The sequence below is a fragment of the Notolabrus celidotus genome, chromosome 8 (genome assembly GCF_009762535.1).
Source record: "Notolabrus celidotus isolate fNotCel1 chromosome 8, fNotCel1.pri, whole genome shotgun sequence".
Taxonomy (NCBI): Eukaryota; Metazoa; Chordata; class Actinopteri; order Labriformes; family Labridae; genus Notolabrus; species Notolabrus celidotus.
This window is the reverse complement of record NC_048279.1, coordinates 22825265-23081734: the sequence shown is the minus strand read 5'-3', so window position 1 is coordinate 23081734 and position 256470 is coordinate 22825265. Positions and strand designations below refer to the sequence as shown.

General features: G+C 40.7%; 5 protein-coding genes and 1 long non-coding RNA gene across 14 annotated transcripts; 2 read left to right on the top strand and 4 right to left on the bottom strand.

Moving 5' to 3' along the window:
* Positions 1 to 20890: 20890 nt before the first annotated feature.
* Positions 20891 to 152600, bottom strand: fgf13a (fibroblast growth factor 13a). 2 transcript variants are annotated; one of them, XM_034689976.1, is made up of 7 exons: positions 152018 to 152600; positions 151604 to 151766; positions 80884 to 81051; positions 48176 to 48286; positions 39356 to 39459; positions 27501 to 27699; positions 20891 to 22887 (listed from the first exon to the last, which is right to left on the bottom strand). In XM_034689976.1, exons 2-7 carry the CDS (start codon positions 151650 to 151652, stop codon positions 22751 to 22753), a joined length of 768 nt encoding a protein of 255 aa, XP_034545867.1. In that variant the 5' UTR covers positions 151653 to 151766; positions 152018 to 152600; the 3' UTR covers positions 20891 to 22750. The 2 variants fall into 2 exon arrangements, with proteins under 2 accessions (XP_034545867.1, XP_034545868.1); XM_034689977.1 differs by lacking the exons at positions 80884 to 81051; positions 151604 to 151766; positions 152018 to 152600 and adding an exon at positions 50734 to 51667.
* On the top strand, positions 107764 to 112455 carry LOC117817329. The gene is made up of 4 exons (XM_034689979.1): positions 107764 to 108072; positions 108173 to 108226; positions 108856 to 108987; positions 110716 to 112455. Exons 1-4 carry the CDS (start codon positions 107880 to 107882, stop codon positions 110937 to 110939), a joined length of 603 nt encoding a protein of 200 aa, XP_034545870.1. The 5' UTR covers positions 107764 to 107879; the 3' UTR covers positions 110940 to 112455.
* A 14282-nt stretch (positions 152601 to 166882) lies between the features above and the next one.
* On the top strand, positions 166883 to 174206 carry f9a (coagulation factor IXa). Its single transcript, XM_034690396.1, has 9 exons — positions 166883 to 166904; positions 170324 to 170440; positions 170778 to 170959; positions 171036 to 171060; positions 171313 to 171426; positions 171810 to 171944; positions 172029 to 172342; positions 172447 to 172570; positions 173582 to 174206. The coding sequence occupies exons 1-9, from the start codon at positions 166883 to 166885 to the stop codon at positions 174175 to 174177; spliced, it is 1629 nt and encodes a 542-aa protein (XP_034546287.1). The 3' UTR covers positions 174178 to 174206.
* Positions 174207 to 175698: 1492 nt separating this feature from the next.
* Positions 175699 to 194951, bottom strand: mcf2a (MCF.2 cell line derived transforming sequence a). Of its 4 annotated transcripts, XM_034689191.1 has the most exons (29): positions 194889 to 194951; positions 194589 to 194703; positions 194092 to 194182; positions 192537 to 192656; positions 192085 to 192201; positions 191655 to 191804; positions 191446 to 191561; positions 191138 to 191252; positions 190822 to 190941; positions 190507 to 190698; positions 190201 to 190392; positions 189710 to 189881; positions 188314 to 188390; positions 187453 to 187538; positions 187227 to 187293; positions 185456 to 185571; positions 184672 to 184741; positions 184472 to 184564; positions 184197 to 184289; positions 183666 to 183791; positions 183286 to 183507; positions 182381 to 182473; positions 181814 to 181892; positions 180787 to 180847; positions 179441 to 179541; positions 178900 to 179012; positions 177344 to 177456; positions 177150 to 177253; positions 175699 to 177046 (listed from the first exon to the last, which is right to left on the bottom strand). In XM_034689191.1, exons 1-29 carry the CDS (start codon positions 194935 to 194937, stop codon positions 177006 to 177008), a joined length of 3204 nt encoding a protein of 1067 aa, XP_034545082.1. In that variant the 5' UTR covers positions 194938 to 194951; the 3' UTR covers positions 175699 to 177005. The 4 variants fall into 4 exon arrangements, 3 of the variants coding, with proteins under 3 accessions (XP_034545082.1, XP_034545085.1, XP_034545083.1); XR_004632022.1 differs by lacking the exons at positions 194092 to 194182; positions 194589 to 194703; positions 194889 to 194951 and adding exons at positions 179153 to 179261; positions 193452 to 193668 and having other exon boundaries at positions 192488 to 192656; XM_034689194.1 differs by lacking the exons at positions 194092 to 194182; positions 194589 to 194703; positions 194889 to 194951 and adding an exon at positions 193452 to 193670 and having other exon boundaries at positions 192488 to 192656.
* Positions 194952 to 202658: 7707 nt separating this feature from the next.
* On the bottom strand, positions 202659 to 204322 carry LOC117817324. Its single transcript, XR_004632120.1, has 2 exons — positions 203875 to 204322; positions 202659 to 203151 (listed from the first exon to the last, which is right to left on the bottom strand). It is a non-coding gene; the product is annotated as an uncharacterized LOC117817324 (long non-coding RNA).
* Positions 204323 to 204900: 578 nt separating this feature from the next.
* On the bottom strand, positions 204901 to 256108 carry atp11c (ATPase phospholipid transporting 11C). Of its 5 annotated transcripts, none has more exons than XM_034689969.1 (31): positions 255535 to 256108; positions 235980 to 236099; positions 234388 to 234477; positions 224065 to 224145; positions 222852 to 222959; positions 221941 to 222069; positions 221408 to 221496; positions 220769 to 220819; positions 220302 to 220366; positions 220120 to 220201; positions 219880 to 220030; positions 219013 to 219210; positions 217003 to 217173; positions 216391 to 216602; positions 216147 to 216218; positions 215974 to 216047; positions 215786 to 215889; positions 215443 to 215624; positions 213704 to 213970; positions 213386 to 213563; positions 213181 to 213283; positions 212945 to 213090; positions 212631 to 212690; positions 211953 to 212080; positions 211362 to 211497; positions 211197 to 211262; positions 210953 to 211056; positions 210676 to 210832; positions 208375 to 208480; positions 205934 to 205965; positions 204901 to 205654 (listed from the first exon to the last, which is right to left on the bottom strand). In XM_034689969.1, the coding sequence occupies exons 1-29, from the start codon at positions 255559 to 255561 to the stop codon at positions 208379 to 208381; spliced, it is 3453 nt and encodes a 1150-aa protein (XP_034545860.1). In that variant the 5' UTR covers positions 255562 to 256108; the 3' UTR covers positions 204901 to 205654; positions 205934 to 205965; positions 208375 to 208378. The 5 variants fall into 5 exon arrangements, with proteins under 5 accessions (XP_034545860.1, XP_034545858.1, XP_034545859.1 ...); XM_034689967.1 differs by having other exon boundaries at positions 208375 to 208483; positions 255535 to 256107; XM_034689968.1 differs by lacking the exon at positions 205934 to 205965 and having other exon boundaries at positions 208375 to 208483; positions 255535 to 256107.
* Between the last annotated feature and the right edge of the window lie 362 nt (positions 256109 to 256470).

Here is a 256470-nt window from a genome sequence, read left to right as displayed (position 1 = left end):
TGTGTGTGTGTGTGTGTGTGTGTGTGTGTGTGTGTGTGTGTGTGTGTGTGTGTGTGTGTGTGTGTGTGTGTGTGTGTAAATGTGTGTGTGTTTGTGTCTGTGTCTGTGTTTGTGTTTGTGGATAGGAAAATGATGACTGGGATGGTATGACACATGTAGGCGAGGGACAGTGCGTGTGTGTTCTTGGAAACCTGCGTTGCTCCATCTGCTGCTGTTAGGCAACCAGCTGCCTGCCTCCCCATCGGCCCAGCAACACCAGCCACAACTAATCTGAAACCATGGCAACCAGCTCCAATCTGCAGGGTGCCAAGAATGAACGACCCCTCCCACCTTCTCGCTCTCCTTCCCTTGGTTTCTTCTTCATTTTCCAAATAGTGTCAAGGGTCTTTTATTTCTTGGATGAATCGTGAAATCCGTTTTCTCCTGTGTGTACGATCTTATCAGATGTTTTAAAGACAAATGTCATCCAGTGCTGTAGTATTCAGCGTACTGTAGTCACATGGAGCGTGTGCCCTGTGTTTATACAGTATGGCACTAAACAAGCACACCCACACATCACTGTGCCCTGCTTGCTCAGAGGCTCACTCATTTTCAGACACACACATTCCAGCAATGCTTACACAGACATGTTAACTTTGACCCAAACTGTCATCCTCTCCCTCTCACTCTCTCTCTCTTTCTCTTTCTCTCAGCCTGAAGTAAACACAACCAAACAGGATTTCTTCCATTCAATAAGGGCCTCTCTCCTCTGCACGTCTCCTGTGGTGAGATTGATTATCAGCACTCAGAGCTTCAGGGAAACCCAGCCCCCACCACCACCACCATCACCACCACCATCACCACCTCAGTCCTTATCTCCTATACAGACGTTACATTCCCTACTTAAATGAAGAGGGGAAGCCACACCACAAGCACACTCGAAACACGTGGATGCGTGCAGGAAGTGTAGCCGTGCACATACACAACATATAATTTAAAATAATTCATATTCAGAAAATGTAAATATTGTAACATCTAAATGTCCTAAATGTAAAAGTGTGTTACGGATGAACACAGTTCCTTCATGAGACACCAGCAGGACACTGGGGATTTTTATCAAGCTTGAATGTTAATTACAGCTTAGCACTGACAAACAGAACAAAGCACTGATTACATTAAGGCTCTCATGGGCTTTCGTCAATGCTAAGTCAAATTGTTGTCACCTGAGAGAAACTAGGAGAGAGTGAGAGGTAGTGACATAGGGCGAAGGGCCACAGGTTGGAATCAAAACCGGTCTGCCCTCTTAGAGGACTAGAGCCTCTTTACATTGGGGGTGCAATTTAACCACAAGGCCAAACCGATGCCTTGATGTCTTAGTTTTTTAGCTATACTTTGAAACTGAGAGAAACTGCTGAAGCCAGCGCCTTTTTTCATGGCACTCAGAGTGTTTGTTTTGTGGATGTTTTGCTGCTCCGGGCACTACAACTGAAGCACTTCAGCTTGTACTGTTCAGCAAGGTGCTGGCTGGAGAGTTGAGCCAGAGTTGGAGCTCAATCAGACACAAAAAAGCGTTGACTCAAAAGGATGCTTTTCGCTTTTTAAGGTGGCAAATATCCTTTTTTCCCTCAATTTGATGTACAGATTCTTAATCTATATTTGCACCTAAAATGGCTTTAAAAGGATCTGCTTATATGCTACCCCATTACCAGCAGGTTCTATTTTTTATGACATTTTAAGGCAATGTTTTTAAAATGCTAATAGAGAAATATGATCAAACATATTTATACTATTATATTATAATATATTATTATTATTTTGATTCCAGGTACATTTAGTACATATCTGAATGTATCTGTTAATGATAGCCTAAACATTAACAACAACACAATCATTTCTCAAGCAACAAAAATGTAATTGGAACTCATCCCAGGTACCCACTCAGGGTCCCAGTGACTCACTACATTGAAAAGCTATCAACATCACTGAAGTTTGATTGGTTAAACACACATATGTGACATGATTACAGACATACAGACACATGCAATCACCAATACAGAATTTAAGATTTACATACTGATGACTCATCACCCTTCTTGATTTTTCCTTCTTAGTAAACCCTATATGTGCGTCTTGATTCGACTACACATAGATAAAACATATCAGCCCTCAGTAGTCGACACTTGAATTACCAGCAAGTCAGACAAGTTATAAATATCTTATTAATGTAGGCCTGAAATGGGCATATGTTGAGTCTGAGCTTATGCCTAGCCACCCCCCACTAGCCAGAGGTGTAGCTCCTGTAAATATTGACTAATGTTTGGTTGTGAACAAGCACGGTCTTTTCTTCACTTTGGATGAGTGGGTTAGTTGTAATTTAAGCAAATTGGTCATAACAGAAAATCCCCCAAAACACACCAGCTCATTTTTATAATGTGGTTATTAATGGGAACAAGACCTACTTGGCATTATTTCATGCCTGAGATTACATTTCAGAACACCAGCACAGACCAGGACAGTGGATAACCAAATGTTCTGGTTTGATAAAAGGTGTGCAATTAGTTGGAATATTTTGAACTACAAGTGTGTAAAAGCACCAACATGCATACACATTCTCCTCAGACACACTTCCAACAGTTTGCCGTTACTGAATGTAAGCACCCTTTACCTACTGGCCACTGATCAAAACATTAGCATGTTTCATTCCTTTAGAGATCTTCCTCTGAAAAAAGGTGTCATAAGTGCATTTTAAGTATTGCGTAGCTGTAAACAGTAGCAGAGCAGCTACAGTGTGTGATTTGATAAAAAATGTGGTAAATCGCCCTCAGATTAGGGGTCAGCTTAGGTCAGTGATGTCTCAGTAGTTGTTTCCAGCTGCCAACGGCAAATCATGCTGTTTCTTCACTAATTGGATTGTGTCCAGAATTGCTTTAAATGTAAACTCACAGCGAGCACTGCAGTCTTAGCTGCAGCCTAGGATGTTATATGTAAAAAGGAACTGCACGTGTTTACAGCATGCATTATTTAAAATCCATTTGTGTCTGTGTGTGTTTGTACTTTCTGTTTTAGTCTGCACACTGTTAAAAAATATCTCACTAACTGACTTATCACATGCCGGGCAGTGTTGTGTATCTGTGTGGGCCTGTATTAGTAAATCTTTGTGCACAAACGTACATATGTGTTGCTGATTATCAGTGGGCGGCAGAGATGCTTTCTGCTTGCCAGCTCACAGTGAGACTGGCAGACAGTTCTGCCTCTTGGTGAAACGAGCTAAACTCTCCGCTTCCCAATGTAAACACTCAGTGGCATTATGCTAATACAAGATCAGATAATTCAGCAAACACATTTTCCCTCCCCATACTGTTCTTCCATACAAACTGAGAGAAGAGTGATTTGAACTGTGTCATTTCCTGCTGTCATCAGTACCATTCAGATAAATGTGTCTGCATTAGCGAGCTTTTATGGTGAGGTAAAAAGACATTGATGATATACACAGGTGACACCCTTGCTCTGCAGAGACCTGAGATCTGATCCCCTGAAGTAGTTAGGATTGTAAGAAAACATTGAAGTACTGGAGTAAAGTAATACTTGGGTTAGGGTTTTGCTCACCTGCTCCCTGTACATCACACCTATACCTAGCTAGCAACTAAAGTCATAAAGAAGTCGACACAAAATATTGATTTAAAGATGACTTAATAGATTTCAAAATAATCTGTTTTACAGCTAGAAAAGAAAGTCCCTCCGATTTTGTTGTTGGTAGTGCTTCCGTTGCAACTGATTCTTATGAATTATTGGCCCAGTTGTGTAACAAATTAATTTTAAACAAAACTGTTCTGTTCACAATCAAGTTAAAGCTCACATTAAACTGAACATTTTCATTTACAGTAAAGTGTAAACTAGGGATGGGCATTTCAAGCCAAAATACTATTCTATAACCATTGGCATCTATTCGATGATTATTCGAATTATGTGTGGTAGTGTGAGATTCAGAAATGGAGAAAATCGCTGCAACTGTCGCTAATATTTTCTTCTTCTTTTGATATTTAATGCAGTTAGTATTCTTCTTCTTCTGTTTGCTAATGCGGTTAGCAAACAGCTTGAAGATGCTCTTTAGCCCCTGTCTGGCGGGAATACCGTATTACAACCAGGCACCGGTAAAAAAGATGAAAAATTGTACTTTTAAAATGAGAAAATATTCAAAGTAAGTCTTTGATTTTTACAACGTGAACGAATATTTGAAATCATTGCCCATCCCTAGTGTAAACATTAAGATTGTTCTGTTGGCATGTTGAACTTATGCATTACATTAAGTTGTGTTTTTGCCACAGTGTCAACAGGCAGATGTGAAATGTGCAGGTCTCCTCTCCACAGATTGATTTGATGTGAAGTGTGTGATCAGGTTGTCCCTGGCGTCGCTTTTGCTGTTGAGATTTAATCACCTCCGTTATGGGATTTTAATTGATTAGGATCAAGTGTTTAACACAGCCAGGTAATAACAAACAATAACAGTCTCCATCTTAGTAATAGTTGCACAGCAGAGTTTACAGATTCCGTGAGTTTGGTTGAATCCTGCATATCTTCTGCCCAGCAGGTTTACAGCTCTACTCGGGTTGCTGGCTCTAGCTCCACTTAGACAGCTGATAGACAGTCGGCCAAGATATCGACATCCTGGTTCATTTGAGCACAGAGGCAGAGCTGTTAATGGAGACTAAAGCCACAGATCTCCAAGCATGTGCATTATTCCTCTGAACCACAAGTCCCAGTATCGACAAGTGGAATCAACACCAAATTATCAGAAAAGTTGAAGATATACTGGATGAGAGAGATTTCCACAACAGAAGGCAGCTCGTGTGAAGCATAGAGACAACAACATTAAGAGATAAAGACTCCTGATATCATGAAGCACATAAAAGCTCCAGGCAAAGAAAGAGACAGCGATTGTGATTGTGCACAAGAGATAAGACCAGAAGATAGCAGAACCAGAGAGCCATTAGGGAAAGTGAGAAAGGGAGCTGTAATGGTGCAGGAGAAGAAGGGAGACAGTGTGGACTTGTTAAACAGAAAGGGAGAGAGATGAGAGAGGGTGAGAAATCTGAAAGGAAGCTTGCAGCTTGCTGTGTAAAGACAGACACAAATTATATTTGTCTGGCTGAGCACACTGATAGATAGGCATCAAAAAGGATCTGAGCTAGTCAAACTGCTGCTATTGACAGTCCAGCTACAAAGTCATGCACTCCTTGAGGTATTATTCTTTGCACCTTGATCCAGTCCATTTCCTCCAGTTTCAGTTACATTTCAAGGCCATAAAATCTGAATATTCAAACCCAAACAGTCTGAAATGTTGAAAATGTGCAAATTAATCTTTTCTTGTCACTACTTCCAGCAGTTAAATGTAGCCTAAAACATCACAGTGGGTTAATTAATACCTAGAAATTACAGAAATACTCACCTGAGCCACAGACATTTTTTTTAAAAACAGTAAGAAGTAGTCCCTCTTACCATTCTCAGAGTATTTTTTTATTTTTTATGTTTTTTTTATTACACAAAATTATAATACAACAACACAACTCTGACTGGACAAGGTCTAAACAAACAAACAAATATACATACAAACAAATAAACTTGATAACCTACAATAGGACAAGACATGGGAGCAAGGGGTGGAGCGTAAATATTGTTCAGTGTATAGATAAAGAAAATTGAAAAATAAATAAATAAATAAAATGTATACATTCATGTTCATTCAAGAATTCATGGGGTTTAAAACTCAGGTCAAGTATCAATAGGAGCCATCAAGGTCTTTTATCCATCACTGATAAAATAAAATTCAAAGAGCCTCTGTGGCCACTGCCTGGATCTACAAGTGCTGATGCTGCTTGCTCCATAGATATCAGTATTCTCAGAGTATTTACCTAGCTGCAATCTCTATTTATAGATCTTTGAGGGCCTGGATTTCAGTATGGGAATCATTTTTATTTTGGTACATTTGTAGTATTGATCTATCACATACCAGCAGCCTCACCTGTATGCTGAAAAAAACAACAACTGCATGCAATTACAGCCAACAACCTGTTCTAGATATTAATTTCAAATCTAGTTGATTCTGAAAGCCAATCATTTTTCATTCCTGACTTCATGGAGTGCATCAGAAATTAGTGATCCAACCTCCATTCAACAAGAAAGCATTTTAAAAGTTGTTTTCTTCTCCTCTTTAGAACAGATCTGTCAGATTCAGTACTTTTACTTAACTTTTATTTCACCAAATCTGCATCATGCATGGTTTTGATATTTCAGCAAACTTCAAAGGTAGTTAAAGGAAAATAAGTTACTTAAGATAAGATAAGATAATACTTTATCGATCCCCGAGGGGGAATAAGTTTTAATAAGTACAACGGAAAAAAACATACATAAAGACAAGAGTAAAAAATGAAGGTTTATACAAATGTTACACATTGGGTAAATAGTTCTAATTACAGCAGTAGGGAAATATTATTGTGGAGCAACAGGTTGACATGGTGAGATTATGTTTTTTTGGGGGGGGGGGGTCATGCCACTGAAGCCTTTGTGTAACTTAATATGCAAAACTGGGACTCCTGATGACCAGCTGTCCTCTGGGGGTTGAAATGAGCCAAGAAAAGACTCTTGATTTTTAAACCTTATCTTGAAAGGTGAATTTTTCCCCTGTGATCTGATCACACATTTCTTTCTTAAGTTCCTAATTGGACTTTAAACAGTGCTGCTCATGGATAAGGACGTCTTGGCTGAACTTGCTAACTTCTAGCTACATGAAGTAGTTGACCATCGTTACCAAAAGCAACCCCTGATGAGGATGTATGTCTGGGTTCCAAGATTGCCTAAGTTGAGACAACAACATCTGTTTCACTCTTCCCCATACTATCTTTTCTTGGAACAAAATGTTTGTATGCATTTTCTCTTGCTGACATTCATGGCAAACATTTTGCGAAGCCACATTTGGACAGAAACATACAGTGCCCTTACAGTGACAAAGATGGCACGGCTACAGTAGAATCACTCAGCTTTGGCAGACTACAAAGTAAACAGCTACATCCATGCTCCCCTCACAAAACGTTCAATTACTGCAAGCAGCCACGATCAAATAGAGGGCTTCTCTGCAGGGAGCTTGATATTTTGCCCTATTTTTTCTCTTCTCTTCAGTTCATAATCTGTGTCTTCTCCCATCACCCTCTTTAGATTCCTCTGGCACACACATGTTTCAAGCCCTTTTCTTTATCTTTCATGCCCTCAATTCTTTCTTCCATTACGTGTTTAATGTCAAGGCCATTTATTTCTGTGGGGGTGTTAATCATATGCATATGTAGGAGAAAGAAATGGCCTTCACAAATGTAATGTTTTCTCAGCAGAGCAACTGTCTTCCCTTTTATCCGATCAGTAAATCACACCATCTTACCAAAACAATGATGGAGGAAATATCGATTTGTACTTGGACTTGAGCTTGTGGCAGCCAATCCAGCAGGATATTAAAGCTGCTCTGGTTGTTTTGACAGGAAGAGACATCATAGATTACACATTTTCCACATTCTGTTTCAGTGCTGTTTACCATTGATACATATTCAATGTAGTATCAAAACATTATGACACACAATTCATCATGTTTTGGCAGGCTCTGAGTCCAAACAACTCAAATCCATTGGCTCAGTTATGATCTCAGTTCTCATTAATGTTCCCTCAGGCTCCCTTGTATCTTGTATCACTGTATGCATACTGTACTGTATGTTCCAGGACCTTATTGGGGAGAAAAGGGGGAAGGGATGCAATAATGGATGATGAGGGCTTCAAGGACCGGAGGCAAAAAAAAAATTTCTGCACAACCGTTTACCGAGTGCTGTCTACTGTATTTTACTGTAGCAGAGCCAAGGGAAGAATTCATGCTGCAGAGGCTTCATAAATATTGCACACAGCCCCTCACTGCCTGCATGATTGCTTGACTGCCTGCTAACAGAGGTGAGTGCTGGCTGTCTGGCTCATTTTCGCTCCCAGTTACGTAAGGCCTGACCTCATCCACTGCAGTGAGGCAAGAGATGGGATTCCCTCCTGCACATAGAAACAAGCAGCGTGGGGGAGAAGGGAGAAGGAAAACAGAGGGAGGGAGGGAGAGCACTGAGCAGCAGAGAGAGAAAAATAGATGGTTATTAACGATGAGAGTGGAGACAGGCAGAATGGAGGAAGGATGCTATTCACACTGTTAAGGAGAGGATGCTAACAAAAGCAAGATTGAAGAGTGATGTTTATTGTTTGCTGTTTGAGTTGCTGATTATGTTAATAGGAGTGGGTGACTCACATCAAGGGAGTGTGTTAGTCAGGCAGGGGGGATTGAGAATTGCATCAAGTATTTCCTTTAGTCCTGCAGGAACGGCTCACTTTGCAGGACTGTGATTTGAATAAGCTGAGGTTAAAAGCACTGAAACAAATCCATCTGGAATTGGTAAAAAGCAGCAAAACAAAAAACAAAAAATATGGAAGCAGTTTTAAAATCCTGGAGTTGCATAACACACCATGCTGGTTTATTTGGACACTTCTTGAATGAGTGTGATTTCAATGTTTTTCCAGGTAGAAAAATTAATTGGGGAATTTTCTGTCTGTAAGATCTGGTGGCATTTATTTATATAGCTAAAAGGTGTTAGAGGCTGCAGAGGTACACAATGATAACTTGGAGTAGATCATAGAAATAAGGCTGCAGGGTCTAGCACAAGATCAGTGCATAGTATCAGATGAAAGAATTACACACCGGGTTCACACAAACCTCTCGAAAACATGACTCAGAAGGTGCCACTATAAATGAACAGATCTCACAATTTGTAAAAAAAGACGTTTATGTAACATCTTTCTCTTTATTTTGATGGTGTGGAGGAGCACCTGAAAGGACTGAAAGGACAGCAGAGAGGGAGGTTAAGACCTCACACACTGGTTGCTACCATAGACTGTAAAAAATATGGACGTAGTATCCGTGACGTCACCCATCTGTTTCTGAACGCTGTTTTGAAGCCAATCGGCAGCGGCAGCCATATTGCTTCTGTCGAGCCAGTGTGACGTAAAGAGGCGGGCTTTGAGCCTCCTAGCCAACAGCTGCAGTGTTCCCACAGGCAGCTGTGTCTCCCATTGGAAGACTAGTAATCTCAATATCTTCGAAATTGCCGAATTAGAAAAAAATTCACCCCCTCACAGTGAGAGGACATCGAGAAATTAGCTATTCAGACTACACTCATCTTATGTACCAGGCTGTAAACATGTTTATTAATGCTGCAAAGATCGTCTTTTTCCCATTCATGTGTATGTGACTTCCAGTACTTCCGGAGCCAGCCTCAATCGGATCCTCGATGAACTGCAGCTTTTAACACTTCCGCATTGACTCATATTTTTAGACCGGAGGTTGCCGCTTGGTTGCTACCTGAACCAGCAATTTCAAGGCAGATGAAATGTTTCTGATCATAGACTCTTATGTAAGACTCTCAGCAATACAGTCCCAAAAAAAAGACTAGATGTGTAAGTGTCCATACAAAAAAAGGAATATCCCAAAAAATGCAGGATAAAAGCACCTTATAGTTTCAGGACAGTTTTTGTTTCAGTACAGTATGAAGTGTATTTGTCATTCTCCTGAAAAGCAGCCTAACAAATGTCCCATAATATCAATCTTAGAAATTGGAGAAGAGCTAAATGTTAATTTATTTTGCAGAAAAGTCAATCCAACATCTCTGACTGCTAACATGAGGGTTTGTTGTCCGTCTTTCTGATTCAAAGAGGTAGAGCTTTTTACCAGATAACATTTACTGCTGACATTTAAACATCCTTCAGGGAGAAATGAATCATTCACAAACTAGAGATACAAACTCTCCCCAGACGTTAACCTCAATGGATTAGGGTACAAAACAGCTCCAAGGAAATATTGTAATTTATTTTAATATTTTTTAGTCTGTGCAAATGTTGGATGTGTACGGATCACTTATTGATTATGAATAATTGGAGAAGGATCATGCATGTGTTTCTAGGAGCACAACAGCTGCAAGACTATTGTTTTACATACATGCTACAGCACCTCTTACGTGCATAACCCTCTTGCAACATGCTAAATTATTGTTTCCTATGTATCATGTCAGTCCCACCAAAAAATCCTGTCATCTTTATTTGATCCCTTCTCTTAAACCCTCTTTCCCCACAAAACATAATAACTTTCCTTTAATTTTTTAAACCTTTTTTTTTATTATTATTTTTGCCATTGGCACCATCATCGTCCAGTTGTTGGAACCTACTCTATTGCCCTCCACAGCTCTACAGTACCAACCATTTCTGCTTGCTGAAAAATAACATTAGCACTTGTGCAGCAAGGCAGGATTATCGCCATAGACACCATATATTTTGTTCTCAGTATTATGATCATACAGTCTCCAGTGCACTGAGCAATATGGAGAGATTTACCTGGTGGTGATTGGCTAAATCAGAATTGTGTAAACCAAGCAGCACTTAAAATATGAAGACAGTGCAGCACTGCTAAAAATGTCAGTTCCTTAAGTGTCCAATGGAGGCTGGCTCCAGAAGCACTGAATGCCACATACACACCCATTTAAAAATGCCCATCTTTACAGTATAACTAAACATGTTTATAGCATAGACTGTATAAAATATGGACGTAGTGTCCGTGACGTCACCCATCTGTTCCTGAGCGCTGTTTGGAAGCCAATCGACGGCGGCAGCCATATTGGAAATGCGGAACTCAACGAGGCAGAGTGTGATGTAAAGGGGCGGAGTTTGAGCATCCTAGCCAACAGCTATGTGTTCCCGACTGGGAGTCCAGTCAGTCATGTCCTTATTTGGGCAAAAACTTGTAATCTTAATATCTTCTGAACCATCGCGTTAGAAAAAAATCCACCTCTGTACAGTGTGTGCCGATAGAGAGATTAGCTACGTAGAGCCAAGCCATTTTTTTAACCAGGCTATAGACATGTTTATTAATGCTGCAAAGATCGTCTTTTTCCCATTCATGTCTATGTGGTTTCTGGTGTTTTTGCAGCCTCAAGCGGATTCTTGATGTAGTGTAGTTTATAACAATTCCGCATGGGCTTCACCGTTTGAGACTGGAGGTTGCTGCTTGGTTTATAGCCTGGTTAGAAAAAGTTTTGGGTCAATAGCTCAATTCTATCAGCACACACTGCACCAGGGGTGAATGTTTTTACAACCAATTATCCTTGAAGCTATTTAGGTAATAAGATTTGCATAGAAGTATGGCTGACTACACTGACTGGCCGGCACACTGTACCTGTTGGCCAAGAGGACGATGGCCTGGCTCAACTCCACCTCATTGCTTTAACCGAGAAGTTTGAATAGTAATTTCCAATATGGCGACCGCTATCACAAGGCTTCGAAACTGCATAAAAAACCAATGGGTGATGCCACATGGACTACATCCATGTTTTATACAGTCTATGGCATAAATTGGGTTAGCTCAGGCTTGAATGTAAATTACCTACATTGTATATGTTTAGCTCCTGCATTTCAGCTACAAGGGTAAAACAGACCACATCAGCAGTTGAATAGAAAATGTAAAAGTAGATATCAAGGTTGATGTAGCATCCCCTGGAGACACACACACACATACGCACACTCCTCTCAAGAGAAAAAAGAGCTCATCTCGAGTTTTGACAAAGAATGAAAGTACAGCTGGTAGCTTCTTCCCCTGCATGGATTTTTGGTGGGGGTTGGGGAGTACATAACAAAAAACTGTAATGAGAACAGCTGCCTTACACAATAAATAAAACATATCCTCCCAACATTATCCATAATTCACAACCAAAGCTGCTCTCCCACGTTATTAACTGGGGATTATTCATTAAAGTAATGGGTTGTTCTCTTTGTCTGGATTACAATAATGTTAATCTGTCTCTCCTGGCTGAGACAGGGCTATGTGATCACTCATTTGTTGCTTAAAACCCTTTCAGGCTTTTGTGGTGCAGCGTCAACCAATTATTTTCTCGATTCAGTGAGTGATTACTCTCTTTGTGTATTTATATAATCTTTGACACAGTGGGCTTTTTGCAGACTGTCACTGCATTCATGAGGAAAATGTCCTAGAGGTCAGATGAACAGCAGACCTGTGACACATGACAGGTGTGCAAATTAATACATCATTACTGGATTGTGCAAACAATTATTCCAACCAAAGGCTTTTAATCACAATGTTATTTTTTTTCATCAGCTTTGTGTCATTTGTCCTTCCATGTGGACTAAATATGTTATCCAATACACAGGAAAGACGTGTTGCTGTAACTAAAAGCTTCCTCCACTATAATGCGATGTCTCTGGCTAGCCAGAGGTCCTCTGATGTGCAAATGGTTTTAAGCAACATCAGCAAATTGATTTTCTCTTGACAGGTGATGTCTTACTGAAAATGCAGCTCTGCCATTGCTCTTGAAACTGCATGAAATCACTGGCGAACATAAAAGCATTTATTTGCATTAATCCCACTCTACTTGTATGTAGGTATGAGATGACCAAGCGGCAACCTAAAAATATGAGTCCAATGCGTAAGTGCTAAAAACTGCAGTTCATCGAGGATCCGCTTAAAGGTGACATATTATGCAAAATCGACTTTTTAATGGTTCTCTACCTGAAGTATGTGTCCCAGGCATGTCTACAAACCTGCCGAGAATGAAAAAAATCCATTCTGCCCCTGTTCTGATTTCTCCACCTTTCTGTAAATGTGTGTGAAACGAGCCGTTTCAGACTTCAGCCCATAGACTGTATAAAATACATCTCAACCCCTCCTCCGTTTTTCATTACCTGCACACGTGTGCTAACAAGGAGCTTAGGAGGGAGGCATTCTAGTTGTAGGCTGTCTAAATAAACACAAAGGTCAGTTTTACTCCCCACGTCTGCAGAATTGAAGATCTAGTGGATGATTTCATGGAAAAGTGCTAGCGCTAGTTAGCATAACCACATAGCTACATGTTAGTAGCTTTGTACCAAGACACACGTCGACATACTGATAAATAAAAAAACAAGAAACACTAAATCTGTGACCTTTTGTTCAGAAAGGTCCTGCTGCCTTTCTGGCAGAGGTCGGTTTTAGTCCCCACGTCTGCAGATTTGAAGATCTAGTGGATGATTCGTATTTTTCGTGAAAAAGTGCTAGCGCTAGTTAGCATAGCCACATAGCTACATGTTCGTAGCTGTGTACCAAGATACACGTCGACATACTGACAAATAAAACAACAAGAAACACTAAATCTATGACCAATCGTTCAAAAAGGTCCTGCTGCAGGCGCCTCTCCGTCAGGATCAGATTCTGGATCAAATTCAGAGGGTTGAAGTAACGCGGTCTGTGAGCAGCCGTGTATATTCAGACAACATGTAAACATTAGATCAACGTGCTGGAGAGCCGAGGGCACATCCACTTCCTGAGGGGGCGTGGTCAGAGAGAAAACAGACTGTTCTGAGGAGGACTGAAGAAGAGTGTTTTTTAGGCATGCCAAAATCTGATTTCAAAGTGATTTTTGAGCATAAACTTTAAAGACATGTTTTGGGGACCTCTTAGACCAATATATTTTGATGAACAAAGCGTGATATGTCACCTTTAAGGCAGGCTCTGGAAGTAATGATAGCCACATACGCCCTTCATTAATATTTGACAGTGTGTGACAAAAATGACGCAAACCAGAAATATATATGCAGACCAGAGAAGAAAGAGAAAAGAGAAAAAGAGAAGAAAACAGCAAGAAAAAAAAAGAAGAAAAAGGAGGAAAGGAAAAAAAAAAAAAAAGGAGAAAAAAAAAAAAAGAGATTACGAGTCTTCCAATGAGAGGCACAGCTGACTTCATTGACAGGCGGGAACACTGTAGCTGTAGGAGACTCAAAGCCCGCCTCTTTACGTCACAGTCGCTCAACAGCGGCAATATGGCTGCCGCCGTCGATTGGCCTCAAAACAGTGCTTCAGAAACAGATGGGTAACGTCACGGATACTACGTTAGTATTTTATACAATCTATGGATGAAACAGATTGTAAACAGTGTAGTCAGAGGGTCAGTGTGCAATTATGACAGTGTGTACTGACCATTTAATGAAGCTGATTAATTCTTGAACTTTCAACTTTAACTTTTGAAGCCAGATATAACCATAAAGCTGTTGAATGGATTGCCTTGAAACTCGGCACAGACTAGAGATGTGCATTAACAAAACAATTAAATGCAGCACCTTGGCTAGTTCGCAAGAGTCACGCAGTCAGAATTGAAATTTTGGTTCAAATGACTTGGAAATGAGTCGCTTCAGAACACCAGAGGAACAGGTACAGACATTAAGGTACCTGAGTGTACTACTCTTACTTTTCTGCGGGTGTGATCATCTTATCAATTTTTTTTCTTTTAACTCCCAATATTTAAAAAAGTAACACATGGAAGTCCCATTAGTCTAAGCTATACTTTGTGTTTTGTGCTGAATAGCAAATCCTAGCATGCTATCTACTACATATTAGTCTGTTTGCATGGTTACATTAGCAATTTTTCTCAAAGTTATGCATAAGTTGAGTGTTTTTCAGCCCCTAGCAACTCCAAAGCTTGTTTCTGTTTTTGAGATTGCATGACTTAATTAGAGTGAACAAACAGCAGACAGGAAATTAGAGACAGAAATAACATTATTCATTCTATTTTATATATATTATATTTTTTGTCCTTATTTCAAATTGTGCAAGATCTTTGCCCTTGACTTACATTCTTATTTCTCTTTTCTTTTGCTGCTTGTGTGATGTTGTGTTCTTTTTGGGGGGTTAGCATTGCTAATGCTAAATATATGCTTCACCTTGCCTTAATCCAACTTGGCATGGTATTTACTTATTGCAGGCCAGAAGCCAGATAGTCAGAAAATTTCAGTTGCACACCGATGTCAACCAATTTATATCAGATAGGAGTTAGACATTGGGGACGTCCAGATAGCTTTCTCCTTTTCAACGCTGTCAATCACATGTTATTGTGTGGTTTACAGGTGAAGTGAGCAAACGAAAACCAACCCCAAGTGTGTTGAGCTCCCACTTCTGATAAACAATGTGCATCAAATCCAGCAACAGCCTGAAGACCCCGCAGGAGGCGACACCCCAGCTGGGCTGCACCTCTAATGAGTGAAAGCAGTGATGTCTTGTGCTATTTGTGGTGGATGTTATCAATGTGCCTTCTCTGGACAGTGTGTCTTACCCATCTCTCCTGCCTGTCCCTGGTGCTCTGATGTGCTGGTGGTGCTGATAAGCAGAGGTGCGAGACACTCTCTGCTCAGAGTAATCTGTTGAGAATGGAGCTGCCGCATTTCTTGTGCCAACCCGAGAGTGCATGGGGAGGAAGATGGAGGAGAGGTTGTTAGGGGGACAAATAGCAGCAGACTCTATTGGATTTTTGGGCTCTCAAAGGGCACCACGGTGTTTAGGGACCGAGAGGCCTGGCACTTTCAAGGTTAGCAGCAGTGCGTTTCATTCAATATCCTGGACCTGTCAGTTTATTATGACTTTTTTTTTTCCATGAGCAAAATACTTTTATCGTGTTCGTGTGCTTGTGTTTTTGCTGTTATTACTGATGAGCTCATATTTTTAGATTGTATGCAAGAACTGTGCACCGTTTTCCCACTGTAACGGATACAAAGTGTCACTTTGCTGTGTTGTTTTTTCCTTAGGAGAGAGATGCGCAACTTTGTTTCCAAATGCTATAGCTAAATGATTTTACTTACCTTGCTGTTAAGCCTGTCTGTACTCTTTCTTGCTCTTCTGTCTTTTATCACTTTCTTTCTTTGTACACATTTCTGCTTGAGTACATGTTGTGTGTCTCTGGAGCGTAGATCAATAAAGTTCAGCGTTGTTTATTTGCTGTAGGCCTCAATTTGGCCCTTCTATTTGTTTTGGTAGAGTCAATTTTCAGGAAATTCAACCGGTAAATGAAAATAAAGCTTTTTGGCCTTATCATCATAAATATAAATTTACCCTTCTTATTTGCAAACAATACATAAACGAAGAGGAAATTGTTTTCAAGTTGTCCACAGCCGACGGATAAAGAAGGAGATGGAGAAAAGAGCAGAGGAAGAGGAGTAATTGAGAGACGCAGCCGCTCCTTGTGGGAGGCTTCAGCGTCAGCTAGTCAATTAAATTTAGTTGTCTTTGTCTTCTTCTGAGGGTTGTAAATGCATCAATATTTCTGGGGAGCTGCACTTAACTTGGTTTGCTGTACGTTAAATTGTGTGCAAAAGGCAAGGAGCAAATGATTCCAGCTTGTTTCATAATTAGAGTAATTTCATGCACTGACTTCTTGACTGGCAGGTGGAAAATTGTTTTCTGTTTAACACGCTTCTTTTGACATCAGTGTAAGAAACAGGTAATTAAAAAGCAAAAGACATGTCAGGAATATCAACATAGGTGAGGAAGAGAAAACCTTATTTCAATAGAACATAATCAGAAATTAGTTTAAAAAGGAGTCCACTTAGCTTTCACACCTGTGAATAAGGACATTGACTTATTGCTGCATCTACATATCTACAATAGGGCAATATAGAGGGGTTATTTTGTGAATTTTTTTTCAGATTTTGATAATTTATTTATGAATACTTTGCGTACTGTAATTTAATTTATTGCGTCTTTTAAAGCATAAATGAATAATTTAGTAACCATTAACACAATCAATAATAACAATTGTTGCCATTTAATGTCTATAAAGCCAATTATAGAAACATCGATGTAATCTCTGTACCAGTGTCGCAGTGAAATAACAAAAAAAAAAAGCAGCAGAAGAGCAAATGTGAAGAAGATGACAAAGACAACACAACAGACAGGGAGACTGGGTGAGAGAGAGAAGTGAAGCCAGTCAGTCTGTGCTTGGCAGTGATAAAGGGTAATGAGTTACAGCATTCACAGGTACACAGTGCTCACATATATCACAGCTCCATCAGCTCAGCCTGATTCGTGACACATTATTGCAGACTGATCTAACTCAGGATCCGAAATGTTCACACACTCTGCAGGGCTCATAGCTTTGCTCGAAGTGTGTCTGAGAAACACCTTCAGGATTTGCATTTTCTCTGTGGGGACTCATTAGTTTGGACACGTGAAGGGCAGAAAAACTGATTGACTGGTAAGTCAAAAAGGAAGACGGAACAAGAGAAAAAGCGGTGCAAGTGGAGTGAAAGTGGCCGCTTCTCTCATCACCATCCCTGAACAAGGCTGGCAGCCTGCGCTAATGAATTGGACTGGCCCATGCTAATGAATGGAGTCTTGAGATAGGCGAAAGGAAATGAAGGGAGTAGGGGGATGTCAAACGACATGAACGATGAAGTAGCTCATACCAAGGCCTATATTACAGAGGCCTATTAGTCCTCCTGTCTCTCCTGGCAATGGGCGTAATGAGGCAGTCTCCAAAGACCAAATTGATGCCCACTCTATCTCACACCAGGGATGGAGGACGAGTTTATTGCAGAGTTGTTCAATAGGCTGTACACAACAGCAAAGTCTCTTTTGCTCTTGTGCTTTATGCAGTGACAGAATTTGATCAGGGTAACAATCTAATACATTTGTCTCACTAGGATCTGAGTTTGTTTGCTACTTGCTGAACAGAGGTTATGAAAACTGTCTGCTCATTGTCTTTCTCTTTAGCTTTCACATCATCCATAGTTCTCATCTCAGCCATAGTGTTTTAACGGGCTAGATGGGAAGAGCACTGTAGGCAAGATATCAAACTTTGCAAATGGAGTCTGCTTTTGATGACATTAAGCTTTAGCTGTTTCAATACAGTTTGGATGATGAGACACGTGACTCAACATTTTGTGTTGAAGAATCAGGGATGCTCTGAAGCGACTTATTTTCCAGTTTTTTAAAAGAAGCTTTAAATTCCAACCGGTCGTCTTGTGTAAAGATTGGAAAACACTCAGAGAACAGTCAAAATTCAGCATAATACATTTAACATGGTCAGACACTGTGTCAGAGAGTCTGCAGGAAAACATTGCCAAATTGGTCTGCTGCGTGTAGCTAACATTGGCAAAGCTAGCACCAGAAGCCCACATGTTAACATCCACATGTCTGTGCTTCTTATGCATGGGTCTTGTTAACCTAACACAGTAGTATTAAATTACATGGAAGTTATTTCTGGGTCATTCAAAGTCTAGGTTAGATCAATGAAAATGAACATTTACTCTTCAATATAAACTTTCGTATCGTCTTGTGGCAGCTTTGTAGTTTACATCCAACTGAAAATATATAACTTACATGTAATTACTGATTTATTTAACTGTAAGAATGAATAAAAACTTGTAGCATTAACAAGAAAAGCTCAGTTTTGTGCAGAACATTGTAATTTGTCCTTCCTGGGCATGCTTTCTAATTATGACTGTAAGCATGAATATCCTGTTTTCTCATGCATATTCATTGTATTTAGGTGTTGAAGGCACTCACTGCAGCTGTTCTTTAGAAATCTGTTTAAAAACGTGTTCTTTTTTTACAGAAAAGAAAGGGGTAAATGCATGATTACTGTTAATTCTTTTTCATGGTTAATTGGATTGTGTAGTTTTACATTTATTGATTAAATTAATTCAGAAAGCCTTTAAAAATTCCTGTTGTATGTCTCATTGTATCACTACCTTCTCTTTTTTTAAGATGACTTTTTATCCAGGCATTGCTCAGTCGTTGTATCACATTTATTTTATACCCTTCACCCTTGTCAGTCGTGACATGCACTCTGAGCGACAATCAGAGCAGAGTGATCATGGACAAAATCCCTCATTAGAGGAAGTGCTTCTTCTTGTGATGATAGAGACGGTGAGGAAGAGGACTGACCTTATTAACAAAGCCTGGTAGGTTAACACAGTGTCACACCATCATTTAGATCCAAGCTTGTCTCGGCAGCAACTGATGGCAGGTAATTATTACCTCGTGTCACGTCCTCTCTGCTGCACAAATGAAGACACTTCTGATTTTACCAATTAGCCATCAGCCTAATTAAAGACTGATTTGATCATGGACAGTATGTGATCTTCTATCACAGTGGACAGCTATGGTTGTTGGGGGCAATCTTTTACATTAGACCAAACATCATTGGTGCTGCTCAACAAAATAGAATAAAGGTTATCTTTAATTAAAACTATGCTGTATTAATGATGATGATTAATGTGAAGTGGACTACTTCAAACATTTTTTTGTAATTTTTTTTTTTGTTTAATTAAAATCAATCTGTAAAAAGTGCAATACAGAAGTGTTCAACTCCTGAAAAAGTATGTTAATTTATACACTCATTACTTGGATGGGGCTCTTCTACCATAAATTACTACATCGGTGCATCTTGATATGGAGGGAGTCAGCCTGTGGCACAGCCTTCAGATCATCTGTATTTTTAAGTCAGGTGTTCCTAGTTATCCTCTTGATTCTCTATATGGCTCAGGCCTTTTGGCTGTCCAATCAAGCACAGGGATGTCATGGTCAGAAAACCATTTGGTAGTAGTTTTGGCGCTGTGGGTAGGTGCAAAGTCATCCTGGGAAAATAAATCGGCATCTCCATAAACCATGTAAGCATTAAGTGCCCTGAAATCTCCTGATGGTGAACTGCATTGACTTTTGACTTGATGAAACACAATGAACCAACACCAGCAGATGACAAGGGACATCAAATAATCACAGAAACCTTAGATTATGTGTCTCCCCAATGTTTCTCTGTACTTAAGGACTTTGATATCCAAATGAAATGCAACATTTGCTATCATCTGAGAAGAGGCCTTTGGATCACTGGGCAACAGTTCTCTTTTTTCCTCAGCTGAGGTAAGACACTGCTGATGTTGTCTCTGGTTCAGGAATGGCTTAACATGAGGAATGCACAGCTGAAGCCTGTTTCCTGAAGACGTCTGTGATGGTGGCTCTTGATGCACTGATAACAGCCTCAGTCCACCCCTTGTAAGTCTTGACAAATCCACTCAAGGCTGCGGTCATCCCTGATTCTTTTGCAACGATTCTTGACACACTTTTTCTTTCCAGTCAACTTTGAATTAACATATTTCAATACAGCACTAAGTTAAAAGCCTGCCTTTTAAGCAAAGACATTCTGTGGCTTGCCCTCCTTGGGAGGGATCTGGCTGATCACCTAGTTGCGTGTACTAAAATAGACCAAGAGATGTTATTTACTATGTCTGATAAGTTATTTACTTAAACTAGAAATGAACTATTTTAATATTTAGAGATTTTGTATTTTTCATTTTTGGGTCTGTAAGCCATAATGATCAGAATTAAATAGTAAAATGCTTGGAATATTTTAGCTGATGTGTTAAGAGCCTAGAACATATTTAATTTTTACTCTGTTAAATATTTGATAGTAACATTAACTTTTTTACAACTTCAGATTTTTTGAGCAGCACGTTTTTTCAGAAAGTAAGGAATTTGATCATTTTACCAAAAGCAATCTCAAGATCAACCTTTGGGGGAAAAGTGAAAAAAGTGATATTTCTTACTTAGTTCACAAACGTGCAAAGGCTGCACTATTGCACAGAGGAAATTACATTGAAGCAGTTTCCAGGCTTTAGCTTTTCCCATAAAATAGAGATATTGATTTATTTGATAGACTGAGCCCTCAAAGATTGTCCACCTCAACCCTGAGGCAATTAAAGGCATACCCCTCCTTTATGTGGTATGATGATGTCCACAGATTGGAAAGATGCTGGGTAAGAGAGTGTATTGAGGGGATCCTCTGGGGAGAAGGGTTTTCAGCGCAGCATAGATGGCTTCCATTGCTACACCACCAATTATTGCACTTCCTGCCAACTAAAATCTAATTCCCACAACCGGATCTCTTGTGTAATTGCAATGGTTGGATGTGTGGATACACATTGATTATGCTGAGTACATAATGAGACAACAGATAGGACAAAGAAGGAAGTCAAACACGGTTTAAAAGTAAATCTTAATATAAACATTTTATTCAGTGCATTTTTGTGTATACAACAAATAATAAACAACTGGAAGTTATCAGGCAGCCACAATGTGTGCCTGTTAATGTTGTTTTATCAGATTAAGCCTGGTAGATTGGAACACATGATCCAACATGGGGTTAATACACAAAGCCTACATCATGCAGCTCTAGACCAGAGTTTCCCTGCTTTCTCCCATGCAACAGATAGGTTCATCTAATACAACCTCCAGAGGAAACCAAGAAAAAGAAAGCCTCCCAGAAGCATGTACTAGAAAGAAGTTATGTAGCTGAAGGGAAGAGTACCTAGCCCACAAAAAATGGGGTCCTTTTTGTACATAATTGTGTTTGTACATGCCCTGTGCAAGAAAGGGAATATGTTCATTTTTGTATTTTTTTTCTCCTTTTTTTCACTTTTACAAATATGACGTCCTATAAAATGTTAAGCCACCTAAAAGTCCACAGTATTCTTTTTTTTAATATAGAAAATATTGTCACCACAATAAATTACTCAAACACATAACAAGCATCCTGGGAAGGGCTTGCACCATATTCCTATGGTGAAATGTATCAGTCAATAGAAGTCGACAAAAAAGGATGGCAGGGGGAAAGGGTTGAAGTATGACACAAGCACAGAAGGAGGAAACAGATCACGAGGACAAAAGACGTGTGACACAGTGGTAACAGAAGGGAATGGGGACATTTAATAGTCGTTTCGTACCTTGGCCATTGAGCATATCAGCAAAAAGCACAACATCAAGCACGCTGCCAACTTCAAAGTGTTGAAAATCATCTCCTTTGTCCATTGTTCTTTTTTCCCTTCACAAAATCTTTGCTTTCTTTCATCACAAATGTACAATGAAAAGAAAAATTCCAGCTTTGCCTTTTACACTGGCTTGGTTTTCAGCGGCTTAAAGGGACACTCTTACGTTCTTTCTTTGGTTTGCTGGAACCTCTTTCAATGATAAAACAGCAACAAAAATACAAATACTGAACAATGGTCAGGGGAGGAGAACAAGATGGGACAAAAAAACAAAAACAAACCAGTTATCAAATAAACCGCTCTTGGCTAATTCAGAAAATTAGCAAAAAACCAAGGTGCAGCTGTGGCATTTCTGAAAGGAAAGAAAAAACTGCAAGAAAGCCACGATGCCCCTTTCATATTTCAGGTCAGCTGAACATAGGCTTCATTTTCCCATGCTAGAGAGCTCAGTCTCTGAACGTGTGCACTAGGACGCAGGAGAGCTACCGTCTGGCTGGCCACAGTCCTAGCAGCACTGGGCTGTGCCGTGCCAGGGAGTTTATAGGCTTTGTATTCACAGAAGCATGGATGACACAGAGATCAGGGCTTATACTGTACCACTGTAGCCTCGTAGACCAGCACCATTACTGGCTGCCCTGAATGTCTACATGTCTAACTTCCTGTCCCTGTCTTGACAGATGGACGGATGTTTGGTGTCTACATGACCTAAGAAATGATATTGTCCATAGGAAATTAAGAAAAGAAAAGAAGATAAAGATGAGCTAACTGGTATGCAATCATCACTTAAAGAGAGTGATTAAGATAATAGATAATCCCAAGCCCTAAAGAAATGTTTGCTAATTGTTTAATGTCCATAATGGTTTATGTGCTATTAAATATATTACTATTGATGTCTGGGTGATGGTTAATGTATGGATGGTACCTAGATGTTTGTTATTGATGGTTTCAGGGTGTATGCATATGCTTAGTTGTCGTAGCTAGTCCTGAACCGCTGATCAGTGAGAGAAGTCTGCTTGGATTCACGCTCTGCTGGAGGTAAGGTTTTCGTGGTTCGGCCCCAGGCCTGGGTCGGACTAGCGGGCTACGTGGACTCATTCTGGCTCACGGTTTTGCCGCCATTGAGCACAGCCGAGGCACTCCGACTCTTGGTGGGTGTTCCGCTGCCGGAGCGGGAGAACTCTGTCAAGTCATGGAGGGATGGCTCTCTGTACATTGCCACTGTGGAAACACAAAATAAAGAGAGTTAGAAATTAACATTTGGACAAAACAAAAACTTGACTTTTAATACAAGAACTGATCCAAATAAAGCAGTTTATTGGGACTGTTCTCTAGGCATAGTTGCTGTGATGATATAACATGAGATCTTATAGCTCTGCAAACTGCTGAGATCACAGCAGACCAGACTGGTGCTGAAGTGAATAAAAACACTATATTCACAGCATGGCATTATAAATTCAGTAGTTCCTAGTGCATTAGCTTTGCTGTGTTCGCAGCTTCACCCCTGATCTGCATCTCAGCAGCCTTTTCAGAAGAAATATCAGTAATCTGAGGTTCACAGTCTTTGGTTTCAGGATGTTGTCAACGCCCTTCTGCCTAGAATGCTGTTTGATGTTCATTCCTCAGGGATTCTGTCGCTGAAACAGCAAACCCAGTTCTTCAGACACTTCACTTAGCCCAGCATTTTTCGTTAGGGCAGCAATCCAGAGACCATCCTCATACACATCAATCAATGGTTGGGTTTCAGTCGGAAACTGCTGATCAGCTCCAGTCTTGTTAGTTGACAGCACTGTATGATTATAATGATGGGCGGCTGACCTCAGGATTATGGCATCACCTCCACACCACTGCTGCTAACCATTTAACATTAATCTCCAATAACAGCCATCCATCTTGTCATCTCTTGTCAGATGCCCTTTGACCAACGATGACATCTTACAGATATAGGCGCCCCTTTTTACTCGCATCAAGACTCACAGGAAGAGTTGTAAGAGGATATTCCTGTCTGGGTTTGAATGACGTGAGCTGAAGTGGCTTCATCCAGAGGAGGACAGAATGAGAGGCTGTAGGCTGAGACTCACAGACTGGAACGTGAAGAGGAGTAGTGAGTAATGGCTGGAAGAGATGCCATTGCCAAGGCGGCGACAGCTTCTTAATTGGTGCCCTGTAACACCACTTCATCTGAATCTTTATGAGCTGCTGGAACCAATTCTCCTTTATTTTCCCCTCTTTTTTCCTCTGCTTGCAAAGCTCTTTCCAAACAACTTGCTACATGGGAATTTAAATTATTCAAAACATTTATTAATACTGTGCGTTACTGGATGATTTTAAGTTGGAGCATGCCCTATATCCTAAGGTAATACAAAAAATGCTTTTATTCAATTTTTTTTCTCATTTTTATTTGCTGTTGGACGTCAAAGATATAAGATTTCTTCTTGTTGGTAGAAAACAAAAGAAACATCTGAGAGAAAGAGAGTTCAGAATCTGTTAGAGATGCCATTTCATCCAGCTTTTATCTGGTTGTTAATCTTGCTTTTTCATTTTCAGTATTTGTCTTTGGGCATGAATTCAATCATTCTCTGGCCATCCCTTTTAAGTGTGTTTGAGGCCCTCTGTAGAGCCTGTTAAATGAAAGTGAAAAGCCATTATAGTGATCTTAGAGGGCAGACAGATTTTTAATACGATGCTGGCTGGGGGGGCTTACGAAAGCTGAAAGAAGGGGGCAGCGATAGAGTGACAAATAGAAGAAATGTAGAATGGATCTCCACACTTGAATAAGCATCACATTAGTCATGGCTGGTTATCTGAATAAAGCCCAAAATTACTGATATAGATCAAACCAAAATATTGCACATCTACAATTTCTACTGGCTTTGGTGTTGAAGCCAGAAATATTTCATCTCTGGAAAATATTAATTTTAAAACATTATTTTACATTTTGGTGGTTGATTTCCATTAGAAATCAGAAAGACAAACATCGTGTGACTAAAGTTGACCCTCTCTGCAAGGCAGCATGTATGACTAAACTTTTCTGAGAGAGATTATTCTCAATCAGCTTGGTCATATAACTTAATTCAAAATGATGTGGTCACAATGTAGTAATTTTCCATAAAAGCCGTATTTTTGAATTGTGTATTGAGTTGTGGTGTTGTACTGGACTTATTATTATTGAGAGGTCAGTCTTTAAAAAGATTTGAATCCCAATAAGAATTTCTATGCACAGAAAGGAGCCAGATTTATTTTATTCTGTTTTCTGTTGAAGTTACACTTCTTCATGCCTGCTGTGTGCGTCTCTCTGCTCTGCCGTCTGTCACAGCCACTACACCACTAACTCCTCCGTTCACAGGTCAGCAAATACTGGCTTCTGTTTGAATCCTGTGGCGTCTCATAAGGATGCACCCGTTACATTTATGTCCGTTGCAGACAGACAGGGAGCCAGAGAAAGAGACAGCAATGTCACCTGGTCTCTATGTTTTCTATCAGCCCAGACCTGTGGACTGTTGACACGGTGCCTCACAGCACTGTACCATTGATGCCCATACTAGGGATGCACCAATCCGATCCTGGCATCGGATATCGGCTAAATCGGCCTCAAAAAGCTAGATCGGATATCGGTGACAAGGGACCGATATTTAGTGCCGATCCATTTGGCAGATCTATTCATCTGTGCATTTTTGCCCGGTAGAGTAAAAATGTATTCAATTATTTTAATAGCCCTCCTCCCTGCCACAGGTTCTTCTTATCCACTGCTGAGGTTTACAGTTGAATTGTAATATCTGTTGGTTATGAAGATTAACTCACCAAACTGCTGGTACTTATTTATAATCTCTTGAATAATGATACTCTCAGTTTAAAAATGTTATTATATTTTGGTTTACAAAGTCAGAAAAGCCTGAAGTTTCCAAAACATGATTCTATCCTCACATTAAGGAATAGAGATTGTTAAATCAATACCGGGATCGGATCGGCTAGTATCGGTATCGGCAGATACCAAAGCCCGGGTATCGATATCGGTATCGGGACCTAAAAAGTGGGATCGGGCATCCTTAGCCCATACAATGACCAAATTAGAAAGAAAATGTGAAAATACAGTCGGAGAGCACCCTCTGTGCAGATACATACACTACATACTTCCTATGGATTATGATTGATAACTTAGAGGAAATATTTTATTTTTTTATTTTAGTTTTAAGTACAATTAACCCTTTCAGCTTTATCATCCAAAATTACCTAATATGTCATTATCTTATGATACAGCCTGGAATCAACTTTATCATGAAATGTATGATCGAACTAAAGCCATTAGTTTGGATCAAGACATAATTGTCCTTACAGCCAGTTACTGTACAACAAAAGTGCCAGTATCTCGGCGTCACACTAGGAGTCACTTTAATGTGTATGCACAAAACAAAGCAGATCAAAAACAGACAGTAAAAAATAAACAAATGAACAAATAAAAGCACCGCATCTGGCAGATCAAACATGTGAAACCAACAAACCGTCATCAGTCTAAAGAAAAATGTTATCATTGTTTGAGTTTTTGCACTGCAAGTCTTTTATATTGTACTGTCAGAAAAAAAGGTGCTCTTCTTTTATCCCTCTGAAGTGAAAACAGACTCTCTGTCTGTCTTCTCTCTGTTGACAGGTAAGTCTGTGTCTTGTTGAAGATGAAAGGACTGTGGCCTTTTCAACACTGAATACAGACCCATTTCTCCCTCTCTCCTCCCTGTTTCCTCTGTTCTCCACAGCCACACACACACCACACACGCACAGCCTACATGGGCGGGGTCTTGGGATTTTACTGTACTGAAAATAAAATCTCAAGGGGATACTATTCAAAGCATTAAAACATATTGTTCCTGCTGCTGCTCACAGACAATGGCTTAGCTTCCTTCTGCACTGTGTATGCAGCAAAGTGTGACCAGCTAGGGAAAGCTATATATTCAAGCTAGCATCTCTTAGAAATATGCTAAATAAGAGAGGGTCATGCAGAAAGCATCTCTTATTTCACCACATTCACATGGCTGCCATTTAGCTCGACTAGCACACAAAGGATGGGAGGTTAAAACAATGTCATGTCACACAGGGTGTTACAGGTTCCGAGTTTCCTTCAAGGAAAACTTTTTCTACAAAATGAGTTACTAGAAGACAACGGCTAGCTAAAATAATTGAGACTTGTCCTAGCTTAGTTAGTGTTTAAAAGTTTTCCAGGATTCAAGGTGTCAGTGCTCATTGAGTGTACATCTTAGATTGGAAGTACACCACATTAGAACATTCAGTTTATTTTGTCTCACTTTGTTGAACAGCACTATCAGCTACGAGGTGGTTTGCTGTTTTCTAACGTTAGCTTACGCAGTACTTTTTGGCCCCGAAAATATGTTATCTGATTTTCACTTTCTGATATCATTTAAGTTGCTCAACAATTGTGAGGCAGTGAAATGAAAATTGTCACATTTACTTTCTATAACTTTTTTTTTTTCTTTTTTTTCTTTTTTCCCTTTATTTTATAGGACAGCTGAACAGAGACAGGGAATGTGGGGAGTAGAGAGTTGGGGAAGACATGCAGGAAATGGTAGACCAGCAGGGAATTGAACGAGTGACCCCTGCGACGAGGACTGTAGCCTCTGTATGTAGGGTGCTTAGACAGCTAGGCCACCAGCGCCCCTGCTTTCTATAACTTTTAACCAGGAACACAGCAGTTCGTCATGGCTGCATATGCCACCTAAACTGAGCTTGACTTCAAATAACATTGCTGTGTGTTTTCACGTGTGCTGTAATCAATCATAACCCGACCCTTATATTGAAAAGCAAATGCAGGATTGTAGTAGACCTACCCTTAAGAGGTTTGGGAAGGAAGTGGGCTGCTGGCTTGTTCTTCTTCACATGATTTCCCTTCATGATTTCACCTTCCTTGTTCAGACCGAGGTACCAGCCCCTGCCCGACTGCTGCTGCCGGTATATCATGGAGGAGTATGTCACGTAGTAGTTCTCAAACACCGACTCCTTGAATTTGCACTCTGGTGTAAAGTGTTCCTGCGGAGAGAGAAGGAGATACAGTGTATAATAGTTGTTGGACAGTAATTCACAAGGTCCCTGGAGACTTCGACACCGCGGTATGAATAGTAGCAGCTGAAATGCAATAGTTCATTACTTGGAAGTGCAACTTAATAACGGTACATTGTGCCGCATGTCCAACACACTCGGGTACAGAAAGAGGGAAGATGCTATCTGAAGGCTCAAGGCCCTGCTTTAACATTTTGTCTCTTGAGAATCATCTAAATCTATTCATTCCATTTACTATAGTGAATAATGTAGCACTTTATAGCATACATAACTATGATACGACAGATACAGAGGGGCATTAATAAAATATACAAGATGAAGAGTATATTCTCATTTTGCTCCAAGCTGTTAATAATGCATGAGCATTTCATTATCTCTTGAAGCATTGTCCACTGTGTTTAAGAGTTTGTTGAACATGATAATCTATGACTGCCATTTGAATTGCTATTTATGTACATATCTTCATTGCAATAGCATAAAGGTGATTGAAATGCTCTTACAAAGCAGATTTTATAGCTTCACAGGCAATATGGGCTCGCTTAGTTTGCACAAACAAGATGTGTGTGTGTGTATCGTTTTCTCATATCTGGGTTCTTTCTTTTCTCCTTCACTAATAATTATGGCGTGGGGACACTCCACAGAGACAAGCAGTTTTGCAGCTCAACTTCTGAACTCCACACTGTACAAGATTTCACTCTGCCTTTCTGTGTGGCTTAGGGTCTAATGCCTATATAGGATTTGGCCATTAGTGCTAGACCACTGTGGCTGAGGTTTGTGTCCTTTGAGGCCAGATTTTTGTGTGGGTGCGCTTAAGTGTATGAGTGTGTGCGCTCCAATTTGTAGAGCTTGTTTTTGTTGTGAGTCTGCAGTACAGTCTAATAAGTTAGAGGACAATTTCCCAGGAGAGACATTGAGGACAGTGTGTGATGGAAAAGCCACTAAAGGCAAGTGAAGCTAGTCAGCAGTAGTCAGCTAGAGTTTTTGAATGTTTTTTTTAGAACACTTGTCTGAAGTCAGAAAATATATGCAGTACATAAATCGTCATTATGCTTAGTGACAACTACTGAAATAGCCGATTGGTTATGCTAAGAACAGTTGATACAAAAAATGTAAAAAAGAAGGATTGGGTGCTGTTAGACCAAAGTAGGTCTACACAGGATTACTGGGTAAAAGCAAATAAACAAAAAAAAAACAATAAAATGGATAAATTAATTAATTTATAAAACATCAGAAAGGTTGCTGTCAGTGGTGGGAGTAATTTTGTCTTCTCAGGACCAAAGTCCCATTATAGACTTGTGCTGTATTTGGGGTTCATTGTCATGCAATTTTCAGGAGCTGGGATCAAACTGCCAACCAATTGACAGAGTACTGATTCTACCCACTGAGCCACGGCCGCCCCATATGAAATCATTAAAAACAACGTGTCACAACCAGACACACGGCCGTTTCTTGTAACAAGTCAACAGCGTCACTTTCCATGTGCAGCAATGTAATGTAGCTTAAACACCCAGGCAATAAACCCTTATTGGCTGTAAAATGTTCAGTTTGTTAAAAGAGCAACCTCATGTATAATATATTGTAGTGCGCATTTTGTCCCACCTACATCTAGAGCCAATTCAAGAAACAAAAACCCAAAGCACAGTAAAAGACAAGCACACTCATTCATCATCTCTTCTCGCCGATCTTGCCTTCACAGACCTCACTGAACAAAGATCTCTGACTGACACAGAGATGAAGTCACAGGAAGCTCATGACATATCACCTCAATGGGACACATCCTGTTGGGTTCTCGGTTCAGCTGCATCATCACAGGGGTACCAAATGCTCCATGTGAATAAATGCTACACAAACCAGGAGGGCTGTGAGACCAGCTGGGAGCTTTCAGACTGAGCAGTGTTTACAGTATGACAAAAGTTTAAGTTAATTTAGTTTATTAACAAAGCCCCAAATCACTTTAATATTTGTCTTAGGCACATTTGAATAGAGCAGGTGAAAACCATACTGAGTTTATTATTGTTTCATTTTCTGATCAGTACAATATATTTACCCTAATTCTGACATACTTGCAGACTAAAATGTGCCCCTTCTAAATCACTGCTGTGGTGACAATAACACAGTCCCAAACCGTTTGTCAATTGTGTACAAAGTCAAGACTGAACATTGGAGTATAGGGCCATGCTTGATTTTATTTAACCAATAATAAACTCACAAACTTACTAACATAGTTGTATAATGTAATGACTCATTTCTGAGTCATCATGAAACACATTTTTAAGAAGCAGATTTATCTGGAAAATAACCAACTGTTGTATTTTTTTTTTGGATAAGGAAAATAAACAATTCACTGACCTATAACAGTCAGTAAAGTTAGTGTAAGCAATTTAAAAACAAAAAGGGAGCCTCTTATTTCCTCACTGATCTTGTCCTTCATGTGTAATAAGTGTTTGTTTTTATATACTGTCATTTCAAGTTTGGATATGAACATCCTTGTTACTTTTCATCTGCAATGTATAACTGGTTAAAGTTGTTCTCCCTCTGATCCTCCCTCAGAGGTAGTAACACAGGCAGAGTGAGGTGAAGACGGTGGCATTGTGTAGCGTCAGAGCTGGCAGGGCAGAACAGCACTTTGTGTACGTGCATGTCTAAATGTGTGTGTGTATGTGGCACATCCGCTGTGTGTTGCAACGTGTAAGAGGCAAATGTCACACTGTTTCTTGTTAACAAAGGTGTCAAATGTAATGAAAACCTGTTTCTGCAGCGTGCTGTTAATTGATTCGACTGACGTCTACCCTCCGGCAGCAGTTACAGACATTGAAAGTTACATTATATAAACCATCAATCTCTTCACTGATGGTCTCCTTTGCTTTTGTAGGTCATAAAAACAGCAAAAACTCCTCATAGGAGCTTTAAAGTATATTTTAAAGACTCCTTGTGTGAACATTTTTAAAGACAGCAGTTTTCAAACCTTGTCAAAGAGCAGGCAAGATGACCAGATTTAAGGTTTCTCATTGCTTCAAGTGTTACAATGTCAAACTGCTGTCATGCCAGGATTTGTCTGGTGTGAATAACCATTGTCACAAGCCATGAACCGGGTTTTCTACAAGATGAAAGTCAAGGCAGGAATGTAGGAACAGAACAAATTCCAAAACCAGTGCTACTTCAAAGTTACAGTCAGCTCAGAGTCGCTGACAGCTGAACATGGAGTATCTGACTCTTACTGTCTCCGTGACTACATAGTTTACTGTGATGTACAGCGCCTGAGCTGGTGCCATACGAATCAATATCTGTTAGAGGCCATGTCATCACTTAGATTTCCCTTTCATCTCGGTCTCACTCCTAACCAAGAAAAGGTTCTACAGCGAATTGCTTTTATGTCTTGGTTGTGTTTTCCAGTTGCTGCGTCAGACACTTAATGGATGCAGTGCTTTTTTGTTAAATTATATTTATAATCAAATGGGCATATGTGTGTTCTTTGAACATTTTAATATTGCTAGAATATTTTCTAAATTCCTTACAGGCCACAGCGATCCCTTTCAAAACAGATAACAGGACAATAAAAGACTTGATTCTTTGTCAGTGTATAACACATTCTTCAGTTTAGCCAGCCAATATAAGGTGGCATCAGTCTAAGTAAATCCAATCAAGTGGTTTTCTATTTTTAGGAGAGAAATATGACAGTAATAATATAGTGATATAATACGTTTGGAATAGGCAGAATAAGTAATGTTCATGTTGCTGATCTGCTTTGCTCTTGAAGTCCTTTGCATAAAACATGGACGCACGGTTTCAGTGATGTCACCCATTTGTTTCTGACGTGTAGTTCTGAAGCCCAACAGTCGCCATTTTGGTAATGTAAACTCATCCTAACAAGAGGCATGGAGGCAGAGTTGAGGCAGGCCTTGGGCCTCCTGGCTATTAGCTACAATGTGCCCATCAGCTATGCCCTGATCATTCCTTGATATGTAAAACTAGTAAACTTAACATCTTAAGTACACAAATGAGATTTAAAAATAATTCACCCCCCTTACAGTGTGAATAAATAGAGGAATGGGCTGTTCAGACTGAGAAACGTTTTTGGACCATGCTGTAATCATGTTTATTTCTGCTGTAAAAATGGACATTTGAACACAGCCAAAGTGGACACTCAAGAAACTGCAGTTTTGGCACTTCATATTTCGACATCAGATGTTGCCACTTGGTTCAGACTACTGAATGTTCGTTCAATCCCCTCTTACTCCTTCTAAATTATACAAGTCAGATATTTTAATTATTTTATTGCTTTCTTAATCCATCCCACACTTAAATGTCTCGACTTGTCTCAACCAACAACACTAATGCATTATTATTTTCTTCTTGTCTGACTGATTAGCTGGTTAGAAAGCCTTGGCAGCAATCATATCGGTTATTCACAAGCAGAAATTGAAGCTAAACAACAGGCTGCTCAGCACTCAAGCCAGGAGTTCTGTTCTACCTCTAATAATGAGCTTATGTGGATTTGGCTGGCTATACTCGCCCTGGAGAAAAATAAGAGTCTATTCATAAACAGACGCATACAGAAAGACACAGGCACACTTGAGCCAAGATGGAGGAGAGGCTGCTGGCCAGAGCTGCTGTATATTGGAGCGGGTCTGTGGATATCAGGCTCGCTCAGACTGACACAAGGAGGGGCCAAATGGCAGGGGATCCCCATCTTCAGTCTATCAGGACTGTGATAGACAGAGACACTCAGATTCTTTTGAATAGGATCCAGTAGCATCTCCTTCAGATAGCACATCTATTGTTCACTGAAACCAATCTCACATCACTTAAATCATGACTCCAGTGCCAGACAGAGCAAGAAGGAATCACTTTAGAAATAAAAAGCAGGGCATAATCTGCATAGAAATGAAAGTACTTATGCCATCTCCCTCCCCCCATGTCTGTATAGGTCTTTTCAGTGTATGGGTCTTCAGCTATTAGACTTCTAAAGATCCCATTACACTACATAGGCATTTTCCTTTTAAATAAGCAACTCTGACAAGTCTGTACAAATGATGCACAGCTGGCAAGTAACTCATGTGGTGTCTAGGCGGTCTTTGTATAAAGCCCATTGTCTTTGTGAGCATAATGCAGCTTTAGATGGTCTGCTACTGAACACACAGCTGTGTTTCAAGTCTGACATCTGTCCCTTCAAAACTCAATTATTTCAGTCTCACAAAGTTGTCTATATTTCTTAAAATTTAGAGTAAAAAAGGCAAAATTTATAAGGGGATGAGAGGGTTTTCATTGGATATGTAAACCTTGTATTCAGCCTGCCCTACATACATGTGTGTATGGAGAGGATTGTTTCTCTCTTTGAGGCTTGTCCCAATTTTTCAGCATTGCCCTGTAGACAATATATCTAAATAACACTATTGATATGAGGGCTGGGTACTGGCAAGGAGTATGTATATATTGCACCACGATACGACACAATGTGTGTTCACTTTAAAAGAGCTGCTCTCCCAAATCTCATTCGTACTATGTACAATGCCAATAAAGGCTTTCAATTCAATTCAATTCAATCTGACACAACATGATACGATAAAATAAGATACAATACGACACGTTACAATGTGTTACGATACGACATGATACGCTACGACATGACACGACACGTAACAATACGGTACAATATGACTTGCTGTGTAACTGGGTAAGAACTATTGAAATCAACATTTCCATTCCAGCTAATTAGAACATAGGGTTGTCATAATACCAACATTTTGAAATTTGGTCAAATGCTAGTAGATTGGTTCCAATGTCAATACTGCAGCAACAAAATTACAAGTCATGGGCAACTACAATTTGAAATTTCCTTGCTTCTAATGAGCTACTTTTATTCAGCATTGAAACTGAAATGACCTCTGAACACTAATGGAATGGAGGTAATTTTGACAGGAATGTTTAGGGAAATATGACGTCAAAGGATATATCATATAGTATAATTAATACAATTTCTTATCAGAAATGATCAAAACTCCCCCAAGAAATAGAGCTTTAGTCTGAGCTTTGCAAATGCACCAACATATTTTGTTTGTAATTCCTCCATGTATCCTCTTTTTGAACTACTCTGTAGTTAAAGGCATGCAAATCTTATTTCAGCACACTGTACTAAATTAAAAAACTGAACAACTGCACATGCAACATAAAGATTAGTATTGAAACTACCATTGAATCACCATGCCAATATAGCTGCTCATGTCTTTCTAAATGATGTGAGTTCTATCTCATTGTCAAAGAACTGGATTAGGCAGTGAAGGCTGTTATTTCATTACAGTGGGGGGGAATCTCAGTTTAACTTAAGGCAGTGTTGAAGAGCCAGTAACTGCGTATGGGAACGGCAAATAGAGGCTAATCTACATGTAAATATAGTGTGAGTGATACCTAATGAAGAATCTTTCCCTGCCAGTTTTCATATACATGAACATAAAAACACACGGACACACAGGCAAAGGCGCACACACACGCGCACACGCACACGCACACACACACACACACACACACACACACACACACACACACACACACACTCAGCCCACCTTTTGCATTCAATCATACAATTACACAATTCAGCCGTGGTAAGGCTAACTGTGAAATGAATACTGCATTAGCAAGGCCATTGTATGAAGAAAACATGATCAATTATGATGCACCGTCAGACAGCACTGTCTTGGCTTCAGGGGAGCAATTACAGCCCAGTGGTGTTTTCCTGATCCAATCAGCTGTCGGAGAAATACTACCATAATGGATCTGATCTCCTCTGTAAAGATATTGGCCAGATTTTTCACAAGACAAGCCAAATCAATGCTGCCCTGTGTGTACTCAGCTGCCATATTGAAACTAAGATGACACCAATTATGCAAATGGAAACAGAGTTGAATGTGGCTCTTGTTTTATTTGGAGCCCCGCCATCAATTCTTCTAAGAGTCACAAAGCTAATGCCACGGCTCAGCGGCAAGGACAAATCTTCCAAAATCCGTCTTTTCAGCGTTCCAGTCTTTTAACTAGAGTGGAAGTGGATTATAAAGCACCTTTTGCTTTAGCTAAAGATAAAGTACACTCATTTGTTTGGGAATAAATTGGAGAGCTTAATCAAGTGGAAAAGACCCTTGCAAACACCAAACACAAACAGACGCACCCACACAGGGTACACATTGGAGCTGGTGGCACACACATATACGCACACACTTCACAAAGTAGTTAATGACACAGCTCAATGGAGTGAAACCTTACAGCAGTGGTTATTTACTGAAGGCATTGTGCCTGCTTAATGGTTGAAAAGACATGGGTGTGAGCCAAGTATGTATCTACCCAGAGTGTTTAAAATACATGCGCATGTCCAACAATAGAGACCCAACAATATTTTTATCTGTCCCTTATTAATTACATAGCATATATATATTATTTTATAACCTGCTGCACGGTCTCCCTATCTTTTATACAAGATTTGACTCTGCTGCAGCTGTTCCAAACAAACTTGGGACTAAAATTGGTGAACAAAGATATATGTGTGTGTCAAGTTCATCTAGCAACCTTTACTTGTTAACGTCATCATCACCTCTATCATTCTCTCTTTTTTTTGCCAATGCGTGATTCAGATTTAGTGTCTTGTCATACTCGTAAATAAGTGTTGCTAAATGTGTACCCTAGGTGCATTTTACAAAGAAGTGAGAATGTGATTTAGATTTTAGTCACGTCTTCTGGAGGAGCTCTTTCAATGCGTTGCCACCACAGGGTTTAAATGATCGTGCAATTTATTTAAAAAGAGCCTGTAAACCTTAGTGCTAACCTGATAAATATCTCCAGCCCAAGGGCCCTGAACTCTCCATTTTACACTCTCACACAGAGCAGTCTAGACGAGACTCTACTGGAGCCTCTGTGACTCACACTAATTCAAATTTGACCCACCAGGAAATTAATAACACCTCCTCAGAGGCACCTCATGTGATATGTGGACACCATTTAGCTTAGGATCTAAAAATATACACACATGCACACATCTGGAAACATATCTAAAAAGTTTAAATCTTTTTTTCTCACATTAACAAGACATAAGGATCAGGGTAGATATACAATACAGTATATTTTTGGGTATACTACTTTCCCCACTACCTGTGAAAAGGGAGATGGGATCATGAAGTAAAGTAACATTAATTGGTTCTTCCTCTCCCACACATTGACGCCAATGGATGAATATTTTTTTCACTTGTGCATTCTGCCTCTCCCACACATGTGCACTCTTTTCTCACTACACGATTCTCTCACTCTTTCCATCTCTTTTTCTTGGTGTATGCTCATATATGTACAGAACACAAAGTGATGTAGAAGCAGATTCACATACACCAGATGCTTGTGTGACGCAACTCATTCTGTGCTCTATAAGCCACTCGAAATTATGGCTGTCAAAAGAAATATGCATTAGCTTAAACCCTAAAGAAGCTTTATGAATGTATGGCTTAGTATAAAGCAGAATTTGTGTCAAATGTAAATTGACTGTATGTAAATCATTTGAATTCTATTTATAAGAATAAAAAGAAACATGGACTCACTATTCATTCAAGCTTCCATTCATGCATGCTATCACGCACACACATGTAGTATAATAGGAGGTTTATATATCCCAGTAGCAGTGCTTTATCCCCCACCAGGCTACGTCATCTGTTGTCACTCCACTGTTCATTGGGAATCTCCCTCCAAAGCCGTCCTGCTATTGGCTGGTTTAACATGTAGCTTCGAGGCAGCACTTTATACTGCCATAGCAGCAATACCAGCAAGACAGGCATTATTAGGCAGCCAGCTACACATTCAATTCAATTCCCTCTCTAATATAGCTGAAAGAGAGAGCTCTACAACCCTTCCCCCAACTACATTTGTCTGATTGAAAACATCTACTATATGCACCGTGTTTTACAAGTGGGCTGGTATCTACAAAAGCTTTTGTATATACGATGTGCAACCAGTGTTATTTTTAGACTGTAAAACGCAGAATGGAAAAATAAAGGAAATCAGTGTTAGTATGGGTTGTACTGGTGTCGGTTAAATTGGTGTCAGTTTGGGTTCTTTTTTTTTCAAATTCTTTTTAGTACAAGAAAAATCTACAATTTACACTCAGTAAACACACATATTTATCTTTATTCAGTAAGTAACAACAAAGTGAAGTGCAACTTTACTGAGCATCAATGCAAAAGAACAAATATTTAACACTTTGAGACCACAAAAAAAAAAAACAGGCAAAGATAACCTAGACTAATGCCCATAAGTTGCCTGTTAGAAGGTGCTTCAGTTCAAAGTACACAAAGTTGTTTACGAATGTGAAATAAAAGACTATCTAAACTGATGAACATTTGGCTACTTTTGAATTGTGTCAACATTGTCAACAAATCAAATACTTTTGACTCTTAAGGTAAATAGGCATCTGACCAATATAAAGCTTCAAAAGGACTAACACGGATCTGAAACTTGAATCTATTTTAATGGAGACACAGTTAAAAGAAGCCAAAGTAGTTGGTAGATTAGATCTGGTCAAAAGATCTGAGATGGTATCTGGATCAATACACTTGTACTGTTCTCTATGTCTTATTGAGATGCAAAATGCTCATTTTGGGGGTCACAAGAGGCATACTGTATAATATGTATCTTTAAACTACTTATTCTTTGTTTAATTTAAATAAAATAGGAACAAGGACAGAACTTTGGGGCACACCATGAGACAGAGTTACAGAACAACAGCAACTGAAAACTCTGAGGGGTTAAAAAAGTACTCTGTAGTACTTTTTCTTGATCTTTTTGAAGCTTTTACCAACAGGGTAAAAATGTTCACTGAAACCCAACAGTACTAAAGTAGGTTGTTCCGCTGTATAACCTTGCACAAGGATTTGCGTGTGAGTTGTTGGAGTAAAAAAACAAAGAAAGACTGAAGCTTATCATGAATATTGTACTCAATTTTGGTGATTTTGGACTGACTGCCATCAACCTGCTTCCCTAGACATGGCCAACAAATGGTAATTAAAAACACAAGCAGATATGTGTACTTTGCTTTGCTCTGCTTGTACAGTCTTTGCCAGCAGGATCCAGCTTCATTAAACTAATCCTACAGCTTGCTGTATATGCTTAATTACAGGCAGCAGAGCTCAAATCATTAAAATTACTCTCTGGGAGATGTGGACTGCTGGGGTGCCATGTTAAATACATCACATGAATGTGTGAATGTGGGAAGGGGTGGAAGGAGTGTGTTTTATGTCAATTATTTCTGGATATTCGCCCCAGGCATGCTTTGGATGTGATTTGGACCATTCTTTTTCTGTGGACAGCAACTCAATTTATTGTACAAGGGGGTAAATCTACACAATTTGCTTTAAGTTACAATGAAATGGGAATATTGAGTGATATCTAGCGGTCAGGTTCTAGATTGAAACGCTCCTTTTCTCACTCCTACTCTTGGGAAAATTCTTGCAAAAGCACATTTAGATGATAAGATATTAAAGCCGTTGTTGTCTTGCTAAAATCTAACATTAATGTATTCGGCATAGAAAGTTCTTTTTAACAGAATTGCTTTTTAAGATCTCTCCCAAAGAGCAGAGCCTTCTCTACCAGAGCTAACTGAAAAACTGTTTGCAATTGCTTGATGAGAGTGTCTCTGATTGAGCTAATGCTTGTTGAGAGGTAGCGTATTAACCCTGCTTATTAATGCATTTGTGTTTGCTTGTAGGATAGAGTGAAATCCGTGGAGGAGAGAGAGAGAGAGGCCCGATTTCTTCCTTCCCTCATCACATTACTGACTAAGTGTATAATGGGTAATTTGTCAGTGGCAGCTGCAGAACAAAAAGCTACAAGATCATTAGGTTTTCTTTGCTGTTTTCAACCTTGTCTCCATCAATCACCATTGTTTCTGCCAACAGAGACCTTTATCATACAGAACAATCTTTACTAATTTGACTCTGAGCATTGCCTGTTGCCATTGAACGTGTGTCTGCACGCCCTCTGGGTGTACATCCGACCTGCCTGTCAATCTTCTCAGTGACGCCCGCTACACAATACAAGGGTGGCATTTGGGAGGATGACTTACAGGGACGTTATCTGTCCTAAAACTGAATAATTCATAACCTCAAAAGTTTAATCAAAGATGAAGAGCCAGCTGCCACAGAGGATATGTCACCGCTCATCCTGCTCACACAATCCTTGAACTTTTATCGACACTGAATCATATCAGAGAATGATGCTGCTTTTCCATTAGGCTCGGGATGATGTTGGTTTGCATGGTGAGAGTGAACTAACCACATCACCAAAAATGTTCAGAGAAGGCAAACAACACAGTGTACACTGTAAACATTTTCCTGTGTGCTTTTAAAGTAGTTTTTTTACGATGTTGCCATGTCGTGACTGATGCCTGCCAGAACCTAAAGTTATCCCTGCATACAGCCAAAGAGAGGGTCTGCCTCGAGGATATAAATACACATGCACACAATCATGTACAGCGTTTTCCACAGAAGGTCGGTATAGCAGTGTGAAGGGGTACTTGGGTGGCCATAAATATGCCTGTATGAGCCGCCCAGGCTTAGTCTTTCTGTGGGTAAATGCCAATACATGCATTAAATCAGATACTTACTGATGTGTACAGGAAGCCCTCACTGTTCATAGCCAGATAGAGTTTGGTCTGCACCCCCTGGATGGCCACCACTCGCAGCCCCACTGGAATAAGGTTGAACACGGCTGTAGAGAAAAGATAAGAGAAAAAGGGTTAACATTTGTGTTCATTTAATTTTCTTTTTAAATAAAGCAAAGATGATTATACTTTACAACATACATAAATTATCATGTTTTATTCCTTACTTTATATTCAGAACTATTGAAATATATGACAGCAGGTTAGGCAGGGTGGCTTGTTATAAAATATTGGGTAAATATCTGGACATTTATAGTGTGTAATGTCACACAGTGTGCAAAAAACACAGTTACACTTGGTAGAAAAAATTAACCTCCTGTCATCACACAAGCCTGGATTTAATATTCCCCATTAAGGGGTTAACTAGTTGTTATTTCCCTTTCTGGATAGGAGAGTGAGTTGACAAAAACAAACCGCAAATAGAGAGGTACAACATAAGCTCAGGGACTCAGCCGCTCTCTCCCAGGAGTGTTTCATAAAGCAAATGATCAAAATCAGAAACAAGAGGTAGAAGCAGAGGAATAGCTGAAATGATGGAGCAGCTCACATTGTTGTGTTGTCTCAGACATTAATGGATATCGTAGGCTGTGTAACGTTAAGTATGCTAAACACAATCTGAAGGATTCTTTGAGATGGGAAGAAAATATCTAACAGATGTTGCCAAATGTTAATGTAGGATGATTAAGGTATTGTTATCTGACAATGCTGAGCTTCTACGAACAGTCATTGTAAGCCATTGGCAATGCAGCACTGCAGAGAACTCTTGCACACCTCTGTACATAGACATCCTACACATGCTCGAACACACACACACACATATATAAACCTGTGTGTGACTGAGGATGAGTCGTGAGTGTGAGAGAGCCAGCGGCAGCCTGGCTGGTCAATGAGGTACACCTCTACCTAATTACTGTCTGCCTGTGTCTGTGTATGAGTGTGTCTGTGTGTGTGTTTCATAAGATGCTGGCAGGAAGCGCACAGGCTGAACAGAGGGAAGCACATGAACATCCACCTGAAACTCAGTAGTCGTGCTTCTGTCCCAAAAAAAAAGGAACGTACTCGCTTTTTATCTCGACTATTGTTGGACATCCTTCCAAACAGTGATGCCATCACTGCTGAGGATTAAGCTCTATGTTTTTGATATCTGATAATCCTAACATTCATCTCTAGTTTAATGAGTCTGTGCTTACTCGGATACGTATAGTGTGTGCCACGTTTACACCCATGTGAGAGGAGGAATTAAACTTCATTCTCACATCAGTGGAGCTGTGAGTCAGAGGATGACCGTACTATAGTTCCTCTTATCGACCCCTTTAGTAAAGCCCTATCTGCAGACTCCTTTGAAAACAGTATACAATAGAGGCTTTCTCATGGGCTCTGTATCACAGCAGACCTCCTTCTCTCTGGGCTTTTATTGTAAACAACAGCTATAGGAATGCATAATGTATTTACTTAGAGCAGTAAACAGTCATGCCAGCATTTTCTTGCTCAACAGGAAAAGCATGGAAGTCTGCTCGCTCTGTTTTCTACTCTCTCTCCCCCTCTCCTTTTTCATCTTTCCACAGTCTCCCTCTACTTGTTTTTGTTTCTCTAAATGCCATATGAGGTTTGGTCTTTTCTTATGTCATCAGCGGTATGCTTGGGATGATTCGATATCTAGAGTACATCTACAAAAACAATAAAACACTGTCAGGATTTCAGATTGACAGCCAATGAGTGTTTGTGCCAGCCCTTTAAGGATGGTCACATGACTGCCTGAGAGCCAAAAAAAGCTATCACAAATACAGGTGGGAACCCGGAGTCACTGGCAAAAAGATATGTTACACAATACATCTCCCACTGTAATAATAAGAGTAATAATAATATTATTAATAATAACAATAATAATGATAATACTACTACTACTACTACTACTACTAATCATGAAGTAGTAATAATAATAATTATTATTATTAATAATAATTGTAACTATAAGAATAATGATATGAATAATATCATTATTATGAACATTGTTGTTGTTGTTGTTGTTGATAATAATAATGATAATAATTACTTATAATAATAATAATAATAATAATAATAATAATAATAATAATAATAATAATAATAATAACAATAATATAGCAGTTATCAGATGATTGATACATTTAGAGACTATCACATAGAGATACATCAGGGTATCTGTTTCACTAAAGATTTGTCCTAAAAGGTAAAGTCTAATTGAGGGTCTGTTTTTTTTTTTAATAGAGATATGAATATCACAGGTCTTTTCTTCCGGCAGTGGTAAAACTCTATAACCAATAACAAATATATATATATATATATATATATATATATATATATATATATATATATATATATATATATATATATATATATTTGTTGTAAGTTTTGCTTATTTTTACTGCATTTTTTTTTAATTGCTAATAACATTTTAATAATTGATATTTTATAGGCTCTTAATTGCTTTATACTCTTTTGCACTGTCTACTTTGCTGCTGTGACATTTAAATTTCCCCGTTGTGGGACGAATAAAGGATTATCTTATCTTATCTTATTTAACATCAGCAGTGCGATAGTTGTATCCCTATCAATTCAACTGTAGTGATATTTTGTCCCTGTAATCACAAACATAAAATTCAACTAACCTGCATTATAAAAAAAAATGGAATTACTTCTGAAAATGTTTCCTTCTTCTTCTGCGGTGTATGCCTTACATATAATCATTACCACTCCTGAAGCTGTCTTCTTGTGGAAACTGATGTTCTGTTTTCTAGTAAGGCTATTATAAGGATAAAAAGAAATGAAAAAATTCAATAAACAAGCTTGTATTATTACGAGAGTTAAGTATTAATTTTACAGGAAATCACAGGGAACATGATTCCATTTGTAAATACAAGGATAAAGTCATAATTCTACAAGAATGAAGTTGTAACTTTATGAGAAAGAAATCATGATTGCATACAATTATTGATTTATATGCAACATAAAAAGTAAGGGGGATATCAGTACAGCAGCCAGCTGCCCTCACTGAAATACAGGCAGTGGTTACAGAAGCATGCTCAGGCTGCCTATCAGCCTGCCCTTCTTTGGAACAGACTGAGTGTCTTGCTCAGTCTATTCAGGATCCTGATACTTATGACAATGTGGTGCTGATGTGCAGAGAGATTGGGTATTCAGTTATTTATGAAACCCAAGTGTAACTCCACAAGATGATCCACAGTCCTTTCTTTAGTGCAGTGCTGGCTGCTCTGCTTATCACTCTCTTAAATAAAATATACAGGCTAACCATAGAAGACTAATATTACGACTTTTTTTTCCCCCCATAAATGTAGGTCTTAATAGTCTAAATCCTAATTTTACTTTCTTCATAATGTGGCCCTAATACTCCATGGTTCACAGGTTATATCCTTCATTAGATTATCTGTTACAACAAGCTGGTATCATTTTTTTGAAGTAACTTCAGCTCACGATAAAACCGCACCACTTTTCAGAAACAGTGGCAGTTCTATTATGCTATTGCAATTAGATGATGGCTCCCGCAGGGAAAGATTCGCTGATCTCTATCTTGAAGCTGTCAAAATGACAGATTGGTCTAAGTTTGCTGAAGTCTGCTTTTGCATCTGTGTACTTTACAACAGATGCTGCCATTAAAAGGTATATACACGATAGAATGGACCCACAGTGTAGAATGTTAGTGTCTGTCTGCGGTGTTTGTGTACACCATACAGTAGACTGTTCATTATTTGCACGACTTCTCCCAAAGATCATTCTCTTCTGAAGTTCATTTTTGTTTATTTAACAAATTTCTTCCTTAGTTGTGCAACTTTTTGCAGCACTCTTCAACACTGCAGTGCGGGGGCTTTGCAATATCTTGCCAGATCCACAGGTTACAGATGGCACTATCTGAAAACTTTCTTCACAACCGTTGTTCACATTGATCCATTGGCTTTGCGGTGCACCGAGCTAGAGGGGAAGTGAGTGAGTGTGTTCAGAAAAAAAAATCACTCCTATCTACGAGAGTATGTCAAACTGACAAGATCTGCAGACTTTTTTCTGCCATAACTGCACCATATTTGGATCTTTGTAGATGCATTATGTATCCTTTCTTTTCCTCTGTTGCAGAGGTTTTGTTGTGATGATTTCATCTCTCCCTCTCCTGGAACATCTTGCTATATGAGCAGTTCTTTTCTTTTATAATTGCACCCCTTCACACTCTGTGCTGCTCGCTGTGTTTTCCTCCCTTATCTTACTCCCACCACGACGTACACGTACACATCTGTAGTCCTCTTCAGCAGGATTACCACCCAGTGCACCCATGGAGATTTTCAAGAGGGGAAACTCATTACTTCCTGGCTCCTAGAAACACCTGAGCACCCTGAAGAGGATGACACGGCGGCCACCCACTCTCAGTCCTTTCAGGGTGCAGGAAGAGGAGCACAGAATAAGAAGGAGTGAGCGGGCCTGATGGGCAGCTTTCATTTTTACCTGCTGGCTGTCTCCATGTCTATAAGATACCCTTGCTAACATCCTAGAAGTCATGAACAGTGTAGTGTGACAATAAACCTGGAGATTCTCAGCAATCAGTTGTCACATTTCAAACATCTAACTTCTCTGTTTGTCATTCTGGGAGCAGCAGGCTGCAATTACAGCAGCCCAAATATGACAGCATGACACAGTAATGGAGCTAAAAAGTAAGCTGTTTTGACAGCAGCACATCCGTGCTTTGATTACTGCTCAGCTGCAAACATAAACTGGTTCAACTTAAGAATGCTGAATTATGTGAATAATTTAAGAGTTGCATAAATCAGCAAAACCATGTCATTTAATTGAACTACATTTTTAAGTACAATACAGTGCTGTGACATGAAGGATGTCATTATTTTAAGACCACTTTATGCTGAGGGAGCAAAGAGGGGTGATCTGTTTATTGGTGAGAGACGAGGAAACATACTCAGAGAAAAATAAGAACACAGAAATGTGTGCATTGTTATGCAGGTGCAGGGAAATTCAACAAAAGAGGAGACTGTTAAATAGTCTGTGGTAATAAAGCTGGCATCTGTCTGGTATGAGTTCCCCATCAAAGCATTGAAGACTCGCCCGTTTCTTTCCCCTCATTCTGGCACACACACATCTCCAGTGTTGCCGACAGTCATGAATAAATGGACTCAAAAGTTTGGAATAGCAAATTCAGCCTTCATGTCCAGTTTTCTGGAGAGAGGCTGAGAGCAGTAGATCTAGGAAAGAGACTGAGGCTGGACTGCATTTTAAACATAGATACTGTACCCTCCTTCTTTCAAAGAAAGACGACTTTTACACTCGCCTTACAGTTCTTTTCTTCTCCCACCACATTCCCAGGAGGGCTTTGCTCAGTTATGACGCAACCCAAGAAAACACAGTAAAAAGCGCGTGAGAAAGCAGTGGGAATGTAGTGACTTTGTGGGGTTTGTTATTTCTGAAATTGTTTGCCTTCCTAATGAAAATGTCACAGAAAATATCAAACTTCTTTTATTAAGACAGCCACAGAACTCTGTCTTCTCAGCAAAGATCAAATCAGTGTTTTGTGTGAGTGTGTGTGTGTCTGTGTTGGTGCTCTTATGTGTGTGTGCATTTGAGTAGGTCCTCTCCCACAATCACAAGACACCAGTAGCTCCAAGAGGACTGCGCTCTCCGTCACCATGGAGACAAGCGCACCCAGCGCCTAACAACGCTATTTTTGGAGCCGTGCAAAAAGACACACTCTTTCTCCTTTTTTTTCCCTATTCAGCTGCACTCTTTAATTTTCTTTTCAGAAAACTATTTTGGAGCCGATGCAGACCGGTTGTTCTACAAGTTGACAGAGAAAGTGATTGCATGCAGACAGAGAGTAATTGGCAGGGTGGTCAGTGTGTTAAGTGAAATATAATATTGATGTTGTCATTTTATTATCTGCATTTCCACTCCTGCACTTAGCTCGCTCTGCGTAGTATTTAACTCAGCTTTGACAACAGCTTAAACTCTGACAACATCCCATTTGCACAGAGCTGCTATTTATATGTAAGATACACACGGCATCCTCACCACGAGGGAGTAATTGAATACAGGGGTACTAATTCAGAGGCTTCACAAGTGTTTACATCCGCTTAGTGTCTGGATTACACACTAAGTATCACATCAAAGCTGCTTCAGCGTGCCATGCAGATCTTTTTTTCTCCAATATATTATTTGGTATGGGGACAAAGCAGAGGTCACTAACTTCTCTGCTGTTCTAATCCTTTAAAGCATTAAGTGCTGGCTGCATTGTCTAACCATGAGGGGGGTTTATTTCTGCTGTATTGTTACCAGACAAGTGACCGTGCTGTTACTCTAACATTGATCTCCTCTTTAATCTGTCTATTGGAAAACAAAGAGCCTGTGGGTGTAATGGCAGTGACAGGAAACCATAAGTAAAAAGCTTAAGTCAAAACTGGAGCTTCTTACAGAGACAACCAATCAGCATGTTTTTAGGCTGACATAACAGAATTTTGGTTGGACAGAATGAAACAACAAATCAGGTGGTCCCCCTTTTTTTCTTATGTGAAGGGACTTCATTTCCCCGCAATTCCAGTGATGTAAAGTATATGTGTATGTTTGTGGTAATAACTGATACTTCAGGGAATCAATTATTTGATCTGGTTGACCTGTAAACGGTTGTATCTGAATATTTAATCTCTAGAACCCTGACTTTTATCCGTGTCAAGATGATCCTTTGTTTTCGCCTCTACTTGTTTTATTGCACTATGTGTACAGTTTTATCACTGGTCTATCAATTTACAAGTCCAACTACTGCAAAAAAAATTGCTTTTGTCAATAACACCCAAAAAAGTTACAAAAAATATATTTATTCATATCAAAGCAGTAATATAAAAAAGCCCCGTGCTAAGAAGAACTTAGTGTTTTTCTTTTCACCGTCATATATTTTTTCCCCCACAGGAATGAAAACAAGTACAGAGTGAATCCTGTACAAACTACAACTCCAAATTTCCAATGGAGAGTTTAATATTTATAACCAAACCTAGGAGAGGAAAAACTAAACAGTCTCTCTTTTACTTATTCAAGAGGCATGAGTTTGTCTTCAAGCTGACATGATGTTGATTTGCTTTCACTTATACAGCTCTATGAAAAAAAATAAAAGATCGCTTCAAATGTTTCAGCATCTCTACATGCATGGAGGCAATGCTATTCAACTGTCAGTTGGATTTCAACACAGGCACACCCTATTCAGCTTTATGAGGTACTGATTCTGTGACAAGCCATGGAACGCAGCAGAGCTGCCTGAATTTTTTCGAGTGTTCTACCATCACCCAACAGCAATGTGAAAGAAGGGCGGGGGGGGGGGGGGGGACATGTCAAAACACATGGAAAATGTTATTTAAAAACCAGGCTATTCCATGAAATATAGATTTCTGAACTCCTCCTGTGTTAAAACACTATTACTCATCTATTTAAGAATAAATATGAACACATTTTAATAATATATCTAAATGAGAAATTTATCATCTGGATGTTTGCAGAAATATTGTAGACAATAAAACAAAAAATTTTATTTTACCCTAATAAGGTATGTTCCAGAGCGGCTAATATGCTAGTTGTGTAAACAGAAAACAAAATTCTTGTCTAAAAGAAAGGAAAAACTCAGAGAAGAAAGTCAAAATTTAACACAAGTTATTTAACATGGCTAGAGACAGGATCATAGAGTCTGTGGTAAACTATGTTAGCAGGTGTGCTGAATGTGGCTAATGTTAGCAGAGCTAGAAGCACCTGCCTTCAGTTCTCCCTGCACGTTGACGTCTGCAAGCCCTTGTTTGTTACACCTTGCCCCGGTCAACTGAACCAGACAGCCCTCATACAACTTCAACTCCATTTTCTAAATGAAAATCTCCTAAATTGCGCTGCGCTGGAGATGCCTCCTGTCAGCTGTGAATGTTAACAAAGGGAAGTAGTCGCCATCAACTACTACAGCTCCAGCTAGTGGTTGGTGGCTGCATTACAGCTCAGACACAATATATGCCGCCATTTCAGGCCCACAGTACTTATTAATAACTTTTTTAACTAACTATTAACTCTGTGTCGACTAGTATGGGTGATAACATTTTTTTTTTTTTTAAGTTATATTTTTGGCCTTTTTGCCTTTATTTGATTGGACAGCTGAAGAGAGACAGGAAATGTGGAGAGTAGAGAGTGGGGGAAGACATGCAGGAGGTGGTCGACCAGCCGGGAATCGAGCCGGCGACCCCTGTGACGAGGACTGTGGCCTCTGTTTGTGGGGCACTTAGACCGCTGGGCCACCAGCGCCCCAGGTGATAACATTTTAAGCGTGTAGTTCACTAAACATGGACATCGCTAACTCTAACACAAACTTATGAATAGTAGAACCAGAGAACAAACATTTTTGCATTGGACTCTTAATATATACTGGATGTCACTATCCAATCAGTGAGAATGGAGAAGAAACATTATTTTTAAATGTCCATGATATGTCAGTGTCACTTTCTCTGTCCTGTTTTGATTGTGCTGATGAATATTCCCTAATATCATTTTAAAGTCTCTTAATAGAATCAACTTTGTAATGTCAGTCAACATTCTGTCCTCGGCCAAAGAAATCATTTAAATCATATCCTGAGGACACTTGTGATTTACACATAACTAACTCTGTGTATAATGCAATCCTGTCTGTGTTACATAAAAAGATATAAAAGGTTGACCAACAATATTTACCAATATATACTGAATAGTAACACTTACTGTAACCATTGTCCTCCTCCTTCGTTCCGTCAATGGTTCCATCTGCCTGCAGCTGCAGGTGGAAACCTTGTCGACTGTAGAGCTTCGTCACAATCCCCTTCAACTGGGGCTCTGTGGATCAGACAGACACAGAAAGATACAAGAATCAAACCACTGACTTCAGGAAAAAAACTATGAAGCAGTGTGACATCACTCAAAGACTCGTGAAGGGACATTTTGAAGCTTCTGTTGTGGTTAATCCCTCGCTGCCATTTTGGAAGTTGCTGCACCCACAAAATGCAATTAAGGGAAAGGGTTGATAGGCCGAGTGGAGCCAAGGTGGGGGGAAAATGAGCAATTACAAAGTCTGACTGTGAATGGCTGAGACACCTGTCACTCAAGCAAACATGACTAAAATAATCTGGGAAGAAGCTCATTGAGGTTTGGCCTTCCTGAGGAGAGGATTACGGAAGATTTAAGGAAATTCTTGGTTATCTTTTTCAGCTGGATTGGAAGAAAGAGCATCTTTGACATTGTTTTGATCACTCAGTCATGGTAGTGGCCACATCATTCAGATCTCTTACACTTTCGTTGTGGTTTGATCTCCTATGTCAGTTCCTACTGATTTTGTAGCCACTATATGGTCATTTATTTTATATCAGAAACAAAGCAACATGCCTGATGAGTTTTAACAACAGTTTGATCAACACATCAATAAGCCTGAAAGTTTCTGTCTTTTCTTGAGCGCATACTTTGAATTTGACAGTGGCTTCAGCACAGGGGTTTAAGACAGTGGTGGGTATCTGTTGCTTGACACCTCCTCTTTCTCTCTGTGAGTTTCCAGTCACCCTCTTCTCCACGGGAATGCCAGAAAATAGTCTTTGTATGAAATTGCCTTATTCTAATACATGAGAGCTAAAACTGGATGAATGTAGTTAGAAACAATTCATCAATAAAGCCTGTAATAGTACGCAAATAATATGGCTTGTTATAAATAAAGTGATCATCATTTCGATATATTTTTCATCTATAGAAAGACTTTAAACAAAGAACAGATAATATAGAGTTAAAAGTGATAAAATAAAAGGTAAGAGCTACACTACTCTGTAAAACAAGCCTAGATAAGTCTGAAAGACAATAGTTTTAAGTGGCAAAGCGTTTACTTTTGAAGTGTCTGGGCAGCCTGTCTGTCTGTGTTCCATCAGTGTAATGTCTGATAAGAGCAAAGTGCTCTCCATTCCCTGGTTACTGTCCCTAGTGGAGTGTCCTTTACTCTGGTTTACCACACCTTTCATCTACGCTTTCATCTCACCTCGCTGTCAGTGCTGCCTTTTCTAATGTCCTAAGGTTACTTTGGCTGAAGAGGAGGTTAAATCAGTCTGAACACAAACAACTGTCTTCTAAAACTTTACAAACTGTATTATCAAGTTGTGTTTGCCAGCTGCAGCCTGAAGATAAGCATCAGTTTAGAAAGAAATGAACCACAAAGACTCTCCACAGTACTATGTACCAAAGATCTTTGTGTTCACTCAGGCACCATGTGCAAGTCACACACAGACAACGCCTTCTCCTCTGCACTCATTGCTTCCTCCACAGGGGAGATCAAAAGTGAGAGAGGTGTAAAAACTGTATGATAGTTATGCTATTACATAAACATGCACTCTGTAACCCCAAGATGCATCATTATGAAGAGTTATAAAAACTGCAGGAAAATAATGAAACAGAAGGGATTCCAAAAAGAGCTTGAGAGAGATCATTGAGCTGAATAATGTAACATTTTGTACAGTCTTTATGTCCACATATATCAAAAGACTAACACAACTGGCTTTAGGTAAAGAGCCAGCAGACCTTGACTCACATATGATACACTCACTTTCTACACTTATAATACTTATTTTTAAGGTTTGAATATACTTATGTAACTCTTGTACATTTATTTTGAGCTCTAACATCTTAGCTTGTGTCCTTTAAGCAGTGGACACATTAAGAATCAAAGATGTTGTAACCGTAGTTATTTGAGAACTACTGAAGTTAATATTTGCTGCTTTAAATTCTCAATAAAAGTTATGTAAATTGGAGTCTTTCCACTTGTGTCTCACTTCTGTTATTCTAGCTCTACATGTATGGTATTCTTACAATGTTTAAATAAGATACTGAAATCTCTCATCATTCCTGAAGACTGATAACAAAGACACTGAGATGAACAGATCATGCTGTCGAATTTGAGCACTGAGCTCTGACTCCTGAGTGCTAGTGAAGCCTTCAGTGGTTTCCAAAATGGACTTAATGAGCACTCCTGTCCTGTGTGGACTGAACAAGAAGGCGGTTCAGGAAGAAGCCTGAGTTTAAATTATTCCTCAGATCAGTCTGAGAGGCTAAAGGTGAGCTCTCTGTGGACAAACTTCCACAAAGGGAGCCCCCTCATTCTCCCACTGACTTTGGCAGAGTCATTAATCCTGAGCCAACAACAGAAATTGAGCGCTTCTTGATAGATTGTGTCTTGTTTATGATGCTTGAATTATGAAAACACCCTATAGTAAATAATGACAATGGGAGCCTGATGAAATGGCACAACAGACCTGGTCGTCTCCTTCTCCTCTTCTTGGAGCCAAATAGTTTGACTCTGGAGAAAACATTTAGCCGGCTCGGTTTTTCACAGGTTCCTTTGGTCTTACTGGGGCTGCTGACGCAGCGGCAGGCATTAGACTTCTCCCGCTCCCTCGCCTGCCTTTTCTGCCGTATGAGGGAGCTGGCTATCGCTGCAGCCATGGCCAGTTTGACAGCGCTCTGGAAAGAACTTCCAGAATATACGTAGAAATGATAACACCCCTTGAATCCAGAAAAATGGATTCCAAAGGAGACGGTCCAGGCGTAGAGGTAACAATAAGGCAACTACAACAATTCGTTAGGTAACAGGATATTTTCCAGGTAGACAACGAGGAGTAGACAATAAAATAGTCCCAGTAGAGCGGTAAAAGCAGTCAGATCATGTCCACGTGAATCATCTTTTGAATTTGGGCGTTATTTATGAACTGTCCGATGTATCCCCGTGAAAACAGTGAAACTTAAACAGAAATAAAAACCACACGTTCCACCATGGAGATGTAGAAAGACTTTGGCAAAGGCACGTTGCATGTTCCTCCAACTGTATCATTTTGTCGACATCACAACAAATACAAAAAAGCCAGTCTTTGTAAGCACTTCTGCAGCATCCCTCCAAACTACATGTCCGCGCACATGGTGCTCATGCAGGCTCACAGTCGTGAATGAGGCTCAGTGCACAGATAGAGGATGGAAACACCTGTTTGCCAGCACTGTTTTTTTTTCTCCCGGGGCTCTCTATCTGGCTCCCCCACTCCCCAACTGAAACTGAAGTTGTGAGAAGAAAACTCTCACCGCAACGTATGTGATGTGGACGAATAGCTAAGGAGATCCCGTTTGTTTTTCTCTCTTTTGTAGGAGCGAGGCAGCGCAGAGTGATAGCAGGAGGCGCATCATTGTTGGATGCAGTATGCCAGCCCAGTGCAGAGCGCACACTCAGCTGAGCTGTGAGAGGGAGCAGAGGGAGGAGGGGGAGTCTAACTAGTGAGACACAGACCCTGGCAACGGGCTCAGACAATTAAAAGCACCATACAGACCGGCAATAGGATAATTCACACTATGAACATGACAGGAGAAAGAGTTGAAGATGAAATCGAAGGGGAGGTTTGGAACAGAATAACAGAAAAGAGTAAAAAGTGGAAACATCTAGACCGCTCTGGAGAAGAATCATAGACAAAGTTTAAAATATCTAAAGCTGTAACGATTTTGAAGAATAAGTCTTGTCTTTCACATGGTTTTGCACATGCAGGACTCCAACCGGCTATGTACGGATATTTAACAACTTAAAAGATATGCCTCTCTAAATGTTAATGAGTAATTATTTAAATGTAGGGATTTGTGTGATTACAGATTGAAGCACGCAGGTGACTGTGGGGGATAAATCAGCAGGCGGTCATCATCAGACATCAGCAATGATCTATAGAGGACGCATATACAAGAGTGGAATTAGAGTTCGTTTGTTTATTTTATTCATTATTTCCAGAAAATTAAAATCAAACTGCATGCCATAATGCAATCCCACGTTCCCACATTATGTATGTTGATTTTAAAGGCGAAAGAGAATATTCATTCCATCTTTGAGACGTCTGTTCTCACATTATTTTTTTGTGTAGTGGATAAAATTGGTCATTTAATTTTTGAAAAAGCCAACAGCAGAAAGTATGCATCACTATTCATGCTATATCAAAGCCCGAACCAAAGGTTATGTTCTGTGTCATTTCCACCCCTGACTTTTTTATCCTCTTGCTGCCTGAGTCCGGGCTTAAGCACATTTAACAGCTTAACCAATGGTGCCATCTACAGTCCTTGTGCGAAAACTGTCCTAGACATTAGATTCATGTCCTCTTAATAATGACTGACGGCAAGTATAGCTGCACATTTGGAGATTGCGTTGATTAAACCGGAGGCGTGACTTTGCTGCGTCTTAGATCTCGCGGAAGACGAAGACCCGTCAATACATTAAACAACTCAGAAAATGAAGGCTACTGCTTTGATCACAAACCTCCTTAGACACACTAATGAAAAGGTCCTTAGAAAAAAGTATGCGGAACAAAAGAGGATTTTTAGAGGGATGGAACAGCGTGTTATGGACGCACCTCTAATTCAGCACCACGGACAGCTCCAGAGAGATCTTCTACTGCAGAGTATCGTGAAAAACACCCAATTTCAAATAAAAAAAACACTCCTCAAACACCACACTGGTGTTCCTTAAAGCCCAACGTGGTATAACTTACGATTCAGTTTAAACTTGTTTTCTCAATGAACACTAAAAACATCACTTCCAAGTAAAAAAAGACCCAACTTACATTGAAAAACCACACCAGCAGCCTACCTGACACAGATTTCCTCAGGGGGAAAGTCATGATCCTCTCCAGTGAAACCAAAGTGCAGACTTGTATTTGCAGCTCTTGTGTTGTGAAGAGAAGTAGAGCAGTCTAAAGTTCAAACCATTGTCAGACAAACTATCTGAGGCGCAGTGGATGAGAAAACAGGCATCGAGGCGTGGCCATCAACAGGAAGATCATTACAGGACATTAGCGACATGCCATTATGACTCTAAAATGCTCATTAAACTTTCATTTCGAGGTCTGCATGATCCGACAAACACGGGCGTGTTTGTGTGTTTGCTGGGGTGCAGCTTCTGCTGCGCGTGGGTGGGCCGGATTGGAGAAAAGTGATCGAAAATGCAGCCTGAGATTGTACTTCCTTCTCGGGGCAGAGAAGACTTTGTTCTCATGTTACAAAAATGATGTAAAATGATCCGATAATGCGTTGACTAAACCGGTTATACAGCCCTGTCCACTTTCGACTGAAAAATATCGATGTAATAAAGCAAGACAACAGGCATTAAGCCACGTGTTTGTACGAGGACAATTCTCTGTTCTGTGAAACCGTAGGGTTTAGGGTTCTTTTGAAAAATACTTAGTTTTTACTTAATCTGACATAGGATTATGTATGAACATCACTGCATACATATATGACTGTCAGTACAATGTTAGAAGTGTCGTCTATCAGCTTGTACATTAGAATTGTTATGTAAGGCGTATAGGGTACGGCTCTTTACAGGCGTGATTATGAGAATGAAAGAGGATTTATTAATGCACTGTATGTAATGATAGACTTAACAATGGGCTCTGATATAGACAGTTCAAGTAGGCCATTAGTACAGTAGAGTACAGCACAGTACAGTAAGCACTCCTAGTGTTCTCTGAGGCCGAATGACAATGCTCCTCTCTGACCACTAGATGGAGCAAGTGGACAGGCTGTGGGAGCATCTGATTCCATATAAAGAGGGAAACTCAAGCCATCATACAACACATTAGAAATCTAATGCAGAGATTCAGAAGTTTAATTAAATGTGATTAAATCACAGTTTTTGCAGATATTCTATACACATCTAATCATTTAAGTCATTTCATTAGCAGCCAATGTTAGTGCTATAAAGGGATTTTTGTTGTGGACTTATTTGTTGACTACTTTTTCAGAAAAGAAAATACAAACAGGGAATAAATATACATACACAGACTGTCACATATGCATACTACTCAGTACATGAGTAGACTGCCAACAACACAGTGTGAAATGCCTGTTGTTTAAAAGTCAGTGGTCATTATAAAAGTGTACATAAATGGCTGTAATAGCCGCCTCAGGTAAAATATGATAAACATATGAACACTTTCCAGTTAACATACCAAAGCAGTATCACAGAAGTTCTACTCTGGCCAGCTTGCCTTTAAAACTTTGGACAGCTGCTTAAGTTTGACAAAACTCACTTTAAAAAGTTTTCCTTTTATGTGACGTTTTTGTGCGGTGCATTTGAAAATGTCCTTACATCTCAGTTGAAGTCAATCCTCATCCATGTTTTCACTCTACAGTGTCTCTAAATGGGAACATAGTCTCTTTTTCCACCTTGCTGTAAACCTGAGCTGTTGCAGATACACACAGATTATACTTGTCGACTTGTTGTATTTTTACAGTACACTATAGATTTATAAATTATAAATGGGCTTCTGCATCAAATTGGAAATACAAATCAATTAAATCAAAGTACTGCAAAAAAAACTTGAATTCCGATGCTGAGTGATATCCAAAGACGCTGCGCAGTCAGCCATGCGGAAAACAGATACCAATATATTGATTTACAAGGGATGTGGTTAAAATGACATAGGGCTCTATATAGATAAAAGCTTTTGTTTCCTGTTACTGTCATAGATGTTAACCATAAACAGCGTGTTGTAATGGCATGAGGGAGTCTAACCTTTAACACCAATGAAAAGATGGTGGCCAAAGTTGTTTCAAGGTTGACTTGAATTTTATAGAATCACTGCTATCCAGTGAACAGCTAGCACCCTAATAGATAACGAAGCTTACATTCACAGAGGTGAATTTTACTGACTTTTAGGAAACTTAGGGGAAAGATCTTAGCAAGAGCAACACAGAATTGACATTTCTTAAGGAGATAGTCATCAAAAGGATCATCCAAACATTTATTATGCTCATTGTGAAGAAATCATTTCTCTTCCAGTTCCCCTGAAACTCCCACACCACATGGTAGAATCAGCCCAAATGTTTTTAATACTCAACCCTCTTACAATCATTACTAAACAATTAATGTTTTCTGCCTCCTCCTAATGGGGCTCACAGGAAACTTCATTTTCCCAAACCAGCATTATCAAGATGAGAAATCATTCCTCTTCAAGTCGGTATTTTATTTTTAACTACTGCAAGATTCACTGCCTGAAAAATTGGAACTGTTTTGGTACATATTTCCAATTATTTTGGTGGATAAACTCAGCCAAATCTATGAACTAGATCTCTCTAGTTTAAACCATAGACTGTATAAAAAAAGATGGATTGCACAGTAGCTTCCTGAAAGTGAAGCCAACATATTTAGAGCTGCCTGCCTCCTCCATTAAAACATATTAGAGATGGGTCAAACTAGAAAAAATGTATTTATTTATTTTTAGTTGAACATTTTTCTGAGAAGTTTGGCTTAAATTCATTATTTAGTTCTTTAAAAGAGTGGTTGTGACATCATGCTGCTTCAAATCAACATAAGAAATCTGTTCTTCTGTGGACTGTTCAGACCTAAGGAATCTTTGGCATGTAATCGATTAATGTAAAATGTGTGCTTTGCATAGCGGAAGGGATGTGAAGTAAATTTCCACTAGACAGATTGCTTCATGCCTTGGCTCCACTGTATGTCACTGGCACAATGTATCAAGGTCAATCACAGCAGGATTTGGCTTCCCTTTTTTACAATAGGAGGATATTATGGCGTGTTGTCCTTATTTATATACAGTGAATGTTGAAAACATAGTAAGGTAGGCAAATTAAAATTACTTTAACTGTGACTAGCATAGGAACAATTTGTAACACTGCCTTATGACTTCCTTTAAGTTCCTCTAAAGAGGTTTAGCTGGTTATGAAACAGACTGAAATTGATACTTAAGCCTCTACGTGACCTTCAGATACACAAAACACTACTTACACATGTACACGATACGATCAATAAAGAGATTTATGTGTACCTCTTGTCAATAAGGGGTGTCAAAATAGCCACAAATCGAACGCTACTTACAGAAGCTTCAAAGCTGTAACTCTTACTGAGATATCTGAAAAAATGATATCTTGGACGGAAAACATGGATAGCTTATGTTGGAAATATGAGTGCAAAATAAAAACTATACTTAGTAAAAGAAATGACCAATATTAATGTTTCTAACCATGTATCATATGTCCCACTTAGCTCTGGAGCTCAGTCACATTGATTACTTAATGCAGTCACTTATGAAAGTGACCATTCCGAGCAGTAATACCAGCATAAGTGCAAAGCAGTAGTTTACATGTCACTCTACTATTGGCATGCTGTGCGTTAACCCTCAGCTCTATGTCATAAATTGCACAATGGAAAAGGTGCATATTGAACCTCTGTACATTCTGATTTCCAGCATCAGTCTCCCTGATACCTCCAACTCTGCCCAGAGCCAATAAACAGATCTCCTCACTACCAGAAACAGATCACAGTTTTGGCCCCAGCTATCTTGCTGCTGATAAACCAGGACCATCAGTCAAGCAGACATCACAGCCACTCGGGAGGATAGCTGGGTTTATCAGCGACAGTTAGGAGGACACAGAGAGGTGGTTAGAGCTGCATTGTACAACAGCAACACTAATCAAACCCCTGAGATGATACTGAAGGAAGTGTGGACAGTGTGGACAAATGTGGACAGGCCTGATAATGTCCGTCTCATTCTCTCTTTTAGGAGCAGCAACACTTTAAAGAGGAACAAAAATAGCACAGAAGGACAAAAGTAGAAGTGTGGAGATGAGGAAAGCGTTTTTTAAATAGACAAGAAGGTATGAAAATATAGATCATACACATTTGTTTTATTCTAATTCTGTAAGTATCACTTTATTTTAGCAGCCTCTGAAAAAATATAGCCTGTCTCTTCTTTTGTCTTGCTGTCATTTTGAAAGGTCAGCGTGGACAACAACTATATTTATCTTATTTGAAGGCTAGACTTAATTATAGCAGCTCTTGTCTCATAAACCACAAAAAGACAAAAGAGGGCTTGAGCTATATTCTATTTTTATTTCTTCGGTATCATTTGTAGACAGACGTCTCTGAAGAAAATATGACTTTAGTCTACTTTTGTTCTTTTCGTGTATTTTAACACAAAACTTAGTTGCTGCTAATCTTAACTTTTTATATCCAAAACCAGCCTCATGTGCCTTGAAAAGCAGAATGTTAATACACTATCTATGCTGTCAGAAAATCCAACCTATATGCAGAAGCATCTGGTTATATTCCATCGGCAAAGGTGTCTCAGTCCAACAATAATATGTAGTCCAAACTTAAGTGACCTCTGTCACAGAAACTGTCTTGGTGTTGTGTGTGTGTGTGCGCTCTGGTTGCTTGTGTAGCAATGTGCCATGGGTACATGAATTACTGTAGTGCCCCAAAATGCTAGTCTACTTCAGCCTCCCGGGGGCACCTTCACTGTGAACTCTCTCTCTCTCTCACACACACACACACACACACACACACACACACACACACACACACACACACACATACGCAGACGCAGCAAGAGAGTGTGAAAATAGTTGAGAAAAGCTTAAAGAGGACAGTCTGTCACTTGCCATCACAATGCAGTAACGCATCTGTAATGTGTACTATAAACTTTAGCTGACAGGAAATACTTAATAGCTATGTTTTGCAGTTAACTTAAGGGCATAAATAAAAAGGTTAAAATCTGATTTGCAAACAGTAAGAAAAGTGAGTGGAACTGTGTGAAAGTGAACTGCAGGAAATGCTGCTCTAGGCCTTGAGTCCAGATTTACTTCTCCTCACCTTAACTCTTCAAACAGTTCCCTATAAAAAGCCTCATTCAGTCTGCGTACATACCCAACAGGTAAAGGACTACATATCCACAAAGGTCTAAGTACTCTGCTGCTCTTAGTGCTCTTACCCCATCCATCCACTAGAGAGCAGAACTCTAGAGTGAAACTAAAGTGGGGGGTAGGCCGCTATGCTGCCAAGGTTGAGCACTGTGTTGACCTTTGTATTATTAAATATAACCAAATAATTAAAGCGGTCTCCTCATATTAATGACCTGGGGCTATCATGATAACACCCAGGCTTTAATGAATTTTTTAAATTCATAGAGAAAAGTGGCCTCTAAGGGCAAACAGTGAATAAATGAGGAGGTTAACCTTGCTCCTGGTGTGTAATAGAGGGCAAAGTTGCATGCAATCATGATGCCCATGATTATATTGAGATATTTGACGCCCAGCTATAATTGATATTTTTAAATAGCATCAGAAAGTGCATAAGTTGGATTTTTTGTTAAACCTCTTGCTGCAGAGTGAGGGGATAAAGTTAAATATCATCACAGAGGAAAAAAAAAAAGATCTCAGATAATCTCAAAAGGCTGATGCACAAGCATTTCAGCCATTTGGCAGCATCGTCCCGCAGGCTGCCTGTGTTTTTGCACATGTGCTAGTACTGTAAATCCACTACAACAACAGCCTGCAGCATGCGAGGCCACCAGTGCCATAGTGAGTCCACGCGTTGCCATGGAGACTGCACATACGTAAGAGAGGGTGTGTGTGTGTGTGTGTGTGTGTGTGTGTGTGTGTGTGTGTGTGTGTGTGTGTGTGTGAAAGATGGAGTGTATGGCTGAGAATGGGGGGTTGGATATTACAGAAGAAGAAGAAACCATCAGTCACTCAAGGTTCCAGTAGAGGAGGAGAGGGGGGGTGGTAAACAGTCATGCCTGGCTGGCTGACTGGGGGACTCATGGCAATGATTGTATGATCTATTTCTCCCCTGTGGAATGAGAGGGCTGCGTACAAGACATGAAAGTATAGATGCAGTACACTGACTGCCAGCAGGTGAACCAGGATGAGCTCCACCTTTGGGACATAAAGCTTGCAGGCTGAGGGTAGAAAAAGGGCCAAAACTCTACCCTGGGAGCTATCTATGATTGAAGAATCACTCATGTGTAAAAAACCATCCTACTATGCTGATCCTTTTTAGATACAGGGGTCATTAACTGTGCTTTATTATTAGTGTAAAGTGCCAGAAACTTGAAGAAATAGTCCTTTATTAATGTACTATGTTTGGCTGTTTTATAGCTGCTTTGAAAACAACATAAAACACATACTCTGAAGCATCAATACTCCATTACCGAGCTGTGTGCCAGTCTGCTCCTCATTAAACCACCACCAGCTCCATCTCCATCTCACTTTAAAACTCCGAAACTAATTAGGAGCCGACAGAATGCCTGGCATTTGTCATCTCACCTCTCACCTTTTGTATAACAACTGGCTTCAAAGTCTTCGTCTACTGAACGGCACTGCCATATTTTCACTCTCGTACACACACACATTCACACGGAGGATAACTGCAGATATTTTTATTAGCTCGTGAAAGGAACAGGGCTCTATTTGTACATCAATAAAAGCTAAATATGGCACTGAAACACAGAGCTGAACAATTGCAGGAGTTGAGCAGCTGCCAGACTCTCTGACACTGTTGGCCTGATAGTGATACAAAAAGAGGATGAGGTGCACGGCTGGATAGTTTTCAACCTTTTTTGATGTTTATTTGAAATCTGAACATTCACAGCTAAATACGAGATTCATAAAGAGGAAGAGAGATTGTGTTCATCCAACAGAATGACACTTTAATTGATCTTCACTATGCCATAACCAGATAAACAATGGATTATGCCAGTATTTCTGCAGCTATTCAATTGTGAAAGAACAGCTTCTAAACCAGAAACTTCAATAATATTTCATAAGATCACTAAAATAAGGACACTACAAGCACAAAGAGAGAGTATTTGGTCAGCTTTCTTCTTCTACTAAGTCCTTTCCTAGTTGATTGTTAAATTTGTGACACGGCTGTCAGTGTTAACACATTAAACGTGATGCAATTAAGATCCAAAGTTAACATGTTTCGTTTTTATAACCACATGCTATTTTGTCCCTTTCAACACACTGTAGTTACAATAAGCCACTGCAGTGTCTTCCTGATTCCTTCTGCTGCCTTGGTGAAAAATGAAGACACCACTGCGCTTCTGAATGGCACATTTCTCTTTTGAAAAAAATGCGATACAGCTCAGTTGATAATTCAAAAGCAATATGCACTTTGTGTCAAACAGCATTGACATATCATTAAAGTACCTAAAGTTTGAGCTAGAACCTACAAGCTTAGCATACAAGTGCAGCTAATCAATCAGACTGATGTCAGCGGGCAACTGCATCACAAAAGCTGGCAGAGAACCATTTTTGAGTGTGACAATCACCACAAACCTGTGGATGAAACTAAATCAAGATACTAGGGATTGCTTTACATTGTTAATGTGAACTTAAGAATGAATTCAGACCACACTGATGTAGTAGTTCAGCATTCATTTTATCAATACATTTAAAGATGTAGATCAAAAAGGAAATTTCATCGCATTTATTTGATTTCCAAATCATGACACTGCAAGAATTGCTTTACATTCTTAATGTGGACTTAAAAGGCACCGCGCATAATAAGACATGTGGGTCTTATTTTAATACCATTCTTATCGTTTATATGAATTTCCTATCTTGTGTGTAGAAAAGCCACAAGGATCAAGAATGACAGCAAAAAAGTGACGTCACAACCCAGAGTGCATTGTGATCTTATTGTAGAAATCTACTACTGTTTTTCTTCATTCATATAAAAGATAACAATGCTAACAAAATCATGACAACATGTGTTATTATGCAGGGTTTCCTTTTAAGAACTGTTTAGAAATGCAAAATAATGGAATTTCAAACATGATTAAAAATGTGATTACTCACTATTAACTACTGAAATTCAGCGATTAATCATGTTTTCACAAATTAATCCCTAGGTAGCTCAAATTTATGATAAAGTATTAGAAACTGTATTTTACTTAAGTCACTCAAGTGACTAATGATTGAAGGGGGATAAAATACATATGGTCATATAATCTTGACTCCTCAAGCTGTCTGTGTTTCATTTAACTGCGTGTGTAAGTGCATATTTAGGCAACCTGTAGATTTTGTCTGTGTTTGTGTGTGTGTGTATGTGTGTGTATGTGTGTGTATGCGTGTGTGTCTGTCTGAAAGGCTGCAATGACATTACAAAAATCTCAATCAGAGGCACCAAACGGTGTGTGAAATGGCCAAAGAGTTTAGACAGCAGCCTGCCCTGAAAAACTAATACTGCTCCGGCCATGTGCTCTCATTACCCCGACACATACCAGAGTGTGAAACTGCAGGCCACAGAGGCTCTGACCCTTACATATCCCTCCAATTCCAAGCAAAGATGCTGATAGTTTACTAAAAAGCTGCAAAAGGGTTTGAATGTCCTCTTTGTCCCTTTGGGTGCCGTGAGCAGAAGTGTAAAATAAAAACAGCTGGCTTTATTGAACACTCAGGATCAGTTATAAAACATCAATGAGATAAAGTCAGCAGGCTACACTTTTTGATAGGGCCACTAATGGAAATTGAAATTTAATATCTGCATGTGTTTGTCCACCATGACCCTGCAGTTCTCAGGTTCCCCCAGGGGGGAATGTGGCTGAATCATAACCAATGTTGTTGTAAGCCAGGGGACAGTGGCTAAAAGCCCCAGTGACTGATTGCTTTGTAGAGAGGTGTAGACAGTGTGAATACAGAACAGGTCTTGCACAGCGAGAGCCACATTATAAGGTTGATTCAATGAACAGGGTTCAGATCAGGTTATATGAGGACACAGTTTGAAGCAACTTCCAGGCTACAATGATGTCATTTAGTACATAATGTTCTGTAGACAATAAGCTCAGTGTACATGATGCAGTTTCTGTGTTACAGCACACACTCTCTAATGCCACATTACTTTTCCATCAGCCCGCTGAGGCAGAGTGAGCTGAAGATAAGATTTTACTGCAGGGTGTATACACACATGCATGGTGTACATAGATAATTCAACATATATACATGCATAATAGATACACACATGTACAAACAGGCTATACAATCTAATAGTAGCCTGTTATCAGAACAACATGCAGTATCTATCAGTAGCCAGCATCACAACAGGAGGTAGCCGGAGGAGGAAACCAAGTGCAGGAGATGATCCCTCTGCCAAAATGGATAAGTCACATGTGTAAATCATACATGGTGAGTCAATAGAGGCCTTCCCTTCAGCAGGATCCATCACAGTGGGAAAGCTACAGAGAGGCAGCATAGGAGCTAAATAACAAAATCACTTTTATTCTCTTTCAAGTTGTCTCTCCTCCATTAACCGCCACCCACCCACCCAGGAAACAGGCTCCCGTCACGGCGGAGAGGGACATCTGGTATCAAAGGGAAAATCACGGAAGTTGTGCCTCAGCCAAAAAGCGAAGGAGCTCTGACTTTGTGAAAACTTCATATTAATAACTCCACACTAATTATATACTCTGTCTAGCAAGAGCAAGTCTAAGTCCCAGAATACAGTAAGTGAAGTGATGTTGTCCTACATATTCCCTCCAGAATGACACATCAAGGAAAAGGAATGGAGTGAGATTAAAGGCATCATCTCAGACACCAGCTGGCTTAAACTGTCTACTTACTGATGCAGACACAAAGGGACGCTTTGAGACTGGCACCCGAGCATGAGGTCATGCTTGCTGCTTTTTAAGAGTTGCTAACTTGGGACTAATTGTTGTTTTATAGGTGATGGACACTTCTTAACGAGGATGATGAAAGCTGCAAATATTCTACTCTTCTATTCTTGAAAATAAATCTGTAGCTTACACAGTGTCTGTCTTGATTTAGAAATGCCAAATAAACAAGGCAAAAAACGGAGATTAAAACATTTCCACTAATTTGTGCACACTTGGAGAGGAGAGACACCAACTCCTGCTTGGGTGTTTGGGTGTCATTTCTTTCATCCAAGACTCTGATCTCGGCCATGATTGAGATCCTGTCCTCAGAATAACCCCATCCCTTGTCTGGCCCTCAAGAATAACTGTGAATATTATGCAACGAGTTCAAGTGTGCAGCGCAGTGAGCAGAGTGTGAACATTAATGAAGCTCATTTTAGTCCGACCACACGCTCTGGATCTCCCCTGCCGCTGATGGTTGTCCTCCAGGAGGGTATTTGGGGTTTCATTTCCCTGGTGGGGTTTTTGCACAGCGAGTCTCATGAAGCCTGAGTGCAGACCGAGAGAAGGAGAAGCTGTGGTGTATGATTGTGTGTTGGGACTAAATCTCTGGCAACAGATATGAGGTAGGAAAAAAACTGAAAACATGCCAATGTGATTGCATGGCTGAGATTGGCATGGATTATTTCAGTGTACTTAAAAGCCTGACGTGTTGGCTGGAACCGATCGACTAAGCTGCAAATGACACGACAGGAGACATGACTCAACTTTTTGGAGTGGGTGGGTAAATAGGTCATGTTCCCTACCCAACACAGCATATCCCACTTTTCACTTTCAGTCCTCGGGCTTGTTAGTGATACAGCACGCCAAGAAATCGATGCATACCAAATGACAATGGATAGTAGTGGACCAGTGTTTGGGACAGACCAGGTGGGAGGAGCTGTGCAGAGCTGATAGGGAATCCTACAGAGGTATGAAAAAGTAGGGCATAGCATGGCAGTAACAGCTCTCTGTGGTCTGTAGTAGGCATTTAATGTGAAGCAGAGCCGTATACCGGAAGAGCTTGGACATGCAAAATCATAATGAAGAAGAACACAATGTTATCTGACCCTATGTTACATTAGACCAAGTCATATACAGCAGCCACTGGGGATATGTGCTAATACCTAAACCACTGTGTCCATTAACAGTGTTGTCACTAGAATAAGAATAAGGATGAAGAACTCACTCTCTTTTTGTTCTAACATATTGAAAGACACTATATTTAGACCCTAAATACCCTCCTCTTGGGTGTCAATACCCTTAAATTTTCACCCTTTCCATGTGACGATGAGTCATTAGCCAAACACTGAAATCTACAGACAAAACCAGTCTAGAGCCCCTTTTAAATTTTAAAGCATAAGACTGTTATGCCTCTGTTACAATTTGTCATCAATGTAAAATGCATAGAGCTTTAATGGATGGGGCAAAAATCGTTGTGCCATTGAGTCAGCAGCGGCGCCACATGTGTGCGCAACTAAGTATGTGTGTATGCAAAGCTTTCGCTGGTTGCCTACATGTGTCTACTGTGCTTCTGAAACAAGCTAAAGCTGTACAAAACACACTGGGACACTTTTAAGTGTAAAAGTACAAAATCAGAGTGACAGGGGAGCTTTTAAGGACTACAGAATCACTCATGTTCCGTTGAACCTTTGGCTACGAAACACTGCTGTGGACTGCAATAATTCAAAATAATGCCCTCTTTGTTGTTTAACCCTACATTATCCCAAAGCCCCTGTGAGAAGTTATTTACAGGTTATGAAACATACTGAAATTTACCCTGATGCCTCATCATGACCTACAAAAATAAATGACACCACGAACGGCAAGGATGACAGTTTTTATATTGAAATTTTGAATGCCTGGAACCAATGTGAGGGGGTAGGTGTCAGACAAGCATGCTGAAGAAGCAGCCTTTTTTTTTTAAACATTTTCACAGCAAACATTCACAATGGGCGATACATTTCACTGTTCAGAGGCAGTGGTGAGATTTTTCGTCAGACAACACTACTGACAAACGTACTAAATAAAATAAGCAAAGATGAAAAAGGAACAGAAAGTCCTCACATGAGCTTTAACATACCCTTAACAGCTATGATTGGCCTGAACAAATTTAGGACTGGTGGAAACCTGTATGGACAGGAGGATTTACCTCTTCCAACACCAACTAAAACCAGTCGTCTGTGGGTGCATTCCAAATGCAGATGTGGTGTTCTCATATATAAGGGTTATCTGCAGAGCTGTATCATTCATTAGTTGTACACAGTGTGTTACTGGAAATGAAGCCAGGGTTATATAGAACTGACACATGCTATTTTGTATTCTGCTCTATTTGTTTAACATAGTGTACAGAAAAAAAGAAAACAGACAGACTTGCGTTCAACGCATCCACCTCCAACTGTGTCCAGCTGGTTCCTCAAATCAACATGTGGCTGTTTTCATCTCTTTGTCTTGGAGTGTACAACATTCAACCTGCAGTTTTTTAGAACCCATCAAAAAAGGACGAAGAGGAATCCAGATCTGACTCCTTGTTGCAGTGCGTGTTGGTTGAATATGCGTGCATGGATGTGTGTGGGCATGTGTGTGAGGGCTGTGAGAAAAGGGATCTGGGGGATTGTGAGATATTTCTACCTTTTAACTCACTAACAATTAATTGCCTGACTCACAAGTCCCACCTGTATATATAGGCGTTACAGGAGATTGGTGTGTGTAGGTTGAATGCTATATATTTGCATGTGTGTTGGCTTGTGTTGCACTCTATGACTTCCTACAGGTTCAAATGAAGGTGAAATGATTTGCATAGCAAGTATGCTGGTCTTATAAAGCAGGAATGGTATAAGGTTAAGGCTGGAATTCGGTTAGTGTTAGACATGTAATGAGAAGAATAACAATAGCCTCAAAAAATCCCCACATTTCTTCACAAATCTAGCTGATGTGATATAATGCATGATGACTTGTGGATGAACAGAGGTGATGAGTGGGGTAGTGCTTGTTTAGTCGACTACACAATTAAATGTTCTCACCCTCGCTAGTCAACACCAGAATTACTAGTTAGTTTAATGAGTTAATAATATTTTGGTAATGTTTGCATAAAATGAGACATATGTTGTGTCTGAGCTGTAGTGCAGGCACTGGCCACTAGCTGGAGCTGTAGCTCCGGTTGATGACAACTACTGCCGCTTGTTTTATTTTTTTTATTTAACCTTTGTAACCCCTTGAGATTAAGATCTCTTTAACAAGAGTGATGTAGCCAAGAAGTCAGCAGTTTACATCATAATACGTATTACATGATCCAGAACAGTTTACAGACAATAAGTTCAAAAACATAGAATCATTTAGGAGGTGCAAACTAGTTCGCAGATAAAGGGAAAGGTTGTTACAACAGACAGATAACAATTTTAAAAACACAGGCACTGTTCAATGGTCTCATGCCATCTGTCATTAAAGATAGAGCCAAAGGCTTCAAGTGAAATGAGTTCTGACAGTTTCAAATCAGTGTATTCCAAGCAGAGGGGGCAGCAAAACTGAACGCTCTTTACTCCAGTGCGAACACAAAGAATCACAGATGATAGATGACATCTTGCAGTTGGCTTATTTTGTTTTAGAAAATGGAGATAAAGTTGTACGAAGACTGTGTCTTTAAACTCGACTAGAGCAAGGGTAACAAACAGGCATATGGATGGAAGGCTAGTGCTGCTGGCTCTCCTAATATTAGCCGCATTCAGCAATCCTGTTGACATTGTTTACCCGCAGACTCTATGATCATGTGTTTAGCCATGCTCAATCAAGATTTTTCTTCTCAGCTAGTCAGAGTTTTAATTATAGTTTAAACGACTAGCAACGCAGTCGCTAAGGAAAGTCCCTAGTGACGATAGTAGGACTTCTTATCTGAAATGATTCAACACATATACCACAAGCTCCATCCTTCTCTACAGTCTCCTCTTAGCAGGCTCTTAGCGTGCAGCAGGTCAGAGGTCATCTGTTGACATTACTGAGTGATCCCTCTGAGCCCTCTGCTACCGATTGATGAATCAGTGCAAATGACTGGAGTCCATAATATCATATTACGAAGGCCAAGTTCCCAGCACACAGCTGCTGTGGTATTCTGTGTCTGCAGCTTAGTCAGTTAACTGAAGTAGCTGCCTGCAATCATGCACGCATATTCAACACGTAACACATGTTTGTTTGCGTACTGCTGGATTAGATTTGTAGCACAGACTGCAGGAGATAATTCGTAAATGTCTAGGCATGACCTGTGATACGCACCAACATCCAGGGTCAGCGTTTGTGTGTTTGCAATTAAAGAGATAACACGAGGAGATTAGGACATATTAACCAACGCTCTGGCAGTCAGACGCCGCAGATTAGAGAGGAGAGGCTGCGTGACACCAGCCTGTTGTGATGATGGTTAACGTGTGAGCATCAGGACTGCTGAAGGACTGACTGCGTTTGCTTGATTGCTACCCATTACATCACACTGAACATGTATCTAAGGCCTGTGACATCTTGCCTACCCTCACACACATACACTGCAGCAGAGCCAAGAATGACTATTAGTATGTGCACCATCACATGGAAAATTTATTGTTTTAAAACAACATAAGTTATATGAAGAAGTTAGCACACTGACCTTTCATCACACTTTGAACCAGCTATCTGTTTTTACATTTTATCTACTTGATTGTTTATCCTACTATCTGAGCATGTATGTGTGCGTGTGTTGGGAAAGAAAGCAAGAGAGAGAGAGAAAGAGAGAGAGAGAGGAAAGAGACACAGCTGTCAATGTATGCTGGCAGGGCCTGATGAGATGTGCGATGTCTAATTATCTCTCCAGCCAGTGGATTAGCGAGCTCACACTAATGGCTGCCATAAGGCCGCAGGTCCTAGAATCTACACACAGACACAAGCACACAAATGCAGAAAGAGACACATGCTACCAGGTTGTTCTTCCAATACATATGCATGGATGTGCCAGTAAAGTGCCTACGGCCATTTTAAGGGTCTAGTTCCTATCTGATGTTTTAACTTGCAAAAAACATGTGATATGATTAAAGTAAGATATGATAAGATGCACTTTATTGCCCCTTGGAAAAAAGTATCTTGGACTTAGCTGATACGATACAACAATAGAATATTAGTGTGGTAGCAGATATTACTGTAGAGTGTAGTCTGCTTGCACTCCAGCAGATGTTTGCCTGTGTGTGAACGTGTGTTGTTACGACAGCATGCATGCTGCAGTGTCTCACCGGCACCTGACAGCTGGGGTTCAGCACTGCCACACGCATGCACCACCTCTAATGTTGTTTATTCATTCCAATGCCACGGCCTGTCCCGCTTGGTTGCTCGTATGTGTGCCCAAATTAGATTTGGGTCCAGGATAATGATTTGCGAGCCTCATGTTCACAGCATACTGATGTGAGACACCACCGACTGCCAACTGAGGGTGTGTTCGTTCGTGTGCATTGACAGAGATAAGGAGGAACAATGCTGGATGGAGCTCAAGAGCTGCACTCTGCAGGAGATTGTTGCACATCATGCAGGCCAGATGAGTTACTCACATCTGGGCTCATTTGACAAACACCTGCAGAGGGTAATGAGGGGGCGCTGCACACGGAAGTGAGAGGTAACACATGCAGCAGAGGACTGCTGACTGTGAGAGCAAGGAAGAGCTATGTATGACAGTTGAAGAATTACCGTTTCATTAGCAGTTTGCATTATTTATACCCCACCACTCTATTGTACTGGCATATATATCCACTGTGACCCTGAGCGATCACAGTGATAATGAAGACTTCACCACACTTAAGTATTAAGTGATGTAATTAAATATTATCTTTTCCTATTTGATACCACTCTCTTGTGACACATAATCCATTATATCTAAAAACAGAGCTTAGGGGGGGGGGGTTTTGTCAAGAAACTTGCTCGTAATTCTTAAATTTGAGTAAAAAAAGTCTGATTTTTTTACCTTTAGCCCTGACATGCACACAGAATATATCACACCTTTCAATGACCTGTGTAGGACCAAGGTTAAACATAAAGATCACGGCTGAAACATGACCACACCGATGTAAACAGGCATTGTAATACATTATCCTAATGATTAGATATAGGACTTGGATGCCTTTCCTTTTTTTGTATACAGTACACTAGCTGCTGCTCCAAAGTCACACTGCACAGTGGATACCCTGGATACTTTCCAGACATTCAACCACCACTGAGAGGCAAGTAAACAAACAATCTTTCTGGGGTTCAACACTTAAAAACACTATCAGGAAGGCAAGACAAAAATGCTCGCTAGCTGGCAGCATTTAGCACAACTGGTGTTATGACTCTGATGCCATTCAAGACCGAACAACTAATCTCTAACATCTTCTTTCCTTACTATACTTTTCATCCTCTGAATGTCGAGGACAGTTTCTGGGTTTTGTCAGGCTCCATTCCTTTGTGGATGCAGGCAGGAGACATGATGGGAGAAATTGGTTGTCTGTCTGTCTCTATGAATCCTACCCATCATTAGCCCTGGCCTGAAGGCAGGGACATTACCCTCTGATTCGCAATATGTTTACATAAGAATTCATGATTACCCTCCAACTGTCTGTCTGTGTCAGAGCCAAGACTGTTCTCTGCAAAGACATCAGGCGGTTCACAAGACTTTTGAGGTCTTAAGAAGTCGCAGCCAAATCTCCTATTTTGAGAATCTTGATTGGTTATTGTGACTATAGGAAATATACTTTTTTCCCTGTGTGTACCAAAAGGGAGCTTAGGTGTTAGCTGTTAGGAGGTATTTCACATTTGGACTGTCATGTTCATAGTGTTAACAGTTAGAAAAGTAATCTTTAATTCAAGCCTATAATGCTTTACGGTCAGTGTTGTACTACTTGAGTCCAGGACTATGAATCTTGATGAATATCAAGCTTTTCAGGAGCTGTAATGCGGTCTAAACACACTTCCTGTGGAAAGGATCCTAGGGTACAGTTTGGTGTGGAAATGCAAGCAAGAACAGGGTTTACCGTACCAAGCTGTGCTGAACCAATCCAGACCACTTGGTGGAAACGCACCATAAAGGGCTCAGCCACCGAGTCAGACACATTTGGTTGGTTAAAATTCTGAATAACAGTCCTTCTTACAAATGGAAAGCGATGGAGACTAGACTGAGATTTTTCATTGGTGACTCTTCCCTGACTTAAATACTGACAACTCAACTACAACACTGTGACACTTAAACAAATGGTTGCACAGTAAGGCATACAGCTTATTACATACACACAGATATTGGATTGTCACTCAGAATTGCTCATTAGACTCTGGCCCTTGTTAGTAGTGTCCAAAATCATTTTGAGGAACTAGGAATACGGACAAGAACATGCCTATTCTTTACAAAGTTTCTCTATGACAATCCCGGTCATAAGCTACCATGGTAAACAAGGAAACTCCCTTTTCGTTCTCTAATCTGTATCAATATCTCTAATATACGCCTCTAACTCTAGATGCAGTAATGCAATTCATGTATCAGTACAAGTGAGAGGCCAAAACATCATCACCAAAGTTTCCTGTAATAAAACACTGTATGTTGAGTTTGACATTCTTGATTTATTTGTAATAACTTTTTTTAACGGAGAAAATATTGGCTAATAGAAAAGGGTACAGTATTCTTGAAATTCTCTCTGTAGCCAGCGTAATGGAACTTATGTGAAGCAAACGTGTAACATACCAAAAACAGGAGTCAGGTTTTTTCACAGTCAGTATGTAATCTACTAAACGTTGTCTCCTCCCCAATAAGTGACACCTAATTGTGTGTATCTGTAATCTCTTTCCTGGCAGCTGTCAGGAGCCACTGCTCGCCTCCCATTACTGCGCTGCCGACTCAGCAGTTTGCCTCATTGCCCCAATTAAATAGCCTTACACTTGTTTACTCTTGGGGAAACTTACACACTGCTGGTGTCACAGTTACTATACCTGACTGTTCTACTGAATGCCCTTGTTTAGCTTGGATTTACAGCTGGCCTAAACTCAATAGGAAGTCCAGTAATACAGGGTGTCTATCAGTGACATAAGCTGGGATTTTGGTGTCAAGTTGTGAAAAGGTTAATCAAATCTGAATCCTTGATTCTGCTTCCTCCTGGATCTGGTCTCATTTGTTAGCATGAAGCAGCTGGCTTTACTGACAGGATACATGCTAATGATGCAAAGCTGTGGTAAAACTGGTAACTAGCATAAATGTGCTGGATCGACACAGTCATAATATTCATTCAGAACAAACTGATTCACTATTTTTACTCACAACGTGTCCTGGCTGTGGCTGATGCTGCCATGAGGTGGTGAATAAGAGAGCAGTGCTAATTAAATAGACAATGATGGAATGTAATGGGCCTGGCAACTTTCCCCTGCTTCACCACTCTGCTGCTCCCCAGAGAAGTTTCTCATTAAGGCTGTCATACACACCCACTCTTACTGTTTGTTTATGCCTGTAGTTTGAGCCCCAGAGAAGCCAGAACTGAACACTGTGTCAGCATCCCTTCCCCAAAATAGAGCATATTAGTGTTTAAAAATTGTGTTAAAACCCAGATATCAGTGTTCAACTTCATATAACAGATTGGGTTTTTTTTGTCCAAGCGACAATCCTCACTGTTTTTCAGATTCAGATCCGAGCAACTTTATTGATTCCAGAAGGGCAATTCATTTATAGCTTACCATACAACATTTAACATTTACAACACATCCATCATATATACATGCTACAAGTCAAGCACCAGATCTGTACATGAGACCAAGGGTCTGTGAAGGATAGCAATAAATTAATTTAGTTTATATGAAGTGTAACAAATAACAGTACGATATGACAAAGATTAAAAGGCAATATGATCTACTCTGTCATACCAATGTGTTGACAAGTAAAGCGAATTGGAAGTACAAAGAACTGCAGTGCCTTGAGGGTCCACTTCAGGCTGGCTCTCTGTGGCTCATTTCTTTATGTTTACAAATTTTACAGGGGAGGATCTTTTTTTCATAACTCATTTATTCTGTTTATTTTGAGGGGTGCATGATTTGGCATTAAATCTTGGGTTGGTAGTCAGATTTAGATACACTTTTTGTTATGCTGGTTAAAATGATCTTTACTTCTCGACGGCAATCAATACATTATGTGTTCTTAAAAAAGAGTGGAAAAAAAGCCAATATACAGTATATACAATATACAGCCGGAGTAAACCTTGGAAAACAACAAATTATGAAACCAATCAAATCCGGTCCTGCCGTTCTGCCAGCCTCCTGCGTGTACATTTCATGTTTGTTTGTGTTTTTAACTTTCACCATGATATTGTTTTGGTGTTTTCTTACCGCTGAGTGAGACAGGAGTTGACGTAGTGCAAAACACAAACAATGTGCTGAGGACCGGTTTTGATTCAGTCACGATCATATGGTCGCGAATCAGCGGCGCTCGTGCATGTGAGCGGGGGCAGCGTTTTTGAGGAGCTCCGAGGGGAGTGGGGAGGGGTTAGACGGAGTCCTGAGGAAATGCTACAAATTAATGCTAGTTTTCTGTGACTACCAACCCTAGCTTTAATAGGGTTGTAGCTAATTTGACTGACAGTTGGGCACGTTGTTGCTGTTCACCAGAGGTCTAAAGGCCCACCTCAACTTTTACTCTTCAACAGTTTTTGAGTCTTCTGAAGTTATTTGGAGTTGGCCTTTCCAATATGGAGCCACCTTGATGTCACTGATTTGTTTCCGAAGCAAAGTTTTGAAGCCTATTGTGAGCGTTGCCATATTGAAAATGCTGAATCAACCTAACTTCAGTTGATCTAGTATGATGCAAAGATTTGGAGCTGCGTGGGCCTGTAGCCTCTTCGCTATAAGCTACAGGTTGCCCACCTGTCAGTTAAATCAGCCATGCCCTTATTTAGGCATAACTCTTAAGTTTAAAGGGGACATATTACGCTTTTTTCATCAATATATATTGGTCTAAGAGGTCCCCAAAACATGTCTTTAAAGTTTATGCTCAAAAAAACACTTTGAAATCAGATTTTGGTCTGCCTGAAAAGTCCTCTTCTTCATTCCTCATCAGAACACTCTGTTTTCCCTCTGACCACGCCCCCTCAGGAAGTGGATGTGCCTCGGCTCTCCAGGACGTTGATCTAATGTTTACACGTTGACTGAATATACACGGCTGCTCAGAGATCACGTTACTTCAACCCTCTGAATCTGATCCTGACGGAGAGGTGCCTGTAGCAGGACCTTTCTGAAGGATTGGTCATAGATTTAGTGTTTCTTGTTGTTTTATTTATCAGTATGTAGACGTGTGTCTTGGTACACAGCTACGAACATGTAGCTATGTGGCTATGCCAATTAGCGCTAGCACTTATCCATGATAAATAAAAATCATCCACTAGATCTTCAAATCTGCAGACGTGGGGAGTAAAACCGACCTCTGCCAGAAAGGCAGCAGGACCTTTTATGAAGGATTGGTCACAGATTTAGTGTTTCTTGTTGTTTTATTTGTCAGTATGTCGACGTGTGTCTTGGTACACAGCTACAGCTAAGAACATGTAGCTATGTGGCTATGCCAATTAGCGCTAGCACTTATCCATGATAAATAAAAATCATCCACTAGATCTTCAAATCTGCAGACGTGGGGAGTAAAACCGACCTCTACCAGAAAGGCAGCGGGACCTTTTCTGAAGGATTGGTCACAGATTCTGTGTTTCTTGTTGTTTTATTTGTCAGTATGTTGACGTGTGTCTTGGTACACAGCTACAGCTACTACATGTAGCTATGTAGCTATGCTAACTAGCGCTAGCACTTATCCATGATAAATAAAAATCATCCACTAGATCTTCAAATCTGCAGACGTGGGGAGTAAAACCGACCTTTGTGTTTATTAAGACAGCCTACAACTAGCATGCCTCCCTCCTAAGCTCCTTGTTAGCACACATTTGTGCAGGTAATGAAAAACGGGGGACGGATTCAGTATTATTTTATACAGTCTATGGGCTGAAGAAGCTCCGAGCTCTGACTCCGTGACAGACCGGATATTGTTGTTACGTAACAAAAACACGGAAGTCTGAAACGGCTCGTTTCACACACATTTACAGAAAGGTGTAGAAATCAAAACAGGGGCAGAATGGATTTTTTTCATTCTCGGGGGGTTTGTAGACATGCCAGGGAAACATATTTCAGGTAAAGAATCATTAAAAAGTCAATTTTGCATGATATGTCACCTTTAATATCTTGAAATTATTATTATCATTATTTAAAAAATTGAACAGTGTGCTGAAAGAGAAATGAGTGAATCAGACCAAAACAGTTTTTGAACCAGTCTGTAAACATGTTTATTTTTGCTGTAAAGATTGTCCTTTTTGAATGGGTGTGTATGTGGTTTCTGGTGTTTCTGCAACCAGCCTTTAGTGGACGCTAGATGAACTGCAGTTTTTCACACCTCCGCATTGGCTTCATATTTAATAAGTCCGGAAGTTGCCCATACTGCAAGCCATTGTTATAGCTCTGTTTCAGTTCCACTAACTGTTCTGCTGCCTACAGCATTTAGAAGTGAAGAAAAAATATTTTCTGTACTAATATGAGCTTTTACTTTTGCAACAGCTGGCCCTTAGAATTTTGATCTGCTTATCCATTGTTTTCAGTCAATGAGTGCAGACACAGATGAGTTAAGGTTGTATTCATTTGAGCTGTCTGATGGTCACATCCATCTAAAAGGGCTTGGATTGGAATTGGATTAAGCTGTCAAAACACAGGTCATTTAACACCTGCTGGATTACTGACATAAATTTTGTCTCACTCCAGCTTAGATTATTTTTTATTATTAGTTGTTACAATCGAATAAAGCTCATAGCGGTACTGTCAGTCTAGTTAGGAGTTCAGTCACATGCTAAAACAACAATTTGACATAAACTGCACAACTATTCTCCTCCAGGGAAACAGAGAGGTCAGGTTAGCACAACCAAACTGACTGATGTGACATTGACACTCTCCTGCCAGCCCTCTCTCTCTCTCCAGGCACCAAATCACATAATCACACACATTATTTATTCATGCTCCATCTATTTATGTATAGACTAGGACAAACAGAGTTGTTGCTTTCATGCAGAAAGAATAAAAGTTAAACATGCTGTTATTGGAGCACGAGTGCATCCTCAGGCTGCGTGTTTGTCTCTTGTCAACATTGCAGCAGTTTGCAGGACTCAGTGAGACACTGCAATGGGATACTCTGTTATAAAGAGCCACATAGCCCCCCCTGAAATGTAATTGCAATGTGTCAACGCTGTGGTGAATCACCGCCATGCATTTTACATTGGGTGTGGGAAATGGATGGTACTGCTAGTCATTACTCTTGCACTTGTGCTTACATTTTCTTGGCCAAGTGGGCAGTAGATGAGTTATTTTGTCAATAAGGTCCAAGAAGAACCAGATCGCATCCTGAATGTTAAGCAACTCAGGTGCTGGTGTCTTTCCATTGCATCCCACAGCTCTGAGTTGGTGTTACATGATCATTTATGGCTGTGATTTCCTCAAGCTCATGACGTTCTTTTTTTTACACCACAACTTTACATTGGCTTGGTTTAACTTTTCGTATATAGAACTTCTTTGCCTTCAGCCTGCTCTGTTAAAAATCACACCTATAATGGTCCTTTAATTAAAAGCTTTCAAAATAAGTCTTGCCCTCCTGACAAAAACCTAAATATCATGAATGAATAGCAGTACACTGATCTTTATGATAGTTTGCCAGCATCAAGCTACTTTAAGCAAGCAGTAGTGGAATAATTTGAAACCAAAGGCTACTTATAGAGACTTAGAAGTCAGCCTAACTCAGTGTATTACACACTTTACCAAAAGATCAGAAGGTTTAATTAGTCACTTCGTATGGCTGCCTTAAAAAGCACAGTGGTCATTTGAGTTAAAACGTCAAATACTAGACTCAGAAAAGGCTAATTTTAGATTTTGACTTTCATCCTTGACCGTGTTAACAGCCCAGTCATTTCCCTTTTGTGCATGAATCCTGAAGGTATAGTGACTGTAATACCAAAAAAGTAAAGAGAGTGGCAGAGTAGTGTATGAGGCCTAAAGACGATGAGCATGTGCCTGTGTGTTACAGAGAGGGAAAGGGAATCAGAAGGGATGAGGATACTTGTCGGAGAAGAAAGCTGAAGGGATAAGTGACTTCCGATAGTTTTCTGAAAATGGGCAATTGTGCAAATCAAGAGCAGACAGTCTGTGAAATTTTAATTCTGTGATGCAGTCAAATGTCTAAGTCGTCTCCTTTAATCTAAATCCAGCTGACACAAGGGAAAACTCTCTTTATGTCACAGACTGCCCGGACTTCAAGTCAGCGCAGAGAAAGGGAAAAACTTCTTATTAAAAGTGATGATTTTGATTCAACCATGGGGCTGAAATGCATGAGACTGCCTGAGAAAAACACTCACTCCTTGTGTTTATCTAACCTAAATGAAACATACACATCCTCCTCATGCCTCATCCTTGGATATCTCTCTGTCTGTCTGTGTATATATCGCCTAGCCTGGAACTATAAACACAATGTCTCTCAGTCGTCTGAATTATGGATGGGATATTTACACGGATCGGTCCCCTCAGGCACCGTCTTTTATTTTTGCTGAGGAGAAACAGAACACGGTGCCAAACAGAGAAGGAGAGGCAGCCTGGGAGAGAATGATTTGAGAAAGAAGAGGAGTGGAGAGGCGGTGACACGGATTGAGCCGAAGAGAGCATGAGATAGAGAGAAAAGTGTCTGATTGACATCAGGCCTGAGGATGGGGGAAGCAAGTCCAGTGCACTCTGTCTGTTTTCTCACGCTCCCTGCAGCTCTACAGAAATAAATTCATTACTTCAAGTGTGTGATCTAACAAAGCCTACTACATCTGTCAGTTGTTTCTTCTTAACAATAATATGAACACGTGGATGTTTTCAGGGTAGCAGCTCCCTCTGCTGAGGATTCTTTCTCACCCGCATGGATGAACTGATATGATTTGAGCTTGTCCTCCAGGGTGCTACAGTCCAAGCCCATGTGCTGCTGCTGAAGTGCTGATCTGACAAGCATGGCTCCTATGACTTGTGTAACCAATATCTTAGTCTGTGTAACGGTCGCCTCGGTGAAGTGCTGAGTCGTGCTTGAGAAGAATAAGACTCAGAGGAAATGATACTGCAGATAAGTGACTCTATCAAAGCCTCATTACAGGTAACCTTAACATCTGCACCTGAAGCAAACACACCCACACATCTCAACTGATAAAATATGAATAAAACCTCTACCACACAAAGCTGCCATAAACTGTCATCAATTTAGGGATGCCCAATGTTTATCAGTCCGGTAACTTATCAACAAAGAATAGGAAGCATGTATTAACCTGATGATACAATCTGATTGGATAAAAATAACAGATCAAAATTGCTTTCATCTTCATACTACTAACAAGCTGACGTAACAAGCTAATGATTGAAAATGGTGTCATCGCTGGGTGTGTTCATAACTGTTGTCGAAGAGAATAACGTTATTGCAACTTACAAAACATGCGCCACTAGTATTTGGAAGAGAGAGGAAAAACTCAACTTTTAGCACAACATCTTTTGAGACACCTGAAGAGTCTCCTTTATTAGCATTAGCACCAAAACAAGTGTCGTAACGCTGATTCAACGGAAATCTGGCAACTGCAAAAAGTTAACCAGAAACAACCAAAAGCTAAAGCAATTACTTAGAGATGGACCGATTAATTGACCAATATTTTTTTCATCAAAGCAAAAAAACAACAACATGATATCAGCATTATATGTTGACCATAGGCCAACCTGCTCTCTATCTATCAGCATCTGCCATTGAAAACAGATATCAATCAACCTGTACAATTAATGTTAAATCACTTAATTTATTACTCTTGATGACCAGTCTTTCCCCACGGTAGAAGATCAAGAATTTCCCCAGCTAATTGCTTATTTGAAACAGCACCCTCTACTTTGCAGATACATGATGTGATCTCTACACACATTCAAGGCTAATTTATACTTCTGCACCTCCCCTAAGCAGCAGTGGCTGACGCGGACATGAGCACTACATACTTGTGCGCCGTTGTGTCCATGACGCCCAGCAATTCTCTGCCGAAATGCTTGAGGGAAGTGTGGTTTCTCTGATGGCCGGTCGCCTGCTTTCGGCCCCGCTACAATCTCTGTTTACTTTTCCACAGCGATTCAGAGCGTGTTATGTTAATCTACAGCTGATACATGTTGCTGTTTATCATACAGACATGATTACAGGAAAGAATAGAGAAGGGTGGGATGAAATACGCCGCTGATGTGCGGCCGATGTCCAGGATCCCGGAAGTGCTGTAAATGCAGGAAATACAATGCAGCCGAGCGGACCAATCACAGGGCTTGCGGTCCTCGTCGATTCTACTGGTAGTTACATTTTGGAGGAGGTGCATGTCAGCTACGTGTATAGGCCTCTGCGTAGGCTACGCCGTGGATTCGACGCAGCAGTATAAATCAGCCTTCAAAGTCTGATAGACAACAACATCAGTGTTATAAGTTTTACCATAGACATATGGACTTCTGGCATTAGTCCACTGATTGTGCTTACCTTGGTAGCCCACTGGCTGGACAAAGACTTTTTTAAAAGTCATTTTTTGTCCATTTTTGCCTCTGTTGGATAGGACAACTGAAGAGGGGAGCAGGAACATGGGGAACAGAGAGCGGACGATGACATGCAGCAAAGGGCCATGGCCAGTAGTTGAACAAGCGACCGCTGCAGGATGGACTATGCCATATGTGCATGGGGCACAAGCTTTAACCAATTAGTTAAATCAGCACCAGTTGAAGACTGCAACATGAAAAAAGTCAGTGATCTAAAAAGTACAGTTGGAGAGTCAGATTTCTTCTCTCTGTTTTTTGCATGTTAACATTAGTGATTTTAATTAGAATTGGGAAATGAAGAATAATTATACACTGGTATATGCATATTTTTTCATTAAATCTTAGCCTTTCTTACCCTCAGGTGTGCATACGCTACACATTTAAGATACAAAAATGTAAAAAAAAAAAAAAAAAAAAGCATCTATGATCTTATTAGTATCTGCCATCCGGATAAGGTTATTATTTGTTAACGGTATTGGCTCAGAAATAAAAGTAACATATCCTACATCCCTAAATACTGATTTTCCCCACGGGGATCAATAAAGTAATACCAGAGTGCATGACCAAACAGTCAAACTCTGTTTGACCTAAATGCTCTGCAAAGTAGCATCAATAAAACTCCTATGAAAATATTTAATAAGTACAACATAAAGCAGTTGGGAGGCTGTTGCCATAGTAACAATTTTCCCCCACTCAGATCTTTAACCCAAACAACTGTCTTGTTTTTCAAGTTAAAAACATTTTTACATTATTCTAATGAATGCATCTCTGAATGGACTAACATTAGCAGGCAGATCTGTGTTGCTGCTGCGCTTCTGTGTGTCTGTAAAAGCATGTGTGCAGCACGCTACAAACAGTTCCCATCCACATCATACGTCAGCATTAATGACGTCCTCCTTGTGAACAGCTTACGTAACAGCAGAAGTCTCTCCTCCTTCCTTTGTAAATTCAGTCACGTCCGACTGGAGCTGCAGCCAAACTGAATAATACATCTGTACTTCTGGAGCCAGACCGCCGCTAGTATTCCACGTCTTTATCTCTCTACCCCCGCAAGGATAAGTGCGGCTACACAGACACCCTTCAACAGGTTAACTGATATCCAAGTGTCGGAAACAGACACTGAATATGGCCCCATTGTGGATCCGACGGGAGACAAAGCAACACATTGCGGACAAGATGTCAATAGTGAGATAATTCATATCTTACCTATCAGGAAGTCTGCAAAGGAAAAGCAATTTCTACAATCTTAGCACTCTATAGGGAGGGGGATGATAAATGAGGCAGTCAGACAGCCTGAGTGCCAGACAGCGCAGGGTATGGTAGCATGCATTAGGGGGTTTTTTATGCACTTTACTGCATGTCCTGACTGTACAAAGGCGGATAACATATACAGTGTGCTGGCATATCCTCATGCTGCAGCAAGCACCAGAGAAGGAAAAGGTAGTAGAAGTAGGGAAAAAGATGGAACAAGGTTGCAGAAGAGGTGCAGTATTAGACAGGTATGGAAGGAAAACTGGAATAAAGGAGGTAGGCTGCAACCACAGAGACCATAGAGCCACAGGCAGAAGCAAAGGAAGCAATGGGAACAAGACGGGAGACGGGTTTGGGGAGGGAGGAGGGGGATTGCTGACTTGCAGTCTGCAGCTGAGTAGATCGCTGTTTAGTCATGAATATGAAACGTTCAATCTCACATAGGCTTGAGGACAGCAGAGATAAAAGAGGGTCTTTTTTTCCCTCCAAGAGGCCAGTTGAGGTGGAAGCACACACAGTGAAATTGCCGAGTCATTGAACTCATTAGGGCGGCAGCTGCCTCCATCTATAACCCCCTTTTCTTTTTGCACTTTGTTTTGGTCTGTGCATGAGCCTCAGGGCAGTGATGACCGAGTTAATGGTTTAGGAGAGGGAGGGAGGGGCAGCAGCTACAGATGCTATGCTCCTCAGTCCAACATAAGGGGTGTGCAGACAAGCACACTCGTACAAACACACCACACCAGAGGGGAGCAGAGGGGGTCCAGGGAGAGATGCCCTCCTGCGGGTTCTCTGCAAGCAAACATGCCCTGAGCATTCACTTTTACACTTGCACGCACACACACGTACACACTTCCATGCACAAACACACCAGCTGCTCTCTAAAAAATGGGACAGGAATGAAAGAGAAGTTAGTTTGAAGGGGGAGGAGAACTATCAGTTCACACAGAATATGAGAGAGGGGAGAAAACAAGACAGGAGTGGGCAGGAAAGGAGGAATACGGAGGAGCATCAGCAAATCAGAAAACAAGGATGGGGTGCGAAACAAACCTTCGGGCTCTGAGTTCTCTTTGAGGACGGCTTGCTTCAGCGGGCAGCAGAAGATTTCGTGACACTTAGCACGAAAGGGGGACCCTTTACTCCTTATATCCGCAGAGTGGATGGAGTCCTGCCGTAACATAATGTACTCCTGGGTACCTGGGGCAGCGTCATCCTGGACTGTAGTGGTGCCATAACAGAATGAACTGGGGTTAGAAAGCATCACCACACATGGAAATAAAAAGAAAAACAACAACAACAGCAAAAATCACAAGGCAGAAACACAGGCAAATAAAAAATACATGACACATTAGCAACATCAATAGCTTTAGATAACTTTACTTATGCAGAAAGTGTGAGAGAGAAGGAGGAGAGAGGGACAGAGAAAGAAACAGATCAAGAACATCAAGTCTACAAAACAACTAAAATTAAAACATCTAACATCAGTGGGAGTTTTGTAAAATGTATTATTGATCACTGCAAAGGAAAAGGGAAAATAACACCATGGAAAGGAAACAGTTCAATGTTCAACATCAGTGTTATGGCAGGCACAGAACCATGAGCCGCTGCAGGTGAATGAGGTAATAGTAGAACCTCTAGAGGAGTTAGAGGTTGTGGGATTGCAAGGCAAGCGTGCAGTCTACAACTCCATATTCCTAGTGAGTATCGCTGAGACTGAGGTCATCTGGAGGGGGATAATGGCACCCCAGATTACTGCACCTCTACCCCATTTTCTTAACTAATAGGCAAGCAGATGCAAAGGCATGCACAGGTCACTCTGGAGTGGCCAGGTTTTCTTTCATGCGCCCTGTCAGTGACATTATGGATAAACTCAATAACATCGTCTGCGTATGTGTTTATAGGAATTCTCTACTGGGATCCTGTGAAAAGCCCTGTGTTTCTTTCTGTGTGTATTGGCTCCATTGCATCTGTCCTCTTCTGGGCACAGTCCCTGCTTGGCTTCGATCACTGACCTATTTTCTCTGTGTTGATGGATTAGCTACAAGCGAATCAGCCCCAAATAAATTGCATCTTCTTTTCCTAATGGATTTCATCGCCATGCCTCTCTGTGACACATTTACCACTTAATGAAAATGACTATGAAGAAGGATATTGATATGTAGCTACCGTTGAATCTCCGCAATGCTTAATCCCTCTCTATTGATGCCATGTGTGACTAAATTTTTTTTTTCTGTTGAACTAAACTCAAGAGAATAGCATTGTGAATAGTGTTAAAAATGCACACAGGTTATTCATAAACCATCTCTGAGAACAGATATCTACTCCTCTCAAAATGTGATAATATTACAATCTTGTTCTGCCTTTAAACCTCAGCCAGCTTTATTCAGAGAGCTGAAACATGAATGGATTACACTATCGACTCAGTTTTTACTCCCAGTAAGACTACACTAAACGACTAAATATAAAACTAAAACATTATGTAGAGCGACTCCTACACACTGACTCCCATGTACTGGATTTTCATGCACAGTGAGTTCTTCAAGATGAAGACCCACACATTCACGATTCTCTCCTTTTTATGTCTGAAACAAAACAAAAGTATGCTTGAAATAAAGATGACCACATGTAGTAGAGGCACATGGGTATAAGAACAAATCAGATGAAACTAAACACTGTGTACTTAAATAGATAAGAAGAAGAGGCGGAAAGTCCTAATAAGAATGTAGCTGGACAGGGACTGATGACATCATGTATCACAGCCTGTGAGGTAATATAAAATGAAGGCTTATGTGCTGTATGAAAACATAGTTTATGATTGAAAATTCAAACTATACTAACTATGCTCAGTTTTCTACTGAGGAATAGTAAGACCTGTGTGAAAGCAGTGATACTAACTGCATAAACCCTGAACTCACCACTCTTGAAGCCAACTTGGAATAAAGAGCCCAAACTATTTTTTCCTTATAATTGGCAACAAGTTTCACATGCACAAACATTTAGTGTATGACAGTGTATTTCATTGATCTGTTCTTTTGTTTAATAACTGGATGTCTAATTGGTCCTAACAGCCTCTGGTCATAGGGCAGCACAACTCCACATGTTTTTCAAATAGAGGACAGTCAAATGGAGGCAACAACACTGCAGCAATGCAGATATTATGCACAGTTTATAGCTTTTCCAATCGACCATTGGCTGAAGGCCAGTTCTGCCAATCAGAGTTAATTTTTTTACTATACAAGTGATGACTTACAATATAGATGTCGTACAAGTGAAAAACTGCAGACATGAATAAATAATACAAATAATTAGACTGGAGAGTTACAACGATTAGACTTGAAACCATAAGAGAGAATGACTTATAGGTCAAAGCATGCACCGCTCACAACACAAAGACTACAGTCCTTGGCTCCGGGTAAAAGTCCAACCCTCAGCTGTCTACTGGGGGATATCTCCCACTCTCTCCTCCCCAAAAATCCCATCTCTCTGTTCTTGTAATAAAGGTAGAAAAATATATTTAAAGAAAAAGGACGTCATCTCATTGTATTGGATTATCCTTAAATCTGGTTCATTTTAATAGTCATGTGAAATGTCACTCTAACTCCTTTAGTAGTAGTGTATTTAGTTGCTCCTCAACTTAAATAACACCATTACTATTACAGAAACTTAGAATGACTTTTTACTCTATACAAAAAAGCCAACAACTACATACAATTAATCATCTGACTTGGTGGTGAGGTTACGCCTACATCAGCACAGTAGCATCCAGGGAGAAGCAATATCTTAGGCAGTAAACACACACAATGGCTGATGATCAATCAGGCTGACCTTTCTGTGTGCAGAAAGTACACTGCCACAACTATGTTTCTAATCTCATGAAGCAATTTACCAAACAACATGTTCCCACCAAGCCAGTGCCCAGCGCCACAGACAGCTTTGACCCCAGTGCAGCTCATGTTAGCTCGGCAGACTAAGGAGGAGCCACTTTATACAAACAAACCAAGGCCTGATCTTAAATCACTGCCAGCTCAACAGTCTGTAAACCAGAGAGGACTAAACAGACTGGTTCCAAGGTATGTTGTTGAAGAAATGCTTCCTACATCAACTGTTGAGTCTGCTGAGTTCAGAGAACTAACTCGTAAAATACTGGTGAGATGAGAGGCAAGGGTCATTGAAGCAAAACGAAGTAACACCAAAGTTATGTTCCCAAGTAATAGTCACTTTTTTAATGCAGTAACTCATTTAGTAATTCAGTCACTTTTTCATAAATTGACACTTGTCTTGGGATTTCAAAAAGGCTAAGTGGCACAGTCATGTGACAAGAATCCCAAGCTTTAAAAAAACCATTCTGTTGACAAATGGGTACATTAGTTAAGGCTGACCTCAAATGTGTTTTATTGTATGCATTCAGTATGCTTTCCTAGCACTACAGCCTTAGCAAAATCTGAGACTGACTGTCATCCACATACAAATAATGAACTGTAAATAAAATAGCCTCAAAGCCACCCAAGAGTTATTTCATTTTCTGTTTGGCAGGGCTATACGCATAAATCAAACTGAGTGAGGTGGTTATTGTAAAAGATGTTGAGTGGGCTGTGCAAAAGATGATTGACAGTTATCTCCCACACAAAAACAAAACAAACTCCCCACAACAGATTGGACACATTGGACTCCCTGGAAATGTTAGTGTTTTTCAAAACCGAGACTTACTGACATAAACAGGACAGGTGTGACATAACAACAATGTAATGATATGCCCAGACTTTAGACAAATGTATTCTATATGTTTTTATTGATGAAATATGTTGTTTTACTTTAACCAGAGTTCATCTGTTGTCAAAGGATTGGATGTGACTGACACTGAGGATGGGGAAGCTAACAGGCCCTGAATAGAAGTCCTTGCTGTCTCACCTGTACCTTAAAACTAGCCTTTTAGCAAACTGGGCCAGAAGTTCTGGGGGAAATTCAAAAGTGAATTCTAACATATCAGCAAGAACAGGTACACTATCTAGTAGGCCAGCCATGTTCTGACTCAAACATCCCTTGTGTGTTTATGCAATGAAACACACAGGCAGCAAATAATCAGCGTCCCACACCCAGTGCAATTAATCACCACATGCCGTTTCTCCTGTGAGACTTATCAGTATCTTTGAGCCTCGTTCTGGCTCCAGCACAACCTGTTACACAAACACCTCGTCTGCAGCAGAAGGTCCTGAAAAAGCCCACAGACAGTATCAATCACAGCCCCTCGCCAAGCTCACCACAGCACTGCTGAAACTTTAATGGTGCTTTGGAATGAGAGAGCGGAGGTCTAGGTTTCCCTTTCAGGAATGAGATCCCGTTCTCTGCTCCTGAGGCGCGGAGGAGCTGCTACTGGAATTGATGCAGAGGAAGCTGGGCTGCGCTTATATAATATGATCAAACTGCAGACAGAGAATTAGAGAAGTAAATAAAGTGTCACTTTAAAGCAGTGATGTTTTTGCTATTTCCCTGTTGCTTCTTTCATCTCCAAAAAAACTGAACAATGATTGAAATGTTTGCTCAAGACATCTTTTCAGGTGCACTGAGAGGCTTGCACTGGTTAGTTGGCAAAAATTCAAACTTAAAAACTGCTTGCTGGCACAAAGACTTATCTCTGCCGTTGCTTTCTCTCCATCATCCTCACTATCCTGTCTGCTGATGTTTAAATTTCCCTAAAGGATGTCATACTAAAGGGAGAAAATTGTTCGTATGAAAGAGAGGAAGAGCAGACACCGGAAAACTTCCACAGACGTCTAATTCCAGCACGCAGTTTATTAATGAGCCGGCTAACTTTCCGCTCATCCCGGGCAATAAAAATGAATGACTGTGGGGGCTAAGAGGACGTACAGAGGAGGGGGTGGGCACCATCTTTTACAGCCTGTCTCCTCCATCCTTGCCCCAGCCTTGATGGAGAGCGCATACAGGGATTGAGAGGATGCTTGATGGACGACGCAGCAGGGCCTGGGACCTCACTCGCTATCAGAGCAGCCACTCGGAGTGAGCTGTCACTCAGGTTCATGATAGTCAGTGATCTACAGCTGCCACCGTTACCACACTGGACCTTCAGCAGGCTGCAATGGATGTCCTTGCCCCTCTGACAGAGATAAATCATGTAGTAAGGAGGCGCAGGTGCAAATAGAAGGAGGAGGGGAGGGATGTATTTTGCTTCGGTTAGTTGCTCATCTATTTAAGGGCCTTTTTGAATGACATGTTCAGGTTTTATAGCAACAGTATGGTGGGTGTGCTATCTGTGTAGGCAGTTGTTCCGTTTTTTACAGTGTGGATGCAAGTAAAGGACCGAACTGTGATGAAATAAAGCCTCCTAAGTTATATCCTGGCTCAGAAATGCCACCTGCTTCATGTCCAAACGCAGTTCAAGGACATGTGTAATCAACCGGAGCACTGCCAGGTCCAGAGAAATGAACCGCACTCCCCCTATATGAGGTGCAATCTGCACAATCTACTCAAGTCATGGCTTGTATCCATCAGGGAGGTGGAGCACATTCATCATGACTTGACGAATAGCACACTCACCAAATGAGACTCAGAATTAAGCACAGAAACGGGTCTGCAGCTTGAGGTTTGCATTTCAAAAATAGCTCTGGCCTCAATGTGGGTTTTTCACAAGGAGCTGAATCTAGCACATTGTCTTCTGGGATGCCTTGGCTTCGGTGTGGCTTCATCTCGAGGAGGATTTTTTGCTTGTAAGTCACCTTGTAGGCAGCAGAGGAGTGAGTGAGTTGAGTTGAACTTGAGGTTCTTCTTTGAAACACGAATGAGCTTGTGTTTTTATTTATGCTCTTTCATCCCACTGAGCTCATTGTTTGTCCTCCTCTCTCTCTTTCTTTTTCTCTTTCTCCCTCTTTTCTTTGTTCCTCTGTCCTTTAGGTATACACAGAGGCTCTAAAAAGCTATAGTGAACCTAGGATAAATATTGCAACATCTCATAATTGGGACATTTAGTGATAGAAACATAATTCGAACCGTTACTGTAACTCCGATCATGTCAAAGAAGAAAAAAAAGCCTCATTATAAGCTCTCAGGATCACATTTTGGTTATTTTTACCTACAACTTTGAATGACTGTTAACCTCTATCATACCATATACTGAAAAATGTACTAAAAATAGCACCTATGTCTCAAAATGTTCTGCTTGACCTATTGGTTCTGTATTCAAACTCAGGTCAGACTCTAATTCCATTACTATGAAAACAGCATAATGCAAGAAGGAGCACAGGGAACAATTCCTGCTAATTCTACTAATTACTCATAGCGCTACAACATGGTCACGGTTCTGGCCATGCTCTCTGCACAAAAGCCATTCATTTACACTGATTCAGTGTGCAAAGGAGCTATGAATCTGCCTCAGAGGGCTGCCGGATGTCATATTTTATTTATCCAACCAGAAAACAGTCATGTAGAGTGATCTTCTCTCCTCTTATCTCAAACTCATTGAGCATCACGAACCTGTCCACAAAACACATATGAAATAGTTCACTTTTACAAGATGTGATGGTGAAAAAATTGTAACTAACTTGAATTACAACTAAATATAAAAGTATTTGAAAATGTGTCTGTTTTTCAAAACCTGGGGTTCTTTTAAAGGTATTCCGATACTAACATTGCTATCAGTATCAACCTCCAAGACAGCCTAAACTGCGGAATTAGGTTGCAGCAAGTACGTCAGTCAATGGAGACTGGGTTGTTAGGAAACAGCTAACAAAATGTCTGCCCAAATACCACAAATAATATGTTGTTTTCTGATTTACTAAGATGGTATCAGCAGATAATAAAACGTATGTATCTCTAGTCTCTAGTTTTAGACTCTGCATATAAAAGCAGAAGCTGTAGGTAAAACTTTTATTTTTACAAGTGATAGGGTTTGGTTTAGAGTATATTGTTTTTACCATTTCAGTTGGCTTTGGTTTTACCAATAGACTACATAAAACATGGTCGTCACTCACTAATGGCACCCAATGGTTTCCAAGTGGAGTTGTGACATCTAACTATGGTGGTCACAATATTGGGAACTCAACCTGACTTTTGGTTGACTTTAAAACACGCAAAGAGACAGAGTTGAGGCAGTCCTCCGGCTCTAACAGCTGTAATGCACCCGCCTGTCAGTAAAGTCAGCTAAACCCCAAATGATGCAAAATTCATAGCCTTATTTTCTTCAGAATGGATGACAAGATTTACTCCCCCACTTTTTGTAATCATGTTGTATGTATTTCTGCTGTAAAAATAGGCCTTTTATTATTGGTGTAATTGGGTCTCCAAGCCTTTGGAGCCAGCCTCTAGTGGACACTTGAGGAACTGAAATTGTTTTAGCACTTCCACAGCCTAATTTTCAATACCAAATGTTGCTTCTTGGTTGCACCAAGGAAAACAGTCCATTAAAAGACAAGGGTGGGAACACAGTCTGTTGAAATGCAATCACAGTAACCACTGGCAGTTATATGACACTATCTCTGCTTTTTATCAAACACTATGAACAAATATCTGCATGCAGGTGCTGCTGAAAATCTGCTCTACTGCGTCATCATTCAACTTCAAGACTCCATCCTTGTTTCTTAAGTTGCTAGTCAAAGTGTTAATGCACAGGAAAGGAAGTCTTGGCAGGAAGTCTTTTAACGTTCAACCGCTGGCTTCATCAGAAGCCACATAATGTTGACTTTCCCAGAAGCTGTAGTGCCTTAAGAGGACAGCTGCTTGTTTCAAGATGATTGAGGGATCAGAATCAATATCAGAGAGAAGAATGGTCTAGTGCCATCTCAAGATAGATTGAGATTTAAGGAGCTGAGCTTTGAGGCACCTGCACGCTGTATGATAAGGGGGTATTGCTAGGAATAAAGCATAGAACCATATTGAGTCAAATGGCTCCTCCTCTGATAGACTGTCACATATGGTACAGTATGAACCCTATCATCAGAGCTTTAGTAGCTTGGTGTTCGTGTGATGCACTGAAGAGAACGATGAGGATGTGGTGGAGAGCAAACTTCTGCAGAGATGAATGTGATGAAACTGTCAGTGAAGGCCCGATGATAGACACATACTGCTTTCATATGAAAAGTATTGATCCAGCATCAAAGAGTGGCCTTGCAGGGAGCCAGTTTTCCCTCATTCTGACAGCTTCCTTAGCCTCGGGGTTAGCAGTCCATGCACATGCTCATGTGGTTCCCCCTTGATGAGTCAGAGATATATATGTTGTATGCCATCTGTTTATGAGCATGGTGTGTAGGGTTGTTTTTGTGGTGTCGTTGTGGGGGTTGGGTAGAAAGAAAGTCATACTGATTAAAAAATGGTATGACGCTTCAAAGGAAAGCATCTCTCCATGAATTCTCAGTTTTTTCAAACAGAATCACTCGATTTGGCTTTCAGTTTAATCTGTGTTTTTTTTAGAAAGGCTAGAGGGCCACTCAGTTTGACAGAGAGGGCAAAAACTCTGCAGGAGAACATGTAGTGCATTGAACACACAAAGTGGTGTTATAATATTCAGCACCATTTGAACACAGTGGTCAGTTAAAATCTTCAAAAGGCTATTTCCTCTCACACATAACAAGGACAGGACAAAGTGCTGTGATGTTTTGGTTTTAACCCTTTTCCCCCTGTGAGCTGTAAAATGCAGCAGTGTCAGGGCGCCTGTTTAGCTCAGCAGTTACATAGTGTTCCACATGTAGAGAGGCCATCCTTCTTGAAGCAGGTGGCGCTGTGTTCCAAACCAAATATTATTTATCTTTGCAATTTTTTTTGTATGTATTTTCTTTTAATTGTGCAATTAAATAAACATAAACATAAACAATATGTTTTTAGCAGCTATTATTGCTTTAGTTAATAATATTTTGCTGAATGGACATTTTACTGACCAAACCATGTCACCTTGTTTAGCCAGCTAAGTAGCTTTTATCCTGCTGAATGTAACACAGACTTCAACCTTTGATTACTACCTTAATCTAACAGGACTTGAGCAGATGAGGACAATAACTGCAGCAGCAGCAGCACATGAATTAAATGGACTTGTAAATGGACCTGTACTTATATAGCGCTTTTCTAGTCTGTCTGACTACTCAAAGCGCTTTTACACATTACTCGTCTCATTCACCCATTCATACTCATTCACTCACTGATGGTAGAGGCTGCTAATGTAAGGAACCATCAGTGTTAATCTCATTTGTAGACATTCACACACCACTGAACAACAGCAGGATCAATTTAGGGTTCAGAGTCTTGCTCAAGGACACTTCGGCATGTGACTGCCGGAGCTGGGATCAAACCGCCAACCTTACGATTGATAGACAACCGACTCTACCCACTGAGCCACAGCCGCACCAAGTGTCATCATATAAAGTGCTATGAATTAAATTCAAATTATAAGGAAATGCACCTTCTCTTGCTACATATAGCAACATCATTTCTCAAATGATGCAAATAAATAGTAAACACTTCTTTACTCTTTAGGTCAAATTCAACACAAACATTAAAACATTTCAGAAACTGTCCTTGTTTCACTCTTTTTACCCTGAGAGTTATTTTTTCACACCTGATTGTGTTTTCATGGAGGCTTGAATTCCTGGAATGCATCAGTTGGCTTGAAAACATGCCAGGCGTAGAAAAATCAATACGAGGAGACTTTTCGGGTGCAGACTAACTTACTCCCTCTGTCTCCCTCACACACAAACACACACATCACTAAGGTTTTCAGACTTTCTTTAGCACCTCTTCACTCTGCTGCTCTGAATGGGAGAGAGACAGCAGACACGGTTTTGACACACACATATGCAGTTGAACAGAGAGTCATGAAAAGAGCACAACTACTGTTGTGTTACTGGGTCAAACTCTGAGTCTGTGTGTACTTGATATCTTTTCAACTCATAAAAATGTGTCTACTTAAAGCTGCTGCAGCAAAATTAACTATTGTTTGTGCTTCTTTAAATGTGCAGAAACTGTGTTAAGAATATTTAATGAACACACACACCCTCCGCCCCTGTCATTGATTTAAATGTTTCACTGATATCGTGTCAAAACAGGGATCATGCACACATTCCTGCTGGCAATTAACAGCTGACAAGAGCAAATAGGATTGTAAAACACACCCCATACTGCCATCATCATTAGGCGTTTGAGATCTGGGAAGACTGAGGCATTGTGGGAGGAGGTTCAAGTGTAATAGGATCAACACAGCATGTGCTTGGTGTCAGTGAGTGACACCAAGTAGCTTATGGTATATCATATGTCAAATCCTCTTGAGAGTCACGTATGTTTCATATGTGTTCTATTCATGCTTTATCTCTTTGCTATGCTGTCACAGAGGAATGTTACAAGGACGCGTCTATCATCTGCAGACAGCTGACAGCAGCTTTTATGAGCTGAGGTTCATCTCAAGTCAAAGATTTTAAAGAGAAACATCTGACTCCTTTCTTGCTTAAGACGATTAACACAGAGTCGACTGCAGTCTTCACGAAGTGGTTATGAGCTACTGAACTAATAAGTTTACTGGGGCTCAAAGGGTCCTTAGTTAAATTGATTTTATTTTATTTATTTTGAAGTGTGGTTGTACGAGGTACCTGTTAATATTAAGTGTACTATCCAGGAGTTCCTGGTCAGAACTGCCCCTTGATTGAGAAAGCAGGTGTTGCAAGTGTAAAACGGTGCCAAACACAGTGGCTTTCTGATGGCAAGGTAGACCAGTGATTTTCAACCACTGTGCCTTGGCACACTAGTTTGCCGTGACAGATCGTCAGGTGTGCCGTGGGACATTATCAAATTTCACTTAATTATTCCAAAAAAGTATTATTCCTATACTGCAAATAACTTGCCATAGAGTGCGGCTGTGCTTGCAGAGTAGTGACTGGCGGAGTAATTAAATACTTGTCCATGCGCTCCCCACCCACTGGGTGGCAATAAAGCACACTAATGACCTTGTTAATTTAAGACAATTGAATTAATGATGTATGCGGGAGGTGTATGTGACAAGATGTAGGTGTACAACAGCGATGGATAAATATTCAAAAAGGAAAAATGAAAAATGAAAACTCCAAACTGGGCCCTGGACGAAATTCTCTCCCGGATGAAGAGCGTAATATGGGCAGTGGAGAAAAGAAAAACTACAACGGTGTCTGCGAGAGCTCTCAAAGCTATACTTAGTATCTGACCTCGTAGCCAAATCATAAAAGCCACATACTGTGGCAGAGACATTAACACTACCCGCAAAATCTATTGTAAATAAGATGCTTCGCCCTGATGCAGTTAAAAAAAGTAGCCAAAGTCCCTCTCCCAGATAAATAGATTAATATATTGAGAGACTAAATGTGTCAATCTGAAAACATCAATATTAAACTTTTTTTAAAATAGCTAAAATTAAGTGGTAAAATTATCCATCTGCAGCGGTTGTTTGCCTAATTTCAGTGCCAGTTTCTCAACAAAGGGGCTGAGCTGACCGGGATCCCCTGTGGGTAATACACTTACTATTAACAAGTCTCATATAATTCTACTTAAAAAAAAAGGGAACTATCCATTTAAGTATCATCACGTGATTAAATTGTATTCTAGGTCACAACATTTTTTTCTATCAACTTTGGGGTTGGTTTTGGCGCCCCTTGTTGACAAAGTGGTACTCTCAATCTCTTTGCTCTCTTTCTCAAGTTTTGTACATTTTCAAGCAGCATTTTCTGCCAGAGAAAGATCCCATCCTTCTTTCTTTTAACTTTCAAACACACCACTCATCAACAACATCTGTCATGTAAAACATATAAAAAGGACTGTTTTTGCAGTGTGCTGTCAATCACTTCCTGTGACACCTTCCCTTTAGCAGCTGTTTAAGACATCAAATAACAATATAGAAAATGATCAAGCTCTATGCTGATGGTCTGGTTTGCTTTTGTAGGTCATAGAAAGGTATTCCAAATTTCCAAGTCTTCCATAATGCACTATGTATTGATAATAAAGGTTGAATAACCGTGAGTAGCAGATGCGTAATTTGCTCCACGCAGCACTGCTGACACAAAAACATATGCTGTGTACACAGATGAATTTAAATCACATTCTCAGCCAAGGTGTAAAAAGTGAATGAGTCACTTTGAGATACAGTATTAGACTAGAAAAATGTTGATCTATGTGCTAAATCAAACCGGCTCCTGCCTTAATGTAAGCACACTTGTCTGCATACAGATAGGCACACAGTGTGCAGCCTCACTCGAGCAGAAGACAGCGGTTGAATTTACATTTATAGCTCCATAAAAGCTGCACTGCAGTGATGTATACACCACTTAAAAGTTTGCACAAGTCGCAAATGTGTCCTTTATTGGCTCTGTGGGAGTGACCACAGACCTTCTCAAAAATAAAAAATAAAATAGAACCGTCTGCCAACAGAAGGCCGTCGTCTAGTATTGCATAAGAGGAGGCAATCTCAGTGTGAGTTCAGAGAGAGAGAGAGGGAGGGTGAGCTCGAGCTGCTGGATCATTACGTCCAGCATCACTGTGCGCATCATGTGAGATTTGTGTGTGTAGATCTGCAATCAAAACACAGTGATCTAACTAGACACTAATCTGTTTACCACTTCAAAGCTTTCCAGCATCAAAGTTTCAAACATCAAGTTATTTATTTCACCCTGTAGATGCTGTGTTAGTTGTTTGTATTGGAATAAACAGCACTATATAATTAGAACAGGACAGTTCTGTGCTCACTGTTTTGCAGGTCAGAACTGACTGTCCCAAACCTATTGAAACCACAGCTCAATAAGTGCACAGATCTATCTCACTTCTATCCATCCTTATAAGTTACTGTGGGGTCGACCGGTCCTGCCTCAACACTCATTAACTTCTCAACTCTCTTCGCTAAAAACTTAAAACATCTTCAGATCATCATCACAAACACTAAGATCATCTTTGCTTCCTTTTTTTTTTTTTTAACATAAAATGTATCTATATTTCTTGATATATTCTCATTAAATCACTACATGTCTGTGCAGTTATGTAATGTTTGCAAGCCTGGTATGATCATATCACCTCTAAGCTAAGCCTTCGCAAGTTGTGACAAGCCTCCTTATTAATTACTTTCCAGAAAAAAACTCCCTGATCTCAGCGTCCCCGCCAAGAACTGAGAACACAGTCCTTGGCAGAGCCGATATGGGGGCAGCATCTTCCTCCTGCCCTCTGCCAACCAGATCAGATCCCAGATGGGCATACAAACCACACACACACGCACACACACACTGTTGCAGCTCAGGAAATGTACATTTACAGCCTTTCCTGTTTGTCAGAGTAGAAAGGTAGCAGAGGGAGAGGGGGTGGAGAAGGAGAAAGAGGAGGAGTGAAGGCATGCGTACAGTTTAAAAGAACAGGAGTAAAGAGATGGAGCAGTAAGAAGCAGGGTGACCTTAGCACTGCAGAATGTTTCTGAGTTTTAACGGCCGACACAGACGCAACTAAGTCTTAAAATCTATTATTAATTCAGATCAATATTTTACAGAGAACCAGCAGGGAGGAGGGGAAATGAGAGACAGCTTTATTTGAAGTTGACGTGGGCAATAAAAACATATATGGCGCAATGAAGATCAGATTTGTTCTGCAGCTGTTTGACACAGTTTGAGCAGATTCTTCAGCTTTAATTCATTAAAGGCAGCATGACTTTCTGCTCATGTATATTTTCAAAAGACATCATTTCATGGCTAATTGGCTGGAAAATTGTAATTTATCTTATTTTCACTTGAGGAAACATTGCGATGAACAATAAAAGCCCTGATGAATAACTAATCACCTCCAATAAAAGTCATAGTAAACTTTAAAGGGGTGAATAGACTCAGACTTTATGAGGCTTGGCCAGCATTGGAGGACTACCCAATTAAAGTATTGAAATAATAATAAAGCTGAATAGTTTCACAATTGTTTGAAGAGCTCACCCAGTCGTTAAATATGAATATATGGATGGCAGGAAATTGTATTTTTTGATAATAATATTATTATAATTCTGGTGCAAAGACATTTATTGAACTATAACCCAAATAATATTTAATAATAACTAGAATCAAAATGCAGGTGAATGCATGTTTTTTTTACAGATATTTGGAGGAAGGTAATGTGGTAGGAGACTGTCTTAGGGATAATTTATGCTCTATGTCTGATATGCATATGAAAGGAGCTGTATGCCCCTGCTCTGCAATCATTTCTGGGTGTTTCTGCATGTTTCCTGGAAGCTTACAGATGTGGACCAAATGTTGCAGCAGCACCAGAAATAAATGAGGCTTTAGAGCAGGGGTCTCAAACTGCCAGCCCTCAGGCAATGTCCACCTCCCACCCCGCTCCCTCTGGCTCGCCCCTAATGTCAAAGATATTATGAAATCCAGCTCCCAATATTTCTTAATATTTAATTTGAAAAAGTAGTTGTTTCATGCCTGTTAGACTTCTCCATTGCTGTTACAACATAAAAAACATAATAGCAGAGGTCAAAGGCTAAAGGTGCCCGGGAAGGTTCTGGGAGTTTTTGGGAGTGGAAGTGAATAGAGATCACCAACAGTTTCAAGAAAGATGGACACTGTAGTTTTAGTTTGTGGAGTGTAGTGAAAATGCCACCTGCCTCATATGCAAAGAAAAGGTTGTCGTATTGAAGGAAAATATTCTCAAGCGTCATTACTGGACTAAACTCGAAGAACTGTATGATTAACACCAGAGAGACAGAAGGAAACAGTGGGCCACGCAGCTTCTTACATCTCAGCAAAGTATTTACCACAAAGCCAAGAAGGATGCTGATGCTGCAGTTCAAGCAAGCTACGTGGGGAGTGAGTTAATGTTAATTAATGAATAAATGCAGGGACAGGTCCAGGTGTAGTGATGCACAACTTGAAGCTGAACTCCAGGTTTCAACAGTAATCTTCAGAAATACAGTGTGTTCTGGTAGTACTTGAACTTTAAAGTGACCCTCCATTAAGATAACTGTACCAGCCGTGCCCCAAGCCAGTTTCGGTTTGAGACCCCTGCCCTAGAGCGAAGAGTTATCAAGGGTTGGATGTGCACTGAAGAATTTCATACTACCTCTGATTTTAAAATGTAGGTTATGCCCTCGTGAATGCTTTAACCACTTTATCTTTCAAATTAATTACATTTTATAAAAGAAAAGATGTCTCTGTATGCGTATCAGCAATAAAAAAAAGGGATGAGAGGACTGATTGAAATTTAAATGAAGAAAAGAGCATAAAGATCCAATAACCTCTCCTTACTGCAAAAGTGGAAAAAAGACAGCATCAAGAAAAGGATTAAGTGGGTATTATAGCTAACCCTTCTGCTATATTAACAAGTGATGAACATAACATGGATTCCAATTGACCCAAGAGTCCCAACTAGCTTGGCCTCAATGCAGGATTACATAAGGATTCAAAGGCAGGCATTCAGAGAGAGGAGATTTAGGAACAGCTAACGCCAACGCTATCTGAATCATCAAAAATATGGGATTAGTGTTTGATGGCTCAGTTTCCTGATGATGCATTTTAAGAGGGACAAAATCCACAAACACACACACATACACACTCATTCCTTAGTTGTTTTGCTTGTTTTCTGGTTGGGATAATATCCAGCCATTTGTTCCGCTTTGTGATGGGAACCACAGGAGGAGGAGGAGGACTACGTTTCCCTTTTGGTTCCCTTTTTGAAGGTTTTCTGAATTGGAATAAATAAAGATGATCCAGAAGAGAAGTCATGATGCAAGACGGTGTTTCTTCTGACTGCCGGTGAGAGGAGAGCTAACCAATCAGAAAGCTTTACCTGTTGCAGTCATAGTGTGCTCCATGTATGAACATTCAATTTGTAATTTCAAGATTTTCACTAATTCAACTAAAAAGTTACTACCCATTTAAGTCTTTGGGCAGCTCTTGTACAAACAACTGTGATAAGCCCTTAGACATTTTACAAAGCCGTTTTTACTGCAGCATGAGCAATTGGCAGATTTCAAGCCGAGACCGGAAAGCAACCCGGAAATGAAGTTAATCTTCCCCAGAAAGCTTTTTAAAATGGAAACATGTGATACTCTGGAAAATCTGCTGAAACCAGAAGCTCAGATTACTTAGTGATTTATGTTTTTCCTATGCTTACAGTATCTCCCTCTCTCTGCATCAGTTGCCAAGTTTTACAAGTCACCAGGTAAGATGTTATGTCAAATTTCATCCCTTATTCTCAGATCCTGCCAGACGGTTGGTGCATCATTGTCATTACGTGCCAATATTTGGAACATGAAATGAAAAACATTTTCCCAGTCTTGTGGTTTGACACCGGACGCATCCTGTTCACTCGCAGCTGTTCCCCTTGCCTAAACATTTCCTAATGCTCCGCCAAGTCATCCCAGCTGTTGATCATGTGCCCAACACACTGTCCAAAACACCAGTTAAAAACTGAAATGGGAAACCAGAGTCAAGCCAGGATCAGAGGGACGAAGAAGAATGGAGTTACTGGTTGACGCTGGCAGTAAAAATGGTAGAATTTGTCCTTTGCACCATCCAAGGTGGAAGTGCATCAGACAGAGATACTGAGTGTAGGTCATGTGACTTGTCTCTGTTGCTCTACTGCAGCACTTTCCCCCCAGGAGTCATTACATGGCTTGTGTTTGTTTTCATCTCAGAGGTGGTTTCTATCAAACTAGCATGACTTTTTCATAAGTTTGTCATGAATGAATGATTTAGTACCCAAAAAAGATGTTCATGGAAAAAACAGACTATCTCATTTTGTCATCCTGCCCAAATACTAGACAACAGCTGAAGTTGTGTGAAAATCACAACCTTTTCTGGCTTCTGTCACTATGAAGAAATCAAACTGAAGCGCCCACGTCACAGCAGGACTGCAATGACTACAATGCCCACCCCGCTGTTTATGGTGAGGTCATGGTCTCTGGTCGTTTTGCATCATGGTTCTCAGAACAGACTTTCACAAATGCGTACGTGCATGTGTGTGTGTGTGTGTGTGTGTGTGTGTGTGTGTGTGTGTGTGTGTGTGTGTGTGTGTGTGTGTGTGTGTGTGTGTGTGTGTGTGTGTGTAACATACACTTCATCTCTGTGCACGCTGCAATGCTCGTAGGCGGGCTTGTCAAGGGAGTCCATCTGCCCGAGGGGCCTCAGGCTATCTAGGGACTGTGCATGCTTGTGAGTGAGTGTGTGTGTGTGTGTGTGTGTGTGTGTGTGTGTGTGTGTGTGTGTGTGTGTGTGTGTGTGCGTGTGTGTTGGTAATTATCACCTTATGGGGACAACGATCTGTTTACACAGTCACGTCATGGGGACCTCTGGCGGTATGGGGACAAAAAATGAGGTCCCCATAAGGGAAACCATTTTAAATCAATGTACTAGTTGTTCTGAAGGTGCTGGACTGATTTTTGGCTTTGGCCCATAGGGCATGTAAACTAGTTAGTGTGAGTGTGTGAGCGGGGCTCAGTAGCCCCCCCTTTAGTTTGAAACTGTAACTGCACTCGTTGCGCTTCACACACACTTCTTCCTAATATGGTTTTTCCCGCCCACTTCCTGGTCCCCATGAAGAAGGATTTTATCGGCAACAATATTTTGCATGTTGGAGATAGCAATCAACAAGTTGGCCTATTTGAAGGGGATGTCAGCAAGAAGACAAGAAGAGGAGCTACCTAAACTACAAGGTAAGCTAATTATTTGGTTTAATAATTATTTGTATAACATTTTATAGATAGCTTGACCCTCTAATAACATTAATTACGTCCTATTACTCAGCATGCAAGCTTGTTAGCACTAATTAGCTAGAGAGGCTAATTCTTACTAGCCAGTTAGCAAGTGTAGCATCAATGTTTTTTGCAGAAACTAACTAAAATTTACATGTAGGGTATATTGTTTGGATTTCTCCTGGTAAAATGGGATCCTTATTCACAACCATTGGAGAGTTTGTGGTAAAATTGATCATGTTAATGATGGTTTTGCTTTCTTATTTATAATATATTTGCTATCATGACATTTTTACATTAGACTTATTGATAGAAAACAATCTAAATATCAAAAAAGGTATTGCCATTCTGCATACGTGTGTCCTGGTTCTGCTTAATTATTTCAATTCCACAGCTGTAAAATGATTTAGATAATTGAAATAAAAAAGTTTTGCAATAATGATCAGACATTGAAGGAGCAAGAGCGTGGGGGAAAAAGAAAAAATATGCTTTTCAAAGTGGACATGTAGATATTTTTAAGCCTGCGTTTCTTGAATCTATCATGTTAAGCCTGCAGAGACACCACAGGCTTAACATGATAGATTCAATTTACGCAGGGGGGACATGTTATTTTAAATAACATGTCCCCCCTGTTTTAGTTGAATCTATCATGTTAAAGTGTTTCTGAAGTGGCAACTTCAGAATTATGAGAAATCTTGAAAGTTTGTTTTTTAAAGCAACCAAGCATAGTAACACATTTTTAAAATAAATGGGATTTGTTATAAAGCTGACTGTAATTTTTCTTGAACTGAGGCAAAAGCTTACTAATTTTTCTAACATTCTTTTGCAGTTCAGGATGCCGCCCAGGGTCACTCCACTCAAGGATGCCCTTCAGCATGTTTGCTCGAAGACTGACAAAACCAGCAAATTAGAGGTCAAACACATCAATGCAGTGAAAGGTAAGATGATGTCAGAGCTGGTACTTAGAAATATTTTTAAAACACTACTTACTTAATAGATGTACTCTTTAATATAATGATACAGGAACACTTTTGATAATCTGCAGGTTATATTAGATAAACAAAATGACAAGTTGCTGTCAAAGGAGGTCAAATTATGACAGCGTGATTGTCACTTTTCATTTGAAAAATGTGTTTTTGTTAGCCTACATATTGCAGCAGAATAACATTTATAGTATTCTGTCTTGTTGAAAATGTCTTTTGTTTATATTGGTCAACAGGACGTGGTGTATTTGCCTTAGCCTCATTCTCCAAAGGAGATTTTGTACTAGAGTACAGAGGGGACCTGATTGATGGTGCTGAATCCCTCAGAAGACGAAACATTTACCACCCAGCATGTTTGGCATTTATGTTCTCTTTCAAATGGAGAGGGAAGACATGGTGGTAAGATTTGGAGCTTCACCACATCATTTATCCCTAAACTCAACTACACTAAACTTATTTCTTGGCACATACACAAAAGTTAGGCACTTATTTTACTTTCTACATGTAAAAAGTTGTTAGTTCGAAATGTTTTATTGCCTGGCTGACTCCAATGAAGAAAATCTTATAAATGAGTGTCCTAGATAAAACATGAGACTTGAAGCCAGGTACAGCCTTACATTGTCCCGCATTGTGAATATATTGAACTATCAATTGTTGAAATATTTCTCAAGTGAAAGACTTTTCATTTGGATAGCGCAGTTTTTAATTTTTTCCATTTCTCCTCTTTTGTCCTGAAAGTATTGACGCCTCCAGAGATGATGGATCGTTTGGACGGCTTGTCAACGATGAGCACAGACATCCAAATTGTAGGATGAAAAAACTTGATTTAAATGAGAAACCCAACTTATGTTTGTTTGCCCTTCATGACATACAACAAGGAGAAGAGATAACATATGATTATGGAGGTGATGACTGCCCATGGAGGATGAAGGTATGTGGGACAACTACAAAGCTGAGGTATTCAATAGATGAAGGTATCAAAATACATGAATTTGATTAATCTCTATGATTTTAAATATTATAGTGAAATTGAGAGCTCTGAAATGGATGAAGTGAACAGAGTGAAGTTTTGACATAGAGTGGTCTAAACCTCCTATGTTTGTAAAAGCGTCTTGAGATTACGCTTGTTGTGATTTGGCATTATACACATAAAGATTGATCGATTAAATTATTGATTGAAGTATGTGGCCAGCATGCCATAAGTCTAACACAAATTGCACACTGGTTTGCTTGGTTTTAAACTGATTTATTGAACATCTATTATCAGACCACCCTGCATGAAGCTGGTGTCAGTCCTGCAGAAGCCTGCTCCTCTGCTTGGCCTTTAGAGACACAGATGGAGGAAGCTCCAGGTCCACATACCCCTGATCCACAGGTACATTCATTTTGACTGTAACTCTCCATCTATAACCCTTCTACATCACTCTCTGATGCCTCTGTTCTTTACTTAAGCAGGTTAATAAAGGTAGAGACTGTATTATCATGGATATCTATTGTATATGAGGGATACCATGTAGCCTCATGTAATGCACATAGAAGGCAGATGTTAATGAAACATGAAGGATTTATTTGGAGCTCCACTGTGACCTTCTTTTTGCTTAAATGTGTCCATATTCTGGGACATTAACGATGTCCCCTAAACGCACCTTACGCCAGTGTTAGAGTAAAGGAGTTTTGTTCACAGTGATGAACTAGACACACTCAGTCCCCATAAGGGATGTTGTGTGAAATGTCCCCACTAGGCATGTTCTTTTCAGTGTGTGTGAGAATAGACAGAGGTTGATGCATGTTAAGCTAATATTGTATTTAACATTAATTGTCTGTATTTGAAAATCTATTTGCAGACCACTCTGCATGAAGCTGGTGTCAGTCCTGCAGAAGCCTGCTCCTCTGCTTGGCCTTTAGAGACACAGATGGAGGAAGCTCCAGGTCCACATACCCCTGATCCACAGGTACATTCATTTTGACTGTAACTCTCCATTTATAACCCTTCTACATCATTCTCTGATGCCTCTGTTCTTTACTTAAGCAGGTTAATAAAGGTAGAGACTGTATTATCATGGATATCTATTGTATATGAGGGATACCATGTAGCCTCATGTAATGCACATAGGAGGTAGATGTTAATGAAACATGAAGGATTTATTTGGAGCTCCACTGTGACCTTCTTTTTGCTTAAATGTGTCCATATTCTGGGACATTAACGATGTCCCCTAAACGCACCTTACGCCAGTGTTAGAGTAAAGGAGTTTTGTTCACAGTGATGAACTAGAGATTCTCAGTCCCCATAAGGGATGTTGTGTGAAATGTCCCCACTAGGCATGTTCTTTTCAGTGTGTGTGAGAATAGACAGAGGTTGATGCATGTTAAGCTAATATTGTATTTAACATTAATTGTCTGTATTTGAAAATCTATTTGCAGACCACTCTGCATGAAGCTGGTGTCAGTCCTGCAGAAGCCTGCTCCTCTGCTTGGCCTTTAGAGACACAGATGGAGGAAGCTCCAGGTCCACATACCCCTGATCCACAGGTACATTCATTTTGACTGTAACTCTCCATCTATAACCCTTCTACATCACTCTCTGATGCCTCTGTTCTTTATTTAAGCAGGTTAATAAAGGTAGAGACTGTATTATCATGGATATCTATTGTATATGAGGGATACCATGTAGCCTCATGTAATGCACATAGGAGGTAGATGTTAATGAAACATGAAGGATTTATTTGGAGCTCCACTGTGACCTTCTTTTTGCTTAAATGTGTCCATATTCTGGGACATTAACGATGTCCCCTAAACGCACCTTACGCCAGTGTTAGAGGAAAGGAGTTTTGTTCACAGTGATGAACTGGACACACTCAGTCCCCATAAGGGATGTTGTGTGAAATGTCCCCACTAGGCATGTTCTTTTCAGTGTGTGTGAGAATAGACAGAGGTTGATGCATGTTAAGCTAATATTGTATTTAACATTAATTGTCTGTATTGAAAATCTATTTGCAGACCACCCTGCATGAAGCTGGTGTCAGTCCTGCAGAAGCCTGCTCCTCTGCTTGGCCTTCAGAGACACGGATGGAGGAAGCTCCAGGTCCATATTACCCTGATCCACAGGTACATTCATGTTGACTGTAACTCTCCATCTATAACTCTTCTACATCACTCTCTGATGCCTCTGTTCTTTATTTAAGCAGGTTAATAAAGGTAGAGACTGTATTATCATGGATATCTATTGTATATGAGGGATACCATGTAGCCTCATGTAATGCACATAGGAGGCAGATGTTAATGAAACATGAAGGATTTATTTGGAGCTCCACTGTGACCTTCTTTTTGCTTAAATGTGTCCATATTCTGGGACATTAACGATGTCCCCTAAACGCACCTTACGCCAGTGCTAGAGTAAAGGAGTTTTGTTCACAGTGATGAACTAGAGATTCTCAGTCCCCATAAGGGATGTTATGTGAAATGTCCCCACTAGGCATGTTCTTTTCAGTGTGTGTGAGAATAGACAGAGGTTGATGCATGTTAAGCTAATATTGTATTTAACATTAATTGTCTGTATTTGAAAATCTATTTGCAGACCACTCTGCATGAAGCTGGTGTCAGTCCTGCAGAAGCCTGCTCCTCTGCTTGGCCTTTAGAGACACAGATGGAGGAAGCTCCAGGTCCACATACCCCTGATCCACAGGTACATTCATTTTGACTGTAACTCTCCATCTATAACCCTTCTACATCACTCTCTGATGCCTCTGTTCTTTATTTAAGCAGGTTAATAAAGGTAGAGACTGTATTATCATGGATATCTATTGTATATGAGGGATACCATGTAGCCTCATGTAATGCACATAGGAGGTAGATGTTAATGAAACATGAAGGATTTATTTGGAGCTCCACTGTGACCTTCTTTTTGCTTAAATGTGTCCATATTCTGGGACATTAACGATGTCCCCTAAACGCACCTTACGCCAGTGTTAGAGTAAAGGAGTTTTGTTCACAGTGATGAACTAGAGATTCTCAGTCCCCATAAGGGATGTTGTGTGAAATGTCCCCACTAGGCATGTTCTTTTCAGTGTGTGTGAGAATAGACAGAGGTTGATGCATGTTAAGCTAATATTGTATTTAACATTAATTGTCTGTATTTGAAAATCTATTTGCAGACCACTCTGCATGAAGCTGGTGTCAGTCCTGCAGAAGCCTGCTCCTCTGCTTGGCCTTTAGAGACACAGATGGAGGAAGCTCCAGGTCCACATACCCCTGATCCACAGGTACATTCATTTTGACTGTAACTCTCCATCTATAACCCTTCTACATCACTCTCTGATGCCTCTGTTCTTTATTTAAGCAGGTTAATAAAGGTAGAGATTGTATTATCATGGATATCTATTGTATATGAGGGATACCATGTAGCCTCATGTAATGCACATAGGAGGTAGATGTTAATGAAACATGAAGGATTTATTTGGAGCTCCACTGTGACCTTCTTTTTGCTTAAATGTGTCCATATTCTGGGACATTAACGATGTCCCCTAAACGCACCTTACGCCAGTGTTAGAGGAAAGGAGTTTTGTTCACAGTGATGAACTAGACACACTCAGTCCCCATAAGGGATGTTGTGTGAAATGTCCCCACTAGGCATGTTCTTTTCAGTGTGTGAGAATAGACAGAGGTTGATGCATGTTAAGCTAATATTGTATTTAACATTAATAGTCTGTATTGAAAATCTATTTGCAGACCACCCTGCATGAAGCTGGTGTCAGTCCTGCAGAAGCCTGCTCCTCTGCTTGGCCTTCAGAGACACGGATGGAGGAAGCTCCAGGTCCATATTACCCTGATCCACAGGTACATTCATGTTGACTGTAACTCTCCATCTATAACCCTTCTACATCACTCTCTGATGCCTCTGTTCTTTATTTAAGCAGGTTAATAAAGGTAGAGACTGTATTATCATGGATATCTATTGTATATGAGGGATACCATGTAGCCTCATGTAATGCACATAGGAGGTAGATGTTAATGAAACATGAAGGATTTATTTGGAGCTCCACTGTGACCTTCTTTTTGCTTAAATGTGTCCATATTCTGGGACATTAACGATGTCCCCTAAACGCACCTTACGCCAGTGTTAGAGTAAAGGAGTTTTGTTCACAGTGATGAACTAGAGATTCTCAGTCCCCATAAGGGATGTTATGTGAAATGTCCCCACTAGGCATGTTCTTTTCAGTGTGTGTGAGAATAGACAGAGGTTGATGCATGTTAAGCTAATATTGTATTTAACATTAATAGTCTGTATTTGAAAATCTATTTGCAGACCACTCTGCATGAAGCTGGTGTCAGTCCTGCAGAAGCCTGCTCCTCTGCTTGGCCTTTAGAGACACAGATGGAGGAAGCTCCAGGTCCACATACCCCTGATCCACAGGTACATTCATTTTGACTGTAACTCTCCATCTATAACCCTTCTACATCACTCTCTGATGCCTCTGTTCTTTATTTAAGCAGGTTAATAAAGGTAGAGACTGTATTATCATGGATATCTATTGTATATGAGGGATACCATGTAGCCTCATGTAATGCACATAGGAGGTAGATGTTAATGAAACATGAAGGATTTATTTGGAGCTCCACTGTGACCTTCTTTTTGCTTAAATGTGTCCATATTCTGGGACATTAACGATGTCCCCTAAACGCACCTTACGCCAGTGTTAGAGTAAAGGAGTTTTGTTCACAGTGATGAACTGGACACACTCAGTCCCCATAAGGGATGTTGTGTGAAATGTCCCCACTAGGCATGTTCTTTTCAGTGTGTGTGAGAATAGACAGAGGTTAATGCATGTTAAGCTAATATTGTATTTAACATTAATTGTCTGTATTTGAAAATCTATTTGCAGACCACCCTGCATGAAGCTGGTGTCAGTCCTGCAGAAGCCTGCTCCTCTGCTTGGCCTTCAGAGACACAGATGGAGGAAGCTCCAGGTCCACATACCCCTGATCCACAGGTACATTCATGTTGACAGTAACTCTCCATCTATAACCCTTCTACATCACTCTATGATGCCTCTGTTTTTTAAAGTTTGCATTAAATTAGATTTTTTTTTCCTGGAAGTAGTGTGTTAATGTTGACTTGCAAAAAAATCTTCGGTTGCTTCAAGAAAGTTTATTGCTATCTTTTTTTAATGTGTTGATGTTATTATATTAGATGTGCTTAGCAAATTACATAAGTCAAACATAACAACTTTTCAATACACTGCTCGCTTTAAATAAATAATTTAATCAGTGCTTCATCTTTTAATTCATTCTACATGTGACTCATTTTGAAAGAATCCTCTTGGTCAGAGTGAGCTACACACCTAAATGTTTTCTTGATTTATTGTGTACTATCAAAGGGTATAATGACTTACAATGGTACTTTTCCTTACAGATGGGAATGGACTGCCAAGGTGGAAATAAGAGTTTTGTACCAAGACTGAGACGCACAAAAAGTATCATAGTAAGTTCTCAATGACGATGCTTATTGCCAATTTACGGTCAGAATGAAATGCACTTAATGGGATTGTGTTTAGTACACTTGTCTAATTTACTTCATTTATTTTTAGATGAAAGACACAAACCTTGAAGACCCTGATGATCTATATGATTCTTCATCACTGACTGATGTATCAGTGAGTACTGATGAGTTTGTGCCAGATACTACCTCTGAAAGTGAAGACAGCAACATTAGCCTCACACCAAGGAAAAAAGCATCTGTTGAGGATTTCTTCAATGACCTTGGCTCAACGAGTCCTCCAGTCTGTGACACCACAACACCAGACCCTGTGGCCTTCGACAGCAGCCTTACATCTGAAGTCAGTGGAGTAGAAGTACCCTGCTCAAGCCAAGACACTATTGACAATATAGTTGTTAGTGCTTCCCAAAAGAAAAATGGAACCAGAGTTTATAACAAGAGGCATTACTGTTTGTACTGTAGTAAGCCTTTTGCCAAAATGGCAAGGCATCTCGATAGTGCACACAAGGATAAATTAGATGTGGCTAAAGCTCTTAGCTTTCCAAAAGGTTCCAAGGAGAGGAAAGCTCATCTCGATTACATCCGTAACAAAGGGAACTTCGCTCACAATGCTTCAGTAATGAAATCCGGAAAAGGTGAATTAGTGCCATTTAAACGACCACCTAAAGAAGCACAAGGCAATGACTTCATGCACTGTGCATACTGCCAAGCACTTTTCACAAGAAAGGTCCTGTGGCGACACATGCGAAGTTGCCGTCTCAAACCTGGATCAGTTGCCCCAAAACCTGGAAAGAATCGTGTCCAGTCTATGTGTACATTTACAGGACCTGTACCTTCAACTGTTTCCAAACAATTGTGGGGAGTAATCAGCGCTATGATTTCTGATCCAATAACAGATATTGTCAAAAAGGACCATGTCATCACTGATGTTGGGCAGCACCTGTTAAACAAAGGTGGCATGTCAGCGAAGAACCAACAATGTGTTCGCGAGAAGATGAGGGAAATGGGAAGGCTAGTTTACAATGGCAGGAGAGTAAGTTGCTTAAAAAGCATGGAGGATTACATAAATCCTAAGAACTACCTTGAGATGGTCAAAGCTGTCAAGTTTACTTGTGGATTTGATAGTGACAGTAACAAATTCTTGATTCCATCGCTGGCAAACAAACTTGGAAATGCACTTGTTAAAGTCAGCAAACTATTAAAGGCTCAGGGTTTGATCATAAATAATCAAGAGCTTGTGAAGAATGCCACAGAGTTCCAACAAGTTCACAGTGAGAAGTGGAACGAAATGATTTCTGCGACAGCTCTAAGGAACATTGCTGAAGTGAAGTGGAATGTGCCAGCTCTGATGCCCTTCACAGAAGACATCCAAAAGATGCATCAGTACCTCAGTAAAATGCAGGACGAGTGCACTGCTGCAATATCTAAAAGTGCTTCCACAAAGGCTTGGACGGACCTAGCAAAGGTCTGTTTAACACAGACTATCTTATTCAACCGACGCAGGGAAGGAGAGGTGGCAAGCATGCCCTTTTCTGCATTCTTATCCAGGGACACAACGGATCCTCATCAGGATATAGACTGGGCCCTGTCTGAAGTCGAAAAAAATCTTTGCAGACATTTTTCTAGGGTCGTCATCAGGGGAAAGCGCGGCCGACCAGTTCCAATTCTTTTGACTCCAAAAATGCTGTGTGCATTGGAACTGCTTGTGAAGCACAGAGAGGCCTGTGGTGTTCTCAAAGATAACAGCTACATGTTTGCAAGACCTGCAGCAATGTCCCATTTCCGGGGTTCAGACTGTATACGGGACTTTGCTAAAGCCTGTGGGGCAAAGTGTCCCCAGGCTTTGACCTCAACCAAGCTTAGAAAGCATGCAGCTACACTTTCTACTGTGCTAAACATGACGGACACAGAAATGGACCAGCTGGCCAACTTTCTCGGCCACGACATCCGAATTCATCGTGAGTTCTACCGACTGCCTGAGAAGACCTTACAGCTGGCGAAAATCAGCAAAGTACTTATGGCACTGGAGCAAGGAAGACTAGCGGAGTTCCATGGCAAGAACTTAGATGAAATCACCATCGGTCCGGATGGTACGCTGGTTTTAATTTTTCTTTGTACAATGTCTTTCTTTATCTAACTTTTTAAATGTTTGATCACATTTATAAGCTCCATTTTGTATGTGTTTTACAGAAAGTGTTCTGGATACTGATGAGGAAGATGTGACCAGAGAAGAGGATTTCAATGGTATGTAAAGTAGGTAATTTATTGTTAAGCAGAAGTAGGTTCTTACAAATAATCAACTTTAACCTAAATTGTTTAGTTAGCTTTTTATTTTCTTCTTTTTAACATTCGTTGATTGGTCATTTTTACTATTTCTCCTTAAGATGAAATGTGCAAACTTGTGAGACACAAACTCAGATAATAGTAATTATGGAAAAAAGTTGCTTCACTTTTGAACATCCTGGCCTGGTTACGCCAAGCAGCCAGTAAACAGAGGATGCAAACAGGTGAGTAAGTCTAACAGCAGGAAACACAGCTTTATCAGGTCAATTTGCTTAAAGTGAACTTAACAAAGGAGTAAGCATATGATTACCGTAAATCCTCAAGCGTAAACCCGGGCCTTGTTTTGCTTTTCCCTGCTTTACTTTGCTTGTATTAGAGGAAGGCTTTTTATAAAACCCTCTCTGTCTGAGAGGTATGATGATATTATTATAGGTATCATAGTATAGAGTTATTAGGACATTTATGACCTAGGCAGCAGCAGCCAGGCAGTTATTAGCGTATTACTCCTTATGCAAAAACATTTAAAAAATATAGGATTGCTAGCATTCATACAGTAAATGTATTTTAATGAAAATGTATTTTTTATATAGAACCATCAGCAGAGGAGACTCTTCAATGCACTGAGAGGACTGCATTTCCACCATCACCTAAGAGACCCAGACCACTCTCAGAGGAAGAAGAGGTATCTTCTGGTGTCAGTGCAGTGAGACCTTCTTCTAAAGGTACATTTTAGACATTGACTTGTTTTTATTATAATTGAATTAGTAGATGGGGCTCTTTCATATTGATGCTATCTATCAAGAGAAACAAACACTTGACCACTTAATTAAATAATGAATTAAAAAATGTATTTCCTCTCCTGCCCCAGCCAAGCTTGCCTAGGCCTAACTGTTTTATTCTAGCCCCTAAGAGCCTGAATAGGTTCAGCAGAATAACTAACAGACAAATGGATAGTAAGAACCCGTAAACACTCATTGTGTAGCTATAAGTGGCTAAAGTAGCCTTATGAATACGTAATTGTTTGATTAAGAAACTAGTTTCACAAAGGGCTATAATCAAATTGTAGTAGTTTACTTTAATGTCAAGGTTTCCTAAAGTTTATAAAACACATTTTACCTTTTTGGTCAAGTTGCATGATCCCCACTTCGCAGACTAAGATCAAATCCAATATCCACTATCCATCCTAGCTGCTTGATTACTGTGATGGGCAAATGAAACTTCATGAAAAAATACAACTAGTGGTTCACAAAGCTTCATTTGCCCATCGCTATTGATGACATATGTGGATACCTGCTGTTTTTGGTTAGTATTGCACTGAAAATGTAATTTTAATCATTAATTGAGTGCTGAAAACTTTGTGCTGGGAAGCTCTGCAAGTGAACTTACGGCTGTTTGATAAATCCTACCAAGAGTTCTGTCTTACCATGCATGGAAACATACACAGGGTCCAGTCCTATGCCAAACTTCCCTTAACTTGGTGTTGTGTCAAAATAAATCTTAAATTTTCATAGCAATGGAAGTAAAATGTCAAGTGATATAGTGTGGTCAAGGTCAAAATTGTATCCCAAATTTACTTTTTGAAAGTATTTCGACTTGCATCATGTTCTTAGAATGTATTTTTAAAAATAAATTTCAAAACATCAGGTTTTTGCTTTTTAAGCATTTTTATTATATTCAATTACACACATTTCTAAGATTAGTTTGATCACTGAGTATTTGACAGTGACACTTGTTTGAGATTTGTATTTACATTCTTATTTTTAAACCTGGGTTGTATTTTTACATAGTTTGATCTAAATAAGAGTGTATTTATAGTTATCTCTGTAGGGATCATTTATGTTATGTTGTCTGATACTTAGAATAACAATCTTAGCCTGTCAGGAACAAAAACAAGAACTGTTAGTGGACACACTTTGATCATATGCCCCCATAACTGTATTGAAGCAATTGGAACCTGTTTAGAGGACTCTCTTTGATGAGATCTGTTGGAACAATTAAAAAAATGGTTATTTAGAACTTTAAATTCATTAAAATACAGCTCATGTTTAGAAAAAAACCTGAATGTCCCTTGAAGTCATAGTGTGAAGCCATCTATCGTTTCTTACCTGGCAGGAAGCTCAGCAAGATCATGACTTGCTCTTGGTGGCTGTGGTTGTGTGTTCATACTTGGGTGTTTCAGAATACACATACCTACTTAGGCATTGTAGTGGGAGGGTTAAAGACACATGATTTGAAAGACATGTTTTATGAGTTTTGAAAATTTATGGTCCGGACAGTTCGGCTGACAAACCCTGGTCTATTTATCATTTGTCTTCCTCTTCTTTCTTCGAAAAATACTGTCCCCAACTCACTGCAGCCATTATTTAACCTCTAAATTAGTTGGTAGCATATACACCATATGGATACAAGGATTGTATTTATTGCAGATGTTTTTTTCTGCTCACTTGTAGGTAAAGCAGCACAGAAAAGAAGGCCCTGGCAGCAGACAGAGGTGAAAGCAGTCGAGAAGCACTTGAAACAGTTCATCACGTCTTGTACTGTGCCAGCAAAGAATGACTGCTTGAAATGTTTAAAGGCTGAACCAGAAGCTTTAAAGAACCGCGACTGGCAGACATTGAAGTTTTATGTCTATAACCGTATTACAGCATACAAAAGGAAAGTGCACTTTAAATAGCATGACAATTGTCAGAAAAAGCTGGTACATGAGTTCATGTGTCCTAAAAGTTTTATATGTATGTTGAATATATTTTCTATGTTCACATGTTAATTTACAAAAACAGTTTCTGAAGTGCTTGTATTGTTTAAAGTTTGCTGATGAATGTCCAATGTGACACTGTGCAAGATGCACTGAGTTTGCTGGTTTAATTCTAAAGGTCAAATATGGTTTTTGAAGGACTTTGATTTCCTGATTTCTTTTGTATACATTTCTAGGACTGGCAGACCTTGACATTTTTTGTCTACAATTGCATGTTAAATGCATTTTCTATGTTCACATGTTAATTTACAAAAGCAGTTTCTGAAGTGCTTGTATTGTTTAAAGTTAGCTGATGAATGTCCAATGTGAGACTGTGCAAGATGCACTGAGTTTGCTGGTTTAATTCTAAAGGTCAAATATGGTTTTTGAAGGACTTTGATTTCCTGATTTCTTTTGTATACATTTCTAGGACTGGCAGACCTTGACATTTTTTGTCTACAATTGCATGCTAAATGCATTTTCTATGTTCACCTGTTAATTTACAAGCAGTTTTTGAAGTGCTTGTATTGATTAAACCTAAGTTAGCTGATGAATGTCCAATGGGAGACTGTGCAAGATGCACTGAGTTAGCTGGTTTAATTCTAAAGGTCAAAGATGATTTTTGAAGGACTTTGATTTCCTGATTTCTTTTGTATAAATGTCAAGGACTGGCAGACCTTGACAATTTTTGTCTACAATTGCAGGTTAAATGCATTTTCTATGTTTACATGTTAATTTACAAGTAGTTTCTGAAGTGCTTGTATTGTTTAAAGTTTGCTGATGAATGTCCAATGTGAGACTGTGCAAGTTAGCTGGGTTAATTCTGAAGGTCATTCATGCCTTTAAACTTTGACTTTGATGTCCTGATTCATTTTGTATAAATACTCCTTACTCCTTTACTCCTTTACTTAGCCTATTTAAATTTTACCTTATATTGTCTGCTTTAGCATTAACAATTCTTATTAAAAACTCTTCTATATTACCAAAAAACACTGGCAGACTAGCAACCTTTCCAATGAAAAGGGTTGAGGACAATTTTGTTTCAGCTAGATACTAGTAAATGTGATAGCAGTGGATGTATATGCTTTAACATTTTTGTAGTGAAACTTCAAATACTTTGAGAAAAGGTGTGTTTTATTAATTGGAGGATTATTTCATTATGTCCCCACAAGACACATAGTAATGTGTGAATTATGCAAATTATATTTAAATGAGGTCCCCTTGAACCATGTTTGCCACATTTTCCAAGTGTCCCCAGTAAGCATGGTCAACACATTACTTCATCAATCCACAAACTTCAAGGTGTGTATGAGCTAACCGGGCAATGGCAATTGTAGCTGATTTTTTTCAAACCTTAAGAACCTCCAGAAAGGGTGGTCCCCACAAGTAATGTTCAGAAACTTGGTCCCCAAACCAAATAGAAACCAGTATGTGTGTGTGTGTGTGTGTGTGTGTGTGTGTGTGTGTGTGTGTGTGTTTAAAGTCACTTAAACAGTTTACACAAAGCCATATTTTTCATTCCAGCATCAAATCATACAATCTAACTATGACATCTTTATGGGTTACAGGAAATGATGTATTTTCTGATGTTTCATCTTAAGACTACAATATGACAGTAGAGACCGTGTTAATCATGGGCCCTTGGAATCATACTTTCTTTTTTCTTTTTTTTCCCATACAGCGTCCTCCACACCTTTACTTTGTGACTCATGATGATCATGTATCTACATCATAGACTGTATGAAATAAAGGACAGAACAACAGCTTTCTCGAGTGAAGCCATAACTTTCAGAGCACTCGCAATTGCCTGCAGTATAGATCTAAAAGCCTGTCTCCTCCATTACGACAGATTGAACATGAGTCAGACTAGAAAATCTAAATACACATCAAATACATATTTCTCAAACATGGTTTCAGTCATTTTATGTAGTTCTTGTCATGCTAATATATGTGAAAGTGTTCAGTTTGAGAAGTGTAGTTTTGATTAGTTATTCGATGTTAAACAGATGATGATTGACAGCTCTGTTGACAAATGAGGGCTCCACAGCTCAGCTCCACCACTATTCAAGTTTATCTGTAGTCTAAAGTCTTTATGTTACTTGTAAAGTCATTGAACCTATGGTCTGAAAACACCTAGTTATTACAAACTCTACCAACTACCTTATCACCCTGTTTGGGATGGAACTAAACATGTAGGTGTCCTGCTGGCTTTCTGGTAGAGCGCCAAGTCAACCAAACACTATGCACTTCACGTGAAAGGATAAGGTTTCCAGTGTGGTACTTTTCTTACAGAGTCACATCAGGCATCTACAGTTGTAAGCTTTTTGTCTGATAACCTATGAGCAGTAGTGTGAAATGTGGTGTAGTGTGTTTGTCTGTTTCTAACCTGTCTGCTCCCTGTACACAGTCTGCTCTGGCCTTATCTCAAGTGACACTCTCCCCAACTTAACACTAATTCACTTCAGCAAACCCTGTCCAGATACATGCTAACCCAACACCTCCCACTGCAGGACACAAATCTAGATTATTTAATTGTTTGTGGCTTGTGCTAATAGCTGTAGATGTTAAAAGAGTCTGTGTTCCGCTATAATTAATGTACACCCTCCTTAAAGAGCTAAAAAATCCTCTTGCAGTACAGATAGTTATCCAGCTTTTACTGTATTAACAGCTTTAAGCAAGTACCTTGAAAAATGTATCACCAGCAGCTTCCACACTGATATGGCTGCAGATCAAATACAAATATATAAAAAGTAAAAGTAAATATACACTGTTTTTATAATTTTTCCTTGCATTTTGGCCTTTGTTAAACAGAACAGCTGAAGAGACAAGATAAATGTGGAGAGTAGAGAGTGGGGGATGATATGCAGCAAAGGGTTGTGGCTCGGAGTCAAACCAACGATAGCTGTGTTGAGAACAATAGCTTCTGTACATGGGGCACATGCTAAAACTACTAAGCCAACGGGTGCCCCTGGAAAGTAAATTTTTTTAAAGGGGTTTTAGATAAAGAAAAAACATTGTTTAGACACATGCAAAAGTTATTTATAAGATACAGTGTGTTTCAAGCAGGATATTTATCTTAAAGCTACCCTAGGGAGTTTTTCAACTTATTAGAAAACACAGAGTAGTTAATATTGATGTCTCTCTACAACCTACCAAAGCAAACCAGACAACCAGGAGAGAGATGGTGTTTTTTTCTATATGGTTAATTCATATGCCTGTGGACACTGCCGCAGGGTAGGTGTCAGATAAGGTGTACAGTTTGCTGACAAAACACACTTTTTTATATACTTCTATGCCAGAGATGCATTGTGAGTTATGCTTAAGATATTTCAATCAACAAGGATGAGATTTTTTAATCAGAAAACACAACTCACACATATAAAGGTCAAAGAGATACATCATCCCACTTTGTCCACAGGGGGGTGCCAAATTCAACACAACCCAGAAGTTCCTCACAGGAGCTTTAATGTGTTGCAATCCCAAAAATATTTGAAAAGAAGGACTGTGTGATCAAAAAGGGGAAAACGTGGCTTCTAAGAAATGAAGTTCTGGTTCTGAACCTTGTTGCCAGAATGTGTGTGTGTGTGTGTGTGTGTGTGTGTGTGTGTGTGTGTGTGTGTGTGTGTGTGTGTGTGTGTGTGTGTGTGTGTGTGTGTCTGTCTGTGCGTGTGTGTGTGCGTGTGCGTGGGCATAAGCTGATGCGACCAGCTTTTTATGACTACACAGAACCCATTACACAGTTGAAGAGTACAGCAAAGAGAGAGAGGGGTGGAGGAGGGGGGAAGAGGGGAGGATTTAGCTCTACACCAAAACATGAATTATGCAGCTGGGCCATCCAGACATGTAGCAGTGTATCTTTTATAAATGCCTTACACAGGCAAAGCAAGTTTAGCTAACATTTCCTCACGCCACTCAGTGCCACACATGAGGAGACAGCAAATGCAAGAGAGAGAGGAGAAGGAAGAGGGAGGTAGGGTAACGTAGAAAAAGCTTCCAGCATCATTGGTGATATAAAACTGACGCCTATGAGTGATGTAGCAAAGAGTTCATTGCATCTTTCTCGCTCTCACGCTGCACTTGAAAGATTTAAAAATGATCCATGGAGTAGAGTTGATCCCAATTGAGGGGCTTTACAAGAATCATACTCTGTCATAAGCATAAAGAGGGCAAGGGGCACCATCTGTGCAGATTTTTGGATGGATGAGAGGGTCATCATTTTAAGCCCTGCAGATGGTAACCAATCAGAAACAAGTGCTGTAAGTGGCCTCTCAGTTTTTCAAGCATTACACCCTTTGATTTTAAGGACAATTCTCATAAGAAGAGCTCCACAAAGGACCACAATGCTTCTGTGTGCATGTGTGTTTGTGTGTGTGTGTGTGTGTGTGTGTGTGTGTGTGTGTGTGTGTGTGTGTGTGTGTGTGTGTGTGTGTGTGTGTGTGTGTGTGTGTGTGTGTGTGTGTGTGTGTGTGCGCGTGTTTGTGTGTGTGAACAGATTTATAACTCCAGGTTCCTTTGTACTGGCATGCAAGATACAGAGGAACAGAGAAAAATAAATGAAACTGTGTGCATGTGTGCGTCCAACACTGAGTCAAGCTCCAGGCTAGGTTTACTATCTGGTGTTTACAGAGAGCCCGATCAGAGGGATTACAATTACACAGGAACTGCTTAAGACAGCTGCTTTACTCAGTGTTATCAACCCACCCACGCTCGCCATACGCTGACACCCGACAGCACACACCAGCGGTAAAGGGGAATCTACATCCTTCCCGGTATTTACGAGCACTTGCACCAGCAACAGGTGACTATCCAGGGTGCTGGTGACGGCATTTCTCAAGGGATTACTGGTATCCAGACGATTCCAACAGGCTCACAAGTGTCTAAAAAAAGCTTCATTTTTTATGATGTAAAGGAATAGCTCAGTGACATACACTGTCCTGTAACATTTGAAAGTCAAAGTAGCCCAGTAGCTCTGATGTACTGATGCATCTGATCATCTCCCTGATGCAGCAACCTCAGCATTAGACAGTTAGACAGAAGTATCACACACGATCAGGCAGCGTTGTATTTGTACTTAACAGTAGGTTGTAAGTTTATACCCTCCTGGGTTTACATTGAGATATTAAGTAATACTGGTTTCACCACATAATTACAATACTAGAGTTATGTATGGGAATCTCCTTCACTTCCTGTGTTCATTGTTTTTTCTATACGTGTATTACATGACTGTGTTAAATACTTGATTCTGATTGGTCAGTGCTCAGGTGCATGTTTGCTATGGATAAGAATCACAGACTCTGGTGGACTAACTGTTGTCATATCAATACCCTGAAAGAACTCTGATTAGTTTAGACGTTTGTTTGTATACAGTGAAATAAAACAAGACAATAACAGCTGAGTGAAGACCGTACTCTTAGTTTTTATAATTCATAAAGACCCATCATCAAGATAAAATAATATTCAGTCTTTTCTTATGACAGAGAAATCTACAAAGTTGGAGACAGTAAAGTGAATACTTAACAGAACAAAGTATGGAACACAGTGGTGTTTAAGGAGTAATAAATGAAAAAGAAAGACACTCAGACTGTCAGAAAAACAGTCGTAAGTCATGCAGTCCTTCTTTAATCTTGTTTTATTTTACCATTGGTGGAAATGTTCAGTTTAAGACAAGTACTGACAGCTAAGTAAACTCAGTTTAAGACAGCTACCGAATTATCAGTTACTATGGAGAAGCATAACCCATTTTAAATAAATAATTATTAAACCAATATTTGGTGTCAAATTATTGATTTATTAGATACTTGGCTGTATAGGCAGGATAATGTATGTGAATGGACTATTAAAGTAGAGGAACTCTTTCAGCTGTCAGCTTCATGTTGAGGTCCTGCTCCCCCTGTCAGGTTTCCAAATGGTTATAACAACCCACTCACTATACATTATCCCTGACATGTGTGTCAAGCAGCAGAACTCCCTTCACTGTGCCTTCACTCTCAATAATCTAGCATTAGGAGATGGAGCACAAACCTATGCTCAGTGATCACACTTCATATGGTCTCCTCTGAGAATAGCCACATCAGTGAAGTAAGGTTTTTTCTTTCTTAATGTTTGCAATAGAACTCTCTCTAATATTGCCTTCCATTGCAGTGATTGGCTGGGAAAGCCTTAAGGTCAAACTCAGGACTTACACCCATTAAATTGATTTCCATCCCTCATATGAAACCAAATAACAACGTTGATTTCATGTTAAACCAAACCTGACATTTCTGAAACCTAACCATATTTTTGCCCCCAACACAACTTGATGAGGGAATAAGAAACCATCATGTTTTCACACTTTGGCACAAATAGCAGGCTCCAAACCACTCAATTATTTGGGGCTGTAACACCCAGAGCGATCATAGTTCATAGAAAGGAAATACTAGGATACAAGTATGACCCATGGTGTTGAAGAGCTTCTTAGTAGAAAGCCCGGAAGGGAAACTTTGAAGCAGTGTGTATGAGCCAAGCACAGCGCACAGGAGGGCAGGATTAGGCTTAGCTGTATCAGGGGAAACATCTATGTACCATGGTTATAACTTAACCCAACAACTGACAACTGACGCTCCAGTGAGCCAACAGAAGCCATGACAAAGTTTCCTTCAAGGAAACATTTAGGCACTTAGCTTTCCAGTAAATCTGTAGTCATGAGGCTCTCTGCCTCATAATTGGCTGAAGTGGAGATACTTAAAGAACTTGCTTTAAAAACTGAGTTATTCTCATTGCCAAAATGCAGTTTTTCAGTCCTTAAACCAGTGGAGCTGTTTTTGCTCTTTGTTGAATAGATCATTGTCCAGTTTAAAGGGGTTTGGCCACAGCTATCAGGTAAATCAAGCATTCCACTTTTGTTGGATCAGGGTAAAAACAGGGACTACATTTCGCTGCTGTCAGGCAGGAACCTTGTATCTCCATATTTCATTACTTATTTATCTGTTTCAAAAATTAACATTTTTGGTCACCCTTAGTGCCTGTCAGTGGGCATTACAAAATTTCAGCCAATGAAAGCATTAAAATGAGCTTGTGACTGAATCTTGTTCCATAATTTGCTATCTAAAAATAATCTTTTTCATTTTCTGAAAGCTGTAGTTTTGGAGATTTGTGTTTTTGACTCCTAACAGTAACAATTTGTAGTCAGGTTTCAGACTTCCCCACCAGCTACCTTCAACACAGTACAAACTCTATCCTGAACACCGGGCAGAGCTGCAAAAATATATCCTGGTGCCTTGTGAGCGGTGAGTACAACGAGGGACAGAGTGAGTTGAAGGAAAGGGCCAGTTGTTGCTGATCTCCGTGTGAAAATGTTGCTGTAACTGAAGACCCCTTGTAACCCTGCCACGCTTTTCCAGAACAGTCTACAGGGGAGCAGCTGGGAAACCAGACCTGAATGCCTTGGCTCATATTTAGCTCCAGTGTTTCTCGGACTGCCTTGATTCAATTCATATTCAATCAGACATTCATAGTTGATAGATGAATGAAGAGCTGAAAGAAATCATATTCCTCCACCTGCACAGACATATTATTGTGCTCGACTCTCATTAATGGTCCCACAGCTGCTTGGCTGCTTGTGTTTGTGTATATTTGAACAGCCAACACTGATGAGCCAGAGCCAAGGCCAGAAAACACTAAACTGCTTCACAATGTTGCAGATAATTACCATGACAACATCAACGGCTTGAGAGGAGACAGATTAACTGGAATGGAAACATAGCAATGTAACAGAAATCTATCAAATGAGGCAGTTTTCCCCCATGAGTCACAGGCTATTAGTGTGGTCAATACCTCTTTAATGAGGAACAATTGTTAGAATTAAGAATTAATTGCTACACCATAGTTATCTGCCCTCGTGCCTGCATCTGTGAGGAAACAGAGAGCAGGCTTCACCTGCTGATTCATGATAGAGCTGGTTCCCTCCAAAACACAGCCTTCTATCATTCAAAACAAGCAGCAGTGGATAAGTATGCATGTCAGGATTCATGTATTGTCAACATGATGAAAGTGAGCATTTTCTTGTGTTTACTACTAAACTGGCTTTTGCACCATTATTCTGAGGAAAACAAATTATAGATGTCACCTCAGCAAACACTCCTCATATGTGATGAAGACGCATTTTTCTGTCTCACCTCACCAGCTGTAGGAAATCTTGTCAACCATGCTCTGAGGCCTTATATTTGCTGCAAATGGATACTTTCACACTCAAGACCAGGACAAATTATGTACAACTTGGTGAATCATATTGTATCGTATTGTTGTGTTGAATCTCATTGTATCTTATTGCATCGCAGCGCATTGTGTCGTATTGTATCGTATCTTAGCACCGAGTACTGCACCGCAGCGTATTGTATCATATCGTATTGTAATGCATCGCATCGTATCGTACCCTAGACTCATTGGAGTTTTGTTTGAAGTTTCCTTTGGGAAACAGTGTGTCATACTCCTAGACTTTATAAAATATGGACGTAGTATCTGTGACATCACCCATCTGTTTCTGAAGCGCTGTTTCGAGGCCAATCGTCGACAGCAGCCATATTGCTCCTGTTGAGTTATTGTGACGTAAAGAGGCGAGCTTTGAGCCTCCTACCCAACAGCTACAGTGTTCCCGCTTGTCAATCAAGTCAGCTGTGCCTCTCATTGGAACACTCGTACTCTCAATATCTTCGAAATTGCCGCGTTAGAAAAAAATTCACCCCGTACAGTGTATGCTGGTCAAGAAGTTAGCTATCCAGACTACACTCGTCTTGTGTACCAGGCTGTAAACATGTTTATTTCTGCTGTAAAGATCTGCTTTTTGAATTGATGTGTATGTGGTTTACGGTACTTCCGTAATAAAGTGGGTAAATAAGTATTGTTTGTATCATATCATATCATATCATATCATATCGTATCATATCATATCATATCATATCATATCATATCATATCATATTGTGGTCGATACATGTCTAAGGAAGTACAAAGCACTTGTCTATAAACTGAAGGCACAGATTTGGTGGATTCGGTCAGCCATTTGGTGGAAATAATGAGTCTGCTCGCCTGGTTCATGGGTTCATTTGTACTAACAGCTCTGCTCTTTTTCACAATCTTTCAACAAATGCCACACTGCTGAACCAGAGCACTGAAAATGGCACTGAGAGAGAGAGAGAGAGAGAGATGTTTGATACAGCATCAATTTCCTCATGTTATTATGATTCTGGTGCTACAGGGCCAGATGTCCTATTCAAACAGAGACGAAGAGACACTAAGAATAAACCTAATATCCTCGGTTGCTTCATGATATTACAGGATGCAAAACAACACGGATCATGCACCATGGCTCGAGTCACATGTGAAGCTCAACAGCAGCAGTTTGTGATTCACAGACAGAATTTGACCTCATCCATGACAATGTTTTGTGTATGTGTATCTGTGGATTTAACCTCCAGGTTCAACAAGGTCAGCCTGTACATTTACCTCTTGATTGTTGTTCCTCGCAACTAAAACCTCTCTTGAAGTAATCAAATCAATAATTTAAATTATCATGAACATTTTTATTTCACATACTGTATATCTTATTAGGCTAACAGGGTATGGTAACCTTGGTATTCAAAGCCAGTTAAATAAAATGAAGGGATTTTCTATATTTTGTGGGAATGAAAATTACAGTGAGCAATAGTTAGGAACTTGTCTATGTCCATATTTTATTATAAACGTCACATATGTGATATCCAATTAAATAAAACATAGTTCCATTCATTTTCCGTAGAGCTGTAGTGATAAGTTGATCAACTGGTTATTTGACTGAACTGAATGATATAATTTGAAAAGGTGAGAGAAAGGCCACGAGACACATTTTCAGATTCCACTTCTCTGCCAACTATCTGGAGTCATGGATCCATGAAATAGTTCTGGTTGGAGGTTGTTGTTTTTCTGCTGGTACCTGTGTGGAGGCTTTACATCACATCCTTTTTTAATGTGAGAGCAGCCGACCATAGCCGGCAGACATGAACACGCTCCCACTGGCGACATACTGTATATGGAGGCTCTCACAAGTCTACACATCATACTTACAGACTTCTATCTGGTGCTCTCTGCACAGTCTATCAGGTTTAAATCTAATACAGACTGGATTAGACTTTGTCCTTCATATGACCCAGCTACAAACACACTCCATTATGGCTTGAGGCCATAAAACCCAGAGGGACCATAGTTCAATGCATAAAGCACCTCTGGTCCAGTGCAATTCCCCTCACTGAACTTTCCTAGCGTAACTCTGATAACCCCAGGTACGTCAAAAAGCCATTAGGGTCAAGTAGCCATTTTATGCAGTGAACCTCTCATTCTGTCTGCTTTGCAATGTCAGTCGCTTTGCTTTTACTACAAAAACCTGAAAGTCAGTGGAAGTTAATTTGATTTTTCTCTGTGATATAACATGCACAAAGCATGTGAACAGTAAGGTTTAATTATGTAGACTGGGAAAACTGATCAACAGAAAGAGCAGCAGTGATGTTCCATGACCTTTGCAGCTGCTGGCCTGCAGTTTCATGATCCACAGGGGATTGGGGGTAAAGCAGCAATACTTAATGGGAGGTGTCTTTCAGGATAGCACACTCTGAGAGAGGAAAGACAGACAGGTAGGGACAAAGACAAAGGTGAAGACATCTGAAGGGGTTTATTGTGCTGCAGGGGATGGCCTGCAAAAAAAAATCAGTTTTTAAGAGATAGTCATTCATAAAGATATAAAAGGGTCATATTTTCTTTTAAAAAACTACATTACCTTTGACTGTAAAATAGGTCTTGATATAGCATAGCCCACTTGTCACACCAAAGCACCTTAAGGGTTGTCCTTCCCCCTCCTGAAAACGAAGCAGTGACCACAAGATAAAGCAAATGGTGCAACCCAACACCAGATCCCTCCATCCATCATCATTCTTGTCATCCTTGCCATGTCTTCCAGCCTTCTCAGTGCCCTGCCCCCTGACCTGTGCCATAAACAGGTGTAATGACATGCTGAAGGAGCCAAACTGTGAACACGGCGCTCCAAGGCCAATAGTGCAACGACAGCTTAGCAACCAATCAGCGCCTTAAATAAATCTAGTTCTGCGGTACAACAACCGACGACCACCTTGGGTGTGACGGCTACAATGCATGAACATGAGTGGTGGCATGAGTTCTACAACAGCCCAGAGGGACTATGCGGACAAATGAGGTGGCTGCAATTAGGCTTCTGACCTTGAGAAAATGTTAATGTGTACTTAAGCTATATAAGACAAGAGGGATTGATGTACCCAGATCAACATGGCTGTGGTTTGGTCATGGGCATGAGGCCATGGGCTGAATTCCAAAGACCATCACAGCCATGCTGACATTCATTCCATCAGCATGACCTCCAGTTTGATATTGCTTCAACAAAATGCACTAAAAGTTGTAAAAACAAGTTACTACCTTTTGCTCATTGAAGTATTCATTGGCTCCGCTAACACAATCAGCCCCACAACTTTACTGGGAGTGAACTGACAACAATATTTTCCAGCAATCTTGCTTCTTTCTGCTGTGTATCTGCACATCACTACAGACCTGCTACTTGTATTTGTATGTACACAAAATCACAGACTATGGTAAACTATGTCAAATTGGTTGTCTGTGCTTGTTTACATCTGGGTAGTAAAGCATCATAACCAGATCTACAGCCCAAGCTAGTGGCGGGTGGCTGCGCTACAGCTCAGATACAACATGGGACCAGCATTTTGGGTCTACAATGATACGATACACAAAGTCAGAGTGCTGCTTTACTTAATATCACAACTTATGGGATGCCTATTGGAATGATACTACTTGGTTTGAACTCCGTAACAGCTGTATGTTTACATGGATCGCTTATGTTTTAAAATAACAGTTTGATCAGCATAAAATGCTTCATGTGAACTTCAGTCGGGACAGACTTCTACAATTTTGCCCATTTAGAAAGAAATTTAATTCATATCAAAAGAGGTAATTTATGGTGTTTGAAATTTGGATTGTTAGCCATGAGATCACTTGATCCGATTGTTTCTTCCTGGTTGGGGTGAAACTATTCTCACTGTGCATGTCTGCTCCACTCCACGTGAGTCTATGCTTTTGTTGTTAACGCAATTGAAAGAAACATGGCAGGAGCAACTTTCTTTTCTTTTTTTTTTCCTTTTTTTATATTTTTGAGCGTTTTGCCTTTATTTGTTAGGACAGCTGAAGAGAGACAGGAAAGGTGGGGAGTAGAGAGCGGGGGAAAACATCCAGGATATGGTTGCGGCCGGGAATCGAACCGGCGACCCCTGCGATGAGGACTGTAGCCTCTGTATGTGCCCCGGGGAGCAACTCTCTTACTGGAGACTTAAAGAGAAGTCGGGATCGTGAAGGTCTCAATGGTCAAAGACAAATAAAAAATTATAAACAGACATCAAAAGACACAAGCATGGAGGAGAATGTTAATCTGGTGCAGGGACAAGTGGAGCAGCAATCTGTATAGGTATGTAGCGAGGGTGTTGTCTATTTTTTGTGTATTTGTGGTATTATATACAATAACGCAGCAACGGAGGTGTTTAACTACAGGAATTGACAAAGGGACAGTTTTCTGCTCATTTGACACATTAGATAAGCAGAACAACTGTGAAATGGTTTTATTCAGATTATATGCTCGATGCATGTACATGCACATCTCAAGCTGATCCCTTAATTTAGCATCCATGAAAACAGTGATATTGGAATCTCTAATCCGAATGATTTTAATCAAGTTGAAGAAAAACTGCTGAGTAAACATACCTGCTGTTGTTTAAATGAACACAGACTGGAGCTAGGTAAGGCAAACAGCTTTTTGCAGTCGAACATATTTTTATCAATATTTTAATTAGGATTTTAACAAGTTGACTTTTTTTTTGGCCTCATCCAGAATAAATGAATCCCCCGCACTGCGGTCCTTGCTCGACTGTCAAGTCACACTCTAGACCATAAGGTGTGGACTGCTAAGTGTCTCCACTGACACATATGGACACACTTAATCATTGAACATCTTCCCATAAGCAAACACTGCAAGCTGCATTACATATGGCGCCTTTCCAAGCTGGAAAGCTCACTGTAAATGTAACCTCATTCAGAGCGAAAAGCATTTTGGAAATATTTGCAGTTTACAAACATGTCACTTAATCCTGTTAGCAAGATAGCACAGCTAATGCCTTTACACACATTAGAAACACTTTCTCTCTGGAGATGTGCATCAACTGCTTTGTCTCATCATCTCCCTCCATTTTTATATATAATTTTTATTCATGAGAGACAGAGAGAGGAGAGATGAGATCATTCTTTACAGTCCTCATCTGAATCCATGATCACACACTTCAAATGCATTTCATCGCATGCACCTGCGATGACAGTGATATGTTCATGTCAGCTCTGAAATACAGCAACTTAATATATTTGCGTCCAGCTTATATTGTTTAAATTTCTCAAATAAAGAACAAAAGACAACCAAAGAATGCATGGCAATTATGAAAGGGACTGCTCCTCTCTCTGTGATATTCAAATGTGACTTTCCTTAAATAGCTTATTGTCAGCTCCATCCAGTTTAGCTCTCACTCATGAATAATTCAAAGAAAATTTACAGGTGAGAGAGTGAGCTCATCCACATACATACTCCTACAGCGCTACATCAGAGGCGACACAGATGCTAAAAAAAAGACCGCACCATACATAGTCATACACATCCCCAACCGTACATCACATCAAAGATAAGCACTCGTACTTAGACATGCTGGTGTGGGCCACTCCATGCAGATTCTTTCCATTTACAGACATCCCTGTTTAGTGTAACCATGCTTAGATTACACATAAATTATTCTATAGCCTACATTATGACCTATATGGGAGAAAAAGGGGGGCAGCGAGGAGACTTAAACACTTTTCTCTGTCTGCTGTCTCAGTGGAAGTGTAAAGCCCTCCTTCTCCGACACACTTAGCCACTTAATGGGGCCTTGTCGGTGTGTTTGTGTGTGTGAGAAAATGACACGTTAATCCTGCCTCCCCTATCACCATCACCACAACTACCTCACCAGCCACCCGCTACGCTCACACAGAGAACATGCTCAATGAAGTGCCCAACACGTGAGCATGTGATTTGGCAAAAGGCAAAGCTTCATGGGAAATTGCCTGCTGATTTCAGTCTTTTAGAAAATGGGCTAAGCAGTGCGTTTTTTTTAATAGAGTAGATGAGAACTGTCGACCCTAAAAGAGGCAAATTATCTGGAATAATTCCTCCTCTCCCAGCTTAAATGACCAGTTTCGGTCATTTTAAGTGGACTGATTAACTGGGATAGTCTGATCTGGTCTAATCTGGGCCGGGTTGTTCTGAGTCTGACAGTTGACTGTCCCCCGCTCTGCGCTGCCAGTCTGCGCCCAGAGGGGCTGTTATTTTGGGAGCTCAGCTGAGAAGAGATGACAACATCATGCACTGCTTAAGCTGCTTACATTTCCTCAAGCACTCCCAGTGCACCCTGGGATCTACACCCTTGTGTTGTCGCTGCTGTCACTGCTGCTCCACATGCACTCATGCATTTCAAGTAAACTGGCATTGTGTTGCATGCGGACAGTCAGAGCATTTAGAACTACTCAAGCACACACGCACACACGCACACACACACGTAGAAAACCATTTGAAGGCATATGGAGTGATGTCAAAAGGGGAAAGCATGTGACTACCTGATGATTATTTGCACCTAACTTACCTAACTCATCAGATAAAGGAGATGCTCCCTTGGCTCATATAGGATGACAAACGGTCATAGCCTTAGTTTAGCTCCATGGTGACATAAGCAATTACAGATATGTAATGACCAGCTAGACTTTCAAAATAAAGCAGGAGTTGCACTGTATAAAGTAACAACATAATTTTACAGTGTATGACATCTTTAAAGGATAAGATTGATAACATGTGGCTAACGTTGCAAAAAGGCTTCAGTTCAGTTCTCTTTAGGAACAAAAACGTCTTAGTTTGATAAGACAAAACTTCATGGTTATGTCTAAAATAAGTCACGAAGCACAAAACCGAGTTACATATATACTCCATACTGATCAGTGAATTATAAAACTGACTTTGACTTTACAAGTGTATGCTACAGCGACAAGACTGGTTATTTCTTTACTTTGAATTTGAGTGTCTGTGTACAGGTCAAATTTTCCCAGACAAAAGCTGAATCGATACTCCGCACTCACCCAGAAGTGTCTATGTTTAGAACCCCACTGGTAACATGTGGCAGTGAGGAGTAAGTCAGCAAGCAGTAGGAGCTTTTCTTCTTTGGATAATTTTCTTTTTACATGATGTTTTGTACTCGAGGCTGATGCTGGAGCAGGCTTAGCAAAAAGAGTTTTGTTTTCTGACGAGGCATTGTTTTAGACGGAGAAACTCTTCAACTACTCTTCCACTTCATCCTGCTCTTTAAAGACAAGAGTTAAACCTTGTGCATATCTATGTTATTCAGATATATATCAGGACAACAGAGCTCTTCACTTCCCTCTATCCCTCTTTCCAGTCGAAGCAGATGGCTGTCTCACATGAGTCTGGTTCTGCTCGAGGATTCTGCCTATTAAAAGGAAGTTTTTCCTTGCCGCTGTGATTTGCTAAATGCTGCAAAGTGCTTTGCTTATGGTGGATGAAGATGAGATAAGACAGAGTTCTGTCTTTAAGAGGGAACTGGATCATATCCTGTCTTAATGTTGGGTCTTTGTTAATAATTATAACATAGAGTACAGTTAAGACCTGCTCTGTTTGTAAAGCGTCTTGAAATAACATTTGTTGTGAATTGGCGCTATATAAATAAAGATTGATTGGTTGATTGAGTGATACATCATGACAGCGGATAACGGATAGCTGCTAACCTTTTGTAAGCTAACTAACAGTATTTATCACAGTCTAGGTGAGGTTGCGAGCTTTAAAAGTTCTCTGAATGAGAGTCAAGTTTGTCCTTGTCTAGGCACCTTTTTACATGAAAAAACATCAAATACTGCTTCTTTTTATTCTTTTTAACTTTCCTCTGGAGTTTTCTTACACTGCGTCCTCACTCACCTTGCGCTCATAAACCCAGCCCTGACACAAACCTCACAGGCAGGCTACTGTAAAACCCCTGGCCTGGGATATTGAAGGCTCATTGGCCAGCAGAGTGACATCAAATTTGACAACATGAAATCTAAGTGTCGCTGAGGGAGGAAGAGGAGGAGCTGAGCTCTGCTGTTATTCTGAGGCAAATGTTGGGAGAGTAAGGTGAAGTGGAAGTGATAGAAGGGAAAGTCGACAGGCAGAAAGATTTAAACCCTCTCTAAAAGGGGAGTCCTAATGTGCTGCTAGGAGCAGTTAGGAGTGATAAAAAAGGAGTAGGTGGTGTGAGGAGGAAGAAAAGGCGATGACAGCAAGTGTGGAGGACTTTTTCTGAGGGTAACAGGAGTGGGCTTGTTACTGTAGAATTTATAGAAACATTTGGACAAGATAGCATGACATTAACTCCTGGCTGCAGCTTCTTATCAGACACAACTGCAACACTTTCTGTATTTCTGTCCTGTTTTCAAGAGCTATAGAAATCCTCAATGACACCACAAATGGTGTAAATAACATTGCTTCTTTTGTGAACCTGCCTAGCTGCATAGGGGATTAAATATCACGAGAGACACTCTGTAAGATCAGTCGTAGGTTATCAGTGTAGACATTCATCAGCATTCGCACCGCTTCTGGCTCAGACAGCATCCTACAGCACAGCACGCTTCAAAGAGGGTGAGACAGGGAGAAAGAGAGGAGCATGAGGGGGAGGCGAGTGATAGAAAGAGAGAAAGAAAGAAAGAAAGAGAGAGAGAGAGGCTGTGGGAAACCCTCCAGCCAGAAGAGTCACATGAAGTAACCTTGCAAGACAGCATGCACAGGCCTCTGCCATGCAAAATCCACACATGCATACCCTGGCAGTCACAGAGGTCACAGAGAGGTGTAAAAATATGGATGTGCGCAGTAAGGAAGTGCTGCTCAAATGCTTCATTTCCTGCTATTTTAATGTGAAAAACCTTGGAAAAAACATAATCGTTTTATCTCTTGAGCACAGTACATGGTCTTCAAAATGTCAATGACACATTTGCTTTATATCTAATCTTTTGCACAGGAAATATGTTGATAAATCAGAATCTCAGAAATTATAGTGTTGTTTTTTTAATGTGGTGGGGGAGGGGCTCATCTTTCGTTTGTAGTAGTTGTAAAAAAAAAGGGAACATGATTCTGTTCCTTGAATGAGAATGAGCGTGTGTAGGTTATTCTGCGTGTCACCCCACGCTGCGACTCCAATCACGCTACAACACGTAAAATGCATCTGCATGCAAATGTTCAATTATATATTCCCACACACGTGCGTACAGTGCACACACAGGCACAAGAGATTCACATACTAAGATCATGGACTCAGCCATGCACACACTCACACGTTGTGCTCAGTAGTGTCTTCAGTGAAAGCTGAGATTATCTCCCTGCTCACCCTCTCCCTCCGTGTTGTGTATTAAATGACATGCAGGAGCACAGGGCCCCTCAGTAGACCAACACTAACCCAGACAAAGCAGATGGGAAAGCCATCAGGTTTTATACTGGCACACAACTGCAGGTTTGCTTTTACACAGCCTGTGGTAAGGGGTCAAACGCTGATCTTTCAAAATAAAAGCAAAGGCTTCTCTGTCCACTTCTATACTGGTCAGACTCAACAAATGTGGTCAGCAGGGATAACAGCTGACTGTTCTTTGCTGCCTTCAAGTAACTTTCTTTTACACTCAACATTTTTCATATCCATGGGAGACTACAGTGACAAGCACTTTATTATATGTTTCAAAACTGGTGATAATGTCAGGTGACCGGGCAAGTGCTGAGCAACCCTAGCAGACTTTGATGACTGAAACTTGAACCACTCAGATGTTTGTGCATCAAAGTGTTTCTTCAACAAAAACATTAATAGATTTCAGATTTGATCTGAGTCATTATGGCCTCAGTCTAAAAGAGCCAGATGAATCCCTTCATTGTGTTTACTACCTCTAGAGAATAGTCTGGCAAAATTGAGCATAATTCCACATTAATTACAAAATATACTCTGGGCTGTATTTCTCAATAACAAATAGACTGGTCTAAAAACACAAAATGAAAAGGTGATCTGGCCATGGTGGAATTTTTCATTGTGCTTAACTGAGTTCTGACAATAAAATGGCTAAATGTGAGAAATCACTGAAAGAACAGCAGGGCCTGTCTTTTTACTCAACAAAATCCTGCAGCAAAATCTGCCTCTTTTAGATTGTAGATTACTTGTTTGGAGGTTGTCAATGGAGATTTTGAAATGGTAAAACAGGCACTCACACACAGCACACACGGGCAGATTTCTTTCTAAAGCAGGCATCCAAGAACAGATCCACACACAGTCTGCACTCTAAACCACACTGGGTAGTTTCAGAGTTTTTGTGAGCCCATGAGAGCTGTGCTTTAAAGAGCAAGCCAATACTTAAATAAGGACTGATGTATAGTGAGCCGGTGCTTCTTGTCCACCCTGAAGGGATTCTGTTTTGCATAACCACCCGCTCACTATAACTTATCCTGGCAGTTATCTGGCTGCAAACTAAATATGCAAACAAGCTGACTGAAAAAAAAAAAATTATTTGTAGGGCGCTGGTTCACATGAATCAAAAGTTGTGTTCCCTGGATGAAGTAAAGGTAATATCAAAAATATCATCTATGTTGTTGGGCAAAAAAAAAAACTGAATTTGCAACAAAATTTAGAGATTCAGAACACTAATGGAAACGATTTTTCCTAAGGGCCAATTGGGGAGAGATGAAATGTGCCAGAACTCCTTTCCACAGACCAGATCTGGATACACAAATCATACACAACTATAATTGTTCAGGGGTCAGAATCAGAATCAAGTATTTCACAATCAGAAATATTAGTACCCTTCCCAATATGTAAATTTGGGGGGGATATTTAACAAAGCTAGGTAATAAATAAGAGAGCTAGGTAATAACCTTGCTTTAGTAGTCTGGTCTATGACAGAGACCTGGAGCTTGAGTAAGTGTAAATAAAGTTGATCATATTCCAGAATTGACATGTTTTAGGGTGGATAAACTTCCAAAAACACTGCTGAAATAAGATAATCCTCTTTTCTAACGTCCATCTGTGTTGTCAGCATGGACCAGACTTTTCTTCTTCTTTTTTTTTACAAAATAAGAGCGAATGCATTGCTTTACTTTCCCTTATTGGCCCTCACAAACTGCATCAGAATTCTTCTTTCTATTTATTTTTACTTTTGGCAAAAGTATGAGTCTTTGGAACTTAATGAGTAAGCAGATGGACAGTGAAGGAAGTGGATGATGCTTTATGCTCGTTGTGGAGGTTTTTGGTAACACTGGTAACATAAGTTTCTGCCATTGGAATGCATGCTATCAAACAAACTGGGCAGGGATGATATCCTTGAGTATTTGAGTTAAAAACTTTTTAAAAAGCTCTTCTTACGCTCAGAAGCAAAAAAGAAAGTGTCACCCGAACCAGTACATTTCTTTCAACCTCTAACTGAGCAATTTTAATGAATAAGACTCCAGTGTGCAGCAGCATGCTTTCTCCTTAAATTTCAAATCTTCCCAGTTGAAAGAAACTTGTGTTGTATCTCAACTCTTTAGGAACCTTCAGAGTGCACACACATTTGCCTGTTAACAAGCCCCAAACTGGCATGATTCAGTGACGTGTACAACAAACATCAGCGCCGCCTGTTAGGAAAATGTGCCACCGTAGGGTCATTTTTCTTCCATTTTTTCCGCTTTCATCTCCCCTTCAATCAGCAGGCAGGGTGCCGTGACACAACCACTCATTAGTAAGCAGCAGTGGGCAGGCGGGGATCGCTTTGCAAAGACAAACAACTTAATTAGTGGCAGCAAAGCTTTAATAAGTTCAGCTCAAAATAGTTTGGAAAAGCGGGTGAGGAACATAACATCAGCAGCACTGTAATTATGTCTGGGCCCGATTTAGATTCCACATTTAAAGGAGAGGGGGCAGTTATTGTGGGAACTGAAGCTTTTCCTCCATTGTTGGTATTCTCCCGGATGTGGTGTCAACAAGCCAACAGATAATGCAACTATTAATATTTAATAATGTGATGTTTATGACCTTTAAATAATTGGTTCCACACAGAGACAACACTTGTGTTCCGGTTGTTTTTGCAGGTTATTATTTGCTTTTACAGTCTGAATCTGGAGGACTTAGAAGATCTACCCAACTGCATTTTAAACTCGTATCCTCTGCTGAGCTTTTGTGTGTTTTACAGCCTCAGTGTGAATGTGTGTGTGTGTGTACTTTTCTGTGCGAGTCCGTGCTCACACTGTTAGAAGCACAGATAGAACAGCACTCTGCTTCCTGCACAGCTTTTTATCAGTCTCAAAATCTGTGACAAAGGAGAGCGAACACAGAGATGATTGAATAAAAGCACTACTGCACACTTACACACCTGCACACACATGCAAATATAAACCCAGAACACCAACTATTCCCATCTTATTCCGAGCAGGAGCAGCATACTTCAAAATAAATCACAAACTCAGGATAAATTAACCTTCCCGCATCACTCCGCTGCCTGTACACAGTAAATGGTAGATCACAAGAGCCAGATTAACGTTAGCCAAATGTGCACCTTGTCTTTCATTCAATTTGCGCTCGCAATCTGCTGCTAATTACTGCCTAATTATTAAGGTACTAGCTAATTATGCAATCAAGGAGTGGGACTGTTTTCGAACACACAGTTCACCGGGGTGAATTATCAAAGAACAGCTGATTCAAAGGAGAATAACGTGGTGAAGCATAAAGATATGATGGAGGATGTATAAACATTAACACATGTCAGAGATGAAAAGATAAGAAAATCATATTCAGGCATTTCAATGAATGATGGTGAAGTAAACAATAACAGAGTCAAGACATGAACTCACGCACTGATTTCCAGACTTGGCCTTGAACTTGCACTCGAGTATTGATTGTATGTGGTCTAGTATGATGGAACTTAGATTTATTTATTTACGACTTGTATTCCAACTCAGGTAATAGGAACTAGACTCTGATTCAGACTCGAGTAATGGGGACTCGCCTTGGATTCAAACTCAAGTAATTGTCTTGATTCAGACTCAGATTATGGATACCAGACTTGGACTCGACTCCGATTTTTCTTTGGTTTCTTGAGCTCAAGCTGAGGTAATGGGGACACAACTCAAACTTAGGACAGGGTACTTGTGATTGGACTTAGATGCAACTCAAGTGATGGGGACTCCACTTCTTACTTGCAGTCAGGTAATTGGGACTCAACTCAGACTCAGATATTAGAGACTATAAACGGACTTGACTTGTATTTTTCTTTGATTATCCAGACTGAGACTTTAAAGCTGAGGTCTTGAGACGTGACTTGAACCTGAGGTTTGGTGGCTGCACTACAGCACTGACTTTTACCCCTGAGCTGGTTTGAGAATAATCCCATTTTTAAATGTCTTTAGTGTCAGGGTAATCCAGTGATGTTTTTCTGTGTGGTTACATTGTAAAGAAACAAGAGTTAATTTGCCATGCTTTTAGCGGTAAACTTTGGCAAAACTTTAAGAAAAAACAGTTTGTATAAAGCAAAGTTCTTGGCTCTAAAAACGTCTGCACTGGCATAATAATGTACTAGAACACTATCTACTAATAGACTACGCAGTGCATCAACTTTAGTAATGAAGAGTGACTCATCATGTGGATGTTCTTAAAAAATGGCATCTACATATAAGTACCATAGACTCTCATATACCTGTTAAATAAAGTGCAGCCATTAAGTTAAATGAAAAAAGCTGCTGAGGCAGGCGGCTGTCGCAGCGATTAGCGTGTTGGTTTGGATCCCAGCATGGGTCAGGTCACTCGCAGATGCAGGGTTAGTGGTTATCGCAGAGTAGGCAGCTTGGTAAGCCTGCAGGGTAAAAGGAACTTGGATACTTCCAAGTGTGTTTGTGTGTTTGTGTGTGTGTGTGTGTGTGTGTGTGTGTGTGTGTGTGTGTGTGTGTGTGTGTTGGTGTGTATTTGTGTGTGTGTGTGTTTATGTGTGATTGTGTGTGTGTTTGTTTTTGTGTGTTTTTATTGTGTGTGTGTGTGTGTGTGTGTGTGTATTGTTTGGGTTTGTGGGTATTACTGTGATGTATGGGCCAAGACAGGATGGAGACCCGGAGCCAAAGACAAGAGACCGGTAGAACGAGTCGCAATGAGACTGAGCAGCCATCTGTCCCTCAGAGCTTTGTGGTGTGAAGCCCTGAGCACCCACCCACACACACACACACACACACACACGCACACACACCAGCATACACAAACATTACACACACATATTCCATATTCAATCCTCAAATGCATTTATCTGATGGAGTAGGCATTATGCTTCATTGCTCCCTGGATCTCCTCTTTGCTGCTGCACTGATTCCTTGTGTCAGAATCCATGAATGAATGAATGGATAAATCTGAGGTACACATTTAACAGCATTGTCCACATTCTGTTTGGATGCACGTTTTGGGAAACCCAGGAGTAAATCATAGCATCTGCTTCCTTAACACATTACAGCCATTTTTATCTGCACCAAAAAAAGAGATTGTCAGGGGATTGGCAGAGAAAGGAAATGTGCACCACAATCTTTTTAAGTTCTCAAACAGCCAATAGTTTAAATACAATAAACAATGAATGTATGAATGAAGTTCAAACAACCAGCAGATATAAATATGATTTTTCTTTTTGTTGCTGCCCTGTGTCTCACAGCTAAAGAGCCATGCAAGTGCTGTTTTTAATTGGGTGTGATGACTGATTTTAGAGTGAGTGTGAGGACTGCCTCCACACAGTGTTAACAACACATTCTGTTCATCCTACCAAAAAAAGCCCACAGGGTTCACAATACAGTTTCTGAGCAGACACACTAACTTTAGCACGGTGTAAAGTGGAGCTAATAAACTGTTGCAGCTGAATCTACTGTAATACAGAGTTTATAAAAGGGGTGCCCAACTCAACACATGTATCCATAAACAGTCTAAACTATAAAAATGTGCAGTTATTACTCGCCTTTACTGGTGGCATAAAGACATGTACCATAATAATGTAAAAATGTATGAGATCATGTGAGAGTCCATAGATATAACCATGTCCTGAATTATTCATGCTCCAGTGGGAATGTAGATTATAGGTTCACAAGACCACATATAGCTTGTATAACACCATATTACTTTGTAGATACTTACACTAAGACTTCCCTGCAGCAAAGCATACAGCACAAAGTCCAAACTTCCTTTTTATTTTTTACTTTTTATTTATATATTTTTTTCAAGTGACACACAACAAGCACAAATACAGGAGATGTATTCCCTTTACACTTCATCTTTTCATATTAATGAGACAATTTCCTATAACTAAAATCGTTGTCACTACATTCTTATCTTATTTCACAATATAGATTCATAGGTTATAATGTACAATTATACAAGTGTATTTAAGGTAAAACTGAACTGAGATCAATAAATCAAATCAAATAAATAAATAAAACAAGAGGTGACTAGAGCTCAGGCATCGCCTGTATCACTGGTGCCCATGTACTGAGAAATCTGTTTGTCTTCAGCTGTAACCTTGCTGTGATTTTTTCCATTATAAGGACAGCTTTAACTCTGCCTCTCCATTGCGAAATGCTGGGAGGAAGCGGATTCAACCAGGACGTTGTTATTGTTTTTTTGGCTATTAAAAGCAAAATTCTTAGTAAGGACCAAACTTCCCTTTATTAACAGGTCAGGTCAATGCCTTGTGAGGCCGAGCTGTTTCTACAATGGCTCAGTCTTTGCAGAGATACAAACACTAAAGATATCAATAACTGTTTGGTATTTGTTTATCCAACATGATGTAACATTAAAGCTACAGTAGGCAACATTTTTTCCTTAGATTTTTTAAAATGAAAATTGGACCATTTCATATCACTAACTATTTTATTGATTTTGTTTTTGATAAATGTGTGCCTAATCTGTATCAATGAGCGCCCGTCCCTTTGTATTTAGGTATATAAAACTAGTCCAGTCTGAATCAACAACCAATCAGGGCTAGCTTGCACTTAACAAGCCAATCACAGCAACCCTGTACAAGATGCATCACCCAGCCTCTACTTAACCGGTGTCAGCATGTCTCTCTCTCACTTGCTTTCTCGCTCATCCTTCTTTCCTTGGTGGTGCTGACGGCACAGAGGCTGTGGGAACACACCAGTTGCTACTTTTTAAAAAGTTTTTGGGGATGTATAGTGACTGGCTGTCAGTGTTTGAGTCCATCATAACTGGCTGAGTGGAGCAGACAGTTTGCATGACAGTGGTTGGCGTGCACGCTTGGTGCAACTTGTTTGGAGGGTACAGGCAGAGTGAGAGGCAAAAGGTTTTGTCATGTCACATTTGGAATAATCATTTTGCTTTCTGCTATTTTAAATGATCTATGATCCAAATTATTTAACATTTTTTTGTATTGTTTTTTTATCAAGACCGGCCCCAAACTTAAATATCCAACAATACTGTCTCTTCTTTTTGTAAATGTATAACTTGATAGACTGTGGTAACATTTGTTTAGCCAACTACTTGACAAAGGGACTAATGTTAAATTTGAACATTGTAGAACACGAACAATAAGGGATTTTGATACTGATTTCAGAAGGAAAAAATGTATTGATTATCTGTATGGCAACAGGGAAAGTTAGGTAAAAATTAAAACAGACTTTTTCCTACACATTATTGAATATGTTAATTAAAAGGAACTCTGAAGCCTGCTTGCTTAAAGAAGTACTTTGATGAATATCTAAAAACATTACTTGTAAACCATTTCTAGATATCTGCAGACAATGCTGAGTACTGTAGACCATGGATTGTGAGTGTTCTAGATAAACTACATGTTGACATCAAGCTAAAATACCCTGAGTGTTGCTTTAGTGCATTTTATGTTCTGTAAAAGATGTCTTCAGATTGACCCATAGTTAGAATCATGCATGCTGATTCATATACTGATGGGCTAACATTTGCCCGGAAATGTCGGCTTTCTAAGATATCAGTCAGCTGTATTTGTACCACATACAAACACTCTTAATCAAACACACATTCTATATAAAGATCTATATATATGCACAGTGCAGCACCAGGAAGACTTTCACACTACAAACATGAAAGAAAAGGAATCAGGGCTATAAACAAACACCACATGCTCTATACTCTGATCGGCCTAATACAAAGAGAACTACACAAAATCTTAGGAACACACATCAGAGCACCTAGGAAACAAACAAACAAACACACACACACACACATATATATTTATACAGACTATTATGTGAAAACAGGAGCCAACAAGAGCCTATGAATAGTACAACAAAAGTCTGAAAAATGCAGAGCTATTAAGAATGCATCTATTGTGTAAGGCTGGGGAGAAACACTGGTCACTTGATTTCACAGCACACCGAACAGAGCGGACCCAGCACACTGAAGCTCATCTGGCTGCTCACTAAAAGTTGGAATAAAATCAAACTGGAAATAGAAAGAAAACTGCTGGGATTACTACGGAGGGTTTAAGTCGAGGTAATGAATCAATTTAACATTGTCTAAATTCTCCAGCGTAACCTTTAAGCAAAGCTGAAGCGCTCTGTATTTATTGTGTGTAACCTTTTCATCTCGCCTACAGCCCTGTTCATCTTCTTTATGATGGCCAGTTCTGCTGTTATGGATTACTGTTAGATCACTAGCTGCCATCTCTCTCTCTCTCTCTCTCTCTCTCTCTCTCTCTCTCTCTCTCTCTCTCTCTCTCTCTCTCTCTCTCAATCTCTTTTAGTCCCTTCGCTCCTCTCTTCATCTCTTTATCTCTCTCTCTCTCTGTGCTGCAGTGTAGGCAGAGGCTTGTCTCGTCTAATTACATTGAAAATGATGTGATCATTCGGCGCAGAGAATCTCTGATGACATGTGACAAAACAAAAAAAGAGAGGTTTGTTAGGTAGGAAAAAGAATCCCACTGAAGTCTATAGCCAAAGGCCTACTGATGGCAGGGTTAAATTAAGGTCTTTGGAACAACAGCTTTTTGTTTTGTTTTTTGTCAACCTTTTCCAACTGTTTCTACCATATCAAGTCATGATAGGAAACATGGGGCAAATATTTCTAAAAGTGCTACACCTTTGCACAACCTTAACATGGTCTTTCTCACCAGCCTTCTGGGAAATTTGGATCAACCAATCGCGTTGCAGAACTAGTCACCACACTTGGTTGAGATTTAAGAGGCGCTAGCTATAGTAACAATCAACCATCAACAAAGATGTTTATGGGCAACCTTAGCCAAACATCATTTAATCATAGTGAGGTCAATTCATCATTAAGATGGGTCTCCTACAAATAAGGAAATTCAAGCTGTGGTTTAACGAGAGCTCTGCTTTCCATTGGATACATTATTACGATTATATGGTGGGTGGTGTTTAGAGTTTTAGTTGAAAGTGAAATGCAAACTTATAATCACACTAAACTACATCAATTGTTTAAATGACAAAGTTAAATTGAGCTCCCTAGCTAACGCACCCTGTATGAAAAGCCTGGCAACTGGAAGAGTCAGTACTGCAAGCTGCGTTACTGAGAGTCGTAGCTAACTTCAGCCACACTGAGAAGCGGTAACTTTAGCCTGGCTAGCTGTCCGTCAGAAACAATTTCTCAATTAGAGTAGTGTTGGTTTTGGTTCAATGTTATGCAGTTGTGTTTCTGCACAGTAGTCAGTAAGGCCCAACCCTCACAGATGCTCTGCTTGGGGTGGCGTCTGTCGTTATGTGGTGTGCCAAAGTTCACTGCCTCATCTTCCTCACTCTCTCCCATCAATGTTGATGTAATGTAATAAACTGTTCTGCTAAGCACACCCCGAGGGCCTGGAGTACATTTGTTGCCATGTCTTGATTTGTAGTAATTATCTTTTGCATGTGTTTTCTATGTTTGTGTGTCAGACTTGGACTTTTTGTATTCCCTATTTTTTCATTTGCAGTACGCTTCTGACATTGTATCTATTTTGGACTTGGTACATGTTTATGAATTTTCTCCGGTTCTGGATCTGCAGCACGTTTCTCCTAATTTGAAGATTGAAAATACTGTTCCCAGTACTTATATCTATGGATATGCCACAGTTGGTTGCAAATAATAAAACTGGCCCTACCATTACTCTTACCTTAAACACAAGGTAGAAATATAATGAAACCATTTAATAGTATTAAGTTCATATTTAAAGCATATACAACTCTGGAGTGTTGTACTGCACCTTGGATAAAATGATTATTGTAAACAAATCAACATACTCATTCAGTAACATAAAAAACTACAGATTAACTTAATTCAGTGTAATGTGTATACCACATAGTGACAAAGCCAACCCTCCCCCACACACACCTCATGCCCCTCCATTAGCACCACTCCAGAGAACCCCCTATTTACTGTTGCCTTCCCACCCTTTATTTTCTAATCATCATTTGTCTCCATACCGACTCTCTCTCTCTCTCACGTGGCGAGTGTGTATGTTTGTGTGTGTTTCATACGTGTCGTATACTGAGAGCGCATGTTACGAAAGGCACCTCGGTATCCACCCCCCATGACTGACGACTGCCGTGCTTATTGGGACTTTGTTGCTGTGGCAGCGTCTCATTATGTAAATGATGTGTCCCTGATGAGGAGGAGGAGGCAGGCACAGCCATGATGTTCACTGCTCCAGACTGTGTAAAATTGGCTTCAGGGACCAGTCAGGGATCGTTGCTATATTTAGCAGTCGCCTTAACAATGCCTTTCTTCCCCATTCTTTCTCACATCCTCGAAACAGAGGGCCCACTCACATTTAGCACTTGCTTTGTCACTTTCACACACTCAAATATTTCTGAAATTAACACAGATTTATATAAAGGAACACATCCACATTGTATTTTAGAGGTTACCACTAAGTACTTCAGGGTTTCATATACTGTGATTTCTTCCGTCTGTTATTTTATCTGATATTCTTTTATCTTTTTCTCCCTGTTGAGTGTTCTCCTCTGTATGTATTACTCTCCCACCCTCCGTCCTCATCAGTGCTGAATGAATGAGCTTTCTCTGTGGAATGGCACTATAATGGCTTTCTGCTATATATCATCACTCATATGCCAGCTCAGTACTAAGTGCTGCAGTCATTCCGGACATTATACCTGGCCCAAAGAAGTGGATCCAGACAGTACCTATATGATTTCAAATTAGATGCATTCATTTCGCGAGTTCCCTTCTCAGGACGGACTGTTCTTATTCACCAGTCACAATATAATCTATAGCACATGAAAAAGCTGAGTTTACACTGCAGGTACTTTCACCACGGTTTCTAAACATCTCGGAGCATTTCGGAGAACCAACATTTCAAGCACGGGTCCAAAGAAAGTCCCATGGACTTCATTAAGCCTGCAGAAAGTGCCTGCTCATGTATAAGTGCTTTGCAAAACATTTCTGATGTTTGGCTAGGGATCTTCTGAATCAAATAATCTCCTAGTTGCTTCAATGGATATTTGAATTCTGTCAAAGGGTAAGAAAACTGAGAACAATTCATCTAACATGGCTAAACACAGGATCACAGAGTCTGCGGGTAAACAATATTGAATCAGTTTGCAGAGTGTGGCTACCATTAGCAGAGCTAGCCCCACCAGCCTTCAGTCCTCCTCGCAGGTCAAAGTCCACATGCATGTGTTGGTCATGCTAAAAGATGCCATCTGTCATCTTTACTGATTTACATCTAGGTAGTAGAGCATGACAGCATTGTGGCAGTAGCCATCAAATAGAGGTCATGCCCCAGCTAATGCTGGGTGGCTACGCTACAGCTTAGACACAACATTTGAATGGCATTTTGGGCCTGTTGTAAAAATAATATCAACAATTTGTTTTAACTTTCCAGTAATTCTGGTGCAGACTAACATGAGTGAGGAAATTGGTTCTTTTGGTTGACTTATCACAATCATCCCTAGGTTTGGCACTGATGTTGACTTTACATGTCTGGCAATTATTAGGTCTAGTCTTCACAGGTCTTTGGACCTCACTGACGACACAAACAGGAGTGAGTTAGAGGAACCTTTCAAAGTCCCTTGATGAGAAGATTCAAGTCCCAATTACTTTTTGGTGGAAACACAGCTGAACTTGCATATTTAGCATTTTGGGTCTGCATAACAAGAACTGGGTTTAAGTTAACTCTAATGTTAACCTATCAGCAGCAGTATTGGACATTAAAAATGCTTGGGTTGTTTAGCATGTCAGGTAACATACTTTTGTATAAGTCAAAATTGAACCTCAAAGAAAACAGAGCTCTTACACAGGAACCTGTGCTGCCGTAGACGTCCTCCTGCTGTGGACGATCTGGACTCCAGCTGATACGGACGTGCTGGACTCCAGCGGCAACAGCTTCTACGACTCGTCTCATCACTATCACCTCTCTCTCTTACTCCCCTCTATCTGTCTTTCCAGACCCAACTCGGTCGAGGCATGATGGCTGTCTAACATGAGTCTGGTTCTGCCTGAGGTTTCTGCCTGTTAAAAGGAAGTTTTTCCTCACCACTGTAACTAGCTAAATACTGCGATGTGCAATGCTCATGATGGATTAAGGTGGGGTCAGACTGAGTCTTACCCTGTCTTGGTGTTGGGTCTCTGTTCATAATTTGACATAGTGTGGTCTAGACCTCCTATGTTTGTAAAAGCGTCTTGAGATAACGTTTGTTGTGATTTGGCGCTATACAAATAAAGATTGATTGATTGATGATTGATTGAACCCAACTTTCAGATCTAGACTAACCAAAATGTGGTTTGGTCTGAAACAAAACCTAACCAATCTGTGATATTCATATTTCACAGATTCCTCAACATTCCTCAGAGGTTTTCTGGCAGAAAGGTCCACATCGTTTCATACTTTATATTGACCCCTCCTCTCAGTCAGTCAGGACACCTGGAAGCTCAGATAAACACTATTTCATGCATCCTCAGCCTTCACTCAGGAGACTGTGTCCTTCCCTTGTTCCAATGAAAAAGCTAATTGAGTGAGTGACCCACAAATCAAAGTGGTCTGTAGTAAGAACCATCAGAGTGAACACAGCTTAGAGAGGCCAGAGGGTCTGACAGGACTCTAATAAATGAAAGACAATGCAAAGAGTGAAACTGCTTACTCCTTCTCACAACTCCAGCCATGCCAACAACACTTTGTTATGTCCAACCAATCCAACCTCTACCTACATAGTAACACTAAAGGGATGGCTTTCAATATTCAAACTTTTGGCATTAACCACAACATTGTTGTGAGAATGTTATGTCAATGCAAGTATTAATTTAAACTGTTTTTTAGCTGGATATTCTTGGGAAGTCTGCATGTTGCAGCTAAAATATAGTAAGAGAAGGAGGCTGTTTGGCAACTTAATCACTTTGTGTCAGGACTAGAAAAAGAAAAAGCTACGCACATTATTCTACTTCTTTAGCGAAGGATTTAGCTGCAATTGATCACCAACATGTACATTTGTTTATTTATGACCAACATTTCCTCCCAGCTTTGTTTCTTGCACTGCATAGTTGCATATTAATGTAACCTAAAGATGAAGCTGCAATAAAAAGACTTTATTTAAACTATGTATGACAACTAAATAGCTCTGATTTTAAAAAAGCTTTCCTTTAACTACTATTTTCTACACTCTCTCATTTTGTTTTGCATAATATCCATAGAGACAGGATTTGGATTTCTCTTCTTATCTGCAACACAAACAGAAAATGGAAATTCAAATGCAGTTCTCAGCCAACAGCGGCAAAATGCAGTCAAAATAAACACAAAACAACTATATCTTTAAACCCTGAACCTTATCTTCTCTCTCTCTCTGCCTCTCTTCAGTGTGTGTATCATTACCCTCACTTCTGTAGCCACACACTTCGATTGCACACAATGCTGCATGTTCAGGATCAACTTCCAGGGTTTTTAGAAGAACAGATGGGTGTTTTTGACATTTGGCTTACGCAGGGACACAAAGGTTACAACAAAAGACCTTGCCACCCTCTTAAAAACCTGTTATCTTTCTGTAATCCACCCGTCCATCAGGTCAGCTCAGGGCTGCTCCTCTGATTCCCACGCTGATGTCTCTCCTCATGGGCAGTGAGACCTGCTGAGGTGGAACACCGAAGCGAGCTGTTGTGAGGCTCCTGTCTGGCCTGTGAAATGAGCTGCAGGATTGGGGAAGAGCAAGGAGCGGGTAATCCTGTTAACTATTCTCTGCATGTGTGCAGAGGAGATGCTGTTTTGCTGTGCTGGTGTCTTCCTGGTGAATCATCGCTACAGAGACTACAGCCCCAGCCAGGAGTTAAGACACTGCCAATCACTAATCTGCATTCTGCATAAACCAGAGGCAATCATTTGGCCTCAGTATACCGACTCCAGAGGCCTGCCGGACAGTTAGACGATGTCTCTCAGGCCTTCTCTGTTCCAGCCTGTTTATTACTACCGGTCCTGCCTTATCACCTCCCTTTCTTCTACCTCGCCTTAATCCCCTTTATAATTTTCACCAACTTTAATTAGTTCATGTCCAGAGAAGCTATTAATCCTTAGCACGTTTCAAAATACAAAATATAGCTCAGAAGTATTTCACTGGTGACGCTTTGACAAGAAAACACCCCTTTCTTTGGACTTTAAATCATAATAACAGTACAGCTGAGTGCTTCAGTCCCAGTGGGTTACATGCACGTTGTAGTTGATGATGGCGGCCTGTGGCTTCTACAGTGACCTTGGAGGACTGTAATTGCTTCTGAGACCTCTTTGTGCCCTCAAGAACCTCCAGGAAGCTCTCCACGGTGCTATATATGCTCTATTGTCATCGTTTCTGTACTTGAAAAGCTCAGAGTTTCTATGTTTTTGCAGTATGTTTTTGTAGACAGTTTTATTTTGGTCTGAAGCAAATATGATGCAATTTTCCTCAAGGACTTACAGCCCTTGCCTTTTGCAAAAATAACCACTTGAAGTGTTTCAAACCTTCAGCGATGCCATATACCGGTTTTGAGATAACTGAAGAAGACATCTGTGGTATTCAGCTCCTGTAGGACTTCATGTTGCATGTTCTATACACAGTCTGAAAGCTCGCTCAGGGTGTGAATGCTTACAGACAAATAAGTCAGCGCTGCTACTTGCTCGTTGGAACAGATGAGCCCTTTCCTTCAGATGGGCTGACAGTGTCTGATCTGTGGTGAGCCCATTAGCACTTACATTGTCACATGCCTGGCAAAGGTATTATATGGAGACAGATAGATTCAGTTGAACATTTGTTATCTCCTTTACACAAGAAGTGATGAAAAAATAAATTGTGCAATGTCAAGTGGAAAAGGGGTGGGAAGAAAGACAAATGAAGACACTTAAGGACAGTTTTCAACTGATGTCATCTTTGTCCAATTTTAGCAGATTGTAAACCATTAGAAAAACTGTCCTGCTCTTCTCTACGTCATCCCTACACAAGAGAAAGACTGCTTACCTCAACTCTGCTTCTAGGGAAGGCATAAATGGTGGAGAGAAACCATAAAATACCCTTGATAATAACTTTGGGCACATTTACTGGATATGGTCAGATTAAACAGCCTATCACACAGCAGAAATAGCTCTTAAAACCAGTTGGGCTAAAGTATTTCCTGAAAGGTAAAATACACTTGAGAACACACTTAACCTCCACTTGCGAAGCACAAGCTGACATTAAATAAAAGTGAATATTTTCAGTGGAAGAGAACTGAAATTTGAAACCTATGAGCACAAAAAGGAACAGTGAAAGCTAACCTATGTTATCCCAACATTAGAAAATTATTGGCCATAAAAATGTGAATATTTCATATTTTTTTGTACAGTTGAGGCTGGTTCTGCAGAAGACAACTGGAGACATTGAATTTCACTCAGCGCAGCTTTACATGCTTTACATTTGTCAGGTTTTAATACCCTTTAATCTGGCTGCTGTTGAAGACCTTGTAAATGCTGAACTTTGAAGTCTTCCTTATGTGAAAACAGGCTAAGGTAAAAGACACAAGCTAGGCTATTTATAGCGGCATACATCTGCATGTAAGAATCCCTGATATTTTACATTAAAATGTCTTATTCAGTGTTTTTACTGGTTTCAATTATATTTTCCTCTCAGAAAACAAATATAGCCTAAGAAATGTATGATAAACAACTATAGTATACATTTAACTGTAGTCCTGAGTCTAGCTAATAATAAGGGCCCGGTATTGGCAAGGACTCCATGATGCAATACGATACAATACGATGCAATACAATGCAAAAGCTACATAATGATGCATTGGATATGATACTATGTGTGATAAAATAATCACTATGATGCAGTACAATACAATGGATAGGATACAGTAGGATAAGATCTGATATGATACAATATAATATGGTATTACACGATAGGATGTGATGCAATGATATAGGCTACAATACAGTTTGCTCGACACAATACTTTATGGTAAGATACGATACGATACGTTTAATTGAGTCAAAACTATTTAATTTGAGATTTCCATTTTAATACTAGTAAATACATAAATGTATGTTTCAATAACAAGGTAACAAAAAAATTTCCCAAAACTGTCTTGTTATTTCATTTTCTCTCTCTCTCTCTCTCTCTCTCTCTCTCTCTCTCTCTCTCTCTCTCTCTCTCTCTCTCTCTCTCTCTCTCTCTCGCCCTTCCTTTTTTCTCTTACTTGCGGCAGCTTTAAGCTTAATGAACTATCCTTCTAGCCAAACAGGTACACCTACAGTCACAGAGGTCATTATGAGCACAAGAATCCAAGGGAAAGAAAAATACTTTATTCAATGTATCGATATGAGGGACAGAAAACTGATATAGTCTCATGAAGACAAATATTACGATATTTTGCTGTATTTATATTTTTACACAGCCCTATCAATAATCCCTGTGTTATGGTCTTCAAACTGGCAACCTTGTCAAATTATGTAAATGATTAATATCAATATAATACAGAAAAAATTTATCCTCATTTTTGTATAATGCTCAGTCCTAATTGTAGATGTCAATTAATAGAGAAGGGTTGACATGTCCCGTTTTACTGTTGTCTGTGTAAAACCTCATGTGAAGTCATTTGAGTACAATAATATAAAAGCTCAATGATCTCACTCTGAGACTTTTCAGTGTCCTGGCCCTTCAGAGAGCTATCACTCACTGTTATCAGGGCAGTGTGAGTGACACACATAACCACAATTATGGGGGATTATCTTTAGATGGGATTAACTACTTTAGTATGGAGTGCATTTCTGAAAGTACAAATTTCAGTAATCCAAACTCCACAGGTAGTAGATAATCCCACACCTTGGAGATGGGTTCGGATCTGAACCACTATTTTGATGAAAGGATTGAAGTGTAGGAATGTGATTATTATCATGAGCAATTTTCAGCTTCAGTGGGCAACAGATAGAATATGGATATATTACTGTACATGTCAAGGTTGCAAAAGAGCAGTGATATTCTGCAGAGAGGGAGATGTTTTAGTATTCATGGGTATTTTGTCAACAAGGATGAAAACCCTTCAGTCTCTCTGGGTGACAATATTTAGAGGAGAAGGAAATGACATGATCAACTTCAGCAGAATGAGCGTTTCATGATATTACAAAGAGGGAGAGAAAAATGTATGAAGGAGACCAGTGCCACCAGTGACATGTTTTTCATTGGTTCTGTGGACTGAAAAAATGACACCCAGAGGCACCCATGTTAGGCACCATGGGGACAGCTCACAAAGCCCTTCACCTCAGAAGACATGCAGCTCTGTGGATTACCCGCAGCAAGCTGACTAATGCACCAGAACTGTCAGGTATTTAGAGATTTTCGGGCCAGAACACTCTTGGCAGTGATGACGCAACACAGTGCGTGATTCGCTGTCAAAGTCAGGAGAAATTAAGAGGATGAAAAATGTGCTCTGCTTGGACATGTTGGCAGATAAATTTCATCATTAACTGATCGATAAGTGACCACTGAAACCTCAGCACAGAGGACTCCACTGATCCACTTGGCTTACTTATAAGCAACAAATTGTTCAGATTCCCTGCAGAGAACACAACAGACCCAAGGACCCAAAAGCCAAGCACCAGTCACAGGGCGCCCTGTGTCACTCAGAGACCTAATCTGACAGAGGAATTGAGGAGAGGAGCTCTCAACGTTCCCATACAGCGATCAGTGTGCAAGTCAGCGATGGAGAGTGGCAGATCTCTGATGCGAGGCGAAACCAGTTTCCTCCAGGCGGTGCGGCCGGATCTGCGTCAGTGCCACAAAAGTATCTGACAGGGAACAACTCCTCCACCCTGACACCACAAATACTTCCAGAAGAAAGTGTCCTCACAAAGCCCACGGTTAAAAAATGCTGCTTATTTATTTCTTGGAAATGTTTTTCTGTTTCCAAAATGTTTCTTTTCATTTACTTTTGGAACAAAGTTGCTGGATTACAGATTTTAGCATCACTGAGTAAAGTCTACATTCAAACAGAGCGGATGCATTCCTTCATCACAATGTGCTGTTTAGAAGTAGCCACTGTGACAAAAGTTCACTCATAAGTTTGTGCAGTCATTTAGAAGGTACAAGAAGCCTCAGCTGAATTTTGCAATACAGTAGAATCTTAGAGGAGAAGACATAATTTAAGCTGACCCTGTCAAACGGCAGAAAATCCTGTGAGCTTGCCGAGTTCAAGATTTATTTGGAATCATATCCCAAACCCTGGGATTAGAATTTGAGGACCCCGACATGGAAATCTCCCTCACTACCAGTTGAGCTCATACACCAATGTGACTGCGAAAGAAAGTGCAGCGTGTAATGCTCGAACCTGTCAACGTTTGCACTGTGGGATGCAGACAGTTACTGCTGGTCACAGCTAAAAACTTAAAAAGTTCAACTCTGCAAAAGGTCTTAGTAACATACAGATGTCTTTATGCATCATAACTTTAAATCTGCCTCACTAAGCAGAGCACTTCTACTTTCACTTTTCTGCAGATATCTGTGGCTAAAAGAGGGACATGAGAGCTGGCAGTTCAGATGTTGAGTCCGTCTGAAACAAAGTGATAACAATTAAACCTCCTGCATTGACTTCATGCTCTTCAATCCAGCTTCTCAAAGATCCAGCCATCAGATTGAGAGATTCTGATGATACTGTAGACAGTGTGTGGTGGTTCAGCAGATGAGATTGAAGTGGGTGTCAGGGATGTGGAGGACAGAGCCGCCTGCATTGTGATTAATGAAGCCGCTCCGAAGTCATCTCTGGGAATCTATTGATCCGGGTTCTGTGGCCAGCCTCGCACTGAATTAATCTGCCTGCAAATATGCAAGACTTGTGTCTTCTTCTGCTCCGTCTTTGCAATCACTGGTGGACATGAATCCACTGGCTGACACTTTCAGAAGAGACGAGTCTATCACAGCAGTGCACTGAGATGAAGTGTAAGGAATATATTTGCTTATATGACTTTGGACACAATCTGTTAGAAATACATAGTAAAAAAGTAATCATATAGATGAACACCATGGCTTTCTTCGACTTGAGTGCAAAATATGTATGGAGCGATTACACATGATCATTTTGTGTCATCATCAAGGCGTCATGGGTCTAAAACAAGACTTCATGTGGCTGATTTTTCAGGCTCGGGAACGTTGTGTGTACGTCACAGTTTGACACCTCACTTTGTCTGCACAACTTAGCTTCACGAGGACAGGGGGAACTAACACAACGTGATTCAGTGTTGATATTGAAGCTCTGCTGCACACCACCTCTTCTTCCCCACCATCTCTCTGTCTCTCACTCTTTCTCTCTCCCTGATTCTCTGCATGCTTTCTGTTTTCACATGTACTCCTACAGGATGAACTGTGGCCTCTCTGGCTGAGCCACAGAGGAGACAGATTACTGTCACCAACGTCGTACTCAACCAGCAAAAGAAAATACGCAGCCACACTGACATGACAGAAAGTGATTTTTGCCCTGAGCTGCAGAGTTTGAATGGCTCGTGAGTTTTTGGGATATGATTACTACTGGGACCAGCTTTATATAAATCCAAAAAGACTTTTATTTGCAGAGATGTAACTCTTGAGTCAGACAAAATGTCAATTAACTTTTTTATTCCAACAAATAATAAAAGTCTCCTTTAGGGGTTATAAACCTGTCTTTTAATGCTCAGTAAGCTGTATGTATGTATCAGGCAGGTCAGTTGGTTGCACATGTCAAGTCAACTTTACATGAGGTAACTCAATGCCCCATTAAAGAGCTGATATGTTGATTAGGGGGGCAACAATGAGTTAAAATAGTGACAAAAATCAATGACAAAGTTAGCTGCTAACAAATGGAATTGCCGATTATTAATTGGTTACATCATGGCTCGTGTTTTTTCATGCTGTGGGTGGACATAACATTGTTGTGTTCAGAGCTGAGTTGCTGAGTGGCATCATTACTATCTCTGCTGAGAGCTGCACATGCAAAACAGCAACTGGGAGGTGACAGGTAAACAAAACAAAGCAAAATGGCGAGAGATAATGTAACGCCATCTCCTCATAGCACTTTTTAAGTCTGAGGCATTTTACCCTCAATGCTGCAAAACAGAAACAACTACCTACAAAATTTGTGAAGTGAGCCTGTCTTGTCATAACAGCACGTCGGTGACGCCCAAGCTTTTGACGAAAAGACACTTTGGATGCCTCTCTTTTTTTAAAAACATCAACTGTGACATTCAACTTCACAATCCAAAGTTAGAGCCACACTGTAGGAAGATTATCTCACTTACAGTTGTGCTCATAAGTTTACATACCCTGAATTAGGGTTTTTTTGTAGCATTTTTTCAGAGAAAATGAATGATAAGAGAAAAACTTTTCTTTCACTCATGGTTAGTGGTTGGGTGAAGCCATTTACTGTTAAACAACTATGTTTACTCTTTTTATATCATAATGACAACAGAAACTACCAAAGAAATCAAATTCTGCCAGGGTATGTAAACTTATGAGCACGACTTTACTTTTCAGTCCCTCACCTTGAAGCCTAAGAACACTTCCTCTCTAACCAATGAACTGTTACTACTGTTATGTTAGTAAGCACATTAAAAACAAAACCATCCATCTTACATTAACACTAGTCATGTTTAAAGCAAAGACAAAATATGGCTAGAATAGGTGGTTAGGCGGGTGAAGTGCAGCCCCATGTACAGAGGCTGTCTTTCCCCGCTTGTGTCTTTTCAGCTGTCCTATCTAATAAAGGCTAAAGAAAAACAACGTGGCTTGAATTAAGATATTTAACATTTAATTTCTGATAACTATCAAGTTTCTAACTGTTAAAAATAGTCGTTAGTTCCAGCCTTTATAAAAGCAAAAGGTGTAGCCTGGTAAATACTCTACATTGACACTGCTCCAGTCATTTCTTATGATGAGAGCAGAAGAAACAAAGGTATCATATCACTTTTGCAGTGAAAATGCTGTGCAGTCAGGAGCATGTATAGGCCACCAGCTTGTAGAGAAAAAGAAAGTGTGGAGACGGCAGGTGGTTCCGCCTCTAATGGACTGTTTCCCTGAAATTTGCCAACGTTGGCAGGGTCACTGCTGATTTCTTCCCCTTGTGCAATTCCCCGCTCATGGTGCCACTCGCGTCTCTGATGGAGGGCAGCTGGCACCGAGCGACCCTCTCAGCCATGCAAATAATCAGCTAGAGTTTTTTTTTTTTCTTTTTTGCCACTGAATTTAGAAGGCAGCAGACCCACAGCAACTTTTGGCTTTCAGCTGTGCATGTAAAAAAAACTGGAGCACACTTTGTTGAAGCTACTTGGTGAAGGTGAAGATGTGTTTTTTTTTTTTGGTATCTCATCTGAGCGTTTTGGAGATGGTACTGCTGCCCTAGGGCTTGAGTGAGTCAGCCATTCACACATGTTATTGATTTCCAGCCTAGGATGAGAGGGAAAGTTGGTGTGGAGGTTAATCTTTAAATCAATTCTTTTGAGCATATTTTGCTCACTGTATACTATCAGCACTACAAGCCAGGCTATCTCTATCCTGTTACTACTGTTTTGTTGTGTTTTTTACTGTCGGAAGAACAATTTTTTTGTCAGGCACCGAGTATAAAGAACATTGATCACAGATAAAGAGAGGGGATGCTCTGTACAAGATTTAAAGTAGCTCTGCAGATCAAGGACAGCTCATTGAAGATGCTTATATTACATCCTTTTTGATCATTCAGATCATTCACACTCCTACAGAGTGTGAGTCGGCACAGCATCCCTAACAGCATATAGTAATCAGCCGTTAATGTAAAGACCATTTTATGTAAAGTTTTTGCACTAAGCCTCTGTGTCATCCAGCCCTCTTCAGTGCCACCACTGCTGCTAGATGCTGCCTCTTAAGGTAACATCGACAGGCCACGTCATCACTTATGTCACTGCTGCCAAAATAAGCCAATTAGCTTTATTGATTAGTTGTGAGCACGCTGGACGGAGCTGCAACCTGAGTACAAGGAGATCCAATTGAATAGCTTCACTGTAAATAAACAGGAAGGATGCGATGGGCAGGCTGCCACAGTGTAAAAACAGGCTGTTATTATATTACACTCAGGGGGGAAACCTGTTCACTCATCGACATAAAAGAAAACTGTCTAATTGCAACAAGAAGTCATGCATACTGATTATTGATGATGGCTGAACACACTGTGGGCTGCAGTGTATTTTTTTCGGGGTTCAAATCATCGCTGATACATCTGGAAACAAATGTACTGACGCAATAACATTGCGCAGTCACTGTTGACCAAATGATGATGTATTTCTCCTTTTTGTCTTCAATTGTCTGGCAGAGAACAAAGACAAAGGTGTAGTATGTGTGCGCCGGTGCGTAAAGTGTCGTGCACCTCCCAAGCGTAGATGGAGCGCTTACAATGATCAGTCCCACCAGGTTTCTCTGGCAACCCCGTCTGCGCTCTGTGTCCATGGCAATGGGTATGCTGCACTTTACTCCCCTTTCATCCAGACAGCTAAGATACCTGATTTTTGACGCCATGGGTCATGCGCTCAATTTGGCTACGAGACCCCAAAAAAGACTGCGCGCGTCATGAGTTTACAGATGTGACGAGAATTTGCGGATCAGTATGCGGGAAGCGAGAGACACAAAGGGACATTTCAACAGGATGCCAGCGACATAATGGGGAATCACTGTCATCATTTCAACGCTCATGTGTCATAATCAGTTTTTCTATCACAAGCCTATTGTCATGCATCATTATGTTCTCCTTTCGGTCTGTGTTTGATGATCACCAATCAATGCAATTGAAGCATGTGATCTCAAAGCAGCACATCGTGCAGCTACAGGCCTACAGTAGATCTCAAACAGCAGTATCCACATGCACCATGCTGGGGGGATGGACCATCCACTGGCTGCTATTGTCTCCACTCTTACCTCAGAGGCTGCTTGAACGGTCGCGCTGGTTAAAACCTGTGATTTAAGGGTTGAATCAGTATGTGTGTGCAAGGCAAAGCCTTTCTTCTTACCCTTGGAAGCATCCTTGTCTTCTTTAGGCTTCGCCACTTTTCCACTCATAGATCCCAGTTTGGATGTATAAATCCCGAATTAGACAAGAATCGATATCCCTTTAATTGCGGACTGTCCTCAATGAAATCCTTAGCAAAGGTTCCAGGTGCTGAGATAAGGGCTCTGTGAAGAGAGAAATATTCATAATCACATGAAGCAGCAGCGTTTTTGGAGTCAAAGTAGGGCCAGTGAATGAGACAATGGACCATGGGAGCTACTCGGGAAGGTGTTTATCAATTGGACATCAACGGAGACATTCAACTATTGATGCTCAGTGAGCACACTGACATGGAACATGACAAAGAGATCCAAAAGGCTTTAGTAAACACCGAGAACCTGTGTGCCTTCTCAGTGTTTTTAAGCGTTAAACCTACCTTATCTCCTCCACGTTTTCTGCTACATCAATGCACATTGATGAAAGGAAACGCTCCCACCGTGAATCCCGTTATTTTGCATACACACAAAAATCACGACCTGCTTTTTCTTCTTCTGTGACAAAGAAGAGGAGCAAAAAGCTGGAAATGGAGAGCAGGTTTCTTCTCCAGTGGTGTCCAATAAGCATAAAAAGAAAAGAAAATAGAGGTCAACACACTGATCCGTTCTATGTTCACACAAACCCCGGGAGAAATGCCATCCAGTGGAGCTCGTGCGAGCAGCTTTTCCTCCTCCTGACGAGCTGTGCTCCTCTTAAACGCTCGGCAGGCAGGATCAACAGGATAGACAACGTGAGAGCGCTCCCCCCGTTCCAGCGCACATTCACACCGTGCACATTTGTTTTTCTGCCTTCTGTGTCACCACCGAGATGACAACGAGCTCCATCAGCCAGTGTGAGTGTGCGCGTCTGAGTGTGTATGTGCAGCTGCAGCCCGTCTATGTGCTGGAGATTTAAAGCAGGAGGTGGTGCTGCATGGTGCTCTCCATCTTGCTGTTGCTCTCATTCAGTTGCCTTTGCAGAGCAATGCGTCATCCCATTCACATGCAGCCTGCGCATTTTCTTCTTCTATGATCTGAGGGGGGGCTTCTATGACTTTTTTAAAATGCATGAGGTGACATTTGCAACAAATAGCTCACTGGAGGATTCGAGTGTAGAGTGTAAATCATAGGGGAATTGATTTTATGGGTCATGAACAGTTCCAACAGAAAAACTCACAGAAATTGCATTAAAAACAATGTATTTCATCAGGATAGACTCTCACCTTTAAAGGACCTGCCTGCAACAATTATGCGCAGCTATGCTATCTGTTGCATGTACAATACCCTGGAACTGAAATGCAAGATCATACAGCTAAACTCATCAACTTGGTTCAGTTTAAGTATAAAGATGCATCTATTAATATTTCCCCTATGTGTCATCCTTGAACTTATTGCACATTTCACAGGGGCTGCAAAGTTTTGAAATAACAAAGAGGGACAGTTCAAGCCCCCCCTCCGACTTGTTAATACAACATTGAGCCCATTTCCTGTTAGTCTACAAAATATTGGAAAAAATCAGATCATATCTTCACTCGGCTCAGAGATACTCTCAGTCACCGGTATCAATGCAACAAGTTTGGGTTTTATTTTTGGATATTTGTCCCCCAAATCAGAGTCATTGTCGCCCCAGTACTATCAAGATGAACTGAAATAAGTGAGCTTTTAAGGTCATTGTAAATATGTTCATGATGTCCCAGCTGTCACTTCTAGGCCGCGTGATAAACTAGATAAAAGAGCTGACCCCTCCCCTGAATACTTACCTAAGGGCTGAGCTGATCTCAGTCAGCGTGAGGGGGCAGCACTCGGAGGAGAATTGAGATACTGATAGCTCCTATGACAGCAATAGTTCACATAAAAAAGTAAATTGCACCAAGTTTAACCAAATAGTTTGAGGATATTTGTACTGGAGTATCATTGACGAAATATTTGTTGCCTTTTTCGTCTTTGCAAGTGAAGTTGCAAGTGACGCACAATTCACGCAGTTATCAGCAGATGCAATCCTTTTTTTTTCCTCTTAAACATAACTACAACATGAAAAAAGGTGAAGGTTACAAATTCTCTGTATTACAAGATTAATTAAATGTTTTCATAGACAATTATTGTAAAATTATTGCTTTGTACAAATGTAGATCTCATGATGACTGAAATCCATTTTGGAAATACTTCCAGCCTTTACTCTAAAAACCTTTGGCAGCATTTTCTAAAGATCACCCAAAGTCACATTACTCCAAAGTAACTCTTATCAACAGAACAAAACCTATCTGACCCTTCATGAGGCCCCACTGGGGGGGAACAGTTCCCATCATTTTTTAAGAGTTGCAGTTAACACTGATGTCTTATTGAGTTAAAAACCAGGCTCTACATACAGCATGCTTTTTGTTTTAGAACAGTGACAGACTCTTAAGTGTAAAAAAAAATTAGCAGTTCTTACCTTTCAACACTGCAAAGATGAAGCCTTAGAGTTAAACCTCATCCTTCACTTGGGCTCAAGTTGAAAACAGTTCCAAATAGCAACAATTAAAATTCTGAGTTACACTTTAATCAGCGCTCATCTAAACATTCCAGTTCGATCCCCGTCTGATTTTTGCTGGTTTTCCGTCACATCTCTCAGCCCTGCTGGTCTGTTTGCACTCAGTGGCAGCAGAGGAAAAAAGAGCTGCAGGTTGACTGTTACAAGATCTATATAGTTGCTATTTTTAGAGGAAACAAGACTCCTTTCTAACTTTCTTCACACGCTCAAATCTTCCTCAGACATTTAAAGCACACTGTGGCCTGTTTGTTCTGTTTCCGCTCATGGCTCTAACTGGAATGATGGGCTCATTTCTAGTCCGACAACAGATTTGAACCTGTTAGAAAGTTTAGTTATTTTCTTTCTCTTCATTGATTCATGATACGGAACTCAAAGTCATGGCTGATTTCAGTGCCAACAGTCTTTTACGTGTTGAACATGTGAGACTGAGAAGAACATCTAAACATACTAAAATATGGTTGTAATCTGCAGCATTTTCAACATTTTTTACTGTTATGTAGTGACTTTGTCAAGAGCACATTGCATGAACCTTTTTAAATCTGAATTTAGATTCTGAAAGGATGATTTCCTTTTACAACTTTAAGCACACTTGGCTATAAACCATTTCACTATGGGCCAAGATTCATTATTTCCTGATGTCATTTATAAAGTCTTTTATAAGCTTTGTCAATGTTTAAATTATATTTTACAGACACAACGGGACAGTCTGAAAGGAAGATTTTTGTGATGTGAATACCTGTGGTCAATATTAATAGGGATAATATCAATATATACATGTACATCTGATGGTAGAACTTAGGTCCACTATGTGATAAACATTAAATATTAAAAGGTGTTTTATTATCAGAAGAAAATTAAACAACTAATCAGTGCAGCCCCAGGAATATAACAGCTTCATAACCAACAGGAAACTGAGGAAATAGATCTGTAACTCTTACTACAGCTTTACTCAAATCAAAGTATACTATCAACCTGTCTTTTATGTTTCATATCTAGCATGTGATTTAAAAAAAACATGAATAGGTGTCTTTTTTAATTATTCTTTATAGGTGTCTTAATTAGAAGAATGAGACACAAACTATATTTGATTCTCTCATGTTTTGGGTTGCCATAACAGCACCAGAATTTGCTCAACTGATTGACAGTTAAATAGTCCAATCGCTTCATTTGCAACCCTCCAACAGTTTGTCTACACAGACACTTGCATTTTTATCCTCTGTTGAGCGTCTTTACGTTGTCATTGTTTATTTTTGAACTCTACTATTTTTATCCATGCCACTGACTCTTACCTTTCAAAACAATCCCTCTTGTGTTTTTTATTTGTTTCAGAGGATATTGTCATACCTTGATCATAGAGACAGCCGAGTCTTTGCTCATGTGACTGGAAATTATTATTAAATCCTGATTTGTAACTAGAAGAAGCTCATCTTCTATTTTCAGCCACCTCCGGTCAAAGAGTTCATTTCACTTTTTGAAGGAAATGTATTGATTTATTCCTTTTTCTTCAATCATGATATCTGCTCACTCATTGGTATTCTCAGACAGTGAGAAGGTGCATGCTTATTATTTATGATAGCAGCTATCTTAACACCAAACCGGAATCCGGAAGATGTGAATCGATAGGAGCTGACCGCTCAGTAGCTTCAAGAGGTCAGGCAGGTCACAGTGGGAAGGGGGAGGTGAACTTCTTCATATCATAGCCTGGCAATATAAGCCGGAGATGCACACAAAACTTATGAATCATAAAACACATTGAAGCGATTATTGAATAATTAACCATATTTCATTAAAGACATGTGCCTCCTTTTTTTTGGTAACATGTTAAAGTTACAGTAAGGAATTTTTTCACTGGTTATGAAACAGACTGAAATTGATATTGATGCCTTTATTTGACCTTTCAAAGCCTACCAGACAACCAGGAAGAAGATGGATTATTTCTCAATGTCATATGCCTATTAACTCTGCTGCAGGGTAGGTGTCAGATAAAGATGCCAGTAACAGCTTGCTGCAAAAAAAAGCGCATTTTTAAATTATTCTATGCCAAAGCATCATTGTGAGTTGCACGTAAGACATTTGAATGCTGCATGAATTACATATCACTAAAGGCTGATTTATACTTATGCGTGAAATTGACGACGTAGCCTACGCCTGGGGTCCGCTTAGCTCCCATACCTACGAAGAGGCCTACGCACGAAGCTGACGTGCACCTCTTCCAAAATATAACTACACGTAGGATCGACGCGGACCGCAAGCCCCGTGATTGGTCCGCTCGGCGGCTTGTATTTCCTGCATTTACAGCACTTTCGGGATCCCGGACATCAGCCGTGTATTTTATCTCCTCCTCTCTATTCTTCCCTGTAATCATGTCTGTATGATAAACAGCAACATGTATCAGCTTTTGATTAACATAACACGCTCTGAATCACTGTCGAAAAGTAAACAGAGATCGTAGCGGGGCCGGAAGGAGGCGACCGGCTATCAGAGAGACCACACTTCTCTCAAGTGTTTCGGCAGAGTATTGCTGTACGTCACGGACACATCGACACATAAGTATGTGGTGCTCATGTCCGCGTCAGCCCCTGCTGCATAGGGGCGACGCAGAAGTATAAATCAGCCAACTCACACACTGACTAGCTCAGCAAAAGAGAGAAATCAGCCAGGGGGCGCCAAAATTCACAACCCAAAAGTTGCTGACAGGAACTTTAAGAGTCTCACATGGAACTCTTTCATATTACAAGTATTACCTCAAAAAAGCAATAACCGAAAAAATGTTTCTTATATAACTGTGTAATTTTGATGAAAAACTTGTTTCATTATGCATTGATGTGAATCGAAATGAGCTTTATTGGTACATGTTTTCATGGGATAGAACTGGCAGAAGGGAATTTGTTATAAAAGATCATATCAGGAAATATGCACACAAAGTCCTTCAGTGGTTTATATCATGTTGAACTGGCATATTATCAGCAGAGCTTGAAAAGCTTGCAGAATCTATGAAGAATTCAATTAATTTCTTGCGCAAGCGCAATGATGCAACTAAATGTTTACACAACGTTATAACAGAAGTAAGAGGTTTGTGTCATAAAGATACAAGATGTGCCTGTAACTTCTGACCTAACCTCATGAGTAATGAGTTAAAGCTGTGACCAACCAGCAGGATGTATGTTTGGAATGAGATCTAAAGAGATCTAAATAGCAAGGGTTAGGCAGAGTTTAAATGTCAGTGGATTGTGTTCCCACTGTCTCCATGGCCTGTGGCCTTCGCTGACCTTTTCCAGCAGGACGTCACTGTTCAACGCTACATTCAGCCTCAGCCTGACTAAAGCAAAGCCCCGAGGCCCGGTCGGCTCAGCTCAAACAAACTCCTGACTCACACTCTGTCACCTCTGATGTCACATCACACGCCATGACCACAGAATCTCCCTGAATCACTTCTGTTTGTCTGCTGATCACAGGACTTCTGTGAGAAAACGCAGCATCACCTTTAGCCCATGCTGCCCTCACACACATCCAGGACATTCATCTGTTTCAGTCCTTTTTTGTTGTTGTTGTATTTATAACCACTTCCTGTGAAATGTCATGTTAGGTTTTCACATAACCCTAACAAGTGCTGCAGTAGATCCAAAATTTTGAAGCTGGAAAAGATAAGTACATCTTAGAGCCGATTATCATATTGATTACTTATTAATATACAGTGCTACAGTAGGTGGCTTAATACCCAATCAATAATGAATGAATTAATCTTTCATGTGACATTTAACAAATTGCTCCTAACACAAGCAGACCTGAGGTTCTTCTATCCTACGTTCATGTAGATTCCATAAAATGTATCCTGCATCTATGACACGTATCATTGTAAACATGAATAATTATGGCGGTCATAATCATGGCTTATCTAAAAATGAATAATTGAATTCAATGTTTGTAAGTTATTATTCTATGCAAAGGTGTAAATCAAACTTGTCCTAGATCAATGACAAGTTGCTTGTGTTCAAATGTCTTTTGCATGAACATGCACCAGGAGCATTGTGGGTAAAAAAAAACAAACTGAATGTTGGAAGACTGATTAAATAGTTAAATGAGAATATAAATTTCAAAGAGAGGAATCATACTCTTTCTGTGCCAAGCAAAAATAAATCATCAAACATCACACCAGGTAGTATTTTTCTAAGGACAGTATATTGTATGCCATTTGCTGGATGTAAATTGAGATCTTTCTTGGGATGTGTTTTCAGAACCTTCCTGAAGCTACAGTATTTTGGCTGACATTGCATATTCATCTCACAAGTCAGCTCAAAATCAATTTCCAATCACATGAACGACCACTGACCCCATTCGCTCCCTGAGCTGACTTATAAATCAGTTACATAAGGTGAAAAACTAACACTGAGCCAGTTGGGAAGCTGGAGCTATTTGATTTGTAACTCGGCTGGACTGAAAATCACCCAAGGTGATATTTTTGGAGGAGCCAGTACGGATGCTGCGAGGGTTTAGTCCTAAAAATCATTCTTTGGGACAGGCGGAGAGGTGTTGGAGGGTGATTAATGCTCTGCTGTTGTGCAGGGGGGTTATTCGTCTGCCCCGGACTGTAGGTGTGAGGCTGATTCGGGCTCTGAGAGAGGCTGATAAGGTAATCAAGCTGGTTCTGTTACAGAGGTGTTGATGGCTGTCGATACACGCTGGAGGTCGAGGACTGTTTGTTGGATTTGTGGTATGGTACTGTGTAATTTGGGGGATTAACAAAACTATCTTCTGTTTCACGCTGAAAAATGTGCCAAAAGTTAATCACTACGTCTGGTGACATACTCGCTTATCTGAGAAGTGCATGCTTTTAATTGTAGTCTGATAATTTGCTGAATTTTGCAGTTAATCTAGAACAAGAGTGCTCCAAAAAAATAATTTACTCTTTCATTCTTTAGAGGGACATACTTTAGGGAGATGATTATGCAGCATCATGCAGGAGGGCTCAATGCTGAATGTGTTGGACATTAAAAAAGCACATAAAATATTCACATGTTGCCTTCTTAAATACATGCAATAAATAATGACATTATAAGAGATGCAGGATAATTAAAAACCAAGGACTGAGGATGAAATTAAAGGACATGCAAGCGTTTTGCATTTGTGTCTGTGTTTACATGTGTCCATAGGCATGCACATTAAACTGATGGATTGTTTCAAACACAGCTTTTTGTGATTGTTGCATCGGCTCATTCCTCTCTGAGCTCTGACCTGAGCTCCAAAGGTCTCAATGGGGTCAGTAAGTTATTTCTAAACTAAAGAGGTCAGGGTCAGAGGTGCAACATGATGTCGTAATTCTGTCGGATCCCTCCCTACAACGCAGCACGTAATCGCCCCGGCCGCACTGTAGATTGCGTTTTTATATCTCTCCTGTCACAGAGTCAGGCTATATCTCAGCTGTGGGACAGATGATCTACATGGATTTGGCGCAGCTGACTCTGTGCCTTCTTCCTCGGGGTGCTGCAGTCTTCATCAGTGCACAGGCAGGAGAGTTATTAGCACCTGAAGCATGTTTTATTTTGTAAAAAGTGCAAAGCCAGAATGAATTTGTTATGATGATAAATGTGTTCCACGCTTCATTTGGTCTGTGCTGTGTTGCTTTTTGCGAACACTTTTCTTGACATTCAGCAGGAAAACAGCGAGCTTCGCCGCCACTTTCTGACCAGGAGGGATGCAAGCTCCACTTTTCATTAACGGTGGCTGAACATCCTCGGGCCGGCAGCGTCTGTCAGCTCAGCTACATCACGGCTCAAAAGACCAGGAGTGGATTTGAGCTCTCATTTTATACAAAGATACTATAATTCTGGGACACTATTGTCAGGAGTAAGCATGGATCAGTACATTTATCTATATGAAATATAATGTATTAGTCTATTTCTTTTGAGTCATCTTTATTCATTCCACACCTGCATATGTAATTATTTTAGATAACAGTATTTCTGACACTGTATTTGCTTCTATCAATGGTGCATGAATAAATTTAGCGAAACCTGAGCTAATTAGACCAAGAAATACTAGGCCACTGACCCACTTTTATATGGAATCCATACTAGTGCAAACAAGCAGTATAAGTTTAATATATTTATTATATTTTAATGTTTGCATCTGCTGCTATTTCAGTACGACTACAAATGGCTCATGGGGTTTAAATGTCTCCTCTTCCTAACATTTAACTGGCAGGAATTCATCTGAAAGCCCTCCAACGGTCTATTTAAGACTGTTGGACTGTGACTGGTGTTGAGAGTCTGTGAATCCAAACACTACCTCTCCCTCTCTTGAAACAGCAAGCCAATTGTTAAAATGTGTTTGGCATAGTGGGGATGCAAGCGGGCAAGCTGGGGGAATGGATGCGAAACATCAGGTTTTCAAATTACAGAAATGACAGTACTAATTAAAAGAGCAAGGCTCTCTCAAATATCACATTAATGTCAATGTCAATGACTTTATGTAGAGGAGGGGATGATGATGGGTTGGGGAGGGAGTGCTTTGAGGCCTGCAGAGCTTCTTTTTTTTTACAGCTCACATCATAGGCTGCTCCCTATGGATATTACTGTACAGGCTCACAAGACTGTACTGCACTGATACATGAGTCTGCATCAAATAGAAACCATGCCTCTTTAGTCACCATCACAGTATAGCCCCTTGCCTTATAGATTTAAATACCACCATATAGACAAGGTTTAGAATAATGTCGGCCGTAGTTTCAGGGATGTACGTACGCAATAAAAATGTGAGTGAAAACAGCATAACTTGGGTTGTTAATAAAGACCCGGGCCCGTATGCACGTCCAGCCATTAGCAATGAAAAACGGGCCATTTGTGCTAATGGTGAAAAAGAAATGGATTAACGGTATGCATGAGCCACGTTAACCCCCCAACAAAGCATTACATTTCATAGTGGTAAACCCCACCATTACAGGTGCTAACTGCAGGATTACCGCACCTATTGGTAGCGGTGCTTGTACCGCACCTATTGGTAGCCACTTTCATGTTGCTTTTTTTATTTCTTAGGTCTTCTACTGTGTGCTCAGAAACACCACACGTATTTACCCGGTTCAAGAGCTTAAGCCAAACTTTCCCTTTTCTCCTTGTTTGTTATCTTTGACGATTGACTTGCTGATAATAGCTGTTTGTTCATTCTATATTCTTGTAATAAAATGTCCATTTCTTCTTGATCTTCTCTCAGTCACACCGGTACCGCTCACAACATTTATTGTTGTTTATGCGTAGTAGGCAGTCGCAATTTGAATTTGTTGGATCAGGGTTTTCCAGGAGGTTCCCTGGACATATGACGTTTTGCACCAGCCCCGCTTTCATGACACAATTATTTAAGTGGCCAATTATCTGCAGTCGTGCATGCGGCTAACGCTATGGCCAAATGGGCCGTTCCATAACGGGACGCTAAAGGCTGATTTATACTTCTGCGTCGAATCGACGGCGTAGCCTACGCCGTAGGTCCGCGTAGCTCCCGTACCTACGCAGAGGCCTACGCACGTAGCTGACGTGCACCTCCTCCAAAATGTAACTACGCGTAGAGCCGACACGGACCGCAAGCTCTGTGATTGGTCCGCTCGACGGCTTGGTCTTTTCCGCATTCACAGCACTTCCGGGATCCCGGACATCGGCCACACATCGGCCGTGTATTTCATCTCCTCCTCTCTATTCTTCATGTAATCATGTCTGTATGATAAACAGCAACATGTATCAGCTGTAGATTAACTTAACACGCTCTGAATCGATGTGGAAAAGTAAACAGAGATAGTAGCAGGACCGGAAGCAGGCGACCGGCTATCAGAGAGACCGCACTGCCCTCAAGCGTTTCGGAGGAGAATTGCTGCGCGACACGGACACATCGACGCAGAAGTATGTGGGCTCATGTCCGCGTCAGCCCCTGCTGCGTAGGGGCGACGCAGAAGTATAAATCAGCCTTAAGACTAATGGTCCCGTTTGTGCAATGGCTGGACGTGCATAAGGGCCCTGAAGAAGTGGAAACTCAAAATTTCTGTGTTTCTAAAGAGGAAGAGGTACCAGTCAATTAAAAGAGGCTAATTAACCCTCCTGCCAAGAGTTAAATAAGAAGATTGTCGTCCTCTTACTCTGCCTGTTCAATTTACAGCTGCAAATAGCTTAGCACAGCAGAAAGGTTAGAAAGTAAGTAGCTAACCTAGCTAAACCTGTCAGTAACAGACTTGAGTTATCATGAACAGTCTGCACTTACCGGACTTTCAGCTCCACAGAGCGGACCGCGTAAAGGAACTCTCTGGGAAGGCGAGAGGAGGCGGAATCTGTTTCTACATAAACGAAGGTTGGTGTACAGATACCACAGTGTTGAAGAAGTCATGCAGTCCAAATCTGGAGACTCTTTTCATAAACTGTAAACCCTTCTATTCACCGCGGGAGTTCTCCTCCTTTATTCTGGTCGGCGTCTACATCCCACCTCAGGCCTGCGTAACGGAGGCGTTACAGCACCTGGCTGACCAGATTACAGACGCGGAGAAGAAACATCCTGACTCTCTGCTCATCATTCTCGGGGATTTTAACAGAGCAAATTTAACCCACGAACTACCTAAATACAGACAACATATTAAGTGTCCCACCAGGGAGTCTAACACTCTGGACCACTGCTACACAGTAATAAAGGACTCATATCGCTCTGTCCCCCGTGCAGCTTTAGGACTATCTGATCACTGTCTGATTCATCTCATCCCGACCTACAGGCAGAAGTTAAAAACGGCTAAGCCTGTAGTTAGGACTGTGAAGAAGTGGACGGAGGAGTCAAAGCAGGAGTTACAAGCCTGCTTTGATTGCACTGATTGGAGTGTTTTTGAAGCTGCATCAGGAAACCTCAATGAACTCACTGACACTGTGACTTCATACATCAGCTTCTGTGAGGACATGTGTGTGCAGACCAGGACCTTCCGCACATACAACAACAACAAGCCCTGGTTCACACCTCAACTGAGGAAGCTGCGTCAGGCCAAAGAAGAGGCCTACAGGAGTGGGGACCGGGACCTGTTCAAGCAGGCCAGAAACAAACTGACGAGGGAAATCAAGGTAGCTAAGAGGAGCTACACTGAGAAGTTAAAACAGAGCTTCTCTGCCAACGACCCCTCAGAAGTTTGGAGAGGCCTGCGTGAAGTTACAAGCTACAGGAGACCCTCCCCCCACCCTGAAGGTAACAAAAGACTAGCTAACGACCTGAACAGCTTCTACTGCAGGTTTTCACACCCCACACCCGAACACTCTGATTTACCTGGCCCCCCCACAAGCCCCTCCCCACCCCCCTCTGACCCCCCACCTGCGCTGACGATCTGTGAAGATGAGGTAATCCAGCTCTTCCAGAGACAAAAGACCAAGAAGGCTCCAGGACCAGACGGCGTGTCCCCCTCCTGCCTGAGAGTCTGTGCTGAGCAGCTGGCCCCCATCTTCACAAAGATCTTCAACACATCGCTGGAGCTGTGTGAAGTGCCCTCATGCTTCAAAAGCTCCACCATCATCCCAGTCCCAAAGAAACCCACCATCACAGGACTCAATGACTACAGGCCCGTCGCCCTGACGTCTGTGGTCATGAAGTCCTTCGAGAGACTAGTGTTGAGCCACCTGAAAGACATCACAGGCCCCCTGCTGGACCCCCTGCAGTTTGCCTATCGGGCAAACAGGTCGGTGGAGGATGCAGTCAATATGGGTCTGAACTACATCCTGCATCACCTGGACTCCCCCAGGACCTACGCTAGGATCCTGTTTGTGGACTTCAGCTCTGCGTTCAACACCATCATACCAGACATCCTGCACCAGAAACTCACCCAGCTCACAGTGCCGGCCTCCATCTGTCAGTGGATCACCAACTTCCTGACGGACAGGAGACAGCAGGTGAGGCTGGGGAGCATCAAATCCAGCACCCGGACCATCAGCACTGGCGCCCCACAGGGATGTGTTCTCTCCCCACTGCTCTTCTCCCTCTACACCAATGACTGCACCTCAGGAGACCCCTCGGTGAAACTCCTGAAGTTCGCAGACGACACCACCGTCATCGGTCTCATCCAGGACGGAGACGAGTCTGCTTACAGACAGGAGGTGGAACAGCTGGCTCTCTGGTGTAGTCAGAACCATCTGGAGCTGAACCCGCTCAAGACGGTAGAGATGACAGTGGACTTCAGGAGAAGCCCCCCCCCACTCCCCCCCCTCACCATCCTGAACAGCACTGTGTCTACTGTGGACTCTTTCAGGTTCCTGGGATCCACTATTTCCCGGGACCTGAGGTGGACCTCCCACATAGACACAATCAGAAAAAAGGCCCAGCAGAGGATGTACTTCCTGCGTCAGCTCAGGAAGTTCAACCTGCCCCAGGAGCTGCTGATCATGTTCTACACCTCCATCATCCAGTCTGTTCTGTGTACCTCCATCACTGTCTGGTTTGGCTCTGCAACCAAACTAGACAAACACAGACTGCAACGGACTATAAGGACTGCAGAAAAAATCATCGGTGTCGACCTGCCCCCCATCCAGGACTTGTACCGGTCCCGGGCCAGGAAACGGGCAGGGAGCATTACCGCTGACCCCTCACACCCTGGACACAAATTCTTCAAACTCCTCCCCTCCGGCAGGCGCTACAGATCACTGTGCGCCAAAACAACCCGCCATAAGAACAGTTTCTTCCCCCAGGCTGTCACTCTGATGAACACTAAACCATAACAGTGTCATACCTGTCAGATAAATACTCTCTGTAAATATACATGTAGATATACAATGCAACAATTCTCAAGCAGAATTCCATATTTCTATTTTTTGTATTATTTAACTTCTATTTTATAATGTAAAACTACCTCTGCAACTCACCACTGCACTTTATCATATTATTTTAGCCTGTACATATTTATCAAGCCTAATTGTTGTTTCTTTGTATTTATAGCTAAGGTTATTGTTATTATATTTTTATTTTATTTTTTATTGTAGTTCTTATTCTTATTCCTATTCTTATGCCTTGTACAAAGAGAGCACAGTTTACCAAAGTCAAATTCCTTGTGTGTTCAAGCATACTTGGCGAATAAAGCTGATTCTGATTCTGATTCTGATTCAGTCAGTTTTTCACTTTCGCTTCTGTATTTGTTTAATATTTGAGATATGATGTGGTATCAAGTGAGTTTCATAAGCGGGGTAGTCAATATACTTTTTTGGAATGAGACAAGCTAGCTGTTCATCCAGTTTCTAGTCTTTATGATAGCCTAAGCGAACCGTCTTCTGGCTGTAGCTTCATATCATGTACACAAGATCGGTATCAATTTCCTCAAGTAACTCATAGAATGAAGTGAATATGTTCTATAAATGTTAAACTGTGCTGTTACTCGTACTTTCTTCTGTGTAAGTTTCTGTTTTACATTTTCTAATTTCTGCTTTTTCTACCCAGGGTGAGTTTACCGTCTCCCTGTAATCTCAGCTGTTTTCTAAAGCAGGTGACTCAGCAAAGTTTCCGTCTGTGTCTAAATAAGATTTCACATTAAACAAGCATCACATTTCCCTTCACCACTTCAGAGGTACACACTAGCTCAGTTCAGTGTTTGGTACCACAGATCCTCTTCTGCAGCCTGCTGGTGGGCTGATGATCCCAAACTGTCTCAGAGAGAAAAAAGGGAAGCTAACCTTGATAGACATAGTGCTCTCATATCACCAAACACATACACATAGATGGGTGTTCTACTTTTTGCTTGTATCAGTGTAGATATTCTGCATATTCTCAGTCACACAAGCAAATATCAGCATTTACATGTCATGACCTGGAGAAGTTCATGTTGTTCTATCTTAAAACCTGGAAGGGAGGGATGATCTATTTCCTACTCCCCAAGGTCCCAGATATCTTTTTACATTATTAAAAGACATCATTCAAATGTCACTCTGTACAAACTCAACAACACTGGAAATGAAATATAAAATGTGTTACAGACTGGAGTTACGAAAAACACAGCATTTAATCCTGAATGCTAATCCAAATACGGAAGTGTGATTAGAATCAGACAACAAAGTGTTTGAAGTGTTTGTCTAAGAGCTGCAGCCAAAACACAGAGTCAATATGATTATAGAAGCAAGGTCACAGAGCTTCTGCCAAACTTGTAGACAGTTTTTTCTCATTGTAAGCCCTGACTGACACATTCAGATGGAAAAATGTTATTCTTTGAGTCTTCTGTCTCAGAAATTCACACCTGATTGATTTGACCATCACTGTGTTACACTCAATACATCAAGGAATTGTTACATTTTAAAGTTGTTTCACACTTTTTTAACAGTCTTGGTTACTTTTCAAGTTGTTATAGATTGAATTTCTTCTTCAAGGTAAAACGACTTTTCTTCTTTTTATATCTCTGATATCTCTAACCATTGGCTGAATAGTCATATGAATTAGCATGCCTCTATACTCCCCACTGTAAGAAGTGAAGCCAAAATATTGCTTCACTAGGTGCTGACATATTTAGCAAAGGCATGCCCAGAAGTGACCTGGCTGCTAGACCATTGGGTTGATGTCACACCCCTTCTGCTAACTAAAATACTAATTTAACGTACCAACAAACTAACCCAGCAAAGAATGCTGCAGGGGCCCACATTTGTCAACAGAGCTGTCAATTGTGAAGTCATTTCCCTGCTTCAGATAACTAATTAAAATCAAATCTCTGAAAACTAAACAGGGACTTTATTCAGACCAGTATAATGGTGGGAAAACAATCATAATGAGAAACTGGAGGAACCCAAGTGAGCCCTCTTTTCATGAGTGGTTCACTGAGCTGGCAATGGTAGCATCATATGAACAGATTTCATTCAGTTGTCAGGGTATGGTGGAGAAATATGTGGCAAAGTGGGGAGACTATTTGAAATACATTGGTAATGTGGATTGAGCTTGAACTAAGGCACACACACTGTATATAATTGTACTGCTGCTATTGAATTGGAGTAGATCATGGTGCATTTTTGTTTGTGTTTTTTGTTGTTTATTTATCTATTTATTTATTTATTTATTTATTTTTGCAGTTGTTGTTTTTTTATTTATTTTTAACTGTGGGTTTTGGTTTCAGTTATTATTAATGAAATGTGTTTATTTTAATCTATCTGTTCATTTATATCAATACTATTTTATTTATATATTGTTTCATGTAAAAAAAAATGAGATATTTGTTTTTCACCCAAATGTGATAAGTCTTATGTAAAAATCAATAAAATACTAATTACAAATCTCTGAAAACTAAACACTTGAACATTAATCAGCAGGACAAGAACTAACTGCTATGACAAAAATGTATTCATGTACCGTATGTATGAAGCAGAAAACAGCAGCTAGGCAACAGGGAGGCGCACTAAAGGTTTTGGCCTTGCTCTGGTATAACTCTTGAGCTATTCATGATTTTATACAGTCTATGGGTGTGAGTAATCATTCAACAAAACATTACACCAAACTTTCAAGTTTACATTTTGTGGAAGGCTGGTCTATTTTTAGAGGTGTTCTCCCTCAAGGTGCTAGACTCTATTTGTATCATTAAATATAACTCAAGGTTCCTCAATACTGCAAAGAAAGAATTCAATTATCACTGTTTATTTGTCATTGCAAAGCTTTCCCAAAGTCCTGCAGCTCTTGTTTGAGTTCTACAAACCTCCTCATTCACAAGTACCAAGTAAGAGTTTTACCAAAGCAGAACATAAGCCCTCTACAAATGACACTGTGTCCCTGGTGAAAGACTGAGATCTGGGCCGTACAGTAACAATCAATAGCAATGAGCAAGCATCAGAGATTTTATTATCTGTGAGGCCCTGACTCTATCCCCCTGCTGTACTGACTAATCTAATTGAAGTCGACGCAGACTCCCCCAGCTGTGCACTGCTGCCAAAGAGAGAGAGAGAAAGGAGACAGGGATGACAGGGAGAGTTTCACAAATCAATAGTCAGTCACAGACAATTTGACTGCCTGATATGCATCCATGCATCCACTCCTACAGTCAAACAAAGTCCTGTTAGCATGCACGGGCTAACAAATCATCACGTCAGTTCTACTACTATAAGCCACTGTTGCTATTTTCTCCTGTACATGCTGTAGTAGGCCCCATCACGGGTGTGTCCACTCTGCTACTGAACAAGGCTCAGAGTATGTGGAAAGTATGTCATTGTGGTTGTAAAGCCCACAGACTCTAAACAAAGCTTAGCAACAGATTTAGATTTAGAATTGTGACTCAACAAGTACAACTCGGGGTACATTCATGTTTTGGATTATATTTGTACTACCTGTGAATATGTTGCGAGAACAGTTGTACAATTCTGCTATTTCTACATGAAATGTCTCTTTCATTCCAAATATAATCCTGAGTGTCAGTGAACGCATCATTCCTACTTTACTCCACTATTACTGCTGAGGGAGAAGCTCCTGTATTGAGAAGACAGTGTTAATTTACTCAAGGATGAATAATTCAGCCTCTGAACGATTGAATGAAATATAAATGCCTCCAGTCAATAGTTGCCAACACTTGAGAAGACTTTGGACTCCCTGTGGGGGGATTTCAGAGCCAGTGATGGGCTGCATTTCTACGCCAGACCACAAAAGTGACACCGGAGTTCAATCTTCAGCTGGCACACCGAATCAGCACCAGCTTCATATCATGCCCATTAAACACTGCATCAACATCTTACATGTTGATTGACCCTTGACCTGAAAAGCAGTGTCCACCAGTGGTTTTTGTTCATTGAAAACACCAGAGTCCAACAATGGCCAATATATCAGGCAAACAACTTTTATAAACATACTTTACTCACATTTGTTGCCTCACTGTGTTTGACAGTTCAAGATCCTTTTCAAACAATGTCTTTCTTTTGCCAAAATTGTATTTTTCTCCAGCTCTACCAGTTAAGTTTTACACCTCAGTGCTTTTTCTATGCTCCAATGATAAATGACGTTTACATGAGCCTCTTATAGCTCTCCATAGCCTCATTGTTGCACCAGTGTCCACAACTGAGGTGCATGTGCGCCATCTTGTGGGGAAAAACCTCAAAGTACATTCCATCAACCTGCATTGCCCTTGCAGGACTGAGCACAGTGGGACAACATATAGATTTGGTATGAGATTCATGAGTTAATATATTTGAAATTTTTGATTTGATGAAAAAATGTAAAAAATAAATTGGTTTTCATTAAGCCCACTTCTGACTATGAAGTTCCGAACAGCTGATCCATACAACAGAGAGTAGATCCAGCATGTCGAATTAGTTACTTCAGATAGATTCAAAGTAAAACAACTACTACAAGTAAAACCAGAGACTAACATGCATGTTAGAGGAAGTGGAATTTCAATATATTAAACTGAGTGGTATAAAGAAATATTCAAATGTATCAAATTAAACCGAAATATGAATTTATCAGAATTAGACAAAGCTTAACCCTCCTGTTATGTTCTTTTCTCTGGATCAGCAATAACGTTCCTGCGTCAATGTGACCCGGGGCATATTCAATTATCCAAAAGTGTCAAAACCCGAAAAATCTCCGAACACATTTTTTAAAACTAATTTTGAACTCCATTACTAACCATTTATTTGGTCCATTGGTGTTCTTTAATTCTCACAGATCACGGTTCAATTAGGATAACTCACTCGTTTTTCATTCAAATTAATGTTAAAACATTTTTTAATATACATTGGAAAGTCCTAAATATGAATTAAATAGTTTTACATGACATAGATTTGTAAAAATAACCCATCTTCTTCCTGCTTGTCTTTAATAACTTGACTCGTCTTATAACAACCCAAGTATTAATTTCATAACCAGTTAGAAAGCTCCTTAGCTTACTGTAGCTTTAAATACAATCACTGTGTGCTTCAAATTGATCCACAATGATGGAATGCTGTGCTGCATGTGTTCATAATGCAATTTTAATTTCAAGATATAATTTACTTACATGTTTGGTGTATGATTGATGTAAAAAGTACCTTCCACAACAGATTATTTTATTTCAGAAGGTAGTAACTTTGGTAACCTTAACTGAACCCTGACAGGGAAGAGCTGGAACGTGAAAACAGGCCAGAGTGCTGAATCACAAACCAATACTTATTGTAAACCTGTTGGGACTCAAGTGTGAGCTTCTTCTTGGAAAGGAAAATCCAATATGTGGCTGCTGTTTATTAAACCCCAAATTAAGCCATACACTCTAGAGATTTAAGGGAAACCCTGCCATTGCATACAGATGTTGACACACTTGTCTTTTTTAGACAGTGTCAATGTTTTTTTGTCAGTCGGTGTACATGTGCAAACAGAGGTCTGTACTTTGGATTGGTGGTCGAGTGTTAGTGTGTCTGTGTATCAGAAGTGTTTAGAATGGCACTGTTTTCTTTGTCTGTCGTATGTTTGCTACTTTTGGACTCTCAGCTCGGCTATGGAGGTATATGATGTTAGATTTTTATGTTGCTAAATGATTTCTCCCTGAGTTGAGGTTTCTATCTGTTGTAAAGGTTAATTTATTACATGTGAGAGCTGAATGACTGACCTCTTCTCTTTTTTAACTTCATATTTCTTTAAAAAAATACACCTATGATTTACTATTCCTTATTGTTACTTATACACAAGCTCTCTATGTTTTCTTTGGTTTTCTCCAGCTCCAGCCTCAGGCTCAGTGTTCCTACCAGGTCCGGCAGCAGACAGCGTTCTTCGGAGACACAAGCGTTATAACACTGGTGTGTTTGAGGAGATACTTGAAGGAGACATGGAGAGAGAGTGTGTGGAAGAAACATGTAACCTGGAAGAGGCGAGGGAGATCTTTGAGGATGATGAGAAGACAGTGAGTGCACATCTTTTTATTCTTTTAATTCAGACTTGTTTTTTTCCAGCTTTGCTGACTGTACTCTGTCCTTTAGATGGCGTTCTGGGCTGGATATATAGGTAAGAAGAAATAGTCTGCGTTTTTCTGTGTGTGTGTGTGTGTGTGTGTGTGTGTGTGTGTGTGTGTGTGTGTGTGTGTGTGTGTGTGTGTGTGTGTGTGTGTGTGTGTGTGTGTGTTTACTTTGTGATCATTTTCTTCTGAGATTTCTAATAATTACTAAAGTTTTTCTCTCTATGCCCTCTAACCTCTTCTAACCTCTATGAATTGATGTTGCTTTGTAAAGCTGTGGTTCTATGTCTGAATATCTGCAGATGGCAATCAATGTAAATCAAATCCATGTCGGAACCAGGGGACATGCACAGACCAACTTGGCTACTACCTCTGTTCGTGTGCGTCCGGCTTCACAGGCAGAAACTGTGGGATTAGTAAGTCGCTCTATTTTTAAAAAAAACATCATCAAAAGTAATGTGATTTTTATGCTACATGATACAAATTGTCTCTGAAGATGAGATGAAGTCGAATCAGAATTCAGTCTCAAAGGAGAATCATCCTGATGCCTTTTTGTCCTGCTTTCTAAATCAAATCAGTAGTTTGCAGACTTTGTGATGTTAAGGTCCCAAAATTAGATGGTTTGTTCTTTTTGTGTTCTAAAAACAGCTGCTCCAGTGCCCTCACTGTGAGTCCTGTCTGCATCTACCTAACTAATGTGTTTATTTGACAGTTTGAAGGTGTGAGGATATGTTCACTTGAATCAAACCTATTTGGAAGTATACATAGGTTTGAATATAATCCTCTGTTTCTCTCTTAGCTATTGCAAAAAGGTGTGATGTGAGAAACGGAGGCTGTATGCACTTCTGTGAATCGATGGGAACCTTTGGAGCAAAATGCTCATGTGCCAGAGGATACAGGCTGATGCAGGACGAGGAGAACTGTGAAGCAGACAGTATTCAACCTCTTCCTAATTAATTTCCTGCTTAATATCTTCCTCTTAATTCCTCTGTGTAACCCTCTTTTCTCAAATCACTAGCTGAATTTCCCTGCGGCAGAACCGCTCTGACATCGCCCAGCTTAGTGTCCAGAAGGTCTCTGTTCGGCTCTGTGAATGTGAGCCATGGGAACAGCACTTCACTGACCGACACCATCTCTACTACATTCACTCCTTCAACTTCAGCCAGCACCTTAGAGCCTTATCCAACGGATGGCACAGTAGGATACCGATCTGTGAAGAAACTGCCCCTGTGGGTGCTCAGAGACACCGAGGCCCCCACTGAAGAGCAGCCTCGGCCTCATAAACGCATCGTGGGAGGGAAGGTGGTGCTTCCAGGAGAGATCCCATGGCAGGTATTGCATGGAGGAAGAAGTGTTAAATGTATGTTAGGCTTTGGCACAGGGAAATGCATGATAAAAGCTCCAGGTTCCTTAGCTCCTCTCTATCTTTTATTCAGGTGGCCTTAATAGCTCGTCCCAGTGGTCATTTGTTCTGTGGGGGGTCCATTCTCAGTGAGAGGTGGGTTATCACTGCAGCTCACTGCCTGGCAGAGGGTCACAGCTCCTTCTTCGTCAGACTTGGTAAGATTCATTTCCACCCCTGCTAAACCATCAGTTGATTATTATTAATGAATTAGTGTACTACTTCGAGAGAGGACTAAAAGGAGCTTGTTCTACCTTCCTTGCTTGTAAAAATCTTATATAGTAGAAACATCAGTTTATTTCAATCAGTATTGAAAAATTTGAGATCACCCCAAAAAAAAAGATCACGACGACATACTATGAATATTACAAATACACACACTAAAGATTTAAGCTGACCAAAAAGGTGTAGGATGAAGCTTTTGCTTAATATGCCGCCCTTTTTACATACAATCTTTTAACCAGACCTGTAACCAATACGTTCCAGTTTCTCCATGAAGAAGCAGAACAGAGTTTTAAATAATTCATACAAAACTAAAAATAAAACTGAACTGACACTCTGAGCATTTCATACTGACTGAGTAAGAAGCAAAAACATGACACAGTCTTTCAAATATGACCATACATGATCTAAACATTTGATGGTCACCATACTTTCTTTTCTACTTAATTCTTCTTTCTTTCTTACTTTCTTTCTTCCCTTTTTCCTGCTTTGTTTTTCTTTCTTTCCATCTTTTTTTTTCTTTTGTCTTTCCCCTTTCTTTTCTCTTTTTCTTCTATTCCTTTCTTTTCCCTTTAAATTTTGTGTCAATCTGTTTTTCTCTTTTCTAACTTTTTTAGCTTTTTTCTTTTCTTTTCTTTTCATTATCTGTATTTCTTTCACTCATAAATTCTCTTTCTTTCTTTCATTTCCCCCTAAATCCTTCTTTTCTTTTTCCTTTTTTCTTCTGGTTTCCTTCATTTTTCATTATCTGTTTTCTTTTCCTTTCTTTTTTTCCTTTTTTCTTTCTTTCTTTCTCTCTTTGTTTCTTTCTCTTTCTTTCTCTTTTATTCCTTTTTCTTTCTTTCTTTCCTGCTTTCTTTCTTTCTTTCTTTCTTTTCCTTTCAAAATTGCAGTCATGGTGTATTAAGTGAATCAGAACTATCTGAACCTAATTTCTTTACCCTCAGGGGAGCATAACGTCTACATAAACGAAGGCATGGAGCAGGATCATGAAGTGTTGGAGCAGCAAGCGCATCCCCGCTACAACGCCAGCATAAGCTTGTACAACCACGACATTGCCTTGCTGTACTTGAAAAGCCCCATCACCTTTTCCACCACAGTCAGACCCATCTGCATGGGGCCTAAAGCTTTCATAGAGGCCTTGGTGAAAGTGGCTTCCCCGGCTACAGTCAGCGGTTGGGGCAGGACACACTTTCAGGGATTAACAGCTGACAATTTGCAGAAGGTGGAGGTTCCCTTCACAGACCGGACAGAGTGTAAGCGCAGCAGCAGTGCCAGGATCACTCCTGTCATGTTCTGTGCTGGGTACCATGATGAGGAAAAAGATGCCTGTCAGGGGGACAGTGGAGGCCCTCACGCCAACAAGATACATGACACCTGGTTCCTGACAGGCATCGTAAGCTGGGGGGAGGAGTGTGCAAAGGAAGGGAAATATGGTGTGTACACCCGGCTGTCTCTTTATTACCGCTGGATCAACCATGTGATGGGGTTAACTAAACACAGGCTGGCTCTGGATGTTGAAGAACCTGACCCTGAAAATTAAACATGAACATGAAAACATTTTCTATTAAAAAAAACCTTTATGCTTGATGCTGTTTGTAATTCAAAGACTTTTTGAAATTGGCTTAAGACTTTATATTCTAATGATGAAACAATCACACAACTAGAAGGTCTGAGGTTTTGAGTGACTGAGAAGACATCACTGCCACCTGCTGGTAGATAAATGTTTCACAAGAGGGAGAATCAGAGAAACAGATTGTTTTTTCAAATCCAAGCTTCAACAGTGGTAGAAAAAGTAATCAAATAACTTACCTTAGTAAAAGTACTGATACTGCACCATCAAAATACTCTAAAAGCATTGAAAATAATACTACAAATACAATCGTGATACATTTTTTTAAAAGTACTTGTGCTTCCATTAGATTGATTTGTTAATATGAAACCCATTTTAGGTTTCTTCTGTTGGGATTAAGCTAATGAATGCATTATAGATTTTTCTGATGATAACTTTTCTGAATAATTACTTGATTGGTTTGTTACTTGTACACTCTGGGTACCAATAGTAGTGTACAAGGTAGGTCATAAAAAGCTACGTCTTTGTTTTGTGTAGGTGCATCCACTTGTAGATTGACTAAAGCTTCCAAATACATGTGAAATTAGAAGTATAACATTTCCCCAAAAATTTCAATGTGGTAGAAATAGGCATGAAGGTGTACGTAAAATTGACTTATTTACTTTTATTCAGGTGCTATAAATGTCCTAGATTATACTACTTGGAAAGTCCTCAATGAAGAACTCACAGATGGAGAAAAGTCTTCACAATTTTATTCCATCATTGGCCTCCATAAAACAATTAAATGAAAGAAAACAAACAATTGATTGAATCAGTGTATGAAAAAGGGCGGCCTTAGTCCTAAGCCAACATATGACTGTTAAAATAAGTATAGAATTATTCAAGCTACATTATTGCTAAAATTGGTTTTATTGTTTTTTTCTTAAAGAACTGAAGCTGTGGGGAAAGCCTGTTTAGAACAGTGAGTTTTTATCATTACAAACCTGCTAATTGATCAATTGCCATGCATTTTCATGTAAAAGAAACATTCAGCAGCAAGCGTAGGCTACTTGGCTCATCAGGGTGAATGATATTCAAGCCAGTTTTTTGAGTGTTTGTTTTCCAACCTGGAAAAACGGTGCAAAATATCTGCAGCATTTTGGATTAAAATCACAAAGGAAACATCTCATTTTGTCATATTAAATCAATAAGAAATAAAATGTGATTTTGATATGCAGTGAAACATAACTCATGTGAATATATGTAGATGTAAAGTCTTTGGGGGCTGCACAGATACCTCACAATATGAAGGAACAACATGACAGCAAAATAAATAAATTAACAACATAGGAAATGTGTAGTGCACAGCAGCCCCTGCTGCTTTCTAAACTCATTTCCATATCAAACAGCGTATCAAAGGCAGCCCTCTGACTGGGGCCTCAATCTAATGTGGTAAATTCATATAAGTCTGCAATCAATATTTAATTAAGCGTTCAACACTGAGGCTATATCTCATGTTAACTGTATGATCCCTTTTAATGGGGAACCCAGGATAAACTGGGCTGTAATGGTGAGGAGGAAACAATCTGCCTCAGCAACAGAGGGGTACACACAGCTCGCTCTCTTTCTTTTGCTCTGCCTCACTCTCCCTTTTCTTCCGCTTTGACTGACAGTGGGTTCCCAAAAGATCCAGGAGGATGAGAGTTTTTGGTGCTCGGTGGCAAGAGCCTAAATTCATCTACGGCACCCACAGAGGAATTCACTGCCGTCAATCTTCACCATGTCCGCCCGTGTCTTACATTAGCATCAGTGACATGACAACGGCTGCCTGCATGCAGGGGGGTATGTCTCCCCTGCCTCGCTAACATGTCATAAAATCAATAAACATAGGAAAAGACAGCATGAATAAGAAAAAATATACAGAGAGAGAGGTAAAGCGGCAAGCAAAGCACACATTCAGTACACAATAGGTGGATTTGAGTCTATTGTCCGTCCACCTTATTAAAGTGCCAGTTTGGTATTTGTGAGGTCACGTTGAAGCAGTAACAGAGTATTTGATTTTGCAAACAGAGATTCCAAAAGAGCAGGAATAAAAAAGGCATTATGGCATGGCACATTTTGGCATTTTAACTCCTACATTGTCTACAGAAGGAAAGGTGCCTTAAGGTATGACATTTAAGAAAAAATACAATGAATTCCTTCAATGGAAAATGTCAACTCGCCACACAAAGATGAAACACTGAGGTACCGTTAATGTTAAAAATGACAATTATATGTACAAAAGACTGGGCTTTAAGAAATGTATCAGGCAAATCCTGGGTTACCGTCCATAAAGCACGCACTGACACAAACAGGACTACACACTCAGAGTTATAATGTAGCTGGATTGAGACAGGGGTTGAAAAAAATGTCCACGGATTGTGAAAGGACCTGCTGCCGCAGCAGAGACCTCACGTTCTGACACTGTGTTTGTGTTGCAGATGTAGTGCCAGAAAAAGACAAAAAGACTCATCACCACTCAGAATAGAGGGTCGAGATAAGGATCCAAGGATGGGCTGTTGATTGTCTGATGAGAATGTACAGTTCCTGTTCCTTTATATATTTGCTCTGAGGGAACACTGGCCCAGATGATCAACAGTCAAAACCCTGAAGGAAAGTCAGGTCTGTGGAATCCATACTTTTCTCTTCATTGATTGAAATGTGCCAAAGAGATCAGGCAACAACACAGAGTGAGAGGTTGGACAACTATGGCTCAATTGAATCCTTCTGTCTGGTCACTGTCCACAGGTCAAAATCTGACATATCCTGTAGTTCCTTTTTTACGGGGAGCTGAGCTTCCTTGCCTTTCGTGTCCCTGGATCTGAAAGAAAATATATACAGAATTTAAAAAACAGAATCAAGGTAACGAAACAGTAAGGGTCAACAACATGTTGTGATTTCAGGAGTCTGTTTCTTTCTCTTACCCGCCAGTCTCGAGTTGTGTCCACGACTGTAATCTGCTAAAATCTGCTGCAGGCTGGCAGCTGCCATGAAGCCCTCCTGACGCCGACTCAGATTTTTCACAAACCTGGAAAAATGTTTGATAATTCACCTTGTAACCAGGTTCTGCTTTACATTGAGCAGCTTAGCGTGTGTGTCCAAGTTGGTGAAAACTCACCAGCGCCCCCTGTTGTCTTCACACTGCAGTTGGATGACGTCTCCACATTTGATGGGGATGCTGTCTGGTCCATTTTGAAGGCAGTCAGCCAAAACCCTGTACCTGCCCGGAGACTAACACAGAAGACACACAGTCAAGAGCAAAGTCAGGTAAGGTTTTTTTTGATAGCTAAGACTTAAAAAAATACCACTTCAGACATGTTTCTAAAGAACCTCCTGATAAAAACAGAGAAACTAATCTGAGGTTAACGTGCAAAGATAGCAAATAAATACTGATTCTTCATTTTAACTTCACTCTAAAACATCCACCTGAGAAATAAACAGTAGTACAGCAGCTGACAGAAAGCATAGTGTTTACAATCATCTAGCTTTAACTACTATGCTGAGGTAAATAAAAAATAGTTTCATTAATATAGGTGTAATGAATGCACGCAAGGACTCATTTCGCAGTAATTTAAATGAAGGAATATGTCAGATATTCTTGCCTGCTGAAAGCGTTTAATACCTTTTTGTTATCTAAAAGTAAGCTGTGTCCAATACAACCAACATGCCAGTATAAAATGAAGATCCATTTTACCTATTATAGTAAAAATATCAACAAAAGTACTAGCTAAACTTGAAATAAAACCTTGAAAATAGAAATTGTAATGAGTTTTCTGCCTTTCTTTTTTGCCAGGTGATCCCTAAGTTTAGGGTTAGTGAACAGTTGATTATTAAAAGCATCAGTAGCAGTAGGTTAATTCATAAAGGCACAGGAAACACAGCTACATGCTCATATAGGTAGGCTCATTTTCTGCAGGCCAGCTAAATGAAGCCACATTAAATAACTTTGAGGGACAGTGGGGGTCATGAGTCTTTGGCACCTATATTTTGGGGGTCGGGGGCTGAAAAGTTTGGGAACCTCTGCTATAAACTATACCCAGAAGATAGTGCTTAATTACACTAGCAACTTCTTTGCTGCAGTAAATACAAAGTGACGGAGGCTGGTCTAGTGGCACCAGTTTTCAAATCTTTTTTCCCTGTTATGTCACAATCATGCATTCAAAACCCTTTTAACTATATAAACTTTGTGGAGTACTGGTTTGATTGAAAAGACTCCTTGCTGTGATGACGGCTGCAGACACCAGCAGATATCTGTTCCTTGCTCATTCTGAAAGTCCCTTGAGTAAACACTGAACTGAGTCGATCAGCATTTTCCATTGATGCCCCTAAATCATGGAATACCCTCCAACAGACTTAAAAGCTGACATCCATTCCCTCTTTTGCAGAATTTAAGACTTGGATCTTGGACCACTGTGTCTCAAATTGTATGTGTTTTAATTAATATATTATTTTGTGAATGATTGTGTGTGTTTGCTGTTTCTAATGTGCCTGTGATCTCAACAACATTGGAAATGAGGGAAACCTCAATGTCTTTTCGAGAATAAATAAAGGTTTTGAATTTAATTTAATTTTCAGCTAACAATAGGGCAGAGACATGTCACACGAAGGTCTAAGAAAGCCTGTCTATGGTGTGAAGTAGTGCATGGTATCCAATGTGACTAAAATGAGACTCACCAGTGACACCAAAACCTCGTCCTCTGTGTCAGATGGGTGGAAGGCGTCCTGACCTCCAGACCACTCCTCCAGGCCCTCGCAGATGTCTACTGAGTGTGGCGCTCCGGGCCAGCCTGGGGTACAAAAACACAAACAGAGCACATTACTTAGGCTGTTAAAGGTATTGATGGATGCATTATCCACACTCTACACACTTAAAGGCACAGTAGATACTTAGTAACTATATCATTGTAACGACCCCTTTGTCACTTACTGGGAAATTAACAAGAACGTAGAATCAAAAGCTAATCTCAGTAGTTGGACCTTTCTCCCCCAAATTCCTCGATGTACCTGGCTCTTCAGGTCAAAGTACACCTGAACTGCTGAGGGGTGAAAAGTCAAATGTCTTTATCAGTTTAAGATTATGAAGGCAACCAGCAGCAGTACAATACTGTACAAAGCAAGCGTGTTTTGCATTGATTCCAATAACATGTTCTGTGATTTAGTTACTAAGTATCTACTTGATTTTATAAATAAATGTGTGTGGAGATGATTCACTCACTCCTTCGGTTGTGCTGGTGTTTAGGGGAGTGAGGCTGGGGGTCTGGACTGCTCCTCCCGGACTCAGTGTCCTCTGAGCTCACCGATGCCCTCTGCTGCTTGCTTGGGAGAACAAAACAAAACAATCTTTAATAAATGGTGAATACAGTTAGCAACAGACACACTCAGGATAGATTTTATCCTCAGCCACACGATCAAGGGTCAGCTCTTCATCTGAGCTACGCTTCTAACAGTTACACTAACCCCAGATCAGTGGCAAAGAACAACTCTGTCCTGTTGTTTCTCACACAGCCATGATTACTCAGGCACCAGCCAGACAGCAAGACAGAACGAGGAGCAGCCATGAGCAAGCTCCTCTGCCAAAGTGGAAAGTACTGATGTTCACACAGGGTTTGCATGTCAGGTTAGATCTGGTCTCGGTTTATCAAGATCCAAATTTTGACATTTGGTCTTTCAGTTTTGGGATGATTTGTAAGAAAGATTTTGGAAAATTAATTCTACAGATCTCCAAAAACGAGCCCCATCTTTAAAACAAATCAGCTGTCATGAGGAAATTAAGAAAATTCATGAGATGTTTTTTGCCCTTTGCATTACATGCAAAATAGCAAATCTGAGATGCAGAAATAAGAGGAGTTTTTAGAAACCATGTTAGAAATCCAATGAGGGAGTCACTATGATACAGGTCCATCAATGCTGCAGGGGAGTGAGGGGTCAGTTATGAACCAGAATGGAGGCTTCAAACTGTGCAGGTGACAATCAGTATGCAAACACAGCAGCCCTGAGGATTTTAAGTCCCCAAGCTGGGCTGGATGTGTCATGCCAGGGCGAGGTGAGCCAGACTGAGTTTACCACTGAGCGTTAGGGCTGAGCATCAGTGGCGCTGGGGGCGGTGGCGGGGGCGCGGTCGGGGCCGTTGCCGGGGGCTTCTGGGACGAGGGCTCCGGGAACGCAGACACAGAAAGACATCAGCTGACAGCGAGACAAAGTCTAGCCCCGGCAGACAGCCCCTGGGAACCCCTCTGGACGGCCGCATGCCCCTGCAGGTATAGGGGGGGATGGGAGGAGTGGGGATAGGCAACCAGACAGCAGTGGAGGAAATGGGGCCTGCACCCGTACTCACACACCGCTACGCTACACACAAAGCTGCTACCACAGCAACATGAGATGATATCACCACATTCATTCAAGTTGTGATTAGATATGAAAACTCAGCAAATGCAGATAGTAGTGCTGTAGCTGCATGTGTTTTAGTTGTGTGTTTGTACAAGTTTGCAACTATAGCCTACAGTCATGCGCCTAAGACTACTGTAAACACTGTAAACACTGTAAACAACCACAGACACTGACCTCTCTGAGAGGGAGGGAGAGAGCTGCATGTGTCCACCCATTTGGCCGTGATACGCTTCATCTGGGAGAAGAAAAGAGGGTAGAAAGATTTTTTTTATTTCAATACTTTTATGTGGGCATACAGAAATGAGTATAAATGAATGAGCGCATCATAACTGTCAAATTTATATGTTTTGTCTCTTTTAATGTTTTCCTCATTAAAATAGGGATGACATGACAGCTCCCAAAGTGAAGCCAAAATTTTAAAGTTCCCAGTCTTGGCTGGCTCCAGTAAAAGCTATAAAGCCTGCCTCCTCCATGTTAACAGATGGGGCATGGGTTGAACTATAAAATTCTATAAAACTATAGAACTATAAAATTAAATAACGTCAGATTTTAATGAGGAAAACTTTAAAAGGGACAACATGACAGGTCCCAAAGTGAAGCCAAAATGTTAAAGTTCCCAGTGCTGGCTGGCTCATGTAAAAGCCATAAAGCCTGCCTCCTCCATGTTAACAGATGGGACAAGCAGTGAATTATAAAATTAAATAACGTCAGATACATTTAAAAAAAAAAATGTCAGTCATTATTCCATTATTTAGGTTGTGTATGCTGTTTTATGTCAAAGTGTTCATTTTGATGTGAAATTAAGTTTGAATGGATAAAAGTATTTTCTAGCTAGTGGAAAGGAAAAGATGTAAATATCAGGCTCCACCAGCTAATATCTACTGCACAGACTCCGGCTCCAAAAAAAAAGTCACCAGCCCAAATTCTCACCAACTGTCAAGGTGGGAATGACAGATTGTATGAGTTTATATACATTGAATAGTTCTCCTTATGAAACACAGTTGTCGCCCAGTATTTCAAACTTCTTTTGGAGACAGTGTACAGTGTGAAGAAGAGAATCAAAGCACAAACCCTCGGCTAACAAGTTTCACAGCTTTGAAGCACATCTCTAGCTCTCAGGGGCTGCAAGAAGCTTTGAATCTAGCGAGGGGACTTTGCACTGAGATTATCTGTCCTTTATTAACTGGAATTGTTCACAGACCTCTTAGCAGTTTCTGCTGGTTGGTCAGGATCCTGCGGAGCTCATTGAGCCAGGCCATCTTCACTTCCACTGTGGGAGCCTGTGAGATGACAGAAACATTACAACAGAGAGTCAGCGGCGAACAGCATTCTGGATATGTATTTACATATATCTCCAACTCTGACATTTATTTTTATAGGCCTCATTTTAGGTTTATACATTGATCTTTCTTAATAAATAATGTTGTCGTACATCAAAAAGATATTAAGCATGCTGGTTTCAATTCCCCCAAATTATAAGTGATATTTAAAAATGTCTTGTTTCTTCTGATCATCAACCCGAGATCTTAAGTTATTCCATTATCATGAAACAGACAAAGACAACAATGAAATATGCACAAATAATACATTTTAATCGTTATATATTTGCTCTAAAAACATCAAGCAGGATTCACTCTTAAAATTGTTGCCAGATGTTGTTTTTCCAGAAAACTAATCACTGCAGCAGAATTAAGAAATCGATGAATTATTAAGTTAATGCCTTCACACCGCATAAAAAGCTGGCACTTAACTTGTTGAGACCTCTTACCTGAACCACATACACCTCCTCCCTGCCACTGTACCAGATCTCAAACTTTTTCACATCTCCCTTGACATTCTCTGTGATCCCCACAGCAGTCATCTGCCAAGAGACATGCATTGTTTACATCGACACACACAAAGCATTAGGACAGGCAGCACATCATGCATCAGACTTACATCATGTAACACATCTGTCCTGTCAGAATGCAAACATTCACACACACCGCCACACACTCCTCCACTGTGTGACTGCTTCCTCCCCGCATCCTCAATAATATATCAAGAGCAACAGCAACAGCTGGTGGAGGTGACACGCCAGCTGTGATACAACTCAGGCATCGACACATACAACAAAAGAAGTGTTAGGAGCAGAGCTGGTCCTGTGGCCAGCTGGGAAACTAACTTGTATGAGAAGGCATCAGACATGTAACTCCAATAGATCATTTACTTTATGACTTACTGTCACAGCCTCATAGAAGGATAAATAAAAAGATGAATTAATCTTTTTTGAAAAATGACAGGTAGTAAATCCACCTCAGCATTTATCCAAAGCATTTTAATTTCTTAACTCTGCAAATGCTTTGTTCAAAATAAAAACTCATTCTCTGTTGCCTACATAATAACCATCCAGTGATTCACTCTGTATTGAGCTAATTAAGTATTTGAACTCATCATGATTTAAAAACATCTAAAGTTGAATAAAAGTAATTTTCATGTCTACCAAAGACAAAGCATTGCATTGAAGAAGATTCTTCCAAAGTATGGTATACTGTAAGGAAACTTCATAGAGTGTAAGTACTATTATGCTTACATATTAGCAAAGAGTAATCTATGAATAAGCATATTGTATGATAAAGTTAACACATATTAACCACTGTTAAACTGGTGTCCTCCTCAGAGACACATACCAACCTTTAGACAGTTCTTGAAGCTGTACGAGGGAGTCTTATCGCAGCCGTCTCCGTGCTCCTCCCTCCGCTTGCAGAGGAGCAGAGCTCTCTCGTAGAGGAAGAGGTGTCTCTGCATCGGCTTGAAACGTGTCAGTTCCTTCATGCGCGTGGGACCTTTCTTATGGCTGATCCACACACTGAAGGAGCCCTGCATCAACACACGGCCCAGCTCACAAATGTCACCCTGCAAACAACAGAGAGGAGTTATTTTTCAAGCTTCTAACCTAAGTATACTAACTGTTAAATGTGCAGTATGTCAAAACTAATTTATTTCAAGTAATGTAGCTTTCAGGATATTAAGTTCTCATCACCAAATACAAATCGAAGCAGCTTTTGTTTCACCTCATATCCTGTGATGGCAATCTGATGCATGGAGTCATTCACGGATTTAAGCAGGTCCAGCATTGCTGTCAGCGCCCCCTGCAGCTCAGAAGTCCCCTCACAGTCTGAACTGTATTTCAGTAGTTCCTGAGCACAAAAAATAAAAGGACAAAACAGCTTGAGGTCGAGCTTGAATCAAATGACATACAGGTATTTTTAATCTGTTCCTGTACATGGACATAATTCTAGTCAATAGTTGCTGTAGTCTGAGTTAAAATGTATTGAGGGATGCTATTTTTTTCTGTATAACAGATATAGAAATAAAACTTACTTAAACTTTATTTGGTGTTTTTTTTGTGACAGAATGTTAAAACATTTTGTTTCAGCTTCATATGTTTTTAATAACTGTGTCCATTTGCTGCTTTTGATTTCCTTCTAACAAAGCTCTGGCTGGCTGGCTGGAATATCACTGTGTGCATCCAAGACTAGTATCATTGAAAAAAACAAATACAAAAGTATGGGACCGACTCTGTGTGTATGTTTGTGTCTAACCTTAAGCAGCAGCTGGTATTTAGTGAGGCGTTGGACTGGTTTCAACAGGTAGGAATCCAGGGCCAGTTTGTGCTCCAGCTTTTTTTGACACTCCTGCAGGAGGTTGAATCAAACACAGTTAATGTTGTATTTATCAATGCTATATCACTGCTTTTAACTATAAAATTGAATGGGCAGTAGTTTTAACTTAGTTTCATGACCAAATATTTAAACAACAGGAAGTAGGTATCTATTTATGCAACTACTATAAGGAATATAATCTTTCCACAGCTGACCTGAAAGAAGGCACAGTCTGAAAACTGTCTCCACAGAGCCTCAGAGCGAGGTTTATTCTGACAGTAGCTCTCATACATCTGGAAACTCTCTTTCTGAGGAGACAGCAAAGAAAATTCTGTTCATAAGTAATGAAGCAAATTACGTACAAATGGTCCAAATACTGAGTAGCTGAATAGCATAAACATTTATATCATCTCACCCGCTGCAAAAAACAAGCTCCCACGCCTTCAGGAGCCTCCAGGCATCCCTCAAGGTCCTGAAGGAAAACCCTAGATTACCAGAAAGTTTAGAGACCAGGAATTAGATCTCAAAAAGCTGAACAGAATGAGTGAGAAAACAGCATCTTAATTCACACCCTACACATTTAAATATAATGGCTGGTTCTTTTCCATTGACCCAAAGTGTAGGGCAGGTCAGCTAGTTGAGCTTTTATATGTTTTTAATTATCTTAAAGACAGGTAGGCTGTCCTATGACATATGACTAATTTGTGCAACAAACACTAATTATACCTAATCCATTAAGTTTTATGTTGCTTTCCTTTCCCTTTAATTGCTGGGTTGAGACACTGGCATAATATCACACGGAAGAATAATGTCTCTTAACACCACACTCTATTTCAAGCAAGGATGGTATATCTGGCTCTACAAACCAGTCAACAAAAAGAGCCATATGGACCTCAGCAGGAAGGCACACCCAGTAGGCAAAGAATAAATACCAACAGTGAGAAACACCACCAAATAGACATATGTTCCTTCTGGAGATTTATTATAAATAAACACGAGTTATATTGAAATGTTTACAGCAGCTATCACTCATAAAGAAAGTATGACCCTCTAAGTCTGTTGGGTTGTAAACTGGTTTAATACCCAAACACAGTCAGCATATATTGGAGCCATTTTTCTCTCCTGATGACAAATTACATGCATGCTTGTCTTGGTATTACAAACAGGTCACTGTGTGATGTGAGTCATACATCACTTGCCTGCTGTGAAAGTTGTAAATCTCAGGCATGTTTCCAAACAGGATGTCCCTCTTGCTGCGCAGGATCGGAGGCAAGAGCCCTGACAGAGCTGGGTTGTCCATCTCAGCCCTGTAGCCCTGGGATGTTTAATAAACATATCACACGAAAATATATATTGTATGGTTTGTACAAGTGTAATATAACTTAGATTAATATAAACAATTGCAATATTACGGTGTACAAACAGTTGAATTCACAATATTCACAAAACAGCCATTTTTCTCCAATATAGATCAGGGTGTGAAGGTCAAATGCTTTTATGATATGCGACTGCTGTTTTAAAGATTTGAAGTAATACAAAAAACCTGACAATCATTATTTTATCTCTACTTCATTAATGAGCTTCTGAAAAGACAATTAGAAGAGAATATCTGGGGGGAAATCATTTGAATTTATAACACAATTGCTACTTTTAGACAACAGCTAGGCTAGCATTCAAGCAAAGCCATGATAACATTATGATAAGCTAAAATGACATTGGCTAGTATGTTCATAAACAAGTAATTTATTTCAAGCTAACAATTTGTCGGCTAGTAATTCAAGCATTTCCTATAATATATAAAAGTACAAAACGGTGATATCAGTTTTCAGGCAGTTCCTAGCTAGCATTGTAATAGCTAAACTCATGTTAAGATATACATTTTATCAAGTAGTTTGTTTCAAGCTAACAGCATGTTAGGAAGTACGAAAGAGAATTAGGGCCACTGAAAAAAAAAAATTAAGGTCCAAGAAAAAAGTCAGAATTCTGAGATTAAAGTCAGAATTCTTACTTTTTTCTCAGACCAAAAACATAAAAAAGTATATCGGACCTTAATTGTTATTTTTTTTCAGTGGCCCTAATCCTCTTCTGTAAGTAAAGAATTTGAGGCTTTCCTGTATTTTCTGTAAAACAAACCAGCTGCAGTAGCTTCCAGACACTTCCTAGCTAACATAATAACAGATAGTGTACATTAACCAGCAATTTTTCCAAGCTAGCGCTATGATAGCTAGGAGTTCAAGGCTTTCTTGATGTGTTATGTTAATTGACCAAACAGTGGCATTAGCAATTTTACAGTATGCAGCTAAAAGCATTAAAAAAAAAAAAGCCAAAAGCTAACATTAATTTTCGGTTAACAAAAGTAATGGACAACGACTATCAGTTACCCTACATTTATTACACTGCTGAATTAAGTATTTAATTCTCATAGGATTTCACAAATCAACAGTTGATGACAACTGTCTTTGGGCTGCTCTCATGAAGTACACACCCATAATAAGGATGCAGCTCTCATCACAGGCTCTAGAGACAAACAGTAATCATATCAATGCACAGAAAAAGTCTGCTGAATTTGACATGTTTGTTAGAAAACCAAGACATGAGTGGTTAAAGTCACAAACACTAGAGGCTACTACAGAGTAATCTACAAAATCTGGGAAAGTGCATGAAGTCAACAGTTAACATAACTGACACAGCTAATTAGAACCTCTATAAGATGAGCAGTACTGCAACACAAACAGGGGGGTCTAGTCTCAACTTGTTGGGGTTCCCCTGCTATATCAACCTGTTCACTATCTCTTACCTATACAACTAAAAACCTAAAACTCAGAGGAACATCTTCAAAAACAGCATTTAATCTCCACACCCTGAGCATTATGTCTAAACAAATGGTTGCAGTGTAAATATGGCCAAAATTTATTTTTCTTTTTTGTATCATGATGAAAATAAAGGATAAACACGTTTATTTTCCCTCACCAGCAAAACTGACAGCAGCTCTTCCACATAGATTCTCTCCGTCTCTATGAGCTCCCTCATCACATGACTGTGGCACAAACACAGACACATACAGAGAAGGAGACAGAGCAGGAGCCAGAGGGCATCATTAGCACTGAACAAAGAGAATCACAAAGTAAACAGCATCAAGAGCAGCACTGAGAACAGACAGAAGCATCCTCCTCCTCCTACTCCACCACCTCCTCACCGTTTCAAGAGATCCGGGCTGTCCTCACCCTCCAGACTGTACGACACACAGCTCCGGCTCTCCTGGTAGTCGTGCATGACCTCTATCTGAATGCACAGCAGATAGACAACACTCACTCATCTAGTCAGTAGAGGAAAGCTAATATACTGGTAATCAATCATTAAATTATTTTGAGAGCCAAATAACATTCAAATTAACTCATCATGGTATGGTCTATACCAGGGGTTCCCAAACTTTTCAGCCAGCGACCCCCAAAATATAGGTGCCAAAGACTCGCGACCCCCACTGTCCCTCAAACTGATTTAATGTGGCTTCATTTAGCTGGTCTGCAGAAAATTTGCCTACCTATCTGAGCATGTGTTTGTTTCCTGTGCTGTTATGAATTAACCTACTGCTACTGATGCTTTTAATATTTAACTATTCACTAACCCTAAACTTCAGTCATCAGGCAAAAAGAAAGGCAGAAAACTCATTACATTTTACAATTTTCATGGTTTTATTATAAGTTTAGCTAATATTTTTGCCAATATTTTTTACTATCATGGGTAAAATGTACTAATTTTAGATCATAAAAAAAATATATATATTCTGAAAGACATCTCACGACCCCCCATTTGTGTGTCGCGACGCCCCAGGGGGTCCCAACCCACACTTTGGGAACCCCTGGTCTATACTGTACCTATAATATTACAAACATAAAGAAGTGATTAGACCAAGCAGAAAGAGTAATGTAGTAAACAAGTATATAGTATGTATATAAATATTGTGAATTTCATTCAATTTTAAATTTTTTTACAATAGAGCTGTAATAATGAAAGGAAACTAACGACCAAACTAAAAAAAAATTCACTTTTTCCTTACTTTTCTAGTATTAGGGCTCTTTCGAGATGCTCTCTTCCCAGGCAGAGAAATGTCAAACGTGAACTTCAAACCATCACCTGAAAAAATGAGATAATCAGTAGCTGTAGAAGCAGAATTTTTAAGTACAAGAGTGTAGTTCACACCTATATCTATATCCATATGGTCTGATGATGAATACTGAGGAGATGTCTCATTTAAGCATCTGCATTAATTCAGAAATCATTATTTTATGACTGTGATTACAGAGGTGTAACTTTATGGCCTCAAAGGGATCAGCTTGCCCTGTGCATGACCTTTTTTGTTCTGTAAAAATCATCAACCAGCTTTGACTGACATTAAAGGTAATCAATGATGATGGGTTTCCTGCTATAAAGGTGCAGCGTGGAACCAGTATGAGCAGATCTGAAGCAGTGTTTGGCACGACTGTCAGTGTCCTTTTGATCCCAGCAGCTGAAGCCTCACATGATAGTCCAACCTACACTGAGTTGTATGCCCTTGCATGTGCTATGATGGATTCATCAGTGGTGCACATACATGGGTGTGCATGCACATATGTGTGTATGCATGTACTAGATGAAATGAATCAAAGCTAACCATTTTCCCCTTCATCTCCTCTTTTAAATGGTAGAATCAAGGAGGGCCTCAAAGGGGTTAATAATCACTTTCATTCTCTTTCTTGTTATTTCTTTTATTAGTTCGGCTTCAAATCATGAGATCAAAACCTTAAAGACATGATTTGTGAGAAAAAAGGAATGTTTATCCTTTTACTGTCACAGGCGTAATGATTGAGACAAATTTGGATGCACAAAAGATACACTGAAATCATAAAAACACCAAAGATAACACATACAGGATTAATTGGGTACCACTGTATGGGGTTATCTTTGTGCAGAGTTCCCTTGAGACACAGAGGAGGATGAAAGGTTCATTAATGTACACTATATGAACCACATATGGTTCTATAGCAGCTATCCTGACTAATAGAGCAGTCAGGGGTTTCCCTGAAGACTGATTATACCTCCTACCCTTGTTACAGCTTGTTTGTAAAGGTGGTCTACTAAGCTCACAGCCCATTCAGGAAGACCTTAGGCCTTCTCAGTGGGACCCTGTGATGTGTAAATGCAACCATAGTGCCTAAAGGAAAGATGCAATGGGGAAAGGGGTGGGTGCCAGGCCATAAGGGCCAAACAAGACCCCATACTGGGCCTGGGAAACAGAGGAGGGGGGTGAAGGAGATATAGAAATTCTGCTTTTTGTGCAGCAAACTTGGGCACCCAGCTGAAAAAAGATGTCTATATAAATCAAGCATAAAAAAAAAACTCGGTTTCTGTAATGATTCTGTCTTCAGAGGTATGATAATGCGTTTTCTTTGTATGCCTCTCTGTGTATGCTGCACCATGTTTGGGGGAGAAGAGTGGAGACTTGGCGCGTGGTGGGTTTTCTGGCCTGGGGGCCACCAGTTGGACAGGTCGCACATGTTTATCAGCCAGCTTCCTTAGAGAAGCCTGTCGGTTCTGGATCATCTGCTGCACTGCGCCATGCTTCACGAATGTTTCCCCAATCTGAGCCTTAAAAAAGAGAGAGGAGGACATAGAGGAGGGGTGATCAACTCTGATTTACAATCTTGTTATTGATACCAAGGAACACATAAGCTCTAAATTAAGGCATAAAGGTCATATTTTATACTTCAACCAATGTTTATAAACAGGCTGCTTAAGAGGTGATGTAAAGTTAAGGACAAAACATACTGGGGCTTTTCACATGTTACTTAAAGAGAGAAATGTGTGGGAAAAGAACAGGAATGGAAGAGCCATGCTGGGTTAGACTGTACGCTCTACCTCCTCCCACTCCTCCATTAAAAAAAAAGCGAGAGTTGCCGTCACTGACCTGCAGCTGAGCTGTGATGACTGCCTCATATTCGATGGTCAGGACATCAGGTCCGGAGCTCAGTATTGATGGCGCCCCATCCAGGAACCTCTCAATTTCCTTTAAAGCAGCCTGGGCGCCCTCTTTAGATTGAAACTTATCTACCAGCTGATTGGCCAGCATGTATGCTCCGTCATCACACCAAGTTAGGGCCTGAAGATGGAGGACAGACTTGTATCACCATAAAGAATGTCTAATGTATTAGTATGACTATGATCGTATGTGTGTGTGTGTGGGGGGGTCTAGTAGATATACTAGTCTCAATACCTGTTCCAGGCAAAGCAGCAGCTGGTGTGTTTGCAGAAGACTGGTGTGTTTGGTCTTCAGAGCAGCATTGAGTGTATCACAGTAGTGGCGAAGCTCGTTGCAGCGCTGCATAATAAGGGCCATGGCGTAGTGATGACCAGCTGATAGCTGGTGTCCATGAAGGATAATGATCTGAGCCCGAGCCATCACATCCTGAAAATAACATAAAGGAAGGAAGGATACTATTTTAGATGCACTGTGATCACTGAGCTCATCAGTCCCTGGGCTACAAGTTTATTTCTGCAGACATTGGCAGTGTTTTTGAGAAACACTGACCTGTGCATTTGATTCCAGACAGTCCATTCTTTTCAGAGCCTGCTCGGTTTGGACCAGAGAGTCTACAGATACAGAAAGCTCCCTCTCCTGAGACATCAGATGCTCCAGACACAACTCCATCTTAAAAGATAACACACAAGACACGAGGTATAAAGAATCAACACATTTTCAAGACAAACTAGTTGTAGTATTACAGTCCACTTTTAAAACTGAGCTCAAGAGAACTAAAAGATGTTCTCCTTTTGGGAGTGTGAAAAGAAATTCAGACTTAACGCCAAGAAAGCAGAGACACATAGCAAATACATGGGATCCTTACCTCCTGAAAGCTTTGCTCATATCTGAGCAACTGCAGGTACTGATGGAGTTTCAGGTGATGCTTCTCAAAGAAGCCATCGAAGGCTGACTCCATGTCTCTGAGCTGTGCAAGAAGCCTAAAAAGAAAAAGGACTTTGTCATAGATACCATTCACTTTCAATGTAAAACCCTCAATGAAAATACACGTCAGATTTCTTAAACAAGGACTGCAGTCTGACTTCTGGTAGAGTGTCAGTTCAACCAATAGGCTTTTTGATAGCTCCTCCAAGAGGTGATATTTCACAAGGAGAAAAGAAAAGGCTGGTTCACCTCTGTACTGTCTCCCAGTCCATCTTTACATCCCACTGGGAGTCATCCTCCTTCCCAGAGGTCTCCAGGCTTAATAGAAGATGACGACCCTCCTTTGACACCGACCTGATTGCATCCTGTCAAACAGAAAATAATGCACATCTGAAATGCACAGCTTTCAAAAAGTACTTTATTGAATGCATCGCATAGGAAAATTTTGTAACTCTCACTTTGAGTTTCTTGTACTTGTCAGTGTGAGATTCAAGTAGATACTCGATGGCTTTCCCCTCATCAGGCAGCTCTGTCTCTGCCAGCTCAGATCCAAAGCCCTGAAGCATCTGTGCAATGTCTTTGACCGTCACAGCAAAACTTTCAATAGCCTGTAGTGGAAGAAAAGGACACAAAATACAGTACAGTACAGAATCTGTGGCTCAATGTTTGGAAGACACTGAGTCCTTAGAGGTTTTCTGAAAGCAAAAAGGCACTTAAACCTATTTGTATCAAGGGTAAAGGAGGGAGATAGGGTTTGTGACATAGGTGCGTTTCCTTTGACATGCTACCACTATGTAGAATTATCTATTGAAATTAGATATATAGGGACATGCTAATGTAGGATAATATAATTTATTGCGTGATGTTTTGGACTTGATTTGAGCTTACCGTTCTTAAAACAATCCAGTCACTGTGACAATAGTCTAACGTCCCTCCAAACTCTGAAGTCAGCTGATTCTCATCAATGTAGCGCAGCAGATCTGTGACAGAGCTCAGCATCACCACCTAAAGGTGCAGACGAAACCTGAGACCTCACAGAGAACACTTGGTACTAAGGCAAATCATGAAGGTTCTTTAGAACCATTTACAAGTGCAGACAGTTGTTCAGAATAGTGACAACTGCTGGAAATGGTATGAGAGCCATCAGATTTGAACGACTGACACTTCACAAATTAATTCAAAACACCCCTGGACATCCCACTATATTGAGATTTTTGTGTCTACACATGTTCTCGGCTGTGTCTACCACACAACATATGAAGATCAGGGTTGTAACAAGAACAGTGTGTACCTTTGAGTGAAGTGGGACATGTTTGGTAACTGAGGAGGAGCTGCCTTACTGGCATCTTGAGCATGAAGTCCTCTTGGCTGAAGCGAAAGCCAATGTCGGTAACAGTGCGGTGGAAGAAGCTGGTGGGTCGAAGCACCAAGACCAGGTGGAGGTTCCCTGGAAAGGAAGCCTTGAAGAGGGGGAAAAAAGAGCGGCTCAAATTGATGATACTGCATATGAAAGATTCAGCAGAAAACTTTGTATTTGTGCTTGTTAAAGTGCAAACAAGCAACTTGGTGGCTTTTACAAGTTCAGCATTTTCACACACAAAAATAACTCCTCTATGCAGACTGGCACAGGGAGAGATCAAAGCCTTGGAAAAAGCATTACAAGCTACATCCTCCACATCTGAAATGAGAGACTTCAAGTGTATTCTGTCACTCAAGCAATAACTGTCAGCTTAATGGATTTAGAGCTCAGTCACCTTTTATTTGCATGTCATATGCTATTTCATCATCAGGTCATTTGAGGCCATCATTTGTCGTCATGCTTATGCTGTGCAATAAGAAGAGTCAGCCATATTACTAACATAACACTGAAGTTAAAATACTCATATTTTAGCGTTTGACAAGATCTTGCACATTTACACCCCATTATGCAATAACAGCTATGCAGCAACAACATTCCCTCCTGTCTACCTCGTCATTTCTGTCACCAATTCATGCAACTGCAAGTCACGCAACTTCTGACATTCATTTGTCCTGTTTCGACCAGCCTGGTCGATATGTCAAGCTTCTGATTCCAGCACAAACATTCGTCTGATTAGGTTTCATATACAGCCAATTGCATGATAAAGCAGAGGCGCGCTGCACCGCAGTGCTGCACCCCTCCAGCCGGTGCCACTGCCGCATTCCCCCTGCCCGCCCAAAAAACTTCATCCTAAACTCTTCAGACGGACAAAACAACTTGTCAACTTGCTCTTTACCGGGCTCCGGCGGATCTTCGGGATTCCCCGCAGGTAAAAACAGTCCGTCATGGTGTTAGACGACATCTCGAATGATTTAAGTTCCCGCCCGTTCAATAGAAATCGCTGCCAGGCTTGAAGGTATGCAGCAGCTCCCTCCAGCCGCCTGACCACAGCCGCAGCGCTGCTGCTGCTGCTGCTGCTGCTGCCTCTCAGGCGGAGGATGGCAGCGCGGACTGCAATGTTTCCCTCCCGCCCGCCCTTCCTCCTCATCCTGTCCTCCCTTCACCGTCCCGCGTCATCACTCACTTTTTGCTTACTCACGCTTTTGCAGCAGTAGTCTATGCAATATGCAATAGAACATTAAGTAAGGACAAAATGTCCAGGCTACTCTTCACGTCACATTTAGCTAAACACGGAGAGGGAAGCCCCTTTGAATGTGTGCACAAATAACAGTTTGATCTTATAGGTAAATCAGGGTGTCGATCACGTTTTCAGCACCATGGACAGCTACTCATACATAAAACAGTAGCCTGTAGACACAGAGATGCAGCCCTAAAGCAGTGATGAATCTTTGCTATAATGTCAAAACAGTCTGGCAGGAGTATTGACTAAGCACAATACAGTCATGTTGATCATAAAAGTGAAACATGAAACTCACTGCTATCCTTGCAAGAGCAGTTTTGATTGAGGCCCATGTATCCAGTCTTCGGTCTAAGATGACGATGAATTTTACTCCTGGTTGCCTTGTTCTGCATGAAAAATGAAGCCATAGAGTACAGTTGTAAAGCCATTCTCTGCAATCATGAGGAAAATAAGAATGAATGACCAGTCAGGGGCAGGTAGATTACTGTGTACTCCTGCTTCACATACATGTCATTAAAATGTGCTTTACAACAATATCCGTGAGTTTGTTGCTTTTTAAAACGTAATGAAACAAGGGAAAATCCCTTAATCAACATTTTCCATCCCTTAGGAGAGAGACGTTGGGACATAAAGGGCATCACTAGGACATCTGACAGTGAGCTGAGGGGCAGTGAAGGCCAGCTGTGCTCAGAATACAAGCTCTGAGTTTTTGGTGCACTGCAGAGAGAGAGAGAGAGAGAGAGACAGAGACAGAGACAGAGACAGGAAGAAGTAAACTGAAAGAGGACGCACCGAGGGATGAGAGTGAGGTATGTGAAGACTTTGGCTAGTGCTTCCTCTGGTATGTCGCTAAAAGCAGAGCATTCTGGGAGGGTGATGATGACACTTGAATCCTCCCCACGACCCCCTGCGAAGATAAATATGAGCAATTTTCAAAACACAGATTTTCTAATGTTTTTGGTATGCTTTGAAAGTGATATGGAGAGTGGGTCATTTTAAAAACTCTGTAGAGGATAGAGTAGAGATTCAAATCAATCAAAAAGTGGCAGATGGAGGATCTTATGTAGTGTAAGTCTACAAAAAGGGTCTCACCTGACAGGTATGCTACCTGTTTCTGTATGTAACCCCCAACCTCCTTCATGCTAACAGGGACCGTCACCTCTGAAAAAAGACACAGAAATCATGAAAAATTCAGAATGAAGGAAAATCTTGTGAAACAGAATGAAGGTTGTTTTATGCTGATATTGTCTACTTCTTCAGTGATGGGAATCTGTAACAAGCTGACATGCCACAAAAGACTATAACAGCTCTAAGCATTGCCAGACATGCCCACATCAAATGAATGACAAATGTGGATCTTCCACTTTCCCATCTTTCAGAAGCAGTAAAACATTCAGTTTATTTTGCATGGCTTTAAACAAAGCCACTTCATAGCTTTAACATTGGTCAGAGTGCTTTCCTATTGTGATAACCACAGTAGAGACTTTGTCAATCTACCTTAAAACAACTTTATATGTAAAGCTAGTCATTTTATCCCAGCATCCAAAAGTAGAGATTGTTGCTTCTACGTGATTCCTGACTGCTTCACCATTGTATTACTCAGCATTACCGGACACGAACGCCACATTGCAAGGATTTCACCTGCTGTGGGCAGACAGGATACAGGAGAGCAAGAATGAACTACCTGGTGAAGAAGGTCAGCTCAGTCCTGGACCCTGTGGAGGTGGTGGCTAACGGGAGAATTATGGCCAAGCTGTCGTCTTTGATGAACATTTCTTTTCTATATATATTCTTGTTGGAATTCTTGTACTGTACACCTTTTTGTTTGCTGCTGTAACTCCATGAATTTCCCCGTTGTGGGACGAATAAAGGAGTATCTTATCTTATGTGCTTCAGCTAAAAATACAATGTTGCAGATGTAAATCCTGCATTTGGTGCAAATGAGACATTATGAAACCACACTGGCTAATTACTGTACTCTTAATTTAACCAGCAGATGGCCCAGTGTTGCTCCATTAGCATTCTAGGCTAAGTGGTTGATAAATGCACAGTCTCTTATGGAGCTGTTAGTGCACTTCATACATCTGGCGGCTGGAATTAGTTCAACCAGATGTGTTGAGGGCAAACACACTGACCTGAGCATCATGTTCATTGCATTTACACACATTTTAATGCGTTATGCAGTGTAAGAGTCACTTTGAGGCTTGATTGGACAAAAACTATAAACTTTCAATGGCTATGTCCCTCTAATACAAGCTCAGACAACAAACCCAATTCCAAAAACACTGCTGTGTGTAATGTTAATACACACATAGTTTGCTGATTTTCAAATCATTTAAACCCTATGTTTAATTTGAGCAAAAGACAACATTTAAAATCTTGAAACTGAAACATGTCTTAATAAGGAAAAATATGTGCTCATTCTAAATTTGATGCCAGCAACATGTTTAAGAAAAAGTTGGGACAGGTGCATATGTACTACTGTTTTGCATCACCTCCTCTTTTGACAACACTCTGTAAATTTTTTGGAACTGAGAAAGTGAAATGTTGTCCCAATCTTGCCTGATATTGGAGTGAAACTGCTCAACAGTTCCCTTTTCTACTTTGTTGTATATTCATTTTATGATGAGGCAAATATGTTCAATGGGTGAGAACGCAGGACTGCAGGCAGGCCAGTTAAGTACATGGACTCTTCTAATACAGAGCCATGCGTGTAATACATGCAGAATACTGTTGCCATGGTCTTGATTATGTATACTAGGTCTCCTCTGAAAAAGGGATTGGCTGTGCTGCAGCATATGTTACTCCAAAACCTGTATACATTGTTCAGCATTAATGGCCCCTTCCAAACTTCTCATACCATGGGCACTTATGCTTCCCCATACCATCGTGGATGCAGGCTTTTTAACTGGGACCTAATAACAAGCAGGATAATCCCTCTCCTTTTTAGAGCAAGAAACGCAGCATCCTCTGCTCTAATGATTATCAAAAACAATGTCAAATTTTGATTAGTCAGATCAGAGGACAGCTTTCCACTTTTCCTTAGTCCATCATGGCTTAGGCCAAGAGCAGTCGTCAGCATTTCTGGATCGTGTGTATAACTAATTGTAGTTTTAACCTGCATTTGTGGATATGGCAACAAACCGTGTTCACAGATAATGGTTTTTGGAATTAAATGTGATCTCATGCAGTGATTCCCACTACAGAGTCTTGTCTGTTTTTGATGCAGTTCAGTCTACAAGCCAGCCCAGCCTTGTCCATTTTTACAGAGATTTCACCAGACACTCAAAATCTTTTAATGGTATTACTGTATACCGCACTGTGGATGATGAGATCCCCAAATTCTTTGCAATTTTGCGGCAAGGGAACATTATTTTGAAATTCTTTGAACTATTTGCTCATGCAGTGTCACAGAGTGGATAATCTCTTCCCATTTTTCCCATGTAATGTACCCAGTCATGTTACAAATGAACATAATTAGTTTTGAGATCTTTGTGTTTAGATTTTTTGTAGTATTACACAACTTTTCTGTGTTTCCTGGCATCAAATTATTTTAGCGTTTTTCCTAAAACACCAAAATATTTCAGTTTCAACATTAAATATGTTATTTTACACTATTTTCCATTAAATTAATACTTTAAATGATTTGCAAACCCTTACAATCAGTTATTATCAATATTGTACACAGCTTCCCAAATTCTCTTGGAATTGCAGTTGCACATCATTACAGCTGGATATAGACTCCAAACGGTAAACAGTAGGTTTGATCACACCTTATCATTTCCTCATCTCTGCTGCATAGAAACATCAATAATTAGTCGAGGCAGGGGAATAAAACAGCACAGCCAGAAAATGATATCAAGGGGAACAAGAAGCACAGAGGAGGAGCAACAGAGGTGTTATTTTCCACACAGTGACTGCAATAGTGTCCGTTCGGCTGTCATGGTAGCCAGTAATGAGCTCTACTGGTACCTGCTGAATATTTGATGTGTGTCTGTAACAGAGAGCAGCTTAGCCAAGCTAGAGACGGAGAAGGACCAATGCCAGCACTGAGCTTACACAGATGCAGGGTAGAGTTACTGTCACACTGGAAAAGTTATATAACCGTTCCTCCCCCTGTGCCAGGAGACCTTAAGGACGATGAGACAGGTCGTAGATGAATAGATGTAAAGTCCTGTTAATTAAATTTTGACACTTTGCTTTGGCATATGTTCAAATACAGGCACACCATGCTGTGAGTTAATTGATATAAATGTTAATGTGTATGTTGCAAAAAGTAATTAAATAAACCACTTATGAAAAAATGGGCAAATAATTTGAGCAGTCCAATGTGGAATAAAGTTTTACTTTAAAAAAACAAGGATACACAACACACGCACTGCAGACCTCTACTGCATTAAATCAAAGCAAGGGCCGCCTGTGCTGCAAACTGCAGTGCTGTTAATAAACTTGCCAGCAGTTTGTGGAGTTACTGCACTTTCCCTTAACCCTGCCTGACTACCAGCCTCTCACATGATCAAATCAATTTATGGTTAATGCACTCCTTTTCTTTCACACCTCCTGCTTAAAAGTGTGCAACCAAAGGGAACTAATCAAGTACAAAGGATTAATTCACTTCCATGCATAATTTTAAACAATTGAAGTAAATCAAAGTTCAGAAAACACCTAAAGGAGTTTTTTTTAGATCTAGTTTCTTTAGGATATGGTGCAAGTCCCCTTTAACTTGCGTCACCTGTCCAGTGACATACAGCACACTGTGTGCGGTCGAATAACCTCTGTTTGCTCTTCTGCTCTTGCATATAGAGGAAGAAGAAAGCTTTGCGTGCGTGGATGGTGACAGAGATTTGCTCTCTGTCAAACAGATCTGAGTTCAGTCTGCATACAAAGCTGGAGGCAGGAAGCTCATCTTTGTTGTCCAAACAGTGATAACCATCTACACCATTACATGCTGCTCCTGTAAACCCAGCCACCCGCGGGTCCTTTTTATGGTTTATGCTTTTATGACATTGAATCACAGGAGATTTTATTAGGCTTTAGTCGGAGGAATATGTTGATTCAATAATAAAAGAACTAAGTCTGACTTTATATGTTCAACCCAAGCATGTTGACACTGTTTGAACATGACTTCATCCTGAATATTTACTTAGGTGTTCCCTCTGCAGTGACTGGTAATTTAAATGCTAAGACTCAGGAAGACAACAATATAATTTTCTTTACTGGCTTACCAAATAATGCCAGAGCACAGCACCACACCTTACTCACATGGTACAGTAAATCTAAGTGAATCACAGTCTGGTCTGAGTGCGAAGAACTCAAAAACACAGCATGGAAGTTTGAAATCACAGAGACCAAAAAGCGGACACGAGTAATCCCTCTATCACATTTAAATGTTATCATAGTACACAGAGAGCTAGCCTCATACTGCTTTTGGGTCATGGGATATTTGACAAAACAAAGCTTTCCATGCTAAGGGGATTAGATTGGTGGGCGGCTGCTTTTGGAGAGAAAAATGAAACAGAGAATTCTAACCATAGGGATTTAAGAGAAGTTGGATATGTTGTGTTTATGTTATTTTTTGTAGCAGACTTCTCTGCTGTTCGCACTTTGGAGATCTGTGACTTCCTGCTCTTTAAACAGAGTAATGAGGGTTTTTGCTCATAAGAGAGCTGGTTGCTTCTGGTGTTCACTGTACTTTTGTTTCTTTGTTTGCTTGCTTTCTTGAGCTTCGAACTGTTTGGGCCCGGGCCTTGGAATATGTTTCTATTTATACATGTGCCTTTTTGTCATACGTCTATCATTATGAGACTTTTGTCATCTACAGTATTGTAAGAGTATGAACCAGAGGCTAAGATATTTCTCCCTAAAAAATTTGGTGCTGCAACAGTTTGTCTGCATGCCACAGTTTGAGTTTTTGGGGTGTAGCTTCAAGAACAGAAACACACTTAACGTGTCATCTCAAACTTAAACACTGAGCGTTAAAGCATCATGCCGGATCAAACTTTAAAACTGCGGACTTCAGTAGTAGTTGAACCAAGGGGATTTTGTTGTTCTGAAAGAAGCTGAACTAAGCAAAAGAGTAAGAGACGACAGCCGCTGTAATGCCAGTCAATTCAAGACTACTTCAAGCAGTTTAAATGGTCAGTTAAGATTCAAGATTAAGAGACTACAAAGTGTAACTTTCATTCAAAAAGTAATTAATAACATAAAGTAACATTTCAGTGTAAAGTGCTGGAACTGGAGACACATGCTGAGTGTGCACTGTGAGTATTTGAAGTGTTAGTCTGGTGTGTAGGCACTGAAAGCAGTCGGCTGAAGTAGTCTGAGTGTCAGTAAGTTAAAATCTGTTGAAGCGTTGGCTGACACGCAGACACTGAAGGTTAGCCTTTCTACTGTGTAGTGATTGTGGCTGTATGAAATGTACTGTAAGGCTGTCATCATAGAAATAACCAGCTTAGCTTGTGGCATACAGTGCCAACCAAATACTTGGTCTCAAATACTTTGACTTATGAGCATGATAGCATTATGCATTAGAGATATCTAGACGAGCAACTTAGATGTTGTCCAAATAAAGACAAGGCCCTTTATCATGAGTATTGTGTTCATTGTAGGTAGGTAGTGAAATGCTCACACTTTTGGATGGTATTCTGTAGTTGAGAGGAAGGGAGTCTGTTGGGGAGCTACGTAGAGGATACTGTATGAAGGAAATTATCAATCCCAGGTCATAGTTTTATATGTCAGTGTGTCATTTAGGCAGAAAACTGCATCCATCCATGAGCAGATTAGCACAAACCCTGAATGCAGGGTTCATATTTCACACTGAGGAAAAAATGTCTCCTGGTAAAAATAGAAACTCATTGAGGCCTTCCTTCCTGCTCTCATTATTGCCCACAAACCGTAACCCAGGTATGATGAACCTACAGTGAACATATAGATGCAAAGGCCCATCAATAAAACAATAACTCAAGGCTGCCAAGATCCCAAAGCAATCACATTAGCTTCTGGAGAATGCTCCTTCATGAAGCTGTCAATCACATCAGGTAGCATTTCTGTCCCTTATCTTAACTTCACTCACCAGTGTGTTTTCGGGTGATTAATATTATGTTTATTAGATTTCTGAATTAAAAAAACCTTTGCCAGTTCTAATGCTGCTTTAGGATAAGCGTTATACATTTGGAAGCACTGTCCAAAACTGATGCACAGATATCTAGCCTACAAATTATCTTATGGATAAATGTCTATCCCTCTGTGAGGTCTTAAAATAGCTGACATAATCCCTGCAATGGCCCAATGTTGTACCAAAGCTGCAGGAAACAGCACATCAATAATACTGACAAGCCTAAGATACAGTGCGCAACTCTCCCGTTACATCCTATAATGGCTCTCAAAAGTTACAAATGAGGTCTGTAAATCAAACTGAATGGACTTCTGCCGCAGTACATTCCATTTTTCAGTCTGCTGAACTGTGAACGATGTAAAAGGATGGGAAATAGTTTCAGAGCAGATGAAGGATTATGTTCAAAAGCCTGCTAGTGGCTAGCAGAAGTTAAATAAGGACAGTCAGCATCATGTGTACTCACGCTGCAGAGTGCTCTCCAGCTGAGAGCCAGCCTGCAGAAGGTAGTGGTAACTCTCCATCTCCTTGCACTCTTTTTCTGGCTCTCTATCCTCCTGCAGTGAGGCCGGGCCCATTCCCTTCCTGGTGTCCGGCACAGGTTCAGGCTGGGAGAAGCGGTGCTGTTGTGGGAGGTATTGAAAGTAGTCCAGGCCTCACATCCTCTTCACTGTCCTGCAGCCCAGCATAGTGAGACAGGGAGCTACAATAGGAAAAACTTGTGCCCACCTGCCTCTGCAGAGTCCTGAGATCCAGATGGGCCAGTTCCCTGAGGCTGCAGCTGCTGGATCTTCCTGACCTTGAGCTGCATAGAGTGTGAGCAGCACAGTTACAAGCTGTCCACATGAGCAGGAAACAGTAAGTTGCAGTGATGTCTTTCCCCTTTTTTGAGAGAGTGCCGGCAGACTGTCCGGCTTTCAGCAGCAGTCAGCTACTTCAAAACAAACAGGGCTCCATCTGGCCACTGCTGTCTGTCCCACTCTCTCGCCCCTCCCCTCCCCTCCCTCTCTCTCTCTGAGCTTTAGTGCGTCAGCTCTGCACTGTGCAGGGCTCAAGAGTCTTCTCCTGACACACTGCCAACTCCCTCCCAACTTTTCCTCTCACTTCACACTCCTTCATGCTCCCTTTTTCTGTTCTCTAAGCTGACTGTACAGTAGGCTGGATTGTCTGGCTGCCATGTCCATGTCCCCACTTTCTCCTGCTTTACTAGAATATACATGCAGCCACAGGAGAGAATAGATCTATTGTAAAAAGACGAAAATGTACCACAACCTCAGCCAACTAGTTTGGCCCATGCAAAAGCACAGCCTTGAACACACAACAATCACATTCAAACAGAAGAACAAATATGAAAGGGTGTCATTGTGTATATACTGATACACAGAGCCTCTCTCAACTCAACTCCCTGCCCACATCTAGTCTGAATGGATCAGCACTCAGAGACCGGAGTGCATAAAATCTTCTGTATGCATGGATGTAAACCTCCTGACTCACAGAGCTGGATGTTTTCATGATGAGAGGCCACACACGGAGCAGAGAGAGCAGCAGCACTCCATCCTGATACGCAGCCACTCAGCTGATCCAGCTTAGCCTCTCAGCCATCTCATTACTGCACAGCATCTGCTTAGTGGGGTCAAATGCACACAAACACATACACGTGCTCTCAGCCGCCCACACATGCACACATCTTTACACCAGACATAAACTGCTGACTTGAATGTTGCTGAGAACAAAACACGAAGAGACGCTGATTTATGTTCAAAACATTCTGCTTTATTACAGAAAATCTTCAGGTTTTTGAATATACTAGTTTCAAAGAGGTACATTCAGCTTGGAGGTTTGGAGTGTTGAGGCTGGACACCCAGAGGGTTGGAGGTGACGAGGTGACCCTGCTGCATGTTGCAGGGCTGAAGACCCCCCAAACTCCTCACAGACAGTGACAGCGTCCACAACCACAGAGCCTCTCGTGCTTTTTTTGGACATTTTGATTTATTTATTTTTAAGAAAAAGTGGCTGGAAAAAAGGTTGCATTAAAAATACAATCCATACTTTTATACTTTTCATTAAGACAGGCAAAACATTAGATTCCAAGATATCTTTTATTTTTTAGCTCTGAAAATAGCATCTTGTTACTTAAAGGTTCTTTATTTGTTAACAAAGCAGGCAGCCCCTCTCGGTCTGGAGTCTCTGGCACAGTGCAGTCTGGAGGTGACATGACACAGGGTGGAAGAGCAGTTGCCTCCCCTTTAAAAAAAAAATCTGTCTCAGTAGAAAATAAAGCTGAAAGACATTTGCTTCTTTTTCTGTTCAGCAACATGAACAAAGTCTGTACCTTAATGTGACATTATGACTGCATGAGCCACTCGAGAGATGCTCTGTTTTAGAAATGTCAGGTAAAGGTCAGTATGTAAAAATCATGTACTGGAGTTACTGTTTGTGTACAGATCAGTGATGTACGAAACTATAAAAGGAAAACATGAATGATGCGTGAAAGATTCTCACAAGGTCTGAAGCCATATATCTTTGCAAAAGGAGTGAAGCTGTAACAGAGGTGGATTATGGGAAGTTTGGAGAGCATTAGGGGGGCTGCCTGTCTTTGCATGTATGACAAAGACTATTAAATGAGATTGGCATGAGCTCACATAAGTTCTGGAGCGACAGATTAACTCAACTGGCACAAACTGTATCACTCTCCACAACGATAAAAAACAGATTTAATACAATAAAAGAATAACATTTGTGAATAAAATTACATTTAATAATAAATATGTCAAATTTGTGAGAAAAAAAATAAAAAGGACAACAGTATCTAAAAGTGTTGAAATCAACGCATGTTTATATGGAATGTATGAAGCACTACACACGAGAAGATAAAAGAGGGAACAGAAGGCCGAGCACTCTGTCGTAATGTCGGTCAGAAAATCTGATCAAAAACAAGAAGGAGGGAAATGAAGTGAAGAGACTCACAGTGGCGTTAATGTGTAGCAGAAGTGGAGTTGATTTTCTTTACACTCCGACCTCAGCCTGCATGAGACACAAACTAGATAATGGGTCATAAACATAAATACCTCATTTGGACTTTAGTGCATGTGCGCATAAATGTGTGAAATGTGTGTGGTTACTGTGTGTGTATTGTTCTCATATAGCTGATATGTGCATGAGTGTGTGCGCTCAGGCATATACTGATGTGCCTTAGTGACCATCAATGCGATGAAGAAACCAGTTTCCTTAATAGTGCAGTAAATGTCTGAAACAAACTAAAGGTTCAAGTAATCCTGGTTTTCATGACGCACAGGCAGTTCTGGAGTTTCTATCCAGTACAGTCGTACGTACTTATGTCAAACACACAAACACAAACAGACACACACACACACACACACGTACACACGTACACACACACACACACACACACACACACACACACACACACACACACACACACACACACACACACACACACACACACACACACACACACACACACACACACACACACACACACACACACACACACACACACTCTGACTTGTCACTTTCAGGTCACATTAGCGTGGACAGAATCTGATCGTATTACGGCTATCTTTTTGGCTTTGAGCAGATGCTATCATATGTCTCTAAGCTATATACAGTACAGCACATATATATTAATTTACTCATCTTAAATGGGCTCTTAAATTATCTCTGAGGTTGGGAGATTTAGGCCACGCTCCGAGCAATGCTTTATTGCCAGATCATGCTTAACATCTCTAATCTAGCTCTCAATCTTACACGCACACACACGCATGCACACACACACACACGCACACGCACGCACGCACACACACACACACACACACACACACACACGCTTTTTGGATCTGGTGTTAATATGGCCTCTGTTAACCAATCTGACAAAGAACAAAGATTTATCACTTGAGAAAAAAATGGCAATCATATATATATATATATATATATATATATATATATATATATATATAAATATATATATATATATATATATATATATATATATTAAAAAAGAACCGTTCCAGAGCTAAAATCCCCTTCAGTAACTTTTCATTAAGCTGAGAATGAGAGTATTTTCTCAAACATATAACCAATTAAAGAATAACTGCTGAGAAGTGCAATATCTGTAAAGAAATGTATCTAAGTGTAACCGCTGAGAATGGGATCATTATGTCTTAATAAAACCTTTGCAGAAAGATGTGACTGAACCTCAGTGGAGTGAAGCCTTCTTCCGAGCCGTCTTTCATGCAGGTGAACCATTCTTGGAGTGGAAATTACAACCGCTTGTTAAAACACAGCAGTTGGGTAGAGCTACTGACAAGGCAGCTGTGTATGCATTCATTTTAAGCTAGTATAAAAAGAGAAGTAAAAGAAAGAAAACCCATGCCTGTCTTCTGAGTACATATCTTAAAAAATAATGCAGGGCACAGCTCTGCAGGCATGCGCGGGGGGCGGGGCTGGGAGCTGTTGGGATTGAGCAGAGAAGGACGGAGCAGAGAGACACAAGTCAAAAAACTGCTAAACCCCTTTTTCATCCCGTCCCCCCAGTCAGCAAATCTCTGTTTTTCTTCTAATATTTTTCCTTCTCTTCTTTTTTCCGATCAGGCAGGATGGCAGACAGCTCTGACCTGACCGCCACAGGACCCTGAAAGCGTCAAACGCCACTGTTGTTGTTAATCCTTACTGCCTTTCAGTCGCCATCCTTCAGGTGCTTGTAGGATAGTGGTGTGACAGGCGCAATCTGAAAAAGCACAAGGAGACACATTTTACTTCAATGTTTGTCGTTTGAGGATGGCCAACAAGAGGAACACAAGACACCGGGAAATCACTGAATGAGCTTTGATTGGCCACATACCACGACACATGACAAGAAATCACCCAAACGGCACTTTCCCCACCACCAGTGACGAGCTCAAATTAGTTAACAAAAGGCTCCACATTTCACCCCTGGTTAAATGTTAACACTCAGCAGGAACACAGAACAGATACAGAGGTTTCGGTTTATCTTGCCGGGGTTTACCTGGACGTTTGCAGGAGGCCGTTCTCTGACAGCTAATGGGAGAATAGAAATGCAGGTTAAACAGTGACTGCTGTTGCAAAAAAAATAAATGCCTCGTGCGACTGTCAAGCAGCGGATATTGGTGAATCTGGTGAACAGTGATAGGAAAGTGTAACAATCAGACCTGCCTACAGGGGGTGGACAAAAAGAATGAAAACACCCAGACATTAATGGTTACTTCGAGTGCACACGGCTAGAGAAACTCTTTTGTATTTTTCATTCTTGTTATCACACATTATCTGAATGAACAGGATCTTTGCAGGGCATCCAGAGGCTCATAATGCTCAGAGCGGATTCCAACAAGCTAGAATCAATCAAGTCTTAAAGCTACAGGGAGGAGGTTTTAACTGATTATGAAAGAGACTGACATTTGTACTAATGTCTCCACATGACCTACCAAAACAAACCACACAACTGGGAAGAAGTTGGATTCTCTCTAAATGATTATTTCCAGTGCCTGCAAACACTGTTGTGGGGTAGGTGTCAGATGAGGAGATTAACATCTCAATACGGAAACAGACTTTTCTTTCTCTTTTATCTTTCAATGCCAGAGATCTACTGTGACTTGCACATAAGACCTTTAGAAAATGCAAGAAAGGTGTTTGTTTTTTAAGAAATCACTGCTGTCACATCTACCAGACAAGATCAACAAAGAGATCAATTGTGTGCAGGGCAGCCAAAATCTACAGAGCCCAGAGGTTCTGAGTAAACATCCTATTGTGATATGATCTATCAATGGATAATAAAAGCAATAACAAAAAAACACATTTAAAGACCACACACAATATATAATAGTCGAACTGGAAAGTAATTTAGCATTTCTTAAAAATATTATCATGTTTATGATATCTGTATTTTTCCTCTATTCTTTTGTAGCAGATTTTTTCCTTCATTGTAGACTTATTCTAGAAGTTTTTTTTGTACCACAGTACCATTTGTTAAACTATTTCTTTTACTTCACAATGCTACTTATTATATTAAGGCTAACACTAAAGAGGTAGTTGTGAATGGCTGTTGGCTTATTGAAAACCAGTGTAACAGCCAATCACATATCTGCCCAGTTTGTCTTAATAAACTTGATGGAAACATACTTATTTTTACAATTTAGTATTTGATAAATCCATTAAAAATCACCTAAAATTATCAGTAATTTTGAAAAAAGTAGTACACTATTCTATGATTTGTTATTTATTTCATTAAAGCTCCTGGGAAGAACTTTCCATGTGTGGTGATTTTGGCGCCTCCTTGTGTAAAAAATTGCAACTCAAAATTCTTCTTCATTTCTCCTGTACATGTATATGTAGTGTTTTCTGACAAAAAATCTTGTTATTCTTGCTGCTAACAGCAAAATGTATCACTCAATGTAAAGCTATGCTGTGAAAAAAGAAAAAAAAATATCTTAGCATTTTGTAAATTGTCTGTTTTGACACCTATCCCCTTACACATGTCAAATGTCTTAAAAACTACAATACAGAAAATGTCACGCTTGTCATTGATTGTCTTCTTTGCTTTCGCAGGTCTTAAGTCACATCACTGTGAAAGTCATTCTGTTTCAAACCAGTCAAAAATTCCTCACAGGAGCTTTACGTTTTTTTAAATACTGAAATATTGTATGTGCACCAGAAAAATGATCTTAAATATTTGATTGAACTTTTTCATTCATTTTGTTGTCACCCCCTGTACATAATCCAGCAGCATTCAGTCTGAGGTTAAAGCAACCTCACATCATGCAGTGAGCTGAATTCAGCACCTAAGAATGCATCCATTATTTGCCAAGAAAGAAAGCAGACAGCGACCACAGATGCTGGTTTGGGATATGCACACACAATGAAAAGACCATGGCCAAACCACCAGGTCACAAACAGCACATGAATACCAGACTGGTGATCACAGAACACCTCTGTTGTACACACTGACAGGTAAAAACATCAACACCTTTCACTCACGAAATCCAGCTTTGAGGAAATAGATGGATTATGACAAAAAAAACAGCAACATAAAAATGGGTTTTTAAAGCACATGCAGGAGGTTATATAAGCCGGGCTTCCAAAGGGAGGCTGAAAGGAGCATGTGTGAACACAAACACTGAAAAATGTATGAATTACAACATTAGGCCTGAGGATGCATTCACATGTCAAATAAGTGCATCATTTGACCTCTTTAGCTTTAAGTGTTGACACAAAACTTGAGTCAAACATGGAAAATGCGCATCTCTTCAGCCAGCCAATATCAGCTTATACATAAATAAACACACTGGGTCGTGTTGACTGTGGCCCGAATGCCGTAACACTCTTTGTTTCTTTTGTTAACACTCAGAGTTAGGGGCCAGAACTGCAAGAGGTTGGTTGGCTGGGGGGAGTGAGTCTTTGATTGGCTTAAATGGCCTGAAGGTGGGCTGGTACCTGTTTAAATGACAGTATTGGACTCGTCTGAAAAGGTTCTCATGAGCAGGGGCCTGGCTGAAGACCGGGGAGACAGGGGGCTCCCGGCGCTCGCCTGAACCGGCTTCTTCTAGAAGGGTAAGGCAAGAGACACCAATGACATCACTACGCTGACACACATACACACTTTCCCTCTTTCTCTCTCGCTCTCCTTCTTGTTCTCTTCCCTGCGTACAGACATACACATACACAGAGGAAACAGACATAAAGACATACAAAGACTTGGAAACTGGACAGGTGGACAATGAAGATAAGTCCAGGTAACCTTTCCTTGCAGATTGTCCTCCTGATTGTGACCTCTATCCTTATGAATTTCTATACAGCGTGTGTGATATAACGCACGCACAGAGAAAAATGCAGATGCCCGCAGGGTTTGCAGTGAGGATCCAGGATGAGGTTGTTGACTTGAGCCTCATGCAGGTAAGTTTGGGTGCTTTGTCGTGCTGCATTCACCTGACTTGGCATGCGAAGGCAGCAGGCATTGGAGCAGCACAGGCGGCCAGGAGGACACAGACTGATACAACTGGACAGACAAGAGTGAACAACTGACGGCACGTTTTCAGCACAGACACCCGGTCCTACTCCACACTGCTGATATGAGAACACATTGTCCCAATTAAATAAACATGTGTCTGTGTTTGAACATGGGGCCCTCCAAGGATAGTTCTCCTGGTGTAATAATTCATGTAGATTGTATAGCGTAATCATCCAACTGATTGAGGACTTATAAATGCCTCTGAGCGCCATCCCCTGGTAACTTTAGAGGGTAAAGAGGAGGTCTAACAGTGGGAGAGGAAGGACATAGATGGGAAAACAAGCACGACTGGCAGACAAGAGGCTTAAGAGTAAGGGCTGACAGAAAGAAAAAGAGACCTCAGTCGCTCCACGAGAAGCTGTGAGTGCTAGCAGTCTGCGACAACATGAAGATAGTTGATGTCCCCGAGGAAGGAAGGCGATGTTGCATCTTTAGGAAGCCAGGTTCAGCGAGGAAGAGAGAGGAAATAAGAAGGTGAGACAGAGCAAGGAGTAAGATTGATAGCGCAGAAGCAAGGGCACCAGTTAGGAAATAAAAGTTGGAAGGCTGAAAATTAGTAAGAATCACTTTAAAGGGGTTTGTCTTAATGAATACAACTTGATTGTTACACAAAAGCACTCATGGTAACAAGTGGGATTTTAACTTGTGGACTTCAAAGTGTACAGTGTGCCAGGTCCTTCATCTACCAATACAATATCTATTTGTACATTTGATTGATTGCACCACAGTAAAGCAGAAATGCAAAACACCAAGCGATGCTAAAAGTACATTTTGTTCCTTATGGATTCTCTTAAATGAGTACAAAACATTTGGTCTAATTCATTTCCTCTTCTAATTAAAACAAGTCTAGACACAATTTAACAACAACAATCGTTGGTGGAGCACACCCAGCAGCACAGTGCCTACATCCAAACATTTCCAGCTGCTTGGAAAACACATCAGCCACATGGAGAGCTGATGACAAAATATGTCTGGGAAAGTCATCTTCTGGAGGAACTCAGAGGAAGATCAAAACATCCCTCTAAAGTGCAATCCAACAAAGAAACTGCAAAGAAGCCCTGTGTCAATCTTTCTATAGTGTGTTACCTCTTCAAAAATGTTAATACAAAACTCGGCAAGAAAAGAAACAATCCTGAACTCAGGGGCATAAGAAGAATTTACTCATTTAGATGTGATCAAATGTGTCTGCTAACCCTAATCGTATCATACTTCTGACTGATAGCATTCAAAACTTTGTGTACAATTCCAAAACATGTGGTTCAGTCGGACAACCCAGGTGAGGGAATTGTCAGTATAGGCAAAGAGTCAACTAAAGCAGCAATCCATTCATATCTCAAGTATCCGACCTGTCCTAAAAACACCCCCCCTTATTTTGGCCCACTTTTTACATCACATATACAAGCACGGGCTCCATTACCCACAGCGGTACCCTTGAGGAAATAAGTGGTTAATCTGTCACACAATTATGTAAGACGGGATTGCTGGAAATCTGGGACAGAGAGAAGAGGCAGAGGGGAGAGTGAAAGAAAGAAAGAGAGAAGGATGGATAGAGAGAGAGAGAGAGAGAGAGAGAGAGAGAGAGAGAGAGAGAGAGAGAGAGAGAGAGAGAGAGAGAGAGAGAGAGAGAGAGAGAGAGAGAGAGAGAGAGAGAGAGAGAGAGAGAGAGAGAGAGAGCAAATTTGTGTATCAGGTCAAGTGAGCATGTGTGTGTGTGTTTCAGCTCGTACCTGTCGAGCATGGGGCCCTCGGGGCTTGCGGAACACCACAAGCAGAATCTCTGGCAGTAGGCTGAGCAGGATGAGCAAGATGATGACCAGCCATGCTGACACCGAGCTCAGCATGTTGGCAAACACAAAGTACAAACGCTGCTGCCTCAGGAAAGGCCTGCAGGGGAGGGAACACTGGGGTTTAAACGGACTGCAGGAGCAACGTGAGGTTGACAGAATTAAAAATAACAGGTCAGCTACTTTGACTGTGTTGATTTATTCAGGCTTGTTTTCTTACCATATTATTCCTCCCCAAAAGAAGCTGAAGAACACGTAGAAAGCCAGGGAGCCCCAGATCACAAAGTGATTGATCCATGTCCAATGTCGTGTGTCCAGAGCAAGCTGCAGAAGAACAGATGAGTCAGTAGATACACTTTTTAATATCCAGTTTATTTTATTTATTTGCTTTCATATAAGACTGCTGCCCAAATAAAACACCATTTTATAAGATGAGATAAATAAACAACAGATTAATAATTCACCTTCAGTGTGACAGTGAAGACAAGGACAGTGAAGACAATCGTTCCGTACGACCAGTTGCCAAAAACCTGAATTGAAATAAAACGAATGAGCCAATGTTCTCAGTACAAAATACTACATCAAGTGATCTAATAGTGGGCCCATTAAGAAGGTCAGTTGCATCATACCTGGCCGTTATCTTGCAGCGCTGGGTTACTGAACAAAAATCGGACACCAAAGAAAAAGAGCAAGCCGTGGAAGACTCCAAGTAAAGTCCAGTAGAGAAATGGTCCCCATCGCAGCATGGCATTCTTTGCAATCTGCCTGAATAAAGATATGAAGCAGAAGAACGTCACTGTTTACGTATCTATGTGTATGATCTTAAATATAAAGAGTGAAACATAAAATATTTCAGTGAGGATTAAAAGCAGCTCTCCCTACCGAAAAATAAAGAAATAAAACTTTCACTTTCAGCCACTTGAAAATGACATGACTGAGTTCAGCTGATTTCTCCATACTAGCTTGTCTACAGTTTAAACAATACATTGTGCCTATATAAATCAGGAACAAAAATATTATGTCAGACTGAAAAGAAGTAACGTATAGCTTTTACCACAGTTTTCCAGCCATTGTTCTAACTCATGCTCCTTCATCTTCAATCAAGAGGAACATCTTATCTGCTGTGATTTGTTCGTCTTTACATTACATAAGAAACTCAGCAGGCTTATGTATCTCTAAAAAGTACAGCATAGATGTTAAGGGTAAGTTCCTAGATTTACCTGTAGAGGGTAGCATTGTCCAGCAGAACCTCAATGCACAAGTGCTGCTCCAAGAGGCTGTAGGCCAGGATGGGCATAGATGTGAAGCAGATGTTGTACATCGTCAGATAGGCCGCGTCATACAGAGGCTGGGGAGGATGGGAGGAGGAGCAGGAGGAGGAGGAGGAAAGGTAAGGCAGAGGAGGAGGAGGAGGAGGAGGAGGAGGAGGAGGGAAAGGAGGGATGGGTGAACTAGGGGTTAATATCATGGAGAGGACAAAAACTCACACACACCATCATACTTTCACAGTATGGTGTATAAGCAAGCTTATGTTTATCTTTTCTGTACATCAAACTCTGTCAGGGGCCATGCAGCATGAAGAATATAATACACTATCTTTCAATCTGTTCCACACTGAGATAAACTACAGCAAACTTAGATTATATCAAGTCATGATTACATAATACCAACGTGTAATGAACCATGGTGGAGGAAAATGACACCTGTCTTTAGCAGTGCTATGCAATTACAGTCAGTATCAATCAGAGGTCAAACATCCCAGGGGAAGAGAGGGAGGGAACAATCTGAGGGAAAGAGTCTGGCATTCAGGACCACGAGGAGGTGTGGATTCAAGGGACACTGCCTCCTTTCATATTCAGAACATCTTTGAACCTCAAAGGGCCTCGGCTCATACTCACTTGCTGGGAATAGCCACAGAAGAACTGGTACAAAAACTGAGGTAAGATGAAGCAAAGGTTCTGCAGGCGAAACAGAGAAAGGAACAGGCTCACAATGATGGCTCGCAAGTGTTGAATAATGCAGTGCATACTCTAAGCTACACCTAAACATTACTTTTAAGATATCAAGGGGATTTATTCTGCAAAATCAAGTCAGTGTGTTGGTTTGTTTAGAAAACAGAGGCTTTGTTTAAACCCACAACAAGTTCTTGGTCAGAAGAATGAGTCAGTGTGATAGAGACGTTGAACATGTGACAGAAACGTGTTCCTGTTACCTTGTAAAAGAAATACTGCACCAGGTGTGCAATGCGAACATAGTAGAGGTGCCCATGAGCTAACAAAAGTTTCTTGAGGTGCTTGAGTTTGGGGATAGCGTAATCACTGTTCCTAACGGCCTGCCGTCCCTCTTTACCTTTAATACCTGAAACGCAAAAAAGAAGGATCAAGAAGTCAGAAAGTCTCCTGGAAAAAACAATCACAGATGTTTCAGCTTTGACAAAAGACTTCTTACCGATACCAACATGTGCTTCCAAAATCATGCTGACATCATTGGCACCATCTCCAATAGAAAGGGTGATCGGGCAGCCTTTGGAGTTCTTCACCATTTTAACTATCTAAAGTAAGAAAGGCAGAGAAGCAACAATTTTGCTATGAGAAACATTACTTCAATTCTTCAAAGATTTCAAACTTTTCTAAGTGAAACTGATTGATCTGACCTGTGCCTTTTGTAGAGGAGCCATGCGGCAGCAAAGCACAGCTGAACAGTTCTGACAGATCTGCAGGAACAGGTTCTTGTAGCGACTCGCGTTGGATTCAGAAGAGGAGTTGAGGACCATCGACAGAGTGGCTCCATCTATGATAAAAGCATAGTCCTGGTTTGCTGAAGACCAGCTTCTACAAAAAAAACAGGGGACTTCTGTCAATCATTAGTACGATATAGCTTGATTGTTTGAATTATAATCCTAATTTGTAAGCAAAGCAACACATCATAAACTCAGTCTAAAGACTGACATCCTGTAAGTCAGGGTACCGACCTGGTGACGCCTGCCTTCACTGGTGGTGCATCCTGCACAGCTTTCTTGTGGTACTCAAGCAGGAGCTCGTGTAGTCGTTCCTCCCGCCTCCTCTCTCCATCCTCCAGAGTGCGCACTGTCAGCTCCAACAGCTCTGTACTTCTCTGGAACAATCTACAGGCATAACAGGTGGACTTTGCAGTCTCCATTTTGTCCCCCGTTAGAACCCAAACATTGATGCCTGCCCCCTGCAGAGCCTCCATGGTCTCTGCTGCCTCCTCTTGAAGCCTGAGGAGAAAGAACAGAAATATAAGAACTGAGACAAATGAAAGATTGAATTAAATTAACTGAGGGATGAATTAGTTATTACTAGAGGGAAAACATAACATCCCTAACAAACCATCGGCATCAGAGTCAAATTTGGTAGAATAACTAAATTGGACGACAGAAAAGGGCAACTAATTTATAAATCACAGGCAGTGATTGCTGTGTTTACTTTTCAAAATTGAGCTTAAATCTACTTTAAGACTTTCTTCACTCAGAAAGGTGTCAGAGGGGGTTGTAGGTGGTGATTCATACGAACACATTAATATCAACATTACCTTTGCTCAGACATGAAAATATGTATTTATTTGCCACAGACTCATTTGTTTATAATTAACATATTAAATTTGCTTTGAAATCGATAGAATATTTTTGTGTAGGGATCTGAAAAAAATGCATCAGTGCATAATTTTGCTACCATTACATTCTTATTCAAAAATGTAATAAGATGATGATTATATGTTCTTTTATATGATAATATCTCCATAAGATATTTCCATGTTACATTCAAATTTTTGTGATAAACAAATAATTAATGGTAGTTAATGCCTTTTTCAAATTTGAACAGTAAGTTTAAATCAGTACATCAAACCCGTGGGAAAGTTCATAAAGCGAGGACTCTTGAAAAGTACCCAATGTCAACCACAAGATGGCAGTCTAACGTTATATATAAAGTTTAAGATTAGAGGGGATTTCAGGCTTCCTCAACAAATTAAATATAATAAAACAGGCAACATCTTACTGAGTAAAACACTACCAGGAATCTGATTTATTGATGACATGTTACAAAAGGCATCCCAAAGGGAAGGAGTGCCTCTAATATAAAACAGTGGTGAAGTTGCACAAGCAGAAAACATACATAACAAATGAAGAGAGAATTTGTTTTCGCAACACCATAAGGAGGCGATCATAAAAGAGTAATGTTCTTTAGAAGGTAAATCAGAACCAAATATTTGTGACATGTTTGTTGCTCGTTACGCCCAACCCGAAGGTGGCACTATGAGGTGAACAACACTACACAGCATGTCCCAGTGAAACTCACTGAAACACCTTCAGCATTTAAACCATAGGGTTCATTAAAGGACAAATAAACAAACTATTTAACAAAGGTTAACTGAGACTTAACAAATTAAAAACAAGCACAAAATCCCTGACTGAGATATTTAAACGTCAGATGTTTCAAACTGACAATCAGGACTAGAGAAAACACAGGGAAGACGCATACAGACAGGAAACATACAGCCCTAATGCCCTAGCCACCTTTATCAAATTTAGGTTTAATATTAATGAATGATGTAAGAGGGTTTTCTCTCTAGAAGTCTTGGTCGTGATCAATAACGAGCAGAATGAGAGATAGGGGACAAACAGGATGCAAACTTGGAACATGTGCAGACTCATCTATGAGAGCTTTATGATTATGTTGTGTGAGCACCCACCGATCTTCTACAGCAGTCGCTCCTATTAGACTCATGCTAGTCTCCACTTGGTTGTAAACAGCCATGAGCTTCTCCTCTCTGTCCTGCAGAGCCAGCCTGGCTTCCCTCAGTCCTGCATCCGCCTGGGCATACTCCTCTGCATTGAGATATTTGTACGCCACACATAGCGTCCTGTAGCCCTCCTGAGAAGTGGAAGTGGAACAAAAAAGGAAACACAGAAAGTCTGTCATCATTTGTGGTATTAATCTTAAAGCCATCTGACTCCGGATTCATACATTTTTTATAAGATTGAACGTCACAAAAACAACTGGATTTGAAAAGGAAGTTGAGTAATGTCACCCACTGTTGCATTGCGTTCCACATGCATGCGTATTCTTTCCACCTCCTCTTGTTTGACACGGGGAAAGATGGAAGAGTCTGCCCCTTTACAGAAGAGCAGTGTATCACCTGGACACACAAACACACAGCTTATTGAGAGCCAACACTAAATCACAGTCCATGCAATAAACTTGACAATAAACTCAAGCTCACCTGATTTGGATCTGACTATCACGCTCATTCGCCTTCTCACGGGGTCAAAGTTCAACACATGAAGAAGTTCATACCTTAAGATATAAAACCATAAAATAAAAGATTCAGAGGAAATGTAAGTACAAAATAACTCATTCAAAACTACAATCTTTATTGATGTAATGTTGGCTTACATTTCGACGTCATTGGTCCTGTTGAGAATTTTCATGGTTTTACTTTCAAGGCCCAGAAATGTGAAGCCGTACCTACAGATGGAGACATATCATCACAAATGTAGCTCCCATATGCTACAGGAAGAATCCTTGCAGTGAAATGTATACCCTTCAGAGCTCATTCAAATTCAAGCGACGTGCTTGATCTTTTACTAACTGTCATAATCTGCTGATTTCACAGAGCGATCGCTCCCCCCTCTCTTACCTCATGGCACCCTTGACCAGAGCAACTTCATCAGGTGAGGAGGCTATAAAGCCCCTCTGCTCCTGTGGAGGATGGAGTGTCTCTCCATCCACCCCCAAGCCATCCACCTGGTTTATCAGTCCGTCCTCTTGGCCTTGACCCTGCTCTGAAGACTCCTTCACCTGGACTGTGTGGCACAGACACAGGGCTCGCAGGAACAGCTCCTCCCTCTCCTGGTGACACAACATGAACACGGCTTAATGCAGTAAAAAGAGATACAGGGGACTGTAAGATACTTGTTACTCAATATTAATTGATTTACAGTCTCAGAAAAAGCCATATACAGAAGCTGAATTTCAGATAAAGCCAAGAATTTACAACCACTTGTCTAAACTGACTTCTTATCAACATGTGTGTTGAAGTGCAACAGTCTAGTAAAAGTGTCAGGTGCTCATGTTAAGAGCACACAGTCAATTTGCTCCCCCTCCACGCTGAGTGCTTGTGTTGACATGTCAAGGAGGATGTATGTGGGTGACCTGTGAAGGGTCTTTCTGAGCAGTGAGCTATGTAATGGCCATATGTTACCGCTTGTGTGATTTTTTACAACAGATGGAGGGACGCCACAAAACCCACCCTGCCGGCTTTCTGCTGCAGCTTGCTCACAGGTCCATCTGTGACACAGAACCCGTCCAGCTCTGAACTCGCATCCCGGTACTTGTACTGAAAGCCGTCGATGCAGCATTCGATGAACTCCATGTTGTTCTGGGTGAGGGTGCCAGTCTTGTCTGTGAAGACATACTCCACCTGCAGGCAACGTGATAAATGTACAAATTCAGAGCCATAAAAAAAAATCCAGCCTGCCCATTTAACAGGTTCCAACAATAAGATGAGGCAGTTACTCCCAGGAAGAATTACACTGCATTAATCTGTTTAACGAAGCATCACCTTTAATTGAAGTAATCATGTGGCAAACCAAGTGTGGCTGATCTATAGCACTGCTGTTTGAGTCAGAAGTGCGATAAAAACAGGTGAAGTTGGGACAGCGCAGGCGATCTGGTGCTATAATAAGCTGCTCATATTCAGAGACGTACTAAACAGATTTGTCTGTGAGCCCAAAGGGATGATTGACCCAATCTGGTATCCTGATAGTTTTTGCTTTTCTTTAATCTAAAAGGAGTAGTTTGTTTTTCTGTTGTGGGGTTTGTATGACGTACTTGTCAATAGCAAGTGAATTACCTGGAGGTGATCCCGGTCAGTTCGACCCCTTTTGTTGAGAAACCATCCAGAGAACCAACACATAAGCTAGGCTATCAGGCCCTGCAGACCTGGATCATATATTTAGAAAATTCTTAGCGCTTTACTCTGCCATCACAAAACCACCTTGTTTGACGCGATGCATGCCTTATTCTCTGCCTACAGTGTACTGAACAGCTAATCGGGTCAATGGTGAACAAGTCAACTTTTGCCTCTGTACACACCAAGGTTATTATAGTTTGCATTTTTCATTAGTTTTTATTTTTATTTCGTTTTTACTTTTTGTTTTCAATTTCAGTTTAGTTTGAATTCGTTTTTTAAAGCCGGTTTGATAGTTTAGTTTTTATTTTTTGAAAATGCTTAGTTTTAGTTCACTTTTTATTAGTTTCAGTATTAGTTTTAGTATTTTTTGTAATATGGGTTAGTTGCCAGGGGCGAGATTCAAAAAGGTCACAAAAATTATTGTGTGAAAAAACTCAAAACATCATACTATTTTCAAAAATGTATTCACCTTGGACAGATGAACAACCACCCACATAAAACAAATAAAATGTCACTCTGTTATATTGTATTTAACAAAAAAATGGTTGCAACAACAACGGTACATAAAACATATAATACTGAGTTTATGTATAAGAAAGCTTGACAAAGACGAAAATTAATTACATGTTATCTATAATTTTAGTTTAAGTTAGTTAGTTTTGTAAACTCACAATACAGTTACAGTTAGTTATCATTTTTTTGTAAAGCCTCGTTTTATTTCAGTTAACGGGAATGTTTTTTTACCTCTCATTTTCATTATTTTGTTAGTTTTCGTTAACGATAATAACCTTGGTACACACTGATATGTTGTGTATTTTGATATTATAGCGTCTCAGTTTGACTTGATATTAAGCAACAATGCTGTGTCATGACATGATGACACAATTCAGTCATTTTTTTCTGCACACTCGGCAGATTTCTGGCCTTACTTGTGTACCACATCCTGTTAGGAGCATGTTAGGAGTCTGAGCTGTAAAGAGGAAGTTGTTGTTCTTTGCATAACACATGGAGATTATTAACAGTCATGGTAAATGTGTCATGTGGATAAGGTACTCATTTTTAAAATACTACTTTTGACTATCATTATGGTAATTTTTCTAAGCTTTTTCCGGTGGCTAAAATCTTAGTGCCACTGTAGCATTTCTTCCAGATTCAATCAATGTTCAAGGACACTCTGTTCTATTCTGTACTACTTCAGGACTTCTTAATGCCTCAAAAGATGAATAGAAGACTTATGAATTAATACGAAAAAGGAATGCTGAGTTTACAGCAATCAATTCCACTGAGACATAAAGTGCTGCCATTTAGATATTGCGTCATTAAGTTTAGGCCTTCTGCCTGACCTACCTGTCCTAGCTCCTCATTCAGGTCTGACGTGTTGACCAGCGCTCCCTCCTTGATTTCAGGGTCGAAGAAATCCTTGTCCCAGGTGATAAAAAAGGATCCCAAGAACTTCTGCATCTCAACCGTCACATACATGGACACGGGGATGATGAAATTGAAGAGCACCATGAAGGATAGGAAGTCGGTGAACATCTTTAGGTACTATTGGAAGAAAAACAAAGATATATATATACATTTTTCATCTTTTAATTATATATTGCACCACTTGTCCTGCACACTTCATCATGTACAAGCGGGCACGGGAAATTAGCCTGAAAAGTGACGCTGCACTTTGTTGGCATGACATAGCAAAGACAAATGGGCCTACATTATCTAATCCACACATATAAAGTGAGGGAAAAGGAGGCTGAACAGAGTTTTCATAGTCCACTGAGGGCTGGGGCAGAGGGTTAACATCCAATGAAATGGACCATATCACAATACAGGTCTGCAGCGGACATTTCCCTGAGAGGGTTTTTATTGGGAGAGGCCAGGCTAGTAAAGGGCTTTTATACAATGAAACTTTGAGCTCAGAAGTTATGACTACAAGCTTGCGGAGGGTAAGTATTGACTAAATAAACCAGGGACTTCAAGGTTCAGTAACATTTGCATTGCACATAATAGAGCGTTTTACTGTAATGCTATCACAACCTTTTAGATGCTCTTGCCCTTTAGATCCTGCAGCTGAGGTTACATTCTGGCTTGTGTTTTTCTACACCCTTTTTCTACAGGCTTGTTAGGGGTTGTTGTTGTTGAGCAAATCAGACTATAACTGTTTAAAGCTTTTCCTACAAGGACAGGCATGTTGTTTTGATTTCAGCGTGAACTCACCAGATTGGTGTCCTTCTCCCTCTGAGTTTTCTCATTATACCAAGGCTCATCCTGTCCGGGCTTGCCCTGCCACACATACTTGAGTGTTGTGCACACAAGGGCCTTGCTAACCAATATGCAAAGGTAGACCAGAAGGAAGGCGTTGATAGATCTGGGAAATAAGAAGTTCAATTAATTAAAAATAACCTTCATGTATTTTGTGTGTTGCAGAAGTGCTAACACTGATTCCTATGGACTTACTTCTCCACAGCAGAACGTTTCTGAGATTTTCCCTGGTAGTTGAGGGCCATCTTTGTCTCCATGCCAGTGTAAACTGCAACACCTTGAGGATGGACAGGAGGAGAAGAAGTGAGAGTTGTGTTGCAGTGACAGAGCCTCACTAATAAAAGTGACTGTAATAGAGTCAAACCCATTTGACTCACCAAAGATTCGCTGAGTGTTCTTTAAAGTTGCCCCTTTCAGCAGCAGGTTTTCTGGGCCCAAAGACCTGCACAATCACATCAGTAGATCAAACAGCTCAGTCACACAGAAGCTGTGTAATCGACACACTCCCCCATTCTCTAAATGGAAACCTGGCAGGCAAGCTGGCATCCACTCTAAAATACGCAGTGACAATACACAGAACGACTGCGGTCTGGGCTTACACCGGTCCCAGTGTTCTTGAGAAGGACACTGGCATTTGTTTATACAGCCATTACAAAACAGTCAGTGATAAATGCCTGTGGGAGAGGTTTGGAAGCAGTGGCAGCAGCCATGCCAGCCTGTTTTAATTTTGAAGCTTGTCTCCGATGAAGGATCAATGGGATAATGAATTGTTGGTGGTTCAAAGAGAAGCAAATGAGTGCTTAAGCTACTGTGTTTTGATTTAGCTTTTACTGAAAAGTCTCACCTTACTGCAGGCTCCTGATTGGTTTTGTAGATGTGCATACGGCCAACAAACCTGGAACAAAATGACACATGCACACAGATTGTAGTTGTTTTGAAAAAGTCAGTCAGTTATTACTTTGCGTGTAATTCAATCTGTTAATCAAACACTAGATTTGACTTGAGGTATCCAAACCATTGAAAGGGTCATTTACTGAGCAAAACTGTAAATACCCATTGACCTAAAATCAGTTGCAGAGATTTGGGAGCCAGCTAATTACTGGTGGTTAGCCAACAGCCCGCCATCAGTTTTATTGACTCTGAATAGCAGGAAATTGGCGCCATTGCTTACTCTGCATGTCTCAAACACCGTTCTGATGTCTGGCTAGATGACAATTCTTTTACTCCTTGCACCAAGGGGGAGCCAGAGGACGTCTGTGGACTGGTCTCAGATTCCTGGAAGTAATGACCAGCTTTGCACTGGGCTTATCAAAGATAACTGAAAATATCAGGCCCACTTCTCTATTTAACAATCCAAATGTGAACATTAGTGTCGTTTGGAACACGCTCAAGCAGCATTGATTTAACACACGGCTCAACAAACCACAGGCAACGCATGCTTGTTGTGGTGTAAACTTGTTGGGGCTACATGATGAGTTCCTACTTGTAAAGGTCAGGCTGTGGCTGTTCACACTCAATGGTGGCGTTGAGAGATTCCAGATCCTTCTCTGTGTCTGGCACTGTGTAGTGTGTCTGTGGAGGAGGGAGAGAGAGAGGAGCGTGAGTCGTCACCAGCGCAGGTCAAGTGATCGTTTTAGCTGTCCCCTGCCTCATGCTCACAGATACAGGAAGGAAAGTAGAGAGACAGCCGTATGCTGTGACTCACACTTGAATAAAAAAACATGAAAGGCAGAAATATGTATTTTAGAGGACCTATTTTAATCAAAGCAAAAAACAACTTCCTTATCCTTGAAAACATCTGTGACGTCAAATAAATCTTCAAAAAAAGGTTACTAGCCTATATCGAAATGCCTTCCCATAATACTCAAAAGCATCAAATTTTTAACAGAATACAATCTAGTCATAATAAAAGACAACTTGGATGATTAAACTTAGAGTAAAAGACACATAATAAATAAAATACTGATGTGTTGTTTAAAACAGGCGGGAGAGGGGCAGCAGAGGGGTCCTTCTTACTTTGTGGTTTGACTCTCCATCCAGACTTGCTGTGGTAACGTAACATGTGTCGTCATCTCGACTTGACTGCAGCAGTATTAAATCACAGGGAAAGGTCTCATCTTCCTCCACCTCCACAACATCTCCAACCTGATGAAAAAAAACACTTGTGAAGGCTTTTCACAGCTTAGTTTCTCGTACTTTGAAGTCGAGTTTGTTGTAGGATGAGTGGCAAAGGTTACAAAGATCACAACTTTAAACGACATTAGCACCAGGCAGTGCTATCACTAAATCTATCACTGTCAACATTGGGTGAGTAAACAAATGCCTACTGTACTTTAACATCAAGCATAAACAGAGTAACATGAGAATCCCTGCACAGCCCTCTGTTTAACTCTTGGTGAATAATCATCCTCTTTTTAGCTCTAATTTGGTCAACTGCAGACACAAAAGACCTGGCACTCTTTGCCTTTCCAAATGTTTACTTGAGCTCTTGTCCTTTTAGCAACAGGAGGCAGCCTGCAGTTGTGTGAGCTCCTGAACTGGATGCAGCTGTCCAAAGACTTCTGCAGAGTGACAATGTTCTGGTTTTGACAGCTGGATGCTGTCAAAACTCAGTGGTGTCAGCTGCACTATAGCAGCCCTCTAACATGACCAGAAGTACCATCATTATTATTCTTGTGGCGTATTGAATACATGTCTAACCCATGAATATTTAAAAACACTGTCACATACCACAATCAGATGAGAATACATTGGAGAAATACCTTGCGCAACTCACCCTGGGAACATTATTACAATCAGAAACATGTTTGAACATGTAATCAGTTTGGCAGAGCAAGCTCTCCCGGGTGAATTGATTCCAAACACTGTCATGTCAAGCTGCCTGCAGCTTCTCTTTGGACAAGTCTCCAAGGAAATATAAAAGGTACCTTGATCTTCTCGCTGTCCTTCCGTATCCTGCGGCCGTCCTCGAGCACTGTCACTGGATACTTATTCACCTCGTTGTCAGCTTTGTGCCGTAGCCAGTCCTCGTAGCCCTGCGGCAAAATATCAGAATCAGATCTGTGTTATTTGCTTAGCTATAGAAAAATTCTAAATTCAGTCTTTGTGATAATATAACCCATAGGATAAGGTGAGGTGAAACAGTGAGAAAGGTACATGGTGTCACTGCATACAGTAAAGTCATCTTTACAATTACTATTTCATTACTATGTATAAAAAATGCCTGCAGCAGCAGGATAGGAGAGCACCTGTCCAGTACTGAATATGATGGAATAATACTGAGTCGGGTTAAAACATAATTCCTGAAGCTGCTGGAGCAGCAGCATCAGGCACAAAGCTAGGTGTAGACTTCTTAAGTACTTTAAGATAGTGATGGAGATTAGAGGGATGCTGAGGAGATGCATGGCGGTACTAGAGAAGTAAACCACAGAGTGTGCCAAGGTGAAGCTTGAGCCAGAAAGTGGGATAGCCAGGAAAGGTGAGAGGAGGAGAGAGAAGGTCATCTGAGAGATGCAGAGTGTTGATGGCAGCTGGATGAAAGGGGAATAGAGGCAGGGGAGGCATTCCACGGATGGTCAGTCGAACTGTACAGTTCACCTCAGCCTGACTAATGGAGTCGGGCAGATCGCCTCAGTGTCCCACTTCAAAGCCTGTCTGAAGGCAGTCCAGCGCTATCAGTGCGCCCCACATATTTTCAGAAGGAAGTCCACCCACTATTGTGCATTTCAAAGTCCCAGCGGTAGACCAACTAAAAAGCCAATCTTGAAACAATACATCTGAAGCTGAGACGCAGCAGTAACACACTCAAAGAATACAACACTCTGCTTAATAATTTCTATCTCTGTAATAGACTCTCTCCATCCCCGTTTTTCTCCCATTTCCCCAGAGCCTATTTCTTCTTCGTCTCCCCAATCAGAATTCACCAGCGAAGAACATTACTGCTTTCTCAAGTTTTGAATTAGTCACATACTTTGTACAAAATCACAGCAAGGGGATTGGAAAGGCAGGAGGACTTATTCAATTATACAGAGATAGAGGAAGGATATAACGCAGCGGGACAGTGTGAAGAAATACGTGGGATAGAGGGGACAATAAATTGATATGATCAATAACCATCAGCAACTTTAAGTAGTGTCTTACCTGCTTGATAGCCGTTACTGTGATCACAAAAAATAAGGGTAGGCCACTGGTGACTGGGCTGGTGGGGGTGTCCACTATCACCTGTGGACAAAAAGAAACAACTTCACTCCAAAGAAATGTGATGGTTACACTCATAAATAAATACATGACCTCTAAAGTCAACTCAAATGCACTGTGTACTGTACACAAAGACTCACTGCACCATGTGTGTTTGTGGCCACAGAGGGAGGAGTCTGTTGTGTAGTTAAGTAGATGTGGCTCGCCCTCTAAATGCTGGGTGTAGTCTCTCCCTTTAAGGCTCTTTTACTATTCCCCATTTTGCTCATCGGTAGGAAACACAGGGGAGACATTTACATTTTGCAGAGGGAGCCAGTAAGGTTCTGGACCACAGAACTTTTAATCAAGTGGGCAAGGGACAGAGTGCTCAATCTGCAGGCATGCCAGCACTTCTGTGCCTCTGCCAAGGCATGGGACAGCGCCAACACAAAGCTTTGCTGGACTCACCTTACCTGACTGAGCCGTGTGTGATCCAAGCTAGATCGTATGCGGTGGTTTTCTACGTACAGCGTGAGGCTGCCCCCCTGAAAGTCGACGATCAAAATCATAGTCGAGAAGACACTGAGGCGACTAGCTTTGCGTTGGTCAAATATATGAACTTTCAATATTTTAAAATATAATTCGGTGCAGGATGATGCAGGAATAACAGCATGAAAACTTAAAACTTAAAATGAGAGTTAATCATCACAAGATAGTCACTAAGGATGTTCTGAAGCAACTCATTTCATTGTTGTTTAAACACAAATTCATATTCCGGCTTACCAACTACTCTATAGATAATAATGCACATCCTGGAACAATATGTTTAACAGGGCTAAACACAGGATCACAAGGTCTGCAGGTAAATTATGTCAAACTGGATTGCCAGACGTAGCTCAAGTTACCAATGCTATCACCATAAGCCCATGGTCCTCCATGCAGGTTAATGTCCACATGCCTGTGCTGGTTTTGCATTGCTCCAGTCGAGTGGATATATGCCAGTTTAACCAGAGACAGCCTACAAACAACTTTATTCCCATATACTGCTGATGGTTTATAAAGCACTGAATGGTTTAGGCCCAAAATACATTGCTGATCTGCTACTACTGTATGAACCATCTCGACCTCTGAGGTCATCAGGTACTGGTCTGCTCTCAGTCCGAGAGTCAGAATGAAACATGGTGAAGCAGCATTTAGTCGTTATGCACCACATATCTGGAACAAACTCCCTTAGAGATGCAGGTCTGCTCCAACTCTCACCTCTTTTAAATCAAAGATTAAGACCTTTTTCTTTGCCACTGCCTTCCTATCTTAGCTTATTTTAACTCACTTTAAATGCAAATTTTAAATTGACTTTTAACATATTTCTAAATTTCCTTTTCTTTTCTATGTTTAATTTTGTTTGTCATTTTAATTGTGCTCTTTTATGCCTGTCTGAATGTTACCAATGCTTTTAATGTTTTAATGTAAAGCACATTGAATTGCCCTCGTGTATGAAACGCGCTATACAAATAAAGCTGCCTTGCCAGGTTCAGGTTCAGGTTCAGGTTACTTTAATGTGCAAAACATACAAAAATATCCTATGCCATGCCATATTCTAGATCAATACACTGCCGAACCGCACCGTGCTATGAGATGTGCTTGGTTTCATCGGGGTAGTAGAGCATTATTTACAACAACTAGAGCTATGTCCCCAACTAGTGGCAGGTTGCTCTGTACACAACATATGTCCAGCATTCTATGCCAGCAAAATAACATTTAGCTAGAGATTTTGGTTCAGACTAGCGTGAGGATATTTAATTGTTTGGTCGACAAAACACACATATCCCTAACAGTTAACGTTAGCATGATCATCAGAGTTTTCTGAAAAGATCTCCTCACTAAACAAACATTAACTGTGTACAATCTGGAAAATCTTTTATTATCTGTGCTCTTCAGGCATTCGCAGTAGACAAATGATACCAAGAGGGTCTGCCAGCTGAGCTGCAGTTTGCTTGTTTTCTGGTGTTCTCAGCCCATTTTAGGTCAAGATTCCCTCAGTATTCACCACTACAATGGTTTATACATAGAGGCCAGGTAGCAGAGCCCCCCCCCTTTTCAAAGCAAATGAGGCGAAAATTAAAAGATGCAAAAACACAGGGTCAACCAGTCTGATGCAAAAACCTGTGTTTCCCCGGCTCTCTTGGGGTTGAGTTTATGAACCTGCAAGCTAAATGTAGTTTATTAGCTAAATAAAGTATCCCACCTTTTTTAATAAAGTATTTAAATAACTGTTAAAAAAAAAGTAGTGAGCTAATGTTTCAATGCACAGACAGAAGCAGGCACTTGATGAAGCCTCTGATGGACATGAGTCGTACAGAAAATATTACTTATATGTAAGATGATTAAAAGTGTTGAACCGGAAAAAAGAGAGAAATAGTTGAAGCTTGGTATTGCACACCAAACCAATTTGACTGACAGCTTTCAGAGTACAGCCTAAGCACACTTTATCTTAAGAGTGGGCCCAGTGATCAAGTAATCCCTCTAACCAGTTTAGGGGCAGCACCTGACCAAGGCTCACAGCTAAAGCCCCAGTATGAAAATGCACCAGTGTGTTTGTGTGCGCCTCAAAACCATCATAAGATGGATTTACTCTGGCATTTCTGATCCTGCAGAAAGCAGGCTGGTGTCCCCCGTGCGTGTTCAAGCTCGCAAAGGCACGACATATCCAGCTTGTTGGTATTCTGACCAGGAGCATTACACGCTGTCAGACAGACATCAGCTCAAGGAAGAACCGGAGATGTGTTTTGAAGCAGCCTCCTGTGTTTTTACTCACTTGTGTTGGAGCTTAGAATAAAAACAAACCTGCTGCACCGAGTAATCGCGAACAGATCAGAGCATGCAGGCACATTCTGTACCCTCACAGACTCCCACTCACACATACGTACATGCAGACCCACTCAAATAAAGGTACATCAGCTATCAACTACTAGCCTAGCCAAGCTTTACTGTGATTACAATTTACCAGAGGAGGAATCAGTTGCGAGGCAGAAATGGACTGTGGCTCATCGACTATTAAGAGGAGTGCAGATTCAGGGGAGAGTCTGCATTCTATTTGTAGTGGTTGGCGATTCTGGTAAGACAGAAGCAAAGAGTAATAATTCTGCTGCAGAAGCCTCAGGTGTTGAAAGCCAGAGGTGAGATTACTCAATGGTGGAAAACAGCAGTGTGTGCACATGTGGGTAACAAATGGTGCTCTATGTTAAAGACCCATTACACATGACGCATTGCTATAGGCAGAGCTAGAGGATTCCAGAGATTCTCTGTTAAACCTGGTTGTGTTGAGCCTTTCACTGTTCGCTTGACCAAATCCTCTTTGTTAATGATGTAACGACACGCTCCAATCACAAGACTACATGACTCATAATGCTAGGTTCAGGATGTGAATTTTTCATATTTTCTTAGATGTGAGAAGAAAAGAGATTGCCTCTGGTATTTTTGATGCTTGTTCATTTTTTACTGCCTAACATCTTGTTTGAAACCAACACATGTGCAGTACTAATCTGGCTGATGAAGCAGCTGGACTGGCATCAAACCCCTTCTGCTAGGGCTGTACGATAAATTGATTTAATCGATTGATTCGAAATTTTTGGTTTCAGGCGATTTAAAAAAAAAAAAGAAGAAAATATAGATGTTCTCTGTAACCTCCTCCGCAGATTTTAGAAACGCTTCCTTGCCCACCACCCCTCCCGTGAAACAACCTTTAATGAAATAAGTTCCTCTGATGCATGATAAGTAAGCTACTCCATTTGTCAAGTTTTTACCATCAAAAAAGGTCTATCAGTACAATGAATATTGTTGCCCATTCCTACCAAGTCTATATTGTCACTATGTACTGCACACTGTGCCTTTAAGGGAAAATTCAGTTTGCCTTTGTCAAATTTTATTGGTAAAATTAAATCAAAACTTGTTGTTAGTCATTTGTAGTTTTCTTTTTTCAGGGGAAAAACACAAAATCAATTAAATTCATAAATTTAGTTTTTTGTAAAAAAAAATCAGGGATTTTATTCCTAGACCATATCGCCCAGCCCTACCTTCTGCTAACCAAAGCACACATTTAGCTCACCAATAAAACAGCAAAGATCCTTGTGCCCAGTACAGTCCACAACAGAACAGGTACTTGTGATGATGACAGAAGCATGACACGTATTATATTTTCTAAGTTTGACTCATGTCCCATCTAATATAATGGAGGTGGCGGGCTTTAAGGCCTATACTGCAGCCAGTCACTAGGGGGCACTCTAAATGTTTCGGCTTCATATTCAGGGTACTTTATTGTGCTGCCTAGGTTTTTAAACAGTCTCAGGTTTTGATGACAAAAAAGGCTTAATTTTGATAGGACAAAAGGATGAGTAAATACGAACATCTAAAAAAAACAAATCGACAGAAAAAATGTATTTTTCAATATCAGCACACCCTGAGGAGGCATTAGCCCCTTTACTGATTCTCATAAGGTTATCTATTGCGTATCTCTTTCTATCTCTGTGACATAAAAGCAGATTGAAAGTGAAACTGTCCACAGTTTAAAAATCCCAGACTCCAATCTTCTATGGACTCCAAAAATTGCTTAAAACGTTGACAAATATAATCTAGCATTGAAATATTGGTGGTGCATCATCAACTACAATATCTTCACTTGCTGCTACAATGTGTGTACACTCAGCTATAGCTGTAAGCTAGATAATTATGTCTACAAGGAGGGAAATGGCGCCCCCTGTTGCTTATGAATGGTATTTTAATTCTTCCTTCATCTCACTGATTTCAATCCCCCCTGTTTTTTGTTTTTAATTTCTCTATTGAACATTAAAAGTCAGGAAAATCAGTGGATCATGAACATACAAGCAAAACAATTAAATCAATACCAGAGGGTCTCTGGTTGGCCTAGCGGGTTAAGTGCACCCCATATATAGGGGCTATAGTCCTCCTATTGGTTGCTAGTCTCAACCCTTTTGCTGCATGTCCTTCACAACTCTCTACTCCCCACATTTCCTGCAGTTCTCATGTCCAGCTGTCCTTTCTAATAAAGGCAAAATGCCCAAAAGTTAAAAAAAACTTTAAAGAATACATACCAGTAACACATTAAATAATTAATAAATACATAAAGGATGACCATAAACTAAGTAACTAATAAATAATTGCACAATAAACTCAAAAACAAAGATGGAGGATACAATAAATGCATAATCATGTCTGGCTCTGTACTACAAAATGTGCACTTAACATCTAAATCTACATATTTGGAAAGTGTTGTATTACATGTGTAATTTTGTGGGCTTTTAAAGTGAATTTCATTGATTTACTTTGAAACACTAGTGAGGGGGAATCTTCCCTGCTGTAAACTGATTTTCATCCGTCTCTCACTGTACTGTTTTATTTGTCCCAATGTCACACTTTTCTCTAATTACAGATGGTGATAGTGATAGGTGATAGTGATTGAGCACTTCATTTTTGCTTATAATAGGTCAATACATCTTTCCACATGTCTAGATTGAAGATTGGCTGATCACAGCGGGTAAAAAAAGCAACTACAGGAGCAATTGAGGACATCATGTCCCTCTGATGCAGCAGCCAGATGGCCGGACTTGAAAAAGTGTGACCGCAGCGCGCAGTGAACGCTTCACAAAGAAGACTTTCAGCCTAAATGTTGTTTGATTGTGATTTCTTTGGCTCCTCTATGACAATTTTGATGGCGATTGTTCAATAAAGGACTATAAAAAGAGATGGATCATTTTGGAGCCTTTTTTAGTGTTCATCAACAATGGTACTATAAAAATGCTGTCTTTCATCTCACTACAAAAGCATGTGATATCAGACTCGAAAAGCTTCACAGGCATAGCTGCATCAAAGACAGGCCTCATTTTGGAACAGGGTGAGGGTTAAAACTGCCCAATTGAAAATACTGCAACAGCAAACTTTAAAGAACACTAAAACCTTCACAAAACCTTTAGCTACTGTACCGCAGCCAAACAACACATAATTCTCCCAGAGCTCGTCTCACACAGTTTATCTGCCCTGATTCAAAACAATCCCTACTAAACTTCCAGATGGCCTGATACCTTTCCTCCTCTGCACCAAATGCAAAGCCAAAAAACCTCAGAGATATGAGTAAACTGTGTGTGCTGCTGCTGATGTGTTGGTGTGATATCAAAGCTGCAGAACGGAGCAGCACAAAGCCCTTCATCTGTGCCGGGGAAGTGTGTCAGAGTGAGCGACAGACAGCAGGTTCCCTTGGTCCCAGGGCAGTGCTGTGGGCCCCCTCGTGTCCTCCCACCCTTTCACCCTCTCCTTCTCCCTTTCTCTCCTTTTCTCCCTTGCTCTCTCATCGCTGTTTCTCTCGCTCTCTCGCCCTGCTCTATTCCAGTTCGATCAAATTCGAGCAAAGACATGCAGAGCTATTTATAGCCGAGTGGTGCTTTTTTATCAGCCTGTGTCTATTTGTGGCTCTCAGAAGTACAGAGGGCTTCCTGCTGCTGACGTCAGCAGTGCAGCGCTGCAGAGAGATGGGTGGAATGTGGGAGCGAGAGGGGGGGAGAAAGATGGAAAAAAAAGGAACCAAATGACAAAAGGGAGAGACAAAAGGGGGATGTGACAGAGTTGCAGGATGCATGACATTTGGTCGTTGGTTGGGCATTTGCATGAAACCTCTCAGGGGAAGTGAGGGTTTATTTCTGTCGACGTGATACGAATGAAAAAAAATTAGCGCGCAGCGAGCCTGTGTACCTGTTTCTCTCTCATCCCCTCTCTGTGATATAATAGCAGGCTACATGGGAAAAACTGAGTGGTTAGGATAAGGAGCCCCTCAAGAGAGGCTGGATTAGTGGAGAAACGCCAACCACGCTGCAGCGAGGGTAAACACCATCAGCAAAACCCAGGACACCCACTGAGTCATACATCACACGCACCAGCACGTACACATACATGCAGTGTGCTCACACACAAACAAACGTTCACCACAGCACACTGAACACGCTGATAATCCTGAGGTGTTTGTGTGTATGATGCAAACATGCTTGCTGGTTTGCTCCGGCATTAGTTCACAATGATTTCACACATTAGATCACAACCGTTCATAATCTACAACCTTTATCCACTAGCTGAGGAGAATATGAAGTTAAAGCAGACTGACTGGAGTAAAGAAGATCAAAAGGGAACTGTAAATACAGGTCGAAACCAGGGCCAGGGGGGAATATAAACACTGCAACTGATCTGCCATTGACTCAAGAATTATGGAATTACTTTGTGACAGCAGCACAGTGATATTTCTCAGGTTAGTACAGTGCTGGGCTTTAGGGAGCAGTCACTCTGTGAGCTCATTTGGTCTGTATGCGACCACAGAGAGCTCATCCCTCCTGAGCAGACCCATCACGAGCACCTGTTTACACTGGAGGCCTGTTTGAAACCATGGTTAGGATTGTTGTTATGTTAAAAGGGGGTCATTAGTTTCCATCTTCATGGCTTAGATAATAGGAAAGACACAGAGGAGAGGAGAGGAGAGGAGAGGAGAGGAGAGGAGAGGAGAGGAGAGGAGAGGAGAGGAGAGGAGAGGAGAGGAGAGGAGAGGAGAGGAGAGGAGAGGAGAGAAGAGGAGAGGAGAGGAGAGGAGAGGAGAGGAGAGGAGAGGAGAGGAGAGGAGAGGAGAGGAGAGGAGAGGAGAGGAGAGGAGAGGAGAGGTCACTCGAGAGCACAGAGCAGGGGAATAAGGTTGCCAGTCAATGCATTATAGTCAGCGCTCTTGGCCAGCTGACAGTTTCCACTTATGAGGATAGGGCAGCAGAAAGAATGAAGCTAAAATCTGGTAAAACTGTCTTTTCTCTACAGATAATACCTGAAGAAATGCTCCTACAGAGAGACATGCAGTTCAAATAGAAGTTCTGTTTTGCCAAATTTTATGCACCATCCAATCTCCTCTTGTCTTCTGGGGACATGGGTTGAATGTTGAAACAAAGTCTCATACTGATTCATCCTTTGAACTTTGTGACCTTATACTGGAGTAATTCCATAGCAACGTGCTAGATAAAAGATATCTACACGTCCCTGAGTAGTCTTTAATAGCCTGTAATAAAATCTATTAATTGGGTGGCACATGATCTGACAACTCTGGAACAATGGACCTAATGGTTGAAAGAGGTAAGCTTTATACAGCTTGATTGCGATTGAAGTAGATACAGAAAGACTGACCTTGTATCAATGTACATAGACTGAAATAAATACTCTTTATAGAAAGCATATGGAATGAGTGTAGTTTATGTCTTACATTGAGATAATGTTCTAAGAGAGTGAGGAGCAAGAGAATCTAATGAAAGCAGAAGTTCATGTTTAGATATGAAAGAGGTGGTATTATGCTTCCTCATATTTCAAACATAGATATAAAGTAACAATGTTAGACGTCCATACTTAACATGTGCAAGTTTTCAAATCGCTAGGTATGCCTATGTGATAGTAATCCCTGAATTTGTGAGTAAACTGCTCAAAACAGTCCGTTTTTAAAATACTGCGAGATCTTCACGAGATCTTTGCGAGCCTTCCTGAAATTGTGATGTTGTTGCATAAAGATCGTCCAACTGGTTCATCAGTGCTGCTGACACAGTGGAACAACATGCCACCATAGACTGTATAAAATATGGACGTAGTTTCCGTGACGTCACACATCTGTTTCTGAAGCTCTGTTTTGAGGCCAATCGGCGGCGGCAGCCATATTGCTGCTGTCGAGCGATTGTGACGTAAAGAGGCAGAGTTTGAGCCTCCTAGCCAACAGCTACAGTGTACCCGCTTATCAATCAAGTCAGCTGTGCCTCTCTTTGGAAGACCCGTAATCCCAACATCTTCAAAATTGCAGCGTTAGAAAATAATTCACCCCCCGTACAGTGTGTGCCGATAGAGAAATGAGCTATCCAGACTACACTCTGCTTTTTTGAATTGGTGTGTATGTGGTTTCCGGTACTTCTGGAGCCAGCATCAGGCTGATCCTCGATAAACTGCAGTTTTTAGCACTTCCGCATTGGACTCATATTTTTAGGCCGGAGGTTGCCACTTGCATGCCACTAGCAACATGGAAGGAAACAGTCTGCCCTAAGTTCCGCCCCTCACAGGCTTCCAGAGGGCTAGCCAATCAGAGGAAGAGGGGTTTGTAGAGTGGGGGGCTTAAAGAGACAGCAGCTGAAACAAAGCGTTTCAGACAGAGGCTGAAATTAGGGTTTTCTGAAAAAGTGTAAGAAAAATAGGGATCTTTTTTCACTGTTAATCATGTAACATTACAACAGAAGTACCAGAGGTGCAGTATAAAGCCTGAAAAACAGCACAATACCCCCTCTTCAAATTTAAATTATGAGCTTCTACTGCTCTTTGGTTTGGCTATTCCTTCTTAGAGCAACTGAAAGCCACCTTGAATATGGGATAAAAGTGTTCACATGTGTACTCTCTCTTTATATATATATATAAATGTAATGAGCAGAACTACAGAACATCAAATGATCTCTGCAGTGTGAGTCCATTATCTCAAGAATGATGAAAATAAACACACACCTACACAAACTATGAAAGCTCGAAGGAGCTATAGAGAAGATTTGACACCTGCTATGAACACAAACGCGTTGCACTGTTCCCACCTGCGATAACCGTTTCACACCCGCCCCCACAACATGCAAATAGCCACACTCTCTTGCACTTCCTCTCATACAAGAGACACTCTTGTGGGTAGGAAGAGCTCACCAGACTCATCTTCAACTGGACTTAATATGCCTTATTATTAGGGATGCTCCGATCGATCGGCCACCGATCATTATCGGCTGATTTCTGTGAAAAATTATGTGATCGGCATATGCCGATCAATGCCATTCATTGCCGATCACAAAAAAACATCACCTGTAGCTCATGCTTGGCAGCCTGCAGACTGAAGAGGACCTGTGTGTCTCTCTTGAAGAAGTAAGAAAAAACATGTTTTTTTTCTTCCATGTAGCACTCACCATAACTAAATTGAAAAATGTACAGAAAGTCCATGTGATCGGTATCGGTGATTGGCAGTGATCGGCACTCATGGCTGATCGGTATAGGAATCAGCAGCATAAAACCTGATCGGAGCATCCCTACTTATTATGTTGTCTGATGATAACGTATTAGACATGCACACACTGGCTCTGTTTCACTTCAGCCACAGCCAAAACAGATAGCCCTTAACGTTCTTATTATGTAACAATGAAAACAAACTCTAATCTTTGTTTGGGCTGGAGTGCTGAGAAAATGTGTCCTTACCTGCACCAGGAAGATGATAAGGAAGTAGAAATTGGCAATTCTTCTAAACTGTTCAAACAGGTTCTTTGGTAGAAAGTTCCAGACTGTATACTGTGAGAGAGAGGAAGGAAAGTCACAGAGTTATCACAATATATTTTGGGCAGCTATTCTCTGTTTTTCCCATTCAGGCATGTTAATGTTTGTCAACTAAACTTTGGGAGGTTAAAGAAAGGCTTGGCAAAGAGGGAGTGAGATTAGAGGCATTCAATATTCACAGACTCTTGCATGTGTGCATTCTGTCTGAACTGAAGCGAGGGGGAGAGGAAAGGCAACTTCAATAGCTGGGAGTCTCTGTTCCTTGTATTGCCTCGGGAGACGGCCCTTGGGGGACCACAGGTATTCCATTGATTCAGATTAGCGATTTATCTCCTTAATTTGGCTCCCCTTGAACGCCGAGCCAATGAACTTATCAGGCAGGTGACTGTGTCTGTGTGTTTTGTTCTTTTTTTTAAGCGTCCGTGACTGCTGATACCATCGAGGCTGAAGCGACACTTTTATCTGCTTAGATCCCTGAGAGGCAGCTCAACAATACACGGCTGGTAACTTTGTGTCACACTACAAAGTATCAGGGTGGAAAACACAAATACACACACACACATATACACAGAGGGAATCGCGCAATAAAGCAGTGTTTATGAAGGGGGAATGTCTGCATGGGGAGAGCGTTGAAATGCAGCGGCAGCAGAATGGCCCATCTCATTTTGCCAGGGAGGAAAGAGAGTGAAAGTAATGAGAAAAGGGGGGGGTGGCAGGAGCGAGGGTGGTTGAGCCCATGGTGGTGGTGGTGGTGCAGCAGCAGCAGCAACGAGAGCGAAGGGAGGAGAGGCGGAGATTGGTCATTGCAGAGTGCAAAAGCAACAGGATGATGGAGAGCGGAGGCATGGAGGAGCATAAACACTACAGCCAGGGTAATTAAAGGCTGTTTACCCTGACATACTGGCAGGAGCCGATTGATTGGCCCATCCTCACTGGGACCCTCTGCACCACTATAAATCCCGCTCCCGTCTCACTCTCACACACCGAGCTTCCCTCCCCTTATCACCCTCCATATCCATACGCTAACCTGCCTGAGCCTGTCGCTGACAAAGGGCTGACGGACTGAGATTGAAATGGCAGAAAGGGAAGTGAGGTCTATCAGAGCACATGGGGGGATACTACAGAAAATGCCCACCCTGCTAGCAAATTAATAGCAGCCATGCATTTCACTGCCACAGCGGCTGCTCCCCTGACAGACAAATCATCCTCCTCCGTTGGGAGCGAGGATGAGCATGTGGAGCAGCAGTGGGAGGAGGAATAAAGACAGGAAAGACACAGGAATGCTCAGGACTGTTCAAGAGTGCATTTTGCATTCCAAGTGTTAGATAAGAGAAGAAAAATGCCTGAAGGCAGCTGGAGCATAATATGCAGAGGAGCTGAGAAACAAACGGAGAGGTATATGAATTTCATCTCAAGGCAGCAGGATGAGAGCACTGAGATGTGTGTGTGTGTGTGTGTGTGTGTGTGTGTGTGTGTGTGTGTGTGTGTGTGTGTGTGTGTGTGAGTGCCTGTCTCACCTTGGAGGACACGATCCTGTTATCACAGAACTTGGGTGGGATGAACGCCTCATTGGTTGAACATGACCGATGGCCAACGTAGATAGTCCGACTGTCCACTCTTCTCTCATCGCGGCCAAGCTGGAGGAGGAGGAAGCAGCGGAGGTGGGAGAGGATGAAGATGAAAAGAGAAAAACAAGGGAGGACATGTTAGTAAAAATGTGGGTACTCGTCCACAGTAAAAGAGTAGTTAATCTCATGCAAGTAAAATGACAAGAACATCCTACCAGGAAAGACTCAAATTGTCTCCTTAAGGTAAGCACAAGGACTTGAAATAAATCAATAAAAGCTCATGTTTGCTTTATGGTTCACTGTTATTTCAGCCTGCAGCAAATCAACAATAATCACCAAGGATTTGTAGAGGCCATAAAACATTTACAGTGTGATGAAGCCTAAAGTCCACCCACAGATCAAGAATTAAGAGATTAGGATTTCTACTGGGGAGCAGAAAATTAAAAAGACTTGGAAGGCACTCTACTGGAAAAAGTTGAGCACAGGCCAATACCTCTGAGAGGGGACAAAGAAAAGTATGACATGGGTCAGCAGTCCAAAATGGTGACTGCATGAGGACTATAACTTCATTTTCCTCTCTCCTAGGTGGTCACTCATCGATGATAAACGAGTAATAAATGCAGGCAGCCAGGAGAAAAATGCTGTGCTTGGATTTACGAGTGGAGCTGTCTTGTTGTGATGCAGATGGCAGGGTGATATGTACTACATATGCACACACACAAAGAGACGCACAGAAACACACAGACATATGTGTACACACACTCCAAACATTAGGTGGCCGGGACATTCCTCTTCCTTAAAAGGCAGGTGAATCACAGGCTGAGGCAGGCAGGCAGGCAGGAGTGCTTTTCACTGTATTTTATTGTTCCCGAACGTACATCCCATAAACAACGGTCTAAACGATGAACAGAAATAGAATTTAAGTATTTGAAATCAGTTTCTTTCACACTGTGTGTAACTGAATCAGTGTGTAAAGTAACCTAAGGCTGTTACTACACATCACTTATTGACTGTAAGGGGAAACATTATTCATTAACATTCTTTGAAGGCTTGTGAGAGCTTTAATTACATAGTTCTACAAAAGATTATGAAGCAGCATTGTTACAGTTTTATAATAACAATGGTTAAATAAGAGGATTTCAAGTGGATCAGTCATGTTTGAACAATGCTGAGTCTGTTTAATAAGGCCACTAGCTAAACCCGAGCACAGACGCATACATATTGCATGATAACTAGTGAGATATCCTGTAACTAAATTAGACTTGAAATTAATCCTGACTACGCATAAGGACACATCTTCTTTTCATCTGTTTTTTTCCAGTCCTGACGGGTGCAGAGGAGAAAACTTGGCGGGGCTGTTCGTTCGCTGGCCGGGGTTTCTGTCCTGACTTTGGCTGTGGGTGAACAGCCACTAGCAGGGGCTGCATGATCACGATAGCAGCAGAGCCAGGATACTGGATCAGCCAGAGCTACTGCAACTGCACCCATGTTTGCTCCCACTTTCTCTTCTTTCATATGCTCGAGGATGTTCCTTATCTCAGCAAGGAGGATAATTATTCTGACCACTTTTAAGGGTAAACTACAAACATGCTCAAGATGTTGACTGTTCCAAGTAGTAAATCAGTTATCAAGGTTTTCTGCATATGTGTTTGATGGAACTATTCTAACTATTGAACTATTCCTTATTAATTAAGCACATAAACTAGATTATGGAGGCCTAAAAAGGTCACATTCTGGGGAGTCTTACACAGGACTTCCACCAAATCAGTGTCCAGTCTGTCTCCGATCCGCGGCGGTCCGGCTCCGTGCGCTCTCGTCCATCAACAGCTACTGGTTGCGTTTTCGGAACGCAGCACAGAGCAGGACCGCTGGACAGCTGGAGTCAAGTGACCGAGGTTTTCCCACGGCAATCACTGAATCAAGGATTTCTTTATCAGCCTCTGAAAACCTCTGACCTGTTGACTCCAGGCCTAGCTCCGCTCAAAATGACATTTTTTTGTTATAGTTAAGTTAAAAACGATCTAACGATAACACGGAGTGGTTTATTCTGAAAATTAACCAGGTTTTTATTTGTTTTGGTGCCTGACTCCATCTGCTCTGTGCTGAATTGATGCGTCGTGCTCCGGCATCCAGCAAAAATAGAAGGATCAGAGACGCAGCCGGAACACAACGGCGCGGATCCAGTGGGGGTTAACAGATTGACTAGAATAGAAACCTATCAGATCCAGTGCTGTGATGGATCAGAAATGGACCAGAGACAGATCTGGTGGAAGTCCCGTGTAAGGCTGTTCACTTTTGCAGTCCTCATTCAAAATACAACATTTATGTATTTGTATGTTTAATATTCAAACTATTTTGGGGGATTGGGTTTTATTGTAAAGGACAGCTCTTATAACTGTTTTTAGCATTGATGAAGCTTGTATGAACTTGACACGTTGGTTCAAATACCTCATGGTGATGGAGAAACAGCTTGTTTTGAAGTTGAACAACATTTTGTTCAAGTGTCCTCTCCACTACCACAAACAGATCTGCACATTTATTTTGGTGCTTCAAAGTAGAGCTGGGAGAGAACACAGAGGGAGCAGGTGAGCGGAAAACAAAAACAGAAATCTTTATTTGGACCTTCTCAAGATACAGTAACTCATTCAATTATTAACAACACCAGATGGAAATCTCATCAACCCTGGTACATTGTTGAAAAATTGATGCACCAGAGGGATAAAGTCAGTAAAATGTCACAAATATCAGGTATTTTCAGTATGGATAGCACATGCTCATGATGCAGCTGCAGAGCTCAGAAACAGCAGAGACCCAGCCCTGCCAGCTTTAAAGACAAATAGGGATGAGGTCAGTCATGGTCCATGACATCAAATCTTACATGTTAAGATTACGGGTTGGGAGGACTTCAACAGACCAAACAACTGACCATCACAACCTAATTGATTTGAAAAACGTAACAGCTTGTTTGGACAATTTACATAGTTTCAGGCACCAAAACAAAATTTAAACCTGGTTAATTTTCAGAATAATACCAGGGGCTGATAAAGACAACAGGGGCTGATAAAGACAACAGGGACGAGGTGAGGAGGAGAATCCTTGATTCAGTGATTGCCACGGGAAAACCTCGGTTACATGACTCCAGCTGTCCGGCAGTCCTGCTCTGTGCTGCGTTCCGAAAACGCAACCGGTTGGCGTTGACAGACCAGAGAGCACAGAGCCGGACCGCAGCAGATCGGAGACAGACTGGACACGGATCTGGTGGAAGTCCCGTGTTGAAGGCTGGAGGATCAAAGCAGAATACTGGATCGGTCAAGGCTACAGCACCAGTATTTGCTTTCACTTTCCTCTCATACTGAAGCATGTTCTCTGCCTCACAGTGGATAAAACTATTCCCAGATTAAATGACTAAATCATGAGTGTATGTATGTTTCAAACCATCTCTTCTTTTCACCTCAAACAGTCAAAAACATCAACAAAGACAGGACCCTACCCACCAACCCTAAAACAGAGTTGTGCTTTCAGCTCAAGAACAAGTTGTGCAGCTATTACTGCATCTGTAAATTATTAAAGTTTTGCAGGCAGGGGATCTGTTTTCTCCAACATAAAGGCCAGCAACATGTGGGTTGGGGAGACAAATTACCATGAACATCTGATACTGGACAAGCGCCAGGGGTCGTGTGAATTACGGCCACCTGGACAGGGAGCTGCCCAAAGTCTGCTGCTGATGAGAGGTTAGATCAAAGAATGGCTTCAAACGCGTTGAGATCTAATTCATGCATGCAGGGACATAACACTGCTTACATAACTCTAGCTAACGCAATCATTTGCTTCTCATTAGTGGTCAAATAACACTAAATAAAGGCCAAATCTTCGTCTTAATTTTGCATTGTTATGAGGCTCAGACTTAAGGCTTATTCAGAGCTCTCTTATGCATGAGCAACATTCACACCTCAGTTTGGCTGTCAAATCTACCATCTCATACCCGCTTGACACACACTGACAATTCTTCAGCAGGACCGGACAAACCTGGCTGCCAGAGGAAGGAGGTAGAGAGAGAGGGAGTGGTTGGAAGAAAGAGAGTGAGAGCAAGGAAGTATAACAGGTTCCAAGGACACAAGCATATCCAGGTTTTCAATATCAAACAACAACAACAAGCCTTCAGGATGTGCAGTAAGCCAAAAAACAACCCCACGGACTATCTTGTTCATTTATTTGAATCAGAAGCAGTGTTGCTGACAGTTATACTTCCTCTGTGCAATCTACGAATTTAATATCAGCACTGCGGATCTGCAATACTGCTAACACCTAATATAACATTAGGAAAGAACGCAGGAGCAGAGAAAGCAATCACGTACAAAGGGCTGTGCAGACAAAACACGAAGTGCAAGTATGGAAGAATTTACAAAGCAAATTAGCCTGGAGTCAAAGGACGTGCAAAGGGCTGTAGCTCCAGGATTATTACAGGTCAGACAGCCAACAGGAAGAGCTGGCTAGCTGCCCTTTTAGTGCCAATCTTTACCTGTGCCCATCTCCTTAAGATTGATTATGCACATGAGCCATGCTAATGCACAGTTTCAAGGGTGCAGGCCTATCAGATAAATACACACTAGTCTTCATGTAGATTAAGTGGACATTCGCTACAAGATGCCAAAGCAAGGCTTGGTCTCAGGGAGGGTGTTGAAAAGGAAATGTTGGCCCTTAGTAGGAGTAGGAATTGAAAACCGGATCCGAATTAGAACCGGTTCTAATTGATCAATTCCATCGGAACTGTACACCTCAAATGTTATCGATTCTTCTTACAGTTCATTTCCCAGCACAACGTCACGTCCCGTCATGTTGCGCTGCATCACGGTACGTTGCATTACTTCAAACACTCTGCGACGCAGAACTCCTTCAACAACAAGGAAACATGGAGAGGAAGAAGCGGTCTAAAGCGTGGCTCCATTTTAGTAAAAGAGATGAGAACAATACTGTATGCAATCAGTGCAACGCTGTCATCTCATGGAAAGGTGCAAGTACCTCAAATATACTGAAGCATTTTCGACTCGGCCTCGAAGCTTGGGGTTCGCGTTGGGTTGAAATGGAGAAGGGTTCCATAACATGTTCGTGTCGGGGAGGCGAACCCCCGCCTACCTCTCCCCTCTCCGAATTCAAAGTATTTTTCTCCAGGCTCCAGGGGCCACGTCAGGACTCATGCGGCCGAAAATTAGGCACAGGGAGTGGGTAAAATACCTCCGCGATGACCCCTGGAGGAAAAGCGTTTTTCCTCTCCAAATTCAAAGTCTTTTCATCCAGGCTAGAAGGGCCACGTTCGGACTCACACGGCCGAGATAGAGGTCAACCTGTTCAGCATGTTCAAGTTGAATATGTTCATGTTCAGTCTTGTGCAGACATACTTTTTGGAAAAAATTAAATGGTTTCTTTTGGTGCGGAAGACTGTATAAAACTACTTTTTTCTCCTCAAAAAAATACTCAGGAATCGTTAGGAGAATTGATAAGGAATAGGATTGATAAGCAGAATCGACAATGGCATTGACATTGATAAAATCTTATCAATTCCCACCCCTAGCCCTTACACACATGCACATAAACCAAGCTGAAAATTTGATTCTATATAGAAACGAGGAAGTTCTCCATGCCTTGGGGCTCTAAAGATAAGAAAATAACTGTTCAATGGCGATTGATTTAGTGGCGTATTCACAGTAAAATGTAATGAGGGTCAGACCATAGGGTCCGCTCCATTTTGAAGCAGTTACGTGATCGCAATGCTCATCAACAAAACAGTGAGCTAAAGGCCACACACAAGAAATGCTAATGCAAGGAAAGAATAGAACTGATTGCATTATCTTTGCCTTGCTGTCAAAGGTCAAACAAAACCATTCTATGCCAATGATGTTAGCAAGTAAAGCAAAAATGGCAGAGTCAAAGACTTGTTTATTTTTTACTTTTTCGGGGGCTTTGTTTTCTGTTTATTGATAGGACAACTGATGAAACACTGGAAATGTGGGAGTGGAGAGTGAGGGAAGACATGCAGCAAAGGGCCATGGCTATAGCGGCTGAACCAGCAACCCGCTACAACAAGGACTTCAGCCTCTGTATATAGTATGCACACTTAAACAGCTAGGCCAACTGGAGCATCAAGTGCCAGTATTTTAATGCCAAACAGGAGCTGGATCCTGGGTGAAAAAAGCATTGGCTCCAAAACCTGAATGGAGGTCAATAAAGCAAACATCCAATACTCCATTGAGCTGAGGTGTAACTGCTCAGTCAGAAATAAACAGTGCATTAGAAAATTGAAAGTTTGCATTAAATTTTGCTTTAAACTGAATTATGCACACATTGAGAAATGAGCTGAGGGCAGGACGGGGGGAAAAGGTGCTCCACTGAGAGCAGAAGGACTGTGAGTGTGCATTCAGCTGCTGCCAGACTCCCAATGATGACTCGGGTCTTATGACACTGTGTCCTGTCACACCATCTCACTACTCGGTGACTGTGCCGCTTTGTCACCATTAGCTAACCAGAACCGGAACATTTCACAACCATTCACATTGTAATACACTTCATTACAAAAGTAACTTTCTGACAGGAACTTTGTGAATTTTGTAATTCTGTAGTAACTTTTGACAGACAGCATGTGGCCTCTGCTTACAAGGGACTCTTAATCATAACACTAACAAGTGAAGTAGTTTGAAGATGATGTGAATAGCTGTGAAAATCTAAATCTATCTAAAACAGAACCACTGCTGAAGAAACTCAATCTGACATGACCAAGAAAGAAAAGTCCTGTTCTCAGGCGAGGTAATGTATTAAAGCATAACTAGCGTTAATAAGTCAGCTCAGATAAATAATTTACTTCACCCTGTGACGTATCATCTTGTGTTTCCTATGCCTCCTTAGAAGACGAGCAGAAAAGTGAATGGTTAGCTTGAAAATGTCATAACTTCTGGGCTTTAATAAAGACATTCCTCTGGGAATGATGTTAAACTCCTCATGCGTTTCAGTTAAGCCAGGCATTAGCGGTAAACAGCTTCTAGCTAAGACCTATTTATCTATGCGCTGCATTGTTTACAGTCCCGTTTGCATCATGAGAAGCGACTGTGTGTTCAAATGAAAAGCGAAGCAAAATAAACGCTGTCATTTCTTGGTTCATTGCATCTCACGGAGTGGTGCCTGTTGATTTGTTTCTGATGAGTCTCAGTTTCACTGTAAAAAGTAAGCCACATGGAGGACTCATCGCGGCTTACGTTACGTCAGTAGTTTGAGGAAAGAAAACATTTATTTAATTTTATGAATTTATCTATACAGTTTATTTGATAGGGACAATGCAAATTACATGGTACAACTTCTGCCTATTACAAACAGCTGTAGTAACTGATGCTTCACTTATAGCGATTATAGCTTTTGCTAGTTTCCAACTCCTGTCCCTATAGGTTGTTTGCAATGTTTGTTTGCAGGTTGGACGCAACCGAGGAAAGCCCGTACTGTGCAAATCACTTCCTGACCCCCATCTGCATTTCACGGCACTGCCACGCAACGGACATCAAATGACATCATATGCAAACAACCTATTGTAAAATACTTGCTTTTAACAGGTCGAAAGCGTGTCTATATAATACCATGATGCAAACTGTAGAAAGTAAAAATGCAAGCTTTGTCAAGTCCATCCTCAAGAGCAGGAGAGCCTCTTAAAAAGCTTGTTTCTGGAAAAGACGTGCGATCTAACATTTCAGATGCATTCCAGAAAGTCAGGAAATCCTAAAACCGATTGGCTTTTGCTGCACAGTGTCAAGCATATTTGTTGGTTAGGTGAAAACTTGTAATCTAAAACAGATAGTGAGCTGCACTTGCATGCAGATATCAAACTAAAGATAACAAACCCTTTAGATAGAAGTCAGGATGTTGTTGCATCACTTTGTGGTTAACCTGCATTACTCTTGATACAGAACGTCTACCCTCCACAGACCAAGGCCTGCTGATACGTGATTGGTCAATGCTTCTTGGCCAACAAACTTACTACAAAAGGAAACCAGAGCTCTTTCCATACTAAAATCCATGCCCCCGCCTACAGATCCAACATTTTTATACAATCTGTAAATAGAGATTACTTTTGACATAGCCCCTTTACAGTTACCATTTAAGGCCCACACATTTTTTTAGAGAGCATACAATGAGTGGTTCTGGCTCCAAGGTCTGCTTTGGACAGCAAATGCATAATAACTCTTGTATTTTAGTTATTTAGCTTTGTGTCGAGCTTTTAACCGAAGCTCAGCTCAGACAGCTTACATGTGTATCTTCAGACGAGGAGTGTTTGGTGTCAGGCAAGTTAATCTGACAAGTTTTTTCTAAGCAAACAGTAAATAGAGATGAAACCGTGATGTGTAGAAAATATGGCAGATGACAGTACGTTATGCGATGACAGCAAGGATTATATACCCCGCTACGCTCTGTGGTCAAGCTAAATTGATGCCTTTCTTAGAAAGTCGCTGAAGCAATCTGAAAAAGAATAAATAAATCCTAAGTAGATAGAGTGGTTTTGCTTTGTTCTGATAAATCTACTATGTGGTTTTGAAACATGGATTCAGAGGACAAAATAAAACACCAAGCTCATTCAGTCAGGAATGCAGGAGCTGTGCCATTAAGCTCCAAAAGAATCCACTAAGAAAATCTACTTAAACATTTAATGAGGTGTGAGGGAGCTGTGTGAAGAAGAGAGAGCGCCGGGGACCTGCGCTTGTACTTTTTTATGTCCTGCACGTGTACCAATAACACTCTGCAGCACAGTGAGAACGACAGAACCGTTGTTAAGTCCGTGTTCGTGGTTGACCTCAGTATCCATATCATGTAATTCTCTGAGTAAAAATGATCCAAGCCGCGCGCTGTCTAATTACTCATTCAGTTTTAGCAGTACATGAGGAGAGTGGGCTGTGTGTGAGAGAGTGCCTCGGTGCCTTATCATTTCCTACGACGTAACAACATCTGCTCCGAGTGCATCTTATCTCTCTGCTATCAGGTTTTATGATGTTGCTCTCAGCGCAAGTGGATTCACTACAGGTCAACCATATCTGCAGCTTAATGCAGTACCTATTAGCAGCTTTTCCACATAACAGAGGAAGCTTTAAAAGGAGACGTATGACTTCAGAGTAATACATCTCAACCGGAACACTTAAAACTGTTGTCTAAGAGTAGTGGGCTGAGGGAATGCCAAAGCGAAATGCTTAACCGTGAGTAAACTGCTCGAAGAAATGTTGATGACAACAGTAAAAACAGCATAACTGCAACATAAAGTTGGTTCTATGACAGGCTGAATGGCGCTGAGTGATGAATGTTTGAATGCGAGGGGAAAGATGCACGCAGTGAGTCAATGCTGTTAGTCATTGCAGTGCTCTATCTGGCACTCGCCGCTTTTTCATCCTCTGTCTTTTCTTGTCAGCCCACTTGCCTGTCCTCTTCCAGCATGATCACTCTGTCTCACTAATTGTGACTCCCTCAGTTTTGATTATACATCCAAGTGCTCATTGCCGAGGCAGCTGAGCATTTTTACAAAAGCTAGGTTATCTTTTGAAGGAAAATATAGCACTGAGAAGCATTAACATCAAAACCAGAATCAAAAGTTTGTCACAGCAGCGGTTTTTAAAAAAGTATTCACCTTTTGATGCATTTTCCCTGCAACAAAGGAGCTCTTGATGAAGCTATTTCACACCAGTAATTTGTCTAATTTCAGCACAAAGACTCTTTTTTTTATTCAAGTGTTAGAGTTATTAAATTCATCTTTTTTGACCACAGAAAACCCGACTTGAATTATTCACCTCACTTACCTGCTGGGGAAGCAATGTGTAGCATTCCATAGCATTAAAATACTACATCTTTTTTATCATCTTTCAACTGAAGTTCACATATTTAACCCACAGGTGTTAAGAAAATTAATAAACACAACTGTATAATATCTTTGTGCCTCACTTTTGGGTTGGATGTTAACGAATTAGGCTGCCAAACCAAGTAATAGAACAGCAATTACCCCCAAAGTGAAACTAAACTCAAGTTACCTCCATCATGGGCTCATCAGCACTTGGCCTACACCACAGTCTACCGACCCCATATCCACTCTCTCCCCTGTCCGCACTATTTGCTCACAGTGATGAATGGCACCACAGTGTAATCATGGTCCAACTTGAACTGAGGGCTGATCCTAAGGAGCTGTTGTGGATAGGCAAAAAGCCCATTGTTCAGCTAGCATCCCTGCAGCTGTAGGAGACACAGAGAGTACTGTACCATGGGCTGGTACTGGCCTACATTACGCCGTGTCCCTCGACAATGGGGGAGGAGGGGAAACTCATCTAGATCTCACACTGGGAGCAGCTTCCTCAATCATTTGGTCGCCTCAAAAAAAAAGCCACAGACAGATAATTTTCATACCAGTGTTGCAACGCCCCATGGCTTACTGACAGCTTTTTGAAATGTGTTGCATCAAAAAAAAAAAACACAGACATTCTGCGACTGAATAACAAGCAGCTGTGAAATAGAAGGCCTTTGTTGAAACAGGGAACTGACCTGCTTCTAGGTTTCTGTCTCTGCACAATGTGGATAAAAGCTATGCAAATAATCAGAGGGGAGACCTGTAGCCCTTAGCTATTGTTTGACAGCAGAGGTGGTTGGTAAAAAGTGTTGTGGACATCAAACTTGAGGCTGTAGACGTTACAACAGGAAATGTGCAAGCAAGTCACACAATGCTGACGAAGGTCTGTGGGCAACAGAGGCACACTATTACCAAAAACAGCACCTTACTGACAACACAGACAACAAGAAACACGCAAGGCCTAACGAAACAAACCGAAGAGCAAGTTTTGCATTCATTTCCTGAGTTATATTCTAACTGGTTTATAGTTTTAAAGCACTCATTTACAGCGGTTCTGCTTCAGGTTTTGATCCCGTTCTGTTCCACCTTCTCTTGCTCGAACTTTGTCCCCTGAGCTTCCATCCTCTGTCTCAGTAAGTCCTCGAGTAAATGACAAAAGTGAAGAGGGTTCCTCTAACCGGAGACACTTTGTGTTCCAAGACGAGGAAAAAGTGAACACATTTTGAGCAGCAGCCTAGTCACACTTTAATCTATAATTAAAGAGAATTTAAAGTAGTGTAGCCATAAATGGAGTATGGTTTTTCCAGCCAAGTGCACATACTCTCTGTACTCTGTTTTAGTGTGCGTGTGTGCGACAAATCACCAGATTCAGCGACTAAGAAGAAGTTGCTTGATCCAGCTGCTTTTTTCGACAAATTGTACGGGCAGTAACTTCACTAAACTGCACACACACTACAATGGCTTTCATCCACTGGCAGAGAGCCATGCAATAACAACAGAAAGGCATTAACAGTACATCCTAATGCTGACAGGCTTTAAAGAAAAAAAATCTCCATCTCAGCTTCAACCCTACTGATGACATTATCTTTAATAATGTACCAAACTACACTGGCTGTAATTGCTTTTCAATTAATTATCCAAAGACACTGCATAGGAGGCTAACGAGACTAATGACGAAAATCAATGTGGCTCTTTCCTCCTTTTGCTCACAGGAGCACGCTTGATTTGGGTTTCCTCACCAAGCTTTTCCTCCCACTGAACTGTGACCACTTTTAAGAGACTCATTTTTCTCCCTGTGACTGAGCAATGCCTGCTTGCCTGCTTGCCTGCTTGCCTGCCTGCCTGCCTGCCTGCCTCACCGTAGAGATAATAATTGTAGGCTGATGCTTAACCGAGGTGTTCATACGAGCATGTGTGGGGAGAGGGGGAGGGCATGATCATCTTCCTTCCAGCTCTCCGTAAATCCTCACGGGGGACTTTGCGGTTCCTCTTCTCTGTGTCAGCGTCGTACCCTATCATTTCAGGTGACAAAGGAAAACCGGGAAGACGAAACATCACAGATGCCGCCGTTTCTGCTTCTCCCTGCGTGCTCAGACACAGAGAGCGAGATAGACACAGACCCAAAAAAAGAGAGAGAAAGAGAGAGAGAGAGAAAGAAAACATCCCCCCACACATCTCAGCATTCCCTTCACATCTCACTGCGATGCTCTCTGGGTAATGCTAGAGCTGGAGCATGGCACAGGAAGAAAAAAAAATCTCTGGATGAGCCTTTATACATATATGGATGATGAGGATGCATTTTGAGTGCTGCGAGCCTTGCGAAGGTACGTGGGGTCAGGAAAAGGGAGGAGCGATGTGAGGAGAATTCAAAATAAATGAAGCAACTTGAATTATTTAGAGGTACAAACTGAGAATTCAACCTCGCTTTTAAAGGGAAGTGGAAAATTGCCACAAAAAGCCATCCGTGGTCCCCTTGTATCCAAGCAAACCCGCCCACTCCAATGTTAACCACTGCAGGAAGCCTGAGAAAGCCTGTCCATTAGGTGGAGAAGGAGATGGGAGAGGTGCAAAGAGGCTACAGGTCCACCCCTCTGGTTTGAGTCACGCAGGGCTTTCCACTATATTTCATCAGCCCACTACCCCACAGCCAGCCGTTTATTCCTTTTCACTGCCGCCTTCTCTCCCTCTCTCCCTCCCCCTCCTCCTCACGCTAAATATATTTATTATCCTGCTGTGTGTTGCAGATGAGCTCCTTTGGCTGGGTTTCCATTACTGGGCAGAATGCAGGAGACCAGACGGAGAGAGAGGAAGGAAGAGGAAGAAATCAGAGTAAGCAATTCTGTTCGCCAGCCTGTTCGCGATACAAGACTAATAGCGGCAAAACTGAGCACGGCCCTAATCAATACGCATCTCTCCTAATCAAAAAGAGCCTGATAAATCAAACGGCCCCTGCATGCTTTGTGCGGTCCGTGGCCTTCAGATGCACTCTTAGCCTAATTACTCACCCAAAAGTGACAAGTCTGTTCAAAGACTCTTGTACCTCATCAGTTCATAAAAGCTCCTAATATGTTCCCAACAGGTGCTACTAGCTGCTCACAGATGTGAGGAGTGTGCAGAAGAAAGACTGACCTGAATGCAAAACAGAACATACATTTAGAACGCTTGGAAGCTCAGAGGATAATACAGCAAAACCAGAATCAAGAAGTGAAAACAGCAAAAGGTGCATTTGACATTATTGAGTGACTTTGAAGCTTGAAATTAGAACCAAGCACTCATAATAAAATCCTTCTTTTATTGCTGAGCCAAACATTAGCTCCCCATGGTAAAACTGATGCAGGGTAAAGTTTTGAATACTGACTTTTCAATAACATGTGCTTCAAAAGGAAACAATCTGTGTTATTTTTTTACAAAGGGTAGTGTGGAAAAGACAGATCTACAGTCCTAGTTTCAACCCCACACTACTGCAAGGAAAAGAGAGCAGCAGGCTCGTTTCCACCAAGCGGTCTGGTATGGATCAGTACAGTTTGGTACGGGTCGGATCGGTAACGCCTGATCCTGTTTGCGTTTCCACGGCCAACCATGCCCTACTTGGTGGGCGGCATGTAAGCCAGATGCCGATAGCCGTGTCAGCTACGTAATAGTGTGACGTCATGGCAGCGCAACACAATGTACCCCGCTAATAAATGCAATGAAGAAGAAAAACGCAAGGAAAGTCTGCACCTCCGCGGTCTACCATGGAACGCTGTTTCTTGACGCCATTTTCCAAACAAAAAAGTTATCTTCCAGAAGTCCACGGGAGATTTAAACATGGCGGGGTTATGTGTTGTTCTTTATTACCGCTGTCGCACAGGAAGTGATGATTCTTTGGACCAACCAACAGACTGCAGTGTTTCTATCTCCACCTTCTGGGGTCAGATCGGTATGTCTGGCACCCCAACAGAAGGGTACCAAAAAGTGAGACGGTACGGCTTGGTAACTTGGGGACCTGTCCCGGTTTTAGTCAATGGAAACGCCACAAAAAGCGTGCCGTACTGAGACGAACCGAACTGAACCGCTTGGTGGAAACGGGGCTATAGAGACAGTGAAGAGAGCGAGCACAGCAAATGACAACACAGCGATAGAACAGGCTATAAGAGGTTCTTTATCAGTGTGTCGAGTGTTGGTCTGTTAAATGACTTTTAATGACTTCCTTGCATAGTCAGCTGTGTGGTAGTAAAACTATGGATGCCCAGGAGTTCAATTTTGTTGCGGGTATTCAAACAGGTATTCATATCAACTCATAACAGCCCTAATCGTGCGTTTAGGAAAAGCTGTTTGTACGTAATCACATTAAACTGCAGGTGCGTGTGTTTGGTGTGTGTGTTTGATGTCTGTGTGTGTGTGGTTGTGTGTGTGTGTGTCATCATTTGCAAACAGGTTTGAGTGTAAACATCCCAGAGCTGGGGACACTCCTGGCTGACCTGAGAAACTAGTTTAAAGAACCCCAGTGCTTCCAAACACATCTGACATGCAATCCTTCACACACAACTTCATCTCCTGCCAGGCGAGGGCTTGCTTATGGTGCCTGGGTCACAGTCAAGTAGAAACACATCTGACACTAGCAGGCCTCAGTGCATCATTCACCCTGCAGCGGGGTGGATAGACTGAACAGAGATGGAGAGGAGGGCAGAGAGGTGAGGGGGAAGCCCAACTGAGATAGAGGAGTACCAGAGTAGAGCTGCACCCTGAGCAGAGGCAGAGGATATTTCACTCTGCGGGCCTTAGAACATAACTGGATTAGCATGATAGAGAGTAACATGGAGAACCCCCTCAGACTTAGAATAAAATCCCCCCTCAAAAGGTGTGCTTCAAAGCTATGACAGGCTGTAAGAAAGACGCATAATGCATCAAAGGTGGATGTTCTATGTTATGGAGATGAGTTGTGTAAAAGCCATGACATCCCTGTAGTGCCTATAAATTGAAATCGAAACCACAGCAGAAAAAAAATAAAACGCGTTTGCTAAAATCTCTTGTTGTGTTTGAAAATGCAAGTGAGACAAAACACATTAGAGTCTGTGAGTGGTCCACAACTTGTGCCTAAGGAGCCCCAAGAGGCTGCTATTAAAATGCATGTCTACTTGTAGGCATACGATGCTAAATTAAACCAACTTTGACATCTTACACCACACAGGAAAATTTAATTTAAACTATGAAATGCTCAATCTAACTTTAGATATTCCTCGCCAGTTCTCTTTAATGGCTGCCACCAACGTACAATGTTTTAATGGGCAATTAATCTGCCAATTAGTTCCTTGATGAATTATTTATAAATAAACTTCATGAGGACATTTCAGGACAGCAAAAGGAGTATAAATCCACACAGAAAATGACTGGATTAAAGGACTTTAAAGATTAGCAGATTATCAAAGTACTTTTTCTTCAATAAATCAACTCAATGAATGATTGTTTCCACACTCAGATCTATTATTATACAACCGAAACACAAAGCACCTCCATTGGTGTCAGTGTGACTACATCCTACCATTGTGCGCAGGATGTGAGCACCTGTGGAGTCTCCAACTGTGAACAGGGCTGCAGCGAAGTTGCAGCTTGGGCGTACTTCAAAACGGAGTAGGTGGAGTATTTTTAACAGTACTACAACAAAGTCAAACAGAAAGCCTAAAAGCTTCACATGTGTGATTTCATCAAGCCAGAGAGTAGGAGGAGGTGGAGGCCTAAAAAAAAGATATTGAGAGGTGCTGCCTGGGCGACGGTGTTTTCATGGGTCGGTACTGTTCTCCATGCAGTCGACTCGAGGCAGGGGCTCCCTCCATGAATACTATCACATTTCCGCCAGGCTCCACCTCTCACAGATCACACTGCTGCCTTCAAGGGCTTGAACGAACATCAAAGGGAAGTGTGTGGTTTTGCATTCCTGTCAGAGCATTACAACCTCTGGAGCCCCCCCTCCCAATAAAAAAAAGCCCTGCCTCAATCGTTCCCACAGCCATCTTTAATGATTTTCCAAAGACACACTCAGGGTGTTAGTGGCACGCTGCACCATAGTGGGAGAGTCAAGTGAGGCACATGGAGCCTCTTCTGTGCCTTCTGGCATGAGCAGGCAATCCCCCTTTTCTCTGCATCATTCTCCCTCCTCGTGATGCACATGAACCTCCCGCGGGCAACGGAAGGATAGTGTGAATCAGGAGGCAGGGAGCCAGAGCTTGAGATAACGACACTGTGAGCATCAATGACAGTGTGGCTGGCTGCTCGGCACAAAATATTATTTACAGCTCACACTGAAGAGAAATTACAGCAGCAATCCTCTCCAGAAGCAGGAAAACCAGCTGACCTGGCAACACTTAGAGGGAGGCCAGGAGGAGGGTCAGGCACTATAATTATTATATTGCTTCCCCTTATTCACTGTCAGTATCTATACTGCTCACAGAGCCTTTGGGGGATTCAACCCAGCAGTGACAACAGGTTACTGGTGCATAAGAGGATGATAAAGGAGCAGTAAAGGGGGTTTAGCATTTATAAACCTGGCCTTGCGGAGAGTTACTCCATTCTCAACTAGCCAGCCCATGACTGATTAACGTATGAGGAAGGCAATGAAACCAATGGAGGAACTTTAAAAGGGTAGGCATTAAATTGACCAATCCTGAAAAATGATGTCACAGCAGTTCATGCTGGCAGAAAACCAACTTCTTTGTTTTGAACTAATCCAGCTGCTGCACAAAGCATCACAGGAGCAAGATTAATGACAACTACTTTGCATCCTATTTATATTTATTCAGTCTGGCTTTTATGTAGGGTTTAACAATTGTATTACTTACTTGTTACTGTAATGTTGATTTAAATGATGCTTTATTATTGTAGTCATTTTAACTGTTATCTTATTCTATTTTTATACATTTATTTATTTTTATTTATGTACTCAGTTTTAATGATATTTTTAGCCTTAGTTTTATTTTCAACTCTTATCCTAACCCTTTTTCAATCTATTTATTTGAACTATTTGTATTCTTAATTTTGATGCTTTAACTTATTTTAATTACACATGTTTTATTTTTGGTGTGCATTAGTGTCTATTTTATTATTATTATATTTTTTTATTTCATTTTTATTTTATTATTATTTTTTTTTTTATTATTATTATTATTATCTTCCCCTAATATGTCTTGCTGTTATTTTATTTCTGCTTCTATCTTGTTTTTCAATCGCAGTAAAGCACCTTGGGTTGCATTGGAAATGTATAAAAGGTGCTATGTAAATAAAGCTTGATTGATTGATCCTCAGGAGAGCTGCATATTATTATTATCATTGATCAAGCTGTTGTTTATTTTTCTTTTTAAATTGATCATTTGTCAGTCTAAGTACAAAAAACAACTGTAAAGTTGCTTTCACAAGTTCCAAAACACCATGGTAATATCTTCAAATGTCCTATTTTGTCAAAAGTCCAAACACATTCTATTTAAAGAATACAACTTCTATTAAAAGCAGCAAATTCTCACATTCAAGGATCTGGAAAACTAAACCCAGTGATATACTAAGTGCTATGGCTGCAATAGTCAAATGACAAATTTGTAGCCGATTGATTTCTTGTCAATCTATACCAACTGACTAATGTTGACCGTGAAGGTTACTCAGGGGAAGACATATGGTTAATGCATGCCTTTGTGCATTTACAAAGTGTATATTTTTAGTCTGCGAGACCTTAGAGAGAAGAAGCCCAGGTCCCTGGAGACAAGCTGATGCGCTCTTAATTTAGCTTCAGTTTCAAGGCTGTTTTACATAATATACAGGTGGGCTGTTTTTACCACTGTACATTTGAGGATTTGATGATATCCTGTATTTCTGGTGCATGATTAGTAGCAATATAGATAACAATCCTAGAAGTGCTGTTGACTGTATGCTACATGTATGGTGCTGCACATGATATGAAATTTAGTTAATCTATACCACCAGAGGATTAAACATGGTTATTTCCTGGGGGGGGGGGGGGTGTCAGTAAATAATAACACTGATGTTATAATGGGGTCAAAAACCTGTATCTGAAAATGTACAAACAATGTTAATATTTACAGCCAAGAGTGCAAGATGTATGCACAAGCAAACAAACATCCTTGTGAGCAGGTTTAGTTTGTATTAAGATGTAATGCAGACATATGCCTCTGTATACTGCACACTTATGGAAAGCTATAAGAAAGCAAGCTTGCAGAGACTACAAGTAACTTAATGATGATTTGGGAAGTGTCTTGGGTGGTGCAGTGCAAGTGAAATGTTTGTAGCTGCACAAGTCAATGTTCTCTCCCAGCTGTTTTGAGGAATCTTGGGAATTTTTGTTGACTTGATGGCATTGAGCAGGGCCGGCCCGTGAAAATTTAAAGATAACAGGAATAACAATATTATTTTCTCTAATTTAATTTTGGGTTAAATTGAGGATTAATGCCAGTAAACATTTAAAAGCGTGATTCACCTTTGGGTTTGTAAAAAAAAAAAAAAAGGTTTCCAAAGCAGTTTTTGAAGGTTATGAGTGTTCATGATTTACTTGTTTTTGTTTTGTTTTTGTTGTTTCCTTTACACTTTGGAAGCTGGTAGCTTAATTAGATAGAAAATGTAGGCTTAAAAACGCATTTTACTTCTGGCTATGCATTTTCAGTCATCACTGAATGCATTACTGTTGCTTTGTTGAAAGTTTCTGCACTGTGAAAAGAATTGTTTTATATACAGACTGAATAAATTCTACTACTATTACATTATGTACTTTGAAATTGTATTTTTTCCTGCTTCATATCAGTGTTGTTACCATTTTATTAATGTTCTTTTAAATGAAGAAAACCTGTACATTAAGCTGTATGTCAGTTGTCTTTAAGTGCATATGTGATGTGATTGTTGTTGGAGCTGGTTACATTACAAGAGGCACCAGTTAAGATCTTGCCTAAGGCACCAAGTCGGTTATGGCCAACTCTGGCATTGAGAATGGCATTTTGGTCCAGTCCAGCATCCTGTACAGTTCTGTTTGTAACCAGTTCCATTAATGGAGTACAGATGCCTGTGCACACATTTGTACATAGCTACTCTCAAAGTGATGAACTTGACTGTGCTTCTGTAGATGTGTAGTAATTGTGCTATATTTTATTTGAAGTAAGCTTGTAATAAAGTTTGAGCTGACCTGAAATTGACCAGATTGTAAGAAGGTGAGCTTCCATGGCAGAAAGCAGGCAGACAGTTTCCCTTGTGTGACCTTAAAGTGTATTTTCACGACTCTTCACTTACAGCTAACACCAGCGTACATCTGTCGTGACTTCCTGGCTGTTTTGGGAACTTAAACTAGCATTCAGCTAACGAAGTGAGACACCAGCTGCTTCGTGTTACCAGGAAATGTGGAGTAACAGTTTGTTTTATGCACGGTAGTTTCTCATGAATGTGACAGGAAAAGACAGGAGGAAGGGGGGGGGATGACTGGGAAATGCCATGTTGCATTCTTTCAGGGCAAATCACAGCAGATAAAACGCTAGCAGGAAGAGCAGCAGGGTGTAATGAGTGTATAGATATATATGTGTGTGTGTGTGTGTGTGTGTGTGTGTGTGTGTGTGTGTGTGTGTGTGTGTGTGTGTGTGTGTGTGTGTGTGTGTGTGTGTGTGTGTGTTAATGCCAGGGCACACATACCAAACGATTCAGTCCTCTCCGTAGCATCTTCTTGTTGATCTTCTTTGATTTCGTGATATTGATGAACTCCTCTGATTCAACAGACGCCTCCGGGCTCCGGGGAATAACTTTACATGTATGTTAGTTAACCTGCTAGCTCCTTAGCTATCTATTCTCTACTCTAACGTTAGTTCTAGCTATATGAAATGCCGCAGCGACGCTACATCGTTTCCATTTTGTTTGATTTCGGTATCTTCGCACCATTCGCATTCTCACCCCCCTGAATATTTTCCGCGTTGCGGTGTACTAGTCGCGCTTCCCTCTGCTCACGGCTGAAACAATCCCTGACATTTCGCTCTGTGCCCTGTTGCTTACACTCGTACAAATCATTTGTCGCGCTCGAGTCTACCTCCAAGTTGACTCGGAAACTGTCACAGACACGCTAAAAACTTCTCCTCTCGTATGTAATCCCCCTCTCACAGGTCGGCTCACCTCCCTGTCAAACAGTTTTTACTCCTCCAGCAGCAGCAGCAGCAGCAACCCGCAGCAACCCACAAACGTTCCCACGTTCTCAAGCTCCACCCGGCGAAGGTGCGGCGACTTTCGCTCCCACATGGCATTCTGGGTAATGTGGTCTGATGTCAAACTACAGTCTTACATATTTTATTTCATGTTCCTTAACATGGATTAGCATGAGAGAGAGGTGGCAGTTTGTGACTGCACCGACTGCACTTTAAACATCATTGAGCAGTGAGTAGAAGCTTCATATGAATATATCCTATGGATAGATGATGATGATGCTTAGGGGATTTTCTACAGTGACAGCTCATCCCTTATAATAAAATGATGGATAATGAGCTTAAGGATGATATAATCAGTGGTGGACAAAGTACACAGCTTCAAGTTAAAGTAAGGATAATCCAGGTCAAATATTACTCCAATACAAGTGAAAGTTGC

Bases quoted from the DNA above. Each gene is read 5' to 3' on its own strand.
- mcf2a (XM_034689191.1), bottom strand. From the start codon at position 194,937: ATGAAGGAGGTTGGGGGTTACATACAGAAACAGGTAGCATACCTGTCA. The intron at 184,565-184,671 runs GTGAGATGATAT...CTGTCTCCTCAG, and splicing joins GAGCTTGTTTTTTGCAGCGG to AAAGAGAGTTTCCAGATGTA. The intron at 177,047-177,149 runs GTAAGAGAAAGA...ATTTTCTTTCAG, and splicing joins ACACAACTCGAGACTGGCGG to ATCCAGGGACACGAAAGGCA.
- atp11c (XM_034689967.1), bottom strand. From the start codon at position 255,561: ATGCTACGGAGAGGACTGAATCGTTTG. The intron at 213,091-213,180 runs GTAAGAAGTCTT...TTTGCGTTTCAG, and splicing joins GGAAGCACATGTTGGTATCG to GTATTAAAGGTAAAGAGGGA. The intron at 208,484-210,675 runs GTACGAGCTGAA...TTACCCTTCTAG, and splicing joins GAGGGCCCCATGCTCGACAG to AAGAAGCCGGTTCAGGCGAG.
- LOC117817329 (XM_034689979.1), top strand. From the start codon at position 107,880: ATGACGGACACAGAAATGGACCAGCTGGCCAACTTTCTCGGCCACGAC. The intron at 108,073-108,172 runs GTACGCTGGTTT...TGTGTTTTACAG, and splicing joins AATCACCATCGGTCCGGATG to AAAGTGTTCTGGATACTGAT. The intron at 108,988-110,715 runs GTACATTTTAGA...GCTCACTTGTAG, and splicing joins AGTGAGACCTTCTTCTAAAG to GTAAAGCAGCACAGAAAAGA.
- f9a (XM_034690396.1), top strand. From the start codon at position 166,883: ATGAGAAACTGGAGGAACCCAA. The intron at 170,960-171,035 runs GTGAGTGCACAT...TCTGTCCTTTAG, and splicing joins TTGAGGATGATGAGAAGACA to ATGGCGTTCTGGGCTGGATA. The intron at 171,945-172,028 runs GTATTCAACCTC...TCAAATCACTAG, and splicing joins GGAGAACTGTGAAGCAGACA to CTGAATTTCCCTGCGGCAGA.
- fgf13a (XM_034689976.1), bottom strand. From the start codon at position 151,652: ATGAGTGGAAAAGTGGCGAAGCCTAAAGAAGACAAGGATGCTTCCAAG. The intron at 48,287-80,883 runs GTTTGTTTCGCA...TCTGATCCACAG, and splicing joins AGAGAACTCAGAGCCCGAAG to AGCCCCAGTTGAAGGGGATT. The intron at 27,700-39,355 runs GTAAGTATCTGA...CTCTCTCCGCAG, and splicing joins AGGGCTTCCTGTACACATCA to GAACACTTTACACCAGAGTG.